Here is a 253,355-nt window from a genome sequence, read left to right as displayed (position 1 = left end):
CCACTTCTTTCCCCTGAACCAGCGGTTCTTTTATATTTTCCTTTTCCTTTCTTTTCTTTTTCCTTTTGTGTTACTGGAGATTGAACCTCCCACATATGAATATGTGCTCTTCCACTGAGCTACATCTGTAGCCCCTGTACAAGGGTCCTTAATGCAAAACCACAGATGGTAAAGACCAGTGACATGGGCTGGCAGACACATGAAGTTCTTAGGAATTAATAATGGCAAGAACTGGGGCAAACATTAGCCAGGAGGAGGGGGACTGGAGTAATAATACAGTGGGTAGGGCACTTGCCTTCCACACATCCAACCTGGATTTGATTCCTGACATATCACATGATCCCCCCCAGCACTGCAGGGAATAATTCCTGAGTGCAGAGTCAGAAGTAACCTGTGAGCATCACCGGGTGTGACAAAAAAAAAAAAAAAAAGGAGCTTGGAGGTTCTGTGAACTTGACCTTCTGTGAACTTTTGTGGACTTGACCTTCAATAGAAGGAGGCCCTGAGATGGGTTTTTAAGGAGATGAAGGTGCTAGTAGTATATTTTATCTTCGAAAGATGTGTGCTGGAGAGCTAATGTAAGGGTTAAAGTACTTCTGTGTAGCTAACTCAACCCCTGGTCCCCAGAGTACCTCCCATCACCACCAGAAGAACTGAGGAGAGTCGGGAGAAGCCCCTGAGTTTGTGGCCCCAGCCCCTACATCCAGCCAAAAAAGGTGACTCAAAGGGATGTCCCCAGTGATGGGGAGACCATAGGTTTTGCCTGTGGGAGCCCCAAATTTGAGCTCAAGCACTTCAAGGTCCCCAGCATTGCTGGGGTTCTCCCCCCACAAAAGGCTGAGGAATTAACTCATAGAGATAGAGCACCTGCTTTGCGGGTGGGCGCTCTGGGGCTGATCCCCAGCACCACGCCAGGAGTAGCCCCCGACACCAGCACCCCTGGGTACGGACCAGGAAACAAAAAGGAGAGGGAGAAAGCTAGAAATATTCCTTACAGATATTTAAGAAAATGTCAACGCCCAACGGTTTCAGGCAGAGGAAGAAACACTTGAGATCCAGTGAATTAGAGATTCTGTTTTTGACAAATGAAGTTTAGAGTTGGCCAAACAGATCTCATTAGAGACTCCCAGATTTGAAAAATGGCAGGAAGTCAGATAATGCGTTTACTGTGTTCGGTGGTGGAGGAGCAGGCAGCCGGCCTCTTTTCATTTCTAGGGTATCAGGTTCTGAAACTTGTGCCTGTCAACCCTGGTTTTCTTTCGCCGCAGCCTGGGGCCTCGGAGCCTCGCTCTGAGCTTTGTAATGTGCCCTGGCTGTGTTTGTCACGGCCAGATGGGGCCGGGGCTCGGTTTGTTACTGCCCATTATCACGGCTGAGGGCAGTCCATCCAGAAAGCAGGCCGCGGAGCTGCTTGCGCTCCCAGAGAGAGATGGTTTGGTGCGGTAACATTGTATTTTCTCTCAGATCAGGCAAAGTGATACAGTTGCTGTCTGGGTAGACTTCCCCATAGACTGAGGAGGCTCATTTCCAAGACCCAAGAAGAGGAGGCCTGGGGACAGGGTCGAGTGTTGGCTTTGCGAGACCCAGGGGACCCTTGGGTCTCGCCATCAGGCCTGGCACCAGCGCAGATGACCAGGTGCGTTACCCAGCCCTGTCTTTACCACCACCGCGATGAAAATGGTATCTAATGGATGAAGGCCAGTGCATCCAATCAAATATTGCCTTTTCATCCAGGAAAACCAGTGCACCCAATCAAATGCTGCCTTTTCTCACCACCAATGGGTGGAGACCAGTGCACCCAATCAAATGCTGCCTTTTCTCACCACCAATGGGTGGAGACCAGTGCACCCAATCAAATGCTGCCTTTTCTCACCACCAATGGGTGGAGACCAGTGCACCCAATCAAATGCTGCCTTTTCTCACCACCAATGGGTGGAGACCAGTGCACCCAATCAAATTCTGCCTCTTCTCACCACCAATGGGTGGAGACCAGTGCACCCAATCAAATGCTGCCTTGCATCTTGTTAGAATCACCCATTCCCGCCTTGTTCCCTGCCTATTCATTGATTCTTCTCTCTTTTTGGACCACACTCAGCAGTGCTTGGTGGCTGCCGTGGGGGTCACTCCCAGCAGTGCTTAGGGACTGTAGTACCAGGGATCAAACCCAGGGCTCCGGCATGCAGAGCCCTCGGAGCCATCTCCTAGTTCCTGTTCCTAGATTGAGTTCCTGAATGCCAGGCCCAGGGGCCACAGGGGTAAATAAGAGAGAGCATCCGGCCCCCAGGAGCTCACAGGAGACGTAAAATAAGCCAGTATTTTTCCTTGACAGATGTGAACGATGGGGATTCAAAGAAAAGGAGATCAGAATGGTAGAAACTGCCCAGCCTGACTGGAGATTGGGGAATGTGCCCTGAAAATGTACCCGTGGGGGTACCGGGCTCCCCACTGTCTCCACAGTTCACTCACCAGTCAGGTGCCCCAGACGTGTGGTGGGGGTGTTCTCGGCCGTGCAGGGCCTGTGCCACCCTGGAGCCCCGTGACCAGGCAGAGGTTGCTTCCCTGTCCGATCGGGAAGGAGGACCAGACAGCATCTGCCCTCACAGCCTTGGTCCTCGCCTCAGGGAAGAAGGCTCACTCTCCCGCCCTTGGCCAGCCTCTCAGAAGCCCGGCCCCAGCCGAGGGTCTGCCGACATGTGCTGGCGCCAGATGAGCCAGGAATGGCGGAATACTGGAGCCTCGGTGAGAAACTTGCCCTCCAGAGAGGCGGGCCCTCGGCTGGGGATGCGTGGGGGCTTTCCCTCCAAGGGGAAAGCTACCTCATATCCCCTCTCCACACCCCCCTTCCAGAGGGGAGCCCAGGGCTGAGGCCATAGCACGGGGGTTGGGCATAAGGCTTCAGGCCAAGAACCTGCGTCCCCGACACCCATATAACCCCTCAGCACTTTTGGGTGTCACCCTGGAGGCGTGGCTTCTTGGGCACAGTTGGGGTTCCCCCACACACACACCCCACCAAAAAAAGGACACATAGTGTCTGGTGGGCCTCTGGGTTTGGAAGGCAACCTCCTTCCCCACCATGCACGGGCGTGCACGCGCGCACACACACACACACGCACACACACACACACACTCTTGTCTGTCTCTCGTATGGGGTGACCCAGAGGCTGCTAGCTGTGATGGATCCAAAGCACGGGCTCCACAGCAGCCCCAACACCAGTGCGGGCCCGTAGTCTAAGGCTCCCGCTCTGTGGGGACCGCGGTGCGGCTGCTGTGGTGGCGAAGGCGCCCGCAGAGCTGATGACAAGGTCTGGCAAGAGGAATGCAGTGTGCGCCCCCGGGCTCCAGAGCGAGTCCCGCCGCCTGCGGCCAGGAGCAACACTGCCGCCTCCGAACACTCGCCCGCCCGGTTTGGCCCAGCGTGCGGCAGAGGCAGATGGTGACGCGGGAGCTGCCCGCCGGGACCGGGGCTCTCGCCACGCCCCCACGGCACAATGCGGGCAAGGCCGGCAGCAGTGCACACGCCGGACAGTGCTCCCCTGGGAGCGGGCCGGGGCCTCCCTGGGCTGCAGAGAGCCCCCCCTCGCCGGCGAGAAGAAAGCCACGCTCTGTGCGTGGGGGGTCAGCTCATCCTGGTAAGCAGCCGGAAACAGACTGTCCCCGCGCTGCTGGCCCACCCCGGGGTGTCCCGGAAAGCAGAGGGCAGAAGCCTTCCTGCCAGAGCTTTCACTGGGGTCCTCACCAGCCAGTCCTAGTGGCAAGAAAAGGAACCCGGGCCAGAGAGGAACCCAGACGGCACGGCATGTGGCCTGGTATGTCTGAGGCCCTGAGTTACGACGGTGTGACACTCGGGGCACCTTTGGCTGTGACCCCAGGGACCCCCAGTCACTGCTAGGTCTCGTACTGGTGGCCCCGAGCAGTGAACTATAGGGCCCCACTATGAGGAAAAAGAAAAACAACCCAATATTAGCACTGTAGCACTGTCGTCCCATTGCTCATCGATTTGCTCGAGCGGGCACCAGTAACGTCTCCATTGTGAGACTGGTTGCCACTGTTTTTGGCATATCGAATACGCCACAGGGAGCTTGCCAGGCTCTGCCGTGAACCCAAGATTAGAATAAATAAATGAAAGCACACCTATAGCCCGTGGGCGGTGGCGAGAGTCCTGGAGGGGAAACACTGGGGACAGGGAGCCCGGGGGCTAGACAGGACATCGAGTGTGACAGTCAGTGTCGTGACAAAGCCCGCCGGAGATGGAACACAGAGGCAACACCAAAAGGCTCTGTGCCCTTAACAGCGCCAGCCCAGAGCTGGCACGGGGGCGCCCCACGTGGCGTGGCGGCACGCGAGAGGCATGCAGCCCCGTGGCCCGGGCTCCTCACCAAGTCCCGCAGCTACCGTGGACGCTGAGCGGCCAACCTGCCGGCTACAGAGACCGGCGCCAACGCTGCAGGAAAACAGCAGGAAAACAGCAGTAGGATTCTGTCCCACCCAGGGAAGAGCTGTGCTCCGTTTTCAGGGAAACAGAAAGCCCATATATGACTTGCCGTGGCTCTGTGGGGTTTCATCCTGCACCACGCTCCAAGGGTTCGCAGATGGCGCAGCCTGCTGGCCCAGGGCCCCAGGGCCCTGCAGCGAGGCGGGGGCCGGTGGGCGCCTGGGCGTGCAGCCCCCCCCCCTCACTGTGCATGCTCTTCAGACTGCCAGCTTGGAACTATCTGCTGAAAGCCCAGCACAGGAGCACTGTCCTGGGGCCTTCCCAAGCAGAGCTCATCGCCCAGTGCTTGGTGCCCAGTAGACAGGAATCTGGGGGCACCACAGGATGACTCTCACTCCATCCTCGCTCCTGGGAAGCATTTCTGATTCCAGTCCCACGCCTGGATTCTGCAGGGTGGGGTCCTGCTTCCCCAAGGGACATGGCTTCCGCCAGGAGAAGCACCCGGTTGGCTGTGAGACGTTCAGCCACGAGTGCCACCCGGGCACGTTGAAACCCTTGTGTCGAGGGGCCAGCAGGCAAGAAGGGAGGTGCCGTTCTTTCGGGGAGAAGGAGCCCTGCTTGCCCTCCCGTGGACGGACACGAGGGATGAGCTTCGAGACGCAGCTAATCGATCCCTTTGGAGACCCGCTGCTACGGCCCTGTCTGTCATCGACAGATGGACAAGCTCGGGAGCCACAGCGGAGGAAGGATGGGGGACCCCTGGGGCACCCCCAGGGCACAAGACTGTGCCTCCGTGTCAATACCAACAGAAAGGGACCCCACGACAGATTGTGGAGAGGGAGAGGGAGAGGGCAAGTGGCCACTGCAACCCGGAGACCAGGCACGGGGGCCCCGAGGGACCGGGTGGCGGCTTGAGTCACCTGTCAGAGGGTGACTCCGGCCTCCAGGGCAGCTGCAGGCATGGGACAGCCCTGCTCTGTGGCCCCAGAGCCACTCTGATTTCCGGTGCGTGCACCACCAAGGGCTGCCACCCCGGCAAGCCCCAGAGCCAAGAACTGTGACTCGGGCAAGGGCCCCTCCCTGTGAGCACCGTGACCAGGAAGCAGGGGGCAGGGGCCAGCTCACGGGGCTGGAGCATGAGCTCGGCCATGGGGAGGCCCGAGTCTGAGCCTCAGCACTGTGCCCCCCCCCACCCCAAGCTCTGCTGGGAGTATCCCCTAATCCCTGCTTGCTGCGGCCACACAGCAAACCCCACCACACGTGTGAGCAACCCAACTGAAGGACACAGCTGTGAGCACTTGTGCGAGCCTCCATGAGCACTGCAACTGAGTGTGCGAGCACCGGGGCCTGCTGTCTCTCAGAACGAGCATCACTGCCCCCCCCCCAGCCCCAGGTGCACCCCTGCTCAGCACTACAGCAACAGCAGTGGACTACAGTGGTGGAAGAGGGTCCCGAGCCCTAGCACCGTGGGCAGGGCGCTTGCTTTGCCTGTGGCCGAGCTGGGGTCCATCCCCGGCACCGCTAGGGTCCCTCAGGCCTCACCAGGAGCAATTCCTGAGAGTAAGGCCAGGAGTAAGCCCTGAGAACCACCAGCTAAGGGCCCCCCCAAAACAAACCCCCCCTAAAAAGGGGCCAACCACAGCCCCACAGGTTTTCTCTCTTCCCCCCAGAAAGGAGCCCGCCAATTCTAGAATGAGCGGCTCCCTGATATCTGAAGAACACAGACCTCCCTCCCTTGGGGCTTGGCTGCCCAGACTCCCACACTCAGGACCCGCCTCCCTCCCCCCATCAGCCCTTGGGGAGGTTGGGGGGATTCCCTCCCCAAGGCCAGCCCTCCCCTAAGCAGGGGGCTGAAGACTGACTCTTCCAGGCCAATGGACAGCCAGGTATGGGCCTGCAGTGACACACGGGGGCGGGGGGTGGGGGGGTGGGGATGGGGGGGCTCACAGGATGGGGGTGGAGCCGGCCCGCCCCTCCCCCGCCCCAAGGAGACTGCCCCAGCCTCTCTGGCGGCTGATCAGGCTGCTTAACGGGCCATGATCCCAGAGACTCAGAAACAAATCATGGAACCCAGCAGCTTTGGGCAGAAATCCCTCCAGGTTTAATTGTTAGAATTTCAGAATTCCAAAATCGTGCGGCCACTGCTTTGGCCCCGCGGCATCCTAGGCTAATCCTAATCGGCAATAGAAAACAAGTCGTCGAATGTTGCCTTTTCGGCAGGTCTGAGTGTTGGGGTAAAATCTCAAATAATAATGGGTCTGGTGTTGAAATATTGAATGTAACCAAAGTAGAGATAGAGTAATGTGGGAACCACACAGGCAGGGGGAGGGCAGGGGACGGGGTGGGGGGGTAAACTGGGGGTTTGGGTGGTGGAAAATGTGCACTGGTGAAGGGACGGGTGTTTCATCATTGTCTGACCGAGACTTAAACCCGAAAGCTTTGCAACTGCTCTCACGGTGATTCGATAAATACATTTATACAAAAAAAAAAAAAAACTGACTCTTCTGCCCCAAGGCAAGACCGGGCTGCACCCCTGCACTGACTGAGCTCTCGTCTGGCTCCGCCCCGCTAGCTCTGTGCCTCTCTGCTGCTTCTCTCCCTCCACCCGGCTGGCAGCCGTCCCAGGGCACATCCTGGGTGCAGGTCCTGGAGGTGTGTCTCTGTCCTCGTCTGTGTCCCAGGAACCGGCTCTTGCAACGCTCCCCAGGGCCGGGGAAGACTCTTCCAGCAGGGCCTGCCAACTCCCGCAAGGGCAGAGGGTGGGGCTCCCGGGGGAGAGCACACACGTGGCACGTCCAGGCCCCGAGTCGCGTCCTGACAACACGTGCTCACCCCGCCTGTACGGCCAGGAGTGGCCCCAGGCCCCTGAGCGCCGGTTACCGGGGCCACATTCCATAGTGCTCAGGGCCTTCTCTGGCTTAGTGCTCAGAAGTGCCCCCTTGCAGTGCTCAGGGGAACATACATGGTGCTGGGAATTTGAACCAGGGTTGGTGGGATGCATGGCAAGTGCTTCCCCCATACTTTCTGCCTGGCACCCCCCTAAATGTTTTAAATAGGGGTCGGAGGGATTCGAGAGATGTAGCACAGGGATGTTAAGGCGTACAAGACAATGGTTTACCTCCTGCACTATCCAGCCTTCCCGAGAACTGCTGACCAGCTGGCGGTGGCTGCTGTGGACCGGTGGGCCTCAGCCTGCCAGTTCCTGCCCCAGAGAAATATTCTGACATATGCACATAGGAGCATGTACAAAGATTTGATTGTGACAGGGTATGTTATAACAATATATTACCAGTCTAAATATGCACAAGAAAAAGAATGTTTAAATCAACCTGCCCTTAGAGATTGGAGGATGTTAAATAGCAGGGAAAACAAAAGAAAAAGAAGTAGTGTAGCAGTTACAGCACCGTCCAGCAGAAATTATGTAATTAAGCCACCTACATAATTTTTTAAAATTCCAGTAGAGGGGCTGGAGCGATAGCACAGCGGGTAGGGCGTTTGCCTTGCATGCAGCCAACCCAGGTTCGATTCCCAGCATCCCATATGGTCCTCTGAGCACTGCCAGGGCTGATTCCTGAGTGCAGAGCCAGGAGTAACCCCTGTGCATTGCCAGGTGTGACCCAAAAAGAAAAAGAAAAATTCCAGTAGAGATCAGGGATTTTAATTCTGTGGCAGGTGGCTTGCCTCACCTGTTTGAGGCCCTCAGTTTGGTCCCTGCAGGCCCTGTGAAAACAAAACCAAGAAGAACATGCTGGAAGTAACATCTGAGCATGGTCAAGTGTGGCCCCCAAACCAAAAATGATGGTGGGGTTTTGTTTGTTTGTTTGTTTCCAGTAGCCACATTAAAATTTGTAAAAAGAGGGCGGGAACAATAGTACAGCAGGTAAGACATTTGCCTTGCACATGGCCAACCCGGGTTCAATCTCCGGCATCCCATAGGGTCCCGCCGAGCCCACCAGAAGTGATCCCTGAGTGCAGAACAGGAGTAAGCCCTGAGTAAACAGGTACGTTTGTGGGAAGAGGGACAGAGAGTTCAAGCACAGAGATTAAGGTTCTCGCCTTCCGTAGAACTGCACCCATGACAGTGGTTGGACTCCCAACGCCACACATGGTCCCCAGCCCTGCCAGGCCTGGTTCCTTCGCAGAGTCACACCCATGCGGCCCCTGAGCTCTGCTGTGTGTGAGCCTCCCCACCAAAAAAAAAAAAAATTGTTAAAAGATGACCGGGAGAGAGCTGGGGGTGAGAGTAGGCAGGAAACCGCATAGTTCCCTGAGTAACCAGGACGGTGTTGGGCTAGCTTGTCCACACCGCCAGCCTCCGCGTCCCAGTCTCAGAAGAGATTAGACGAGTTCGTGAGCGGGCAGGGCGGTGAGTGTTTCTGCATGAGTTCCGCATGTTTGCAGGTGTGCCGACGATCCCTGCCCATGAACAGAGCTCAGGCTCTTCCCGGCAAGGGTTAGCTTTCCTTATTCGTGCTGGAGAGCAAACCCAGAGCTAACGGCCCCTGAGGTCCTGTGTCAACGTAGCCATCAGTCACAGCCCCTCTTACAACCCCAGGGGCTCCCCGCCCTGCTCTTTGGCCCTCTGGGAGGACCGGCTTCCCCTTTCCTGCTCTTTCTCGCCAGTGTCCAACCCGCCCCAGGGCCTGGCACTCAAGCCCGTGCAGGCGTCCCTGGCCCCCGGCCCATGCCCGCTCGTGCCTCCGCTCCCCCGTGCTCCTCCCCCCGAGTGGGAAGGCTCAGTGCTCCCTCTTCTGCGCTGGGCCCTGTGTGACGGGCGCCTCGCTCACGGTCAGGCCAAGCCAGTGGCCCCTGGTCACGGGGAAAGCAGAGGCCGGAGCGGAGGGCTACGGGCCTCACTGAGCCACAGACGGGAGAATTCTGCCGGGCCTGGAGAAATCAGGAAGCTGATTTGACAACTGCAAACGTGAGGTCGATGAGGCTGCAGATGTGACCCTCGGGGCTCTGCCTCTGCTGTCTTTGGAGCCACAACCAAGTGTGCGGTCTCAGTGCACCCTGCCAGCACGTGTCTCCGGGGCCCAGCATGCATGTCCCCCACACGCGTGGTCTCCGGGGCCCAGTGTGTGCAGAGGAAGCAGCACCAGCCAGGGAAAGGCGGGAGGGGAGGAGGGTGGAGGCTGGGCGGCGCTCAGGGACCACCCCTGCTGGGGCGCGGGGGCTGCATGTGGCACTGGCTTTGACCCGGTCAGCTGTGTGCAAGGCGAGTGCCCTATCCGCTGTCCCCGCTCTCCAGCCTGGGAAGCTAACTTGTTAGCTGACCTTGACAGTTGCTTGACTTGTGGGGTGGGGGAAGTGGTGACCCGGGTACCAGGAAAGGTGTGTGCGAGGTAGAGAAACGCCGGTCCCTGGAGCAGGGCCCCGTGGAGCAGGGCAGCCCCCAGCCGCAGGGAGGTGGGGTGACCTCGCGAGCCTGGAGATGGGGGCAGGCCGGCCAGGGCCGTGGGGCCGGAGCTCTGGGCAGAGAGTTTGGGGGATTTAAGAGTTTGAGACAGGAAGTGCTGAAGTAAACGAAGAGCACTGTCAGGGCCTGAGTCAGCGAGTCGCTGGCCCCAGAGCCCAGTAGGCACCGTCCACTCCACCCTGTGAACTCACTTGTGACCCAGCACATAGTCCGTGACAAACAAACACTGCACCCAGGGTCAACTGAGTGCATGTGATGACGGGAGACCAGCCCAGCTCTGCACAGGACCTCCCTCTGCGCTCGGGGTCTCTCTCTCTCTCTCTCTCTCTCTCTGCACAGGACCTCTCTTTGCGCTCGGGATCTCTCTCTCTCTCTGTCTCTCTGTCTCTCTCTGTCTCTCTCTGTCTCTCTCTCTCTCTGCACAGGATCTCCCTCTGCACTCAGGATATCTGTCTCTGTCTCTCTCTGTCTCTCTGTCTCTGTCTCTCTCTGCACAGGACCTCCCTCTGCACTCAGGATCTCTGTCTCTGTCTCTGTCTCTCTGTCTCTGTCTCTGTCTCTCTCTCTCTCTGTGCACAGGACCTCCCTCTGCGCTCAGGATCTCTCTCTCTCTCTCTCTCTCTCTCTCTCTCTCTCTCTCTCTCTCTCTCTCTCTCTCTCTGCACAGGACCTCTCTCTGTGCTCGGGGTCTCTCTCTCTCTCTCCCCCCCACACACAGGATCTCCCTCTGAGCTCAGGATCTCCTCTACACTATAGTCAGCACTAAATCTGTGACTCTCCCCAAACCACACCTTGCCTGCCGTAGTGAGCAAAGAAGACTCCAGAGGAAGTGCTCAGGACTGCTGGTGGCTTTGGAACCAGCAACCACAGTTCCTTCAGAGGGGAGCACCTGTGTTGGGTAAATCTCTTGCCCTGCATGTGCCAGGGCCTGGGTTGGACCCCTGGCACCACCCCCCAAGCCAAGAGTCCACCCCCAAGCACTGCCGTTGTGGTTCAGGAACAAAATAAAACATGTGGCGGGTTGGAGGGACAGAACAGCAGGTAGGGTACTTGAGTTGCACGTGACCAGCCCGGGGTTCGAGTCCCCAAACGCCATAAGGTCCCAAGTGCCTCCAGGAGTGATCCCTGAGTTCAGCGCCCAGAGTAAATCCTGAGCATAGCCAGGTGTGGCCCAGAACCCAAACACAAAGATTAAAAACAACAACAACAACAAAAACCCAGATGTGAGTGCCCCTGTGACCTTGGGAATGTGGCCTGCGGGCAGCCCGCTAGGGATTTGAGCGGGTCAGACCTGGGGGCTTCAGGGGACACTACGTGAGGGGCACTCTGTGGCAGAGGAGGGTCAGAATCACCAGCTCCCGGCTCCCAGGAGTGAGTGAGCCCCCGGCCTCCTCCCCGCCCTCCTCTCCCCGCTCCCCCTGGTGGCACCCTCCTCCCTCCTGCGACCAGTTCTCCACCCAGCATGCATGTCACCTTGCCCTGCTCTTCCCCGTGTCCCCGAGCCCCCTGTGAGGTGAAACTCGGGGCCCCCTTGTCCGGCCGCCCAACTCCAGGCCTCTCTGTCGCTCACACTCCCCGCGGTGGGTCTGTCCTGGGGAGTGCTGGTATCCGCTGACCCCTCTGCCTGGGTCACTCTTTGTGGTGTCCCACGGTGATGCCTTGACCTTGGGGAGGGGTCTTCCGGGCCACCAGCCCCCTACCCCGCTCTCTGACGCATCAGCGTGGTTCTTCGTAGGACCCACTTGGTGGGCCCACTCTTCACCGACTAGCTGCCCCCATTGTTGACTGTCTCTGGGTCGGTCAGGGCCAGGCTGACCGCGAGGGACAGCACCTGCCCCTCCAGCCCAGAGTGCCACGTAGCTGGCAGCAGGGTTCCTGGGGCCCCTACAATGCTGATGTCAGATGGCCACTTCCCCACCCCCCTGCGCACACACACACACACACACACACACACACACACATACACGGGGTGGCTGTGATGAGTCTGAGGCGCTCTGCTGAGAGGGGAATAATGGAAATACCATCCAGGCAGTGGGCCAGGTAAAGCCTCAGTTACACTCGGATCTGCTTCTCAGCCACATTCCAGAAACACCCCCCGCAGGGTGAGTTCGGGGAGGTTAGGAGGGGTGGACGCAGGGGTGGACGCAGAGGGTCACACAGAGTCCATCTCAGGCCCCCCTGCCCTCACTGACCTCCAGAGTGGCCCCTGAACCCTCACCGGTCCAGGCTGCTGACCCTTTACTGCTGGGCCAAGGAGGGGCTGCAGGCTGGGCCGGAGGCATGCACTTACTTGGGGGCCGGGCGTGGCAGACCTAAGGCATGAATACTGACACAGACGCTCCGCAGTCTGTGCTCCAGTCCCCACAGGAGCAGAGCTTGTGCCAGGCTGCTGCCTGCAGCTCCTTAGCTCCCTCCTCCTGCCCTGAGTCCCCCACACAGGCAGGCACTCCTCTGCGGGGCCTCAGCCTCCTCCAGTCCCCTCCTCCCTTGTTCAGAGAGAGCCTGAGCCTCAGGGAGGCCGGGCTGGCCCCAGGTCACTCAGCAGGCCCTTCCTTGCGGCCCACTCTCCAGCGCCACCCACACCAGCAGACAGAAGCTCTTCGGGCCAAGAAGCCGCTTGCCCCAGCCTCTTCCTCTCCTGGTCTGTCAAGGAGCGTTTAGCATCTTGAAGGACTCATTTTCCACCAAGAAGACGAGTCCTTCAAAACGGCTTTATAGTAAAGTGTGTAATCACCACCCTCACATTTGTGGGTGCTGGGGCTGTACTCGGCATCAACGTGGCACCTTCAGAGGTTCCATTAGTTAATTTATTTGAGTGGAGGACCTCCTCCCAGAGAGATGGGGTTATTCTCTGGAGGGTGGCGGGGGCTGCTGCTTTTGGACCACACCCGGCTGTTTTCAGGACTTATTCCAGGGATCATTCCTGGAGGTGCTCAGGGGACCATACGCAAAACTGGGGATGGGACCTGGTGGGCCTCATGCAAAAAAAAAGTACCAGCCCCCTGTACCATCTCTCGGGCTCATCTTACGGCTTTTTTTTTTTTTTTTTTTTTTTTGCTTTTTGGGTCATACCCGGCGACGCACAGTGTTACTCCTGACTCTGCAGTCAGGAATTACTCCTGGCTGTGCTCAGGGGACCATATGGGATGCTGGGAATCGAACCCGGGTCAACCGCGTGCAAGGCAAACACCCTACCCGCTGTGCTATTGCTCCAGCCCCATCATCTTACGGCTTTTTAAAAAGATGGATAAAAAAAAAATAAAATTAAATTATATTAAATTAAATCACTGTCACTCTCACTGTCATCCCGTTGCTCATCGATTTGCTCAAGCGGGCACCAGTAACATCTCTCATTGAGAGACTTATTGTTACTGTTTTTGGCATATCCAATACGCCACAGATAGCTTGCCAGGCTCTGCCGTGTGGGTTCAATACTCTCAGTAGCTTGCCGGGCTCTCAGAGAGGGGTGGAGGAATTGAACACAGGTCAGCCATGTGAAAGGCAAATGCCCAACCGCTGTGCTATCACTCCAGCCTCAGTAACAATAAGTCTCACACTGAGAGACATTACTGGTGCCCGCTCGAACAAATTGATGAGCAATGTGATGACAGTGACAGTGACAGTTCATCATCATATAAGCCATCAGTCAAAGAGAAAACTACCCCCAACAGTTATAGGAAATAAGCGACCCTGAGCTGATTGACCTGGAGTGAAGTGGAAGCCCCTTCTAACAAGTCAGAGACCCCTTGGAGGTCTGCTCCCCCGTATAAGCCAGGTCACCCCCTGTCTCTTCCCGCACAGGGCTCTTTCCTGTTGCCTCATGCTGAGTCCCAGGAGAGACGTCCTCGTCTCCCTCCCCAAAGTGTGGCCCTGGGGATGGCACCACCGAGGGCCACGTGAGGCCATGTGCACAAAGTAACACCAGTGGCCATTTCCAGTCTTTGTTTTGGGGCCACATATGGCAGAGGTCAAGGACGCCTAATAGTTCTGTGCTCAGAGGCGGCTCCCAGTGGTGTTCGGGGGAACACGTGGCACTGGAGGTTGGACCCAGGCCCCCTGCACGCAAAGCGCATGGTCACCTGTTGGGTTGTGTCTCCTGCCTCTGTTATTATTATTGTTGTTGTTATATTGTTTAAAGCGGGTTGCCCCAGGCACAGGCCCTATAAAAAAGGATTTAAGGCAAATGGTTTTATTTCTGTGTGTAACGTTTTAGTCATGGTTTACATGAGATGGCTACAATGGCGCGTATGATTGTGCTGTGCAAACCACCGCCACCCCAGCACCCCAAAGTGTCTCAAACCCTCCACCCCGTCCCTCTGCCACCTCTAGTCCACCCCCTCGTTCCTCCCACCAGTCTCTTAACTAGACGGTGAATCAGTTTTGTAATGCAAGGGTTTGGAATTCTTCAATACTGTCTGCTCCCCTGTTTTGTTTATGGCCAACAGATGAGTAAGATCATCTGCTGCTTGTCTTCTCTGACTTATTTCACTTAACTAAGGCCCCTCCGTTCCACCCATGTTGCAGCAAGCCGCAGGATTTCATTTCACTTTTCCTGATGGCTGCATAGTATTCCCTTGTGTGCATATGCTGCTGTTTGTGTTTTTGGGGCAGAGGTATGAAGAAACAGAACTGCTGGGTCAGACGGACACTCTACCCTTTTTCTTTTTGCTTTCTGGGTCACACCCTACGATACTCAGGGATTACTCCTGCTCTGCACTCAGGAATTACTCCTGACGGTGCTCGGGGGACCATATGGGATGCTGGGAATTGAACCCAGGCCAGCTGTGTGCAAGGCAAATGCCCTCCCCACTGTGCTATCGCTCCCGTCTCTCTACTCTTACTTTTTGGAGGAATCTTCATGCTGTTTTCCGTGAAGACTCACCCAGACGATATTCCCACCCACCGCATCCCAGTCCCTTCTCCCCACACCCCGGCCAGCTCTGGTTATTTCCACTCTCTCTGACACATGCTCCTCTCACCGGTGTGAGGTGAGGTCTGGTTCTGATTGTCATTGTGCTGCTGGCAGGTGACGATGAATGTTTTCTCATACGCCCGCTTCTTTGAGGAGAGGAGACCAACGGTGCGGGTGAGCGGTGATCAAAGGAAGCACCTGTAGCGGTGTCTTCAGGTAAGATAAGGAACAAGCAGGTGTGTAATCAAGCAAGTTTCTGCTGCAATCAAGCGGGAATTCCAGATGACGGTATAGACGGGGCCGCGCAGATCTGCCCACATCTGAGAGGGAGCTGGGGAAGGCGCCCAGCGGTAATCAGCTGGGAGGAGGATGCAAACTCCGCAGCTCCGCGGCATGCCAGGTCACTGCAGCCCGAGGCGCCGCAGAGGGAGGCTCGGGCCTCAGGAAGAGTGGCCAGTCAGGTGTTCCCAGAAACGTGAGCACGGAGGGAGACACCCAGAGGAGATGCACGGGCAAACGCTGGGGAGCGCTACATTGTCTCAAAGGCCAGCCGCTCTGCGCCTCTCCTTCCCCACAGACTGGGGGGGGACCCCCCTCCTCTGTCATCTTCAAGGCCACTGTGACCTCCTTCCAGGCGTGCTCGGCTCCTCACTTCCAGGCTGACAAGTGTCGAGTTCAAAGCAGAGGGGTCTCGAGGTCCCAGGCAGCTCTCAGACACCCCACAATTCACCTTTCTCCTTTGATCTCTGCTCAGGGCAGCCCTGGGGGAGAGAGAACAGATGGGATTCCCCGCCGCAGAGAGAAGGCGGAGCAGGGAAGCGGCTAGAGCAGCAGCGCTTGGCTTGGGGAAGGGCTTCCCCAGTGGTGCGGGGGGCCACCGGGGCTGTCCCCGGCAGTGTGTGGGTCACCATAAGGTCCAACCCAGTTCCTGTGCACACGACCCCCATCCCAAGCCAGGGCTCTTACCCTCCACGGGTGCAAATCTGCACGACAGTCTCAGTTAGAAATGGAAACTCTGCCCCAACTCCCCCTCCCAGACTTAGTGCGTCAGAAACTCTGCTGGTGGGTCCTCAATACAGGTCAACCCCGGGGGGCTCTGGTCCTGTGCGTGTTCAATTTGGAGAGCCAGGACTCAGTAGCATAAAGGACTAGTCTTCTAGGCACGAGTCCACGGGTTTGATCCCAGTGCTGCCCACATACGCCATCCCAACCACACACCATCATCCAAACACACACACACACAGCATCATTCCAACCACACACACACCATCATCCAAACACATACACACAGCATCATTCCAACCACACACACACCATCATCCCAAACACACACACACACACACACAGCATCATTCCAACCACACACACACCATCATCCCAAACACACCATCATCCCAAACACACACACACAGCATCATTCCAACCACACACACACCATCATCCCAAACACACACAGAGCATCATTCCAACCACACACACACCATCATCCAAACACACACACACAGCATCATTCCAACCACACACACACCATCATCCCAAACACACACACACAGCATCATTCCAACCACACACACACCATCATCCCAAACACACACACACACAGAGCATCATTCCAACCACACACACACCATCATCCCAAACACACACACAAACACAGAGCATCATTCCAACCACACACACACCATCATTCCAAACACACACAGACACCATCATTCCAAACACACACACACATACAACATCTTTCCTACTGCACACACACACACCATCATTCCAACCACACACACACACACATACACACACATCATCCCAACCGCATACACCACCGTCCCAACCACACACACACCATCAGCACAATCACACAACCATCAATCCATCCACTACAGACACTGTCCTAACCACACACACACACACACACACACACACACACACACACACACGCCATTCCACACTCTCCAGGACACAGACAAGCAGAGCAGTGAGCAGAGCGGGAAAGCGAGGCCGTGAGCTTCCTCTCAGCAGAGGCAGAGCCAGGCAAGCAAGGGAGGGGCTCCAGCTCTGCCCTGGGGGCCATGGGAACCCCAGGGGTGCCTGGTCAGGAGGATCCCAGCAGGCGTGGGGGGGTGTGAGGGAGCGGGCCGTGAGGAGCATGGGGCAAGGCCAAGGAGCCCAGGCTGGAGGGACACAGGCGGGCCCCTGGCCTGATGCGCACGGAGCAGTGGCCGGGGGCAGGGCGGCCGGGGGAGGCTGGCTTGCAGCACGGTGCAGAACTGACCTGCCGGAACTGGGCATGCGTGTGAGTCGTGGGGAGGGAGAGGCTGGCGGGGTGGGTGGACACCCTGGCTGGGAGTCTCCAGGTCAGCATGGGAGGATGCTGGGCCAGCAGGACACGCCGGGGAGGGGTCACAGGCCTCTGGGATCCTGCAGACTGCGCCACCCCCGCCCCACTGCCTGCTCCCCTCCCCTCCCCTCGCCCGCACCCATCCCTCGAGGGAGACCAGTGTATTGACCAGTGTATTCTCCTTCCTGCTCTCCAGTCTGCGAGCCCCTCCCCCAGCCCCCAGTGGGCCAAGACAGCCAGGACAGCGGCCGGCCCCTTGCTTCCCTCAGCTTCGGGCTTTGTTCTGTGACCCCGGGGCGGGGGGGCACTGGGACCAGGAGAGACCAGGCGGGGCGAGGCCTGCTTGAGAGTTTGGGGGCTCTCCTGCCCTGAGGATGGGGCTCCAGGCCTCCTGCTTCTCCCGGAACCTGCTTCCCGCTGTGCCCCGGAGCCTCCTTTGCGGTCCCACAAGGTGGCGCTGTGCCCAATGCCAGGTGGGCAGAGGGACCGGGGAGCCACTGACCAAAGCTGAGCCCGCGCCCACCCTCCTGGGGCCTGGAAGGGCCTGGGGGAAGGAGCCCCCTCTGACCCAGGGGGCGCCCGCCCTCTCTCTTGCCAGGCGCGTAGGCACCCAGCGGCTCTCCCCAGAGACCTGCAGGAAGGCAGAGCCCCGGGGCCCGCGGGAACCTCCCCTCATCTCTGAGATGGAGCCACGGGTAAGCCCAGGGACATTGGCGCCCGGTCAGCCTCACGGAGCAGGGCCCGGGCCCGCCCCCAGGCCACCTCAGGCCACTGTGCAGAGACCAGATGGGGAGAGAGGGAGCGGGCGGCCAGTGCGGGGCAGCAGGCTCACGTGGGGCACACGCACATACATGTGCCAGTGGTGGGGAATGTGTGTGCCATGTGGGTGTGTGCCCATGTGGGGGAGTGTGTGCCTGAGTGGGGGAGTGTGTGCCTGTGTGTGCTCGTGTGGGGGAGTGTGTGCCTGTGTGTGTCCATGTAGAGGAGTGTGTCTGCGTGTGTCCGTGTGGGTGTGTGCCCGTGTGTACGTGTGTGGGGGAGTGTGTCTGTGTGTGCCCATGTGGGGGAGTGTGTCTGTGTGTGCCCATGTGGGGGAGTGTGTCTGTGTGTGTCCATGTGGGGGAGTGTGTCTGTGTGTGTCTGTGTGGGTATGTGCCTGTGTGGGGGAGTGTGTGCCCATGTGTGTGCATGTGTGGGAGTATGTCTGTGTGTGTGCGTGGGGGGGAGTGTGTGCCCGTGTGGGTGAGTGTGTTTTGTATGGGAGAGTGTGTACCCGTGTGGGGGAGTGTACACACACGTGGAGGAGTGTGCACCCGTGTGGGGCGTGTGTGTGCGTAAGTCCATGTGTGTAAGTAAAGGACTCCCCGGCTGCCCACAGGGTGTGCAGTCTCTGATGACCCTGCAGCCCGATCCTCAAAGACATCCGTGGCCTTTGCGCCTGTCTTAGCTTCCTCCCTCTCCATGCCTCAGTTTCTCTGCCCTAACCTGGAAGTGGTGACAGTAGCGGGGACACAGTAAGAGGTGGCCGGCCTGGCCTGGAGGGCTGTGAACGGCAGCCGGCTCTGTGTGTACAGCAGCCAGCATTGCCCGTCATTCATTCATTCATTCATTCATTCATTCATTCATTCATTCATTCATTCACTCGTCCATTCCTCAGACTCCGTCTAGGCCAGGCCAGCCGTGCTGGGGGGTGAAGGATCCTGGATCCCCAGAGGCGCCCAGAGACACAGGGAAACAGCTCGGCAGGTGACCCAGGCTGGCGAGAAGGGCAGGAGGGCCGGGGCAGGGTGGGACGGTGCCCCACGCCCCCACACTTCCTGTGCACCAGCCCTGTTCCCACGCCGCCCCCCTGTTCTCCACTCCTCGGCTCCCGCTGGCCAGGAAATCTCCCCTCCCCATCCTGCGCCTCTGAAACCTGAGTGGTGCCTCTCGGAGGGGCTGGGCCGTACCCCTGAGCGCAGGGTGAAGGACCACCCGATTATTCTTTCCAGCAGGAGCAACCTGCATCCTCACGTGCCACTGCACCCCAACTTCTCCATTCCCAAGTTAACGACATTCATGAAGCGCGCCCCGTGTGCCGGTCCTGCTTCCGGAGCGGACACGGTTCCAGGCGAGCCGCCTGACAGCCGTGTGGCCCCCTCTCGGGCAACAGTTCCCGCTCCGGAGAGCGAGACAGGTGTGAGCATCAAAGGGCGGGCGTGGGTGGGCGCACGGGCACCGGGCAGAGGAGTTTTTCCTTTCAGCTCCTGCTCTCTCCTGGGCGCGAGCCAGGGGCGGGCGTGCCCCCCGGGCGTGGCCGCTGACCCGAGGCTCCGGTGGGGCCGGGTTTCGGTGGGGCTGTTTGAGTTTGGTTTCAAAGACAGGGAAACTCCCCCGCGCAGGTGAGGAGGGCGGCACCCGGCCCAGAGTTTCCAGGGAAATCCCGGCAGCGGCGAGCACCCCACGGTGTGGGCGGAGGCTCCCCCCAGAGAGGAAGGATTCTGCGGGGACCCCGTGTCCCCGGGAGTTGGGTGCCATCATCAGGGCAACCGCCGGTCCCGTGCCTTCTCTGCGGGCTGTGGTGGAAGAGTCGGTGCGCCAGGCACTGACTTAGGGAGCCCTTGGCACCCCGTCCCCACGCCTGTGCTGCCTGCTCCTGGCCCCTCTGCTGTGGCCCCCTGCCGGCCGGGGGCTCCCTCTGGCCCCTTCACACTCCCCAGCACCCCCCGGCCTCCCTCCTTTGCGTCCACCCAGTCCCAGGCCCTGCCTGCTCCCAGGAGGCCCTGGGGCTCCCCAGCTGCCAGGGCGCTCCCCGCTCAGGGTAGCCCCCCCAGTGGTGACTCATTACCCCTGCAGGGTCCTCTCAGCCTGGCACCGTCTGTGGGATGCCCGTGGCTTGGTGTGGCGGAAAGAGCCCCCCTGGCGTGGTGGGTGGGCCCAGCTGGCCCTCAGTTTCCCAGCTGTGGAGAGGGCGGCGGTGGGTGCTGCAGGGGTGGGGGAGGCTGGGGAGTCAAAGGTTGGGGGGAGCCTGTCCAACTCACTCCCCAGTGTCCACGGCAGTCCCCAAACTGCCGCCAAAGATGCCCCCAGGAAGGCCCCCAGACGTGGGCATGGCCCGAGTGGCTGTCCTGGGGCCTGGAGTGAGAGTCCAGCAGGGAGGGCGTTTGCCTTGCATGCAGCTGGCCCGGGTTCAATTCCCAGCATCCCGTAGGGTCCCCCGAGCACTGCCAGGAGTAATTCCTGAGTGCAGAGCCAGGAGTAACCCCTGTGTATCACCGGCTCGGGCACTGTGTGTTCCGGTGTCTGTGGGGCAGGTTCCCGGAATGACCCCAAGCGGTGACAAGGAGCCCGTGCAGTGCAGTGGCCTCTGGCTCTCGGGACCCGTGTGGAGCTCGAGTGGAGCCCGCTGGCCCGAGCTCACCGGGCCGTGTCCTTCGTGACACCGAGAGGCGCTGAACACGGAGCAGGGCCGCCCGTGCCCGGGCAAGGTGCCAGCCCCTCGGTGCTCAGCCCGCTGTTCTGGGCCATGTCCGCACGGTTCCTGCTCTTGGTCCTGGCGTCCCCAAACGGAGCCACACACCCCGCCCTGAGCAAGTGCCCAGAGCCTCCTGCCTCCCCCCAGCGACCACCTCACTGCGGTCCCTCCAGGGTGAAATGACGGGTGTGGGCAGGGGGCCCAGTGCTCAGAGGAGCCCCAGCACAGCGGCTCCGACTCACGGCCCACGGGTGAGCCAGCGGCCACCCCGAGGAGTCCCGGGTCTCTGCCTCTCTCCCGCCTCGCCCTCCTCACCCCGAGAGGATGGAGCCTTGGCGCCTCTGCTGTGTCCCCAGGAGACGCACGGCTCCCGTGCAGAGTCCGTGAGAAGAGAGAGGTGGGCTGCCCAGGACCGTGGCAGGACACGGCAGCCCGTGTCCATCAGTGCTCCTGTCCCTACGCCCAGCTCCGAGAGGGAGCCTGGGACTCGGGGGTGGCGGCTGGTGGCAGAGCCGAGACGGGACCCCGCCTCGCTGGCCCCTGACTCAGGCTGGCGCAAGGGCTCGGGGGTGCTGGGGACGCGGAGTGAAGGAGGCGCAGGGGGAGGGAGAGTGGACAGGCCCTGCTGGCGGCCAGGGTGCGGCCCCCAGGCTCGGCTCCCTGTACGGCTGCCTTACTCCCCGACACTGTGCGGGGCACCCACAGCCCCTCTAGGTGGGGCGCTCTGTCTGGGGCCAGGGCGCCCTCACACGTCGGCCGTCCCCCCGCTGTCCCGAGGAGAACAGCAGGTGCCCACCACCTGCCGGACTACCATCCGCCCTTCCAGACTCACCCCAACCTCAACGGAGGCCCCCACATGGCCTCCTGCTGTCCCTGCCCCTCCCCTCTCCCCTGCACCTGAGCCCAGCTAAGCCCCCCGCACTGCCCCAGCTTCCACCGCCGCCAGAGCTCAGCCGGGCGCTCAGGCCCCTGGTGCTCAGACCCACCAACATCTGGGGCTGCGCCTGGCAGTGCCAGGGGCCCGGGGCTGCGGGCATCAGGTCCGGGCCTTGGCCATACCTGGCACACGTGTCGAGAGGCAAGCGCCTCGTTCCTTACTGATTTGGATCATTCGCCTCCAGACTCACGGCCCCACTCCCTGCGCTGACCCCCAGGAAACTGACCCCCATGACCACGTGGACTCGGGGCACGGCCCGCCACTCTTCCTCCTCAGGCCCAAGGGCAGGGCGGTTCCCTGGGGCCCCTCCACGGGGCTCCCACTCCCGCCTGCATCTTTGTCCACGGCCGCTGGGGGCTCTCCCCTCCAGACCCCCACGGCACCTGGCCGCTGCCCACCTCCCGGGGCCTGAGAGCTGCTCCACTGGAGCCCCCCTGACAGGGAGGTCGTGTCCACCTCCGCCGTGTCCGAGCACAGGGCAGCTGACCAACATCTCCTCTCACGCAGTGTCCACCCGCTCCGCACATCCCCCTCTGGCAGCCCCAACAGAAACACCAGCACGGGACGGGGGGGACACCGTCACCCCGCCTCAGGTGGGACACAGCCCAGGAGGCAAAGGGGCATAAAACACAGCCTGGCACCCGTGGTCAAGAGGGGGAAAAGGAATGTGCATGGTGGGGTGGGCAGTGCCAGAACATTCCGCACAGAAAGCTCGGCGTCGGCAAGCTGGGTCCCTAGCAGAACAGCCCGAGGCAGCAGATGACCCCGGAGGGCCCCAGTTTCTCCTGCGCCATTGAAGAGGCCAGGGAGGCCGGTGCCAGCCCAGGCCGACAAGCGCCCCCCACGCTATGCCCTTCCCGGGATCCACAGTCCGTGAGGGGCTTTTCCGGCCCAGCCACAGGCTCGGGTGCTGGCGTTCAGTCCAGGACACGGCCGGGAAGGGCGGCCACGAGCCTCTCTCTCCCGACCCTCAGGGCCGGCCAGAGAGGACCCACGGCTGCCAGGGCGGGTGGCACCTCCCCGTCACCCGCCCCCGTGGACGGAGCAGGGCTCCTGTCGGCTCTCCCCGCAGCCCCCCCCTCTCCGCAGAGGGGAAATTGGCAGGGGCGAGGAGCGGGCCTGCGGGCGACCTCGGGCCGGGCGTGTGGCTAATGGGTCTCGCCAGCCTTTCATTTCTAATAGCCACTGTGCCGCGTGAAGACTGTCATTTCCTGCGGCTCGAGACGGGTAATCAGCGCGCAGGCCGCCCGCGTGGCAGGAGCTGGGCACGACCCGGGGGAACCTCCTCTCCCTGTCTGCCCGAGAGTCCTTCCCGGCCGGCCAGCCTGCCCCACACGGGAGAGAGCGGGTGCGGGAGCGTGGGCCTGGCGCCGGAGTGTGGGGGTCCCAGGTGTGGGAGTGGGGGGGGGAGTGTGGGCCTGGTGTGGGAGTGTGGGGGTCCCAGGTGCAGGAGTATGGGGTCCTGAGTGCGGGAGTGTGGGGTCTGGTGTGGGAGTATGGGGTCCTGAGTGCAGGAGTGTGGGGTCTGGTGTGGGAGTGTGAGGGTCCCAGGTGTGAGATTTTGGGGTCCAGGTGTGGGAATGTGGGGTATCAGCTGTGAGACTGAGGGGTCCTGGGTGCGAGACTGAGGGGTCCCGGGTGTGAGACTGAGGGGTCCCGGCTGTGAGACTGAGGGGTCCCAGGTGTGAGACTGAGGGGTCCCGGGTGAGACTATGGGGTCCCGGCTGTGAGACTGTGGGGGTGGGATCCCAGGTGTGAGACTGAGGGGTCCCGGCTGTGAGACTGAGGGGTCCCGGGTGTGAGACTGAGGGGTCCAGGGTGAGGAATGTGGGGTCCCGGGTGTGAGACTGAGGGGTCCCAGCTGTAAGACTGAGGGGTCCCGGGTGTGAGACTGAGGGGTCCCGGGTGTGAGACTGAGGGGTCCCGGCCGTGAGACTGTGGCCCCTGGTTGGCTAGGATGTGATCAGTGTTGGTTCACATACCCCAGTGCCCCCCAGCACCCGAGTCCTGGAGGGCTGAGTAGGGGAGGTGTCTCGGGGCCCAGGGAGTGCTGGGGAGCCCCAGACACAGGCTGGTAGAGGAAGCCTGGCTCAGAGGCTGAGGGGGCGGGGAGGAAGGACCTCATGGCCCCGCCTCCGGCTGGCGTGTCACCCGCACTCCCCAGCCCTCCTGCAATTCGCTCAGACCAGGGCTCCCCTCGCAGATGGTGCTCCCGAGTCTCCCCAGGGAACTGCCCCAGGCCCCGCGTTACCGAGGGCTCCGGCCGCCCAGGCCGCTCTTCTCCCTTGCTGGAGCCACTTCTCACTGGGCTCCACCCTGCAGCACTGCGGGGCTACTCCTGGCTCTGTGCTCACGAGTGACCCCGGCAGTACTCGGGGGACCCTACGTGCTGCTGAGGATTGAACCAAGGCTCGACCCCTGTGACCTCTGGCCCCTCGTTTCTTACTTTACAGACTCAATTCTTCTTTCTAGCTTTCCCTGCCAGTCAGAACCCCCAGGCCCCTCCCCCTGTAACGTGCCCCACACACACCCACCCTCCCGCCCCACCCCACCCCATCCCACCCCATACCCGCTCCCTGGTCCCACTGAGAAGCTGCAGGCCAGGCTCTCCTGGGCTTGCTGGCAGCCTGTGGCCTGTCACAACAGGCCCAAACCGGCCAACAGGCCCGGGGGCTGTGACCGGGCTGGGTGTTGGAAACTGGTTCCCGTGCCCAGCGGGAGCTACCTGAGATTTTCCTGTTCCCAGGGAGGACCTGGCTTGCTGGCTTTATTACAGAGGGGCAGGGGAGTCAGGGAGAGCCGGGGACCAGCAGTGTGGGCTCATTCATTCATTAATGAGACTCTCCACGGCCCATACCCAGATCTGCATAAGGGGGCCAGGGGCACTCAGGGGAGACTCGTGCCCTGCTCCCAGTGGTGAACTTAGAGAAAGGCGGGCAGCCCACGACAGGTGTGAGTCAGGTCCAGCGGCAGGAGAAGGTCCAGAGCGACGCGTGCAGCGAGGAGGGGGCTGGTGATGACCCGCTCTCAGCCCCGGAGTGAGGACAGACATAATCTAGAGGTTTGGTCGAGAAAAAAGCCTTTACAGAAGCAGCCCCCTGGCCGAGACCCCCATGCCCCACCTCTAGCCTCAGGGACAGGGTCTGAGGGCAGAGCCCAGGCTGGGCAGGGCCTGTCCTGCACACAGGCATGCCTGGGCCACGCACGGCCCGTCCTCCACAGCGACACCGTGCCGGCGACACAGAGGGCAGCAGGCCCGCTGGGGTGCTGGGGCCCTCTCGGCTCCTGGGGTTTGGGACTGGCTGGCTGGCGTGAGAAGAAATTCTCAAGGTCGCTCAGTCATTTCAGGAGAGTGAGGGCCCCTGGATGGACACTGAGCCTCCTGCCAGTGAAGCATGAGCACTTAAAGGTGTGTCCTTCTTTGTCCCCTGACTTGGGACCTAGAAAATTGGACTGAACTGTCATCAGTGACTGTGACCACCGTGACCACAACTATCTTCAAAAGTCCACAAGCTTACAGGCCTCCCTCGCCCTTTTCAGAAAAAATTACTGAGCGTCCTCCCAGATGCACCCGAGATTTCTCCTGCCCCACACCCCCTCACCCCAGCACCCCCACACCCGCAAGGGGGTATTGCCCACCCTGAAAACCACTGATCTACATGGACAAGCAGTGCACACGGAGGGCCTTAGGGAAAACAGCTTTAAAACCAACAACGGCAGAGGCCGGAGCGATCGCACAGCCGGTAGGGCACAGCCTTGCAGGCAGCCGACCCCGGTTCGATCCCTGGCACATGACTGATTCCCTGAGTCCACCAAGAGTCTAGGAGTTAGCCCTGGGTGTCACCAGGTGTGACCCCAAAGTCAAAGCCAGGACAGCAGCGTTCTGAGAGCTCTTCTTCCACAGCCTCTTCCCTCGTGCTGGGCCCGAGAGAATCAGGGTAGGGACCGTGTCACCTACTGCCACCACCAAGTCCCGGCCTGGCCCTGCCGTGGGGTCTCCAGACGGCTCTGCCCCACCTGCTCACAGCAGCATCAGGACCACGATGGCGATGACCATGAGGACGCCGGCCAGGACGCACAGGCCCAGGAAGACGATGTCACTGGTGTCCTGCGTCACCACAGCCACGGGGCCCTCCAGCGCCTCCACCTGGTCGCTGGGGGGCGCTTCCTGCAGATGCTCAGCGGTGGCCGCGTAGGGACCCAGCCAGTCGGAGCCGGACAGCAAGTGCACGGAGGCCTCTTTGTGCCTCGGCTCGCAGCGGACCTCGTACTCGTGGACGTCCTCCCGCTCACCGTCCGAGAAGTCGATGTACAGCACGCTGACAATGACCAAAGTGTGGTTCCTCCTCTGCGGGGGGGGGGGGCACGGGCGCTTGCTCACACCTGGAGGGACGGCCGCCCCCGCTCCCCTGCAGCGGGGGCCCCCTCCCGCCCCCTCCCTGTGCAGAGTGTGGGTCCCCCTCCGCAGTGGGGAAAGGAGGACGGGCTGTCTGGGGGGACAGGATCAGATCTGAGAGGTCAGCGTTTGCTCCGGCTTTGAGGAGAGGGTGGTCTAGGAGGGACAACAAGAGTGACGGGCAGGGGCTGCCGCGGTAGCACAGTGGGTAAGGCGTTTGCCTTACACGCAGCCGACTTGGGTTCGATCCCCAGCATCCCACTGGGTCCCCAGAGCACCGCCAGGAGTAATTCCTGAGTGCAGGAGTAAGCCTGGAGCATCACCAGGTGTGGTCCACAAACCAAAAGTAATTAATTAGTTTTTGAAAGAAAAAGGAAGAGAAAAGGCAAACACATCTATGGGCCCTCCCGGAGGTGCAGCTTGGAGTGGCCGCTGGACAGGCCTCGTGGTTCTGGGACACGGGCGGGAAGGGGCTGCTGTGAGCCGCAGGGGACTCAGTGATGCTGACTCTGGTTGGTTCCGTGGGGGGCCCCGCCTGCCCTCAGGGCTCTCAGGGCTGTGCCTCCATCACACCGACAAGCCCGATGCAGGGGGGAGGGGGGATGCGGCTGGTTCTAGAGAAGACCCCGAGGGTGGGGGGGTGACAGACCAGGAGTGCTGGCAGGCTGTCTTAGCTGTCAAGACTGACCCCCACGGGGCTGGAGAAATAGCACAGCGGGTAGGGCATTTGCCTTGCACACCACTGACCCGGGTTCGATTCCCAGCATCCCATATAGTCCCCCTGAGCACTGCCAGGGGGTAATTCCTGAGTGCAGAGCCAGGAGTAACCCCTGTGCATCACCGGGTGTGACCCAAAAAGCAAAAAAAAAAAAAAAAGACTGACCCCCACTTCTCTTCTCCAGCAAGAGGAGGCAGAGGGGGCCAGGGAAGAAATGAAGCGATCAGCCAGCTGGGTGGGGGCGGGGCGCACTGCCCAGAGAGGGGACTCCGGGACCCCCAGGGACAGGTCGCCGGGGAAGCACGTGGATTCTTCCAAGTCCACCTGGCAGATCCTTGGATGCCAAGGCTGGGGTTGCTCTTCTCCCCACCCCCTTTCCTGGCTTCACCCTAAGAATATGATCATCCGCAGTGCTGGGCTGCTGGCCAGAGACTCGGGGTGCCGGAGCCAGGGTGCACCTGCCCCCCAAGTCCAGGACGGGGGAGGAATTCACTGCCAGCCTTCCAGGGGAGCTGGATCCAGTTACTTGAAGTCTTTTGTTTCTTGGAGCCCCGGGAGGCCCAGGGGAGAGGGGGGCAGGGGGGTCCCCCTCCCTCTCACCCGCCCCCAGTTCATGCTTGTGTCCACTCTGCAAGCGTGTTGGGCTAAAGCCAGGGGGCCCCCGAGTTCGGCCTCCAGCAGAGCCGCGGGGGGCGGGGTGGGGGAGCTGATTTTCTGCAGACAGGGCGCAGGCCCCCGCCCCCCCAGCCCCTACCTGAGTCTCGGAGCCGCAGGTGTCAAAGCGGGCCTGGATGCGGAAGTTGCCGCCCACCTCCTGGGCCGCGCAGCCGCGGCTGCCCAGGTAGACCTTGGTGCGCGGCAGCGGGGCCAGCGCGCGCGCCGCGATCAGGATCAGGAAGTCGGTGCGCGAGCAGCTCACGTTCACGGGCACCACTGCGGGGACGGACAGACGGGCGGGCACCGACTGACGGCTCGGGGACAGGCAGGGACCAGCCCCAGCCCCCTCCGCAGGGCGGTGACCGGGAAGCCCAGCCGGGGTGGGGGCCAGGGGCGTGTTTGAGGTCGAGCCTGTGCTCGCCACCCCTGCGGGACCCCGAGCTCCCCAGGGCGCACGCTCGGGGCCCTCATCCTTGGAGAGGGCGCAGAGCTCGGCGGGCCCGAGCGAACTGACGGTCCCTGGTTGCACTAGCAGCGACTTCCGGACCCTGCCTTCAGCCCTCTAACGAGGAACCATTGATGGTCACTCAGGCGCGGGCACTGACCGCGGCGCCAGAGCCCCACAGTGCTGCCCTCTGGGAGCTCCCGTCTTCCGGGACTGAGAGGCAGTGAGAAAGGAGGGGCGCAGAAGTGTGGGAGTCTGGGGGTGGGCGTGGGAAACCCCTTCCCCACCAGGACCCCATAAGTGGAATGTGCCTAAACCCTGTTTTGAGGGTGGGACTCCCTAGCTGTGCTCCGGAGACGTTTGGGACCCAGATGACTCCCCACCCATCAGCTTGGGACCCTGCGGTGCCAGGGATCCCCTGTGCAGTGCTCAGGGCGTCCACACCAGCACCGAACTAGGGATGACAGCACACAAGGCTGCACCTAACCCGGGACCCTCTCCAGCCCCGCTGAGCCGTTTCAGAGTAGGTACCAGGAGCACTGAGAATCGTCCCTCTACCTGGCACAGAACTGGGTTTTGGGTTTGATTTTGGGCATTCGCTAGGCCTTTGAGCTGTTCGCCGCCGCCCCTGGCTCCTGCCCCTCTCTGGGTGCACCCAGCCAGGGCGCCCCGACTCTCAGTGCTCAAGTTTGTAAGAGTGTGTGTGTTTGTGTGTGTGCATCTGTGCATGTGTGTGCATGTGTATATTTGTGTGCTTATGTGTGCATGTACATGAGTGTGTGTTCATGTGTCCATATGTGCAGTATATGTGTACATGCATCTCTGTGTTCCTATGTGCACACAGGTGTGCAAGGATTTATATTCATGTGTACGTCTGTGAAACCATGTGTGTTAATTTTGTGCCTCAGTGTGTATGCATAAAAGTGTTTGTATGTTGGCATTCCAGCATATATGTTCTTTAGGCATGTGTGTTCATGTGTGATTCTTATGGACACACGTATGCATGTGGAGGCATGTCCAGGTGTGCTTGTGTACCTATATATGCAGGTGCATACGTGTGCTGCTTGGATGCGTAGATTCATGTGGATTTTTGTTCATGTATGTTATGCAGGTATGTATGTGTTCTAGCCCATCTTCTGTGTCATATGGAGGCATGTATGTGTGGGAGTATGAATTCATGCATGCTTCTGTATGCATATTTGTGCAGGTATGTCTGTATGTGTATTGTACTTCTGTGTGCATGCATGTGTGTACATGTATGCCTCAGTGAGTCTGTGTGTGCATGTGTGTGTCTGTGGGCTTGTGTGTGTATGTGTGTGTGTCTTTGAGCTTGTGTGCGTGCATGTGTCTGTGAGCCTATGTGTGTGTGCAGGTGTGTGCTTTTGTGAGCCTCTGTGTGTGTGTGCGTGTGTGTGCGCGCATGTGGTGCATGTGCTCAGGGGGACTGCAGGGAGGGGAAGGAAGGAGCAGTCAGAGGCCTGGCGCTCTCAGCCCTCTCCGGGAAATGCCTCAGACATTTTTCAGCCTCTGGTGTCTGGGCGGCCAGGATTTATGGGCCCAGCGTCTCCCGTGATGATCTGGTGCCGCTGAACTGTGTCGCCCTGATTGATGGCCAGGCCGGCCTCCTGCTGGGCGGCGGCAGCCTGGGCACAGCTGGGGCCTGCCCAGCACCAGGGTCCGTGTCTGGCCCTGGTCTCCCCCAAGGGAGGGGTGCGGGGCGGGGGGGGGGGGCGTGGGGGGCTCTGTACGGAAGCGCCTGGAACAGCAGCGGGAGGAGAGCTGCCTCCCCGGAGGAGAGGGCGTGTGTCCAGGACCTTCAGACTGAGAGGGACGACAGGGACTTTGGAGACGCTCCGGGGGGCCCGGGACTCACGGTGCTCAGGCTGGGTTCCGGGGGGGCCCTTTGCACGGCTCAGCCTTCAGGAGGGAGCTAGTGGGGCTGGGGAGGGCTGTACCTCCAGCTTGCCTGCAGCATGCAGCCCCCCGTGACTGGGAGGAGGAGGAAGGAGCCCGGGGCCTGTAGGGAGGCTCTCCTAGGAAGGTGACCAGAGCCCGGCTTGGGCCGACAGCTCCTGATTAACCCTCGCTTTGCCACCATCCACCCTCGACGAGGGTCAGTCGGTCAGTGGCAGCATTTGGATGGGCCTGATCGGTGAGCTGAGCCCCGTGCCTTTCCCGGCCCTGGAGAGCAGCCCTCCACCTCCTGTGCCTGAGATGTGACCAAGCGTAAGCCAAGAAGACCAAGATGTCATTTGAGTACTTGTGAACATACTTTTGCTTTCATAATAAATCAAAAAAATGTGTGACTGCACCTCCCTTGCCTCTTTTCTGCCTTGATCATCGACACAATGTCCGGTGCAGTGGCAGCCATTCTGCAGTCATGTGGCCAAAGGCCTGGCAGAAATAGCACTGGAGAGACAACTGACGGCCCGAACCAAACCAGCAGGCGCCAGGCTCCAGACTGAAGAAAACAAATGCCCTTTAAGTCAACCACCGTCATCAGGCACAGACAGACGGGTAGAAACAAGGTGGTAGCAGCTCCGGAGCTGCTGTCCCAATGGTTTGCCGTAAAGATGATCAGCCTCTGCGTTTGGCCCTGGGTCGGGGAGACCTAGTCACACTTGGAGCAGGGAGGCAGAGGTGGGGGGAGGGGGAATCAGGGCTCATGGGCTGGAGAGACCCAGTGGCTGCAGGGGTGGGTGTGAGAAAGGGTCCTACCAGTCTGGGCACACAGGTCCAGGGCAGGACCAACAGTGGCACTGCCACCGAAAGGAGGGGGCCGTGTGCGGGGTGAGGGTAGATGGATGGGACAGGGGAGGGCACCTGGGCCCCCTTCCCCACCAGCACCCACACAGCACCCACCCCTCCCACAGCACCCACACAGCACCCACCCCTCCCATAGCACCCACACGCTGCCCACACATCTGCACAGCACCCACAGCATGCAGACATCCGCATAGCACCCACGCCCTCACACAGTACCCACACACCACCCACACCCGCACAGCACCCACACGCCGCCCACACATCTGCACAGCACCCACACAGCACCCACCCCTCCCACAGCACCCACACGCCGCCCACACATCTGCACAGCACCCACACAGCACCCACCCCTCCCACAGCACCCACACGCCGCCCACACATCTGCACAGCACCCACACAGCACCCACCCCTCCCACAGCACCCACACGCCGCCCACACATCTGCACAGCACCCACACAGCACCCACCCCTCCCACAGCACCCACACGCCGCCCACACATCTGCACAGCACCCACACAGCACACACACAGGACCCACACATCCACACAGCACCCACACCTGCACAGCACCCACACAGCACCCACGCCCTCACAGGGCACCCACGCCCTCCTGCCCAGCTACCTCCGATGTAGGCGGCGGAGAAGCCCCGGCGGGCAGTGCTCAGGTCCGTGCGCAGCAGGAGCAGGAGCTGGTTCCCGCTGGACATGACAGGCGGCGGCCGGCGGCGGCCACACCAGCTGCCCAGCCCGGGCGACTCCTCACTGGCCCCGTCAAAGGCCGCCAGGCGGTCGAAGTCACAGGCCCGGGTCAGGCCGTTGGGCTCCTCCAGCTCCAGGTCGAGGAAGAAGAGCTTGACGCGGTAGCCGGGTGGCAGGCGGACGGTCCAGTGGCAGTGGACGTTGTTGGGGTAGGGGCCGGGGTACTGTGGGCTGGAGAAGTTCCCCCGCAGGGCTGTGTACACCTCCTGGCACTCTCCTGGGGGCGGGCAGAGACGTCAGCCTGGGCACCGCGGGGACGGGGCTGATGCCAGCCCGGCACACGGCGGGCACCGGGCCTGGCAGCTGGAGCCCAGGTCGCAGGGACCAGCGCATGTTGTGCCCTCCCGCACGCAGTGAGTGTCCAGCGCCAAGTATTGGTCAGTCCCCAGTGGACTCTGTGACGTCCAGAGGCCTATCCCGGCGTTAGCCCTTCACCCTCCCCTTCTCCCTGGCTCCTGCCCTCCCCTCCGCAGCGCGCCAGCCTGCCCTGTGTCTGTCCCCCACGCCCCTGCCCGCGTGGGCCCTGCTCTAACTAGGCCTTTCCAAGCACTACTCAGCTCTCCCCACCTCCAGGAAGTCTCCCAGGATTATGACTGTGAGCTAGCACAGACCACACAGGGTCATCGCAGACCAGCTTCCACCCCCCGCCCCGACCATCTCCTCCATTAGATGGTGAACAGCCCCCGGCTTCACCCACCCACACAAGCGTTCCCCCCTTTGAATGCAGTGGGGCAGCCTGGAGACCCAGGCCCAGATGTGAGAACGCTAAGCCGGCGTCTTCCTAGTGCCACGGCAGTGCCAGCGCATCCCAGGCGGGCAGTGGGAAGTCGGGGCCGGGAGGCCAGCAGGCACCGGGACTCAGGGCTGGCCCCGCGCCCTACCTGAGACATAGTAAGCCTTGAAGCCCCGGGCCCCGATGTTGAAGTCGGACTTGAAGACCACCTGCATCTCGCGGCCCAGCGACACCAGGGTGGGGGGCCTGGTGCGGCCGCAGTAGCGGTGCTCCTGGGCCGGGCCAGGCCCCCCCAGCACAGCCACATAGTCGTAGGGGCAGCCCTCGCTGTCCTCCACCTGGAAGTCCACGAACACCAGCTTGACGGCCGCAGGGCCCGCGGCCCGGATCACCCAGCGACACTCCACGCTGTTGGGGTAGTTGTTGGGGTACTCGGGGCTGGTGAGGACGCCGGACAGGCCCGTCAGAACGCCGCCACACACATCTGCAAGGGAGCCCACCTGGAGTGACCTTCAGCTCCCCACAGGGCCCCGGCCAGCCTGTCTGGGGACCCAGACCCCCACACCAAACCACCCCCCTGCCCCGAACTCCCCCACCCCGGCCTCTACCTCTGGCCTCTGCTGTGGCGAGGGGGGGGCACAAGAAGTTGGGCAGACCCTAGAGGCAAGGGAAGGAGCTCAGGAGTCCTTTGGGAGAGAAGGGGGACCCCGGTGGGGAGAGAGGGTACTGTCAGCCAGCTGCTGAGCCCTGGGAGACTCTGAGAGCTGGGAGGGAGCTGGAGATCTGAACCTCAAGCTGCCAAAATTCCAGGTCAAAGGCACTGGCAGGTGGGGGGGGGGGGCAGGTGAGACCTCAGGAAGGGCCCTTAGGCAGAAGGGGGCGTAAAAGTGGAGACCGGCAGAGCCATAGGCAGCATCTTGACATCACCTGTGACCACAGGGAGTAACTGCCAGAGGAACTGTAATTGCAAGATTAAAAGATCATACACTACGGCCAAGTAGGATTCATCCCGGGATGCAAGGATGGTTTAACATTGGCAAGTCAATCAACATAACACACCGTATCAATAAAAGGAAAGATAAAAACCATATGATCATATCAATAGATGCAGAGAAGACATTTGACAAGATTCAGCACCCACTTATGATAAAACTTTCAGCAAAATGGAAGTCAAAGGAACTTTCCTCAGTATAGTCAAAGCCATCTACCACAAGTCTACAGCAAGCGTTACTCTCAGCATGGAAAAACTAAGAGCCTTCCCTCTAAGACCGGGAAAAGAGAGGTTGCCTACTCTCACCACTTCTATTCAATATAGTACTGGAAGTACTTGCCATAGCACTTAGGCAAGAAAACGATATCAAAGGTATCCAGAAAGGAAAGGAAGAAGTAAACCGATCACTATTGGCAGATGACATGACACTATACTTAGAGAACCCTCAAGGCTCTACAGAAAAGCTCCTAGAATAATACGTTTATATAGTAGGGTGGCAGGTTACAAAATCAATGCCCAAAAGTCCATGGCTTTCCTATATATAAATAATGAAAAAGAAGAAAGAGATATTTAAAAAAATGAGTCCCATTAACAATAGTACCTTCAAAAATTAAGTAACTTGGAATCCGCTTAACTAAAGAAGTGAAGGATCTATACAAAGAAAACTACAAAACACTACTTCAAGAAATAAAGGAGGACATCAGGAAATGGAGATAGATCCTTTGCTCAAGGATTGGGAGGATTAATATAATCAAAATGACAATACTCTCCAAAGCATTGTACAGTTTCAATGCAGTCCCTATAAGGATATCCATGACATTTTCAAAAAATAGACAAAACAGTCCTGAAATTCATATGGAGTAATAACCCCCCACGAATAGCCAAGGCAATCCTTGGAGAAAAGAAGATGGGTGGCATCACCTTCCCCAACCTCAAACTGTACTACAAAGCAGTAGTAATTAAAACAGCATGGTTTTGGAATAGAAACAGACCTGCAGACCAACAGAACAGAGTCAAATATTCTGACACAGCCTCTCAAGTATATGATCACTTAATCTTTGATAAAGGAGCAAGAAATGTGAAATGGAGCAAGGAAAGTCTCTTCAACAAGTGGTGCTGGGAAAACTGGACAGCTACATGTAAAAGCATGAACTCAGACCTCTGTCTATCTAATACCAAGCACAAAAGTCAGATCAAAATGGACTGAAGACCTCAACATAAGACCTGAATCCATAAGGCATGTGGAGGAAAATGTTGGCAGAAATCCTCCATGATATTGAAGCTAAGGGCATCTTCAAGGATAAAACACCACTGACTGGTTAAAGAAACTTTGGTACATCTACACTATGCAGCTGTTAGAAGAGATGAAATCATGAAATTTGCATATAAGTGGATGGACATGGAGAGTATCATGCTAAGTGAAATGAGTCAGAAAGAGAGGGACAGACATAGAATGACTGCACTCATTTGTGGAATATAAAGTAGCATAATATGAGACTAAAACCTAAGGAGAATAGAGATAAGAGCCAGGAGGTGGCTCCACAGTTTGGAAGCCGGCCTCACATGCTGGGGGAAAAGGCAGTTAGGATAGAGAAGGGACCACTAAGTAAATGATGATTGGAGGGATCGCTCGGGATGGGAGATATGTGCTGAGAGTAGACTGAGGAGCAAACATGATAGCCTCGGGGCTGGAGCGATAGCACAGCGGGTAGCTCATTTGCCTTGCACTCGGCCGACCCAGGTTTGATTCCCAGCATCCCATATGGTCCCCTGAGCACTGCCAGGAGTAATTCCTGAGTGCAGAGCTAGGAATAACCCTTGAGCATCATGTGATGTGACCCAAAAAGAAAAGAAAACCATGATAGGCTCTTCGTATCTGTACTGCAAATCATAACACCCAAAATTAGAGATAGAGGAAGAAGGAATGTACCTGCCACAGAGGCAGGGGTGGGGGTGGCGGAAGGGACACTGGGAACATTGGTGGTGGGAAATGTGCACTGGTGGAGGGATGAGTGCTCGATCATTGAATGACTGAAACGTAATCATGAGAGTTTGTAACTATCTCACGGTGATCCAATAAAATTTATTTTTTAAAAAAGAGTAATTGCAAGATTAATGTGAGAGTAACAGTGAGAGTAGCCTTGAGAGTAACTGCTTGGGGTGCACTTAGGACAGAGAAGGGAGCACTATGAAAATGGCAGCTGGAGGGAGGGTCCCCCGAGCACCGTCAGGGATGATTCTGAGTGCAGAGCCAGAAGTGACCCTTGTGCATCGCCAGAGTGACCCAAAGAAAGAGAGAGAGAAAAAAAGAAAATGACAGCTGAAAATGGTGACTCTGGACAAGAACTGAGTGCGGAAAGGAGGCAAAGAAATACACACGCTGACCTTTCAGCACCTGTAGTGCAAACCACAGTGGCTGGTGGTGGCTTGGAGGCAGGAAAGCTGGGGACGCTGGTGGCAGGGAATGTACACTGGTGAAGGGATGGGTGTTGGAATGTTGTGTAACTGAAACCTCATCGTGAATAGCTTTGTAACTGTGTATCTCACAGTGATTTGATTTGAAAAAAAATAATAATCGAGTAACTGCTTGAGTAACTGCAAGAGTGATTGTGAGAGTAACCTCAAGAGTAACTGTGAGGGTAACCGGTGAGGGTAATTAACAGGAGTAACTGCAGGAACAGTTGCGGGAGTAACTTCGCGTGGGGTCAGCCAGGACTTACTGCAGAGCCCGTGCACCTGGCCCTGATTCTCACGGGCCCCTCTCAGCAGCTGGGGCACCGAGTGGGGTGTCCTGGCACCAGCCTGTCCCGGCGCCTCTCGGAGAGGGGCTGTGCTTGGAGGAGGCTGTGGAAGAAGAGGGGCCGGCGGCCCGCAGCTGGCCTGCTCTGAGCACTGTGCCCCAGAAGCACACTGAAGCCCCCACCCCCACCCGCACACTAGTGCAGACTGGGAAAGTTCTGAGCCCTGAGGCCAGCCTAGGAGGGGTCTCCAGATATTCCTGAGGGAATCCAGCCCCCCACTGTACTGGGTGACCTGCACATCTGGTTTGCTGCCCCAGAGTTCCCTCCTCTCTGCTGTGTGACCTGGGGGCAGAGCATCCCCTCTCTGGTCTGCCCCAGAGTTCTCCTTCTCTGTTGCGTGACCCCTCCCTGGCCTGGCTGTTCGTGAAAGGAGAGGGTGGTCTGTGACATCCCTTCCACCTGAAATCCCTCTCAGGCTGCCAGCTGTGCTCAGGGACCTACAGCAGCCCCTGGGGTGGGGTGCAGGGGGTGCCCTCAGCCGGAGACCCTCTATTCCAGACTCTCCCCTCACTTCCCACTGGCAGCGTTGCCGCGGCAGTGGGGACCACAGAGCACCACACACTTGATTGTGAGGCACAAGCCACAGATGTGAAGCATCGGGGGTCGCAGGGCAAGAGTCACTCCCGGCCTGTGGGCCGGTGCAGGGGTCAAACTTGTGACCTCACGCTTGTAAGGCAAATGCTCTACAGCTGAGCCGCGCCCCCAGCCCCCCGTCCAAGTCTCCTTAACGCAATTAAGAACAGCATCTGCCGTCACAGAGCTCATACTGTTGACATTTCACAGTTTGGAACCCGTCCACATGGGCTAACGCTCTCAGCTATTGGATGATGATTAAGTGAATGTTGAAAGGATGAAATTGTCTCCAAATAAATGCCTACCCCGCAATGCCACCTCTATCTCTTTTCCCGTATCGGGCATCGCCATAAGGTTCCACTCGACACAGAGGCGCTCTTGCATTTGAAAATGCTGGAAAACACCGCCCCATGGTATTCTGACTTTGATTGCTGAGCACTCGAAAAAGCTTAGGGTCCAAGATTCCACAGCATGATTGGATCCGTCTGTGGTTCTTGGGTTTCACGGTCTCCAATTCTCCGCCTCGACAGCCAGCAGGAGCCCGCCAGCTTTCAGGGCCCCTTCCCTGTTTAAGTTGGGGGCGCCTCACGCCTCTGCCATTGGCTGTCGCTTGAACTGACATGAATAAATTCCAAAGGCTTTGGCCGGGTGGCGGGGAGGGGGGGAAGCAGGGAGCCCAAGTGCAGAGTGGAGGAGAGGAGAGAGGGAGGGGTGCAGAGAGGCCAGAGAGCTGGGGTGCTCCTGCACCTGAGTGTGGGAGACTTTGGGGCTCTCCGGGAGTAAGGAGGAGAAGGAAGGCAGGACAGAAGCCGCGAGGACCCAGGCTCCAGACAGGTGCCTTCGCCCGTGACCTATGACCAGGTTCCCTGCCCACCCCTCCCCTAGACACCCCCCCGCCCCCCGCTCCCCCCCCACCCCGTGCTCTCTGCACCTCCATCCCAGGGCTGCCCTGACACGCCCCCTTGCCTTTCTGGTAGCCTGCGGAAAATCCTGGGCGGGCCACGTGCTTGTCCGAGTGGAAGACGATGGACATGACGTGCCAGGAGGAGGTGAAGGGCGGTGGGGGCTCCTGCCCACAGAACCTCCCCAGCAGGCTGCCCCTGTCCCCCGAGGCCCCTGTGTAGATCTCCAGGAAGTCGAAGGCGCAGGTGTCGTGGTACTCCAGGTCGAAGGCGTGGAAGGTGAGCAGCAGGGACGAGCCCTCGGCCGCCACGATCAGCCAGACGCACTCCGTGTTGTAGGGGTACAGCCTGGGGAAGTTGGGGCTGGAGAAGTTTCCGGAAGGTGCCGCGAGCACCCCCCCACATTTGACACCTGGGCAAGAGAGAGGATGGGTCAGAGTCAGTGCTGGGGTCCCTGGGCGCTGGGCCTCACAGCGGGGTCTTGCCAGGGACGTGGCTCAGTGGTACGGAGCACTGGCTAACATGTGTGAGCCTGCAGTCCATCCCTGGCACCGCCAAAAAAAAAAAAAAAAAGGTCCAAGTGTGGACTTTGCGGTGGGGCAGGGAAGCATAAGGCAGGGCCCCGAGCCCATCACGCCTTCGTGGGTTTGTTCGTTCAGTTAATTCTTCCAATTCTTTTTTGTTTTGTTTTGTTTTGTTTTGTTTTTGGACCACACCCGGTGATGCTCAGGGGTTACTCCTGGCTCAAGCACTCAGGAATTACTCCTGGCAGTGCTCAGGGGACCATATGGGATGCTGGGAATCGAACCCGGGTCAGGCAAGACAAACACCCTACCCTCTGTGCTATCGCTCCAGGCCCGATTCTTCCAATTCTTGCTGAGTTTTCTCATTCATTCATTCATGAACCATCATTTGATGGGGAGATTTACAGGTGGACAAGTAGAGGAGAGTTCCAGCCCTCGCGCCTGTCCGTGCCGGGAGGACGAGCCGTGGCAGGGAAGAGCGGGTTAGAGCGCGTGCAGCCCGGGCAGTCTCGGCGAGAGAGCGGGGGCTCTCGTGAGAGAGAGCTGCGTTCCAGGCCCGGCCTACGTGCAGGAGGTCATTCATCTACTTATTTACTTTTAGTTTATTACTTTTTTAATTGAGTCATGATGAGATACACAGTCACAAAGTTGTGGTCAGGTTTCAGTCATAAAATGTCCCAACACCCACCCTTCACTGGTGTACATTTCTCATCACCAATGTCCCCAGCTTCCCTCCCTCCACCCTCACCAGCTGCCTCTGTGGCAGACTCTTTTCTTCTTCATTATTATTATTATTATTATTATTATTATTATTGGACTGGAGCGATAACACAGTGGGTAGGGCATTTGCCTTGCACGCGGCCATCCCAGGTTCAATTCCCAGCATCCCATATGGTCCCCCGAGCACCACCAGGAGTAATTCCTGAGTACAGAGTACAGAACCAGGAGTAACCCCTGTGCATTGCTGGGTATGACCCAAACAGCAAAAAAAAAAAAAAATAGTAGCAACAGGGGCTGGAGTGATAGCACAGCGGGTAGGGCGTTTGCCTTGCACACGGTCAACCCGGGTTCAAACCCCGGCATCCCGTATGGTCGGTCCCCCAAGCACTGCCCAAGGTAATTCCTGAGTGCAGAGCCAGGAGTAACTCCTGAGCATCACTGGGTGTGACCCAAAAAGCAAAAAAAAAAAAAAAAAAAACGAAAGAAAAAGAAAAAGAAAAAAAGGAATAGCAGCAACAATTAGCCATCAGATGTCTTTGAGCCAGAATGGAATAACAGATCTCTCACTGTTTGCTCTCGGGTCATACCAGGTGGTGCTCAGGGGTCACTCCTGGTGGACTTGGAGGGCCATATGGGGTGCCAGGGGTCGAACCCAGGTTAGTCACGTGACAAGCCACTGTATTATCACTCCAGTCCCGAAATAATAGATCTTGACTACATCACTGATGTCTATTCTGATCTCCGGGTCCACAGGGAAGGGAGGAGAAAGCCAAAGGGGGAGGGAACTAGGTCTCCCCCGTGAAATTCAGTGGGCTGAGGGGGACGCTCCGGGCAGACTGGCACACAGGAGGCCCCGGGAGCTCGGCAGTCATAGAGGGACATTGGTCTGTGCCTTCTCCTCTGCCACAAGGAGTTTAGGTGTACCAAGCAGTACCCGTCACAGTGCTCCCGAAGCACCTCCGTTCCTCTGTGTTTACTGGGATGTAGCTCTAAACTTTCTAGGACAACATTGGTACGTCCTGTTCCCTTTGCCATAGGGAGCTCTGGGTTATCACAGTGCTCCCGAGGCACTTCCATTCCACTGTGTTTATCTGTAAACTCCTCTCCATGCTCTCTTCCCCAACCAGTCTAGCACCTTTCCCCCCAGTCAGACTCTGTTTACCTGTAAGGTCAGATTCCTCAGAAATCTACGATTTTATATTTGTGAATGAAATGTTGCTTCTCTCCTTCTCTTCTGTCCTTTTCCATAGTTTAAAGCAATGTCCGTTTTTGTATAGACACAGGAAGACAGTTAATATTACTTGGGAGTTAATTGACTCCAAATAATATACACTCCCGGGCATCTGCTTTCTCGACTTAATCCTCAGTTGCCCTTAGTTCCTAGCACCCCAAAAGCAGGGTCCCAATAAGGGACTGGATGGACCCAGGGCAAGCTATGAGCTACCCTGGCATCAAAATGGGCCAAGCCAAAGGGTCACAATACTTAAATATAAGTTAAGAGCATGGTCATGGACAAATTCATTATCCAAAAGCAACAACTGTATTAGGACCCTGCTATGGTTAGGAAAGACTAATCTGGCCTGAGCACTGTAATCTGAGATCTGTATCAAGATGCGCCCAGGACAGCCATTCTATAGGCTTAATGTATCTCTTACTGTGTCCATACAAAATGACTAATATTATATGTCTGTTGCACTAAGAGAGGGGAAACACACCCATATTTGCCCTTAGGCCAGCCGTCTTGCTGGGCGAGAATCTGTCCTAGAAGAAGCTTCCAAGCTTCCCCTGAGGGAAGGCCCTTACATCCCTTGATTGTAAGATGACAGCTATGTGTGATTGTTACCCAACCCCTCATGCTTTGGGATTTAATGAAGACTGTAAGGGCGGGGGTGAGGCAGAAGCAGGACAGAGAAGGATCCAGGAGGAGGATGAGGGGGGTCAGGGAAGGGGAAGATCAGAGGAGAATCGGGGAAACCCAGAAGGAGAATCAGGAGAGGATGGAGATGAGAGTGGAATAAACTGCAACTGAGACCAACCAGCCTGGCCCTTGTTTCCTCCTGCATCTGCCCATTGCCATCGGCCACCCCAGGTTGGGGGAAGCGGCGCGAGACCAATGAACACAGGTGGAGGGAGGGAGAGAGAGAGAGAGAGAGAGAGAGAGAGAGAGAGAGAGAGAGACGCCACAGCCTTTTGTATTTATTTTTTCTGAATACACAAGCAATGGTGAATGAATCAAATATCCTCAGATCTGGGCCAGAAGTACTTGCAATAGCGGTTAGGCAAGAAAAAGATATTTAAGGGCATTCAGGTAGGAAAGGAAGAAATCAAGCTCTCACTATTTGCAGATGATATGATACTATAATTAGAGAACCCTAAAATCTCTACCAAGAAATTCCTAGAAGCAATAGACTTGTATAGTAAAGTTGCAGGCTATAAAATCAATACCCAAAAGTCCATGGCTTTCCTATATGCAAATAACATAACTGTAGCACTGGCGTCGCATCCCGTTGTTCATCTATTTGCTGGAGCAGGCAACAGTAACGTCTTCATTGTGAGACTTGTTACTGTTTTTGGCATATTGAATACTCCACGGGTAGCTTGCTGGGCTCTCCAAGAAGGACGAAGAAATCAAACCCAGGTCGGCCACATGCAAGGCAAACGCCCTACCTGCTGTGCTCCAGTCCACGCAAATAATAAGATAGAAGAAAGTGACATAAAAAAAGCAATCTCCTTCACAATTATGCCTCAGAAAATCAAGTTCCTCGGAATCAGCTTAACTAAGGAGGTAAAGGACATGTACAAAGAAAACTACAAAAGGCTACTTCAAGAAATAAAAGAGGACACAAGGAAATGGAAAGATATCCCCTGATCACGGATTGGGAGAATTCACATTGTCAAAATGGCAATAATCCCCAAAGCATTGTATAAATTCAATGTGATCCCTATAAGGATATCCATGACATTCTTCAAAGAAATAGATCAAACACTCTTGAAATTCATATGGAACAATAAGCCCCCATGAATAGCTAAAGCAATTCTTGGTAAAAAGAAGATGGGAGGCATCACCTTCCCTAACCTCAAACTCTACTACAAAGCAGTAATAATTAAAACAGCATGGTAATGGAACAAAGGCAGAGCCGCAGACCAAAGGAACAGGGTTGAATATCCTGACACACACCCTCAAAAATATTATCATCTAATCTTTGATAAGGGAGCAAGAAACGTGAAGTGGAGCAAGGAAAGCCTCTTTAACAAATAGTGCTGGCAAAACTGGACAGCTACATGCAAAAAAATGGGCTCAGACCTCTACCTAATACCATGCACAAAAGTCAGATTGAAATGGATTAAAGACCTCTACATCAGACCAGAATCCATCAGATACATTGAAGATAAGGTCAGCAAAACCCTCCATGACATTGAAGCTAAAGGTATCTTTAAGGTGACACACCAGTGGCCAAGCAAGTGGAGACAGAGATAAACAAATGGGACTACCTTAAACTGAGAAGCTTCTGCACCTCAAAAGATACAATGACCAAGGGGCTAGAGCGATAGCACAGCAGGTAGGGCATTTGCCTTGCACTCGGCCAACCAGGGTTCGATTCCCAGCATCCCATATGGTCCCCTGAGTGCCACCAGGAGTAATTCCTGAATGCAGAGCCAGGAGTAACCCCTGTGCATTGCCAGGTGTGACCCAAAAAGCAAAAAAAAAAAATATACAATGGCCAGAATACAAAGACAGTCTACAGAGTGGGAAAGGATATTCACCCAATACCCATCTGATAAGGAGTTAATATCAAAGATTTACAAGGCACTGATTGAACTCTACAAGAAGAAAACATCCAACCCCATCAGAAAATATGGTGAAGAAATTAACAGAAACTTTCTCAAAGAAGAAATTCGAATGGCCAAGTGAAAGACACATGAAAAAATGCTCCTCATCACTAATCATCAGGGAGATGCAGATCAAAACAACAATGAGATATCATCTCACACCACAGAGACTGGCACACATCCAAAAGAACAAAAGTAACCGGTGTTGGCGTGGATGTGGGGAGAAAGGTACTCTCCTTCACTGCTGGTGGAAATGCTGACTGGTTCAGCCCTCTTGGAAAATAATATGGATGCTTCTCAAAATATTAGAAATTAAGCTCCCATTTGACCCAGAAATACCACTTCTGGGAACATATCCTGGAGATGCAAAAAAGTATAGTAGAAATGACATCTGCACTTGTATGTTCATCGCAGCACTATTTGCAATAGCCAGAATCTGGAAAAAACCCGAGTGCCCGTGAACAGATGACTGGTTAAAGAAACTTTGGTACGTCTACACATGGAATACTATGCAACTGTTAAAAAAGATGAAGTCATTAAAATTGCATATAGGTGGATCAACATGGAAAGTATCATGTTAAGTGAAATGAGTCAGAAAGAGAGGGACAGACATAGAAATATTGCACTCATTTGTGGAATATAAAGTAACAGAATCGGAGACTAACACCCAAGAACAGTAGAGGTAAGTACTAGGAAGATTACTCCACAGCTTAGAAGTCGGCCTCGCATGCTGGGGGAAAAGACAGCTCAGATAGAGAAGGGACCACCAAGTAAAGGATGCTAGGAGGGCCTGCTAGGGATGCGGAGATGCGGGCTGAAAGTAGACTATAGACCGAACATGATGCCTACTTAATACCTCTATTGCAAACTACAACACCCAAAAGGAGAAAGAGAGCAAAAGGGAATGCCCTGCTACAGAGGCGGGGTGGGGTGGAGGGGATGGGGTGGGGGTGGTGGGAGGGATGCTGGGACCATTGGTGGTGGAAAATGGGCACTGGTGGAGGGATGGGTACTCAACCATTGTATGACTGAAACGCAAGCACGAAAGTTTGTTAAGTCTGTAACTGTACCTCATGGTGACTCACTGATAAAAAATTTAAAAAAATTATCCTAGAGTATAGTTTATAAAGAACTTGATAATGGATGGATCAGGTTAATAACCCTCAAACAACGATCAGTCTTAAAGCAAGAGCACAGCGGATTAGGGCATTTGCCCTGCAGGCAGCCTATATGGGTTCAATTCCCTGCATCCCATATGGTACCTTGAGCACCAGCAGGAGTAATTCCTGAGTGCAGAGCCAGGACTAAGCCCTGAGCACTACCAAGTGTGGCTCAAAAAAACAAAAAACAAAAACCCAAAGAAGCAATAATCAATCTTAACACTGCAGCAGATACGGCCCACCTGAACCCCTGGTAAAAAGCTTATCCGCCATCACCTGCGACATGGTCTTAAAAAAAAAGGGGGCTGTGGAGCAATAGCACAGCAGGTAGGGCGTTTGCCTTGCACGTGACTGACCCGGGTTCGATTCCCAGCATCCCATATGGTCCCCTGAGCACCGCCAGGAGTGATTTCTGAGTGCAGAGCCAGGAGTAACCCCTGAGCATCGCTGGGTGTGACCCCCCTCAAAAAAAAAGGAGACAGGACCAAGAAAGTGTTTGCATCTGTCTCCAAGTTGCCATGGTGACAGCAGCTAGAAGGACAGTCTCCATGGCACTGCAGCGACCTTCCGCCAAGCCAGAGATGGGAATTCTAGTGACGACCTGACCCAGGCTGCGTCAGCACTGAGCGAGGTGGGGAAGGCAGGCCCGGACACAGCCCGAAGGAGACTCGGGAGTCAACAGTCACGGGCCAGCGAGAAAGAGCCAGGGCTCCTCAGGGCTTGCCTGGCCAATGGCTGACCCAGGTTTGATCCCCGGCACCCCATAGGGTATCCCGAGCTCCACCAAGCGTGATCCCCTGAGCACAGAGCCAGGAGTAACCCTGAACACCACTGTGTGTACCTTCCCACCAAGCCCCGCCCAGCAAAAAAAAAAAGCAGCAAGATCTGGGTGAATGTTGGGATGCTGAGATTGTAACCCCGAAAAAGATTAGTTTTTGCTGTTATTGGAGAAAACGCCAGAGATAGTTTGGTGATCCTCCATAAGGTATTTCTTTCGTGTGTCTATCTTAATGCCTCAGACCATCTAACCAAACCTTACTGCAACATAGTAAAATAAGAATTGGGGGGGGGCCATACCCAGCAATGCTTAGGGCTTACTCCTGGCTCTTTGCTCAGGGACCACTCTTGGCAGGCTTGGGGAACCTTCTGGGATGCCAGGGATGAACCCAGGTTGGCTGCGTGCAAGATAAGGGCCTTTTCTACCCACTGTATTATCACTCTGGTCCGAGAAATTTTATAATGATATTTATCAAATTGAACATACAGTTGAGAACTATATCATTACTACCAGATACCATGTTTATGGCTGGAGCGATAGCACAGCGGCTGGGCTTTCGCCTTTCACGTGGCCAACCCGAGTTCGATTCCTCCGCCCCTCTCGGAGAGCCTGGCAAGCTACCGAGAGTATGGAGCCCGCATGGCAGAGCCTGGCAAGCTACCCGTGCGTATTGGATATGCCAAAAACAGTAACAAAGAGTCTCTCAATGAGAGACGTTACTGGTGCCCGCTCGAACAAATCGATGAGCAATGGGATGACAGTGGAGAAAACCAAACGTGAGCTTGATAAAATGAGGGACGTGTTATTTTCCCAGTAGGATGACGTTGATATCATAGAATCATATCATAGAACGTTGATATCTTTCTCGATTAGAGATCAAATTTTTTTTTATCCCCCTCCCAAATCACTGTTGCTGGAAACACACTTGGTTGTGGTGGTCGCACTTGAGTTGTGGTGTTGCTGGGACGGCTGCAGAGCTCACACAGTGCTCCTTGCAGAGTGCCCCTCCTGCCCACAGTGCTCTTACCTTTCATTGTTGCTGTTTGGGGGCCACTCCTGATGGTGCTCAGGGCTTAGTCCCGGCTCTGCACTCAGGAATTGCCCCTGGCGGGGCTCAGGGCACCATATGGGGCGAGGGGGATCAAGCCCGGATTGGCCACATGCGAGGCAAACGCCCTCCCCGCTGTGCTCTGTCCAGTCCCAGAGCTTGTGTGGTTCGCACCGCAGTGTTGTGGCACCAGGGGGTCGGGAGGGCAGAGTCACAAGGGATGGTCCTGCCCTTTGGGCGGTGCTGGGGATCAGAGCCAGAGCCTCAAGCTTACCAGGCAGGTGCTTTTTGCTTCTGAGACACCCCTGGGCCCTAGAAACACATTCTGAGCTATTTATGGGTGGGAAGAAATGCTGCTGAGGTTGCTCTTAAATTCCTTCAGATCCCCCCAGATGGAGGCGGGGTGGGACAGAAGGAACAGGGGGCCCGGGAGACAGCTTGGCAGGCTGCACACTTGCTTCACACACGGCAGAACCAGGTCCAGTGTCCGGCATCCCGTGTGGTCCCTGGAGCCCCGCCAGGAGTGGTCCCGAGTGCAGGCCAGGAGCAAGCCCTGAGCACCCCTGGGTGTGTCTACAAACAAACAAACAACAAACAAACGAAACCTACCCTGGGTGCTGAGAGTACAGTTCAAGGGCTGGGACGTTTGGTGCCCAGGTGCCAGCCTCCAGCCCTGGCACTGCAAGGGCCCTGAGCACCACCAAGAGGCACCCAGCTGCCCCCCCTAAACACCCGGGGGCTCAGGTGGTGCTGGGGGTCAAACCCCACAAGCACCTCAAGTCCTGCCCTACCTCATCGGCCTCAGTAGGAGTTTGTGAGCACAGAGAAAAGAGCCTTAGGGGTTGCTGAGTGAATGAATGAGTGAGTGAGGGACACTCTTCCTGCTCCTGCAGCATTGTGCCTCCTCTCCCCCTTCACACAGCAGCCCCTCCCTCACCGTGCCCAGGTGGGTCCTGCAGTGGCCACTGGGCAGTGCTGGCCCCCACCATGACCACTGGCCTGAGGGTGGACCTTGTCTTCTAGGACAGCCCAGGGGCTGCTGCTGAGCCCCTTTCCCCCCAGTCCCTTGAGAGAGAGACCCCCACAAGACTCTGTGCTCAGCATCCCTGAAACCCCGACCCACGTGACAGTCGGGATGTCTGCAGAGGCAGCAGCCCCTGGCGGCAGCCCCCCTGTGCCGGGCTCGGCCAGCCCTGCCCCCGGCTCACACAGCCCTGCATTTCCCCCCGTGTCGGCTCGGCTAGGAAGGGGTCTGTCTCTTGCAGCCAAAAGCAACTTGAGGAACACATTTAACCGAAGTTCCTGCAAGAGGAGACACAGCGGAAGCTGGGGGGACGGTGCCAGGGCTTAGAGTCTGGGCCACACCAGAGTGTGGTCACGAGTTCAAATCCCCGGCGTCTCACATGTGCTAAGCACCGTCCCGGCAGCCCTGCTGACGGTGAGCCCAGTGCCGCGATTCACAGCTGGAATCACAGAGGAATGCCCCGTCCACTGCCTGCTGCCCTGCCCGTAGGACGGCACGTGGGGTGAGAGCATCGCACTGCCCTCCATGACCCAACCAGACGCTCTGACCCCCAGGTCACCCCAGACCCCAGCTGTCCCCTCTAGGCACACGAGCAAGGAGCCAGCAGCCTGGACAGTTGGCAGCTCCCGGTTCCTTCTGGGCCTCCTTAGGCCTGCGGGGGCCTTTTTGGACCAAGGAGACAGAACCTTCTTAGACACGGACAGGCCGGCAGTGCTCGGAGTGCCGGAGAGGCCCCAGGCCTCTGGGGACCTGTGTGGGAAGAGGGCTCGGATGACCGAGAGCAGAGCCTCTGCGGCTGGTGCAAGGCTCCGGAAGGCTTCTTGCAGGAGGTGGTCTTTTGCCAAAGAGTTTGGCACCTGGGGCTGTAGTGATAGCACAGTGGGTAGGGCTTTTGCCTTGCACGTGGCCGACCCGGGTTCGAATCCCAGCATCCCATATGGTCCCCTGAGCACGGCCAGGGGTAATTCCTGAGTGCAGAGCCAGGAGCAACCCCTGTGCATCGCCAGGTGTGACCCAAAAAGCAAAAAAAAAAAAAAAAAGAGTTTGGCACCCCATGGCACCTCAGGTGCCAGGTCCCAAGTGAAGTGGGACCCCTTGGAGCATAAGCCACCTCTGAAAGGGGCTGTGAGCCTCTGTCCCCAACCCCAGGCTGCCCCCAGGACACACAGACGCGAGATGGCAGCCAAGGCTTGAAGGGGTGCTGGGGCCCACGGGGCTGCTCTTGGAGGGTGGGGGGAGAACACAGACCCTTCCCACCCAGGGACCCTCCTAGTTCTGCAGCCCTTCCCCTTAAGGACAAGACAGCGGGGCTGGAGCGACAGCACAGCGGGGAGGGCATTTGCCTTGCACGCGGCCGACCCGGGTTCGATTCCCTGCATCCCATATGGTCCCCCGAGCACCGCCAGGAGTGATTCCTGAGTGCATGAGCCCCAGGAGTAACCCCTGTGCATCGCCGGGTGTGACCCAAAAAGCAAAAAAAAAAAAAAAAAAGAACGAGGCAGCCCTGCGGGGCCTCTGGGGCTGGTGACCGAGGCTGTGAAATAAGGGCTGACACCCTCTCCACGCTGGCCACTGGCCGGGGAGAGTCACACACACCAGGGAGCTCGCCCCCCAGTTCTGAAGCAAATACCTCTCCTCAGGACCTCCACTCCCCCACCTCCCTGTGCTCTCTGCTGCTCTCCCACAGGCACTTCGGAGACCCCCAGGCCAGGGCCCCCCTCACTCCTCCTCCTCCGTCGCAGGCCCCCAGGAGCACCTACCATTCGTGGCTCGGACGCTGGGGTCCGGGCCGAGCAGGGCCACAGCCATCAGCAGACAGAGCCCCCGTCCCGCCAGCATGTTCCCGCTGGGGACCCTCCGAGCTGGGCAGGGCTGGGGCAAGCAGGAGGCGAGGGTCCGGCAGAGAGCAAGGGAAGCTGAGGGCAGGAGCCGGTGTGAATAATTCACGGCCCTCCCATTGGTAAGCCGATCCCGGGGGCTTCCTTTCCTCCACTGAGGGGCCAGATCTGGTGTCTCTGTTCTGAGGCTGCGTCTGTCGGGGCGCCCTGGAGCAGGAGGTGCGGAGAGGAGGGGTTGGGAGGGGCTGGCTGGAGGCAATTGGGCATGAGTTTGGCACCCCTTGGCACCCCTTGGCACCCTTTGGCACCCCTTGGCAGTCTCAGGCGCCCCAGGCGACCTGAACAAGGCAGGGACCTCTCCCGGGTCTCCATCAGCCTCAGCCGTCCAGGGAGGCCACTGGACTTGCCCAGACAGCTGCCCGGGATGAAAAGCGGGAAGAGGAAAAACAGAAAAAGAAAAACGTTGTCTGCCACCCGGGCAGGCTGGGGGCAGGAGGGACACTGGGGACACTGGTGTGTGGGGGGGTGGGCAGTGGCGAGGGGTTGGAGCTGGAACACCGTGTGCCTGAGAGTCCGGGTCATGGATAACTTTGTGATTCACGGTGATCAATTAAAGAGAAAAGAGAAGGGGCTGGAGCGAGAGCACAGCGGGTAGGGCGTTTGCCTTGCAGGCAGCCGACCCAGGTTCGATTCCCAGCATCCCATGGGGTCCCCTGATCCCCTGAGCACCGCCAGGAGTGATTCCTGAGTGCATGAGCCAGGAGTAACCCCTGTGCATCGCCGGGTGTGACCCAAAAAGCAAAATAATAATAATAATAATAATAATAATAATAATAATAATAATAATAATAATAATAATAGAGAAAAGAGAAGAGATGGGGCACGTGCTTCCGCCCCCCGTCCCTCGACGCTCACCACGGGCTTTGCTCTTCCTACCCCTGCTCAAACCGGGGTGGAGTGGGGAGGGGGCTTTGATAAGCCCAGAGGGAGTGTGGAGGGGTGGGCTGGAGGGGGTGGGGGGAGCAGGGGACATGGATGCCCACAGGAGTGGGGCTGCCGCGTGTCTCCCAGCAGCCTAGAGCTTCCGGCCGCGGGCTGAATCGTTCTCTCCTTCCTGGCCCCAAGCCTGGCTGGACCGTCCCCACGGGCCTGTGCTGGGGCTGGCCTGGAGAGCCGGGAGAGCCCACAGCCCGCAGTAGGGGGGTCTTTCTGCTTGCTCTGGCCAGGTCAGCCTGAGGACCCCGTGTGAGCAGTTTCTCGGCCCGCCTGTGCCAACCAGGGGCCCAAGAGGTGGGCTGGGTCCTGGGTTGGCAGACAGGGGCTGGACGCACGTAGAGGGGGCCGGGGGTGCTGAGGGGGTGGCCCATGGGCCAGAGTGGGGGCATCTGATGAGATAAGGTGAGGGGTGCCCGGCTCTGCGCCCTAGACGGCAGGTCTTTCATTCCCTCCGCAGGAGCTCAGGCCACCCTCCTCCAGGAAGCCCTCTGGGTGGGGCCCCCTCGAGGGCCTCTGCTGGCTTCTCCACGCCCACCCCACAGCCTGACTAGGACTGCGCGAAGGCCGGGAGCTGGACTTTCACCTGCCCAGGGGCCGCCCTCCGTGGGGCTGGGGCTGGCGGGCGCTCCCCGCAAGGCTGTGCTCGGGGTCACCAGGACCACACCCGGCAGGGTCAGGGGTGGACATGGGGCCTCACGCCTACTGGGCATGGCCCCCACCTAGTGACCCCGGGACCGGGTTGCTGCTTTTTTTTTTTTTAATTATTTATTTTTAATTAGAGAATCACCGTGAGGGTACAGTTACAGATTTATACACTTTTGTGCTTATACTTCCCTCATACAAAGTTCGGGAACCCATCCCTTCACCAGTGCCCATTCTCCACCACCCGTAAACCCAGTGTCCCTCCCACCCTCCCCAATCCCATCTCCCCCCCACCCCACCCTGCCACTGTGGCAAGGCATTCCCTTCTGTTCTCTCTCTCTAATTAGCTGTTGTGGTTTGCAATAAAGGTGTTGAGTGGCCGCTGTGCTCAGTCTCTAGCCCTCATTCAGCCCGCAACTCCCTTCCCCCACATGGCCTTCGACTACAATGTAGTTGCTTTTTGTCCAGCATCGAGGTAGGGTGTGTGAGAGAGGCCGGAGTCTGGCGCCCCCACACACGGGCGTGTCCCTGGCCTGCCTCGGGCACTGAGGCGGGAACAGAAGACCACACAGCCGTGTGTGTGTGTGTGGTGTGTGTGTGTGTGTGTGTGTGTGTGTGTGTGTGTGTGTGTGTGCCCGTGCAGGGAGCTGCCCCCCGGGAGCACCTGTGACGGGCTGGGCGCAGAGGGGAGGGGGCATGCTGACCTGTGGGAACCAAGGGGCTCGACCCCACGGACACCCGAGGCCCCACGCGGTTCCGCAGAGGGAACAGGAAGGGGAATGCTTTTTGCCGCCAACTGCCACCTCCAGGGCCTGCTGGACGCTGCCCCCCGCCGTGGGCCCCCGTGAGTGAGCAGCCCCGCAGCAGGCTTGGGAGCGAGCTGGACAGCCCTGAGTGGGCCCGTGCCCTAGTGGACAGACCCAGATGCGACAGCTGACCAAGCCCGCCCCGCCTGCTCCCACCTTGCCCCTGTCCACCCCCTACTGCCTTTTCTCTCTTTCCTCCCTGGCCCACACCACGAGTAACCAACTTGGGTTTGGATTCGGGGTCAGAGATGTCCTCTGCTGGACGGGCCCAGTGAGCCCCACTCTCTGCGGGTCTGGGCTTGCGAGCACGCTGGCTCCTGTCCCCTGCAGTGACCACCGGGGCCTCTTCCTGGCCTCCTTCCCCCTCACACCCCACACAGCCCTTCTGTGCTTCCACAGACGTTCCCCAAACAGGGATCCCCCCCCCCCAAAAAAAAAAAACTCCCGCAGAGCACGGGCCAGCCACAGAGCCGACTCCCTCCCACTCAGCCCCTCCCGCCCACTGCTGTCAGGCCCCCAACCTGCCCCCTGGCTCAGGGCCACTCTCGGGGACCCCCTCCTGCGCATAGAAGTGTCCCCTTGCGGAAGGGCAGCGCTGGCCCTTCCCTGGGGTCACAGCCAAGCTTCTGGAGGCAATGCCTACTCTTCACCCCCGGTCAGCCAGGCTGCACCCCGGCTCCGGAGACAAACCCCCCCTCCTGGTCACCCACAGGTTCCTGGTGGCTGACTCCTGTCGGCGCTCCCTCTTCTTGTAAATAAACCACCTGCATTCAAGCCTCTCCTCAAGGTGACCCAGCATCACTCCTGCATTCCAGCGAAGCCCCCGGGTCCCACCCTCCATCCTGGGCAGAAGCACCCACTGCCACAATAGCCGGGTTTGCTTGGCGCAGACCCAGGCCGAGGTGGCTGTTGGGCAAAGCCACTGTGTCCTCCCGGGGCCCCTCCAGCCCCCCAAACTGCTTCTCCTCTGCTGTTTCCTGTGGAGGGAGTCAGCATCGCCCAGGCCCACCCTCACTGGCTCTCATGCCATGTCCCCCCAGCCCTCCGGGTGCCCACTGTCACAGGGGCACTGACTGCCGGGAACAGCCAGAAGCATCGCCTACCTACACTGCCGGCACACGGCCCCCTAGGACCCCCGGCCCCAAGCCAATGCGTGAGCAGATTCGAACTGCCGGACCTCTTTGGGCGAGTCACGGGGCGTCTCGAGGTGTCTCCTGGCCTGGCCCCTCTGCTGGGCCGGGTGAGGGTGACAGGGACTCAGAGCCAGCAGCCCCAGGAGAGCGGGCTGTCTGGCATTCCTCTCTCTACCCATCTCTCCTTGCGGTCACCTCTGGGGGCCTCCCGCAGGGCCGCTCCCTCCACCGCTGGCACTGCCTCCTCTGGCCCCAGGGGAGCCCGAGGGGAGGGAACAAGGGCGCCAGGTTATTAGGGTACGCCTGAGCCACCCCAGGGCCTGAGCAGACGCCCTCAGACCTGCAGGGGTGCGGGGTGTCCTGGCTGGCGCCCCCACCATGGCTGGCTCTGCAGTGCCCCCGAGCTAGGGGACCCAGGGGCTGTCTCTGGAGGGCCTTGTGAGTAACTCGGGGATGCTGGCTGCCGCGCCCGTTTTCCCTCCCTGTGCACGCTCCTCACGGCCGTCACTGACTCCTGCCCGCGAGACCATCTGAGCGTGTCCCTCTGTCGGGCGGGGGCGTGTCCCTGTCTGAGCGGGACTCGCCCTTGGAGCCTGTCTCTGCGCGTTCCCGTCCGGCTGGGTGTGCCTGGAGCGCGTGCACCGCTGGTCCGTGAAACGGCATCTGTGCCCACGTGCAGGAGCTCTAGGCTTGGAGCGGACCCTGGCACTGACCCTCCCCAGGGGGTCTCGGGGCTGTGGCTGGGCATAGGCCCAGCTGCCAGGGGCGCCTGTGAGGGTGGGCGCTTCCGTCTCCGGGTGCCCTTCCTGGGCCTCAGGGTCAGGTGCTGCGGTGAGCGTCTGGGGTCTGTCCCCACAGCCGGGCCCTCCTCACCGACCGGGCAGAGCCTCTACCTGCACCCGACCCGCTGCGACAGGACAGCAGGACTGAAGCCTCCCTGTGTGCGGGGCCAGCTAAGGGGTGAGGCCCTGCGTGTGCCCCTCCGGCTCCCAGTGTGTGTAGGGGGGAGGGAGGGAGAGTCACGGGGGGGCCCAGAGCCCCGAGGGCTGCGTGGGGGGATTTGTGTGTGGGGGAGGCAAGGGCAAGGGACAGGCAGAGGTGAGAGGTCAGAGAGAGGCTAGAGGCCGGGTGGGGAGGCGGGCTGCATGGGCCCCTCAGGGCCCTGGAGCCACACCTCCCCGGCCAGCTTTGCTGAGAGGGGGTCCCCGCGCTGCCCCTCAGGCTGACACGGCGATGCCGCCCCCGAAGATCAGAGGCCCCGCGGAGCCCACTTCCAGGGAGGTCCCGGACAGGGCCGTGACCTTCACTGCCCCCAGCTCCCGGGCCGACGGCAAGCACGTGAGGCGTGACCACGGGAGAGTCCCCAGCTCTCTCACGGCCTGTCGGGGAGGGGGCGGGGGCGGGGGCAGTCGGGCACGGACGAGCTTAGAGAAAACGCGGAGGACACCCCAGGTTTGAGAGACACGACATCTGCTGCCCCTCTGAGCCTCAGTTTCCCCACTTGTTAAGTGGAGGGGAGGGACCCATTCCTGCTGTGCTCAGGGAACAGAGTAGGTGCCGGGGCCGTGCCGGGCCCTGAGTGTGGTCCCCGCTTTTCCTCTGCATACCTGCTCCTCCTCTCCCCGCAGTGAGGGGGTCACCAGGGCTGGCGGGGGTGGGGAGGGCGGAGCCTGGCCAAAGGGGGTCCTGGGGAGGACAACAGGGGGGCTTCAAAGAAAGCTTCTGCCCCCCCGCCCCGCTTCTCTGCCTGCCCCGGGCAGCCAGTCTGCCCTGCTCTGGCCCAGCGGGCCTCGCTCTCGCCAAGGCGTGTCCACAGTTGAGGAAGCTCTGTGCATTCCGTGTGCCCCAGGACCCTGGGCGCTCAGTCACTGCCACCTCTTCTCCTCTTCTGCTTCCCTCCCTCCCCTCAGCTCCTCCCTCACACCCAGAGCCCCAACCCTAAGCCGGAGCCCCCCACCCCTCCCGCCTGTGCTGCCTACAGGGTCCAGGCACAGGCCTAGAACCTTCCTGCCCCCTTCACAAGAGAGCGATGCTGAGCTGTTTGCAGGCACTTCCCTCTCCAGCCACACCCAAGCTCGGGGACCCCTACCCGGAGCCCCACCCCCGGCCCTGCTTCCCCTGAAGTGAGAACGGGAAGGGATGTTTGCAAAGGATGCATCGCCCAGAGAAAGTCCTTAAGATGGAGATGGGGGGTGGGGGGAACATTCTAGAAACCCAGGAGCTATTCTGAGGGTCCTAGCCCTGACAAGCATCAAAGACCCCAGCAACCCGACAGGCGGGGCTGCCAGCTCTTCACTGTTGGTAACGGGGCTGCAGAGAGAACGGCCCTCACCTGCTCATGTCACCAACAAGTGTTTCTTGGGCGCCTACTGTGTGCCAGGCGATACATCTCGCAATGCCAGCGCTGGGGGGAGCCCGGGGCCCGGCTGTCCCGCTGCACCCCTGGATGCCCTGGTCGCCCTGTCGCCCCCCGCAGCCGACCTGGGCAGCTGGGCGTCTGTCCCAGCACGCGGGCAGGTGAAATGCCCAAGAGACGTCTGTTGGAAGCACAGAGCCGCCTTCGCAGACGGGAGGGAAGGAAAGCCGGGAGAGGTGAAGAGACCGGCCCGAGATCACACAGGCGCTCGGCAACAGTGCTGAGACTCCTTTGTTCGAGAGGGCGACCGTCGAGTCGCGAGGGCTCGAACCCGGGGCTCCCACATGCAAAGCTGCATCTCTGGCCCTTGGAGCCATCGCCCTACCCAGAGATGAGCCCGGCAGCTGCCTCTGACGGGCGGGAGAGCCCGCGTTCCACCCCAAGCAGCCCTGAGCAGGAGGGCGAGGACGCCCGCAGAGGGGCCCAGGGGCTTCACAGAGCCCTGCTCCCGCCTCCCTCCCGCTCACCTGTGCCTCCTCGCAGGTCCCGGGCCCACCTGCACAGGGGAGCAGTGCCCCCTCCTCGGGGCCCCCCTCCAGGAGGGGTCCCGGCCGTGCCTCAGAGAGTCCAGGTGCAGGGGCTGCTGGACTCAGCCTCCGGGGCCTCGTGGCCGCTCAAAGGCTGACCAGGGAGCTCAAGGTGAGGGGGGGGCCCTGAGGGGAGCAGGAGGAGCCCTGGGGGGGAGTTCTGAGTGGGGAGCCCAGGATGGGGGGATAGTTCCGGGAGGAGGGAGGGCTGGAGGTGCCCAGGGGGTAGGCCTGGCGGTCCTGCCGCCCAGGAGGACGCTGCCCAGGCCCTTTTCCCGCTGGGCTCCAGGCTGAGGCAGAGGCTGCAGAACCAGCCAGAACCCGGCCCCCTCGCCAGGCCCCCCTGAGTTAGCACAGCCTGGGGGCAGGGAGAGGGAGGCTCCTCCAGGGCCTGAGGACGGGGACTGTCAGGGCCCAGGTGGCCAGGAACGCCCCAACGGAGGGGCTGGACCACAGTAGCAGGCGCTGGGAAAGGCCTAGCCCGGTGCAGGGGTGTGGGGAGCGGGGCAGGGAGGGAAGGCCGGGGAGGAAGGAGGCGGCCAGCCTGGGGGAGAGGGGGCGGGGAGGCGGGCCGCTCACTTGGACAGGCTTCAGGGTAGCGGATGGACGGGGGTTGGAGATGGGGGGTGGGGGAGAACGTTCTAGAAACCCAGGAGCTATTTCCAAGGCGACCCTGGAGGCAGGGACACCCACCTCCCCCTCACTCAGGAGCAGGAGCTGCCCCTCAGCTCACTCCTTCCTCAGATGCAGCTGCAGGGGGGTGGAGGTGGGAGCAGACCCTTGGCCGGGGTGGGTGCAGGCGCAGGGCATCTGCCCTTGTAGGTTTGGTCCCCCCCCCCCGCACTGCCTAATACTGATGCGGCCAGCGACAGTCACGCCTTCTCTCCACCAAATGCCAACCTCTCGGATGTCCCCACCCCTTTAAGGGCAGAACTGGGGTCACTTGCCGCCCGGAGGAGCCTGCAGAAAGTTCCTAAGGGCACCAGATGTCCTTCGCCCCAGCCAGAGGCTTCTGGCTGCCGGGCTGGGCGCCCACCCAGGGTCGGGGGTGGCTGTGCCCGGGAGCCAGCCTCCACCCCATGGGGGACTCCGTGGGGAAGGTTCCAGCTCCCTCGCCCCCCGCCTGGCCCTGCCCTCATCTCCAGCTGCCTGTGGGGCGACTGACCCGCAAGTGCCCCACAGTTGGCCCGGCCTCCCACACCCCCACACGCCCCTGAATACCCACCCCTTGCCCGGGGCTCTGCCAAGAGTAACTGGGGCCAGAGGCAGCCTGAAATAGGACTAAGGCCCCGCTGGGCGGCCGAGAGTCCCTCCAGGCCCGTGTCCACCCCGGCAGAACCGGACATCTGCTAGGACGGCGTCCCGGCTCCCGAGGAAGCCCCAGCGGCCGGTCAGCATCACCCAGGAGCAGGTGCGGGTCCAGAGGGGCGCGGGAGAGCGAGGGGGTCGGGCCGGGCACCCCGGGCACCGGCTGCAGACCGAGTCTCTCGGAAGCAGGGTCATCTCGGCACAGCCCCCCACGGTCACTCTCGAGGTCCGGGCGCCGGGCAACTTTCTGTCCCTTCGTCCCAATGCCGTGCCCCAACTCAGCATCCGGCACAGAACTTCTCGTGCTTCATGGGCCCAAATCTTCAGCCCTGAGACCTCCCCGCCCCCCCACCCCCCATGCTCGCTCACTCCCTCCCCTGCCTCCCCCTCTCCTCCCAGGTCCCCTGGGGGTCGGCCAGGCTGGAGGCCAGGTTCCCCTGCGCACGGGCAGAGTCGCTGCTGCAGGCCCACCTGCCCGCGCGGCTGGCCGGGGTCACCTACCAGCCGGCCGCCTGTGCCCGCCTGGCCCTGCTGCTGAGCGCCGAGGTCCGGGAGCTGGTCAAGGCGGTCACCCCGCCACGCTACAGGCTGCTGTGCTCCGTCAGCATCGGCGGCCGGGGCCAGGACGTGGTGGTCTGCAGCCAGAGCCTGTGGGACCCGCACACCGACAGCTTTGCCACCTGCCGCTACGTGGGCCCCACGCTCTTCTGCGTGGCGCTGGTGCATGCCGTCTACCGGGAGTGAGCCCGGGCCCCCGCCCCGCTCCCGCCCAGGAAGCAGCAGGAAATAGGGAAGAGGCTCGTCAGTCCCTCGAGCCTCGCCTCACCCAGGTCCTCCCGGGACCACCCAGGCTGCCCCTCAGTGCTTTGCCTCGGGCTGGAATTATGTCGACCACGTGCAGCTCCCCCCCCCCCCAACTCCCGCCAGCTGTACAGATCAGAAGCTCCGAGGGGCAGCGTCTCCGTGTCTTTGATTAATAAAAAATGGGAGATAAATTAATAATGACGTAATACATGCAATTTGGGATCAAAACCCTCAAAGCATGGCAGAAATAATAAAAAGTGGAGTTCCTGAGAGTGAGAAGTTTGAGGACGAGGGTCCTCAGAGGCCGTCGGGGGAGGACCCGGCGAGGAGGGGCTCGGCGAGCCAGGCCCTTCCTGGGGGGCCCGGAGGACGCCCCGCTGGACAGGACAGCGAGGCTCGGCGAGGCCAGGCCACCTGCCCTGGATCCTTCCAGAATCTCCAGAGCCTGCAGCCCAGGGCGGCCGCCAACAGGAAAACAGAGCCGGGGCCGGAGAGCTCAAAGACAGGCTTTGCGTGTGGGCGTCCTGGGTTTGGTCCCCACCCTCCACAACTGCACTCGTGAGCACTGAGCTGGGAGTAGCCCCCAAACAATGCCAGGTCAAAAATAAAGACAAAAGAAAGCAAAGAAAGAAAGGAAACTAGATCTCCAAGTATGGCAAGACACCGGGGCTTGGGTTGGAGGGGCTGAGGGACAAGGCGGGAAGGTGTGAGGGCCAGCGGCTCACGGGCTTCCTGGCTGCGTCCGGTTTCAGGCCAGCCACATTCCCCAGGGGCTTCAAGCAAAGGCTGAGAAGTCCAGGGGCAGGCAGGAGGCATGGCCCTAAGCCTCTGTAATGATCCACTGGGCATATTTTGTCTTTTTTTTTTTTTTGCTGGTCATACCCAGCGATGCTCAGGGGTTCCCCCACGCCTCCTCTTGCCCCCACCCCCAGCTCACTGCTGTCTCTTTCCTGAGCATCTAGCATTTAGCATGGTTCATGTCTGAATTTGTCCGGGAGGGTGACCAATGAGGAGATTATCTGGTGTGGCAGGAGGTGGCTTATGGGTGTGACCCCTGGGTGGCTGGAGACCAGAGAAAGCAGGCAGAGGATCTCTGCTCCCGGGTCCCCTTGAACCCAGAGTCCAAGATGACAAAGTTCCGCATTACCTGGGTTCCGTGGGACTTCACTCATGTGTGAGGCTCGGTCTGAGCGTGTGGAAAGGAGCATAAAATGAGGCCCCCATAACCACGTCACCAGACTCCGCGCCAGGCTGTTTCCACTCGGGGCGCCCCAGAGGGGGGACAGGTGAGAGCCCTCCCTGCCCCAAGGGACCCAGCCCCGGCAGCCGACCTCCACTACCCACCCGCTGCCACACTCCAGGCCACTTTCCACATGCTTGGGCTGAGCCTCACGCATGGGTGAACATATTCCTGGACCACACGGTAGTTATAAGACACTCCCTACCCATTTTCCATAAAATCAGAGAGAAATATATATATACATATATGCCTCTCGGAGAGCCCGGCAAGCCACCGAGAGTATCCCGCCCACACAGTAGAGCCTGGCAAGCTCCCCGTGGCATATTTGATATGCCAAAAACAGTTACAATACCAGGCCTCATTCCCCGGACCCTGAAAGAGCCTCCAGTCGTTGGGAAAGATGAGTAAGGAGAGGCGCCAGTAACGTCTCCATTCGTCCCAGCTCTGAGATAATAGCAGCCTCTCCTTACTCGCGGGGGTCCCCTTCCCACCACATCCCAGCCCAGCACTGATGTCTCTGGTCTCTGTCCTCACTGGGGGGGTGAGGGGTGACGGCTCACTGCTTTAATCCGCATGTCCAACATTTAAGTCATGAGGACTCTTCCGTGCTCCCATTGGCCGTCTGTGTGCTCAGCGTCTCTTCCCATCCGTCCGTGGGCGTGTTTCCTTGGTGCTGGGTTCGGGGCTCTCAACTCTGTGACAAGAGCGAAGGGAGCCGGCACTTCCTCCCGCTCAGCGTGTGTCCATTTACTCTCACGCTCACTTCTCTCGCAGCAAAGGGACTTTCTAGTTTGATGGAGTCCCGTTTGCTTTCTTTTCGCTTCTGTTTTCTTAACCAACGGCGTCCAATCAGAGTGGGGGCTTCTGAAGTCCGCCTCGTGGAGTGCTCGGCCCGTGTTTCCCTTCATGGACAATGTGGATTTGGGCCTAACTATCAAGGTCTTCGTTCATTTTGAATTATTGTTTGTATATAGTATGAGGAATCAGGGACCTGTCTCGTTTGCCAAGACGTCAAAAATCAGATGGGCCGGACATGTGATGCGATTCAGAGACAACCACTGGACTAGAGCTGTTACCGACTGGATTCCATGGGACGTCAAAAGACCACGTGGCTGCCCACCAATGAGATGGTCAGATTTCTTCGTCAAGGCCCTGAATGAACGGATGAATGGTTTGAGGCTCTTCCTGGATCGAGCACATATCATTGGGCTACACTAGCACGCGACAGGGACAAATGGAGATGTTACTGGCGCCTGCTTGAGCAAATCGAAGATCAACGGGAAGACAAGTGACAAGTATAGTATGAGACAGGAGCCTAGATTCATTCTTTTAAAAAATTATTTATTTATATATTTGTTTAGCCTTTTGGGTCACAGTGGGTCATGCTCAGGGGTTACTCCTGGCTCTGCACTCAGAAATAACTACTGGTGGTGCTCGGGGGACCATATGGGATGCCGGGAGCCAATCCTGGTTGGCCACATGCAAGGCAAGTGCCCTACCCGCTGGACTATCTCGCTTGTCCTTTTCTATTTTTTGCACATGGCGACCCAGTCTTCCCAGCACCATTTCTGGAAGTTCTCTTTGCTCCACACTGTGCACCCAGCTCCTTTGTCACAGATTAACTGTTCACACATTTGAAGGTTTATCTCTGAGCTCTCGAGTCTACTCCAAAAATCCAAGTCTGTCTTTAGTCCGTGCCACACAGTTTCGATTACTATAGCTCTATAGTGTAGCTTCTTGGCCTCACCCCTCACAGTGAAATGCAAGCTCCGTTTCCTGGATGGCTGCCCCTGTGCCAGGGATCCTTGGCAAAGGTCCTCTGCAGTGTGCCCACATCTCTCTGCCCATGGAATTCTGCCTCTAAAAGCTGCTTGGAAAAGGTTGGCACCGCCCTCCACTCTGCACCACCGTCACCTACTGAACACGTAGAGTGCAAAGTTCAGTGAAACATTAAGGGCAGTGCAGGGGAGAAAAAAATCCCTTTTCACAAATAAAAATAATTCCACACACCCTCCCTACCCCAGTATAGACATAACATTTGGGGCCAGAGAGAGAGCACAGTGGGTAGTGCTTGCTTTGTATGTGGCGGAGCCCAGTTTGATCCCTGGCACCCCAAAGGGCCCCGTGAGCCCCACCAGGCGTGAGCCCTGAGCGCAGCCAGGCGTGGCCCCCAAACCAACGATAGTAGAACTGGCCTGGCGGAGTGAGCGGGGCGTGAAGACCCCTGTGCCACCAGGGGCAGCTCACTTGGCCACGCTGGGCCGCATATCCCCGCGCACAGGCGAGTCTGTCCGTGCTCTGCAGCCCTGGCCCCACCTGCCTCCCGCCGTGGAATGCTGACGCCTCCACCCGAGGGTCCTGATTCCCGGCTTCATATTCCGACGCTGGGACCACCTGAAACCAGTCTGAGCTGCTGCAGCACCGAAAGCGCAGGCTGCAAAAAGCAGAATTCATTAACTGCAGCACTGCCTGGAGGGCCGGGTCCCCTGGGGGAGGGCCGGGCGGGCGCAGGCTGGAGCTGGAGGCGGAGAGGGGGGGGCTCTCGGTGGGCAGAGCTGGGAGGGACCCAGGCCTCTGACTCCCGCTCTATCTTTAGCTCTCCATAGCAACCGTCACCAGGGTGGCCGAGAGGAGCTGCCAGCGGGAGGAGGGGGTGCCTGAAGCCGGGTGGGGAGACAGGAAAGCACAGGGAGGGCCCAGGGCTGGGACAAAGGGGCGGTCACTCCGGACCCGCCCCACCGGGAACTGGGACGCAGAACCCAGGCCTTCCTGGGTCTGCTGGGTGCGCTGGAGGCCCGTGAAGCAGTGAAGCAGCCCCCTCTCAGCTCTCAGCCGCCCCTGGAACCCCCCAAGTGCTGTGCACCTGACCTGAGCCCCGAGGTCTCCCAGGGGCCGCCCCCAGGAACAGGCAGCCTCCGGCGGACTCCCAGGGGAGCCTCAAGCAACACCCCCTTCTGAGGGCCCAGGAAATTCCTCCCTGCCAAAGCCCACCTAGTGAGGTCCAGGGGGACCCGGCTTCCTCCCGGGTCCCCTCCCCAGGCCCCCACCAGCCCCTGCTCCCCGCACACACACAGTGCCCCTGCCAGAGGAGGCGTGCCCTCCTGGCAGGAATTCGAGGAGGCAGGAAGGAGGCCTGGGCTAGAAGAGGAAGTAGTCCTCCTCCTCCAAGCCGGCCCCCCGCAAGCACGCCGCCACGTCCTGGGTGAACTGGGCCGAGCCGCAGACCAAGGCGAAGGGCTTTCTCCGGCAGGACGCGACCAGCTCTCCCACCAGCTCCTGCGCCAGGCGGCCAAAGCGGGTCTTCTCCTGGTAGCTCCAGGGAAGCTGCTCAGGGGCGCTCTCCTGCGTGGGCGAGAGAGGGCCGGGCCCGTGAGCCTCCTGGGACAGGGAGCACCGGGAGGAGAGCAACAGGAGCAGAACTCGGCAGTGCCCCGCCTCCCCCCAGGCCCCCCGCCCAGCCCCCCCACTCCCCGGAAGCCGGAAATGCTGGCTGGACTCCTCTTTCCTCGAGGTCTGCGTGGCCCTGGGCAGTGCCCGGCGGGTCCCTGGGGCTGGCACCCCCGGCCACGACACCCGGGGGGGGGGGAGCCGCCCTCCACCCCGGCTCACCTGGCTGAGCACGAAGAAGGTGCGCACGTTCCAGAAGCGAGCCTGCTCCTGCAGGAAGGCCTTCAGGTAGATGCCCTCGAAGGTCCTGAAGCAGCCGACCAGGGTGACGAAGGTCTCGTCGTCGGCGTTGTCGGTGATGCTCTGCAGGATGGGCACCATGGGGGCCAGGCCGGTGCCCGAGGCCAGCATGAGGAGCTCGCCGTACTGGGGAACAGGAAGCAGGTGACGGGGGAGCCAGGAGGGGCCTCACCCCGACCACCCTGGGCTTTCCCCTGCGTCCGCCTGAACTGGATGCCAGCACTGCCCTTCCCGCTGCCCTGCCTATCCGAGTTCCCCTCCACCTCCTCCAGGAAGCCACCCTGGCTTGGGCTCTATGAGATCTGAGTCACAGGAATCATGGCACTCTGGGGGCTGACAGGGAAACCTGAGGGCGCCCAGGTATAAGTGGTGGGCTGTTGCCCAAGCCCCCACAACAGCAGGCTCCCCGGCAAGGCTGTGCCCCCTCACAATGGGCTGAAGCCTGCTCTGCTCCCACCATCCCAATCCCAGGCCTGCCTTGTGGCAGCTCCCTCTGCCCTAGGCTGGCCCTGCTTGGACCCAGGGGCCCCCAGGGCTGTTCCCGAGTCTAAATGGGAAGGTAAGCAGTACGCCGGTGCTTGGCACAGTGCTGGCACCGGGAGCCAGGTGGTCCACTGCAGCCCTCCCCCAAGGGGCCGTCAACCAGAGTCCTCCCTGTAAGGAGCCCTCCCCTAAGAGGCCATCAACTAGAGTCCTCCCGTAAGAGGCTATCAATCGGAGTCCTCCCCTAAGAGGCCATCAACTAGAGTCCTCCCGTAAGAGGCTATCAATTGGAGTCCTCCCCTAAGAGGCCATCAACTAGAGTCCTCCCGTAAGAGGCTATCAATCGGAGTCCTCCCCCAAGAGGCCACGAGAGTCCTCCCACTAAGAGGCTGTCAGAGTCCTCCCTAAAGAGGCCATCAACCAGAGTCCTCCCTGTAAGAGGAGTCCTCCCCTAAGAGGCCATCAACTAGAGTCCTCCCCTAAGTGGCTGTTAATCGGAGTCCTCCCCATGAAGGCGGGCTCCTCCCTGAGCCCAGCCACTCTCCGTCTCGGACATGGGGCAGCCCGTGCACTAAGTGCTCGCCTCCTGCTTTCTGCTGCTCAGGCCCCGCAGGCGGCGTGAGTTTCCACTTGCTGCACTGCGCAGCGCACTGCACACCTCCTGGAGGCGCAGGTGTGGGTGGGTGCCCCAGCGCCGCGGGCTGGCCTCCCTCCCCTCCCCAGCTTCCCCCCTTCTCTGACAGAAACATCACCGCACGCGCGGGCCTGGGAACAGTCAGCGAGAGGAGAGTTCCGGCTGCCCCACGGAGAGGGGCCTGTCTGCCCCCTGGGTCCCAGCACTCCGCTGTCTCTCCCCCTGGTCCTCCTCGGCACCCCCGCCCTCTGACCCTCCTCCCCGCTGCCACACGAGCGAGCGGTCTGCCTCCCCATCACACGGCCATCGCCATCGAGTCCGACCTGCAGGGCCCCAAGGGGACACCCCGGCCCTGGGGCTGCCGCCTGGTGCTGACGGACTGCAGGGGTGCAAACAGGCGCAGGGACAGGCCCTGCCAGTGGCCAGTACCAGCGTGGGAGATGCCCTCCCTCCGCCCACTGCGTCGCCCGTCACCTCACTGCACGGGAACGCAGAGCTTCCGGTCTGTGTGAACGGGGACAGGGCCACGGCTTTGGAACACCCACTCGGAGGGCCAGAGCAATAGCACAGCAGGGAAGGCGTGTGCCTCGCACACACAGACCGGGTCCCCCCCCTCCGCTCCCCCCCCAACACGGTTCCCCAAGCCCCGCCTGCCAGGAAGTGAGTGGGAGTTAGCCCTGAGCACCACTGGGTGTGGCAGCAAAGCCAAAACTAAATAAAGAAGAAAAAGACCCCCAGGGGTCTCTGCTGTGCAGAAGGGCGGGCACAGTCCAGTCCTCTCTCAAGGGCCTGGAGACTAGGGGGACCCTGAGCCACGCAGAAGACTGAGCGGGAGATGCCACCACACAGCTGACTGGCATGGACTCAGGGGGCTCCTGGCAAGGGCTGAGGCGCAGCCTGGCTCAGAACTGGGGCCTCCTGCGTGCCGCTGCGACCCAGAGCGCATCCGAGGGGGAGACAGGCAGAGTGGGGGTTCTCGCCCCCTTGGGGTTCTCCCCTGGACAGCCTGCAGGTGCTCTTCCTTGGTCCGCTGCTTCTGCTCTGCGTCTGCTCATTTGGGGGCAGTGGACGCACAGTGCATGTGTAACAAGGAAAATGCCAATACAGCTATTTGTAAAAGGAAGCGAAAAGAATAGCAAGAAAGGAACAGATTCATTCTTATCTTTTTTTTTTTTGCTTTGTTTCCCTAATTGAGGGCTGGAGCGATAGCACAGTGGTTGGGTGTTTGCCTTTCATGCAGCCGCTGACCCGAGTTTGATTCCTCCGCCCCTCTCGGAGAGCCCGGCGAGCTACCGAGAGTATGGAGCCCGAGCGGCAGAGCCTGGCAAGCTACCCGTGCGTATTGGATATGCCAAAAACAGTAACAATAAGTCTCTCAATGAGAGACGTTACTGGTGCCCGCTCGGACAGTTTCCCTAATTAGGTATTAGGTGTTCACTGTGGATGATTTGGAAATTCGAAAGATGAAAATAAAAATCACCCATGATTCTACCTCCAGGACAGTCATGGCATCTTTGCTCCATGGTTTTCTGTATATTCACACGCTACAATGTATCCATAATGGATCTCGTTGGATCTTGTGTTTACAGCATCATGTGTATCAGCATCAACAAAATGTTACTATTCATGATGACACACTGTCAAGTCTCTGTAACCTCGTGCTTCACCTGCTGCCGGACATGCAGCCCTTCCCGATGCCTACCTGGAGAGCCACGATAACCCTAGGCAAGAAAGCCAGCAAGGTTGGCCATAGAGATAGCACAGGGGTTAGCGCTTGCCTTGCACGAGACCCACCCGTGACAGCTCCCCAGGCCCCTGTGGGACTGGGCCCCGAGCACTGCCGGGCAGAGCAGAGTCTCTTCCTCCCCTTAAAAGAGAGTCAGCATGATCGATTATTTCTGAGAGTGAAACCGAGGGTTCTTTCTTTTCCTTTCCAGGGCTGGGGATGGAACCTGGGTCTCCCACATGCCGAGAATGAGCTCAGCCACCATGCTCCATTCTCTACCCCCTGAGCTTGGAAATTCTTGTTTCGTGTATTTTTTTTTTATTATTTTAACTGTTGGGACTGTAGCAATAGCACAGCGGGTAGGGCGTTTGCCTTGCACACGGCTGACCCAGGTTCGAGTCCCAGCATCACATATGGTTCCCCGAGCACTGCCAGGAGTAATTCCTGAGTGCAGAGCCAGGAGTAACCCTTTGTACCGCCGGGTGTGATGCAAAATAAATAAATAAATAAATAAATAAATAAATAAATACAATTTTAACTGTTGCTGCTGCCGCCAAGGGAGCCCCAGCCACCCTATGGGGACTGGACCCGACAGGGCAGGTCTGCCTCTGGGCGCCATCCCTGCGCCCATCCTGAGGATCCTTCAGACCCGAGCACACACTGTCAAACTGCTTTTCCAGGCCTGCACCATGGCGGTTCAGGAACCCCCATGGGGAAGGGGAGGGAAGGATGGGAACATGCGGGAAGAGGGGGAGGGGCCTGTGGGCCGGACAGGACTGGGCGGGGGATGGGCTTAGGGCACTCAGGCAACCACCAGCAGCTGTACTCTGGGAGCAGCCTCCACAGCTGCTGCAATGGGACACAGAGAGCTGGGGGCGCAGACGGTACAGGGGTCCCAGAACTCGGTAGAGGGGTCCCAGACGTGATCTGCGTTTCTCTCCCCACCTCCCCGAAGCCTGGGCCACTTCTGCAGCTCCACATGCAGCCCTGAGGGTCATTTCAGAACAGGCTTAGGCTGGGGGCTGAGCGTGTGTGTGTGTGTGTGTGTGTGTGTGTGCATGTGTGCATGTGTGTGGTATGCATGTATAAGTATGTGTGCATTTGTGTGTGTGCATGTGTGTGTGTGCATGTGTGTGTGCATATGTGCTTTTGTGTGCATGTGCATGTGAGTGTGCTTGTCTGTGTGTGCATGCTTGTCTGTGTGCATGTATGTGTGCGTGTGTGCACATCTTATGTGTGCGTATGCATACGCATGTATGTGTGCATATGTGCTGTGTGTATGCATGTGTGCATGTGTGCTTGTGTGTGCGTGCTTGTGTGTGTGTGTGTGTGTGTGTGGGCATGTGCACACTTACCTGGTTTGGCTGATAGGAGAAGCTTCCGAAAGGTCCCCGCCACAGAGCCGTGTCCCCCGCTTTCCAGGACTCCACGTGCCGGGACATGAGCCCTGCCGGGTAACACTGGCACAAGCACAGGACCCCTGAGTGGCCCGGCCCACGCAGCTGGCACGGTCTCACCCGTCATCGTGGTCCTGGCCCTCCCCCGCTCCACTGAGCCCCCCACGAAGATGCCCCTGTCACCCCCAAGTTCCAGACCAGGCTCAGGCCACAGAGGGAAGCGGGGAGACCTGGAAGAGCCACAGCACCCCTGGGACCCTGGCCAGGGAGGCCCAATAACAACAGGGCACGCAGGTGACAGACAGGGGAACCGGGTGCCAGCGCCTGGGGCCTGGGGGGGTGGGAAGAACCAAGCAGGGGAGCAGGCGAGAGGGTGGGCGGGCACCCCTTCTAGAGGAAGCCACTTGGCAGAGTCCAGCACTTTCTCCGTGAACTGACTGATGCCACGTCTTTGGATTTTCCAAGAGAGCAGGAAATCCATACTTCCGTTTTTGAAATGTCAGCGACTCATTAGAACATTTTCGAGCAACATGCAGGCTCAAACCAGGTACAGCTGCAGGCTGCGGCCGTCGGCCTTCCCCATGGGGGCGACCAATAAAGACATAGACACATGCAGCCCCCCGCCCGCTCCGTGGTGTCCTCCCACCAGGTGTGTGAGCCTGTCACTGCGGCAACAATGAAGGGAAGGGACAGGGGCCTTCGGTGGCGTCTGCTGTGTCCGGGGCTGCCTGCTCCAGCTAAGCCTGTTCCAGGAAGACGACTCATGCCCAGCCACAGACCAGGCGGAGTCCAGAGCGTAGATGGATTCAGGCTCAAGGGGTCCCTTAAGGACCTCACGGCCGGGTGGAGGGGTGGGGTGTGGGGGTGAGTCTCAAACATTCTCCAGGACAGCTGTGTAATTCTGAGTAAGATCACAGCAGGTAGGGCGCTGGCCTGGCACGTGGCCGACCCAGGTGCCATCCTCGGCATCCCAGATGGTCCCCACCAGGCCTGATCCCTAGCGCAGAGCCAGGAGTGAGCCCTGAGCACCACAGGGGGACCCCCCAAACTAAACAACAACAACAAAACATTCCCCAGGTGGAGGGCCCTGAGGCGGGGAGTGCCTTAACATGGTGGAATCCAGGAAGGCTTCCAGAGGTGGCATCAAGCCCGCAGAGCCCTGGAGACTGGGCCAGGCCATGTTCTGGGTGGGGGTGGGGCAGGCGGGCAGTGAGGCCCGCTGGTATCCGGTGGGGGGGGTCAGGCCCGACAGCTGGGATGATGCTCGGGAAAGAGCATGGGGCGGGTGCCAGGAGTTGGTGCCTGGTGCTGGCAGTGAGCTCAGGTGCCCGCAGCCTGCAGGGCCAGCCCTGACCCCCAGGCCCCTCGTCGCCAGGCCACAGCAGCCTCAACTGGCCAGGAAGCCCGGCTGGGCGTGGTTTGCTGGCCCGGCACTCCCGTGACAGGAGGGGCCCTCCATCTCCAGTCCCGCCACGCCTCCCTCGGCCCACTCTGATTCAACAGAACCGACACCGAACCGAGGCCTCCCCACTGGAGACCCGGGAGGCGCTGGCACGAAGACCGCATCTCTCTCTCTCTCTCTCTCTGTGCCTCTGTCCCCTCGTCTGTGAAATGGGATGACGGGTCCCCTCCGTGGGGTGGGCCTGAGTCTGAGGCTGCAGGGAGGCGAGGAGAGCAGGACGCCCTGCCTGGCGCCCAGCAAGGCGGGAGGGCCTCCCCCCACCTACCCCGAGAGGGGCCCTACGGCCCTCCCACCTGGGCCAGGACTCCAGCCCTTCCCGGGATTCCCAGCCTAGGGGTGATTAAGCACCTCTCTGTGGAGGCGCTTTCGGGTAACCGCGGGAGAGGCTCGGCCCCGCGGCTGGGAGCTCGCAGCCGCCCTGAGAACTGTCTCCAGGCTTAGCCTCTCGCCAGCCGCGCGGCAGGCGGGCGGCCTGGGGGAAGCAGGCCATTTGGAGAGGATTTGCGGGATCTCCCAGACAAACAGCCGCGTGGAGCAGGGATCCCTGCCTAGCTTAAGCGTGACGGAGCAACGCCGGGCGGGAGCAGGGCTGGGCAGGCAGGAGCCGAGGCCGTTCTTACTAACACTGGGGCCTCCAGCCTCCTGGGGTCAGCCTGTGGCTTAGCAAACAAATGGGGACAAGAACCCCTCGACCGGGGGCGGAGCAATGGTGCAATGCGTTGGCGCTGCACAGGGCAGCAGGGGTTTGATCACGGGCATCCCCGTGTGGTCCCCCGAGCCTGGCCAGGAGCAAGCCCTGAGCACCGCTGGACGTGACCCCAAACAAAGCACACAAAGAGAGGGCAGGGTGGTCATTCTGACATGCTGGTGGGCGCCAGGATCCAGTGCGGGGCGGGGGGGGGGGGCGGGAATGATGACAATGACGCAGACTCTAGATGCAACCGTCTCTGGAAGCCAACCCTGTAGGCCACGGGCGACGTCAGGGCGTTCTACCTGCCTCCGCGGACCCCCTGCACACGAGTATGGAGGCGCCTGGCTCTCTGGGTGGGCTTCCAGCCAGCCCATGACCCGTTTCCCCGCTGCCCACATCCTCCCGCCACTCACGAGTGCTCCTCATGCCCCCTGCCTTGGGCTGTCTGTGCCCTCAGCCCGTCCGCCCGCCTGCCCCCTCCCGGACGGGTGACCTCGGCTGACAGGGATCCGTGTGGCCTGCCCTGTGGCCCCTATTCCTGCATGCCCCCTTTTCTTCCAGGACAGATGACCAGAGGGTGTCCGGATCGTGCCGTGCCCGGCCCGTGCCTCTCGCTCTCAGCCCGAGCACCCAGGTCAGACCTGCCGCCTCTCCAGCCTGCCTCCCGCAGGTCACCGGCCCTGCCGTCGTGGCTTCTCTGTGCTTCTGGTCAGCCGGGCCCAGCACCGTGCCTGCCTCCGTCTGGATGCCGTGCCAGCACACAGGGGGTGCCCCTGACCCTCCACCCACTGCTCGCCTCCAAGCTCAAAGGCTCAGCCGGCAACTCTGCTTCAGAAAAGGGGCCGGGAACTGCCCTCTGCCCCGGGGAAAGAGAAGGTGCCTCACCCGCCCCGCCCCACCACGGCTGCCGCCCCGGGGGGAGCAGCGGTGGCTGTCACCACACGGGAACCTGAGCACAGCTGAGCCGGGATGGGGTACCCTGCTTTGGTCTGCAGTACTGAGAGTCCGCGCACAGGGCAGCTCACCTTGATGAGGACCTCGAAGTAGCCGCTGGCGTTGGCGGGGCTGATGGGCGTGTAGGCTCTCTGGATGTCCAAGTCACCGACCCGAGCCCTGGGGCACACACAGGCGCTGGGTCAGGCACGCCGCACTCGGCAGAGCCTGGCAGACGTCCACTGGGTGCCAGGCTGGCAAGGGGAGGGAGGCCCTGCCACCCCAGGGCGGACAAGTGGAGCAGATGGGCCGGAGCCATCGGACAGCAGGGAGGGCGCTTGCCCTGCACACACCCAACCCGAGTTTGGTCCCTGGCACCCCATAGAGTCCCCCAAGCCCACCCAGGAGTGACCCTTGAGCGCAGAGCCAGGAGTAAGCCCTGGGCACCGCTGGTGTGGCTCCAAAACAAACAAACAACAAAAACCCAAAGTACAGCAGAGGATGAATCTGGGACGACCACTTGTCTTGGATCTGGCGGCCCCAGGGTCACTCCCGGTGCCACTGGGCTCCGTGGTGCGGGGCTGATGGTCGGGGCTGCTCAGGGCTGCTGGTGCAGTGGCAGCTGGGGTCAGGCGGGGCCTCGCCCAGGAGACCAGGAGTCCAGCCTCGCTGAGCTACCTCCCTGGCTCTGTTTCTCAAAAGGACGTCACGTTAGTCAGCTGATGCCATATGGCCGCCCCCCGACTCAGGACAGGCGTGACAGGCCTGGACGGCGAGAGCAGAGGCACACCACCTCCCTCAGAGGCGGGCGGAGTGTCCTCCTGACCTCAGCCGCCGCGGCCTGCGGGGACTCCCTAAAGCCGCACAGAAGGGCAGTCCCAGCGTCCTTCCCAGGAAGACAGCGCAAAGCAAGGCAAGGCTCTGAAGGTGCCCCAAGGGGGGGTCTCTAAGGGACAGTGTCTTCTGGGGGCCTGAAGGGGGAACCCGAGGGAACGGGACACGGAATCTGTGTGTGTGGCCAGGACCTCTGGACATGGTGACGCACCCAGGAGTGAGCAGGGTAACTGGGTGTGAGCTGTTTGGGGGACACGGGGATGTTTTGTTTCTGATCTCCTCTTAGCCACAGGATGACACGAATATACACAACTATGGGCATCTGCTCAACACCCACCTCCATGCGCCAGGAACACGGGGGCCAGACACGCTCTGAGGTGCCCCAGTGCAAGGGCGGCAGCCAGGACGTCACCCACGGGCACCAGTGACACTGCAGGACGCGCCCATGTTCCAGATGACGCTATCAGCATCAGCACTACGGCCTGGGGTTCGACCCCCCACATCCCAGAACCCCAGATCCCACATGAGGCTCGGGGAACTCCGGGGCACGAGGACGGGTGCGCTAACTAAGGCTGGGTGGATGGCCCTGGTGGGGGGGGGGGGCGTTCTCAACGGTGTCCCGCCAGCCGGCGCTGGTGCTGCGAGTCACGCTTCAGGCTTGCGCCTCCGAGTCGGGCTCCTGTGCTTCCGCCCTGCACGACCTGGGGCTAGCTGCTTCCCACTGCGCTTCCTCTCAGGTACGACCATGGTCCCCCGCCCCCCCTCCCCCGCCTCGGACTCGGTGAGGACGGCAAGAGGTCACGGGTGTAAACAAAGTGCGATCAACAAAGCAGTCACGTGGGGCGTCATTAACCTCAGAACGCACATCTGCACGGAGCCCCGGGGCTCTTTTTTGTTGTTGTTGTTGGGAGTTTCCCTCTATTTATTTTTTTTTGGGGGGGGTCACACCCAGCGATGCACAGGGGTTACTCCTGGCTCTTCACTCAAGAATTACCCCTGGCAGTGCTCAGGGGACCATATGGGATGCTGGGATTAGAACCCGGGTCGGCCGAGTGCAAGGCAACTCGCTGTGCTATCGCTCCAGCCCCAAGCCCCAGGGCTCTTGAACGCCCTGTCGCTAGGCCGGTTCTGGAAATGACCAACAGGAGGCGGGAGGGAGGACAAGCAAGCTGACAGGGGCCAGAGCAGGGCTGCCACGCCGGGGGCGGGGGGCTCCCGGGACCCAAGCCTACCGTAAGACGAGGTGCTGGCCAGGCCGCAGGCCGAGCTGGCCGTGCCCGGGCAGTGCGAAGCGGACGCGGTAGGTGTCCGGGGTGAGTCTGTGCACGTCAGTGATGAGGAAGGCCGAGAAGGTCTCGGTGCTCAGCGGGGAGGGGCCGCTCTGCAGCAAGAGGAGGCCCAGGAGCTGGCGCCAGGCCCGCAGCCTCCGCGTCCTGCCCGCCACCCTCCCCCCCAGCCCCGCAGCGAGTCCCTGGTGAGACAGAGCGTCCCTCCTCACTCCCTGCTCCCGTGACCCGGGCCTCACCTGTGGCCGGTCCCCCCTCAGCAGGGCCTCGTCCCCGCTGGCGCGGGCAGCCTCCCACCTGGCCAGGTCTCGGTGGTAGAGGTCGAACACGCAGGGCGAGCAGCCGCCACCGCAGCACTGGGCGGGCGACGGCTCCACGGGCCGCAGCCGCAGCCAGGGGTCCTCGCCACCGTCCTCCTCCCGAGCAGCCATCCTTGGCATCCTCGGCGGGGCGGGGTGCGGGCGACAACGGGGCTCTCTTCCGCGGGCAGCCAGGCCCTGGGGCCGCGGGCGCTGAGCCCTGCCTGGGGCGAGACACGAGCTCAGCAGTGACCAGCCCCGGGAGCTGCGGCCCGGGGGTGGCCCGAGGCAGAAGCAAGAGCCTCCCCCCAGGACCGGTGAAGCTCGGTGTGTGGGTGTGCCGGAAAGCTCTCTGCAGTGGCCGTGCCACGAGACAGGAGGGGGCTCCTGAGACCCCCGGTAGGGAAAAGGCCACACACGAGGACCCGGGCGTGCGGGGCAGGAACCGGGCCAGGTCAGCTGTGTGTGGAGCAAGCGGCCAGCTCTGCGCAAGGCCAGGCCCTGGCCTGTGCCACTCCTCCAGCCCAGGGAGGAAGAGTCTTGCCTGCACCCCCGGGGCCTCTCCCGTGTCCCCCTCACCCCCGCCACCCCCACCCGCATCCCCAGGCAACCCCCCGGTATTTCTGCCCCGCTGGGAACCCAGCCCAGGGCTGACAGGACCCCCGCCTCCCCCACTCTACAGCCGCGCCACACACACACACACACACACACACACACAAGGCAGCACCCTGGCCTGGCACGGTGCGTCCCTTCCCTGCTCTTGGCCCCAGCAGCCTCCCTGAGAGGGCACGGTGGGGGCTCCCACAGCGCCCAGGAGGGTCTCCACCGGGGACTCGCCCAACCCTGCCAGACGCATCACGTGAGGCACTCGGGCTGCAGTTCTGGGGACGAGCAGGACACCCTGAGGGTGCTGGGGGCCTCTGGGACCCCCTCCCCCCCAGCAGCATTCAGACCCTCAAGGGCTGCACTCAGCACTGCTCTAGGGGCCAGGCGCTGCCAGGAACCAAACCCAGGTGGGCGCGTGCCAGACACGTCCTATTCCCTATGCTGGCTTTCCTGTTTGTTTGTTTTGTTCCTCTGCCACGCCGGGCAATGCTCAGTGGCCACTTCTGGCTCTGCACGCAGGGATTACTCCTGGGGGCTCTCGGGGACCCTGTGGGATGGTGGGGATCGAACCCAGGTTGGCCGTGTACAGGGCAAATGCCCTACCCGCTGTGCTACCGCACTGGCCCCTCCCAAACTCAATTTTACCCCCTTGCTTTGCAAACAGCCCCCCACCCCCACCCCCACCCCCTACGCCGCCCTCCAGCACTGCCTGTGTTTCCCCTGTGTTCGGACAGACTGAGAGTGCTGGGCTCGTCACTCTGCACGGCTGGCGACACGGTGCCCGGGAGCAAGGCCTCGTTTACTCTCTCCAACAAGGCCAAGCACCAGAGGCGTCGTCTCACAGGCGGGAGAACTGAGAGTCAATCACTTCCCCAAGGCTGCGGGCTCCGAGAAGGGCGGGACAGGGGGGGCCGGGGGGGGGGGGGGCCTCAGCGAACCACAGCAGCATCGGGTCCAGGTGAGCTGTGCCCAGGCCCTGGCCAGGCAGCGGCAGAAAAGGCACAGGGCAGGGAGGGGGCCTGGGTGAGAGGGGCGCAGGGGTGCAGGGCTGCACGGACACCCAGGCACTGCCCTGGGTGCTGGGGAGAGAGTGAACTCACAAAGAGCGGAGCGTGCGGGGCGGGCTGCGGGGAGACAGCGGGCAGGGGGATTATGCGGTCCAGGCCCAGGAGTTTGGAGAGGGGCCGGAGCGTCTGCCTTGCACACAGCGGACCTGGCTTCTCTCGCCAACATCCCATATGGTCCCCTGAGCACTGCCAGGAGTGACCCCCGAATGGAGAGCCAGGAGCAACTCCTCAGCACCACCAGGAGTGGTCCAAAAATCAAGGCTGTTTCACTGGGGGCGCCCTCCCTCCCTCCCCCCCCAGAGGGGAGGGTAAGACCCCTCCCCGCCCCAAGGAACCCATCCCCAGCAGCCGAAAACCTCCAGAACTCAACCACTGCCGTGCTCTCGGCCGGTCTCCACACCCTCGAGCTGAGACTCACCCACGAGTGAACCTTTCCCTGGGCCGTGTGCGGCCGCGAATACACCCTCTACCCATACTCCAAGGGTACCGCACCACATCTGATGGGATTCAAAGTAGGAGGCAGCCAACCGTAGAGGGAAATATTCTATGATTTCAGTTCTGCTTTGGGGTAGGGATTGGGGTTTGGGATGGAAACACCAAAATATGGTGGTGGGAAGGTGTCATGGTGGAGGGGTTGGTATCTGAATATTAAATGTAATCAAATATTGTCAACTACTTTATAAAGTAGTTTGCTTTGCACACGGCCGACCTGGGTTCAATTCCTCTGTCCCTCTCGGAGAGCCCGGCAAGCTATTGAGAGTATCCTGGCCACACGGCAGAGCCTGGCAAGCTACCCGTGGCGTATTCGATATGCCAAAAACAGTAACAACAAGTCTCACAATGGAGACGTTACTGGTGCCCCCTTGAGCAAATCGATGAACAACGGGACAACAGTGATACAGTGCAGTGCTACTTTATAAAATAAAAAAATTAAAACAAAAAAAGAGTCTGGAGCGATAGCACAGCAGGTAGGGTGTCTGTCTTGCACGTGGTCACCCAGGTGCAATCCCCAGCATCCTGTATTGTCCCCCATGCACCTCCGGGAGTAATTCCTGTGGGCAGAGCCAGGAGTAACCCTTGAGCATCGCCAGGTGTGGCCCTAGAAGTCCCCGCTCAAAAAAAAAAAAAAACTTCAAAAAAGTTTGGCGAATGAGGGGCTAGAGAGCTAGTATGGACGTGAGAAACTTGCCTTGCATGAGGCCCACCTGGGTTTGATCCCTGAGCACAGAGAAAGAGTAGTTCCTGAGCATTACCCTGGGCATGGCCCGACACACCTTCTTCCCCCAAATATGAGCGAGGAAAATCACAGACCCCCAAGGCAGGGGTGGGTGGGCCAGGGGAGAGCAGACTCGGGCAGTGTAAGCCCTGGGAGGCTGCTTGGCCTCACCCACCTCCCTGGGCACTGCCCTGCCCCCCTGCCAGCCCCTCCATGGTGCTCAGTAAATACATTTCAAAGGGAGGCGTCTCTCCGGCAGATAGCCAATAGGCACATGAAAAAGTGCTCACCATCACTTATGGTTACAGAAACGCAAATCAAAACTAAATGAGATAGCGTCTCACACCAGTGCCACTGGCATATACCTGTCACTGTCACTGACATCCCGTTGCTCATCAATTTGCTCAAGCAGGCACCAATAATGTCTCCATTGTGAGACTTGTTGTTACTGTTTTTGGCATATTGAATACTCCACGGGTAGCTTGCCAGGCTCTGCCATGCGAACGGGATACTCTCGGTAGCTTGCCGGGCTCTCCGAGAGGGATGGAGGAATCGAACCTGGGTCGGCTGTGTGCAAGGCAAACGCCCTACCGCTGTGCTATTGTGAGGGCATTTACTTTGCATGCGGCAGACTCAGGTTCGATCCCCGGCATCCCATACGGTCTACCCTTGCACTGCCAGGAGTAATTCCTGAGTGCGGAGCCAGGAAAGACCCCTGGGCACCTAAATGCCTGGAAACAGGCAGTGACGGGGGGTTGTGGTGAGTGAGGAACCCTCATTCACTGCTGACGAGAATGTCGTCTGGCTCAACTTCTATAAGAAGCAATATAGAAACTTCTCCCCCAAAAAATACAAATATTGGGGCTGGAGTTTTAATACAGCAGGTAGGGTATCTCCTTGCATGCGTCTGACCCAGGATTGATCACTGGCACCCAATATGGTCCCCTGAGCCCAGCAGAGTGATCCCTGAGCACAGAGTCAGGAGTAAGCCCTGAGCAACGCCTGGGGTGGCCCAAAACAAAGAATAAAATTCTCAAATTACCCAATGATACCACTGCTTGGCATCGACTCCCAAAGCACAAAACCATCAATTCGAATGAACACCTATGCGCATCACAGCACTTAGTACAGTGACCAAGATACAGAAACAACCCAAAGGCCGAACCATAGATAAATGGGTCCAGAAGTCTGGACATACATCATGGAATACTATGCAGCTGTAATAAAGAACAGAATCAAACAATTTACAGCTACGTGGATGGCACTGGAGGATATCCTGCTGAGTGAAATCAGTCAGAAGGAAAGGGAGGGACACAGGAGGCTGGCTCTCACATACAAGAGGGAGCAGTAAAGGGTCAAAGGCAACCACGGAATTGGAGAGCTGGTTCACAGAACTGTCTGCCGTGCAGGGGCGGGGCCTAAGCACCTCGGTGGGGGGAAGTAGGAGCTGCGGCCTCTGGTGTCCTCCCCTTCCTGCCTGCCTTCCCGGTCCGGGCTTGGCGGAAGGGTCTTCTGCTAAACAGGTAACAAACACCCATGAGAAGAATGGGGGCGGGCAGAGCGACAGCACAGGGGGGAGGGCATTTGCCTTGCACGCAGCCAACCCGGGTTCAATTCCCCAGAATCCTGTATGACTCCCTGAGCACCTCCAGGAGTAATTCCTGAGTCCGGAGCCAGGAGTAACCCCAGAGCATTGCTAGGTGTGACCCAAAAAGCCAAAATAAGGAAAAAAAGAAAAGAATAGGAGCCACTCCCTGGGGTGGAGTTTGGGCCAGGCCCCCGGTGTGGCCGCGCTGCAAAGCTGGGGCCCAGGGGAGTGCCGGGCAGGCAAGCCCGGGTGCAGGCAAGGGAGCAGAACCTGCCTCGGTGCTCCCTCACTGACCTCACGCTTCCGAGTGCCAGAGCATCTTCCCCTCCAGTCCCCAGGGCACTGGCCGACACCCGGCCCGAGGCTAAGCCTGCAGGATTTTAGAAGGCCCGCTGGAACTTCTGCAAGGCATTCTTTTTTTTTTTTTTTTTTGCTTTTTGGGTCACACCTGGTGATGCACAGGGGTCACTCCTGGCTCTGCACTCAGGAGTTACCCCTGGCGGTGCTCAGGGGATCATATGGGATGCTGGGAATCGAACCTGGGTCGGCCGCGTGCAAGGCAAATGCCCTACCCGATGTGCTATCACTCCAGCCCCTGCAAGGCGTTCTTTTTATCCCCGCCCCCAGTACAGGCCTGGGGTGCGGGCCAAGGGTGCGGGAGAGCAGGGGGCACCCAAATGCAGAAAGGCAGGAGACTCGATGCTTGCTGACCACACGCAGGAATCTCAGGTGGCCCCTTGCTTCCCAGGCCCAGAGACACGGGAATGTCTCATGGCCCAAAGGCTGAGCTTAGTCCCTCCTTCCATCCATCAGCACACCGCCACCCACTCCGGCCACACCAGTCGCCCACACAGCAACCAGGACCAGCTCCCCATGGTGTGTGCCTCCCACCTGGCCCACAGCCCTCCCTGGCAAAGTCCTGTGACACTTGCGACGGTAGGGTTGAGAAGGGCAGTCGCTCTGCATGCAATTCTTCTTTTTCTAGAGGAAGACTTGGTTCTACGGCTCACGTGCTTCACAGGATCAGGAAGCTTTGGTGGACCCGGGCCCCTTGGTGGGAAAGGCATCCTACTCATTCAACATTCTGGCATACCGAGAGCTCTGGGAAGTGATACGTGCACGTTCAGTTTAAAAATAAGATCTGGGAGCAGGGCACAGGGCTAGGGGCTAGGATACAGCAGAGGCAAATAGGACCGGTCCATTACGTTTGCACCTAGCATGGTGTTTTATCACTTTAACCGGTGTTCACTGTGTGCTGAAGACCAGGACTGTATCACAAGGGAAAGAAATCTGGTCCCCTCTTTATGCCAGCTTCTCACTCCTGAGGGTTTTGTGAGATGATGTGAGAGAGAAAGAGCTGTGGGTCCAGTGAGAGTACAGTGGTAGGGCGTGTGCCTTGCATGGGGTTGACCCTGGGTTCTATCGCTGGCATTCCATATGGTCCCTTGAGCCCTGCTCTGAGCACCAGTGTGACCTAAAACCCCTTGCCCCGCCAAAAAAAAAAAAAAAGCTCTGTCAACTGTGGACAGCTGCCCAGGGAAGAAGAGTTGCGTATGCGCAGACACACACACACACACACACACACACACACACACACACACACAACTTACAGCTGCCTTCTGTTAGCTCCCGGAATCTAGAATCCTGCCTGGTATGCAATTTTGGAAAATGGTGGAAAAATTAGCCATGTGAATCATGAGCTTTATTTACCTATTATTATCATTGTTATTATCACTGTTGTTTTGGCTTTCTGTCCACATCCCGCAGTCCTAGGGGATATTCCCCTCCCAACTCAGTGCTCCGGAGTCCAGCAGTGCTCGGGGGCCCTGCTGCAAGGGCGGGCAAGGAATAAACTCGGCAGGGCTCTTGCATGCCAAGTACACACTCTTCTATCTCCTTTGGCCACCAGTTTCAGAATTCCGATTCATTTATTTTACTATATATATTTTTTTGGGGGGGGTTAGGTAACTTTTTTTTGGGGGGGGGCTGGAGTGATAGCACAGCGGGTAGGGTGTTTGCCTTGCACGCAGCGAACTGGGTTCGATTCCTCTGCCCCTCTGGGAGAGCCGGGCAAGTTACCAAGAGTATCCGGCTCACACGGCAGAGCCTGGCAAGTTCCCCGTGGTGTATTCAATATGCCAAAAACAGTAACAACAACAAATGGACACATTCCTGGTGCCCGCTCGAGCAAATTGATGAACAACTGGACGGCAGTGCTACACTGCTATATTTCTTTGATTTCTGATCTGGGGGCCACACTCGGCGGTGCTCCGGGCCTACTCCTGGCTCTGTGTTCAGGAATCACTCCTGGCGAGCCTTGGGGGACAGATGGGGTGCCAAGGACCAAACCCGGTTGGCCAGCAGCAAAGCAAGCGCCCTACCCACTGTACTATCTCTCCGGCCCCTGCCACGCGCATTTCTACCCCTACTTTTACTAAGCCAGGGACCAGGGGCGCAAGAGGAGGTGACCTGTCCAACTGCTCGTAAGCGGTGTCCCGCGCTGGAATCGGCAGCGCTGCTGCTCTTGTCCCAGTTCGCCGGGCCCCTGGCACTACTCACCTACACGGGCGACCTTGCCCCCTCCAGAGGCTTCTCCGGGTTTCCGCCCCCCCCGAGGCGGTCCCGCCTATGAGAACCCGGACACTGCCGGGGGGTGGGGCAAGACGAGGAAACCCGGACAGCGATTGGTCAGAGTGGCCGCCACTCGCCCAGCCCCAGCCCCGGAGCCCAGCCCCTTTCCCTCCCGGCGGGCCTTGCGCGCGGCAAGATGGCGGCGCCCAGGCGGTGGCGGTCCTGAGGTGGTGCGGGTGGCCATGGCTCTGGCGTCGGGGCCCGCCCGGAGGGCTCTGGCCCGGCCGGGGCGGGTGGGCCTCGGGGGCTCGGCGGTGCCGAGCCGCGGCGCGTACGAGTGGGGCGTGCGCTCCACGCGGAAGCCGCCGCCGGCGCCCTTGGAGCGCGTGTACGAGATCCCGGGGCTGGAGCCCGTGACGTACGCGGGGCGGCTGCACTTCGTGCCCGGGCTGGCGCGGCCGCGCTTCCCGCGCTGGGAGCCGGTCGGGGCGGCCCCGCGCTTCCGCCGCCCGCCGCCGGCGCACGAGCACCCGCTGCACCGCGAGCGCCCGTGCCACGTCTTCCACCAGCGCTGCCGCCTGCTGGAGGGTGAGCGGCCGGGCCGGGGTCCGCGGGGGCCCGGGGGAGGCGCGGGCAGGGCTCGGGCGGCTGGAGGGTCAGCCGGGGGTCCGATCCTTGTGTTTTATTTTATTTTTGGCAAGGGGGAAAACAAGTCTTCACTTCTTAGTTTCTTGGGCTGCACCCCGAAGTGCTCAGGGCAGACTCCCCGCCCCGGGCTCGGGGTGCTCCCCGGTACGGTGCTCAGGGGACCAGGAGGGGCCAGGGCTCCTGCCTGCCTGCAAGCCCTCGGCCCTTGGCATTCTCGGGCACAGGCTGCAGCCTCGTGCCAAAGTACCTCGCGGTGGTAGACGGAAGAGAACTTCCCTTGGCCCCGGACACCAACACAACCTGTGCTGTGCTTTATTGCCACGTTATTTTCTGTTCCTGCCGTTGTCCGGAACCTAACCCTGCAGTGGCGGTGCGCCTGTTCAGTTATTCCAGAGACCAGTTAGGAGCCATACGTCTTATCCATTTTCAGATTTAAGGTCTGGGCAGAACTCAGATTCCGCCACTCCCAGGCTGAGTGCTTTTCTGCTGCACCATAAGTTACATTCTTTTTCTTTTTTTTTCTGCTTTTTGGGTCATACCCCTGATGGTGATCAGGAGGACCTTATGGGATACCTGGGAATCGAACCCAGGTCAGCTGCGTGCAAGGCAAACGCCCTACCCGCTGTGCTATTGCTCCAGCCCCTATAAGTTACGTTTCTAAATCATTGTATTTCTGATGTTCACGAGCCTTAAAGAGACAAGTCTTCCTCGTGGCTTGCAGAGGAAGATCTGTGTCTGAGTCAGGGGTGTTTCCCAGTTGGGATGCCACCCGGCTTGCCAGCCAAAGCAGACACCAGCCCTCTGCTCAGCTGTAAGCAGTCCGGGAGAGAAATGATACCAGGCTTCCGGGAGTGGCGCCTTGCTGTGCCCGCCTTTCCCTTAAGGACACGAGGCTTAGCGGAAAGTGGAAGTATGGATTCATCCATCCTACCAAAATTGCTGGGGTAAACTACTACATAAAACCTAAGCAAGCTCGGACCCCGGGGCCCACACCTTACACAGGAGGTCTGTTTGGGCGGCGGGCAGGGGGAGGGTGCCGGTTAATAGCAGTGATCAGTGATCTAGGTGTCGGGTTTTGTTTTCTTTTTCTTGTTTTTTTTTTTTGTGTTTTGGCCACACCTGGTGGTACTCAGGACTTGCTCCTGTCAGTGCTCAGGGATCCCTCCGGGAGGGGCTCAGAGGCCCGTATGCCGTATTGGGAGTTGAACCGCATGTAAGGCAGGAGCCTTGCCCCCCGGCCTGTCTCTCTCGTCCAGGATCTAGGTCTTGGCAGGTTCACGCCGGGTGACCCGTCCCTGTCCAGGGCTGAACCCGGTGGGCAGTAAGGCAGACCCTCCGCTGCCCATGCAGCCACGCTGGCGGCTGTGTGAACGCTCCTTTGGCGTGCACGCGCTCTCCCGGTGGCTGTGGCCCCCAAGGGAGGCCTCTGCCACGCTTGGCTCTCAGCCCTGGCTCTGCAGGTGTCCCAGAGCGGGGACCCCATTGCTCGGCTGAGGCGGCCTCCCGGCGGCTCGCGGCAGGCTTGAGCGTCTCCTCCTGAGTCGTCCACCCTGGGTCCCTGTGAACTGCCCCGCAGGTGTCAAGCAGGCCCTGTGGCTGACCAAAGCCAAGCTGATCGAGGGCCTTCCCGAGAAAGTGCTGGGCCTGGCGCGAGACCCCAGGAACCACCTCGAGGACCAGGACGCGCGTGTCCTCAACGCCATCGCCCACGCGCGCCTCTGGCACTCCACCGAGGACACGCCCAAGAGGAAGACCTACTGGTGAGTCTCTCCCGAGCCGGGGCTCCCCGGGGCCCGCGCGGCTGCTCTCCGCCGCTGACCCTGCCTTCGCCCTGTGCCCGCAGCCCCGTCCTCGTGGACAGTCTCACCCAGCTGTGCAAGTCGCAGATTCCCAGGCACCCTGCCCTGGCCCGCCGCGCCTTCGCACACGGCTCCTCGCTCTCCGCCACCTGGGATCGAGGTTGGTCACCGAGCGCTCCGGAAAGTCTGTTCTCCCAGCCTGGACGCGGTCCTCCCGCCTGCTCGCAGCCCTCCTCCCGCCGGCCCTCCGCGATCCCGGTCCTGTGCTCTCGGCACGCCCGGGCCTCCCTCCCCAGAGCTCGGCCCGGCCCCGCTCTCGAGGGTGCTGGCCAAGACTGGTCACTCACCCCTGTTTGTTGATGTCTACAAGTGCCCCAGAGGTGACAGGAAGGGAGCGAGAAGGCACCGGCACCTAGCACCCAGCACCCAGCACCCGGCACCCTCTGCCCGCACGAAACTTGGGTCTGGTCGCAGGTGCCCGTGAGTGAATGCTTTCTCTTTTCTCTCTCCCACTCCCTCCCTCTCTCTCTCTCTGTCCCCCCCCCCCCCCCCGTCTCCCCCTCCCTCTCCCTTCCTCCCTCTTCCCATCCCCCCATCTCTCCCCCTCCTCCCTCTCTCCTTTCGGTTTTGGGCCCTACCCGGCAGTCCTCAGGGCTTCTCGCTCTGTGCCCAGGGACTCGAGGTGCCGTACGGATACTGGGATTGAACCCATGGTGCAAGGCCAGCGCCCTCCCCGCTTGCTCTTCTAGATTCTGCTCGCACAGCTGTGGAGGCTCTCTTCTGAAGAGCCCGCCTCTGACCACTCCCTTGCCTGCTGCCCTCTGGCTCCTAGAGCCGAACCTGTGGGGGGCAGCCCACACCCCTCTGATCTGCCCCCCGCCCCCCCAATTAGCTTTCTGGTTTCTGCTCCTGCCCTGCCTTCCTGTTAGCCAGTTGGCAGGTTTTCGGCTTTTGGTTTTAACTGGGGAGTGAGGGGCTCAAGCTTCTCTACCCCCAGACCTTTGCGTGTGCTGTGCTTCTGTCTGGGCTGCTCTCCCTGGCTCCCCTCGTGCTCCTGGAGACTCCGCTCAGGCGCCTCCTCCCTGACCGCGGGCTGAGGCGCTCTCTGGCCGGTTCCTACCCCGGGGCCTGTTGCACTCGTGTGATTCCGAGCTGCCCTTCTGTCTTGGTCCACGGAACTAACGGTCTCCACCGGGCGGCCGCGCCAACTCAACTGGGGGTTGGTCGTGGGTGAATGAGGGCCGATGCCCGAGCATTTCCGGAGGGGGTTGGGGAGCGTGGGGTTCCCCTGGGGGTATCTTGAGGTGTTCAGGACGTTGTGGTCAGGTTTGTCCCGCTGCCCCGAGTGTGGGCTCCCTGGCCCCTCGACGACAGTCACTGGGCCTTGTTGATAGAGGGCTCCCTGACCCGTCCGGGCTCGCCTGGAGCTGAGCCCCGCTCTGGCGCCGTTGGTGCAGGCTGTGGGGTGAGAGCCCCGGGTTAGCCGACGGCCGGGCGCGTCCGTCCGCACAGATGAACCTCGAGGAAGCCCTGGCCGGCTGCTGTGGGGCGCGGGGCGTCAGCACAGAGAAAGGGTGTGCCCCAGACAACAGTGTCGCCCTTTTACAGTGCAGGGGAGGGGTGGGAGGACTCAGGCCGGGCCCCTGGCCCGCAGCCCCTGCCTCTGCAGCTCACCCCGCCTGGGGAGATTGTCCAGGCCCGCCGCGGTCAGTGCCCGCCTGTTCCCGAACACGCTGCTTCTCTGGGGGCCGGCCTTGCTGATGAGTGCAGTGGCCGCCGGGGTCTGGTCTCCTGCTGCTCAGGCCTCAGGTCACTCTCTGTCCCTCCCTCTTTCCCACAGACACCTGTCACTGAAGGGCATTTCCCTGGAGTCGGCCCTGCTGGGCCGTTGCAGGTGCTATTCCTCCTTTTTTTTCCCTGTTTTAAAAATTTTAAATTGCTTATATTAGACTAGCTGTTTAAAAAGTTCTTAATCATTTGCTCCTTGGAAATTTTTCACTGTCCTGGGCTGGAGTGATAGCACAGCGGGTAGGGCGTTTGTGTTGCACGCGCCCGACCCAGGTTTGATTCTTCCGCCCCTCTTGGAGAGCCTGGCAAGCTACCCGTGGTGTATTCGATATGCCAAAAATAGTAACAAGTCTTACAATGGAGACGTTACTGGTGCCCGCTAGAGCAAATAGGTGAGCAGCGGGATGACAATGATACAGTGATTTTCATGAAGTTGTTCACAGTAGTTTATTACGTTCAGTATTTCAGTACCAATCCCACCACCATCACACCTTCCCACCAGCATTATTTTGAATTTTCCCACCATCACTGAAGCCCGCCCAACGGGCAGATGCTAGATAATTTATTTTGTATTGCTTGTTATGAATAGCATGAGGTGTCACGCGGCTGCACACTCCTGGAATTCTAAAATTTTTAATTATTAGGATCCGGAGGTATCTCTGCAGCGAGCTGCTCGGTTCCGAGATGACTGAGTCTCTGGATCATGGCCGTTAAGGCGCTTAAGTGGCACCCGAGGCAGTTCGTGGGCGTGACAGCCAGGACCCCGTAGGTGCGGGGAGACAGGAAGGGACACCCTGTTCCCAGCTCCTTGAGGTCTGGAGTTTGCTGTCACTGGTCCCGTGTATACCTGGGTTTTTCACTGGGTTCTGGAAGTTTGCGGCCGCCAGGATTCATGGGGGCAGGTGGAGGGATGACGCCCGCTCCCCTCTGAGGGCCTGCCTCGAGTCTGGAGGCGTCTGTGCAGCAAACTGCTTGGTTTCGGGATTCATTTCTGAGTGTCTTGCCTTCCTCCTTTGGTCTGTCGGGTTTGGGGTGCTTGGGGACCAGGGGTGCCAGGGGTGCTCTGAGCTGTCTCCGGGCCTGCCGTCTCTCCTGGCCGGGAACGTTGGCCTCCCTTTTCTTTGCCAGCAAACCCTCACCCGGTTGGCCGTCGGGAGATCCTGGGTAATGTCTGGAGATGGTTCGGGTTCCCCTGACCTGAGCCAGTGTTGGTGGGGGGAGAAACTCCCTTGGTGAGCGGAGACTGGGGGTGCCCAGGACAACCTTCCCGAAGGATTTCTGGTCCCAGATGGGACCGGGCCAAGCCTGGCCCTTGAGTCTCGTTGAGAGCAGAGAAAAGTCTTGTCTCTGGTCCCCAGTTCGAGCCGTGGACCCACAGAGGCCAGCAGCCCTCAGAGTCGTTGAACAGGGGCGCAGGCGGTGGGTGCACGGCTAGTATCCTGGTGAGAGCGGCAGGATTAACCCTTTCTCCCCGAGTTGGGTTTTTGCAGTCAGGCTGGGCAGGCTTGGGGAATGTGGCCGGGACCAGCGCCCCCCAGGGTGGGTGCTCAGCTATCCAGGGGTCAGTCATAGTCTCGGGGCAACTCAGGGGTACTTCCTGTTGGCTCACTTAAAGGAGGTGGATTTCCAGGGGGCTGCTGAGTGACTTCCCCCACCGCCACCCCGGAAAGAGGTTGACGGTCCAGATGGGTTTGAGGACTCCGCGTTCAGCTCTGCTGAGCAAAGGTCAGACCAGGCGGGACTGATGGCTTCTCTTCCCCTCTAGAGTCCATTCTCCTCCAGGTCCACGGGACGAGCGGCGCCCGACTGTATGCCAAGGACCCCCTGCCCCCCATCGCCTCCAGGGAGGAGGTCGAAGCTACCAAGAATCATGTTCTCGAGACCTTCTACCCCATCTCCCCCACCATCGGCCTTCAGGAGTGCAACCTCTACGATGTGGCGGATGACGCAGGTGAGGGGCCGGCATGGAGAAGGCCGGGCCTCCCCTGGGCTGGTCCCCTCCCAGGCTCGGTGGAGGGGGGCTGCAGCAGCCCCGGGAGCCAGAGATGGGTAACCCCCATCTTCTGGGTCAGGGAGCAGACTCGGGGAGACGCCGCGATCGACTCGGGCCGACACTCTCCGTGTCCGAGAGGCAGCTCTGCCGTGGCACAGGCCTTGCTCTTTGCCAGTGGGGTGGGACTTAGGGGCCACTCCCGGTGATACTGGGGCTCACGCCCAGGGCTGCCATTTGAGCCATCTGCCCGGCCTCTATCAGAGTTGTAGTGGTGGTCTTTTTTTTTGGGGGGGGAGGAGGGTTCGAGTCACACCCAGTGGCTTACTCCTGGCTCGGTGCTCAGAATGACTCCTGGCGATGCTTTGGAGCGCATATGGGATGCGGGGATCAGCCCCCGGCGTGCAAGGCCAGTGTACCTCTCTCTGGCCGTCTGGGCGGGCTTCTGTCCTTGCGCTCAGCGTTCTCGTCCCTCGCAGGCCCTTTGGACGCTGCCCCCTTTCTGTGCGCCCTGGACTCTGGCCACTCCTTCTAGGGCTGGGGCTGCCCCGCAGACCAGCAAGGGTGCTTTTCAGACTCCGCCGAACCAAGCCCCCAGCCCCCTCGCCAGACCGGGACTCAGGTGTCAGCCTTGACCACCCACTGTCCCTGCTGTCCACTTCATCACTCCAGGCAGAAGTGGTGGCGGCACCATGGGCCGAGTCTCACAGCTGCGGCCAGGTCAGCGCAGCCTGTGGCCGTGGCCTCCCGGCTGGCCGCCCGTCCTGGCAGGTTCCTGGGACACAGGCCTGATCCCGCCTCCCGTGCCCACCTTCCTGTCCTGGCGGGTGGAGCCGGACCCCGTGTTGGTCACAGGAGCCCGCCTGTCTGGCCGGGCTCCTCTCTGGGCCCCGTCCTCGACTTCTCCCTCTCCCCGGGCCTGTCTTGCCTCTGCTCACCCCTTGCCTTCTGGGCCAGCCCTGCTGGTGCTCAGGGCTCACCCCTGGTGGGGCTCGGGGAACCCTACTGGGCGCCGGGGATGGAACCCGAGTTGGTCATGTGCAAAGTAAGCGCTCTACCTGCTGTCCCATCGCTCCAGCCCCCGTACTATATTTCTTTTAAAAATAGTGGCCACAAGGGGCTGGAGCGATGGGACGGCAGGTAGGGCATTGGCCTTGCACGCGGCCAGCCCGGGTTTAGTCCCCAGCACCCATATGGTTCCCCAAGCACCGCCAGGAGTAATTCCTGCGTGCAGAGCCCGGAGTTACCTCTGAGCACCGCCGGGGGTGGCCCAGAGAGCAATAAAACAAAAGTGATCTCAGGAGCCCAGTGGTGGCCCCGAGTGCTGGGTGCCGGGTGGACCCCACAGCCGCAGGCCCTTGTGGGGATCTGCCAGTCCAGTTGGCGTGACCCCAGGCCTCCTAGCCTCCAGCCAGACTTAGTGACTCTGGATTTCAAGTTGTCTTTGTCGTGAGTGTGAGAGCGAGACGCTGGGTCAGCCAGCACGCAGGAACCACCCTTGGGGGGTTGGCCGAGTCCAGACCCGGGTTCTGCCGGCTCCCTCCCTCCTGTGGGCTCTGTCAGCCTGCGGGTGAGTGGACGTGGCCGGGCTGGGCCCTCCCCCGAGCGCAGGCAACTGACTCGAGGCCTCAGGGCTGGCTGGTTTGTCCTCGGCAGCCTGCACCGCCTTCTGTGTGCCCGCAGGGTTCCGGGAGGGTTATCCTTACCCCCACCCGCACACGCTGTACTTCCTGGAGAACGCCAACGTCCGGCCTCGGCGCTTCCAGCCAGACCAGCTGCGGGCCAAGATGATCCTGTTTGCCTTTGGCAGCGCCCTGGTGCAGGCTCGGCTCCGCTACGGGGTACGTGAGTAGCTCTGCGTGGGGGTCTCCCGCTGCCTCCCGCCCCGTGGAGGTGGCCTGGCAGGCCCTCCCGGGGTGTCACCGTGCCCCTCGGCGTTCACTGGGGTCTGCTCTGTGGGTGCCCTGGCGGGGCTCAGCCTCTCCCAGCACTGCGTGGGGACAGGCGTGGCACCGCGGGCCTGGGGCTCTCAGTCTCTTCCACCGCTGCCCCTGCTCGGTCACGTCGGACCCCAGACGGAGACAGGACCCTGATGGGCCCTGGGGCTCTGTTCGGTGGTCGCCGGGAGCCCGAGGCCAGGTTGCCCAAGGCCAGGGAGCCTGCCCCGGAACCAGACGGGGCCGAGTGTCGAGAGTCAGAGCTCTCCAGGCTGGGAGGAGTGCAGGCGGGCGACGTGCAGGCTGGCATGGCTGGGGTCCACGTCCGGTCCCCACACCACCTGCCCCCTCCCCTCTGCACTGGCCCCTGAGCACTCGAGAGACCTCCCACCTAAAAAGAAAGAAAGAAAGAAAAGAAAGCACCAAAAAACAAAGGCCTGGGAGCAGAGGCTCTGGAGGTTGTTGGCGTGGGAGCACCAGCCCCTTTGGTCAGGGCTGGGTGGGGGTAGAGGGTTCTGCAAGCCTCAGGCCTCCTGAAGGGTGATGCAGAACGGTCCCTTTCTGTGGGCAGGGCGGGGGCTGTCCCGAGGAGGGGGCGCAAGCACCCTGTCTGAGGAGGGGAGCACTCACTGGAGGATGGAGAGCATACCCTTCCTGGGGAGGGGGAGCACTCACATTGGAGCATGGGGAGTGGGGGCATGTCTTTTCTGGGGAGAGGGAGCACTCACCCTGTCTGAGGAGGGGGAGCACTCACTGGAGGATGGAGAGCATACCCTGCCTGGAGAGGGGGAGCACTCACATTGGAGCATGGGGAGTGGACACACACTGACTGTGGAGGGGGAGGACTCACCCTCTCTGGGGAAGGGGAGCACTCACTGGGGATGGGGAGGACCCAGAGGTTCAGGTGGGCCAAGAAGCGTCCGGGTGACAGAAGCTGGGGCGGGCAAGCCTGGCGCTGAAGCGGTTAATCCGGGTCTGCTCGCTTCGTCTCCCTGCTGGAGAACCCAGGTACCTCGTCCAGAGTCAGCACCGCTGTGACCCGCCTTCCTGTCCGTCTCTGTCCCTGACGCTCGGAGGGCCGGGGTCGCATAGGGGTGGGTGGGGGAGCAGCAGGGGGAGCCCAGTCCCTGGCAGCCCCGCCCCCACTTCGGGCAGAGAGTCCCGTGCCAGGCTTGTGGGCACGCCTGTGCCAGCTCCTGGCAGTAACGCCTGGGGAGGCCCTGCCGCTAATTGCTGCCCGGCGGGGGGAGGAGAGCGTCCCCGCCCCGCCAGGTCCAGTTATTCCTGGGGATGTGAAGTTGAGCAATTATGGGAAGAGTCTCCGTGTAAAAGGTAAAATTGCTGAGAAATTTATGTACTACCTGCAGTTTTATTGATCTGCAGAGAGAGATAAGAGTCAATACGGAATTCTCAGCCAACGCTTAGAGGTACTTTCCTCTTTATTTATTTCTCCTGCCGCCGAGAGCAGGTGTGTCTGAGGCCAGCAGCCCCGCGTGGCCGCACCAGGGGCTGACTCCGGCCGGGAGCAGAGGCGGGCTGCACCTGGGTCGGGGGCTCGGCGCTGCGGGCCTGCCGGGGGCAGCTCTGTCACCGCCGGGCTGCCCCGGCGTGGCCCGTGAGCGGTGGGTTTCTCTGCTCGGGGATGCTGTTGGGAGAGGCGACAGCGTGGCTCCGGGGACGGGCGCACTGGGTGTGAGCGGGAGGGGGGTGGCCGGGTCTGGTGGTGTGGCCGAGGGAGCAGTGAGCCGCCCTGTCTGATGGCACTGACAGAGGGCACCTGGAGTGACGGGGAGGGGCATCGCCCTGGCACCCACGGGGGCGGCTAAGTGAATGTCCCCCAGCGGCCCAGGCAAGTACATGAGTGCCACCCGGAGACCCTGATCCTGCCGCCACTGCAGGGGACGCCTCAGCGCAAACCTTGAGCCCGGTCAGGCCTCCATGGGCCCACCAAGGGCACCAGGTGCCAGCCCTGGGGAGCAGGACGGGCGGGGGGCTTCCGAGGTCCAGCATCAGCTCTGTGGGGCCTGGAGACACGTCCTTGACGCAGACTCGGCCCGTGTGCTGCCTCTGCTGTCAGACAGGACGGGAGGCTCGACTCCCACACCCTCCGCCGTCAGACAGGATGGGACGCCTGACTCGTGGGCCCTCTCGGCACCGGCACCTTGACAGTTGGCTCTCGGGCTGATGCCCAGGCGGGTGAGGGGAGCAGGCCGGTCCCATGGCGAGGACTTTGGATAACAGTGGACAGTGGATTGCTCGACGCTGCGGGGACCACAGCTGGCTGTGCTGGAGGCTCAGAGCCGCTCCCGACAGTCTGGTCCACGGCCAGCAGTGCCCCGCCGTGTCAGTGCCCAGGGCCTCGTGTTGCTGGCGAGGGAGCCCAGGGCCTGGCACGTGCCCAGCAGGCGGCCCCGTTGTTCGCTCTCGGGAGGGCTGGCACTCAGCTGCCTCGGCTCCTGCCCTGACCCCCTCGTCCGCCTCCTTGCAGCCCGAGGCCAGGGTTCTGGAGCAGCCGGTGGTGGTGCAGAGCGTGGGCACCGACGGGCGCGTCTTCCAGTTCCTGGTCTTGCAGCTGAACACGACGGATCTGGCCTCCGAGGAGGGCGTCAAGAATCTGGTGTGGCTGGACTCGGACCAGCTCCTCTACAAGCACTTCTGGTGTCGCCCGGTGATCCGGAAGAAGGTGGTTGTGGTGAGTGCTGCCTCCCCGGCTCGTGGTGGACGCAGCTCCTGGAGCCACGCTGGCCTGGGCCTCGGCGCCCAGGGTCGCTGCCCGTCGCCCCCGTCGCCCCTTCTCCCCGGCCTGCCGGCTCCTAGCCCCCCGCCAGCTCCCCGCGGTGCCCACAGCCACGCCTCTCTGCCCCTCGGCCCCCCCCCGCGCCCCCTCCTGCCTGTCTCTGTCCTGGCATCCACGCTTATCCCCCCGGGGCCCCCTCTGACCCCGCGCCCCACATCCAGCTCCATTGAGTGCTGGGGACGGTGGGCTCCCTTTCCCTCACTGCCCACCGACACGGGTTTCTCTCCAGCAGATCGGGCCCCAGGCACCTTGGGGTGGGGCCTGTGGCTGTGCTTTTGCTCATTTCCCACTGTGGAGCCGGAGCGTGACTTGGTCACGTTCCTTCTCCCGCCGGCCCCGACTGACCGTCCAGGCCTCTCCCCTCGGCTGTGGGCAGTTCTCGTGAGAATGTCCAGGGCCGGGGCCGTATGCCGCAGAAAGGGTGCTTGCCCGGCGCATGGCCGACCTGGGCTTGAGCCCCGGCACCCCTGTGTGCTCCCCCGAGCCAGGAGTAGACCCTGAGCATCTCAGGGTGTGGCCCCAAACACACAGAAGTACTCCTAATAGGACGTCAGTGCTCGGCCCCAGGAGACGGCAGGATTGGGGCCAGGGCTCCTCCTCTCTTCGCTCAGCGCTTGTCCCCCCTAACCCTGTCCCCTCCAGGCCCGCCTGGCCTCCGTCTCCCCACTTCCCCTGGGGCCCCATGCGTGCTGGTCTCAAGCCTTCTGCACCCCCCCTGGACTTGCCCCTGAGGCTCTTCATTTGTCCATTCGTCCTCCTGTCCCGGGGCCAGTGCCGCAGTTGTTTCCTCCCTGCTTTCCTTTGCTGCTCCCAGCCTCGCCGGAGGCCTCCACCTTGTGCGGTCACTCCCACTCGGGGCCCGAGTGGAGGAGCCACGTTCAGGCTGCCCCTCGGGCTTCAGCCTGGACACGGGCCCCGCCCAGAGATAAGGTGCCCGCTGTGGGCGGTGGCGTGAGGGCGGGATCCGCGTCGCAGGGGTGGACGGGGCAGCAGACACTGGGGCGAGGGGGGCGGGCAGCAGTGTCCAGGCAGCAGGAGACCGGCCAGAAGTGCCTGGGTGCTGTGTGACCTCTGCAGCCGGACCCCGATGCGCCTACTCAGTCTGTGAGGCCCCCCCGCCACGCCCACTCCCCTGGTCCGAGGACCCCCGCCATGCCCACTCCCCTGGCCCGAGGACCCCCGCCGCGCCCACTCCCCTGGCCCGAGGACCCCCACCGCGCCCACTGCCCTGGCCCGAGGACCCCCGCCGCGCCCACTCCCCTGGTCCGAGGACCCCTGCCGCGCCCACTGCCCTGGCCCGAGGACCCCCGCCGCGCCCACTGCCCTGGTCCGAGGACCCCCCCCCTCGCCGCGCCCACTCCCCTGGTTTCCACTCTTGGTGGGCATTTGAGGCTGCTGCCCAGGCCTCACCGCCGAGCCTAATGGGCCGTCTTCTTTCCAGGAACCCGTTGGGCCGGTTGATTTCCAGCCAGAGACCTTCAGGAAGTTTCTAGCCCTGTATCTGCATGGCGCTGTGAGCCCCGACGTCACCCCCTGAGGAGCCGCGTCCTGGGCCTGGTGGGGTCTCTGACAGTAGAGCAATAAAGGGCCCTGCAGCTGGTGGTTGGTGTGAGGGTGCCGTGGGGAGGGGCCCCTGGAGTATCACACACACACACACACACACAAACAAACACACACACACACACACACACACCCTGCCCCTGCCCCTGGAGTATCACCACACACACACACACACAAACAAACACACACACACACACCCTGCCCCTGGCGTATCGCCACACGCACACTGGGCTAGTCCCTGCGCCGTGCCAGCCCCTGGGAACGCCGGCCGTGTGCCGGCACTGCCGCGGGCCACACCACGTGCGCGGCGCCTGCAGGAAGCAGCAGAGCAGCGCGAGCTTGGGAAAGGCCACGGGGGCAGCGCTGGGCCGCGGAGACCGGGCTTGGCTCCCGCCGGGCCTCCGCAGGCCCCTGGCCGTCCGTGGCCGAGCACCAGCAGGAGCTGCCCGAGCCCTGGCTGCTCCCGTCACCAGGCTCGCTGGGGGCCCTGCGTGGTGGTGGCAGCGTAGCTCCAGGTGGGCGCGCGGGCCTGGCATGCCAGGGGCCTGGGCTCACAGGTGCGGCCCGAGGCCCCAGGCAGGTCCTGTGAGAACAGGCGCCTTCTGTCGGCCTCACGGGGCAGCGGCCCGGCTGCCTGGCGGGGGGCACGACCTGCCCGTCTGCTGGTGCCGCGTCCTTGCTCGGTGGCCAGCGGGTGAGCCCGCCAGCTCAGCATCGGTAACCTCCCCGTGGAACTGCTGAGTCAGAGACTTGGAGCGCTCGAGGTGGGTGTGCTCGGGGCTGGCGGAGGCCGCGGTCATTCTTGGCCAGGGCTGGCGAGGGCTGGTGAGGCGGGGGCCGGGAGGCCTGCAGGAGAGTGCGCCCGGGCCGGGGGCTGGGGGCCAGACCCCCTCAGCGAGGCTGGCCCTGGCCGTGCTGGCCGGCCTGGCCACCCAGGGCCCTCTCCTGCCCTAGGTTCTGAGCTGCCGGGTGAGGGGCCTGGGGTTGGTCTCACCGCTGCCTGGCTCACCCTCGGCTGGCCGGGCTGTGGGGGGGAGGGACCGCCCTGGCCTGGTCTCGGGACGGCAGGCTGGACACTGCTGCTCATGCTCACGTGCCCGGCCGGCCCGGGACCTCCCCCAGGCCTCTCCCGGCGACTGGCCTCCCTCAGAGCCCGGATGCCCTCGGGGCCAGCCATGTCGGGCTCAAGCAGGTTGGTTGGGCCTCGCCCGTTGTCCTGGGGACTAACTCTTGGTCCTGTGCTCAGGGATCCCCCTTGAGGGCTGGGGGGCCAGATGGGGTGCTGAGGGTCGGACCTGGGTTGGCCACGTGCCAGGCGACCACTGCCTGGCGGTACTGCGGCTCTGATTTGGCCGGGGTTCTCCGAAACTGGGCCTCCCTGGGGCCTCAGGCCGAGTCCCCTACTTCCTCCTTGGAGACGGAACCGACTCCTCAGCACGGGCCTGACCTGGGGCCTGCTGCATGGCTGCTGGATGCCTGCCCTGCCCGGCACCTTACCCCCAGGGCCCTGGGGTAGAGGTGGCGACAGAGAGGGAGGGGGCACGAATACACCTGGGAGCCCTGACACAGGGGCGGGCAGGGGCACGGCGGGCAGGGGCACGGCAGGCAGGAGCACGGTGGGCGCCCTGGAGACTGCACAGCCGGGAGTCCCGGAATAGGAGCTGCCAACTGTGTCCCACGGGCAGCTCCTGAGTACCAGGAAGCTTCTTCTCAGCCCCCAGGGAGGGACGCTGGGTCTCTGGGGGCCCCGGGGGAGTGGCCAGAGAGGGAAGAGATGTGCTGGCTCTGAGCAGCGCCCCCACCCCCTGCAGTGCTCACGGGGCGGTACCAGCACAGACGGGGTGGGCGGCTGAGAGCTGAGGAACCCTGGGGGTCAGGGTGACTCGGTTTCTGTCCCCTTTGCCCCTGACCTAGAGCCCCTTGCCCAGGGCCCCTCCCGCGAAGGCCCTCTCAGGAGGAAGGGTCCTGGGGCCAACCGCTTTCTCAGGCCTCCAGGGTGGAGCCACACCAAAGGGGTGGGGTAGAACCGGAGGCTCCCCACAACAGTGCTCTCAGGGGCGGCCCCATGACTCAAAAGTAGAGAAACAGTTTCACCCGCTTGGCCAAGTGACGACAGAACAAGGTTCGGGCCCAGGGGGTGGTTCAAAGGGCTGAGTCGACACTTTGCATACAGGAGCCCTGGACTGGGACCCCACATGCTCCCCAGAGCACCTCCAGGCCAAATGAAATGCCTCTGCTACCCCAGGGGAAAGTATGTAGCAAGGTGGGGTACAGGGGTGACTAACCCCCACAGAACACCTGCCGGGTGCAGGCAAAGGAGTGCCGGCACAGTGCCCGCACAGGAGCCTCTGGCCAGGCCTCGGCGAGCCCTGGGCCCTGGGCAGTGTTTGCACTTACAGAGAGAGAGAGAGAGAGAGAGAGTGTGTGTGTGTGTGTGTGTGTGTGTGTGTGTCGGGGAGGCTTGTGTCCTTGAGTTCACACCTAGCTCCAGGCAAGTTGGAGTCTTTTTCTTTTTTTTTTTTTTTATTTTGGTCACACCCGACAATGCACAGGGGTCACTCCTGGCTCTGCACTCAGGAATCACTCCTGGCGGTGCTCAGGGGACCATATGGGATGCTGGGAATCGAACCCGGGCTGGTCGCGTGCTGTGCTGTCACTCCAGCCCCAGGCAAGTTGGAGTCTTTTAAAGAGATTTTATTTGCTATTGTTTGGTTTGGGGCCATGCTCGGGGGTTCCTCCTGGTCCTGGCTCAGGAACTGCTCCTGGCGGTGCCGTGGGCTGCGAGGGACCGAGCCTGGGCCAGCTGTCGCCCTGCCTGCTGCTCCGGCCCCCACCAGCCGGATTTTCAGTGGCTAGTAGACAGGCCTGGTGGGGTCGCGGCTGTGAAGAGGAAGGTGCAGGGGCCCCTGCGGGCCAGGGGACACTGCAGGGCTGACTGAACAGCCTCGCCCCTGCCCCCCTGCTCCCTCTAGGCCTCTCCCTGCTTCTTCCCCAAGAGCCCCAGCCCAGCCCTTGGCCGTCTCTCTCTGGCCTCCGGGGCTCTGCCAGAGGCACCGTGCACACGCCAAGGCCGGCTCCCACCCCCACCCGCCTACCTGACCTGCAGGGTCACCCCCAGTTTGCCCCTGGAGCTCCGAGGGGAGCCTCCCTCCCTGCAGTCCACCCCCGCCTGGCCTAAGGCAGCCCTGCCGGCCTTGCCTGGCACGTGGACGCAGGCACTGGTCATAAGGGTCCCAACACCACTCCTTGCTCCAGGCAGGAGCGCGGAGGCACGCCGAGGCTGGGGGTGGGTGGGGGGCACGGCCCAGTCCCTTGGGCGACTCTGGTGCCAATGAGCTGGGGATGGGCTGCTGGCACGTCCGCTTCCCGCCCGCTCCCCCGCCCAGTCCCAAAGCCCCAGCTCCACCCAGCCCAGGGCAGAACCCTCCTGGGAGCTGGGCGTGGGGGGGGGGGGGGGCAGCGGGGCAGAGGCAGAGCAGCCCCAGCGCCCTCGGCCCTTCCCTGGGGGAGGGCAGTGACCCGCAGGTCTGCGGCCACGGCCCCACTCGGGGCTGGACACGCTGCAGCATCCCGGGTGGACGTTCCCTGGAACAGTCAGACGAGCAGCCGCCCCCCCATGCCTGCAACCTTCCCCTCCGGTCCTGAGGGGCACCTGGGCAGGAGTGAGGCCCTCCAAGGGGCAGGAGCGACTCTGGGGGTTGAGCTGCAGCCAGGCCGTGGCCCCCGCCCCGGCATAGGGGGGCTCTTGTCCTAGCTGGGCCGACTCTTACCCCGCCAGCACACTGGTGGGCTCCATGCTACGGCCAGCAAGGCCGGGTGGGTGGGGGACTCTGCAGAGCTGAGGGCCTGGAGTGACGGTACAGCAGGGAGGACGCTGGCCTTGCACGCAGTCGGGTGTGACCCCCTGCACCATGTACAGACCCCAAACAGCAGGATCAAGCCCCGAGCACCACGGGCTGTGGCAGTGGGCGGCCACTCACAGCCTGGCGCTCGTGTCCAAAGGAGTGTGCCGAGGGGGGGAACCCCGGCTGGTAAGGCGGGGTCTTCTAGACCAGCATCCCCCACCTTCCCGGCCCTGCGCCTGGCCCCAGCCCACAGGGCAGAGGCTGGAGGGGGCTGCTCTGACCCCGGTTCTCCAGGAGCCCAGATCGGGGCCCCACAGCCACCAGGGAGGGAGGGGAGCCTGTATCTGGGGCCACACCCGGAGGTGCTCAGGTGCCAGGATCGAGCTTGGGCTGCCCTCAGGGACAGCTGGCCCCCGCTCCCCTCCAGAAGTCAGAGTGACCACGAGCGCCCCTTTGCAGGGGAGGGGTTGGAGGTCGCGCAGGACACAAGGCAGAGGGGGGCTCCGAGGGCCCCTGGAGGCAGGAGTGGCGGTGACGGCTGCTGGTCCTGGCGGGGGCGTCTCTGGCCTGCCAGGCCACAGGGTGCCGACTGGGCTGGCTGACCGGTAACCGGGTCCTCCGAGTCCTCTGGCTCTCAGACCTCCAGGATGCAGCCTGCGGCCGGTTCTCTGAACGTCTCGTCAAACTGCTGCTGTCAAAGCCTTCAACGGCTCCCACTGCCACGGAGGTGAGAAAACCGAACCTGACCCCGAGAGCCAGTCAGGGCGGCTGTGTTTGCCCGGTCCCAGCCCCCCACTCCCTGCAAAGGAGAGCGTCCCCCAGGACTGGGGAAACGATACATCTGCTCCCACAGTCACTGCAACTCTGCAGAGATGCAGAATGGGGGTTCCCGGGGGGGGTCACACCGCACCCCACCGCAGGGAAGTGCCGGGGGTCCCCCACTCAGCCCCACAGCCACCAGGCACCTGGTGGTCAGCACCGGGCACTACCCACCCGTGTTCCCCTCAAACATGGCAGGAAGGGCTGCGGAAAAAAGATGTCCCTTTAATAAAACGTTATTAACATATATCGTACACAAACTACAATGTCTCATAATTACTTTTTTTTTTCCTCTCTTACTTCAGAACCAGACTACAAGGTAAGAAAAACACAGAAACAGCTACGATGTTCCCAATAATCCGCACGAGGTCTTTTTTTCAGGCAGATGGTATGTCACATAATATGATATACATGGATCAGAAAGGGGGGAACGAAGACCAGCTACCGGGGAGGGGGGCGGGGTCAATGTACAAAGAATTGGGGTGTCTTCAGGGCAAGACACACAGATTCCCACCGGGGCGTGGTGAGGTGAGGGGGGCCGGGGGGGCAGGCTCCACTGTGGCGAGGCGGTTTTGGAAAATAAAAACAGGAGCGGAAACAGCGTGTCCGTCTGGTTGGTGGGCCCAGCGCCCACCCCCCACAGCGAGGCCCGGCTCTTCCCGCCAGTCCCCAGCGCGTACAGAGCAGTCCTGGTCCGTAGCCCATCCTCGAGAGAGAAGGAAGGAGAAAGAAAAAAACAGACAGACGGAGAAAGCCCCAACTCCGGCGGCTTCCAGGGCGCAGGTCTGGCCTCCCTGCAGCCGGCGGGGTCCTCGCGGGGGTGCTGGGGCCACAGTCTCCGCCTGGAGGGATCCGGAGAGCGCGCAGGTGGTCCGGCATCTCAGGCCACGGCATGGGGATGTAGTTTGTCACGGGTCCACAGGGTCCAGCTGCGAGCACCCCCGGCCGGGGGGAACCGGGCAAAGCCAGAGCGGGCGACTGCCCGTCCCTGCGCCCGGCCACCTCGGGGGCCGTCCGGGAGCAGCGCGCCCTTCTTCCTTCCCAGAGGCCCCCAGACCCCTGCTGGTCCTCAGTCTGCGGTCCTGGCGGCTGGGCGGGCAGCAGGCAGCCTGGTGTCCGTCTGGGCTGGGCTGGGCTGGGGTTTGGTATTTTTTTTTTTGTCCTTTTCCTTCTTTATTTTTTTGTTGTTTTTTGTTTTTGTTTTTTTTTTTTAAAGAAAAAAAGCAAAGAGGTTGCTGAGGTGGGTGGGGACTTGCTAGAAGCTTCCATTTTAAAAATCACCCCCCCACCCTGAAAAAAACAAAACCTTGAAAACATTGAAAAAAAATATCCAACAACAGTTAAAACCCCAAACGAACAAAACAAAAATAAACCAGGGGGAGGGGGGGAAAAAAAAAAAAAACACACAACGAAAAAGTGTCATGTACATGAAAGGTCCTTCCGGGACAGGCGGGCGAGGGGCTTCCGGGCGGGGACTGAAACGGGTTTTATCTGCGTTCTGTCCTTCATGTTTTATGGAATAAAAAGTTCGGCCTTTTTATTGCATGAAACTCGAGTTGGGGAGGTGGGGGAGTGAAGAGGGCGGGGGCGCAGGGAGACGCCCCCCAGCTCCTGGGAAACACCTCACGTCTTCTTGCATAATTTCTGGCATCTTCCCGCCTGCAGAGCCGCGTCTCTCAGCGTCTCGGAGAAGAGGGGTCACACACTCATCGTCATGCTCGGGGAGTACTGCGGGAGGAGCACAGGAGGGTGAGCAGGCGGGCGGGGCCCCCGCACCACCCGGCACAGTGCCCCCCGCCACCCCCCCCACGTGGTGCTGGGGCAACAGCCAGCCCGGGCTCTCATCACAGTGAGCCCGGCCAGGTCCTCTGCACCAGGCCCCCGAAACTCACAGGCTCTGGGACCCTCTTCCCTGGACAGGGGAAACAAACCCCAGACACCGTGGCCTGGTCAGTCAGAGCCGAGGCCCTGGACCTGCAGGCAACCCCGGGAGGCCCTGGCCCCCTGCCCCCGGGAGGAAGGTAAGAGGCCCCTGGCCGCCCCAAGGGGGACGGTAAGAAGTTCGCATCTGGGGTGTGGAAATAGCTGAGGTGACGGGACCAGGATGGCCCGAAAGAAACAGTCCCAGGTCTGGGGAAGACACGCTGACACGCGTGGGGACAGAGGGGGTCTGGGAGGAGGGCCCAGGGGGATCCAGGAAAACAGCAGGAAGGGATTGGGAGGGCAGTGGAGGGTCCTGGGAGCACTGAGGGGGGGCCCAGGAGCACTGAGGGGGGCCTGGGAGCACCGAGGGGGGTCCAGGAGCACCGAGGGGGGCCCAGGAGCACTGAGGGGGACCGGGGAGCATGATGGGGGTCCGGGAGCCTGTTACAGAGGGGGCCCTGCAGCAGAGAGGGGGTCCCGGAAGGGGCCGTAGCGCGGGCAGCTGCTTACATTGTCGTTCTGGAAGGAATGGAGGAAGTTCCCCCCTAGCTCGCCGTCGTCCCGCGGGGTGCCCGGAGGATTGCTAATGCCACTTATGTTGTTGGGAGAGTTCTGCAGAGAAGGAAGAGGTGAGCTCCGGCCGGCGGGTCCCACCGGGGGAGGGGAGGGGAGGGGAGGGGAGACACTCACTTTGGGGAGTCCGTCTATGTCGCCTGACCCTGCAGAGAAAGACAGGCTCAGCTTCCGCCTGTGGCCCCGGCCTTGGCCCCGGCCTCAGCCCCGGGCCCCGGCCCCCGGCCCACACTCACCTAGAGATCCGTTCATGTGGTGGGGCTCCATGCCGCCCATGCCGCCCATGGGGCCGTCCGAGCCGGGACCCATCGGGAACTGGGGGGAAGCAGAGGGTGGGGTGGGGGCGGGGCCTCACGCCAGGCCACGCGGCAGCTCGTAACCTGTGTCCCGTGTGCGCCGGGCAGAGGCCTGGGAGGCTGGACGGGCCCAGGGCCTTATTCCCACAGGACACTGCCCGAGAGCACAGAGCAGGGGGTTCCAGGGCAGCCCCCAACCCAACCCCTCACGGCGGCACAGGGCGATGGCAGGGCAGGGCTCTCGACCCGGCTCAGCCCTGTGTCCACCACCGAGCTCAGCCCGGAGGAAGCCACGCAGGCCAAAGGCCACACGCACAGCCGCCAGGCCCCACCGGGAGAGCCGGGGCCCAGGGTGCACGGGCAGCGGCCACAGCGGGATGGAGGTGGGCTGGCCTCCGAGGGAGACTGCCCGCGGGACAGGTGTGCTGAGTGCTTCCAGAGAGCCAGGGACAGATCCACCAGAGCAGGCTGCCTGGAGGGGGCGGCAGAGTGTGAAGCGAATGGAGACAGCAGGGGAGGTGGAGACGGGTCTGGAGGGAGGTGCAGGACCTGCCCGAGCAGCACTCAGGCCCCTCTCCGTAACAGGAGGGTGTCGGGGGGCCGAGACCGTGACCAGCCCTGGCGGGAGGGGGCCCAGGGCCTTCCAGGGCTGCCCCCTGGGAACCAACGTCACATTCTCTAACTCGGGGGACTTGGGGGCCACACCGGTGGTGCCAAGGATTGCACTGGGGTTGGCCGCACGCAAGACCAGCACCTACACGCCAGGACACAGCTGCCCACCCCCAACAGCACATGTGCCGCCTCTGCCACGTATGTTCACCCAAGGGCAGGGGCACGACGGGGGACACCCACTCGGCGCCGTGGGGAGCCTGCAGGGGGCCCTGGCTTCATCCCCGACACCAGATAGGCCCCCAGCACAGAACTGGAAGGCGCCCCGGGACGCCAGTGGGTGGGCGTGTCCTGAAGCCTGCGGGGGAACTATAAGGAGCATCCCCAATATCTGACTTTCCCACAAGAACCTTCCATCCCAGGGGACAGTACTTCTGCTCCGCCTCCCCTTTCTTTCCCACTAGGCTTTGGGCCATGCCCGGCTGTGCTCAGGGATCACCCCTGGTGGGCCTGGGCACCAAGCGGGGTGTCAGGGATGGAACCCGGGTCAGCCCCATGCAAGGCACACACGGGTGGAGCCGCCGGGGACAGAACAGTGGCCTGCACCCCTGGGGGCTCTGTGACATGGGAAGGACCCCCCCCCAGCAGCTGCAGCCTGAGTCCTTGAGTGGGGGCAGCCAGGACAGGGCAGGCCCATCCCCCAGCACCTGCAGCCCAGGTCCCGCTGGGCTGGGGTCCCCACAGGGCAGCTGTGACCCCACCCGAGCCCCTCCTCCCCCTCCCGCCCGCAGCCAGGGAACAGGAAACGAAGCTGCCCCGAGCTAATCACTTTCCTGACGGTTTATCTTACTCATCTTTGGTAACAAATGGCTGAAATCAATTAAACCTGCTTTCCCCTCAGCTGATGAAGTTAATTATGATTTGTTATGGGATCCGCGGGCGTCACCGATCAGAGAGCACTCACGTTGGACCGGCTGGCTCCGGGCGGCACCGGATTAATCATTGTGTAGATGTTGTCACTGGAATTTGTTGAATCTGCGGAACAGTGGAAACCCGCAAGTTGGGGTGATTAATTCATTTCTTAATTAAAACAAACTCGTGGCACTTGAACTCATTCCTTTGTATTTTATCACCTAAAATTTCCTCTAAGTACCACCATTTTCTGCCTAATTTGTATTTAATGAAGATTCACCAAGTTTTTTAATCACAGAAAATTCAAGCCATGAAAACCACTCAACCCCGAAGCCAAGAGTTTCCGGGTGTCTGGGCAGCTGGTGTGGACCCAGTGGGGGTGCGGGTGGGGTGGCCGCTGCGGGGGGTGCGAGCCTCCCGGCTCCAAAGCCAACCTGATTCCCCCGACTGTCTGGGACGAGAGGGGGGCACCAGCCCCCTCCCCACCCCCGCCCCGACGTCGCCGCCTGGCGCGTGCGGGCGAGTCTGCGGTGACCCAGCCGGAATGTAGGTCACGCAGCTCATCAGAATGCGGCAGGAGCAGGAGCAGAGCGGGAGCTGCCGCCGCCGCCACCAGCCTCACCCCTGCAGCCGAGCAGCCTCCCCCGGGTGCCGAGGGAGGGGGGCATCTCGGGAGGGAAGCGCGTGCTTCCCGAGGAGCGGGCACCCGCGCCCCGGGCAGGAATCCAAGTGCGAGCTCAGGACTGCGCGAATCCCGGGGGGTGGGGGAACACTATTCTTAGCCGTGCACGGGCCCCCCACCCCCAAGCACGCAGGCCTCTGCAGGGGAGACAGAAGGGGGAGCCCTGCGCAGGCCCGGGAGCCAGGACCCCCCATCCCCCACCCCTTCAGCTGTCCAAGTGGTTCCCCGTCAGGGCCCAAGGCCATGCACAGACGGGAGGCAGGGCGGCCAGTCCCGAGTCCCTGAGGGTGAGCTTGCCAGTGGGTGTGGGGGGGGGGGGGAGAGGGAGAGGGAGGAGGAGAGGGAGAAAGGAGAGGTGAAAAGGGAGAGGGTGAAGGAGGGGAGAATGTGTGGAGTGCACACGGAGAGTGTGCAAGAGGAGGAGTGTGTGGCAGAGTGCACGGAGAGGAAACGTGAAGTGCACGTGTGTGTGCGTGTGAGAGCATGTAAGAAGGAGTGTGCGCGTGTGAGAGCGCGTAAGAGGGAGCGTGTGCGTGTGAGAGCGTGTAAGGCTGCTGGAGCGGAGCGTGTGTGTGAGAGTATGGAGGAGAACGTGTGTGTCTGAGAACATGTGAGCAGGAGAGAAGGGGGGGAGAGGGGAGAGGGAGAACGGAGTGGGCGGCCCCCCCAGCCCTCTCACCTGCAGGGCTAGGCATGATGGGCGTTCCTGGAGGGCCGCCTCCACCAGGGGGCCCCTGCAGAGGAGACAAACATGGCTCAGAACCCAGGCCCGGGCCCCCGGAAACCCACCCTCCATGAGGGGACTCAGGGAAGGGGCAGGGACCCCCCAGCACACTCACCACATAGGTGCCGGGTGACGAGGAGGAGTATGGGATCTGCAAAGACACGGGCCGCGTTAGCCTCCGCAGCCAGCCCAGCTCCGCACCCACCAGGGGATGCGACCCCACCCGGAAACGCTGTGGGCCCCCACCCGGCCTGGGAGGAGGGGGGACAGGGAGGGCCGAGGCGGCGGTAAGTCCAGTTCCCACCCCACGCTGGCCCCCGGGGGAGGCCCCTGTGCCAGGGACAGCCGCAGGCCTGTGGGGGGGCGTCAGGCTCCCCCAGTCCTGGCAGGGGTGCAGCTCGCATCTGGGGGCCCCGTGTGTCTCCCAGTGGGCTCCCCCGGGGAGGCATGAGGGGCGTCCCCACCCCCGTCTGTCCCCTCCTACTGGGAGGGGCCCCCCGCCTGGTACTCACTGAGTTAGCACTGTTGGGATTGGGCCAGGGTCGGCCGGCCCCCGGGCCCCTGCGAGAGGGAGAGAGGCAGCCTATGAGGAAGGAGCTGGGAACGCCCCCAGGGGCAGGAGACACCGAGCGGGTTCTTCAGGGGGCTTGTGGGCTGGGGTCCCCCGGTTCTGGGGCCGAAGGGGAGCCAGAGGGACGGAAGGCCCAGCTCGCCCCTGCGGCCCGGGCCCTGCCGTTAACAGAGGGGCTGGGGCCGCAGCGGCAGGGCAGCAGGGCGGGCGCTGGCCATGCCTGTGGCCAGCCCTGGGCTCGATCCCCGGCATCCCAAAGGGTCCCCGAGCCACGCCGGGAGTGATCCCCGAGTGCAGAGCCATGAGTAAGCCCTGAGCATCGCTGGGTATGGCCCCAAATAAATGAATGAATTGGAAAAAAAAAAAAACACCACCCCCCAAAAAACACCCAAGCCCCCAGCAGTCACGGGCCGCACGCCTGCCCGGCCCCGTGGAGCTGTGGGCGTGCGGGCAGGTGTGCCCAGGGCTGCAGCGCCCGAGTCTGAAGGGCCCAGTCGGAGCCGGCAGAGCCCACGGCCCCCGGGGGGCCCGGCTGCCTTACATGTTGATCCCGGGCATGGCGGGGCCGAGGGAGTTGGGTGGTGGTCTCATGCCGCTGCCGTAATTCTGCAACGATAACCAAGGGTCAGTCTATGAGAAGGAGAAAGGGCACCGGAGAGAGGAAGGGAAGGGGACAGACAGACAGACAGACAGAACAGAAGGGAGAGGGTTAGTCTGTGTGAAGGACCCGACGAGCAAAAACCACATTTGTTAAAATAAAAGGTGGGGTGGGGGGGACAGGACAGAGCACAGAGCCAGCACAGAGGGGCGGTCACGGCCTGGGATGAAGCTTCTGGGGAGGGGGTGAACACCTGGCCTCAGCTTGGACCCCCAAGGCCCCTCCCACAAGGGGCTCCCCTCACCCGGTCCCGTGTCTACACTGGCACCATCCCGACCTGACCCCAGCCAACAGGGGCCGGCCTCAACACACGCAGCTGGAGGCCTCAGCGGAGGCCACAGATGCCCCCGAGTCCCCACGGAGTGGAGCCCGAGGCCACGTGGACACCAGGGCTGGGGGCTGCCCAGCTCGTTCTGCCTTGCTGCCATTCCATGGGACCCTCGGGAAGCCCCCCTGCCCGCTTCCCGAGGTTCCTTCCACCCAGGCCCTGAGCCAGGACCTTCTGAGTGTGGGAACTGTAGCTCGACGGAGGCCAGGCCCCCTTCACCGGACACCAGCCCGGGACCCGGGCAACGGACAGCAGGGGCCGGTCCCTGCAGAGCACGGACACACACCATGCACAGACACACACCATGCACAGACACGCGCCACACACGGGCACGGACACACGCCACACACAGGCACGGACACACGCCACACACGGGCACGGACACACGCCACACACGGGCACGGACACACGCCACACACGGGCACAGACACGTGCCACACACGGGCACGGACACACACCACACACGGGCACGGACACACGCCACATACGGGCACGGACACATACCACACACGGGCACGGACACGCGCCACACACGGACACACACACGCACCACACACCAGGCATGGACACACAATGCATACTGGGCACGGACACGCGCCACACCGCGGCGTGGCTGGGCGCACGGTGCCTGTGCGTGGATCCTGCTTCCTTCATACAGGAGAGTCGCGGGCTATGGGGACTTGGGGCACAAAGTCCCCTGTAACGAGGGACACTGCTGGGGCTGGACGGCCTGGGAGGCCAAGTGTGCTCAAGCGGCCACGTCCAGGGACCCACCAGGGAGGACGGGGCACAGGGGCGCTGAGGCCTCGGGTCCCCCTTCGCAGGAAGCCTGACCGGGGCAGTGGGCAGGGCTCTGGCACAGCCCAACCCAGGTGCGACACCCTGCAGGGTCCCGAGGACAGAGCCGGGAGAGTTCAGTCCTGAGCACTGCGGGGTGTGGCCCCCAACAGAGTACAAAAAGCCAAAGACAGGCCTGGACCCGGAACACGGCCCGCCGGGCAGCGGGGGAGGGCGGCCCCAGCTCTGGGCCACCGGGGCCAGCCCCAGGCCCGAGTGCCCAGGCCGTGTGGCCAGCGTTGGGCCCCGGCTCTCCCGCCCGGCGGCCAGCACGGGTGCAGGAGCGGCCGCGGAGACGGCTGGCTGGGCCGGGCGAGCGCTGCAGAGCAAACAGCAAAGCCCTTAATGCGGCCTTAAGCACCCCAGAACCCGGGTCTTAAAGGGCCCCTCGCAGGCCCGCGCGCGCGGCAACTAAATCCTCCCGACAAATCCGTGCCGAGCGCGCACCGCCTCTCCACGCCGCAGCCCTGCGGATTAGAAGGATCTTCCCGACAGGCGAGACTGCACGCGGGCACTCGGGGGGCGGCCCGGCAGCTCTGACCCGCGGGCCCTCAGCACGGCTCCCCGCGGTCAGGGGCTCCTGCCCACCACACACCGGGGTGGCAGCCAGGGCAGGACAGGCGCCAGGAGCGGGGGCCGGGTTTCAAGATCCTCACTGCAAGGAGGGTCCCCAGGAGGTGACCCCGCCAGCGCAGGGCATGAGCCCTGCAGGAAGGCGCCAAGTCCGCTGGCCTCGCCAGCCTCGGGTACCCGTGGGTGGGCACCAGAGGCCAGGCGAGCCCTCAGCCCCAGGACCCTGCAGGCAGCTCGAGGTCGCCGGGCAGGAAGCAGCCACCCAGCAGCTTCACGCGGAGTGCCGGGGGCCAGGAAAACGGGCAGCTGCCCATGAGGAACAAGGACACACGGCACACTCAGACACACGGCACTCAGACACACAGCACTCGACACACAGCACTCAGACACACAACACTCAGACACACAGCACTCAAGATACACACGGCACTCAGACACACAGAACACTCAGACACACAGCACTCAGACACACAGCACTCAAGATACACAGAGCACCCAGACACACGGCACTCAGACACACAGCACTCAGACACACAGCACACTCAGACACACGGCACCCAGACACACACGGCACTCACACACACAGCACTCAAGATACACACAGCACTCAGACACTCAACAGACACACAACACTCAGACACACAGCAGACTAAGACACATACATAGCACATGCAGCACACGCAACACACAGCACACTCACACACAGCAAACACACAAAACACTCATATACAGACACACATACAGATATATACCACATATAGACACAGCACACTCAGACATGTACAAAGACATACACCGACACACACACACACACACACACACACACACAGCACCCTCACACACCACACTCACACACACACACCACAGAAACACTCAGGCACACACCAACACAGACACACACCCCTCCCACCCTTCTGTGTGGCGGCCCACAGTGCCAGGACTCTGCCATCTGCCACGAAAGTCTCGGGGGCCGGCAGCGGGGTTTGGGTCCTGTGTGTGCATCTGTGTCTGTGCGTCTGTGCGCCTGACCGTGCCGTGTGTGTGAGCGGGGGTGGGCGTCCTCTGTCCACAGCTGGGGAGGGGCCTGGCAAGCCAGCACCCCTGTGCGGGGACCAGAGGGCAGGGCAGAGCAGCCCCGGACACCCCCGTACGAACCTCACTCGCCCGGCTTCACCTGCTCCCCGCTTCTGAGGAGCCCCCAGGGAGGCAGGGCGGGCACACGCTGCCCCTCACCCAAGGAGTCCCGGGGAGGCAGGGCGGGCACACATGCTGCCCCTCACCCGAGGAGTCCCCAGGGAGGCAGAGCGGGCACACGCTGCCCCTCACCCCCGGCAGGAAATGCGGCCACAAAATCCAGACACACGCAAGAGCTGCGGCGGGAGAGCCAGCCCCACCGCCAAGGCTGGGTGGGGAAACTGAGGCCTGCTGGGTCACTCGCTCCAGCCGCAGCTGGAGACCAAGCTAGGGCCACCGCTCACGGGCCATCGCGGGGCTCCCAACTGTCCTGGGCCCAGCGCCAGCCGCCCACCTCGGGGAGGGGCTCTGAGAGCCTTGGTCGCCCACACCCCCACCCCTGCCTGTGGGCGAAAGGGGCTGGCCCAGCGACGGGCACAGAGCAGCTGGGGGTCGCCCTGCCCGCTCCGCCCACCGCCCCGGGAACCTGGGGGACAAAACTGTGCAGAGAGGAGAGAAGGCGGGTGCGGACGGACGGACAGACGGACAGGAGAAGGAGGAGCCTGTTACCTGTGGCCCAGGGCCCATGGGCCCCATGCCTCGGGGCGGGTTCATCCTTTGCATGGACCCTCCCATGTTGGGGTGCCCTGCGAGAGAGGAGGAGCCGTGAGGCGCGGAGGCGGGGGCGGGGGGCCCACCGAGCAGCCCGCCGCGGCCGCCCTACCTTGCTGCCGTGTGGGGTCCATGGAGTTGGGCAGCAGGGGCTGCGTCCCAGGAACTCCTCCCGGAGGCTGCAAGAGACGCGACACGCTGAGCCCCAAGCTGGCGGCTGCTCCCCGCAGGGGGCCCGGGGGCTGGGCACAGCCCGGCCACCTGCAGCCTGCCCAGAGAGTGGCCCCCAGCCCAGTCCTGCCTCCGTGCCCCCACGAGATGCCTGTTTTAGCCCCCCTAGATTGGGGGCACCCGGCTAGATCCCAGTGCCGTGGGAGGCCCCGCTGGGGGCAGCATGGCCACTCAAGTTCAGATGGGGAAACCAAGGCACAGAGACCCCTAGGTGCAGCGGGGGAGGAGCCGAGGGTGCTTGGCACGCCTGCTGTGAAAGCCCGTTAGAAGGGGCTCACCGGGGACCCGGCTGTTTCTCGGGGTCTGGACACAGCCAGGCCCAGCGACCGGGAGCTTCTGGCCCCTGGCTTCCATTGCGAGGACGGCCGGCCTGTCCCTGCCGCCGTCCCTCACGCACTCCCTGCCCTGCTTCCCGTCCCCGGGGCCCAGCTCGGAAGCACAGTGCGGGGGGGCCCTGCCCAAGCGGGGGTCTGCACTTTCGTCCCTGGAACCTGGCGAGGGACCCTGAGGGGGCGCAGACAGAGCCGTGTGCCCCGGGGGAGCCCCGGTGCTGCGGTGGCCAGGGCCTGCACCAGCTCAGGAGTCCGCGGGCAGTGTCCCCTCTGCAGACGGTTCTCCCAGGCGCCTCCTCCTGCCTTCCCCGGCCCTGCTGCGAAGCCTCCAAATGGTTACAAAGTAGCAGCCAAAGGGCTGGTGCAGGGCTGCGGGTTGTGTGTGCAGCCCTGCAGGGCGGGCTGGGACAGCTGCCGGGGGGCACCCACAGGACCCTGGGAGGAGGACGAGGGGGAGTCAGTGCACATCTGTGCACCCCATCTCCGCCAGCAGCTCTGTCCACCCTCAGGGACGCTGCGCTGCCTTCTGGGGCCCAGACCACGGTACCTCCAAGTACATACGCCTGTCACCCCAACCCGGGACCTAAGGTGAGCTGGGCCAGGCTGCTGCCTACTGCCCCCCTCCCTCGCCCACCGGGAAGGCAGGCAGGGGGCGGAGACACTCGGGGGACACGGTGTGCTGTCGTGCCATCAGTCAGAGGGGCACCCTGACCGTAGGACATAACTTGTTTGCATTCAGAGAAAAGCAGAACCTCGATGCAGGCTTCCCGGTGGTCTGTGTACGGGGCCAGGCACCGGTGGCCCCTCGGCCCCTCGGTGTGCAAGGGCCTTTCTGAGCTAGGAGCCACCTTGGGCCAAGCCCTGGGGGAAGCTGGGAGCACGGCCCAGGCGCCTGCACTTGTGCGGGGGCTCAGGGCCCCCTCCGGGGCCCTCCTCCACGAGTCCCTTGTTCAATCACAGAGTCTTGGGGCTGGGGACACGGTGTCCCGGGTTCAATGCTGGCCCCATGCTGTCTTCTAGCTCTGCCAGGAGCACGACCCCTGAGCACTGCTAAATGTGATCCCCAGCCCCCAAACAAGGAACAACAAACAAAAAGCGGGACCTGTTCTCCCTTTCCACGCGTGTCTGCTCCACGTGAAGTGAGAACCGGAAACCAAGCACTGGGAGAACGGGGGCCCTGGGAGCCTGGGGGAGAGCACTGTGGCGGTCCCTGGGTGGGCTCGGGGCGGGGGGCACCCCCGTGGCCCCATCTGCAGGCAAGGAGCCCTGTAGGGGCAGTGCCGACACGGCTGCAGACCGAGCGCCCGGGCCAAGGGCACCGGCTGGAGGTGCGGGCAAGACTGAAGGACTCGAGCAAGGTCATGCCGAGAAACTGTAGCGTGACCAGAAATTTCCCTCGTCTCTCTAGAAAGTTTCCTCACGCTGGTCTGTCGTCAAAAGGGGCTATTCACGGCGGCAGCTCCCTTCCTGCCCAGGAGGGCCTCGCGGGGGAGGGGGGCCCTGCCTCCGCCCCGCCCCTCCAGACCACCTAGGGCTGCCCCGAGGCAGGCGTCCAGCCCCGGCCGGAAGGCCCTCCCCATGAGCAAGCCACTTTCCCAATTACGCGAACAAATCCCGCCTTGTTGTGAGCGGGCCCGGGAAGCAGGCAGACGTGGCTTCCAAACTCGCCGATGCCCCGCTCCGCTGCGCCGGGCTCCTGATCTAAGCATTCCTACGGCCCATTTCTCCCCGTAATAGCAGGATTATAGTTACCAGCCTTGGCAATTCTCAAAGCTTCCAGGAAAAAATGCACGTTGTCAATTAACTTCATTAAAGAGGAGGACCTTCTTCCAAGCAGGGGCTAGGAGGGCGAGCGGGGGGCCTGGCCGTGCTCCCCGAGGAGCCGAACCCAGCACCCCTACCACTCCCCAGGGCCCTCTGGGAGGGGCAGGTGGCGGGCTGGGGGCGCTGCTCGGTGGGCAGCCCTGCGGACACGTAGGCTCCCTCCACGCCCCCGCCTCCCGACCCCTGCCCGAGAGAGGAGGGAAGGGACAGTACCTGGTTCCCCATCCGGATCGGGGGCCGGGGGCCGCCTGCGTAGCGCGGTGACATGAAAGGCTGCAATCACAGGACATCCGTTCAGTGACACCCTGCACTCCCGCACAGGGCTGGACGCCGCGGCTCCACGCCAGAGTCCGGGGTGGTCACCGCTAGCCGTCTCCTGGTGGCCTCTTCCCTCGGGCGGACCCTCCTCTGGACAGTGGGACTCGAGGTGGCCGCCCCGCCCCCGCCCCCAGGGATGCCACCTGGTCACACTGAGGGTCAGTGTAGGTGGATGCCCAGGGCGTGCAGACGCGAGGGGCCCGTGCACGCACAGACACATGCGAGGCGCCACGGGCAGGGGTGTGTGGGGAGAGCGAGGACCCGCCTGGGGGTGGGGGTGGGGGGGGCGGCAGCGGCTCCGGGCGCCTGGGCAGGGGGGTGGGAGCAGCTTAGCAGCGGGAGTGCACAAAGGCAAGGCCAGATGCAGCTTCGGCACGAATGGATGGTGAACCAAACTCAAAACCGAACCAAAGGTGAGAGAGGGAAAAATAAAAACGACAACGACAAAAACGCAAAGGCCACTGACAAGGTCACAGAGACGCTGTTCTGGGGGCTGTTTTTTTTTTTTTTGGGGGGGGGCCGAGGGGGAGGTGTCCTTTTCTTTCAGTTCCGTCTATATTCAAGCTGGGTGTCATGTCCAGGGAACAGAATCTACCTGGGCCGGGGCCGGGGGCACCACGGCTGCCCTCCCCTACGCCCTGTCCCCCGGGAGCTGGCCGCTCGACTCCCCGCTGCCTCCCGCGGTGGGCTCCCTGCTGCGGGGGCCATTACCTGACTGTGGGGTCCCATCATGCTGCTGGGATTGTGAGGAGGCTGTGCGTGCGGCGAGGGCTGTGACCCGGGAGGACCCTGTGAGGCCAGACAGTAGAGGCAGGTTACAGATCACAGCACATGGAGAAGCGCAGGAGAAGCTGCCAGGAACAAAAACTGAACCAAAACGGCGGGCGGGGGGCAGCGCGGGCGGGCGGCAGCGGCGGGCGGCGGGCAGGCGGGCGGCAGGCTGGTGTGGGGGAGGGGGATGGAGGGCTGGGGGCGGGGGCGGCAGATGCCTGCCTAGGTGGTCAGCAGGTGCGGGTGGACGCAGGGAGGCTGGTTGACACGTCACGGGTGACTCCCAGGAACGCAGTGACAATCAGGCTCCTCTGTCACTGCCTGCAGGAGGAGGGCCCGCAACCGCCCACTGCGGGGCACCCGGTTTACCATGCTAAATACGTGCTGATGCGGGCTGGGGGCCTGGGGATGCGCCCCTCTGCAAAGCGGCCGAGTGTCCGTGACGTACAGAGGGGGAAGAACCAGGTGCGGGGCACCACACCCACATCCACACATACACACACACACACACACACACACACACACGCACGCACGCACGCACGCACGCACACACACACACACGCACACGCACACGCACACACTCACTGTGGGCAGCCAAGAGCTCCCAGCGGGCACAGAGAGGAACATACCGAGGGAAAAGGCACCATCACAGCCTCACACTGACCCCTCTGTTGATGCACCCACCGAAAACAGCCCGAGAGATGAGGTAACCCCAGTCTCGGGGGAAAGGGACCTGGAGAGTCAGATGGTGGCGACGTGACGCCCGCAGCCCAGCCTGCGTGGGTGGGGAGGGCTGGCTGGCCGGTGGGGCGTGGAGGAGCTGAGCTCTGCTCTCCTGCTGGTGTCGGCCCCCCTATCCTGCCCACGCCCAGGGCGAGGCTGACCCCAACTGCCCCGGAAGAGGTGGGCAGACAAATTCACTTAAACCATGGGGCTGGTCCAACTGTGGCTGAGACCCATTAGCGGGTGGTAAAACCAATTAAGTGGGCTGCGACCTTTTTATTTCCCCCTTTCCTAAGGAAACTATTGGAAGAGCAGAACAGAGGCCCCAGGAGCTGGCTCCGTGGCGGAGCACTCGCGCGCGCGTGAGGCTCTGGGTTCGATCCCCAGCGTCACGAGAGCGCCAGAGGACTGGTTTCCAGGCTAGCATTTTCCACTCACCTCCACCCGCTCGGACAAACACACGCATGTGACATAGCGAGCATGCACACGCACCCGCACCCCCCCCCCAAGTCACAATAGCAACAAGCTGTTTCCTACCGGGGTCAAGGTCATGAATCATGACCCTGAGGTGCTCGTCTGCCCGCAGGACACGGGACGTGGGCTCTGAGACCAAGGGGCACACCTGGCTGTTTTGCTTTGGGGGGACCCTGGCGGGGCTGGAGGCTTACGTCCGGCTCTGCGGTCAGAGATTCCCTCCTGACGGGGCTCGGGAGACCGAGGGGGGTGATGGGGATTGAACCCGGGTCAGCTGCGGGCAAGGTTCCCTCTCTCCAGCCCCAACAGACCGGACGGGTTTCTTCCACCCACGAGGGGCTGTTCCCTGGGCAGGAGGGGGGACGCTGGGGAAACTCGGGTAGGATTCACTCCTCCCCCTCCCCCAAGCCAGGCCACTGGCCATGGAGCTGAGGGTGGGGGCGGAGGGGGCGGAGGAGAAGCAGCAGCGCGGTGGGCACGGGCAGAGGCGTGCGCAGGACGGAGGGAAAGGGGCGGCGGGCCCGGCGTCCTGGCCGCTCGCTTCCGGCGAGCTCCGAGGAGCAGATGTTCCTCTACCTGCCACGCTCCTAATTCCAACAAGTGTGTCTTTCTAGCGGCTGCCAGCGACGGCATGGTTTGTTACCATGAGCAATTTTCTTAATTAACAGACATTAATTAGCCATTTAGCAATTTTGCAAGCATTTGTTTAGCGGCTTTCCTAAACATGAATACCACTGTGATAATGGCACTGATTAGAGGGTCCCCTAATTAACAGTACAGGGAAGGAAAATTGAAATCACATAAATTAAAAAGGGAGGGGAAGTTAATGAAGGCGGGACATATTTGCACCTGCAAGCCTTTTGTACCAGGAAACTTGGGTGCAATGTAAACAAAATAAGATAATTCCGCACCAGCCCCCCAAAAGAGAGAGGAAGAAAAGAGCAGAGGAGGAGGGTTCAAGGGTGAGGTCCAGCTGCCAGGCGGGGGGCAAACGGCCTCCCGGGGGGTGCCGCAGCCCTTGGCAGGAAGGGAGCACCTCCTCCTCCCCGTCCTCCACGTGCTCCCCGGGGACACGGACCGTCTCGGTGGGGACAGCCACCGGCTCTGGGCAGGCCCCGGCACCTGTGCTCTGGTGGCCGGGGAGAGGCCGGCTGACGTGCTGGCTGACTGCAGACGCACGACCACGTGGCCCGAGGCGGACGGCGCTGCCCTCTATCCGGGGTCAGGGGCTGCTCTGCGCCCCCGGCTGCCTCTGGGCCCTGCTCATACCCCCACCCTGCTGCAGCCAGGCCCAGCCCTGGGCCCCGCCACTTCCTGCCGTGCAGATGGACGGCGGGGAGAGGCCCCCCTGTGGCGCGAAGGTGGCGTTCCGAGGCCCGAGGAGGACAAGTGCCCTGGGGTACAGCCCGCCCCTGGGAGACCACCCCATGACGCATCCTTGCCCACCGCCCAGACCTCAGCAGACCTCAGGTCCTCGCGGGCAGAACAGCTGCCCCTGCGCAGAGGGTGCCCGTCACCCCCTCCGTCTCGGTCCCCCTGGGGATGTCGGGTCCCAGCCCGTGCCCAGGGGTGCCAGTGCCCCTCTGGCCGGGGGCCTGGGTGCAGACGAGGCTGACCTCCGAGTTCCTTGGAGGGCCTGGGGCTGGGCGAGGCAGCGAGGAGAGAACAGCTTGAGGATCTCGGACCAGGGTGGGACCCAGGAGGCGAGCGTGGACGGGGCGGGAGGGAGCCTTACCATCGGGGGCACCGGTCACTCTGCCCAGCCGAGGCTCCCGGGATGCCTCCCCGGCTCCCACACGCCCGGCCCCGGCCCCAGGGGCTGTCTGTCCTCAGGGCACCACCCCAGAGCCCCCAGCTGCTGGCAGGAGGTGCCCGGGGCAGGGCTGGGCACAGCAAGGAGCCGGTGCTGAGACGCGTCTCCTTGGCCCGGACTCCGGCCATGGCGCACGCTAGGGCCCCGCAGGAGTCCTTCCCCCCGCGGGTGGGGTCCGTGGTGGCCATGCACGCTGGACAGGCAGCTCCAGACCCTGAATTATTAATAAAGGAGACAAGAGCCAAGCGCAGAGCTGGGGGGAGGCTGAAGGGCTAGAGCAGGTGCCGAGTGCCCGGCTCTGCGCCCCAGCCCGGCCCACCGAGCATCCCCTCTGGAGAACAACGCTAAGTGCTACCACATCCGAACCGCGCGGCAGGAACCGGCCTCCCCAGCCCTTGGCTGCGCGCTCAGAGAAGCTTCCTGGGTGCAAATGGCCTGGGGCAGCCAAGCAGGCCGGGCAGCGGTGGCGGCGAGGGGCCAGGGCACAGTGTGCCAGCCTCCACCCTCCAGCTGTAGCGCTCCCTTGTGGGGGCAGGCACCCCCTAGGACACATTCCCCCAGGAGAGCTGACGGCCACAGCCCACTGCCAGCCCACTGCCAGCCCGGCCGTATGGCCCCTCTGCGTGCCCAGAGGGGGCCGGGGCGACAGGTCAGCAGGCAGGGCGCTTGCCTTGCAGGCGACCCACCAGAACTCGACCCCAGCACCACGGGCGGCCCTGGCGAGCCCTGCCGGGGGTGGTCCCCGGGAGCAGGGTCAGGATGTATCTCCGGTGTGGCCCCCCACAAACAGCAACAACAGACACAATCCAGACGGCCTCACTGGCGGGGGGGGGGGTGTTCAAAGTTCAGGGGTTGCCAAGAGACAGGACACACATTCTGGTCCTCTCGACCCCAGGGACACTGGCCGCCGGAGCGGAAGGCTGGACACTTGGGCTCCTGGCGGGGGGGCGGCCCTGAGTATCGAGTCACGTTCATCAGACACAGCGAGAGGCAGGCGAGGTGCCACAGACCTGCCCCTGGGCCGAGAGAGTGGACAGGGAGCCCGGAGAGCCCCTCTGGGGGGCGACAGGTGTGCCCAGGCCCGCTGTGACCCAGCACGCCGGCCTCTCCCTCCGGCCTCCGCCAGGCAGCCCCCCGGGCAGCGCCCAGACAGACACCCTCTCCTGTCGGACTCACGGGGCGAGAGCTGGCCGTGGCCTCGGGTGCGGGAGGACGCAGGGGGACAGGTCTCAGCTGGGCACAGGGCCCAACCGTCACCTGAGCCCGGGAACGGGGCCCCGGAGCGCACGGCCGGGGGAGCAGCCACCACGGAGACGCACCCGGAGTTCTGCCACGCGCGGCACCGGGCAGGTGGAGAGGGCCTGCCGGGAAGGGGTGCTGGCGGAGGAGGGAGTCCCTTCCCGGGACTCGGTACCCCCCTCAGGCCACAGCGTCACAAGGGCCTGGAGTCCGCCGGTCACACTCCCCCTGTCCCAGGCCGCCGTGTCCAGCCCCAGGCCGAGAGCTGGAGCTCCAGAGACGGGGGCTCACGAGTCCCAGGCCAGAGTTCAGCCCCTGGCTCTCCCCTGCACCCTGGCGGGGGCCGGCAGCTACAGCAGGGGGAGCTAAGCAGGGCCGGGGGGAGCGGCCAGGGCCTCACAGCGTCCACAGGACACCACCGCGCCAGCAGGGGCGAGGCGGGCCGGGAGGGTAGGTCCATAAAGCCTGACTCGCCCGCCGTCTGCTCATGCACAGGCAGGCGGGCCTTGGCGGAGGGGCCGACGGGCCGTTTCCAGGCCAGTGGCGTCCTCTCTGGCGGCCAGGGGGGCAGCGGCAGTCCCTCCCCGCACTGCGACCCCAGTGACCCCATGCCTCCCTGGACACACGCAGTGGAGACGAGCCCGCCCCACGGGAAGGAGAAGGCCGGCCTTTCGTTTCCAACAACTGGCAGGGCTTCGGTTATTTATTTTAGGGGGAGAGGGTCACACTTGGAGGTGCTCAGGGGACCGTACATAGTGCTGGGGAGCCGTGTGCGAGACGAGCGCTCTCGCCCCTACACCAGCCCCTCCCCCCAACACGGCTTCATTCACTGGAGCCCAGAGTTAGCTGTGGAGGACAAAGAACGAGGCCGAGGCCAGCAGAGCGACATTCCTCGACCCCCACCGGGAGGCCACACTGGCCACGAACAGCCCAGACTTCCTGCCTGGTCACTGTCTTGAATCCTCTGACCCCCGGTCACCGACACAATGAGCAGTGCCCGTGTGGTCCCTGCCGGCCCCTCACTCCCCTGCAACAGAACTGTGGCCACGTGCTGGCAAGGAAGCCTCGTCCCCACCCGCCCGCGCAGAGCCCTGGGGGCCCAAGTCTCTATGTCACACACAGGGGTTCTCCGGGGTGTCGGGTGCTGCAGGGCGGCGGGAGGAGAGAGCAGCCTCGTCCAGGGGCTGGAGAGCTGGGAGTCCGGGGTGGGGGTGGGGTGGTGGGGTGGGGTGTGTGTGAGTGTGTGTCCCCCCTCTAGTGTGTGTATATGTGTGTATGAGATCTGGGAGTGTGTTTGTATGTGTGTGTGTGTGTGTGTTCTGGGGGGGGTGGGGGGGTGTCCCCTCTAGTGTGTGTATATATGTGTATGAGATCTGGGAGTGTGTTTGTGTGTGTGTGTGTGTCCTCTACGGTGTGTGTGTGTGTCCCCTCTAGTGTGTGTGTGTGTGCGCGTGAGATCTGGGAGGGAGAGAGAGAGAGAGAGAGAGAGAGAGAGAGAGAGAGAGAGAGAGAGAGAGAGAGAGTGTGTGTGTGTGTGTGTGTGTGTGTGCGCGCGCGCAGACCTTTGCGGCAGAAGGGAAAGAGCATTCACTCTCTCAGAGAACAGCAGAACCCACGTCCACACGTACAGTATGTGCATCCCGCATCTGGGTCCCAGCACCCAGATACAGGCCCCGCGCTACAGACCCCCCAGGATAAGCCACCGTGAGCTGAGAGCACCGTCACCCCAAAGAGTCTGACCCAGGGAGGCACGGGGGACTGGGTAAGCGTCAGGGCCTCGGCCTCTGGGAGGCCTCGCCGGGGAGACGCCTGCGCCCCTCCCAAGGTCCCGAAGGTGGGTGTCGGGGTGGCCAGGCTGCAGACCCTCCCCTCCGCTCCGTCAGACCTGTCCTGCGGGCGAGGGCCCGGTCAGGGGCTTCTGACGCCGAGGGGCTCGGCCGGGGGACTGGCCTCGCTCCAACTCCTACAGCCAAGGGCCGGGCACAGCAGGGACGCCCACCTTGCCAGGAGCAGCCCCCGGCCCTCTGCCCTGCAGACAGTGGGCGCAGGCACCCGGGGCTCCTGCCTGCGCCCGAGCACAGTGACGGCGAGGTGCCACCGGTGGGGGAGGGGGTCCTCCCTCCTCGAGGCTCCGAGGACCCCAGAACGCACATTCCTCCCGCCATCTCCAACATGAGGCTCTCCAGATGCGGCCGGGAGGGGGCACCGGCCCCGGGGAGCGGGTGCGCGGGGCTGGGGTCATCCCTGGGCCGCTGGCCCCGACAGGAAGCAGGGGTGAGCTGGTTTCTCTCAACGCTGGAGAAGGGGCCACCCACCCAGGAGCCAGGACTCCCCCGGGGACACGGGGCTGGGGACCTGCCCTAGGCCGCCTCCTCGGGCGAATCCCCCACGAGGCCTGCCACTGCTGAACTGGGGGACAGAGCCGGCACCCAGGGGCCAAGCCGAGCACCGGGTCCTCTCTCGGGAACAGCCCCCACAGCCGGGCCTGGGGAAATCCCTCTGCCTGCTCGAGCAATCCTCCCGGAACCCCCTTCCTTTGACTGAGCCGTCCTACGCCCCATGTCCAGGCAGCTGCCCCAGAGGCGAGGAGAGGGTCCAGCGCCTTTCCTGCCAGCTACACCCTTGGGTCCGGCCCCTCGAGGGGCCCTAGATCTCTTCCTGGGGGTAGAACCTGGTAGTTCCGGATCCTGCACCTGCCCGTCACACCCAACGTCCCCGCACTTATAGACGGGGATGTCGAGACCCTGCTGTGTCCGAATCATGGGGACTTGCCTCCATGGCTGAGGCCACATGGACACGCAGAGGCCACAGCTGCCCCGAGTACAGAAGCCCCGTTCTCGGGCCCCCGGGAGACCAGGAGCTGCTGGGCGCCCGGGGTGAGGCGGCAGACAGCTGGGTGCCGGGGCCTGGCCGCACGAGGGGGCCGGCAGGGACTCCCAAAGAACGGAGGCCACCTGCCTGGTGAAGGACCTAGCAGGTGCCAGTCCCGTCTGTCCTTGTTTCTTTTGGTTTTGGGGCCACACCTCAGGGCTCGGGGTGCCACACGGGGTATTGGGGATCAAACCCGAGTTGGCTGCGTGCAAGGCAAATGCCCCCCCCACACACACCTGGACTATTGCTCTGGCCCCACTGTCCTTTTTTTCTTTTTTTTGGTCACACCTGGCAATGCACAGGGGTTACTCCTGGCTCTGCACTCAGGAATTACTCCTGGCAGTGCTCGGGGGACCATATGGGATGCTGGGAATCGAACCCGGGTTGGCCTCGTGCAAGGCAAAGGCCCTACCCACTCTGCTATCACTCCAGCCTTCCCGCCACTGTCTTTTGTCTGGGGGAGGGGGACCCCGCATCAAGCCCTTTGCAGGGTCACCCCCAGTGATCCTCAGGGGCCCCCGAGGCTGTACCTGGAGGTCTCAAGTACACACCAGGCGGGCACCCCGCCCCCTGCGCTCTGGCCCGGCCTCTTCTCATCCGTCTCCAGCCCACAGCTGTGGACACAGTGGAGCAGTTCCCATGTCACCGGTGCTGATGCTGGGGTGGCAGGGGTGGGGGGCAGAGACCACGGGCGGCCACCCGGGGCGGGAGCTCGGGTCCCCCGGCAGCAGCGGGGCAGACTCTGGGGAGCGAGTCCCTCTCCGGCCGCAGGCGGTCAGGCCGGTCGAGAAAGGCTCAGGAAGGCTGTACGCCAGCCAAGCCCGGGACTGCGCTCCCCGCCCGGACGCTAGCCAGCAGGGCTGACCGCGGGCACACCCAGGGTGACCACACGGGGCTCTGAGGGCTGCCTGCTGCACGGGGGCTCGCTAGCAGGGTGGGACGAGGCCCCAGGAGCCAGGCCCGGCTGCTGCACCCCTGGGTGCCCAGGGCGCGGTGGAGGGACGGACAGACCCAACCACAGAGGCTCGGACGGCTGGTCCACACAGGCCCAGGGCCAACAGGGTCCTCTCCGGGACAAGAAACGGCCCCTACGCCCAGGGAGACACCGTCAGCCTGTGGGTCTTCCCCGGGGCCCGCAGCCTGGCCGTGTGCCCGCGCCCAGCAGGGCAGATGGCGAATCCCGCAGCCTTGCCCAGGAGATGGCCGCCTCGCGCCCTCGCCCTGCTCAGAGGTCAGCCGGGCCCCTTCTGCACCCCTCACCACCCCCACACAGCGCCGACCAGGGCCCCAGGACCCGGAAGCCCGAGTCTGGGGGAGGGGGACCCCCGAATGCAAGCCCCTGCGCCGGCCATGCCACAAAGCCCTGGCCCTTAGCAAGCCTGACCCACGCGGGGCCAGGCCCAGGGCTTCCTGCGTCCACTCTCTCTCGGTTTCTAATCAGGGGTCACTCCCCGCTGTGGGACTCTCCCGGTGGTGCTGAGGGACCCTGATGCCAAGGCATGTGCCCCGGCCCCTCAAGGCATGCCCCAGTTCCTGCAGCCTTCACCGGGGGCTGCATCCCTGCGGACCCTCGCTCTGTCCCCTGCCCACCCCGAGGCCGTTTCCTCACCGGGGGTTCAGTCCTGAGCCCCACAACAGCAGGGGACCACAGGGAGAGAAGCCTCAGGGTGCACGCGGCAGGGGGCCGTGCCTGGACAGAAACGCGGGGGTCCTGCCAGCCAGCGTGGGCAGGAGAGGCTTGAGGGGGCAGCACGGGGCTGGGGGGCCAGACAGCTGGCCCGGCCGAGCAGCCCCGAGACTGTGTTCAGGCCCAGGAGAGCGGGTGACGCCCCTTAGGCCGTGGGTCCTGGGGTCTCGCTGACAGAGGAAACAGGGGTGGGGGTTCCGAGAGCCCTCAGGTCCTCCAAGGATGCCCACTCTACCCCCCCCCACCCCAATCTTGAAAGAGGGATGAGGCCTGGACAGGGTGGGGGAGGGTCCTCCCTGGAGGAAGGCAGAGTTGGGGGGGGGGCACACTGCCCTGGGCCTTGTCGGGCACAGCTGTGCTTCCCGAGGGGGAGGGGCAGTGGTGAGGGGGAGGGGCAGTGGCATGTGTGTGCGCGCACACATGCACACACAGAGCCCCCCGCCCCTCCCCCGTCAAGGCCGCAACTCTTTCTCCCTTTCCGGGAGGGAGGGGCCGCCTGGCACAGCAGGAGCAGGCTTTGTCCACCGTTGCTAGGAGCCCCGAGCCGGGCATCTGCCACAGGGCAGGGGGAGGCACCGGGCTGGCTGCGGGGCGGGCGGCACAGCCCGGCCTCTGCGGGGGTGCTGCTGGCAGGGAGAAGCCCGCGCCCGCCCCCTCTGTCTGGGGAGGTGGCGGGGGTCCAGCCGGGATCTCGCGAGTCCGAGTGGCCAGAGGAGCAGCCCGGGCCCGGAGAGGGGAGCCCGGGGCCCAGGGACGCCCCGCAGCTCCGAGCAGGGCTCCTGAGGCCCGGGCGGGGGCCCCGGGCTCGAAGGCAGCAGGCAGGGGAGCAGGTGCCGGGGGCAGCTGGAGGCCTGCCCCCCTCTAATCCTCCTCGGCGGGGAGCTGCCTTCTGTCAGCCCGCGGCAGACAGGACAGCAGGCCGGCGGGAGGAAGGCCGTCCCGGGGGGCCCCCCACGCCCGTGCTCACACTCGCACCCAGACCCTCCCTCGCCTGTGCTCGCGCCTGCGCCTGTACCCGTCCCTGCCCCCACCTCTGTGCTGCCCCCAGGACAAGGGGAGGCACCAGAGGCACCAGGTCCCGCTGGCCTTTGAGGACGGCCCTCCCCCAGCGACTCTTGGCCAGAGTGGCCTCGGTCCCCTTGTCCAGCGGGGGAAGGCCAGCCTCCTGGGCTACCTGAGCAGGGCCCAGAGGCCGAGGAGTGGAGGGACAGCCCCGGGGCTGCAGCTCGGATGCCACAGCCCACCCGCCTCCCGCCGCCCCAGGTCTGGGCCGTGCCGCGGGGTCTCAGGCGTCCCCGAGGAGCCCCCAGCACCACCAGCTACGGGCTAACCCCCAGCCGGTCTGCCCGAGTCTCCCCAAGGCCCCCGGGGCCCGGCCCTGCCACAGCCCTGCCCGCCCTCCCCGGCAAACGCCTCCAGCTCAGGCCTCGGCTCCAGTGTTAAGCCTCAGGAAGTGTCCCCAGGCCAGGCTGTCCGGCGCCCCCGGGGCTGGGGGACTGGGCAGTCACTGAGCCTACGGGATGAGCTGTGGTGACGGGGCTCTAGGTCCAGCCCCCCCCCGCCCTGTCCAGCAGGACCCCCCCGCACCAAGTCCTCCCTGGGGTATGCACCAAGGCAGCACACGGGGCCCTGTCCGGTCCTAGCGTCGGCCCGCTGGCCCCAGTCGTGCCACGCCACTGCGTCCCTGTCCCTCTGGTCACTGCAGAGGGCGGGAGATGGGCGGAGATCCCTCCCGCCCTGCTGTCCCCGTCCCGCTGTGCTTGGGTCCTCCCGGAAACACACTGCCGCCCCCTCGGGCGTGCAGCCCCCGGGCCCAGTCCCCTCCCTGACCGGGGCTCAGGGCAGCCCGGCCTGTGCTGGTCCTGCCCTGGCCTCCAGGGGGGCCATCACTTGAAGGCGGCTGGCATCCAGCAGCTCCACACGCCCTGGAGGGAGGTGCTGGGGCGGGGGCACGCCCTGCCACAGCTCCATGAGGAAATATCAGCAACCTCCCCACGCCAGCTCCCACAAGCCCCCACTGCTGCTTCAGGCCAGGCCCTGTCTCAGCCCAGGCAACACTGCCTCCAGGCAGCCTTCCCTGGTCTACTGGACAGGCAAGGGCTCACGACTTCCTGCTACACGGAGGGCTCCACCTGCTGGTTGCCCCCTGTGAACAGACTATGGTGCATTCCATCTGGCTTGAGGCCCAGCCCCCAGGCCTTTGCATCAGACGACCACCAAGACCACTAACCAGCTCCATCGCTGCCTGGGCTTCCCTCCCCTGCCCGAGAATGAGGGAGCAGAGGCAACACCCCCCCCCCCATCAGCAGACTCGGCTCATCTGTGTGTGCACCAGCCTCGAGGGGCTCAGAGCAGCCGGCACCAGGCAGCCCCCGGGGACCCCTCACTTCGGGGAAACCGCCCCAGACCATCTCGACAGCGCCCTTCTCTGAGGCAGGCCGGTGCCGAGAGGGGGCCTGGGGGCAGGAGCCAGTCGCCTGGGCTGGGGTTCCGCGTGTACCCCAGGCCGCCAGCAGGCCACGCGGCCTCTCAGAGGGGCAGAAAGTGAAACGCAAGCACGTGGCCGTCTGAAAGCCCCGCCGAGCTGAAACAATGATTGGAATTCGGAACAAAACAAGAACAGAAACAGCCCGTACTCCAGGCTCCGGCGGCCGTGACCCCTGCCCTCCCAGGAACCCTCGGTGACCAGTGCCTCCCTGGGAAGCGCCGTAAGGCCAGGAGCTGGGGCCCCACCCCGACCAGAGGGCTGCGCGGGGCCAGGCGGGGCTGGGCAGAGGTGCGGCCCCCTGCACTCAAGCTGCATGGAACCGAACACGCCGCCCCCTGAGGATGTAAATCCCATCTGGAGGCAAGGCCGAACATCCACGCCGGGAGGGCCTCCCGGGGCCATCTGGTCCAACACGCCCCGCCCACCCGGGGGGCGGGGGCTCTGGGAGCGAGTGCTGGGACACGCAGCTTCCACAGGGTCAGCCAGCACCGGTGACCGAGCAGGACCAGCACGAGCACCTTCAGGCCAGTTCCCTGGGTCCCTCTGGGGCCCACACCGGGCCCTCCCGGTGCCTGGCCAGGGCTCTGTCCCCACCCCGCCCCCCTTCCCCCCTCCCGAGAACATGAGCAACACAAATAAAGTCGGTTCCAACACGTCCCGGTCCCCTGCACACGCCAGCCCCAGGGAGGCCACATGCAGACAGACTTTTGACAAGGATCGCACAGACTCCTAACGGCCCTCCGAAGCCCTGCCGAGGCCTCCAGAGGCCCCGGGGGTCCCCAAAGGGGAGGTGTGGTCAGGGCGGGACCGCCAGTTTACAACTCACATCCAGGCGTGGCTCAGGCCACAGCACCCGGCCTCCCAGATGCTACGGAGGAGCAGTGAACAGCCCGGCCCCACCAGGTGGGCAGCGGGCCTGCAGGGCCCAGAGTGGCCAGGAGGTCTGAGCTACCTCTCCTTTCGCCTTTTGTGTTTGGGGGGCCACGCCCTGCAGTGTTCAGGGGTTACTTCAGGAATCACGCCTGGCGGTGCTTAGGGGACCGTATGGGACGCCGGGGATTGGACCTGGGTCGGCCGCACGCCAGCAAGGCAAGTGCCGTCCCCACTGTGCTACAGCTCTGGGCCTGAGCTGCTTTGTGAGGAGCTGGGAGGAGGGGGAGCGGCTCCCCAGCCCCCTACCCTAGCCGTGCCTGCTGCCCTGTGAACTCGGCGCCACCAGGGCGGGTCTGCAGAGACGGGCGAAGGCCAGCGTTCGCCCGGCCAGCGAGGGTAGACGTCTCGGTCCCCGCTGGCAGCTGTGCGCGCCCGGCCAGGCTGAGGCCACGTGGGGAAAGAAGTGGAATTGTGGGCGGCAGATAAGACCCTTGATACCATCTCTACTTCCCTGCTGGTAGCGGAGTGGCCGCTGGCAGGACACGCGGGGGGCACGGCCCACAATCAAGTTAATATTCGCGCTGGGAACAGCAGCCTCTGGTGCGGACACCCCCGGCCTCCTTCCAGGGGGAGACAGCACTCCCCTCCATGGCGGCCCTGCCCTGGCCCCCTCCAGCCCCGGGGGCCCCGCCGCTGAGCCACACCCCCGGAGGACCCGGAACTCAGCTCCCGTGGCGTGGGAGTGAGCCATGCCAGCGTGGAGCCCGACCCGGAGCGCCTCCGCCCACAGCAGCCGGGTAAGGACGGCGTCGGTCTGGGCCACCAGACGGCTGGCCTGGGGCCTCACCACCAGACAAGGCAGTAGCTCCTCAACCGACTGCGGCTGGCAGGGACCACCTCGGCCCCCAGCACGGCTCACGCCGGGCACCCAGGGCCAGCGAGCAGCCTTCTTGGGCACACACAGCAGAGACGTCCCTTTGCGAGGATCCTGCCGTGGTGGTGGCTGCCTCCGGGGAGAGGACAGCTGCGTCCTCTGCCGGGTCCACTGGCCAGGGCAGACCCGTAACATCCCCGGAACAAGTCGGGGGATGAAGGGGCCAGGGGCAGTGCCTCAGGGTGTGGGCGGGGCCCAGGGGGGAATGAGTGGACACCCACACAGGGTTCCAGGCACCTCTGAGGCTCGGCTTGGGGGGAGGCCCAGGACACAGGGAGAAGGGCCAGAATAACAGGGAGAGAAGGAGCCTCGGGAACTCTGGCCCCCGTGGGCCCGGGACCGAGCAAGCTGCAGTCCAGGAGCGGCCGCCTCTCCGCTTCGGAGGAAGCCCCTTCAGGGCCCCGGGCCCTGGCCCCTGCTGCTGGCCCTCCCGTCGGGCAGCCACGTGTAGCCCTGACCCGCTGGGTTCCCGGGAGTCGCCCGCCTCCGCAAGTACGAGGGTGGGGGGCGTCTCACTCAGCCGAGAGGTCGAGAGGTCCGCACCTGCCGAGTCCGCTCAGCCCCACCTGCGGGCCCTCTCCAGGGCGGCACCGTGCCCGCCCCCCAGCAAAGGTGAGAGGGGACATAGGGGCGACGCCAGCCCCCGTGACCCTGACAGAACCACACCCACAACGGGCTCTCAGCCCTCACGCGCTGCAGGGGGACACCGCACCGTTCAGGCCCACTCTCGAAAAGAGCCGAAAAGCCAGCTGGAGGGCAGGGGCAGGGAGGCGGGGGCCCCGGGACAGGGTGGGTGGGTGGGGTCCGGTCCGCACGGCCCGCCCTGCCCCAGCGTTCACGGTTCAGGCAACACAGCGGCAGCACGGCACAACAGAGAGCAAAACTGCCCCCAGACGGCTGTGAGGGGAAGACCCCACGGACGCCCAGGGAAGGGACAGCGGGGCCAGGGCGGGCAGCATCGCCCCGGCCTCTGTGAGGGGGAAGGGCCGAGCCCGCAGGAGCAACTGCATTTAGACCATGGTAAACCGGAGCGGCCTCCTCCGCTCAGCCTCCCGCCCGCCGGGGCCTGGCCTGCAGGGGTGTGGTACCGGGGGCGGCGCACGGGGCCCCAGCACGTACCTGAAAGAAACCGGGTGGGATGGGGCCCCCTGGCATCCCGTCGTTGGGGGGAATGTTGCCAAGCACGGGGCTCGGGGCCGCGGCTGCGCTCTGTGGAGAGAAAGGAGCAGAGTCAGGGACGCCCCGGCCTCCACGGCCACCCGAGACCCCCACACTCCAAGGTCGCTCTCCGGGGCCCGTCTCCTGGCAGGACTGGGGAGGAAACTCAGAGCCGCCCTCTCCTTACGGCTAACGGTTTGTGTGTGTGTGTGTGTGTGTGTGTGTGTGTGTGTGTGTGTGTGTGTGTGTGTGTGTGTGTGTGTGTGTGTGTGTTGGAGGGGAGGGAGGACGGTGGTTAGGGCACGAGCTGAAGAGCACCAGACAGCTGCCCCGCTGGGGGCCTGGCCCCGGGGGGCTCCATGGAGGCGGCGAGGTGGGCCCGCCGAGGGGCCAGGACGCGTCTCCCGCACGGCTGTTCTGCCGTTTGCCTGGTGCATCTGCCCTGACAAAGGCCCCCCGGGGGCAGGCAGATGCAGCGCGCCCCAGCCTGCCCCTGCCAGGCAATCTGCGTCCCGCCTGGCATGCGGCCACATGTCTGTGCCGGGACCCCGTGAGTGTGTACACCCCCCGACACACACACACACACACACACACACACACACACACACACACACACACACACACACACACACACACACACACACACACACACACACACACACACACACACACACACACACACACACACCCCCCCCCCAGGTGTGGCCCTGAGCCGGGAACCAAGGCTCTGGTTCCCAATCCCGGCGGCAGGACCTGAGGCAAGGGGTGAGTCCATGGACAGAACCACCCGAACGCTGGGGGGAGGGCGGCGGGTACCCAGCAAAAGCGGGGGTCAGGGCCGGAGGGACGGTACAGCAGGGAGGGCACTCGCTGGCCTGGGTTCGATACAGTCCCGTGAGCCCTGCCAGGAGTGATTCCTGAGTGCAGGGCCAGGAGTGACCCTGCGCGCCACCAGGTGTGGCCCACACCCCCCCCACCAAGTAAGCGGGGAATGTGGTGCTGCCGGCGGGACATGAGCCGGTTCTGGAGGGCAGGGGGGACCCACACCTCGCCCACGGCGCCCACTGGCCAAGGCCACACCCCGGCCTGGTCATCTCCCAGGCCGTTTAGAACAGCAAACGCCCTGAATCTGCAAGCCAGGAGAGGCCGAGGAGAGCACTGGCCCCCTGAGAAGAACGGATGGGGGCGGGGCGGGGAGTCCCCGGCAGAGACGTGAGAGAGGCTCCGCGGGCAGACCCAATTCTGCAACGTCCTACTACAGCGCACATCAGGCTGGCCGGCGCAGACAGCCCAGGCCCCGTGCCCCCACGCCAAGGGGAGGGGCCGCCCCCGCTGGCAACGCCCCTCCTGCAGGCAGCCAGAGACGAAGTTTTTCCGGCTGGCCGGCTGCCTTGGCATCGAGTAGGTGAGAACGACACACACAGCTCTCTCTCTCTCTCTCTCTCTCTCTCTCTCTCTCTCTCTCTCTCTCTCTCTCTCTCGTTGTTTCACTAAACCGGTCTACACAGAACACTCGCATTCTTCAAGTAGCACTGTCGCAGCACTGCCATCCCGTTGCTCATCGATTTGCTGAGTGGGCACCAGTAACGTCTCCACTGTGAGACTTGTTACTGTTTCTGGCATATCGAATATGCCACGGGTAGCTTGCCAGGCTCTGCCGTGCGGGCGGGATACTCTCGGTAGCTAGCCAGGCTCTCCGAGAGGGGCGGAGGAATCGAACCCAGGTCGGCCACATGCAAGGCAAACGTTCTATCCGCTGTGCTGTCACTCTTCAAGTACTTCGGTAAAAACACCACAAACTTACTTCAGTTATAAAATAATGAATTTCCTACTTAAGTAGTCGGCGGCCTCGGTCTGCCCCTTCCCCTGGCCGTGTGGCATGAATAGAGTAAGACGGTTGCCAAAGGCGAACATTTGCAAAAGGGAGGCGGTACAGTGGTTAGCGACACACCCGGGTCCAATGCCTGGCACCCCAGGGCCCCCTGGGCAGTGCCGGGGTGTGGCCCTGTCACCCACCGCGGAGGGCCTGAGAGTATCGCAGCCCGGGACCGCCTGAGCAGCATCTGGAAGGGGGCCCCCCAAAAGAATTTCCACAGAGGTGTGGTCTGTGATAAATCCCCAAGCTGTCTCTCTGGCCCCTCACAGTGGGAGTCCACACTGGGTTCATCCGCACCCTCAGCTTCCGTTTCCTTTTTTAGCTGAGGTGCCTTGAGACGCAGTTACAAAGTTGCTCACGATAGGGTTTCAGTCCCTCCAGCAGCGCACATTTCCCAGCACGGAGGCCCGTTTCCCTCCGGCCAACAACAACCCCTCCCCAACCACTCTGCATCCCTCTCCCTCTCCCCCCCTGCCAGCCCTCTCCGCTGGCCCCCTCCCTCATTTTTTTTTTCTTTCTGGGTCACACCCAGCGATGCTCAGGGGTTACTCCTGGCTCTGCACTCAGGAATTACTCCTGGTGGTGCTTGGGGGACCATATGGGATGCCAGGGATCGAACCCAGGTTGGCCGAGTGCAAGGCAAAGGCCTTCCTTACCCGCTGTGCTATCGCTCCGGCCCCTGGCCCCCTCAGTTCTTTAAGAATCTCTTTCTTGTGCATCTACTCCTCCCTCCAAACTTGTAACCACTGTCAGGAAGACCCCGGGCGGGGGCGGGGGCGGGGCCGGTCGGCAGAGTGCGTGCCCTGCATGGACGAGCCGGGCCAGGTGCCCGGACACCACACGCCCCCGCCCCTCCCACCACCTCCCTGCCACCCATCTACTTCTGTCTCTAAACAAACTACGAAGCAAGACGAGGAGAACGGACTCTTCAGAACACAGGCATAGCCCGCCTGGGCCGGGCCGGGCCTGGTTGCTCACTCAGTCGAGGTCAGGGCCGGCGGCCAGGCACGGCGGGAAGGTCAGGACCATAAGGAGGGGTGGGAGCAGGCGGCAACCCTCAGAAAACCAAACCCCACCCCGGCACCGACTAGCTGGTTGGATGTGTGTGCACACACGCATGTGCCTGTGTGCTGGGGGCTGGGGGTGTGGTGTGTGTGTGTGCACATGCGCGCACACACATGCATGTCTGTGTATGTTGGAGGCTGTGTCTGTGTCCATGTTCGGGCTGTGTGTATGTGTGTGTGTGTGCACATGCATGTCTGTTCTGTGTGTGGGAAGTTGGTGTGCCTGTGCCTCAGGTTGGGGCTGTGTGTGTCCATGTTTGAGTCCGCTCAGCCCCACCTGCGGCCCCTCTCCAGGGCGGCACCGTGCCCACCCCCATGTCCCCTCTCACCTTTGCTCCCTCTCCCTCTCCCCTCTCCCCCTCCCCCCTTCTCTCCACATCCCCAGCCCCTCTTGCCAACGCCGACCCACACACACGGGCAAGGACTCCAAAAGCAGAATCCACCGGTCACGCAGTTTGGTCTGACAACTTCTGCCTTTTGAAAAACAAAGTTAAAATTCTTTTCTAAATAGAAAACAGGCCTTGCTTTGGGGGCTGTGCCTCCTCTCGGCCTTCAGGGGTGATAACAGGTCCCCCAGTGCCTCCAGACCCCCCCCCGAGGCTCCCCCTGGACGACACAAGAGGGCCCCCCATCTCCTCCTCCAAAGGGAGGGGTTCCTCGACGGGGCTGCAGGGCCCAGGGTCAAAGTGCACGGCTGACTCTGCACACAGGGTCAGCTCCCCGAGGCCTGGGCGCCCGAGAACCTCGGGGGCCACACGAAGGGTCGGGACTTCCTCGAGGTCCTGGACAGAGGGCTCCCTGCAGGAGGACCCAGCTGCCAAGGGCTGCCCACTCCTGGCCCAGCATGACCACCCACTGCCAGGACCACCCACTACCCCCGGGGCTCAGGGAGAAGTGCCGGGTGAGGGGGTTCGAAAGCCTCTCCGGGCTCCACAGCCAGTGAGTGGCTGGCCCCAAGGGGACAGGAGCAGCCCCGGGGCCTCCTGTGCTGGGTCTCAGGACAAGCGCGTGTCCGCTTCCTCCAGGAAGCGAGGGGCATTCTCCCCGGAAGCCCGGTTTCCCTCCCTCCCTGGCTAGGCTGCACCACCCACACCCACTTACGCACTCTCAAAAACAGTTCGATGTACACGGCACGCCTGGAAAGTGGACGGAAGTGCTCCGAGTGAACCCCGGGACAACGGCCAGGCTGGCCAGCCCTCCTGACGGGTTTACAAGGCTGCAAACAGCACTCTGCTCTGCAAGCCGCTCCCTGTGTACACCAGCCCAGCACTCGGCTGCGGCCACACAGGGCTCCCGTGAGGGGATCACCCAGGGCGCCGGCCAGGACACCGGCCAGCACAGCAGGACCACGGGGTCAGTGTGTGGGTCCCTCCAGGGAGTGAGGGGCTCCATCCTGCCTGCGTCTGGGTGCCAGGGCCACAGACACCCCTGGGAAATGCTTCCTTGGGCACCCGGGAAGGCCGGGCCGGGAGGGGCAGGGTCGACTAAAGCACCATCCCCGAATCCCGGATTCCGCACCCAGGCAGAACACGGCCCTGGGAAAGGGTGGCAGCACCTGGCGTTAGAAATGGGGGAAGGGGCAGGAGCGCAGGGACAGCCCAGCAGCGCGGGCAAGGGGGTGCCAGGGGAGAAGACATCGTAACCTGGAGTGGCCCCCGGTCTGCACGTGGCCAAGGCACGCCTCGGACCCCCGTCGTGGCCCCAGCTTCGGTTCCCCCCCAAGACAGAGAGCCCAGCTGCCTCCCACCCCTGCAGCCCTGGACACGGGGGCCCACGGAGACCTCCCAGGGGGCCCTCAGCCCCATCTCGCTCAGTCTCCCAGGGGAGCCCCAGAGAGGGGGCCTGGCGAGGAGAGGCGGGAGGGGCCTGTCCGAGCCACGTCCCGTTACGGGGAAGGCAACGGACGCCCACAGAGCTGAAGGTCCCGGGGCTCGTGTTCGATGCTCTGTCCTTCCAGGAGCCCGAATGATGCCCCCCACCGTCGCAGACCCCAAGAAAAGCTTGGGGTGCTTTTTTTTTTTTTTGCTTTTTGGGTCACACCCAGCGATGCACAGGGGTTACTCCTGGCTCTGCTCTCAGGAATTACTCCTGGTGCTCAGGGACCATATGGGAAGCTAAGAATCGAACCCGGGTCAGCTGCATGCAAGGCAAACAACGCCCTCCCCTCTGTGCTATCACTCCAGCCGCCCCACCCCCGTGCTTTTTGATGCTGGACTTAGGGCGTGGGGAGGGGCAGGGGGCCCTCTCTTACAAACATGTCTCCGAGCATCGCCTGTGAAAGGTGTGTCCATGTGCACACACATGCGTGTGCGTGTCAGGGGCCGTGAGAGTCACTGAAGGTCTGCAGGCGCTAACTGGCCAATGACCCCAGGAAGAGAAGTTGATGCAAGGAAGTGGAAAACTGAAGACGGCCCGGGTGCTCTGGACAGGTCAGTGGCCCATCAGCAAACACCGCAGTGGCTGGGGCCGCCCAGAGCTGCTCTCGCCGCCGGGCCGGCCAGGGGGCACCTGGAGAGCTGGGGGCGTGCAGAGGGAGAGAGCAGCAAGCGGGGATTACGGGGATCAGGGAGGCTTTACGAAGAGGTGACACTCAAGCCAGGGCCTTACGGGGGGAGGGGGCTGGGAGATGCGGGGAGATTACTGTCATCCTAGCAGCCCAGGGACCGGCCCTTACTCTCCCCTGCGGCCGGCCCAGCCGCCCGTCCGGCCGCTGCTCTGCTCCCTGCAGGGACTGACAGGGCCCGGCCCTGAGTGAAGCCACCACCTGTCCCCATCCCTCCCGGGGACCCAGGCGTGTGCTCCCACTCCCCAGGGAGCGGGTCCGCCCAACGCCACAGACCAGCAGACGGGGAAAGGGAAGCCCAGCCCTGCCCTGGGCCTCAGCCGTGCCCCTGCTCCTCGGCGGCCCATTTCGTTTCCTCACTTGATGTTTCTGTCCTTGGGGCCTGGGGCTCTGTGCCCGGGGCTCACCTCTGGTGGTGCTCAGGAGGACCCGACGTGCTCCTGGGGCGAGAACTGGCATCAGCCGGGTGCAAGGCAAGTGCCCTGACCCCAGTGCCCGCTCTCTCTCCGGCCCCTGAGGTCTGAAGTCTAAAACTAACCCTTGCCCGGCTGCCTGGGCAGCAGAGGGCTCTGGGTTCCCGCCCTGGCCATCTCCTGGCACTGGGGGACTCGCTGCCTCACGTGCCCTCTCTGAGCCCTCCCTGTCATCTCTAAGGGAAGGGGAGAGAGGCCCACCAACGGGGCTGTCTGCCCACAGAGGGCCAGGGCAAGCTATGGACAGCAGGCTCTCCCCTCTAGAAGACCTGGGGGGCGGGCGGCACCCCCGCTCCTCCACGTGCTCTTTCTTCCTTAAGGAAGATGACAGCAGGGCCAGAGAGATGGCTCAGTGGGTACAGCACCTGCCTTGGACAGTCCCTGATGCATCGCTGGGAGCCGTCCCTGAGCGCGGAGCCAGGCACAAGCCCTGAGCACCACCGGGTGTGGCCCCAAACACAAATACAAGGGAAGAGAGAGCAGGGCACCGGGTCCAACCCTGCCGCGGGAGGAGGGACGGGCTGTCTCCCCCGGCCCCACCACCCCAGGCCCTGCCCCAAGCGCCGGCTGCTTCTGGGACTGAGGTCAAAGGGCAGCGTGTGTGGATGAGGTGCGGCCCGGGACACTAATACCTGGGCATGCGGGACGCCGGCCAGGACGCTCCTCCGTGTGCAAAGCCCTCTCCAGGCCCACCCAGGCCGGGCTCCGGGCCGAGGGGTGAGCAGGGCAGGATGCGGGTCGCCCCTCGGGCACGAGCACGCGCCGTCTTCATGGAGCAGCTCCCGAGCGCAGACACGTCACAGGAGGGCCTGTGACAGCCCCGTCATGAGGACACGCGCCTGCTAAGGTGGACAATTCCCTGGCGTGGACCTGCGCGCACACAGTTCCAACGACAACTCAGTCCTGCCGGGACGGCGGTGCGCGGAGAACCCGGGGAGCCTGCCTCTGCAAGCCCCTGCTCTCAGTGTGAGAGAAACCATTCGGGAAGCCCGACGGCGGGAGTCCCGGCCCAGGCAGGGAGCGGGGAGTCACCCCGTCCTTCGCTGCCACCGGACTCAGCGAAGGGGATGGACGGTCGCCCCCTCCCTGACAAGGCTCAGTCACGGTGCCAGGACAAGGCGGGTGGCAGAAGTGTGCCAGGATGCTGAGGCAGAGGGGCTCCGACAGTGCTTGCGAGGCGCAGGCAGCCCCGCCCCCCCTGCTCCCTGCAGGCCAGGGGGCCCCCGGAGCAGCGCGGCACACACGGGCCCCGGGCGGAGCAGATGCCGCCCGAGCCCTTAGCGCGCTAATTGTGCTCATTTCGCCAACCGTCTCTGTTTGGTCCCCCACGCAGTCAACCAGCGTCCGTGGGCTCTGCCAGAGAGACGCAAGCTGTTGGCTTTAGTGCTGTTTTGTCAGCCATTAAACGATTCGTCGGAGTCATTAATTGATTTATTACTGCTGCCTGCTCGGAGGCTTAGCAAATAAAGAACGATGTCGGTCACAGTGCGGGAAATCGGACCCAGAGAGGCCGAGAGCAGCAGGGCCCGGCGCGGCCCGGCGTGGGCTGCCAGGGCAGCCTCCGTGCCCACCTGTCCGACTGTCCCGTGGGAGACGGATGGGGCGCAGGCGGGTGGGGAGGGGGGTTCACAGGGCGCCCCCAGGGGGGCTGGGTGGTCAGCTCTGGTCCACGCTCTGCTCCCCCAAAAGGGACAAGGCTGCTGTGCCGGCCACGCCCCGGTGCTCGGGACTCACGCCTGGCGTTGCTGGAGGGACCCTGTGTGTGTCAGGGATCGAACCCCGGTCAGCCGTGTGCAAGGCAGGAGCCCTCCCACTGAGCTCGGGCCCGGCCCGCCTTGCCCACGGTCAGACCACACACCATGGCCAGCACGAGTGGCCCCAAGAACACAGCGGCCCTCCTGCTGCGCTCCAGGCGCCTCGTTCCGAGCAGGATGGGGCAAGGGGGTGAGACTGAGAGCTCAGGTCCTGGCCCCCTCCCCGGGGCCCCACACCCCTTCAGCTATCTGGTGGGGGTCTACCAGGCGGGGCTCTCGTCACACCCCCAGGTGAGGGCTGAGCACCCAAGGACACACTCGGGGATGCTCAGAGGGCCTGGGGGTGCAGGGGCAGTGCCTGGGGACCACCAGTGTCGGGGTTTGTCAAGCCCTGAGCTCCCGAGGGCCGGGCACCCACTCTCACCTCCCAGCCCTTCCAAGTGCCAGCGAGAGACCCGCCCAGGCCCGAGAGATGGACGGTCCGGGGGGAGGCCCGCTCGGGTTCCCCGAGCCCCGCCAGGAGTGAGCCCCGAGCATGGCGGCATGTGGCTCAAAGAACAACAGAAGGATCAATGTCTGTGAGCAACCTGCCGGACAGGGAGCCCCGAGCGGGCTGGTGGCCCGGGACGGTGCGGGCACTGCAGTGAGAGGGACGCCCACCCGACTCTGACCCCGGCTGGGCACAGCCAGGGACGGGGCGGCCGCTCGCAGTATCTCCTAAAGTGGGCGGTCCCTCTGGGGTCTCTGGGACCGTGGGGGTGGGGAGACGACAGAGGAGCCTCAGGACAACGTCAGGGTCGATTTCTCGGGGGTGCTAAGTGGTTTGTTTCCTGTAAATGGGGCAGGAGGGCAGTAACTTGAGGACGTTCGGCCCTCACCCTCAATCTGCACGGCGCTGAAGGCACAAGAGGGTCCCCAGAGAGTCATGGGGGGGGGGGGGCACAAGTCACTTAAATCCCCGTGAACAGCAGCCGCCGACAGCACCGGGTGACCGAGCCCAACCTCCCCGCTCGCAGGCAGCTCTCCCCTCCCTCCAGAACATTCTCTCACTGCCCCTGGAGGCCGCTCGCCTTTCTGAGGGGCTCCCCTGGCATCCTCCCCGCCTGAGGGTCAGAGTCACACCGGACGCATATTTGGGGGCTGGGCAAAGGTTTCTGGTTTTGTTGCTCTGGGCCACACGTGGCGGGCTCGGGGCACCAGACGGGATGCCCCAGGTCCAGCCAGGGTGGGCTGGCTGCAGGGCAACCCCCCGCCTGCTGCGTCACCGCTCCAGCCCAGGATGAGGGACGCTCTTGCCAACACGCTGCTTGTAGGCAGAGCCCCTGCGACGGAACCTTCCTGGTTTAACTCAAAGACCAGCCGCCTGTAGCTGGGCACATGGACATGGCTACACCTACAGCTACTCTGTCCCCCGCCGCTGCCCATCCCCACCACCACGACTGACCGCCACTGTGACCTGCTCCCATCACACGGTCACCACCACCACCGTCACCATCACCTCCCCCCACCAGAACACACCACACACATTCTTCGGACACACTGGTCTGCGTCACACTCGGCAATGCACAAGGGTTATTCCTGGCTCATGCACTCAGGAGCTACCCCTGGCGGTGCTCAAGGGACCATACGGGATGCTGGGAATCGAACCCAGTTGGCCGTGTGCAAGGCCAACGCCCTCCCCGCTGTGCTATTTGCTCCAGCCCCGAAAACCAAACTTTAAATAAAACCAAAACCCTGGTGTCTGGCGCGATTTGGTCCTCACTGGCAAATGATGTGGCAGCCAGCTCCCCCTCCTCCGCGCCCCGCCCCCGCCCCCGCCGTCCCCGGTCAGGTCAGGAGAATGTGGGTCACGGTGACTCCCCTGCCAAGTCAGCTGCAGCTCACGCAGGGCCTCTGCAGGCCCAGGAAGGGGGTGGCCGCCAGGAGCAGCCGGCCCGCCCCTCCCACTACCCCGGCAGGCCTTTGGGCTGCCCCCAGACAGCGCGGGGGATGGGAAGGAGCCCCACGGCTCTGCTGTCCCCACGGCCCAGGGAAGGGTCCCTGTCTCCAGTCCATGGTCAAGGGCAGAAGGGGTCACCAGTGTCCCCCCCGCCGCGGGGCCACCCCGAGAGCGGGCTGCGGGCTGTGTGCTCCACCTGCACAGGGCCTGCGGGCACCTGCTCAGCAGCGGTCCCCTGGGGGCCACACAGCACAGTGGCCGACCCTTCCGGACCGGCTCCCCCTTCACCCCGACACCCTCACTCTCCAGTAGGAACCAGAGAACAGACTCTGGGTGTGCCAAGCCCTTCGCCAGCTCCCTCGGCACCAGCAGATGGAGACCGCGGCCCCCGCCCTTGTCCCGTCCGGCCTCCCCCGGGCCCCAAGACCAGCAAAGCAGCCCCAGGACAGACGGGGCTGGACGGGTGGGCACAGGGGGTGGGGGGCTCAGTCCCCGGCGTCCCAGGTACGTCCGCCTGGCTCAATGCTCAGGAGTAGCTCCTGAGGAATTCCCGAGCGCAGAGCCTGGAGTGGGCCCCAAACAAAACGCAAATAACTAAATAACTATAGTCACAGCCCCCACCCCCCATTATGCACAAACGCACAGGGAGGGGGGGCCCGACAGCCCAGTCCCCAACTGGCTGCACCCCAAGTCACTGGGGTCTCCCCAGGCCCAGGCTGCAGGAAGGGGACGGCACCCGGCAGATGGGTCGCCTGCGCCCACCCCCCAGCCATACCCCAGGAGGCCCCCAGACGCAGGCTGGGCACAGAGGCAGGCCCGGCTCTAATGGGCCTCGTAAGCCTCCTAATCTCGTTAAAGCTCCTCGGGGCAGGCCAGGCTGGAATCTAATACCCGCAGAGGCTGCCCTGCCCCCTGCAAAGCTGATTAGGTCTGGGGAGGCCGAGAGGCCAGCCAGGGCCTGAGCTCCCGGGGCCCAGGGAGGATCCCCTCACCCTGCCACGGAGGGAGGGAGGCCAGCAAGGACACAGGGCAAGACCTGCCCACCCACCTGGGCGCTGCCCCGTCCCTCCAGAAACAAACACAAGTCAGAGAGCACTTTCATCCGAGTCTCACGGGGGGGGGGGCGCAGGCCAGTCCCACAGAAGACAAACATCCTTCTAGGCAGAGTGGAAGGTCCTGGTTCCTCTGCTGCTCAGGCCTGGCTGCATGCAACGTCGAGAAGGCTGGGGTCAGGGGCACAGAGTTGCACACAGACGCTCACACATGCAGTGCTGGGGTCAGGGGCACACACACACACACACACACACACACACACACACAGATGCCCATGCACACAGTGCTTTGGTCTGGGACACAAAGTCGCACACAGACGCTCACACACACACAGTGCTGGGGTCAGGGGTGCACACACACAGATGCAGAGTGCTGGAGTAGGGGGCACACACGTGCACACACGCACACTCGGATGCACAGTGCTGGGGTCAGAGGCACACACACACACACACAGATGCTCACACATGCAGTGCTGGGGTCAGGGGCACACACACACACACACACACACACACACACACACACAGATGCCCATGCACACAGTGCTGGGGTCTGGGACACAAAGTCAACACACACAGTGCTGGGGTCAGGGGACACACGTGCACACACACAGATGCACAGAGTGCTGGAGTCGGGGGCACACACGTGCACACACGCACACTCGGATGCACAGTGCTGGGGTCAAGGCACACACATGCACACTCGCACACTCACGGCTGCACACTACAGTGCTGGGCTGGGGACACACGCGCATACACACACAGTGCTGGGGTCAGGGCACACATGTGCACACTCACAGATGCACACAGTGCTGGGCTGGGGACACACGTGCACACACGTGCGCAGTGCTGAGTCAGGACACACGGGACACACACGGAATGCTGGGGCCTGCTGAGGGCTTATGTTCAGTCGCGAGAGCTGCTTCCAAGGGACATCTAGAAGGTTCCAAAGGGAAGTGGCTCCGGGATCCCAGGAGGCGTCTGGGGGCACAGCCCGTGCCCGCCCGCCCGGGACTCGCTCGTCCGAGACACTGGCATTTTCCACTGGGCCTGCCAAGAGCCAGGCACTGCCCGCAGCTCCGAGCCCCGAACAAAGGCTCAGTCACAGCACCACACGCGTGGGCCACACCCGGGGGCGCCCGAGGCCCCGCCGAGAAGGGCGCGTCCCCAAGGCCCTGGGCACCCCGGGACACGGCCCCCCGCTGTGCCCCCGGGGGAGGCAGACCCCACCAGCCCTCCCGGCTCCCCGCCCAGTCACCGGGTCCCACATCTTGACCTGGGCACCCACACCTCGCGCCACGGGTCCAGGAAGCCCGCCGGGACTTCCCTCAGGCCCCGGCTGCACCTGCCTCTGCGGCGTCTCCAGAGTCCATCGGGGGGCTCCGGCCCCCTCCCCCCCGGAAAAGCATTTCCAGGTCAAGTTTTTCCCCAGAAACTTGGGGGACACAGGACCAGTCACAGCCCTTTCAAACGAGAGCCAGGCCCAGGAGGACGCGGGCATGCCGGCCAGCACACGCGGTCAGCGAACAGGGAGCCGCGTCCAGACCAGCCACCGCCCCTCGGCAGGCCCCACCCCAGCAGGACGGCGGCCTGCGGCCACTCGGCGGAGCCAGGGGAAGATCACGGGCGACGGCGGTGGGGGCGGGGGCGTCCCCCGGCCCTGCCATCTGATCTGACACCATCTGCTGGGCCGTCTGATGGCCCCACACATGGGGAATGTCCATCTAGCTGGCATGCGGGTGCCGAGGGGCCGAGCCAGGCTGCCGGCCCTGCCCGCCCAGGCCCCGGGAATCCCACAGGACGCCCCAGACCGCACTCCACCAGCCCGTTATCCCAAGAAGGCCACCACTGCCTCCCTGCCCAGCCCACAGTGCTCTCCGAGCATCATCAAGAAATCTCGGACTGGGGCTGGAGCGGTAGCACAGCAGATAAGGCACCGGCCTTGCACGCAGCTGACCCGGGTTCGATTCCCAGCATCCCATATGGTCCCCCGAGCACCGCCAGGACTAACCCCTGTGCGTTGCCGGGTGTGACCCAAAAAAGAGCAAGAATTCTCGGACCACCTGGGGCAGGGGGTCTTCAAAGGGCTGACAGGCAGGGGGCCTGGATTCCTACCCCAGCACCACAGGGTGCCTTGGCACCACTTGTGGCCCTGAGGTGGCGGGAGGGGTGTGGCACAGAGAGACCCCACCGTCCACAGCCAAACGTCCAGCACCTGCTGTGTCAGGCTCTCTTAGGCTGGGCAGAACAGTGCAAGTGCGTGTGTGTGTGTACACGCGCGTGTGTGCGTGCGTATGTGTGTGCGCGCGTGTTGGGAGTGAGGGGTCCCCCCTCCAAAGCCCGGGCCGCATCATACCTGACAGACAGGGCACTGAGGTCCCTTAGCAAGGGGGCGGGGCAGAACCACGTGGGCCCGTGAAGGCCCCCCTGCCCCCGAGCACACAATGCATCTCGTGGCTCGGGCCCCACAAACAGGGCCGGGATGGTTTGGCGGGAACGAATCCACACTCAGCAAGGGCCATGGCGCAAAGCCACCCCCCACCCAGCACCTGGCTCCGGGTCGGGGTCAGCTGCTCCTCAAGGGCACCCTCCCCTCTGCCCCGCTCCTCCCACCAGCCCCCCGACCCCCCGCCAGCTCCCCGCCTGTTTCCATAGAGCTCAGAAGCATGCCAGGAGTCCGCAGTCCCTTTCTAGTTTGGAGACTCTCCTCCCACACCGGGGGCCTTCGCTGCCCCCCCCCCCCGCCGGCGCTGGGGCCAGGGAGAGAACAAACGGGAGGGGAGCAGGAGGGGCTGCAAAGCACGCAGGGCTGTAAGCTCCAACCCAAACAGCAGTAATCCATTCAGAGCCGCGGGAGCCGAGCAGATGGGAAGCCGGCCTCCCGCCCCGCGCCAGCCCGGGTTCCAGGGCCCTCGCCGCAGTGTGATAATTATACGGGGTGACCCAGCCACATGCTCCCCGCAGCCGGGAGCGCCGCCTTCATCTGGTTCGGGTTTAGCTCCGCCAGCCGCACTGTCTCCACAAAGGCACAACAGCCCGGCCCCGGGACAGCCTCCGCAGGCAGGGCCGGGGCGCCCAGCCCCTCCCCCCTTCAGAATTCTGGGGCTCCTGCGCCCGGCTCTGCGCCGGGAGCCTGGGACGCCCCCTGGGAGCACCCCTCCACGTGCACGGAGCCCTCCCTCGGCGTGTCTGTGTGTCTGTCTGCGCCCGGGGCGAGCTCGAGGACAGAGAGACGGCACGTGTGTGCGTGATGGCTGAGCACTTGGAGCAGAGCCCAGTGGGGTCCAAGATCTGCAGGTGGGCGTGCAGGGGTGATGCCCACATTACCCCTGCGAGTACCCCGGGAGGGGCGGGGCGGGACAGCCCTCCTGCGTGCGCCTCACGCTCTCCCCACAGCCCGCCCACCACGGGTGCCCCCTCGCCGCCCTGGGGAAGGACGATGACTTGCCAGCAGCCCCGGGCGAGGGACCAGGGCCCGAGGCCCGGAGCATCCCAAGGGGCTGGGCCTGGCCCTGGGCAGGCTGTGCAGGAGCGAGGACCCGGCAGGGCAGGCGAGACAGACACGCGAACAATCAGCGCCAGAGATAACGGGCAGCCGCTCGCAACCCAGCCCGGCGGAATCAGGAACACAATGTCCAGCACAATGAAGGACAAGAGTGAGGCACGCAGCACCAATCACACAGGACAAAGAGGGGGCAGGCAGGGGCCACCAGGGCACCCCGTGGTGTCACAGGAGGATGGGAGGCTAGGACCTGGGCACCTCCACCTGGAAGCCTCTCCTGATTTCCATGGCCTCCTCTGGCCCCGATCAGACCAGAGCAGGAACCCTCCTGGGATCGACAACCGGGGAATGTTCAGCCCCCCGGGCCAGGGGCAGGTCCTGGTACCGAGCCTGGGAGCCGCTCGGGATTCACCCCTGCAACCTGAACGATCCCCGTGCTTCTCAGACTGCCTGCCCCATCCATGTGAGCAGGGACACGGGGGTGCAGCTCAGCGCCGAGAGGAGGCCAGAGCTGAAATGGCAGGGTCAAGAAACGCCCCAGGGGCCGGAGCGATAGCACAGCAGGTAGGGCGTTTGCCTTGCACGCGACTGACCCAGGTTCGATCCCCGGCATCCCATATGGTCCCTTGAGCACCACCAGGAGTAATTCCTGAGTGCAGAGCCAGGAGGAACCCCTGAGCATCGCTGGGTGTGACCCAAAAAGAAAAAAGAAAAAAAAGAAACGCCCCAGGTGGGGCTGGAGTGTTAACACAGCAGCTAAGGCACTGGCCTTGCACGCGGCTGGACCCGGGTTCAATTCCCAGCATCCCACATGGTCCCCCAAGCACCGCCAGGAGTAATTCCTGAGTGCAGAGCCAGGAGTAACCCCTGTGCATCGCAGGGAGTGACCCAAAAAGCCAGAGAGAGAGAGAGAGAGAGAGAGAGAGAGAGAGAGGAGAGAGATGCCGGGTATCCTGCCTCCATCAGAGAAACCAAGGTCCAGGAGGCTGCGGGTGCCTGGACTGTGGATGCCCAGGCCGGGGCGGGCAGCACCCACCAGCTCCCCCAGGCTCCGTGTGGGGGCAGCTGCTCATCTGCAGGGTTTCTGTCGGGTGACTTTAGGCTTTGGGGGTCACACCCAGTGATGCTCAGGATTACTCCTGACAGGGCTCAGGGGGCCATATGGGATGCGGGGACCGAACCCCGTCGGCCGCGTGGAAGGCAAGTGCCCTCCCCGCTGTCCTAGCGCCTCAGCCCCACCCACAGCTTTGACCCGGCGCCAGGCTCAGCGACTCTGGACAGACTTGCCCACCAACGAAGTCCAACACGAAAACCCACCTGCTGCTTCCTGAACCAGCACGGGGCCCAGGGGCACGGCGGCCCTGGCATGGGCCAGGGGGCGGGCGCGGGGACGAGAGAGCCGCAGCCACAGTGCCCCCACGCAGAGGAAGGACTCCGTGGGCCAGGAGACGGACGCTGGCCACCCCTCGCCCCGCGGCCTCTCAGACCGGGAAGCGCAAGTGCACTGGAGCGGGGGCCGAGGGCCAAGGGAGGCCCTTCACAGCACACCGTGCTGGGGCTCGGGGGCACCGCCACGGGAGGGGCAGCACAGGACACGCTGGCATGCGGAGGGTCTCGAACGCCGGGTCCGTGGGTGCGACCAGGCTCACACCGGGCCTCGGCTCCCAGCTGCTCTGAGCTGTGGACAAGATGCCCCAGACCCACCGGCCCCCCAGCCCCGCCCCGCCCAGGGCGCCTGGGCCCGAGACCGCCCCGGCCAGAGCCCACCCTGCCCACACACCGGGCGGGTGGTGAGCCGAGAGCTCTGCGGGCCAGGCAGGGCGCGGGGCTGGCCGCGTGCCGCCGGGCACTGCGCTGGCACTCGCTGCCCAGGAGACTGTGGAGTCAGAAGGAACCCCACTTCCATCTCGGGGGTCAAGACGTCCAGGGAATGTGGGTCACGAGCTCGGAACCAAGCCCTCTCCGCCACCGAGAGCCGCATCCCGGATGGGCGCCCGACACCGGGGTCTGTCCCGGGGTTGGCTGGGACTCCAGGGAGCCCCTGGCGGTGCCAGGGGCGGGGGGGGGGGTCATCCCTAGCAGTGTCGGGGCGACCTCAGGGCCTCGCACACACAGAGCAAACGTGCTCTGCCCTGGGCCACGTCCGCACTCCACCGGGCCCTTTCTGAAGATCAGGAAGCTACCTCAGTGGACAGTTCTTAGCCGTGGAAGAACAGGGGTGGGACAGTTGGGGGGGGGGGGACGCCGAGTGGGGTCCTCCGCGCCCACCAGGAGTGGCCCTGAAGCAGGGTCAGGAGTAAGCCCTGGACACCGCCAGGCATGGCCCAGGAAACTTTTGAAACAACCCGGCACGCAGCCCCCCGCCAGTGCCCCTGGGAGCAGAGGCAGGGTGGCCCCGAGCACAGGGCCAGGAAGAGTCCAAGCGGGGCCCACTTCCCAACACCCCAAAACAGCAGAGCACCTGCCGCTCGACGGGCACTGCGGAGACCCGGAAATGCAGCCACGGCGCCAAGTGTGGGGGCCTCGGCCTGAGAGCCCCCCGGGGCGGGAGGGTGGCCTGGCGTGGGGGTGCAGCGCCCCCTGGTGCCGCCCAGCGACTCCTCGCCAGCTCCCGCTGGCCCGCTGGCCCCGTCTCGCCCACAAAGCCCGTCTCCTGCCCGGGCGGACGCCGTGGGAGTGAGTGCCACACTCCCCAGCATCGCCCCCGATGCCCCGGCTCTGGCCCTCTCCCCTCTGCCCGCCAGGCTGCCCAGAGCCTCCCCAGGCTGAGAACCGACAAGGCCACGAAATCATGACCCCCGCCCCCCACACTTGTGAGCCTCGGGGTGGCCAGCCAGGAGGCCAGGCTCCTGGGGCACGGGCAGCAACGTCAGACAGCCAAGAGCACAGCACGGGCAGCCCGGCCTCCCCGCCTGCCGGCTCTGCCCCTCGCCAGCGAGCTCCACGAGGGAGAAGACGTCGGCCAGGGTGGGACTGGCTCCTGACATGTCTGAGGAGCAGCTACTGGAGGGGTCATGACACATCAAGGCAACACTTCCTCAGACCACTCCTTTCTTCAGGCTGGTGTGTGCCTGTGTGTGTGTGTGTGTGTGTGTGTGTGTGTGTGAGAGAGAGAGAGAGAGAGAGAGAGAGAGAGAGAGCGCGAGAGAGAGCGAGCGCGCGCGCGCACATCGTTTCTTTGAGTTGGAATGTGGTTGTGTATGTGTGTGGGTTGGAGTGTGTGTGTATGTGTGTCTCCTTTTGGGTTAGGGTGTGTGTGTGTACTTTTCTTTGGGTTGGGGTGTGTATGTGTATCCTTTCTTTAGATTGGGGGTGTGTGTATGTGTCCATGTCCTCTGTGTGTGTGTGTGGGGGGGGCTTCCTTTTTGGTCTATTTCCAGGCCACACCGAGTGATGCTCAGGTAGGACTCGGGGGGCCACGTGGGGTGCTGGGTGGGTTGAACACAGGTCAATCTTGCAAGGCCAATGCCCTGCCGGCTGCACTCCCTGGGCCACAAGGCCACTCCCTCTCACCGACACTCCAGCCCCAGGAAAGGCGCGGGGACGGGCCTGCCGGGAGACGCAGGAGCTGGCCGAGCGGGGCCCCTGCACAGCTTCCCAGCCACCTCCCTCCCCACCGGGCCTCACCGTCACTTTCCTCTATGCTGGACCCCAGGGGACGTGCGACTCCCTGAACCCAGCCCAGCTCCAGCAGGGATGCATGGAGTCTGGGACAGGGTTTGGCCACTCCCTGTCCCCTGCCCCTCCTTCAAGGCCTAACGGGGTCCCCGGCCGTCTCTGCCCAATACCTGCGGCCCCCTGTCCTTCCTTGGAGGGGAGCCCCGGAGGCACGCCCATCCGCACCCCGCTCCCCACCGTGCCATGTCCAGTGATGGGCAAGGACCCCGCTGACCGTCTCGCATCACCACCGTTTGTGGAACTAACAGCCCGTCCTCCCCAACAGACCACAAGGGGTCCGCCCAGAGACCATCAACAAGGAAGGTGCAGCGGGCAGGAGGCAGGGAAGGGGCGCCGGGAACCCAGGCTGCAGAGTGACTGCAGCCGGGAGCAGAGTCGGCCGACGGGGCCCTGCCTTCCTCAGAGGGTCCCGTGCCATGTGGCCTCCCGGCAGGGCAGGGAGAGCAAGCAAACCTGTCTTCCATCAGGCGATGAGCTCTGCCTCGGGGGAGGTTATAAAGTCCCCACCTCCCCCCACCCGCCAAGCGTGGCCCCGGAACAAGGCATCGTTCTGCCAGGGGCCAAAGGAGGGCAGGGGACACCCCAACGTGCCGGATCAAGTCTGAAGCGAAGCTCAGCCACCACTGAGGAGCCTGGGAGAACGCACCCCGAGGCGGGCAGCGGGGACGCCAGGAAGCGAGGCCGAGGGCAGCGGGAAGGAGGTCACCACCCCGAGCAAAACGCGTCCATCCAACCAGGTGGCCGAGGCCGGCACCCCACGCCGGGGGCTCCAGGGGTGCCCCCCCATGCTTAATCCCCCACCTGTTCTGTTGTCAGAAACAATCGAAACTTTTAGCTACTACTGCCCACCCCAGGGCAAAAAAAAAAAGGGGTGGGGGTGGGGGGGGGAATTGGAGAAGGAGGAGAAAACGACAAAATCCCCAGAAACACAGGGAACCCACGTCCGACTCCCGTGCCCGGAGAACAAAAGGCAGCCAGGCCACAAAGGGAGGGTCGGACAAAGCCGGGGCCAGGTCACACTCGACAAGGCGTTTTCTTGTTTCCCAAAACAGAACCCTCCTTTCTGAGGGCCCCCTGGTGACTCAGAGGTTGCCGCGCGGGCGGGCGGGGCGGGGGTGGGGGGTGGGGGGTGGGGGGGGCAGAGACCTGGGAACAAAAGGCGAGGCCAGCCGGCCGCCTGCACACAGCCCAGCCTTTGACTGCCCTCGACAGGCCGCGCTGGCAGCTGTCCGTTATTATCCCGGCCGCTCGGCTCCGCGGGCCCCGCACCGGGCCGCGTCCCGAGCAGGTGAACGCCATCTGCCCAGCTCTGACTAGATGCCCAGCTCCGTGCCGGCGGCTGCTGCCAGCAGGCCAGGCTACGCCAGCCTCGGGGACGCCCACCCTCCCGGGGAAGGCTCCGCGCTCTCTCCTCTCCATCCCGGGCCCCCTCGGGCCCCGCCACGACCTGGCGGTTATCACAGCGAGGGGAGCTCCTTTGAAAGACACTGGGTCGCCTCTCAGGGAGGGTTTCAAAGGCGCGGTCTGTCCGCGGTGAGCGTGTGGGCGCGGGCGCTGGGGCTGGGGGAAACCACCCAGAGACACACCTTGTCAGGGGCTCGCGCTGGGAAGGGTCTCTAATTGCTCCACCGCGCGAAGGAAGCCGGCTACCTGCCTCTTAAAAAGCCCTGCCCTGCATTAGCACCGAGAAGCGCCAACACACCCGGCCCATTTCCGCCTGCCCCCACCAGGCCCTCCTAATGGGGGTAAGTGGCTCTCCCGGACCAGGGCAGGGCAGGGCAAGCGGGGAGGCAGGCCGTGCTAAGTGGACAGACGGTGCTGGGTGGGCCGGGGTGGGCGGGGTCCGGGCGGGAGAGGGAAGGCTAAAGAGTTTGCTCTCCAAGTCTTCTCTCGGCTGCGCGGCCAGACCATCGAGACCGACCCATGGCCAGCAGGCGGGGGGAGGGGACGGGCAGCTCCGAGTCCCAGAACAAGGCCAGCCAGGGGCCCCAGTTCCCACACCCCCTGCCCGGGGGAGGAGCCCAGGTCAGGTCCCCGAGCAGTCGAGACTCTGAGGTTTGAAGTCTGCCGGCCACACCTGCATGGCCTGTCCCCCGCCCACCCCCACAGCCGGCTTCCCTGCTCCTGCCCGCCTGTACCAGCTCGGGACAGAGCCACCCCAGAGGGGGGCAGCAGAGCGCTGGCCTGGAGGGCCACAGCCGCACGCGGCCAGTGGCCCCCGGGAGGGCGAGGCTGTGCCCGGGAACAAAAGGCAGGAAGCAGGGAAAGGATCTGGAGCAAGACCGTGCAACTCCATCAGCTCCCCACGGCTTTCTGCCCCAGCAACGCTGATGCCACCCCCAGGCAAACAAGTGCACAACACACACACACACACACACACACACACACACACACACACACACACACGCACGCGCACACACGCACGCACGCACACAGAGCAAACATTTGCTGATAAAAGTCATAAAAAAAAAAAGACTTCCTGTCACGGGCACACGAAGAACAGTGCAGCAAGCTTGGAAAACCATGCAGGGGGGGACTGCCGCCGACACCCCCCCACTGGGCCTGTCTCATCAGCAGAAGCTGCAGGAACAGCGGCCACAGGGGTCCAGGCCACGAGCCTCCTCATCCCACTGTCCCCCTGAGAAGGGTCTGCAAGTCACCCCTTAGGAGAACACAGCTACAGTCACCCAAACGCCCCCCGTGCCCCGGGCAGAGCAGCAAGCCTGCTGCCCGCCAGTCCAGTGATCATACGGAACCGAGAGTCCTTTTTTATTTTTTTTCTTTGGGGGGGAAGGTCCCACTCGGCACTCAGGGCCCAAGGGCGGCCCCTAGCAAAGTCCCAGCCAGCGGCCTGGGGTGCAGCCCGGGCACAGAGCCACGTGGTGCCAGGGACGGAACCAGCATCGGGCACAGGCAGAGCACATGCCCTAAGCCCGGGGCCACCCCCCCGGCCCCCGCAAGTCCTTAACATCACTCGCCTGAAGCAAGCGCCTCTGTGGGGTGCCCAGTCAGAGCAGCAGAGACTCGGGGACACCCGGAGCCATGCGGTCCCCCAATGGCACGTCAGGGTTCGACCCCCTTCGTCCCGGCCTGAACCCAGTGCTGCCCGCCCCAGTGCTCACAGGCCGGCCGGCCTGGTCTCTCCTGCGTGACACAGGCCGCAGCCGGGCCAGTGGTCCCAGGGGCTTCCTTTCCCGAGGCTGCCCCCCCCCCCGGGGCAGGGCCCCGGGGCGGGAGGCGCTGAGCACACCTCCCTCTGGCACACAGGGCAGTGCCCAGCTGCGGCCCGAGTCCTTCCTCCCAGCCAAGGTCTCTGGTGGGGGGGTGGGCCGGGCCCGCTTCCTGGAAAGTCTGTCTCCCCCACTCCGAGTCCACTTCAGAAGGGCAGCCCGGGCGGGAGGCCGGGAGGGGCCGGGCCAGGGACATCCTGTCTGGGGGGTGTGGGAGCAGGGTGGCCCTGAGCGCTCTCCCCGCGAGCAGGAAGTGCTCACTCGGCCGCCGAGCAGGCATCTGGGGGTCGCGGGAGGGTTAGGGCAGGGAAGCCGAGCCCTGATTGGCAGACGCGAACCGCCCCAGGCCACGCTCCAGTGACGGCAGCCGAGACAAGGGCTCCAGACGCAGGCCGGGGCCCGACACCGGGGCCCGGTGGGTCAGCAGCCTTGCTGGTGTTCACTCTGCCAAGGAGCGGGGGGACAATTGGGGGGGGACGGGACCCTGCGGCAAAGCCGCTGCCCCCGCAACAGCAGGCAGCTGGGACCGCACGTGACCTCCCATCCCCCAGACAATCTGGGGGTTCTGTGGTCTCGTCTGCCGTGGGGCTTCGCGACTCCCCAGTGGGGAGTGTGGGTGGGGGGCGGCCACGCCGACCCCTGCCGTGTCTCTGTTTGACAATACGGACAGAGGCCGGGGAAGCCGACCCACTCAGGCCTCACACTCAAGGTCAAGAGCACAAACGGGCAAGCGGCCAGGCTGGGGTCAGCAGGGGCTGGATTCCTCCCCCCAGTCCCAGAAGGCATCGGGGCCGCTGAGAAGGAAGACAGACCAGAAGGCCAAGAAGGGTGCCGGCCCCTCGGCAGCAGGAGGGCCGGGGCCCCACCCACACCTCCCCTTCTTGGGGGTCGCCCACACCCAATCAGGACATATTCCTGGCTCTGCTCTTGGGACCCCTCTTGGTGGGCTCAGAGCACACGGGGTGCCGGGGACCAAACCCGGGTCAGCGGCATGTGAGGCAAGCGCCCGCCCTGCTGTGCTGTAGCTCAGGCCCAGGCTCCCCCGGCCAGCCCAGGGCATCTCCCAGGGGCCCGCCTGCCACAGGGAGCCTAAGCACCAAAGGGGTGGCAAGATGTCACACTTGGTTCTCTGCCAGGGCGGGGACGGTGACCACACAGACTGGGGTGGGGGGTACGACACACTGCAAACTGCAATTCTGAGCATCCTTTGCAGGGCACCGACTCGGGACACGCAGGGGGACACATCCCGGGCCCCAACAGAACCACAATTCCATGGCGGGCACCCAAGGCTGGATCCCAACACTGAGATCAGCAAGCAGGGGAGCGGGAAGAGGGGACTCGGCGGGACAAAAGGACTGTGGTAGAGAGTCCATGAGCCTTGGGCGAGGCTGAAGGTGAGGTGACATTTTTTTCCCCCCTTTCTGGGTCACACCGGCGATGCATAAGTGTCACTCCTGGCTTTTCACTCAGGAATTACTCCTGGCGGTGCTCAAGGGACCCTATGGGATTCCGGGAATGGAACCCGGGTCAGCCACATGCAAGGCCAACGCCCTCCCCGCTGTGCTATCGCTCCAGCCCCTGCAGCGACTTTAAAGCCGTAGCCATCAACACTATTGTAACCGTGTCACTGAATCTACGGTTTTAAACAGTTTGCATAAACATTACCCAAAAATTGGGGGATGGTGTGTGTGTAGGGGTGGGGGGGGGAGTGTTGTTCAAACTGTGAAATGAAAGGGCCTTGGCTCTCACACTGCTTCCACGACATGACTCTAGGACCCGGGTCCTCCTCTCCCTCCTGCTGCTGCAGCCACAGGGGCCCTGGGAAAGTGTGTGGGAGGCGCCTGGTCCAGCAGGAGCACCGGGGGCTGGCTGCAGCCCGTCAGGACCCTCAGAGCAGGGCGCTGGCTTCGGGGTTCCTTCCCCGAGCTGGACGTCGCAGAGCCCCAAGCCAAAACGGCCCCACACCCGGAGGGGCACCTGTTGATGGGCCCAAGCCTCCTCCCAGGAAGGGAAGCTCCCGGGAAACCGTGAAAGGGAGAGAAAGGAGTCGAGACGCCGCAGAACAAAGGGAGCAGCCTGTCACCCCGGCCCCCAGCAGCCAAGGCACCCTCTCCAGCCATCTGTCATGTCACAGAGAAACTCCCTGCGTGTGGTGCTGTCTGCCTGGCGAGACAGCTGGCGTGGACCCGTCTCCCTGTCCCCACTGCGCGTGGTGCCCGGGAGGCCCAATAAACATCGCTGAACAAAACCCGGAACCAGGTGCTCCCCGCACCGTCCTGCTTGTGCAGATACCTGCAGGCGCCACCCTCGGCAAGCCCGCCGCTCTCCTGCACCCCCTTCCCTTCCCTGCGCCCCGGGAAACTCCGGGCTGTGGACGGCCAGGTCTGGTCCACCTCTGCTCCCCCGGCCTGGAAGCACACCAGGCTCACAGCGCTTGGTACTGGCAGTGGGAGAAGTCCAGGCTCTAACATTTTTAAATCTAGAGCAAAAGAAAAAAAAAAAAGAAAGAACTTCCCTTTCAAAAAAAAAAAAATAAAACTGTGTTTAATAATTCCCAGTGCCAAGTGAAAAGGCGTAATCTGAGGACCCGTGTATCTATTCCCGGCTCGGTATAAATCAAGAGCCTCCTTTGCACAATCACTTGGCGTGTCGTTGACTCAGGGATTAGGAAATGAAAGAAAAAGTCCAGACATTCCGACCTCGGCGCTTCACTTGGGGAATTGATTTCAGGGAAATCGTCCAAACTGGGAAACAAAGATGTTCGCTGCGGTGTCGGGTACAATGGCGGGCGGGGCAGGGCGGGGCGGGGCGGGCAGGAAGGGTCCAGGAAGGAGGCACGCGGGTCGGAGACAGCCCAGGCACCCACGCGGGGGAGATGAGTGAGAAAGAGGCTTATCAGAAGCCGAGGCACCCGGCTGGACAGCACCGAGTGTCCCGCCCAGAGTCTTTCCCTCTGCCCCCCATGGCACCCAGCGCTGCGGGTGCGTCACGGCCCGCCCAGGACTTCCGCACGCAAGGGACGGGGAGGGCGGTGGGGAGAGCGAAGGGGTGACGAGTGGGAATCCCGGGGCCGGAACCTGGTCTCCAGCCCCACTCCTGTGACACCTCCCAGAATGACATTTAACGGGAACCTTCCGGGAATACTGAAACACCTCCTAAAACCCAATCCTGGCGGGCGGGCGGGCGGGCGTGCCACATCCTCAACACCCAGAGGGAGCCAGACCGCCCATCCCCGCAGCAGCGTGGCCAACTTCCCGCCCCATCAGCCATCTGGGGCTCAAAGGGAAGGTGTCAGATCGATCACCAGGGTTGGATTTTTTTTTTTTAATTTTTTTTCTCCCTTCTTAAATCCCCTTAACTGAGAAAGCCGCTTAAGCCAACTCTGCTTTCCTCACAGACAGCAAACACCAGGCTCCAGTTACACCAGCTAACTAGCGCATCCCCACACCCCCGTGCTGGGGGGGAGGGGGGAAGGACGCTCTCCAAGCCCCTAAGCTCTACTAGCATCTCACCTCCAGGAGAAGCTGGGAGCACAGGCTTAAAGGAACAGGCCTGCTGGTGGGGGCCTCCCAGACCCCCCAGACGGGATCTGCCACATGCACTAGCCTGGCTCCTGGGAATGGGATTGGGGCGGGGGAGGACTGGGGGAAGGAGGAGAGAGAAGAGGAGAGAGGAAGGTACGGGAGGGCCATCCTCTCCCAGGAAACAGTGGATACCCGGCCCCAGGATTTCACTCCCTCCGCTCCGCAGCCCCATTTTACAGCCAAGCAAACTGAGGCCTGGGCAGGCTGTGGTTCTGAGGCTACATCCTCGCTGTTCTACGGTTTCTCTTGACTGCTGTAGACCACAAGGCCCGGAGAAGGGCCGAGGAGAGCGCAATTCCCATCCTGACAACACCCCAGACAAGGAGGGCCTACCCCCCTCTCCCCACCCTCCAGATGCAAACACCGAGGCCTGGCCACCAACCGACTTCCTTCTGGCACAGCCCGAGTCCCTGTGCGAGAAAGGGGCTACAGCAAGCATCAAGCCCCACCAGGCCCACACCTGGTGCCACAGAGCTGTCTCGGGAGCGGAGGGCAGAACCCGGCGGAAGGGAGCCCCAAGGATGTCCCCCAAACCAGGGACACTGCCCACAAGGCTTCCGACACAGCACGGGGCTGGGGTGGCGGCCCTGGGGCCCGGCTAAGCCCTCGACCCCTCAACTCCACTTGGTGCTCCCCGAAAAACTAAACCCAGCCCAGAGCAGGCCGCCTCCCGAGAGGCGGCTCCCGCCCAGAGCCCCGAGTCTGTCAGGAATCAGGCCTTCTGCACCCAGCACCCCCAGACAGGGGCCAGCGCCCGGGGAAAGGCCCTGCGGTGGGTTCTGCAGTGGTTTATGAGGCTGTTAAAAGAAAAAAAAAAAAATCCCCGAAGAAAGGAGAAGAGAAAGGCGGCTCGTGGTGGTGCTCCGGTATTTTTACTGTCCTCGGTTGGGCCTTGTCTTGGAGGCGGCGGGCGGCCGGGCCTGGGCCAAGCCAACCGCAGGCCGGCGCGAGCAGGGACACCGGTCCCGGCCACGCTTCTCTGCCAGGAGGAGGGGGAGGGGCCCTCCCTAAGCCCCCGGACCCCTGGGAGACGCAACCGCGAGGCAGCTGCTGGCTCCGCGCCCCGTGCTCCAGCACCAGCACCTGCTCTGCCCCGTGCAGGGACCGAGCCCGGCTGCAGGCGCGAGTCAGACCTCCCAGTGCGGCCCCGGGGGAGGGCGACCGAGTACCGGGTGAGGGGGAGAAACCGCTGGTTTCTGAGACGAGACACGCGGGGGCCACGCGCCCACCTCCTCAAACCCCAGCCCAGGGAGCGGAGGGGCCGGACAGGGGCCAGACAGCCCCTGGGCCAGAAGGGAATGCTGGGACGGCAAGCGCGGGGCCCTCAGGCCAGCCGCCCCGGCAGGATCCAGCGCTGGGAGAAGAGGCCCGTGGGAATGCCAGGGGGCGGGGCCTGTTTCGGGGGGCTCTGAGCAGCCCCTTGGCTCGGGCCAGAGAGACAGAGGCGTGCGTGGACGGCAGACCTGCGGAACCTCAGAGGCCCAGCGGGGAGCCCTGCTTCAGAAGGCGGAAGAGGAGGAGACGGTTCTGTCAGGCCCGGTCAAGCAAGGCGTGGAGAGCGCCTCGCCCGGGAGCCGGTGGCTGCACGAGCCCATCCCCGCTGCTGTCCGGACACCCTGCCCCACCCCTGCTCCGTCCTCTGCTGGATAATGTGGGGCTGTCCTTGCTCCTCCCGCAGGGAGCTGAGCTTTACTGAGCTACTTACTCCCACCACAGTGCCCGAGGCACACCCAATTCCATCAGGCACTAAAAATCCTGTATGGCTTTTCTCTTTCCTTTATGTCACCTGCATGGCTTAGCAATGTCCTTTTTGTATAGACACAGGAAGACAGTTGATGCTACGCTTTGCAACGTGGGAGTTAACTGACTCCAAATAATATTTACTCCTGGGCATCCATATTTACTTGACTTAAGCCTCGGTTACCCTTAGTTCCTAGCACTCCAAAAGCAGCGTCCTGAAGAAGGGACTGGATGGACCCAGGGCAAGCTGTGAGCTACGCTGGCATTGAAAGGGGACAAGCTAAGCACTGTAAGTATAATAAGTTAAGAGCACGGTCATGGACAAACGCTGTCATGATCCAAAAAGAAGTAACTGAATAAGGACCTGCTGGGGTTAGGAAAGACGAACCTGGCCTGAGGACTGTGGTCTGGAATACATAGCGAGATGTCCCCAGGAAGAGCCAACCTTCAAGCTTAATACATCTCTTACTGTGTTCATACAAGATGACTAGAAATATTATAAGAAGTTTACGAGGATTGGTCAGATGGATTACTGAGGAAAGGAGAAAGCAATACAGCCTGGGTGGAATCCCGCCCTTGAGCGGATCTCCTAGTAATCGGGAGTGCTGAGCCCTCAGATGAGATTCTGTCCTTGAGTTAATCCCCTAGAACTTCCCCTGAAGGAGGGGCTTTACCTCTGTTCAACCCCACCTGTGTGCACCCCCACCCGTCATGATTTCTACATAACCATGCTGAAAGGAGAGAGTGGGGACGGTGATGAAGATAAGGACTACTAGAGGACTATGAGGAGACCGGGACGATGGAAGTATGGTGACCGGGACTACGACCAAAACTACGTCTACAATTTTGGTCGAAAATTGTAGGGGAAAGATCGGACTATTCCAGGGAGGAGAGAGAAATAAACTGACTACCAACCAGGCCGGGGCCCTGTCTCTCCATCCCCCCGTCCTCTGTCCGTCCGTCATCGCGGGCCGGCCAGGGGAACGGTTCTTGGCCACCCATCGTTCCAGGCCCGCGCCTCCACGACTCTCTTTGAAACTCTCAACCCTCACGGCTCACACTGGACGCTGATGCCGTCCCCCTGATGCTGTCCGGCCCTCCGGGGACCTCTGCACCAACCAGTACTGCGACTCTCGAGACAGAGGTGGGGGTGGGAGTCAGGGCAGACCCCGGGGAGCTGCTGCGCGGACCCAGTCAAGGGGCTTTGTAGGGGCTCCATTCCAGTCTGCCTGGTCACTCGGGGTGGGGAGAAGTGGACAGAACCCCCCGGGCTTAGCATGAGATGAAGGGGAGGGCAGGCAAGGCATGAGGGAGTCTGCTGTCCCCCCGCACGGCGTGGACCCCGAAACAGAACGGCAGCTGGGAAAGGAGAACCCGAGCCCGCCCAAGGCTGGAGGTTGGGGCCCCTGCTGGCTTGGTGGGGGGGAGGAGGTGAGGACACGCCCCCCAGCTTCTGCCTCTGAGCCAAGGGGGGGGCGCCCCAGCAAGGACCCCCACCAGTGAGGCGCTGCCTCCTCGGCCCCCACTAGCGACACATCCAGCACCACATGAATCCAAGATGGCCCCAACACCCCCCTCTGCGGGGACGTGCCCAGCCCAAGCTGAGGAGGACAGGGGGGCCTGAGACACGCCAGTCCCAACCCCCAAGGCGGGCAAGAGGAAGAAGAGGCAGAGAGGGAAGTGCCAGCCTCCCCAGGAGTAAACCGCTACCTCGCCCCGTCCCCACGCCCACATGCCAGGCCACCCGGGCTGCCTGGCCAACACCAACAGTCCACTTATGTCTCCAGTGTTAAGTCAACTGGCATGAGCAGGTAGGTCTGCAAGTCCAACTCAGAGCCTGGCGTGGGGCAGGGACCCCACACAACCACGCTGGAGCGATAGCACAGTGGGTAGGGCCTTGCACACGGCCGACCTGGGTTCAATTCCCAGCATCCCACACGGTCCCCCAAGCACCGCCAGGGGTAATTCCTGAGTGCAGAGCCAGGAGAAACCCCTGTGCATTGCCGGGTGGGACCCAAAAAGAAAACACACACACACACATACAAACCTGGAGCGAGCACCTGGGGGATGGCTGGGAATAAAAAGAGACGGGATGTAGGGGCTGGAGAGACAGCACAGCGGCTAAGATGCTGCCCTACGTGGGGCTGGCCCCAGGTTCGATCCCCGACATCCCACATGGTCGCCCGAGCACTGCCAGGAATGACTCCTGAGTGCAGAGCCAGGAGTAACGTGAGCAACTGCCAGGAGTGGCCCAAAAACCAAGAAAGAGGAAAAAAAAAAAAAGAAGAAAGACACGAACCACTGGACTGGACCCCGCAGCAACCAGCCCTCACTTCCCCCCAAATCCTGTCTCTGAGCAACCGGAGCCTGGGGGGCACCCGGGTTCCAGGCCGTCCTCCACCCTCACCCACGGCACCCTGGGAACCAAGAGATCAGCCCCCGAGACCCACTGACCTCACACAGCCCCGGAACTGCCTCTGCGGCCCAACTAACTGTGAACTATGAACAGCGGATGCACAGGCTGGCGGGTCCTTGTGCCAAAGGAGGAAACCAGACCCGCGAGGCCCAGGCCAGATCCAGGCCCAGGCCCAGGCCAGATCCAGGACCCCCGGAGCGGGTGGGCCATTGGGGGCCCTCGCCATGCCAGCACGGGGCCCCGCTGGGCTCCACGCGGGCCGCCCAGGTGGACGCTGTCCCTACAGGCGCTGAGGGCGCCTCCCGCTCGCACCTGCCCGGCCCAAATGGGGCGAGCAGCCAGCAGCCGGGGCGCGGGGACAGAGTGGGGGCCCCGCAGCGGTGACAGCTGAGGCAGGCTCTCACCCCCAGGGCCCTGGCGGATCTAGGGCGCAGACGCCTGGCCTTCGGGGAAGGGCGGACTCAGGGCCCCGGGAGCAGGCGGGGTGCAGGGGTCTGCCGGGTTGGTCCCCAGAAGCCCCACTCGGGGTCTGTTTCCTCCGCGCCTGACCGCGCCCAGCACTCTCTGGAGCGTGTGCGAGGACCGACCCGCTGAGCCCCGCGTGATTGCAGCGGGGTTGGGGTCCTGCTGTGGACACAGGTGGAGGGGCCGGGAGACGGGGGGCGGTGCGAGGGCCTGCTCCTGTGCTCACTCTGGCTCCCCCGAGGCCCCCACTCTCGTCCCAGTGCCCCTGAACACCGGTGCTCACATCTCGCCCTCCGGGCCCAGGATCCCTGACGGCGGGTTCCCCGCTCTCCAGAGAGACCCCCACCCCCCACCCTTTCATGGAAGCAGGTCACCCTAGCGAACTGCGTGCCCGAAGACAGGAAGGGTCCGAGCTCTAGTCCGCAACCCCGTGGTCAGCAGCAGGTCACCTGGACACTGATGTCCAGCCCCAGGACACGCCCCTCCCCCAGGGAATCCCGTCGGCACTAACCAGGGAGGCGGGCGCGGACGGGGCTGCATGACGTAACCGACTGAATGAGACCGTTTCTCCCTGCACTGAGTGTCTGCCCGGGAACTCTGGGGCTCCCGGGAGAAGCAGCCTCACGGGCAGGCAGGGGACGGGCCAGCCCAGATCCTGCCTGGGAGTTTCTGAGAAGTCCCCCACCCCCACCCAGGTGCCCGCGTTCAGCGGCCTGCCGTGACTGAGGGCCCGCGTGCCAGTGCATCTGCTCCGCGAGGTCGTTTCTGGGGGGCGGTTTGTGAGACACAGCTCGCCGCGCTGCCCACCCTCCCTGCTGGCGGAGCCCCCGGTGAGAAGGCAGCAGGGGGGCACACGGGGAGGCTGGCGTGCTGCAGGGGGGAGGTGGGGGCGCCTCTTCCCTGGGGGAGCGGAGGTGCTCCAGGAGGCGGCCGGGGAAAGTGTCACAGGGCGCTGGGGCCTCACCTGGGACGCTCCCTCAGAGGTGCCAAGGCAAAGCCCAGCACGGAGACCACCCATGCCTCCCCCACTCTGGCACAGTCCCCGCCAACAACCCAGACCACCCCTCCAAAGCCCGAGCGCCGCCCCAGGGGGCTGCAGGCTCATGGAGAGGACGGACAGACGGACGGACGGACAGATGCTCAACGCTCTCTTGCTGCACACGGCCAGCTCCCATGTACCAAGTGGGGGCAGGGGGCTACACGGGGACCATCCCACAGACAGTCCCGGGGGAAAGGTCACACACAGTACAGGAAACCACGCGCCCCGCCGTCTCGAGATTCTCAGCCCCCCGAGCCCAGGCCCCAGCCATTTCAGGGGGGGATCGCTGATCACGGGCTGATGACCTGGGTTGATCATCTGAGTTCCCGTGGGTTTTACGGAGGTGCTTTCTTTGACTGTCTCTTTTTTTTTTTCTCCAGTTATATATATTTTGGGTTTGGGATGGTAGCTGGTGGTGCTGAGGTGCTACTCGGAGCTCAGTGCTCGGAGGGTGCGCCGGGATCAAGCACGGCCTCCAGCCTGCACAGCGGCGGCCCAGCCTGTAGCACCATGTCCCAGTCCACACCTCCTGTCTCTCTACCCCCATCACGGGCCTGGAAGGGGGACGGGCACAGGCACCCCTCACCCCGTCTGCCGGGGCCAACTCCACCAGCACCTCTGCTGCCTCACGGCCCCCGGCCCTGGGAACAGTGCGTGCAGGGACAACCGTCCTGCAAGCTGGCACAGGGCGGGGTGGGTGCCCTCGGGGGCACAGGCAGCGCCAGGGCACCAGCACTCGGGGTGAGGGGCTGGCGCGGGGAGGCCGGCGGTGGCGACGGGGCAGCGGGGGCTGCAGGGGCAGTGGGGGCTGCAGCAGCAGCTCCGCCGATCTCCTCCCAGCTGTGGGTAATCTGATGATCGCGTGAATAATTAGTCTCTTATCAAAACAATTAGCGGATGAATGAACAGCCAGTCCCGTGTCTGACACAACTAACAGCACTGGAGCAGTTGGGGGGGAGGGGGCAGTGGGGAGGAGCCCAATTCCACCCCCCTCCCCCCACGCCCCACCCCAGCCCACCAGGCCTGAGCCTACAGGTGGTCTGCCTCCAGGGTAGACGGCCCCTCGGGGCCCCCTGCTCCCAGCCCTCGGGGTTCCCAGCAAGTCCCGCTCTGCTGAGGGAGAATTCACGCTAGCCCTGCCCCTCAAGCTTGTGGCCACAGCCTGGGCTGGCCTCAGCAGGGCCCCGGGGCACTCCCAGGCCCCTCCACCCAGGGTCCCGCCTGCGCTCTCGTTAGCAAATGTTCAGAAGGCAAAGGTCCTTCAGTCCCCGGGTGCCGCACCTGCCCACAGGCCTGGGGCGGCCTGCAAGCGCTTGGCTGCCAGGATCCCCAGGTGCCCGCTGACCAGCAGCACAGGTAGGGGTGCCCCTCTCTGGGCAGGAGTGGGTGACAGTGACACCGGGGGAACCTGGAGGACGGAGGACATGGGGCCAACAGGTGGGAGATGCCAGGGCCAACCTCGGGGACTCCGGGGCAGACCACAACCTGAGGGGCCTCCAGTGAAGCAGTGACACAGGCACTCGGGGCTGGGGTGCCGCCGAGGGAAGGGGGGGGCGGCCCCTTAGTGGTCCCCAGAGAAGGGAAGTGGGAGAGGAGAGCGCCTGTCTCCCACGCAGCCCCCCGGCCTGCAGGCGGGACACCCCGAGGGCCGGCCTTGAGCCCCGGGGGCCGAGTTTCCAAGTCAGACGCAGCGGTGACATCCCCAAAGCACTGCACGGGGTTCTTCTCTTTTCTTCTGTTTTCTTTCTTTCATTCATTTTTTTTTAATGCTGCCGCAGCTGCTGCTGGGACTCGGCAGACAACAAAGCGAGGGCAGGCGGCAGGACGGGCGGAGGGTCGGCCCGTGAGTCACAGCCATCGCGACACGGCGCAGACAAGTGTCTTCTGTGCATTCCTAAGTGCCAGTCGTCCCTTTCCTGCCATGCCGCAGAGCCAGGAGGGCCAGGGCAGAGGCCACCGCCCCGGGGGCCCGAGCAAGCCAGGCCCCAGGGGCCCCGTCGGCACCCCGCCCCCCATGCACCCCCCAAGTCGGGGCTCACGCTGCGCCTTAACTGAAGCGGTGGTCCTTTAAGCACATTTACATGCAAACTACTTCCACATACAAATATAGTTCTGTAAGCCAACGTTTTATTTTTAAACACGAAGAAGAGCCTCCCATAATAAAGCTCACGACAAATGTTATGATCCTCAAAACGGTTTTATGGGGAAGAGCAAGAGCGGGACTGGGGGTACTTTGTCCCCCAGGTTTCCTCACCCCCCAGTCACTGTGACTCTGTACCCAGGCATCTCCCACCCGGGGCAGGGGACACCTTCGCCCCCCCTCGGCCCCCTCATCCTCGTGGCATCACAGAGGGGACCTGGTCACGAGCCACTCACAGCGACACGCAGTCCCGCTCAAAGGAGACCACGGGGCAGGCAGGACAGCGGGTCCTGTACGTGCCAGGAACACGGCACAGCCGGGCACTGGCAGGTGACAAATGCTCAGCCGGGCTCAGGTCCAGGTTCCGTGCGCCCGTGGCCACGTGTGTGCCCCGAGCTGTCACCACGGAGGCCCCGCGGGCTGCAGGCTGCTGCCTCTGGGCTGGCCATGTTCTCAGCCCACACAGCCACACCTGAGGGCCAGGTTCCCGTCCTGGAAAGCCCCAGGGGTCCCCCAGTCCCTTCTGGGAGGAGAAGAAGAACAGGGGGTTGCCGGAGTATCGTAATGAAAACCCCGCAAGGACAGGAAGCCCTGGAGGACCCCTCTTGCTGGGCACACGCCCTCCGGTCCCCCGGCCGAGCGTAGAAATGAAGAGGCGCCTCCAGGCAGCCCGTGGGAACTGGGCTCCTCCCTCAGAGCTGCCAGGATGGGGGTCAGAGCCCAAGGCCTGCGGGGGTGGGGGCGGAGTCCGCGTCTGCCCGCTCTGGCCGTGGGTTTCTGTGAGTCTAGGAGCCTCCCCCACCAACATTTATTTTGTTGCTGCTTTTTGTCTGGGGGTCCCACCCCGAGGGGACAGTGGTCTAAAAGGTTACTTACAGCTGACCCCGGCCCCCCAGGACAAGGGCTTGCTCACAGTGGTCCCCGGGTCACTGCCAACCAGCTCTGAACAGCAGCAGGCGGCCTTCTGGGCAGGTCACCCCAGTACAAGCCAGGACACGACCAACCACAGGCTCCAGCCTGGCATGGGTGACCCTTCCTTCCCCAGCCCAAACGCGCGAGACACAAGGGGTGGGGAAGGTGCCGGAACCCCCCCACCCACCCACCCCAGGAGAACAGGCAGCAAGCAGCTGGCCCATTTGCTCTGAATCACACCGTCTCCACAGAGCCCCCCCCATGCTGGGTGGGGGACCACTAGGCTCACAGTGGGTAGGGGGTCCTGGGAGGCCTGTTAAGGCAGAGCCTGGAAGTCAGGGGGAATCGGCTAATTACAGCCATGGAGGGGGCTGTTAAACGGTTTATTAAACGTCACGCGGAAAAAGACATCGGCAGCCAGCAGTGCACACGTGCTCAGGTACGTCAAGCCCTTGAAATTGTCCTCACTGGGGGTGGGAGCAGGGCCACGGCACGCAGAGGCACGCGCGCACGCACGGGTGCGCCCCAAGACAGTCGCCTCCGTATGGAGAGGCACCCGCAGGGAGACAGGCACACGCCTGGCTGGAGGGACAAAGGCGGAGGGTGCGGGGAAGGGCACGCTGGAGCACAGAAGTGTGTGTGTACACGCTCGCGCACACACGCACGCACGCGCGGTCTTAACCCAGAGGCCGAATCACTTCCAGATGCTCTGGTCCAGGATCTCCTTTGTTAGAGGAGAAACGGCTTCGCCCGTCGTGTCCAGACACTCTGCTTCCGGCCACACCGAACTCAGCGTGACTCACCTTCACAGCCAAGGCAAGGGCCGAAAGCGGAAAAGCACAACAGCCAACACCACGGCAAGACGGAACAGAGTGACACCAGGCCAGGACCAGGACTCGGCTAGAACTCGGCTCCTGACACCCGCCCCCTCAACCCCACCGAGCCCCCTGCACTGAGTGAGAGGATGCCTGACTCCAGGGAGAGAAGGGACGCGACTTCTGCCTGCCGGTGGTCCAAGGCCATGTCCACCGGCCAGTCCACCCTCTGCCAGCGGCCTCTGCACCCTCCAACAATGCCACAGGCCAGGCAGCACCCAAGTCTCGCGTGGATGCCACGCAAAGGACAGATGGGTGGTCGCTGGGGCCAGTCTAGGGGAAGTCAGAACCGTAAGGAGGACCCTGTCCCCCCTCTCCCCTGCAAGGCTGTTCCCGCGGGTCCCCAAGAACCCGAGCACGACTCCCTGTGGCCGTCCCTGCTGCTCAGGACAGCCGGGCCACAGGCCCACGGGGCTCCAAGGTGAGACTCAGCCCACGTCACCTCATCTCCCTGGAAAGACCCTCAGCTCAGAAAGATCAAGCAACCTGCCCGAGACAACTCCGCTCCCAGGAAGAGCTGGGTCAGAGGGCAGAGCAGGGCTGGGGCATTCAGCGGGGCCCTGCCGGCCGCAGCCCGAGACCAAGGAAAGGACATGCCAGGGAAGGGGGGGAGAATGACCCGATCTGGATCCAGCCAGGCCGGCAGGAAGAGGAAAGGAAACCTTGGTCACAGGGTCTGGCAAGACCCAGCCCAAACAGGGAGCAGAGACAGGAGATTTAAAAAAATAGAAGAAGGGAGGCACACACGCACCAGGAGATATACATATATGCACACACGTAGGTGCACATAGCACCAGGAAATACACACACATGCACGTACACATGCACACAGCACCAGGAAATATACACCTGTATGTGCACACAGCACTAGAAGATACACACACAACACAGATACACATGGCACTAGAGATACACACATATACACACACGGCACCAGGAGATACACACACACTCGACACAGATGCACACAGCACTAGGAGATACACACACATGCAGACAGTACCAGGAGACACATACACACGTGCACACACGCGCAGTCCTCAGAGCCCCCCACCCCCGCCTGCACAGTGGCGCCAGTGTCCTCAGGTGTGAACGGGAGTGCTGGAGGCTCTGAGCAGCCGTGGCCTCCCTCCCTCCTAGTCACCAGAGCTGTGGCTTCAGCCTCGCATCCTGGCTGTGTGGCCTTGGGTCCCTGGCTGAGACGAGGTGAAAGGCCTCCGGCTCCTCGGGAGGAGCCCAGCAGGAAGCAGGGAGCACCCCCAGCTCCCCAGGCACCAGGAAGGGCGGGCGCGAGGGCCACCCCCACCCGCCCCCGCATTCAGCCAGCACCCACATACGGGGTGCCGGGGCGTGGGAGCGGCAGGGACGGGGCCCAGGAGCATCCCCGCAGACACGCCCGCCCTGCGGCCTCCCACGCAGCACTGTTCCCGGGGCCTCCGTCCGCGCTTCTGCTGGTGGCACGGCAGGGGCCTCCTAATATGGCAGGCTGGACCCGAGGACCGCCGGTCACTTCCGCTGCAGGGTCCTCGGGGACCAGCCGCCGCCCACGGGTGGGCACACGCCAGGAAAGCGAGTCTGTCCCCAACAAAGGATGTGGAGGGCCTGGGGCCCTCCCAACCGCCGGGGATCCTCCAATCCTCCTATGCCCGAGGGCTCCCCACAGGCGGGCGGACACCTGGGGGGAGCACTCTCCCAGGGGAGGAGTCCCGCCTCCACCCACAGGCCAGACTCAGGACACAGGCTCTCTGTCTCCCCGACGCCTCCCGTGGAGACCTGAGGCCTCGGTAAGAAGAACCGGCCGGATCCTGCCCGGCAGGTCACCTGCCTCGGCGCCTCGGCGTCCCCCACGTGCTGCTCGGGACGGAGCCTGGCACCAGGAGTGCCACGTGAGTCAAGGGTCACAGAAACCACCTTCCTGCAGAGCGCTGCCACTAACTTCCGCGCCCACACCTCCCCCACCACCACCGAGACCCCGACCCCGCAGACGCCATTGGCCAGGGGGCGTCGGGGCGGAAACCACGGCTCCAGCTCACCCCGGGGCAGGGCACGGACCGGCCCGCTTCCGCCCGGCCCACTGTGAAGCCCGCGGGGGCACTCAAGCCGAGCAGCCTGTACGGTCTTCTCTTCCCAAGGGCCGGCCAGTGCCCCCCACCCCGCAGCCCCCTGAAGCATTCACGCTAAGCCTCAGGATCTTCCTTCTTGGGACTCGGGGCCTGGGGACCTGTGGGACCTTCCCTCGGGGATGCCCACCATGAATCCCACATCATTCAAATAAAGCTCCTTCATCCCGTGCCCCTGAAGCCGGGGGGCTTTTGTTCCCCCACCCCCGCCCCCCCCCCGGGACTTCACATTAATGCCTGTTAAATTCCGTCCTGTGGTCTTCAGGCCGGGAGCAGGAGCAAAGATTCACCATCCTCGGCCCAGCCTGCCCGGAGGGAGGAGGGTGGGAGGAAGAGCCGCCGTCCCCGAGACATTCCGGGGGCCGCAGAGGCCGGACACACGGGCCTGAGGAGGCGTCTGTTGGCGGGACAGGGGCGGCAGCGCTGACCCCGGAGGCCCCGCGTGCAGAAATGAAGCACATGTGCAGACCGCTGTCGCCCGCCCGGCCCTTTCAAGGCCTCCCCTGCGTGCCTCCCCGCCCAGAAATGTGTTTCATTTCTTCAACATAAACACAATCAGATTTATTACATTCCGGCCATAGTTCCCAAAAGGGATGGAGAAAGCGGCCCTTCCTGGGAACAAAAGGCACTCGAGTGCGCCAGGAGAAAGGAGAGAAAAGGCGGGGACCACCCCCCACCCCAGACCTCCATCCTCGAGTGTGAGCTTCACAACGACCCTCGCGGCTGGCCCACGGGGGCTGCAGGTCCTCTGCCTGACCCCAGCCCCTCCCTCCTGCACCCAGACCCTGGGTCCAGAGACCCCTCCGGGGGCCTGTCCTCTGGACGTGTGGGGGACAGGGCAGTGGCGGAAGCAGCCGGGGCTGGACTCTCACTCGAACCTCCTCGGTCCTTACTACTTGTCCTGGGCGGGGGAGGCAGCACCCCAGAGGGATTCCTGGGGAACCCGGAGAGGAAGAGGAAGCAGGCGGCGGAAGGGGGCGGGGTGGGGGAGGGTAGGAGCATGTGCTGGCCGCGTCCTGGCTCTCGGTCCAGCACTGTCGCTCCCCGCGTGGCCCTGCACAAGCTTTTCAACCTCTCGGTTAAACAGAAAAAAGGGACCCATCTGTGGAGGCCTTCCAGCCCGGACCCCCGGCTCCGGCAGGGACCCCCACACCTTGGCTGGCCGCTAACGCTACTGCAGGCGGCTCCCCAGGCCCTCAGAGCACCCGGCCCCGTCAGCAGCTCGCGCCCGTCCGTCCACCGAGGCTCTGCGGTCAGCCAGGCAAACGTCTGGATTCAACGTGAGGCACTGCCAGGCCCGCCCCCACTGAGAAGGACCCCCCTCACCGAGCCCAGCCACTCGGGGGTCCGCGTTCCAGACCCCCCCTCCCCCGACACCAGCGGGCGAGGATGGCCTGGACCCCCAGCTCAGCCCAGCTCCGGGCGCCCGGGGCCCCCCCGCGGGCGAGGACGGCCGCCCTGCAGATGGGCCCGGCTCCGCAGCGTCTCAGAGTCAACAAAGTCAGGTTTCCAACCCCTAAAAGGCCTCTCGAGCCCTTTCTAATCTGCCTGCCATTTGGTTGTGTCTGCACGGCTCAAGTCAAGGGGAACTTGACATTTGGAATACTAACTGCAAATAATCCAGGCCGAGGACAGGGCCTGGCGCGCCCGAGGAGGGACGGCAGAGGACACACGCCGACAGCCCTGGCCGGTGCCACCCGCTGCCCACGGCCGGGAGGAGGCGGTGCGGGGACGGGGGTGGGGAGCCCGGGGCGCGTCACCCCACACCCCCGAGGCCTCCCCAGCAGCAGCCACGGTGGGGGGCAGCCTGGGCGGGCGCTGCCGGCACCTGGGGTCAGCCTCGGAACCCAGCCGGGCCTCAGGGCGGGCCACAATCCTCCCTTATGGCCTCCGACAGCAGGACGCAAGGCAGGACCACCCCACGGCGAGCCCCTAGCAGTCTGGCCGGGACCCCCACTGTGGGGTGGCCCATTCAACCTGCCCCTTTGTGCCAGAAGTGGCAAGGACCTGGGGGTCCCCCAGCCCCCACCTCTGAAGCAACAAGGACCTGGCTGACAATACGCCTCTCCCCAACCTCTTACAGACACAAGCAGGGCCCCGTGGGTATAAAAATAAACTTCCGTGTCACGGAGCCCAGAGAAAGCCCTGAGCATGGCGGAGGTGGCCCCAAACCAAAGCCATATGCTCCCAGGGCGGGAGAGGCGGCGGCTCGGGGGGCTGGCGGCATCTGCGAGATTCAATCCCGGGCACCTCGTGCGGGCTGTCCCCGAGCCCACCCCCAAAGCAGAACCAGGAGCAGCCCCTGGGCACTGTTAGATGTGCCCCCACCCCATCAAAATAAAATCCCAGAACTGCACCTGAGGGGCAAAGGGCCTAACACACACACACACACACACACATACACCTCCGCCCCCACCCACGTCAGGCACCGAACACGGCAAAGCTGAACAGCAAAGACCTAGAGCACACAGCCGAGTCCTGGCCTGCTCCAGGAGCCCCACTCGGGGCCCCCACACCCCCCACCCCGTACCTCCAACGGAGCTTTGTGTGTGCGCCACCGCACGCTCTCGGTCCACTCCCCCCGGCCGACTGTGACTCCGTGAGGGCCTATTCCCGTGCAGCTGCACACACGTTGCAACCACACCCCGCCAGCTCTCACCTGGCCCAAGCGCCGGCGAGCCTCTCAAACCCAAAAGCCATCTGTCGAACAGACAAGGGGTGGGGGGGGCGCTTCCTCCCTCCCCTGGGAAAGGGAAGCCCTGAAATAAGACCTCCTGGAGCCCCTCAGGGGGACGCACAGCCCCCCAGTCCCGTGGCTGGGTCCCTCCACCCGAGACGCGTGCAGCCCACGGGCCGAGAGCCCGAGTTCCCACGGGCCGGGCGGCACGGGAGTGGGGGGTGCTCCCTTCCCGGCCGAGGCTAGCGAGCGTGTGCGAACAGCGCCTGCCCCCGCCCTCCTCCCCGGAACACGAGAGGGCAGGAGGAGTGACACCCCTAACGAGTCTGAGCTTGTTGTGACACGGACGGCCCCCGCGCCTACATCTGGACCAGCTGCCGGGCGGCTAACAGGGGATTCCAAATTACATTTTAATTACCATAATTTTTCACAGGTACCTGGACGCAGACCGTGACAGTGGGGGGAAAGACTCCCCAAGCAGGAGGCCCAGGGTCTCCGAGACCAGCCCGTCTGCGTGGTGCCAACCGCCACCCCCCTTGCCCGCCACTGCGGGGGGCACACTGCAGGGTACGTTCAGGGGCTTCCTCGCTCCCGCGTGATCTGGACGCAGAGAAGACAGCTGAACTCTGGTCTCCGAAGTGCAATTAAAATGAAAACAAGGAAAGGGGGCAGAAGGGAGGGGGCGCCTTTATTTTTTCTTCTTTTTAAAAAGTGTTGGGGCCAACCAAGGTTCAGGGAACCATGAGGTGCCAGGGCTCAAACCCAGGGCTCCCACGTATGCCACGTGTGCCCCGGCCCTCTGAGCCCTCTCCGGAAACGAGCTGCCACTCTCAGCCCCCAGGGTGGGTGGGGATACTGAACAAGGAGCCCAGGAAGATTGTTGGTGAAAAAGCCGCAGTCAGGAGCAGTCACTCGGGCAGAGTGGGCGGGTGCCCAACAGACCCCCATCCTGGGGCCGGAGAGAGCTGCAGCTGGCAGGAGGCTTGGCTTGCACACCCAGCCAGGTTCAATCCCCGGCATCCCCTGGGGTCTCCCGAGCCCACCCTGAGTGATCCCGAAGAGCCAGGAGTAAGCCCTGAACACAGAAGAAACCCCAGTCACCCGTTCTTGCTGTGGCCCCATGTACACGGCCAGCTGCTGGCAAAGTGAGCAATGAATTAATCCACTTACACCTGAAGCCAGGCTCTGGGGCTTCCGAGCCAGCTGACAACCTTTCTGGGCTTGTTTCATAGCTGGGGAAGAAGGCGGGGGGGGGGCAGCAGTGACGCCCCAGGGTCCCGGGGAGCTGGGCGAGCGCCCAGCAGAGGCAGAGCTCAGACCCTGGCACCGGCACACTTCCAGGGGTGCCCGGGCTTGCCCTGCCCTGGGACGGGCGAGGGGGAAGGAGCCCGGGGTGCAGGATGCCGCCCGCTGAGGGACCCCGCCTCCCCGGGGCCGAGAGCGCACGTGGGGCTGCTTTTGGGTAAGTCCTCAGGCCCCTGGCACGTGACTGGCAAGCAACTTCTGCCTGGTCAATATTTACCCAATTAACTGAAGAGATTAATTTCTCCCTCTTGCCTCTGTGCTCCCTGGTAATCAAAGAGAGGCGGGCTGCGCCAGGCCAGGCCTCTCCCGGCCGCGTGGCACGCCTGGGCCGTGGTCATATTTGCAAAGGGGGCTGTGTCCCTGGGAGCAGAAACCCCACAACACAGGGAGCGGGGGCCGAGGGCTGGCTCCCACAGGGACCCCGAACACACCTGCTCCGAGGGTTCTGCGCCGCGCCCAGCTTCCTGCCTGGAGGCTGCTCAGGAGGCTCTGAGGAGGCCACGTGGGGCCCGGGACCGACTCCAGGCTCCTGCCCAGGGGACGTGCCCCAGTGCCCAGCGCAGACGCCAGCCAGACCATGAGACATCCCGCCTCAGCAACTCCCAGGGTCCCCAGAGACACTGACGGGGGGGACGAGTGATTTCTGGGGCTCTCAGAGGTGGGGCGGAGGGCAGAGAACAGAGGTGAAAGCGTGCGCCCCCACTCCTGCCGGCAGACACTCCAACTTGGGGGGGTCCCCTGTGAGAGCCAAGCCAGGAAAGAGACCAGAGACCGTCACCCTGCCCCTCAGGGGAGGCCGAGGCTCGGACTCTGCAGCCACGATCTCCGCACCCCGTGCGCCCCTACACAGCGGCACTCCGGTGTCGTGCAGGAGGAAGCCCAGCACCCCCCCACCCCGCACTGACGGAACGCGGGCCCCTCCCCAGCACCTGACAATTCAGATCAGCGAATGCCGACGACCGTGTGTGTGTATTTCTTCCCCTCCACCCCACCCGCACCCAGGAGCGAGTCAGCACCCAGAGGCACCGTCCACGTCCGAGGGGCTCTGCCACCACCCGGGCCGGCTGCAAGGCGCCTGCACAGCTCCTTCTCCGCCTCGGCCGGGGCAAAGGCCACCGAGACACAGCGCTGGGGGCTGCGGGGGTTTGGGCCAGGAGGCTCCACTGGGTCTCCTCGGACACGCCACAGTGGGAGCAGGACAGCACATGGGGGGGGGGGGGACACACAGCTCCTGGAAGGGGGACAGCCGGACACAGACACTCTGAGAAGGCCACGACGGCCGTGTGGTGTGCGGGGCGGAGAGGGGACAGCGCTGCCCCTCTGAGTGCCCCTTCGCCCAGCCCAGCCCAGCCCCGCCCCGCTGCTGAGGGGTTTCGGGGAACTTCCGGCCCTGGCACGGTTCTGTGGTGGCACAGGCTGAGCCCAGAGGGGGGGCAGAGCAACAGTGAGCAGGGTTCTCCCGGCAACACCGTGGGCCTCCTACGCTCTGCTCTGCCCGGCCCACACTCTCCAGTCTTCTCCTTCTATTTTCAAACGGGGCGGGGGGGAGGGGGGCAGCCTGCTTACGGTCAAGTTAATGCATTTTTAAAAAGCTTGAATGTGCCCGGAGCTCCCGCCCGCCCTCCGAGGACCCGGGCCATCGATCGATCGTCCTCTCCTCTCCGCGGGCAGGGCAAAGGGGCAGTGGTCCAGCCTCGCCTGCAGAGTGGGCTGAGGCCCCCCCCTTGGCAAACACCCTCCACGGCCTCCCCCTCCCCCATGCACACACACACACATACACACACACACCCCGCAGCCCCCTTGGCTGAGAAAGCCCAAAACAGGACGGCGGCCAGGAGAGAGCCAGGAGCGTGGGGTGGGGCTGGCGTGGGGAGACCCCGGGAGCCCGGCTGACACAGGGGCCTGGCCACAGCACAGCGGGAGGCACCCTGCGTGGCGCCCTGACCCCGGCCAGAAGTGACCCCTGAGCGCAGAGCCAGAAGAAAGCCCTGCACATTCATTGCCAGGTGTGGCCCCCTGCAACCCCCAACAAATTTTTTTTCTAAAGAAAGACAGAAAGAAACCTCGAGGCGACTCAGCATGCGGTATCTCAATCTGTGTGACTCAAACAGAGGGGTGGGGCCCAGGTGCTGGTGCAGGTGGGTCCAAGGCCCACACTCCCCGCCCAGCACTGCCGGATACGGCCCCCCGCAAGGACAGCAACGGCGGAAATTAAAAAGATTAAAAATGTAATCTTGGGCCGGAGAGATAGGGCAGCGGGGAGGGCGCTGGCTTTGAACGTGGCCAACCCACGTTCGATCCCTGACATCCCATATGGTCCCCTGAGCACCGCCAGGAGTAATTCCTGAGCCCAGAGCCAGGAGCAACCCCTGAGCATTGCCGGGTGTGGCCCAAAAACAAAAACAAAGGAGGTGGGGGAATGGGGTGTGATCTCGGTACAAAGCAAGCGAGTGACGGGGCAAGGGGCCCAGGCGCCCATAGCGGGCACAGCTCAGGCGCCCTGCTGGGAGCCGGGTCCCCCTCACCCCCACCCCCACCCCCGGGAGCTGGCACGCACCGCACTCCCTCAAGTGCAAACCCTCCCCGAGACCGACAGATGGGGAGTCCTAAAATACAGCGTATGGATCATGTTTCGTGACTAGCAAGACACGCCAGCCGGGACACTCGGAGAAGCCGGCCGGTTTTCAGGAACAGGATTTTACACATTTCCCAAGATTGGCGGCTCTGCCGCTCGCCTCCGCCCGCCCGGGGCTCCGGTGTTCCTGCACCCGAGGGGGCGTGCGGGAGGAAGCCCAGCACCCAAGAAGCCCCTGCCCTGGCCAGCACTGACTGAGGGCGCCGTGCTCCCTGCTCCAGAGCAGGGCTCCACGGGGAGGGGGGCACGGGCTCCCCTCACACACAACCCTGGGTGCGAGCTTTGCCTCTCGCAGCTCTGGGACCTCCCTGTGGCCCCGGCAGGTCCCTTCCCCTTCGCTGCGTCACGCCGAGGCTGGGGGTGGGAGCTGCGCGGGTCACAGCCACCTGCACCATCAGGCAACCACCCTGGCCGCCGTCCTCAGAAGGCAAAGGGCAGAGAGAGGCCACAGTGGCCACCAGTGGCAGGGGGTGAGGGGGTGCAGGGGGCGCCTGAGGGACTTCACGAATAAACTCCTGCAACGCGGAGGGCAGGCGCATGTGCACAGGGATGGGCAGTGCTTGGAGGGGCACCTGCTTTTCTCAGCCCTGCAGCCCCACTGTGGGCCAACACTCACGCTCCCTCGCAGAGCTGCGGAGGACCCTGGGCCCTGCCTAGGCCCAAAGACGAGGGGAGAGAAAAAGCACGGTGCCACTGGCAGGTGTGGATGTGCAAGCACGTGTGTGCGTGCGCACGTGTGCAGGTGGACGCATGTACATGCATGTGTATGCATGTGTGTGCATGTGTATGCCTCGTGGAGAGGAAGCCATGAGTCACAAAGGTCTCTCCCCAACAACACTGTTCCCAGTGACGGACACCTTCCTGAGTACGACCGTCCCCCCACCCCCGCCGCCTACGTGGTATGGGGCAGAGCACCCCTCGCTGCACCTGGAGGGGGAGGGCGCTTTCGTCCACTCGAAGATGAAGGTAGATTTTTTTTGGGGGGAGGGGGGGGCCTGAAAGATCTTCTTTCTGAAAAGGAGGCAAAAAGTCAAATACATTAGAGGGGCTCGATTTAGTCTTGGCCGGGGTCCTGCAGCTCAGCAAACAGCTCCCGGGGTACCACTCGTAGGAACGGAGCACTTGGGGGCCGCCCCGGGTCTGAGGGATGCCCCTGCCTGCAGGGCCGAGCTCCTAGGCCCACTGGGCAGGTCCCACCCGCACTGGCCTGGCCGCGTCAGCTGTAAGCCAGGGCCCGGCCGTGCTCGTCTCTCCAGAGTCCAAGTACCAGAATTTGTTTACTATCTAATTTCCTTCCCGAGTGGGGGGTGGGGGAAATACATCCATGTGCTACTTTGAAAATGTGGTACGAAACTAAGCGACTTAGAAATCCACGTCAGGGACTTTCACTAAAGAACTTTCGCTCACTCTCCATGTAACTGACACCTCTGTGTCACCCCAAATGCAGCCCCGGAGGCCCCCTCCAGGGAAGGGGGACCAGGAGGCTAAGAGGACAGGGGTCCTCCTGGGGGACAGAGGCAGGAGCTCCAAGCCTGCATCGGATCCTTCCCGGGGTCCTCTGGGGCTCGTCTGGTCGGGCGACCGCACAGACAGGGGGGGCAGAGACGAGAGGAGGAGGCCGGCCCGGTGGGCCCCGTGTGCCCCGCATCTGCGTGACGAGGTCTTACAGAGAGAGAAGAGGACCGGGGGGAGCACTGCCACTTTTCTCTCCGTCAGGGTAGGGGCTCGGGAGGGAGTGCGCGAGGAGCAGGGGGGAGGCGTGCGGACCATGAGCCGGGTGTTCGGGGTAGGTAAGTGCATGGGGACGTGCCATGTTCGGGGCCATCCCCCACTGCCCGGGCCCCTGCAGCCGGCTCCAAGCGGACGACGGCTACCAGCGTCTCTCCCAGCTTCCACCCGCCACGCAGGCTCCTCCAGGAGGCAGTGACGGCCGCGAGTCCCCAGAACTCTCGGGGGCCACCAACACACCATCGCAGCTCTCTCTGCTCCTGCGGGAAACGTGCACAGGGCAAGGAGCAAGGGGGCGACCTTCCGACGCTGGTCCTCAGAAAGAAGCAGGAGCCCACGAGGCAGCCTTGTTGCGCCCGCCAGAGACGGCTGCCAGGAGACACCCCAAGAGGAGGACACAGTTCCTGTGTCACTGCACCAAGGAGAAGCGGCGGGCCCAGTGGCATCGGAGCGTCCCCAACCAGGGACAGGCACCCTCACAAAGGGGGTCTGGGCACGCAGACGCAAGCAGCCCTGGGCATGAGGAGGGACAGATGGACAGACACCCCCCGGGGACTGCCGGCCCGGAGAGAGGGAGGGGACAGCTGCGGGACAGGGTGTCCAGGGGCCTCAAGCACAGCCGCCCGAGTTCTGACCAATGCTGTCACCGGGCTCTCAGCCCGTCCCTGCGCAGGGTCCTCACCCCCGGCCACGCGGCTGTGCCCCGTGGCCCCGCGCCCACAGCCGAGTCCCTGTGCCTGCTGGGCGCAGTCACACCGGGGCCCCGGCGTGGTCAGCTCTGACGGACACAGTCTGAGGTGACAAGCGAAGCACCTTGCCAGGAAACACGAAGTGGGGAGCGGGGTGGAAACCAGGAGGGTCTGCAGAAGGGGGAGAGCAAAGGAGCCGCAGGTGAGGAGCAGAAAATGGGGCCGGGAGCCCCGTTCCCCGCGCCCCTGCCCGCCCGCGCGGCAGGCAGGCGACACCCACACAGCTGCTGCACCCTGAGACTCGGCACAGACAAAGTCGACCTGCTTCCGGCCGGGGCTGGACTTTATTTGCTCAGGATTTTCAATGCCGGGAACGCGGTGGGGCCGAGTCACCAAGGGACGGCCAAGGCGCTGGCCAGGCAGATGGACACGGCCTCGGCCCTGTCGGCAGGGAGGAGCACCCAGCCCCCTCCCCACCTCCGCTCACTGGGGAGGGCTGCCCAGACGGGCGGCGAAACAAATGGACCCTCCGGCCCGTCCGGATGGCAGAGGCTACAGACCCCGGTGACGCCGGACCAGCCGTCCCGGGCTCCTGCCTGTGCTTCCGCTCCAGCCTGTCTCCGAGAACCGTCCCGTGGGATGGGACAGCCCGGGGCCACTGCCAACGGGGATGAGGCAGGAAGCCAGGCCCACGGCCCGTCCACCACGTGCCCGAGCCAGTCACTGAGAGGAGAAACCCCAGAGTGGGCGCCCAGCGCTGCTGCAGAGGCCTTGGCCAGAGCCAGGACGGCAGGGCGGCCTCTGGTCTCCTAGTCCCTCTGAGCACAGAACAGAGAGCCAACACAACCATCCAGAGCCACGCCGGGCAAGAGGCAGGAATGAGAAAGAGCCAGCCCTCTACAGCAGAGCTAGGGCAGCGAGAGGGCAAGGAGCAAGGGGCAAGGGGCAAGGGGCAAGGGCAAGAATAGCTGTCGGCACCACCCGGCCCCGGGATGCAGGGCATTTCCAGCTGCTCCCCCAGCACCGACGGCTCTCAGATCTCCGTCGTCGGAACCAGAGAGCTGACTGCAGTCGGCACGGGGGTCTCGAGGACCAAACGGTCACCAAGTGAGAGGGGACGTGACTCAGAGGCAGAACATGCGTCCTGCGCGGAGACCCAGGGCTGGACCCTGCACGGGCTGGTCTCTGAGCAACCCCAGGGACGGCCCTGGGCCCCCCAAAGCACCGGCATCTGTGACGCCGAATAAACCCAACGCCACCGCTACTGAGCACCTTGCGAATGAGGCCAGGATCTGAAGCCATGACCAAGTGGCCCCGAGCCCCAGCCCGGAAACCAAACACACACGCAGGTTCCCGAGGGTCCCTCCCCCCACCCACCCTCTGCCGTGAAACTCAGTCGGCAGGAGGCGCCAGGAGGTACCATCTCCCAGCGGCCTGAGGCTGGAGGTGCCCTCGGGAGAGAGACTGGTGTGGCCTTGGTCCCACTTACTAATGGGGGAGCATGTGGCAGCCCTAGTCAGGGAGCAGAGATGCTCCTCGGGGGACGCCCCATCGAGGCACACAGCACGGGCGTCCTCCAGCCCGCCCGTTCCCCGGCATCCCCGTCTGGCAGACCAGCGCACCTGGCGAGGGTCCCGGAGGGCATCACACAGGCTGCTGGCACACTGCCACCCCCAGCCAGGTCCCGTCCCCGCGGCTCCTCGCCCCACCCACCCGCCCCGCCCCAGCCCGACAGCCGACCAGACCCCAACTCTGGGTATTTAACCAAAAATGCCGGAAGGCTCCAGGCAGCCGCCGGCTGTGCTCCCAGGCTGTGCTCCCAGCACGGGACCAGTTTAAATCCGCTCAACTGTCTGGCGCTAGGGGGTTCCCCATCTGGAAAGCCGGGGTGGGGGGCTGGGGGGAGGGGCATTCAGCAGGGGGACAGGATGGGGGACAGAGCTGGGAATCTGGGAGTCGGGGAGGTGATTCGAGGGCTGCGGCCCCAGGTCGGGTCCCCGGCACGGCTGGAGTTACCCACGGCACTGCACCCGGCCTAGCCCGTTAAACAGCTCGGGGCTGGCCTTCGCGCAGAAACAGAACAGACCCGGGAAGAGCAGGCTGCAGGGCCCTCCCCCAGGTGCGTGGAGCCCCCCCACCTGACCAAGGGCAGAGCAGACGTCCAGACCCCAGGCGGGGGCAGGGGCCTTGGGAAGGGCCGGGGGCGGGGGAGGGCCCGGGCTCTTGCCTCCCGGGGGAGGCTGGTGAGCAGAAGCCAGCGGCTCTTCTCAAGTGATTAACGGGTCCCGGGAAGGCTGGGCAGCGATTTACGAGGGCCACAGCCTGGAGAGATTTATACACCACGGCCAGCCGCCAAGGGCCGGTTTTCCAAGACAGCACAGCACCCACCCCCACCCCAGCCCAGTCCGGCTGTCTGGCGAGCACGGACTCACTCTTGAACTGATTCACTAGTAGTCCCGTCAAACCACGAGTTTAGACAGAAAGGGTCCTGGGAGGCGGGAGAGGGGTCCCGACAGCCCGGTGCAGCAGCCGGGCTGAGCTGACCGCGCCCGGCCACCACCCCACAGGGAGACACCAGGAAAACAGGCTCGTGCCAGGAAAAAGTCTGAAGCCCAGGCTGGCAGCTGGGCCAGGTGGGCTTCCTGACAGATTCTCGGGCTGGAAAGAACAGAAAAAAGGGGACGGGAGAGACGGCTCAGCAGGCTGGAGCTCACGACCTGCACGCAGGAAGCCCAGGCTTGATTCCTGGGGCAGCATGTTCATCCCCCTCCCCCTGAGCACTGAGCTGGGAGTAGTAACCCACCGAGCACTGTGGATGACCGCCAGGAAGAAAACGAAATGAGGAAAACAGCCCAAAGGAAACGCTGCCCATCACTCCCACCACAAAGACAAAGTCTGGGTAACAGTGAGAGGAAGCTTTCCCTTCCGTCCACTGAGCCATCACACTTCGTAAGTGCAGTGATGACCCCCGATCCCCCGGGTCACCGGAGCTGCGGGCTGACCCGACGGCTCAGAGCACTGGAGACCCAACTGCCTCTTAGCGGAAGAACCAAAATCCTGCTCCCGGGGTTACAATGATTCCCCTCACTTGTAAACTGCAGAAGCCGCAAAGGCTGAAATTCACAGCTCAAGAGCAACACTGTATTTAAGTACAACATTAAGCCCTAAGAACCCTCTTCAGGGGCTGAAGCGTAGTACAGCAGGTAGCGGCTTGCCTTGCATGCAGCCGAGCCAGGTTCAATCCCCTGCAGGCCATAGGGTTCCCCTCGCAATGCCAGGAGTGATCCCCTCAACGCAGAGACAGGAAGAAGCCCCGAGTACCACCGGGTGTGGCCCCCCAAACAAACCACAAAAAGCCATCGTCGGGCTGGACAGACAGCACAGAAGCTAAGGCTCCGGCCTTACACACTGCTCACCTGGGTCCAATTGCCAGCCCCACACGGTACCCAGAGCCCCTCCAGGAGGGATGCCTAAGCACAAAGCCAGGAACACTGCTGGGTGTTGCTGAAAAAACTAGTTACTTTAAAATTCGTTTCGATTTTTAAATCTGGACTGAAGAAGACAGTACAAATGATAGAGACAGTACAACTGGCTTGCACGCAGCTGACAAGGGTTCGAGCCCCCGCACCACAGACAGTCTCCAGAGCCCTGTCAGAAGTGACCCCTGAGCACACCCAGGAGAACCTGAGCACCACGGGGTGCGGCTCAAAATAAATAAAACAACCTCCCTTCCTTTCACGAATGGGGTATTCCTGCACGACGCGCTTCCCCAGGACCACACAGACAGGAAGGAAGTTCCCGTAGATGCTGTGAGCCAGATGAGAAGCCAGATGAGAAGACAGCCCCCCGAAATCCCCCGAGATCTGGGGCCTGCTTACGGCCTGGGCCCCAGGTGTGGAGAAGTCTGCAGACAGAGGCCCAGGTCTGGGCCAGCACCACTCGATCCGAAAGCGCAAAGGACACACACGCCCGCACAGGGCCTTCTGCGGAGCTGCCTGGCTCCACGCGCCCCTGACACGTGCGGCCACCCCCGGGAGCCCACCCCACCCCAGCGGCCCAGCCAGGAGCGCAGAGGCAGGTGAGCATAACCCACACTGGCCCGGCCAGGGCCCTGGTCAGAGGTGCTGCCGTGGACACTGCTCACTGCTCATCGAGCCCCTCGCTCCCGGCCCACAGAGGCCACCCACAGAGGCCCACGTCACCTGCGGGAGCAGCGACACCTGGGGCAGCTCAAGGGCTCCCCTTTTCAAGGTGATTCTGAAAGAACCACGTGTGCAGCTGGCAGCCACACCCAAGAGAATCCACCTCATTCGACAGTTGAGGGCCTGTCTGCGGGGCCGATTTACCCCAGAACCTCCAGGAGACCCCGCCAAGGTCTCTAACAGAGCCCCAAACCCACACTCTGAGGGGACCCCTGCTACAGCCGACAAGCACTGTGGGGGAACTCAAGGGGTCGGCGGGAGAGGGCCCCGGGATCCGGGTCTGGGCACTGCACCCCCCCATGCCGTCTGTCCCACCAGCCCCGCCCCCCCATGCCCTCTGTGGACCTCAGTTCACATCAGGAAGGTCCCCCTCCCCTGGGGGAGGCTCGGAGTTCTCGGCGGGGCTCGGCCCACCCCAGGGAGGAAGACCCGGCTAGTTTATTCAGGGCCCAGCTGGGGGGCCTGGCTCCACCCACAGAACCCATCCGCTCTGAACTGGGGCCAGGAACAGGGAGGTCACCTCCATCCGTGATCGCCGGTGAGTCCAGGACCCCCAACGAGGTCAGGAGCCCCTCAGAGATGGCCTGAGAGGGCCCCTGTGTCCAACCCTAGATCTCCCCTGCAGGAACTCAGAGCGGGGATCCAGGCGAGCACATGGAGAAGGAGCCCAGCCCAGCCCAGCCCACAGCTGGGGCCCCAGGGCCACCCCGGAGGGGGCGTCTGATCTGCCTGGATCTGCAGCCACACACAGCCATGAATGCATGCTGCACTCCACACGCCCGCTGCACTGGGCCGGCCACGGCCACTGGGGAGGCCAAGCCCAGAGCCGCATCTGCCCAGCCCGGCAGCCCGGCCTCTGCCAAGATGCCCCTTCTGTCCCCACGTGGGCCTGGAGCTCTGTGCCAGGAGGAGGAAGCGCAAAAGGAGACAGTTCTGGCCTCTTCCAGACCAGAAGCAAAAGCACAGCGCCACAAGTCCCACAGGGACGGGGCTGGCCACGAGGCTGCAGGTGCCAGGCCACACCCACCGCACTGCCCAGCACCAAGCCAGGCTGTCCGGCAAGGCCTGCTGCAGCCCAAGAGAGGACACTGTGCCCCTCCATCCTCCTCCTGGCGAACAGTGCAGACACCCCCCCACCCTGCTCCCTCAACCCACACCCAGGTACATGCCACCCTCACTGACAGCGACAGGCAGGCCAGTGACACCCACCCAGCGGGTGTGGCTTGACCACTGGGACCCTCGGGGCTGCATCTCTGACCCCTCCACGGGACTCAAAAATGCCACGAAAGGGGGCTGGAGTGATAGCACAGCGGGTAGGGCGTTTGCCTTGCACGCGGCCGACCTAGGTTCAATTCCCAGCATCCCATATGGTCCCCGAGCACTGCCAGGAGTAATTCCTGAGTGCATGATCCAGGAGTAACCCCTGTGCATCACCAGGTGTGACCCAAAAAGGGGAAAAAAAAAGCCACGAAAGAGGGAATCCAGAGTCTGCCCACCCTGCCCCCCCCAGACCACAGCAACACCCAACCTCCCCTCGAGGGGAGCCGAGAAAGGCAGCTGGCTGGAGGTCACTGGCACCAGAGCCAGTGCCCCCCCCCCCCCCGAACCCTGCACGGGGCTCAGGAGAGCCCGGTCCCAGCACGGGCTGACGTCCTGGGCTTCCGGGCATTCCCGGACAAGAGGGAAAGAGGGCCGCAAGGACAGCGCCTCTGAGGGACGCAGGTGAGACGTGTGGGGTGCAGGAGGGCTGGGAAGGAGGCTCCCCACTCCCCTCCAGGGGCCAACCGTATGTGGCCTGATGTGTCACATGATGTCACCCATGTGCCGAACGGACCCGGGGAGGCGAGGACACACAGTGGACACGGACACGGGCCTCTCCCACACATGAGGCAGCCCCCACAGAAAACTCAAGGGGCCAGAGACCGGGCAGGGGTGGGGTAAGCCCGCCTGCCTCGTGGGGGCCAGCTCCGAGCCCCACTGGGCACAAGCCCCCACACAGAGCCGGGGGGCAGCCCACATGCACGGCCGGGTGTGGCCCAGACCCCGGAAGGACCCAGAGCAAATGAGAGAAACTCCCCAGCATCCCCCAGAACACAGCCCCCACGCGGGGCCGCGAGGCAGGATTCTGCCGGCAAGGAGGCGCTTCCACCAGGCACGCCGCGCTCCCTCTCCGGCACCCACCACGGCTGGCCAGACACCCCCATTAGCGCCGCGCTCGTGCCATCCACACTGTTGTTTTGGAATGTGCCAGTAATTCTAGTGGCAGGAACAGCAAGCGTTCAGCTCCGCCGAGGAACCAGCTGGAGAGGCAGCCTCGTGAAATAATGAAATGCCAAACCAACCCCTACATCTTCCCCGTCTCTCAGGTCACCTACCAGATTACAAGGCCTGTTGCTACGGCAACCATATCTCGCAAGTGCCGGCTGAACTTCCCCATAATTTTTAACCCTTTAACCAGCGAGGGGGAGGGCGGTGTGCAGATGAGTCCGGGCCGGAGAGGGGGGCGGGCTCCGGCTCCAACGCTCTGACAAATTAAAGCCAGAAAAAAAGCGTGTGTGGGGGGGTGGCCGGTGGGGGCAGCTGAGCACAGCAGGAAGCCGGGGGGGGGGGACCCCTTTCTGCTCCCTCCCCAGCCGCCCTGGCGGCAGCAAACTTTCCCTACACCTGGCAACTCGGCACAAGGGCCACACTGGGGCGGGGGGAGGGGGAGAGGGGGGAAACGACACCAGGAGGCGACCAAGGCAGGACGAGCCCGTGGCCGCCCCTCCCGGCCAGCCACCGTGGCCTCGCCGCAGACGGTCCGGCCCTTCTGTACAAGCAGAAGGCGGCCGGCAGCCAGGCGGAGGGGACAGATGGCCAGGCAGGCACTGGCACTTTCCAGTTGTCTGATAGGCTCCTGCTGCCAAGCGCCCCGGCCCGGCCCGCCCCCACCTGGACGCCCAGCTGCTGGCGCCGAGGGGACAGGGACGCGCGGGCAGCTGGGCAGGCGGCCTCCTTCCTCCTCCTCCTCCACACAGGGGCGGGGGAGACACGGCCCACCCCCCACCCCACCCCCGACTCTTTGTGCTCAGCCACCGGAGTTCACAGGGTCCTTCTAGAATAAATCTTTCAAATGACTTTCCCTGGCCGCTCGATTTGACAGCAGAGCCTTAATGAAACCACACTGGGGGTGGGGGACCCCCGCCCCCACTCAGCTTCACCATGGGGGGGTGCGCCCCTCACTTGAGCCTCACTGGGCGGGGGCGGGAGGGCTGGCTCCCAGCCAGATTGAGGAGGGCAGCCAGAGGGGGCAGGGGGACAGGAGGCAGAGGCGAGGACGCGCAGGGGTGCCCAGGGCTTCCGTCTCCTAGGCGGGCAGCGGCTCCCCCAGCACTCACGGGCATCCGGTCCCCGCATCCCTCCCGAGAGTGGGGTGGGGCCCATGGACAGCTCCGAGGGGGAGCCCGTGCTTCCACTGCACTTAGGGGACAGGGAGGCCACCCCCAACACACACACTGGGAACAGACAAAAGCCCACCTGTGGGGCTGGAGCAATAGCACAGCGGGTAGGGCATTTGACCCGGGTTCGATTCCCAGCATCCCATATGGTCCCCTGAGCACCGCCAGGAGTAATTCCTGAGTGCAGAGCCAGGAGTAGCCCCTAAGCATCACCGGGTGTGACCCAAAAAGCAAAACACAAAAAGCACTAAGGATGGCCAGGCGGGCAAGGCAAGAGTGGGCTTGGCCCTCAGGGCAGATGGTATGGTACCATAAGCCACGCCCCACCCCTGGGGGGTCCACGGCACAGAGAAATCCTGCTTGAGGCTCTCAGCAGCGGCAGAAGGGACACTCGGGACCGGGGCATGAGGAGGTGGAGATGCTGGCGTCTGGAAGCAGCTCAAGACTCACCACAGAGCACATCCACCCACCAGTGCCCCCCCAAGCACCGCCCGCCCTCACCCCATGCTTCCCCTCCCGTCAGCTCTAGACACAACCCGGGTGTCCAGCCGATGGGGTCGAAAGGGGACTGCTGGGGGCTGCAGGGCCAGCTTGGGAAGCCCCACTTTCAAAGGTACACGGCAAGCCAGAACCTTCCAGAGAGCGCGCGAGCGCGCGTCAAGAAAAGCCTGCCTATGGGGCTGGAGCAATAGCACGGCGGGGAGGGCACTTGCCCTGCACTCGCCGACCCGGGTTCGATTCCCAGCATCCCGTATGGTCCCTTGAGCACCGCCAGGGGTAATTCCTGAGTGCATGAGCCAGGAGTAACCCCTGTGATTCGGGCTCTTGCCTTGCAAGTGGCTAATCTGGTTTGATTCCCCCCAGTAGCCCATATGGTCCCCTAAGCCCAGCCGGGAGTGATCCCTTGAGAGTCAGCCGCCCTGAGCACCGCCAGGGTGATCCCTGTGCACAGAGTCGGGAGTCAGCCCTGAACACCACCAGAAAAAAAAAAAAAAAAGCAAAGCCTGGCTGTGCTGGGGGCCGGGAAACCTTCAGGGAAGAACTGGAACTGAACGAGCAGCTGTAACAGACACCCTGGCCCCAGGAGGACAAAGGCGCCCTCAGGAAAGAGCGACCTTCCCAGCTGGGGTGGAAGAGGGACCTAGAGCCCGACTCTCCATCAGGCCGGTGGCTCCCGAGAAGGCGGGCAGGGGCTCTGGAGGTATCTGTCGGTGCAAACACTGATGGGGGAAGGGCGCTACACCCTTTGTGTTCTAAAATAGCTTCTCAGGGGCTGGAGCAATAGCACCGAGGGGAGGGCGTTTGCCGTGCATGCGGCGGACCTGGGTTCGATTCCCAGCATCCCATATGGTCCCCAGGAGTAATCCCTGAGTGCAAAGCCAGGAGTAAGCCCTGTGCATTGCCGGGTGTGACCCAAAAAGTCAAAAATAAATAAATAAATCACTGTATCACTGTCACTGTTATCCCGCTGCTCATCGATTTAGCTCGAGCGGGCACCAGTAATGTCTCCGTTGTGAGACTTGTTGTTACTGTTTTGGGCATATTGAATATGCCACGGGGAGCTTGCCAGGTTCTGCCGTGCAGGCGAGATACTCTCAGTAGCTTGCCGGGCTCTCCGAGAGGGACGAGGAATCGAACCCAGTCAACCATGTGCAAGGCAAACACCCTACCCACTGTGCTATGGCTCCAGTCCAAATAAATAAATAAATAAATAAATAAAATAGCTTCTCAGGAAAAACAAAACCACCACAGCGAGCAGGATTCCCAGGTGGGCGTGGGCGCTGCCCGCGGAGGGCCTCCTCAACAGGCTTCTGGGCACCCTTGACCCCGGCCACAGCCCAGCGGGCAGCAGAGGTCACTGTGCTCTTGTGGCAAAAGCTGCAGGTGGCGACTGCGTTGCTGGGTGTGAAGAACCACGTCCTCCACCCCACCCCACCCCACCCCCGAGTGTTGGAGACGCAGAAACCAGACGGGAGCACACCCCACTGTTCTGTCACTTTGGGGGGCTCTAGCCCCATACTGCCGGCCTGGACACAGCTCAACGCATACCCAGGGGACCCCGGAGCCGACACCATCGATGCCAGCGGTCTTGCTCTGCGGGGCACGAAGGTATCCTAACTGCCTCCCCCTGGCGCTCTCAGGGCCTGGACCAGGCCTGGCCGAGGCGGAAGGGCGGGAGCTAAGGGCCTGCAGGCAGACCGGGCCCTCACAGACTCCGCAGGCCCGGGGTCTTCTCAGGCTAGGGGTCTCCCACTGACTCAGCCATCTCCCTCCCCGCCCCCCTCCTCCTGTGCGGCTCCAAGGAAGGCACTCAGGTGATGGCGCCGTCCCTCAGGATAAAACACAGTCCAGGGGCCCAGGGCGAGGTGTGGGGACAGCAGGTCTCGAGCAGAAACTCTTTCCTCAGCCGCTCTCCCCCGGCTGTGTGGCACACCGCGGGGCGGGGTCTGCACCCGCCCCTCACCCCAACGAGAACATCCTGTGGCCTGGAGAAGACACTTGTCCCTGCACTAGGAAAGGCAGAGGTGGGTAGCCTGCCTGGGAAGAGGGGCGGAGAGGGCTCCGAGGCCAGCCTGCAGGAGGAAGCCAGGAGGTGGGGTGGTGATGGAGGCCAAGCGAGCAGGGGCCCAGCAAGGCCCGGCCCAGCCGGGACCCAGGAGCCTGGGGGAGTCACTCCCGCATACCCAGCACCTCGCCACCAGCCACGCCCCACCCCTCCCCGCCACTGCACTCGGGACTGAATGAGCGTGAGAGAGTGCAGGGGAGGGGTCCCACAACCCTCATCCCTGGGGGGCCCGTGTCACGTCCGCCTTACAGTGACCGCTACCCTCCCGGGGAGATGCCAATTCTGGACACAGGAGGAGCCAGCTCAGTCCGTGAGGCACCAGCCCAGTCAGGACCACCCGGACCGGGACTCTGAGGGGACTCAGCTCTGCCCCCCGCTCCCCTCCGGGCTCAGCGGAAGCCAAGGGCCAGGGGCTGGGAGCAGAGAAGGGGAAACGCTCGGGAGCTGCACACCCTGAGAACAAAGCCCGAGCCCCTCCAAGCCACGCCAAGCCCCCCGGTGTGGCGGGCGGGGGATGCAGGGAAACGCTGTCCCCAACACACAGAGCGGGGACGGGGAAGCAGGGACCTCTGAGAGCAAGAGGGACCCTCCCTGGCCGCCGCCCAGCCCCAGCCCAGCCGGGCAGCCAGCAACACCCAGCCAGGCCGTGCCCAGCGGCTCGTGGCCGCGAAGCCCTACAAGCTGTCTGGGGGACGAGCCCGCCACGGCCACGGCCATGGCCAGCCCAGACAGCCAGCACCGGCAGGGCCCCCGCCACCGTTGGCACCACGGCGGAACACTCCAACCGCACACAGCCAAGGCTGCCACTGTCCCTGCCACCAGACTCGGTCATGTGCGTGTCCACCCAACGGCCTCCTCCAGGCCAGAGAGATTGCACGGGGTCGGGGCGCCTGCCCAGTCGGGCCCGAGCAGCGCAGTACCGCCTCCTCGGGCCCTCCCGCTGGCCAGGGCCCAGCAGGGAGCGTCCCCAGTTCCCCTGACTCCTGCCTAGGAGGCGCCCCTGCCCCAGAGAGGCCTTAGCTCACCTTCCCCGTGGACAGTGGGGACTGCTGTCCCCCCCAGGGCTCCGCTGGCCTCTTGGAGAGGGGAAAAGGTGCGAGAAACAGGGTCTCGGGCCTGGCCAGGCTTCCGCGGGCAACAGCTGAAGGCACGTCCGTTCCGTGGCCCTCTGCACCCCTGGAGGGTTCACTGCACGCTCGGGAGACCAGGCCCCTTGGCCAGCTTTCATTCCCAAGGGGGGCCACGTGGCCTCGGGGGGTGCAGGACCGCTGACGGGGTGGGGGGCAGGGAGGCCGTGAGCGATCTTGAAGAAGGGAGACTTCCCGGGTGCCGAGCTATTTCTTTCCCTAACCGGGGTGCGGGAGGCCACGTAAGTCTGGGGACCTCTGCCGGGCGCTCCAAGCTCCCCAAGAGGGCGCTGGGAGGTGCTGGAAGGGCCCCTAGGCAAGTGCTCCCTGAGGGCTCGCTCCAGCAGGGGGGCTCCGTGCAGTGTGTAGACCCAGCCACTGCCTGCACGGGACCCCCCGGGCACCAGGGCTGGCAGATCTAACAACCGGAGGGTTCTGGACTTGGGTCCCCGTTAAGGCCACAAGCAGCGGCCACGGACCTGGTGAGTGAGGATCCCCCACCGGGGGCCACCCCCACTCCCCCCGCGTGGCCGCTGCAAGGCACCATCTCCCGCGGCCAGGCGAGGCACCAGCCGCCCGCCCTCTCCCACGGGTCCCTCCCTGCCGGGGAATCTCCAGGCACCGGCAGGCCCCACTCAGGCTCCGCACAGACCAGGTAGTCGCCTGTTTGCTCAAGGTCTCGTTTGCCTTCTTAAGCTGTCCAAACATTTGTCGGACACGCCGGGCCGCCCCGGGGGCCCCACGGCTCCTCACAGCCACGTCTGCGTCCACGGCAGCCGCAGAGCTGCCTGTGCTGGGAGCAGCCGGAGGCCGGGGGGGGGGGGGGGGGGCGAGGGTCTAGGCGGCGCCGTGGACGTGCAGGGGGCTCGGCCGGGCCCGCCCAGCCCTCCCTGGAAGGCATCTACTCTCCCCCGCCAGCACCCCCGAGGCGTGCCCGCTGCTGCCGGCGGAGTCACCACTCTGCGTCCACGGGACGAAGCGGTGCCACTTCTGCAGCCACGGGAGGTGCCTGGGCTAGAACGACCGCTGCCATCTGTCTGGTCAGTGCCAGGGGAAGGACCGGGGGGGGGGGGCACGCAGGGAGCTTCAGCTAGAGGGGGGTACCGAGCCGCTCCCCATCCAGAGGAAAAGCACGTGGCGAGGTTCGAAAGAAACACGCGGCTCAGGGAGAGTGAGCTACAGGAACGCCATCAGCAGGGACCCCTGAGCACAGCACCAGGAGCAGCCTGAGCCCGCCCGGTGTGGCCCGCCCCACCCCAGCCCCCAGAAATAGAGAAAACCCTCCTGTCCCTGACCCCATTCGTGTATGACCAAGTCAGGGGGAGGGGCGGGGCCAGCCCGTGGAGGCCAGCAGCTGACCCTGATCCGTGGTCAGGGCGCACGGGCCAGCGTGGTACGGGGCATCCAGCTGGAGTCAGCTGCCACGGGAGGCAGGCACCTTCCCCTGCACAGCCTTTCCCAGGTACGCACGACTGAGTCTGATGCTGGATACCAATCCCTTCACCCGTGGCCAGACCTATTGTTTAATCAAAATAAAAGAGATGGGTTGGAGCGGTAAGAGTGAGTTGGGCAGTTTGCCTTACACATGGCTGACCCGGGTTCGATCCCCAACACCCCATATGGCGTCCTGAGCACCGCCAGGAGAGTGCAGAGACAGGAGTAACCCCTGAGCATAAGTGGGTGTGACCAAAATCAATCAGTCGATAAGACAAAGGAGCAGGGTCTGACCCCCGGCCCTGCCCACCTGGGAGAGGTGTGCGGGAGGGAAAGGCTCAGGAAAGGTCTATTCCTCCAACAGACTCGACCCAGGCCGTGCGTGTGTGCGGATGGCACGCCTGGCAGGGAGGGCTGGCCACCTACTCTCCCGGGAGCTCTGGACACGCCAGGCCCCGGCCACGAGAGAAGGGACTCGGGCAGACCAGCTTCCTGGCAAGGTCAGCCCTGAAGTGGGGTCTCGGCGACTGTCCCCAAGGCAAGAAGCATCTTCCCCCACAGACACAAGGTCGGAAGGACAGACGGCACATCCCTGAGCTGATGCTGGCAAACTGAACTCCCTCAGAGCCGAATCAGTCAAGCTTGACTGTGACACGGCCCCAACCCAGTCACGTCTCTAAGGAAGCTCCGGTGGAGGCACTCAAAAGTATCTATCCACAGGACCCACAGACGCCAATACTGCAACGGAGCACTTTACAGAAGAAGGCAGCAGAACGCCTAACTCCAGAGTCCAGCACATACACACACACACACACACACACACACATGCGCGTCCCCATGAAGGATTGATTAAGGGACAGACAGGTTTCAAAGAACAGAGGCGGCTAATTCAGCACGTCTACTTCGCAGATGGAGAAACGGAGGCCTTGAGGGAGGGGGTGCCTGCCAGGGCACAGAGATCGAGTGCCCATCTGGCCTTCGGACACGCACCCCACTCCATAAAGAACTAACTTGTCATGGCAAGACATCAACATCCGGGGAAAATACACACAGGAAACGAAACCTTACACAACGACGTTAGGGCCTGCGCCCCCTTTCCCGGCAGGCAGGGGAGCGGCCGGGGGTGGAGAGACAGTACAGCGGGGTGGGGCGCCTGCCTTGCCCGTGGCTGACCAGGTTTGGTCCCCAGCACCTCCATATGGCCCTCCAAGCCCACCGGGAGTGAGTGTGAGTCCTAAGCTCAGAACCAGGAGTAAACCCCTGAGCGCCACCGGGGGTGAGAAAGGGAAGGAAGGAGGAATATCCCCAGGACGGCGGTCAAGTCCGGTAAGAACACCCCGACACGCCTCCACCGCACACGTGCCGATCCTAGCCCCAGCCGTATGCTCCAGAAGCCCAGTCTCTCGGGGCCAGGGTCTGCCACGGGGGTGGGCTTCCTGGGATCGCACGGTGCTGCCCCGCAGAGACGCTTATGCACGAGGCTGGCACTCGAGTTTGAGCCCCCAGCTCACCCAGGCCTCTCCCAGAAGGAGCCCCCAGCTCCCGCAAGACCCCCAGGGCAAGGCATGCCTTCGGCATGCCCTCTCAGGGGGGCCGGGCCGGGAGGAAGCGCAAAGGGGACCGGCCACGAGGCAGCACAGAGACAGCCGCGCCATGGGGCCCACACCGCGCCAACAGGGCCTTGGCAGCCACGCAGCCTAGACAGGGGAGTGCCGGGCCTGGTCCCCGGTTCCCAGGGCAAAGCGGCAAGAGCTCTGGTCACTCTGTGCCCATCCCAAGCTCGAGGCGGGCCGTGTGCAAAGGCCGGAGCTCGGGAACTCTCCTGATTTGGAGCAACAGGCAATAACAGTGCTCACGGGTGACTCCCAGCCTGGTGCTCAGGGGCGGTTCCCGGCAGGGAAGCGCTCAGGAAGCAGGCGGCGCTGCGGATCACGCCCCGGGTTCCCGTGTGCAAAGCATCTGCCCGGCGCTGAGCTGCCGCCCTGCCCTGGAGCTGAACTTTTCTTTGTTTCAAAAAGGCAACAGCCAAGTTCCTAACAGCACCTGCTCCCCGAAGACCTGGGGAGGAGAGAGGAGGCGGGAGGGGCCAGGCGGCCAAGGGCACAGCTCCGGGGGCTGCCAAGGAAGGAGGGCAGATGGGGGGGGGTGACCCCACCACCATGGACATGAGGGGCTCGGTACTCCCTTCTCTGCTCGACTCACCCTCCCCAACCCCCGACTCCCACTGCCTGGACCCCAGTTTTCAGCGCTGGCCTCCGCTCCCCCCTCCACCCCGGGCCTGTGCGGTGGGCAGGCTGCCTGGGCCAGACCCTGTCCCGGACGCTGGTGGCTGGGTGAACCTCGCATCTTCTATCTGGGAGCCCCGAGAACGCCTGGGGTCAGAGCCGGCCAACTCGAACACGGCCGGGGGATGGGGGTGGGCTCACACCGAGTGCCCCGGGGTGCAGCCTGGCTCCCAGGCACAGAGCTGGAGGCAGATGAGCCAGGCCCCGCCCCCTCCCCTCCCCACCCCGCCCCGGGAGCCAGAGCTCCAGCTGCCGCGAACACCTCCCCACCGGTATTTATAGCTTATTTATAGTGTATGTGGCATCGAGGCTATTTATATCACTGCTGTCCGTCCGCCCGGCTCGGAGGTAGGCAGAGCACGGGGGTGCTCACTCCCACCCACCTCGACCCCCGGGTACCGCCCAGGCTCGCTCTCTGGGACCTTCACCAGTACCCTCTACCGGGCTGTGCCACCTGGTGGTCTCGAGCTGCACAGTGGAGGAACCGAGGCCCGGTGTGTCCTGGGGGAGCGAGACACGCACCCACGAGAGGCCCCCAGGCCTGAGCCTGGCCCTCTGCTCCAGAAGCACCCAGCAGGCCGGGCTGAGAATAAAGAGCCTTAGCGTAGTGGTGGGAGGGGCCCCTGGGCCAGCAGTGCTCAGGAGGGAAACAGAGAAGGGGGGGTGTGTGCGGAGGGGGGGGTCATCGGGACTTTCTCTCCTCCTAACAATAAGAAGGGGTGGGGTGGGGAACCACGGACTGAGGAGCCCTGGTTGTTTACATGGTTTAAAATAACAAGAGGGCCGAGGAGATACCAAGGGCTAAAGGGCAAGTTTTGCACGCAGGAGGCCTGGACACACAAGAGCCCCCAGCACCAACCAGGAGTGACCCCACCCCCACCCCGCGCCCCCAATTCCAGGCTGGGGATTGCCCCTGGGCACTGCTGAGTGTGGCACAAACACCATAAGGTCAATATGAACAAGAACCTGGGCCAAGGAGACAGCCCAGGGATCAGGGCAAACGCCTTCATGCAGGAGCCCCCTGCTCTGACTCCACAGCCACAAGCCCCCGAGGATGGCCCTGGCGGTCCCAGGCCCCCACACGGAACCAAGAATCGGTCCCCCAAGAATCAGTAGGTGGGGGAAGGGGGGGGTCGGCACCGCTTGGGAGGTCCAGAAGCTGTTTGTTTGCTTCAATTTACAGACAAAATAACCTGAGGCCGGGGGGCTGCTCAAAAGTCAAAGACAGTTCTCGTGTCTGAGGCCCAGAGCTCAACCCGACCACCACACAGTTCCCCGGCACTGCGGGAAGTGGCCGCTGTGGGGGAGTCCCATGTTCTCTCTCTCTCTCTCTCTCTCTCTCTCTCTCTCTCTCTCTCTCTCTCTCTCTCTCTCTCTCTCTCACGCGCGCGCGCGCACGCTCTCCACTCGCAGTTCAGTCTGACAAAACCCCATCTCCCACGGAAGACCCGAAGGCCATCCTGGCTGCACCCTGACTGAACTTTAGAAGCACTCAACGCTCCAGGACAAAGGCTTTAAAAACCGCTGTGGCTCGATGGATGCCAGGGTTCTGGTCACAATCCTGGCCTGCCCCTAGTGCCGAGAGACCTTGCTCAAGTCCCCTGGTGCAGGCCGGGGACGTGCGCACGCGCGCCCCTTGGACAGAGGCTCCGCTGGGGAGGAGGGGACGCTCTGAACACACCCACGCGCCAAGGCCCGGAAGGACGAGCTTTTAGAAGCCAACCTGAGTCCAGAACCTACGGTGGGCTGGGAAGTGTCCACAGCCCCCAAAGACGCTCAGGAGTGAGCGGAGAACTCCACGCGCACACACACACGCACGCACACACACACACACACACACACACACACACACAAGCCCCCGGTGTCCCAGAGTCTGTGGTCCAACCCGCAGAGGCTGAGGGACGGAGAGGGGCTGGAGACCACCGGGCTCTCTCCCGGGGGGAACCTCTCCCCTGGGAGCCGAGAAGGTGCAGAGCACCCGTGGGACTGTGCCTCCTCGGAGTCTCCACGCTGCCCACACGGTCCTTTCGCCCGTTCACCGGGAACAGCACCGGCACGAGCCACGCTCGGCTCGTCTCGTAAGCCACACCCCGGCAGCCCTCCTGGGCCTGAGCCTTGCTGTGTGCGATGCCCCGGGACCCAGGCTTCCCGCTGGCGGAGCAGAGCACAGCTGTGAGCACATGTTGGAGAGGACAACCACCGAGCTACTGGATAGAACCAGAGACCAAACCTGATGCGCCATGGGGGGAGGGGCGCAACTATCCCACCCCGAGATCACACTGGCGGCCCCCCACCCCCCCCCCCCGGAGAGAGGAAACCATGGAGAGCTGTGCAGGGGTCGGAGGTTGAGGGGAGCCCTTCCCCCAACAGGACGCAGTGACAGGCGTGGGAAGGACCAACAATCGGGCACCCGCAGCTGGGAAGCGTCCCCACGGCCAACTGGACCCAGAGCTGCCGCCCCTCTGGGCAGCACCACCCCCTGCCCGTGGCACTTCCGCCAGCGCGTCAGGAGGCCGAGGCAGCGTGACGAGGCCTGTTTCACCCACGCCCCGCCTGGCTGACCCTCTTCCACGATGCACCCAGGGCCCTGCGAGGCTCCAAGTGTGCTGCATCTGGCACCTCCCACCCAGACCTCTCACGGCAGAGCCGGGGAGCACCAACAGCTGAGCAGGTCCCAAGGCCGCTCACTCCTGGGGGCACCCTCCCCCTGGGATCCAGGGGCGTCCTCTCTCCACCCGGCACTGGAGGTGACCGCAGGCGGCCCCAGGCCGAGCTCCCTCCGAGCAGGACACCGCAAGGAGCCCCGGTGAGCACGGCGGACGGGCCGGCGGCCCAGCAGGCAGGGCTCAGACTCGACGCCGGGATCCCACCTCACGGAAAGAAACAGAAACCGGGGAACGTGGCAGCCCTGCCGCCACCCCCGGCTGCGTCGGCAAAGCCCCCTCCCCTCTCGGGAGAGAGCCTCTCGGTGGCCGGGCCCAGCCAGCCTCGCGGGGGGGCGAGGGTTTCTGCAGCACACCCTCCCCGAGAGGCCGGGAGTCCGCCCGCGAGCGGGAGGGCGGGGAGCTGGGGCCTCGAGGAGATGAGAGGGGCCGAGTGACTAAGGGGACGGATGAAAAGCCATCGTGACAAGCGAGGTCAAGATTCTCCACGTGGCGGCCGACTACAAGAACGCAGCTGGTGTTTGAAGAGTGAGGCGATCAGACACGGGCGCAGGGAGGCGGCTCGGGGAGGGGGGGCTGGGAGAGGGGCAGGGCAGGGCGCGGGGCCCGGCAGACGACCCGCGCGGGGGAACCTCACACACAGGCTCCAGCTCCAGGCAGGGCGGCCTCGCCCACAGCCGGGACAGCACCCTCCGGGCCCCGCGGGGATCCCTCTCCTCAGGGAGTCTTGTTGGTGGGTGCGCTCGTGCACACGTGCATGCACGCGCACGCACACACACACACACACACACACACACACACACACACTCTCTCGCTCCCGTCACGCTTGGGACCTCCCAGAGAAACTGAAACACACGTGACGGTGGGTCCATCTACAGGGAGGGACAGGCGTGCACGCAAGCCCCCAACAAGGCCACACTTTGGTGGCTGGCGTGCCGTCCTGTGTGTCCCCTCTGGAGGACCACGCGCTGGCACTGCGGGGTGGCCCCCTCCGTGAAGTCCCGACTCTGCTGGGCCGAGGCCTCCCCCTGCCCTGCCTCTCCCGCCCCCATGCAGCTCACTGACGCGGAGACGCCGGGAAACTCACCTGGCGTCCAGCCTGGAGGGGGAGGTCGATGACAAGAAACGCGGCCTTGCGCACAAATGCTGCCGGGCTGACCGCAGGCTGCAGGAGGGCCCCAGGGACCAGTGTCCCGCTGCCAGGGCTCTGGGCCGGGCCTCCACCGAGCAGCCTCACTCACGTGGCACCCGGGCAGCTTTGTGAGTCATAGAAGCCCCTACCTGGTTTGCAGCAGCCGGCCGGGATGTGGAGCCTCGGCCTGCCCATGGGACGGCGGGAGGGAGCCCGGGAGCCCGGTCCAGCAGGCTGTGCGTGAAGGGCCCAGCATGGGGTCAGTCTGCTTACGGGTGCCGCAGCGGCTGTCCCGAGGGAGGGCTCGGCCTGGCCCCAGAGGAGAACGGCAGCTGGCAGGTCCTCCCGAGCACCACGGCTCAGAGCCCCAGGGGTCGAGTGTCCATCCCAGTGCGCAGAGTCACACCCGGACAGCCCCGGCGCACAGGCACCCCACTCCCCCCTCCAGGAGCAGGGCCCGAGTGTGAGGGTGCGGGCCTGCGGGCGGGCATGGACCGCTGAGGTGCCACCTGGAGCCCGTGGTCAGGCTCCAGAAGCGTCTCTGAGGGTGCGCACACACGCATGTGCACACACTCACATGTGCACACACATGCACACACATGCGTGTGCATCCACCCACACATACCCGTGCCCATTTCCTCACTGGGGGGGAGGGCTCCCAGCAGTGCTGGGGGGGCTGGGGCGCCCCCCACAGACACTCAGCAAACTAACCCCAACCAGTCAAGCTAGCCACACTCAGGTGGCCCCACAACGCATCTCTGCTCTGCTCAGCCACACCCGATGGTGCTCGGGGAGCACGTGGGGTCTGAGCGATCTCCCCAGCCCTCCATCTTCAGTCCTGTTCTGACACACTGGCACACGCCCCGCCAGGAGCCAGGCGGAGTGCTCAGCACGGGACTCTGGACACGGCCCCACCGCCCAAGCTGTCCCGCAGGGCTGCCGGCTCTCAAACCAGGACAGTGCGGGGGTGAGGAGACACCACGCGTGCAGCAGAGTGCGAAAGGCGCTCAGGCAGACCCGCTCCTGGCGCCATGGACACTGGTCAGTCCCCATTACTGACCCGAGCCCACAGCCAGCGAGTGAGCACCGTGGGCCCCAACAGAAGTCTGTGGGGAAGAATGCGGACATGGGTGTGTCTGGGTGTGCACACGGGTGTGAGGGCGTCTGTGAGGGGACGTGTGTGGCACACACGTGAGAATGTCTGCGTGTAGTGAGGGAGTGCCAGTGTGCTATGGGGAGGCCGTATTATCCACATGTATGACGTAAGGATATCTAACATGTATGCCTATGTCCGGCAATGTGTATGTGTGGAATATACATGTCTGTATGGTGTATGTTGGATATATGTCTACATGTCTGGCGCGTGCATATGGTATATGCACATGTCTGTGTCTGTGTGACGGTGTGTGAGGATCTGTGCCTGTAGGTGTGGTATGTGGGATCTATGCCTGTGAGGATCTCTGTGTGTCTGTATGTGCAGGGTCTGTTGGTCTAGGTCTGTGTCTGTGGTGCATGTGGGTATGTCCATGAGCATCCGTGTCTGTCTGTGTGGTGTGTGTGGGCACATCCATGAGCATCTGTGCCTGTGTGGTATGTGTGGGTACATCCGTGAGCATCTGTGTCTGTGTCTGTGCGTGTGGGTACACCCGTGAGCATCTGTGTCTGTCTGTGTGGTGCGTGTGGGTACGCCCATGAGCGTTCATGTCTGTGTCTGTGTCTGTGCATGTGGGTACGCCCGTGAGCATCCATGTCCATATCTGTGTCTGTGGTGCGTGTGGGTACGCCCGTTAGCATCCGTGTCTGTGTGAATATAGGGAGGTGCCATGGTTCGCGTGTCTGGGTCTGCAGGGGTCCGAGTGTGGTGTGTATTGGATGTGTGTTCTGTGTACGCCTGTACGTCACACGTACACATGTGAGCGGGAGAGAAGACCCTCTGCAGCCCACCTGGGTCTTCTGTGTTGGCAAGGCTAGAAGAACTGCTGAACTCTGCCCAGCCTCACCTGTGAAGGGGCTTTTCCTCAGGGGCAATCACTGGCCTCCACACTCAGATCCCCCTGACAGCGGGCCTGCCCAACTCCAGGCCCCGGGAGGTCAGCTCAGCTGCTCCCTCACCTTGAGGGGCTCAGCCCTGCACACTGTCTCCTCTGGCCCGTAAACGGACGGGTAAACTGAGGCTCCTAGGGGCTGTGATTAGCCCAAGGCCAAACAGCGGGTCCCAGACACAGGAACACCCTCCAACTCCACCCGCTTTGTCCCCAAGCCCTGACTTCCTTCTCAAGTCCTCTGAGTGAGGGGTGGGGGTCCTCCCTCTGCGGGACCAGGTGGCCGGCAAACCAGGTCCCTATGGGTGGGAGCAATGAGCAGCGTGCAGGAGCTGTGCTCGCCACACTAACCCCCACAGCCCGGAGTGCCCGCCTCCCTCTTCCCCTCCAAGAGGGGAAGTTGGTTGCTACCGGCAACAGCCTTGGAAACACAGTGTGACCCAGCAGCCCAGCTGAGGGCTGGAGGGAAATTCTCAACGGCCGCTGGGGCCTCTCCCGCAAGGCCGGGCCGAGGCTGCAGGGGCCAGGGGCCACAGCCACCGTCCCACACCACCACGAACAGCATCAAGGGAACATCAGCACTCAGGGGACTCACCAACCCCCTCACAAACTTGCAGAGAAAAGATTCAGGGGGCTGGAGCCACAGCACACGGGGTCGAGCACTTATTTGCCTTGTATGCGCGGCCAACCCAGGTTCAAATCCCCCGTGCTCCATAGGGGGTCCCTCCAGCCCCCCTCCCCTCCCCACTGCGGCCCCCACCCCCTCCTGCACCCAACCCCCTCCACTGCCCACTGCCCTCAGGCCCAGAAAGCAGCCGAGTGGGGCAGACACCTCCAAAGGGACACGGCCCTCCCTCTTGCAGAATCTCCAGGGGGAAGGATGCTCAGGGAGGCTGTCTCAGAGCGCAGAAACGGCTTTTGTGAGGTGCCAGCCCGTGAGAGCCCGTGAGAGCGCGCCTCTCCCTCCCAGCCACCGCCCCAGGCCTTTATCTTGACCTGACACTCGCTGGGGCAGCCCTGCCCCCACTCCTCCACTGCTGGACGGAGGCACAGGTGGAGCTGAACAGGCAGGGGACAGACACAGGGGACAGAGCCTTTGTGCTGGCCTCTTCCTCCCCCACCCCACCCCTGCAGGACCCCAGTGAGTCGTGCAAATGGCAGAACCATCCCCCCAAGTCTGAGCCCAGCCCCACGCCCCACTACCTACCCCGTTCCCCAGGGTGTGTCCAACTCCTGCTCCCTCTCTCCTCCCACTCCACACGCGTGCATGCACACACGTGCACCCGCATGCACACGCACGCACCCATGCACACGCACTACCGCTCTGAGAGAAGCTTGTGCCGCACGCCCAGGCCCGTGGCCCTGAGGACTCCGCGTGGAGGGTGGGTTCCACTGAGCGCCCACCGCAGCGTCTCCAGCCCTGGCGTGGGTCTCTCCTGCAGGAAGGGCCGACCCAGGGACCGCCGGGGCCCACCGCAGGAGGGAGGTGCTCACGGAACCATCTGCAGGTGCACGTCCCGGAAGGGCAAGGCTGGACGGGCCACCTGTGCTCAGTGCAGACCCCCCAACTCCACCCCAGACCCAGGCCCGGCCTCAGTCGAGACGGGGGGCACTGAGCTCCCCCTGCTCTTTTATTTGGGGGGAGATCTGCTACTTCTGTGTCCATTTCACACTGTCATCAGCATCTCCACCACCTACACTGGAAATCTCAGTACCACCCGGGGGCTCGTCAAAGCAGTGCATGGGGACTAACGGGGACGCGGGCCTGCCCTGAGACCCCCTGGGCCCCAACAAGGATCGGGCGGCATGCCGGGGGACCCCCGCAGCCCTGGGGCAGCCAGCAATGCCCGGGACAGGCCGTGCCAGGCCCCTGGTCTCTCCCTCACTTCTGCCAGCCCGGAATAGAGCCAGTGAGCAAGCCGGGGCCTCTGCAATCTGGCGGGCCGGCGGGAAGGGCCCACCCAGCAGCACTGAGAGCACCCTGGGGCCCTGGGGGAGTCCCAGAAGCAGACTTAGACGGAGGACATGAAGGGCGGGTCTCCTCCCGTCAATAAACCCACCAGAGGGAGGCTGGAGGGGCAGGGCACTAGCCCAGCCCCCAGGTGACCCAGGTTCCGTCCCCGGCACCACAAGTGGCCCCCAGAAACCCCCCAGAGCCACCCCTGAAGAAAGCCTGAACACGGCTGAGTGTGGCCCCAGACCAACCCCGAAAAATAAAACAAAATACGCCCTATTTGCGGTTCAGAGAGCCAAGACCAGGGCTAGAGTGCTTGCCTTGCTCGTGCCCGGCCCCAGTTCAATCCCTGGCAGCCCACAGGGTCCCCTGAGGCCCCCAGGAGCCACCCCTGAGCAGAGGCAGGAGTAACTCCCAAGTACTACTCGCATGAAAACAGAAATTGGGGGTGGGGTCCAATAAACAGTCCCAGGGCTTCCCCTGGTCCCTTGCCACGGTTCCCTGGGCCAGGCCGAGGCAGCCTGGAGGGTCTCAGGACACACAGCGGGGCCCTCCCCCACCCACGCGGCTCCAGGGCGCCCGGTGCAGGCAGCAGTCTGGGGTGCCTGAGGGGCGCCCACCTCCCCATGTCCGTCCTGCTTTCTTCTGAGCACGGGGCGGAGGCTCCGCTCCTGTCCGAGGCCCCCGCTCACCTACCTCAGAACCGGGGCCCGGGGGTCTCACTGAGCCTTCCCCCCTGGAAACTCCTGAGCTCAAAGCTAGCAGCCCGGCGGCCTGCCAGGACGGGCCCCAGAGCTTCCAAAAGACTCCCGAGGCCGACTCTGAGGCAGAGCACGCAGACGGGGGGCTGGGGGCACCCCCGAGAGCCCCAGAGGTCCGTGTGAGCTGCGAGCCAGGAGCTCCCGGGCAACAAGGAAGCCCCCTGGGGCCCTGCCCTGCCCTCCCGGCTCGCAGGCCTGGGGTGGCACAGGCGCGTGATAAAGACGAACCCAACCCGTTCTTCCCAGAGTCTCAGCAGGCTACAGGAGCCGGAGACCTTCCCCCAGGGCCCGGCTCAGCCCCTCCCGGACCCAGGGGGCTCGAGGGGGAGTGTGTTCGGTGCTGCATACGGGGTCCGGCACCCTCAGGCCCCTCGTTCAAACCTCTGGACTAGGAGCAACCCCCGAGCCATGTGCTGGGAGTAATCCCCAACAACGGCCAGGTGTGACCCAATCCCGCTCCCGCTCCCAAGCACTGCCAGGTGTGCCCAACCCCCCACCAAATAAACTGAGGCGGGGGGGAGATAACCGAGACAAGCAAGTAACCAAGAAGTGCTTCTCAGACGCGCGGGTTCAGGTGACTGCAAGGTGAGGTCGTCATTCTCGGGGTATACCCACAATTCACGGTGGAACTGAGGGCTGCGCTAGGTACCCCAGGGGCCTTTCCCTGGGGGCGTCCCCCTCACCCCGCTGCAGCCCCTGACCCCTCCAGTTAGGGCAACAAGCCCCCCCAACAATGCTGCTCCCTCCCAAGGCACCAATCCTGAAACCCCCCCACCTGTGGGCGACCACCTGGCGCCTGCGCCCTGGCAAGGTGGGGTGGAGGTCGGGGTTCAGCCAAGTCTCCATGGCGGGCCACAGAGGAAGGAACTGCGGGGGAGGGGAGCGCTGAGGGCTGGGACAAAGGGGACAGCAGACAAAGGCTCAGGAAGAGGAGCAGGAAGGACGCAGCCCCAGAGAGCACACTGGGGAACCCCCACACCTGCGGGCACGTGGGCCATCCTGCCACTCGGCTCTCTCGGGGGACCCCCAGCTCACGCGCTCGGAGCTGCCCGCCTGCCCCCAACAGTTGCCTGGAGAGAGACAACACACACATTCATACACACTCATGCTCATATTCACGCACATTCATACACTCAATCACACATTTACATTCATACACACACGTACAAATACGTATACACGCGTGCGTCCCACTCAACACGTACATCCATACTTATACATACACACTCATACACACATACACACATCCGTATACTCATACACACACATACACGTACACACATCCGTACACTCATACGCACATACATTCATACACACACATACACGTACACACATCCGTACACTCACACGTGCATACGTGTACACACACACACACACACACACACACACATACACACTCACACACCCGGGCTCTCCGCAGCCTGCGTGGCCTGCAGCGGCTGCCCTGGCAACCGGCCCACCCCACCGGCGAGCAGCCCAGCAGCGGGATGGGGGCACAGAGGGGGCAGAGGAGTCACGAGCTGTGGGGGCAGCAGAGGAAGCCAAGGCCACCGCAGGCCTGGGGGCGCCTCCCTCCACACCCGTCCACACCCTTCTCGGCCACCCCCAACCCGGCTCCCTGCCCGTCCTCTGCAGGCACCCCCCATCCACATCCCTCCCCGCCCCCACTGTCTCCCCCGCTCCTTGCAGAGGGCAGAGACCAGCAGATGGGTGGATACTGGGCTCTCTGGACCGGAACCCAGAATTGCAGAACCACCAAACACAGCAGGGTCTGGGGGCGCAGAGACTTCACTGGGCTGCTCGGGGTCCACCCGGTCAGCAGCGGCTGCAGGAGGCCTCGCAGGGGCCGGCCGGGGCTGCTGCCCCACAGACTCGCCTCTCCGTGGCGTGGACAGGGCCCTGCCACAGGGCAGACGCGTCAACCTCTGCCGTGGTGCGCGGGGAGGGCGGGGAAAGGCACCTGTCCCCCACCGTGGCGTGGCCCCAGCGCCCAGAGATGCCCATTTCCAAGGAGGAGAGGACAAGGGAGCAGCACTGGGCAGCTCAGACAAGCACGAGCAGCTGCCCGGGGATGGAGTCTCAGGGAAGGGCGGGCGCTGCAGCAGCACCTGTGGGCCCGGGAGGCAGCGGTCCACACAGCCCCCTCCCCCGCCCCGACGGTGCCCGTGGTTCCCACAAAGCCCAGAACAGACGTGAGCTGTGGCCCGAGAGCCGGAGCCCGGGGAGAGCTGTCTCGCCACCCTCGGCCACCTCTCGCTCCTCCTCTGGTGGACCTGAGTGGCCCCGGCACATCTAAAAGTGGACTGTTCCAGAACAGCGGGCATGGGGGGGCGCCTCGCCCCTTGGCCCTCTCTCCCAGGGGCCAGGGCAGCTGAGGCCCCACAGGTCACTCAATCTCAGGAGGGGATGCATCCAGGCATCTCCCGGGGGACAAGCCCTTTTCTACTGGACACCCAGTTTCTTTGTCTGAAAAATAAACAAAAGAGTGGGGAGAGAGCACTGCGGGCAGGGAGCCTGCCTTGCACGAGACCGACCCCGGTCACTCCCCAGCACGCCATCGGGGTCCCCTGGGCGCAGATCCCAGAGTAAGCCCCGAGCACTGCCAGGGGTGGCTCCCGAATGACAACTATGCTCCAGGGGACCTGAGAGTCACACGGAAGTGAAGCACCTTCGGAGCCCGAGGCTGCAGCCTCAACCCTGGCTCGAACTCCAGCATCACCCATGTGTCCACCAGCGTCACCAGGCGTGACGCCCCCCTTGCAGCACAGCAAGGAAATAATGAACCCCGGGTGAGCAAGGAGAAGAAGAGTGTGCAAGAGGGGTGAGGGCGCAGAGCGGGCAGAGTCGTGCCTGACGCCGCACTCCACAGGAGGCCCGTGGCCTCCTCACGCCAAGGGGCCAGCTCAAGGCTCAGCACTGGCCGAGGCCCCCGGGGTGTGGCTGGACCCTCCCGGGCGGGCAGATAAGGAGCTGCACACAAAAGGTCCGGGGAGCCCCCCTGGAATCCTGTTTGTCCTCGTCAGCTAAGCAAACACAGAGTCTCCTCAGATAATGCAAAGGTCAACTGGAGACTTGCAGGGCCTGATAAAAATCACCAGCAGCCCTGAGCGAGTGGGGTCAAGCCGTAAAATGCTCCCGCACAGAGGGGCAGAGCGCGGGGAGAGTGGGAAGCAGCAGAGCCGCCCCGCCCTGGAGGGACGGACAGGGGTATCGGGACTTCAGCTGCCACCCGTCTCCCTGCCACACACGGGGACAGGGTGAGGGGTCTGGGAGGCAGCCCGGGAACAGGGCACGCGCCCAGCCTGTGTGAGGCCCTGGACGTGATCCCGGGCACCTCCCCCCGACCCAAACACTGCTGGGAGCAGACCCCCCTGACTCCCTCTGGCTGCGCCCCCTCCCCCTTACTTTAAAAAAGGCACGCCTCAAAGAGAACAAATACAAGGGTTCCCTGAGTGGATGCAAAAGGCCGTTGTTAGGGTCAACGGACCCGGCCATGAATGGCTGCCAAAGGCCACTGGTTTTGTTTGTTTTTTTGCTTTTTGGGTCACACCCAGCGATGCTCAGAGGTTACTCCTGGCTCTGCACTCAGGAATTACTCCTGGCAGTGCTCGGGGGACCATATGGGATGCCGGGGACTGAACCCGGTTGGCTGCGTGCAAGGCAAACGCCCTACCCACTGTGCTGTTGCTCCGGCCCCGAGGTCACTGTTACAGTCAATGGGATCTGGCCATGAGTGGCTGCCAAAGGCCGTTGTGACGGTCAACCAGACCTGGGCCTCCTCGCCACTTCCCACCTGCAGCTCCACTAGGTCAAAGACCTGTCACCAAAGAGAGGCACACGCCAAGGCCAGGGTTGGGGGGGGCAAGACAACAGGGGGCTCTGCTCTGCCCTCGGGAGGGGGGCTTGCCTCCTGCCCCCCTCCTGGTCACTGCGTCTGTCCAGGCACTGCCTGCAGGACGCTGCCTCTTATTGTCGGGAACATCCCACTGCGACTTCCGGGCACAGGAGGAGAGAGAGGGAGCACTCCCTCCTAGGCCGAGGCCCGGGGGCAGGGAGCTGGCGCCTTCTCTCCTTAGCACAGTTTAGCGAGGGGCAAGGGCTCTTCGGGCAGGTCCCTCCATCCCCACAGTAAGGCCCCCGTCGGGGACCTGCACTTCACAACACAGAATCATCCCCGAGTGCCCTCTCGGTTCTCCTGACTGACCACAGCACGTTTCCTACGCCATCTGTCCTCTCCCTGCCGGCCACCCTTCTCCGTCTCTGCAGGAGCCCGCTCACAGCAGTTCCGAGGGCCAGTGGTCAACCCTGCTGCCTGTCCATGTTCCCAGACCAGGACGGGCAGGGACAGGGGTGCGTGGGGTGCCCCCTCCCCCCCAAGGATGCGTTTCCTAACCCGAAGGAGGCCTGATGAGTCCCAGGTGGCGCCGAGCTGGAAGCAGGAAGTCATCCCGGGGGCAGGAAGTCTTGATCATCCCCAGAGCTCCCGCCGCGAAGGGCATCGGTGGGCGGCAGGGAAAGGGCCTTGCAGGGGGCTGGGGGCTCCTGCACAGGGACGCCTGCAACCTGACAGGGCCCAGATCCCCCGCAGAAGAGACTCCCGGAAGAAAATGAAACAAGTTTACAAGCTTCCCTATTTACTCAAGACTACAGACCTATCAGCAAGGAAGCTTTTAAAATAAACTCTCTCCTCCCGCTGTCACTTCCTCCCTTCTATTTGCTTCCAACCTCTCAAACACACACACACACACACACACACACACGCACTCACACACACGCACGCGCGCACAATACCCCAGGTTTCTTTCACCGTGGCTGTGGACCCTGAGTCTGCCAGAGGAATTCCAGATTCAGAACAAGCCCGCCTCCCCCCCCCCCCCCCCGGCCGGGTGTGCCTGCCCGTCCCCCTGCAGCCCCCGGCACTCGTGCCCAGCGCCCCCAGGGAGGTCGTGGACGAGGCCATGAACACCGGCTTCACTGGCATCCCTCAGTTCTCTCCTCTCGTCCTCGAGTGCTCTACTGGGCGTCTGCGAGGGGCCCCGAGGCACGGCCTGCAGGCAGGGCTGGGAGCCAGTTCCACCTTACAGATGGACACGGAAGCTCCAAGGGAGGCCACGGCCCCGCGGAGTACCAGGACTGCAGGGCACCGGAACCCAAGCTGCCGCCCGGCAACCCAAACCCATCAGACACAGAAAGCAAGGCGGCTCTGAGCAAGGGGGGCTGGGAGAGGGGCACGAGACACAGTGCAAAGGTTAAGGCACCTGCCTCGCGCACAGCAGCCCTGGCTCCATCCCCAGGTGGTCCCGCAGACACCCCCCGACCCCCACCCCAGAGGAGCCTCTGAGCTCTGAACCGGGTAAAAGCCCTGAGCAAAGCCAGGTGTGGCCCAAAGCAAAAGGGGAGAAAGGCGACTCCTTGAGCACTCAACTCCCTCCGGTTCTGGGCGTGGACGGCTGCCGCAGAGGGCTCTGGGTGTCCGCGGGGCCGGAACCCTGGCTTCATGGACAGCCACAGGAGTGGGGGTTCACTCCGTTTACCCCATCCCGCCCCGTTCTCCCCCGCAAGGCCAAGGGCAGCCTCCTTTCCCAGCCCCGCTGCCTCCCGGCCGCCCGCCCACCCCCAACCACCACCTGCCCATCTGGGCACCTACTTCCCAGCCACCCACGTTCCCCAGGCCCCTCTCCCCAGGGTGCCCAGAAGAGAAAATGCCCCCCCGCAAAGAGCCACACACGGTCGGTCACTCTCGGCGCTGGTGGCAGAGGCCCAGCCATGCGTCCCCGGCAAGGCCCTTCTCCGCTGGACTCTGGGTCTTGCACCCAACCACTTCCTGGGTGCTGGTCCGAGAAACCCCTAAGTGTGTGTATGTGGGGGGTAGAGGGGAGAGGGTGGGGGGAGAGGCGGGGACCCTAACAACAAGCGCTCTCCGAAGGTGAAAGCCAAGTGCCTGGAGCTGAAAGCCAACGTCTCGTTTAAAAGCAGAGCCAGGGCTGCCAGCCGCGGGCTCGGCCTCCTTGGAGAACGGCAGCGTTTCCAACTCCTGCCCTTTCAACTAAATCCAACATGGCTCTCCTCGCCGAAATCCCCACCACACAGGGCCCTTCTCGGATTACGGCGTCCTTCAAAAAAAGACATCTTTTTCACGTGGAGTGTCTTTACTTTCCCCAACCATTCAGAATTGGGGGAAGGCAGGGGGGAGGGGGGGTGCGCACAGGGGGGAAGGGGGGGCACACGTCTGTTTCTATTTGAAACTGTCAAAATTAGCATTCCGTAATTAAAAATCACACCCTTTCTCTTAATAACCTAACCAGCATGATACGATCAGGTTGTGCCAACTCTTTAATCTAATTGACTAATTACAGATTTTAATTTAGTCAGTTACTGAACAACTGTTGACAATTTGTTTTCATTAGGGACAGAACAGAATAAATATTTAGGCTTCCAGTCACAAAGACTCCTGTGATCGGCGCTCCGCCGTGACCCCCCGACTCCGCGCGCGCGCGCCGGCCCCGGCACGGCCCGACACACGCGCACTCGCGGCTCCGGCCCCGGCTCGGCGGCGGCCTGCGCCTGCGCCGCCCGGCCCACCCGGCCCTCGCGCGGCACACAGCCTTCCAACGGCAGCGGCGACGCCCCTCCCCGAGCGCAGGCAATTCCCAAACTCACACACGTCACTCAAGAAGTGGCAAACGCTTAAACGTTGTGAAGAAAAAAATAAATGCGACGCTACGTGTCACTGGCTTTGAAGCAACAAAATAAGTTAACAGTCAAAATAGGTTTATCTGCATTCATCCCGCCGGGAGGCAGGCTGGCGCGGCGCTTCCCTGCCCCCTCCGCAAAGACACCCATTCACAGGTGGCGGGAAGGAGCCCGTCTTGCAAAGCGCATTCCGAGCCCCCCCCAACCCCACCCTCGCAGCCCCCCCCCCAGCCATCCAAAAGTTTGTGAAAATAATCGTGACTCATGGGCGAGGAATGGGGCCTGGGGTTCAAATTCTGCCTCCACTGCAGCAACTTCGTAGCCAGGGGCAAAGCGCCTCCCAGCCTCAGTTTCCTCATGCTGGGAGGAGGAGGCAGTCTGAGTGAGCTTCGGTGGGTGCGGGGGGTGACCGCCCGCTGCACAGCCTGCTCAAGGAGTGAGGAACGCCAGAGACCGTTTCTGTGAGCCCGGGCGGGGAGGCCAAGACAGGGACGGGAGAGTGTGGGGCTTCGCACACAGGTTCCGGGTTCAATCCCAGCACCGCCGTGAGTCGCCCCGAAGACGAAGGAACATGCAGGGCTGGAGCCGTAAGTCCTGCTCCCGGGTGGGGCGTTTTTAGCCTTTGCTCACGGCCAGGCTGGGCTCCATCCTGGGTATACCACCAGGAGTGACAACCGAGAGCGTCCTGGGTGTGGCCCCAAGACAAAACCAAAACAAGGTGAACGCAGAAACCAGAGCAACAGGAAGTGTTCGGTGTCATTCTTGGGCCTGGGCTACAGCAGGGTCAACTGAGGCCCAGACCGGTGACCACGGCCGGTGAAGGTCACCCAGCTAGGGAGAAGCCCGGCGAGCTGTCCAGAAGCCCTGCACAGGCCGGGGGGTGGGGACCCCTCAAGCATCCCTGGGAAGGGGGGGCTTTTCTCCCACTTGGAATCTTTCTCTCAGGCAGGGGCCGCCCAGCCCCCAACTCTGGACCCTCCCGTACGGGGAGGTCTTACCTGCACTGCAGCTGTCCCTCTGACCTGCCCTGAAGAGGGTGGAACACCCACCCACTCCCCGCGCCCCCCCTCCACCCCACCCTACCCTGCCAGCCCAGGACACAGCTAGGAGCGACCCCCGGAGCTCGCCAGGTAGACGGGACTACGCAGGACGGGGTCCCAGGCAGAGCGCCTCATGGGTACTCATTAGCATTAAGCGCAGTGCTCAGGTGGCTGTGCGGTGCCAGGGTTCGAGAGCCCAGGCCCCCTGCAGCATGCAAAGCCTGCACTTTAGCCCACGGAGCTCTCTCGGGCCCTGCCAGCAACCCTGACGACTTCCCCGTCGACTCTGGAACGTCCCCACTAGTCACACTCCACAATCAGCTCTGCCGCCACTGAAGGCAAACCCGAAAGGCCCCACGTCCTGGCGAACGGAATTCCTCCCTCATGGCTTTGGCTTCCCCCTGCCCGGCCAACAGGGCGCCCCCTTGGGCATGGAGAGCAAAGCACACGAGACTCCGTGGTTGAGTCTCCAGCCGTCCCCGCGGGGCGGGGGGGGGGGTGCATAAAACGGGGTCTTTGGGGAGAGGGGCTCCCAAGCACCTGGTGGTTCTGGGAAGGACATGGAGTGCAGGGATTGAATTCAGGCCTGGCACACGCAAAGTGTGCACGCAGGCCGCCAGAGAGGAGCAGAGTCTTCTTGGAGGGCCACGGCCCTGAGCAAGCGGGCTCCTCCCGGGAAAGGGCCCTCGCTGGGCCGCCTCACCGCACACAGAGCACCAGCCCCCTGCATGGCGCCTGGGGCACAGACTACTGAGGCAGGTGACATCACTCACAGCAGAGGAAGTGCCTTAAGAACCTAGCCGCCCCCCAGGGCTGTGTGGCAGGGCAGCCCCGACAAACCCAACCAGGCCAGGCTGGGAGGGCAAGGGGGCCGCTTCTGTTATCAGATCCCTTCTGGGGAAAAGGGGAGAACACCCTCCCCACTGCCCAGGCCTGGCCCAAGAAGGTAACGTCCGTCTAGAAAGGAATGCAGCATGTAGTAAGTGCTCAGTAAATGCTAGTGATCTTCCCGTGCTTACCCCACCACCAGTAAATGATCAAATGATCAGTCGCCGCGGCTCCCAAAGGCTTCCCTGCACACAGACCCCCGTGGCACCCGAAAACCACAGGAGCCAGGGGCCCACGCAGAGCCTTCCACCTGCACTGCCCCTCCACCTTCCCCGGGATGACGCGCTGCCAGCAAAATGATGCCCGAGAAAGCATGTGGCGACAGTCAACTAGCTTAAGTTCATTTTCTCTAGCTTGGGGGTCAGAATCGACTGGAGCGCTCTGGTGATCAAGTTTTCTGCAATTCCCCATCCTGCGGATTAGCTGCCGACAGAAATTCACTGCGGTATTTAAAGTGGCAGCCGTCACAACTAACTCAAATTGTATTGGCTTCCCCGATGCTGAAACGCTCTGCTGAAACCATCAATCGGCCAATTCGGGGAGAAGGCCGAGGCCGCAAGTCCCCGTCAGGCTGTAAAGTCCCCTTTCTGACGCGGTTCGCGGGCCCCCGGCCGCGCGGCCAGGGCGCCTCTGTAACACAAGCGCGGCCGGGAAGGGTCTGGCCGGCGGGCAGGCAGGGCTGCCAAAAGCCGGGCCTCCAGGGGGAGGATAACATTTTCTGCTGGACGCCTTCTAAAAGACGGCGGGGCGGGGGGAGGGCAGCGCGCACACGCCCGACGCCAGGCCGGCCCACTGGGCCCGCTGCCCCTCGCCCAGCCCGCCCGGCCAAAGCCACAGGAAGCCCCCGGCATCTCCCAAAGCAAACTGCAAAATTCCTAACGGGTGGCGACACGGGCGCCGGCGCCAACCTCCTAAGTGGAGGTTTTCTAACGTCGCTGACTGCAGCGGGGCCGGGCCTGGGCGGGGGGAGACGACCCTCGGTTCCCAGGCCTCAGTTCCCATGGGGGTGAGAGGAGGGGCTCCTCCTGGATACTGTCCTGTGACCTGACGCTGCCTTCTCCAAAGAGGGGCGGCACATAACTCACAAACGAGCTGTGAGACTCTTTCCCCACCCCCAACTCTGAGGAACCTTAAGGTGTCAGAAAAATTCAAACTTATTTCTTGTTTGTTGGTTGGTTTTGGGTTTGGTTATTTTTTTTTTTTTGGACGGGTCACACCCAGCGATGCACTGGGATTACTCCTGGCTCTGCACTCAGGAATTACTCCTGGCAGTGCTCAGGGGACCATATGGGATGCCACGGATCGAACCCAGGTTGGCCGCGTGCAAGGCAAACGCCCTCCCCGCTGTGCTATCGCTCCAGCCCCCTTTGTTTTCATTACTGGGTCCCACCTGGTGGTGCTCGGGGGACCATATGGGATGGTGGGGACTGAACCCAGGCTGGCCACGAGCAAGGCCAGGACCCTCCCCACTATTCGATCGCTCTGCCCCAAACTTTTATTTGTTTTCAAACGTAGGAGTACTGCTATTTATCCAGCCACGATGAAGCCGATTGACCCACTTCTTACAATTCCCCTCACAGCTGTGAAACGAGGTGCCGAGAGGTCACACGGCTTACCCAGGGTCAGTCGGGAGACCAGAGATAGTAGCCGGGCAAGGCCCTGGTCTTGCGGGCAGCTAGCCCGAGTTCAGGCCAGCGCATTGCACACAGCCCCAGCCCTGCCCTGAGTCCGCCCTGGGCAGAGCCAGGGGTAGCCTCTGAGTAGCACCGGGTAGGTATGGCCCGAACGCCCCACAAAAGGCACGCGCAGGGGTGCCCGGGTGCCGCCCGAGAGCAGAGAGCTACAGGCAGGCGCGCCAGGACCCGTCCCCAGCCCGGCCTGGTGTCCCCTCTGGCGCGGGCAGGGGCTACCCCCAAGAACTGCCAGAGAGGGAAGAGGAAAGGAAAGGTCCAGAACTTGAACCCAGACTGGGGCGACAGTACCGCGGGAACAGCCTGCCTCGCACGCGGCTGACCCGGCTCCACGCCCCGGCACCCTGGAGGGTCCCGGTCCCCGCCAGGAGCAATCCCGAGCACCACCCGCTCGGGCCCAAAACACCAGCAAGGAAACACAAGAACCTGAACCCTAAGTTCAGAGCCGGGAATTCTCCCCTCTGGGGCCTCAGTCCCCACACCAGCCAGCAGCGGGGGGCCTGAGGGAGAACTGGCCAGCCCTGCCTGCCGGCACAGGCCCCCCCCCCCCCCCCCCGCGACCCCGGAACGCTCTCAAACAGCCTTTTGTCGGGGGAGGGGAGCGGCTCAAAGGGGAGCCCGGGAGCAGCTGTGCCCCCGCAGGTCAGGGGACTGTGAAACCAGCACAATGCCAGGCGCCTCGCCCAGACACACAAAGAGCAGGGGACACAAAGCTGCCTCCTGGGGACTGTGCAAACAGCTGTCACCGGGTGCGAACACGGGCACTCGGGAGCAAGGGCCAGCCGGGTCAGGCGGGGATGCCCTGGGACCTACTTCTCCAGATTGTTGCGGCACCAAAGCCCAAGCCTCACTGATGTTCAGAAAAGTGCTTGGGGTGGGGAGGAGGCGGGGGGGGGGGACCGCAGGGAGGAGGCTGCTCCCACCCCAACTCGCCAGCTGCGGAGAGCGGAGAGCATGGCATGGCGTGCAAGTGCGAGGCCCTACTGATCTGGGGGCTTGTACCTTCAATGCCCCAAGGGCCGGCAGTGAAAGAGCCTCCCGCAAGCCTTTGGGTGAGTCCCCAGGGCTGCAGCCGCCACTGGCCCACTGGCCCCCTGGCCCACGGCACACGACCCGACCCGGAGGGCCCATGGGGTCCCGCTCTTACCCTCTCTGGGCTACTGGCTTTGCGGGTTCAGGCGGAGACCCACACTCAGGCAAAGCGGGCGTCGCAAACCAGGACACCGTTCACTCTCGGGCACACGGAAACCGCGGGATCCCGAAAGAATATTTCCGTCTTCTCTGGGGGATGCACCTGCTTCTTTTATTTATTTGCTTATTTATCGCAACTGCCAGTCCTGACCCACCGGGTCGGTTTAACATCTCGCTAATGGGTCACAGCTGAGAGTTGGCAAAACAATGCGTCACCCCGAGCCCCTTGTCCGTCTCCATTCAGACGTGCATTTAACAGGCTCTGCACCAGGGCAGGGATCAAACCCGTCTCACTCAGCGAGGCCTAGAGTTCACCCTCCCGCCAGACTCCCCCAAGGCTGGGCGAGGGGAGTGGGCAGCGGACAGGTGAGAAGGCCCGCCCCGCCGCCAGGCCCTGCAGCCTACGAAGAGAACGGGCAGGGCCACAGCCTCTGCCCCAGTGACTCCTTCCAGACAGAAAGAACCGACGGACAGTCAGAAAGAGCCATCGGGGGGGGGGGGGGGGGGCTGGAGTGATAGCACAGCGAGTAGGGTGTTTGCCTTGCATGCAGCCGACCCGGGTTCGATTCCCAGCATCCCATATGGTCCCCCAGCACCGCCAGGAGTAATTCCTGAGTGCAGAGCCAGGAGTAACCCCTGTGCATCGCCAGGTGTGACCCAAAAAAAGGCCAAAAAAAAAAAAAAAAAAGAGCCGTCGGTTCCGGGGCAGGGGTGGGCGGGAGGTGTCTCGGGGGGGGGGGGGGTTCTGAGGGCCAGCAGAGGCCCCAGCCAGGCCTAGAATCAAGACTGAAGTGGATGGCAAGGCGGCAAAACAACAACAACAAAATGAAGCGGCAAGTCCAGGCACGGGTCAGAGGGCCCAGAGGAAGCCGCAGAGTCCCAGATCCTCACAGCAAGAGAAACAACGAAATGAAAGGGACACGTGTCACACGGGGCCAACGGCCCGCGGGGCATCCGGCACCCCCGTTCCCAAGGGCTGGGGCCACATGTGTAGCATGCGCACCCCTGAAGCCCCCGTTCACCCAGAGGTGCTCAGGGACACAGCTCCCGTCCAGGGTGCTGGCCAGAGGTGAGGGAACGCGGGCCCTGAACTCAAGTGCACGCCTCCCGCCAGCCTCACCTTGCTGTCCCCAGAAAGCCAGGACACGCACAGGAGCACGCACGCGCGTGCGCGCGCGCACACACACACACACACACACACGCCAGGTGACCGAAGGGTCACACTCATCTGCAGAGTGCTCAGCATGCTGAGTGAGGGGAGCCCTGGTTGAACCCCAGTGAGGCGCGGTTGTCTGAGCACAGCCAGGGGTGCCCCCTTGCCCCCCAGAAAAGAACACAGAGAGGGTTCTTGCTGCACCCGACACCGTGTGTATGCAGGCGGGCTCACTCCATTCACACAGCGCCCTTCTGGGGCAGGCGGCCTCGTTCACCCCTTTCTCCGCCAGAGGACTCCGAGAGGGACACAAGTTCAACAAAGGTGCCCAAGGCCACAACTCACCAGTGCACGAGGCAACACAGAGCAGAGGCAGGAGTCCCGGACCCTCATCAGGCCTTCCCGGTGGCTGAGGGCTGGGCCTCAACTTACCTACCTGTAAGATGACACGGTAACCTCCAGCCCCAACCCCCACGCACTGTCCCCTCCAGAGAGCGAGCGGGGCGGGCAGTGCAGGAGGCCCTCGTGTTCGGCATCTCCCCTCCCCACGGGTGCTGAGAACCAGCTTCCCGCAGCCCTGAGGCCGCCTCCGGGGAACCCCTGGGGCGCTCGGAGAGCGGCAAGGGCCGCAGAGGGGTGTGCCAGTACTGCACTGGCCCTCCTGGAGACAGGCGGGCCGACTGCTAGCAAGGGTGAGAGGTGAAACCCGAGTCCGCATCACACGCGGACCAAGTCCCAAGCCCTGCGGGTCTCCCCTGCAGCCACGTGGCAGTCGCAGTGGGGCAGGGGGCAGGACCGCGCTGCCCACCCCCGATAAGGCGTGCACACCTCCAGGGGGCATTTATCAGTGCCAGCCTGTGCCAGGGCGTGCAGGCTGAAGCCAGCCGGCAGCTCCCGCACCCCCCCCCCATGGGGAACCCAGGGAGTCGGGGGCTCCAGTTCAAGCATCTGGACCCCAACGTCACTGGCGCCACCTGTGCTGACAGGAAGAGGACTCGACCACTTCCCTACGGGACCCCACGCACCCCCACACCCTGGAGGGTGAGGAGGAGAAAGCAGACCCAGCCAGGCCCTGCTGGTGGGCACAGGCTTAACTCAGGCCCCCTGCACCGGCGAGAACACAGCTCTGTCCAGTCCAGAGGGCCCTGGAGAAGAGACGCCTCACGGCCACAGACGGAACAGCCCACCCCGGAGCGGAGCAGCTGCAAACCAGCGGCAGCAGCAGCGCCGGGCCGTGGGAGCTCCAGCAACACTGACCCAAGAAGTTTGTACGAGGGATTGGATCAGTACCACGGTGGACAGCTTGTCCTGCCCTCGGCCAACCCGGTCCAATCCCCAGGTGGCGCCCCCCAAGCCCGCCTGCTGCGGTCCCTGAGCGTCACTGGGGCTGGGAGTGGCCCAAACACAGAGAGAAAGAGAGGGGTTGAGTGTGAGAGAGAGAGAGAGAGAGAGAGAGAGAGAGAGAGAGAGAGAGAGAGAGAGAGAGAGAGAAGAGAGAGAGAAAAGAGAGAGAGAGGAGAGAGAAAAGAGAGGGGAGAGAAGAGAGAGAAGAGGAGGGAGGAGAGAGAGGTTTATGCAAGTCATCTCACGCTCCTGGGCCTTGGACAGAAGTACTGCCAAGTTAGAGAGATGAAAGTTCTTCTCGATGCCCCAAAGCCTCCGGGAGAGCAAAGAGCAGTGAGACACTCGCTATCCTGGCCGACAGGCCCTGAAACGAACACACCTCCAGGCCCGCCCTCCTCTGGGGACCCGGGCACGCACGCAGCACACACCCAGGGAAGGAGGGGCTCTGTCCGGAGGGCCCCCCGCACAGAGAGCCAGGCCACCCGAGGTGCCCGCGGGGGAGAGAGCAGGGCGCCCGAGCCCGGGCAGAGCAGCGGCTGGCGTGCTCGCTGGGAGCAAAGGCTTCACCAACAAAGCCGGCATTATGCGGAGATGGTGCCCACGGCCGGTCCTGGGGCTCAAGTGAAGTGACCACTGCCAAAAACTCTCTCTGGGTGCCCCCACCCTCGGCTCGCTGAAATAAAGGGCAAGAAGGAGTTGCCATGTGGGGTCTTGCTGCCACTTGAAAACCATTACGGAGGCTGCACAGCCCCGGTTCTGGCAAAACGCAGTTCCAGAGGCTCATTGAGCGTTTAATTAGCGGCCAAGGGGGGAGCTGGCAACCTCCGGGCTGAGCGGCGGCGGCGGCACGCGGGAGGGAGCCCGGAGAAGGGCTTCGCACGGGCGCCGAGGGCGGCGGGGGGAGACGGGCCAGCGTGTGTGGGTTCTCTGCTAATCTGCCACAGAAGGGTGCCCAGGGCCCGAGCCAAGGGCAGCGTGTCAAGCTGCCAGGGCCTCTGGGCGGAGCTGGGCCAGCTTATCACACCGGAGGGGAGTGCACGCCCCCGGGCTGCCCGCAGGCCAGGAGTCTCCGGGGCCCTGGCCCCACAGGGCTCTGGCGTGCCCGGACACACCCGCCTGGCAGGAACTCGGCACCACGTCAAGGAGAGCCTCTCAAATATCACTCTGCTATTTCAGGCCCACCAAGGACACGGGACCCTGCCACGGAGCCACAAACGCCTCGGGCCCTCCGCACCTGGGCTCTGGGTGCTTCCCCGCGCCAGCGGCTCCGCTGGCAACGAAGGCGCCCGGCCGCTGGGACAGACAGAGAGAGGGGGCGGGCGAGTCTCGAGGGGTGCCGGCCGGAGACTCGCCCGGATCGGGGGGCTGCACGTGCCCACAAACCCGCAACTCGAGGGCCTCCCGGGGGGCACAGGGGGTGGGACGGGGCCTTCCTGAAATCAGGGGCAGTCTCCTTCGAGGGGACACACACGGGTTCCGGGAAAAACTGCCCTCCCCAGTTTCCACCCTCCACGTGGCAGGAGAGGAGGCGGCCCCGGCCCTGGCTGGGGGGCATCTCCGGCAGGAGGCAAGCCCCGTTCTCAGGAAAACACTCCAGACACCAATTCAAACTGTGCGGGTTGGCGCTGGGGGCCCTCGGGCTCCGGCACGCTGGGCCCAGAGCACTGAAGTCACCAGGTGTGTGTTGGGGGGATGGGAGGGCTGGGGGAGCGGGGACGACAAGACAGACTGTGACTCAAATAAAAACTCACCAACTCAAAGAAAGATGAGAAGCCTCCCCCCGCCGGCGAACCAGCATTCCCTCCACATTCCACAGCCTGGCCTTGACCTGGGAGGGCCTCTGGAGACTCCTAGCCCCTGACCCGGCGGCCATCAGTCAGGGAGAGCACTGTGCCACGAGCACCCCAGCATCGCCTCAGACCTGCGGTCGGGACCTGCTGGGGGGCGGATCCTTTCCCGCCTAGGAAGAACGGGGATGCTCCTGTTGAGCCCCAAGCGGCAGTGGGCGGCAGGACAAGGCGCCCCAGTACTCCAAAACGCTGCCCCTCCAGAGGACAGGCCACTTTCTCTCGAAAAATGACTGAGCACGACTAAGTCAGCCCCATGAAAATCACCTGGCTCGAGACTCCCCAGGAAAAATGAGGTCACCGCGAGAACATCTTCCATAGGTTGTTCCAGGCCAGGTTATTCACTGACCCCGGATCACCTGCTGTTTTCCTACCCCATTGTTCCCGCGCGCCTTCCCGCGCTGCCAGGGTGCCTACTGTGTGCAAGGCATTGTGGGAGCCCCTCCGGGGCATTAGCTCACAGCGTCTGGCACGGAAACAGTGAATGCGCTGTGGTTGGAAAGATAAACCTGCAGGAACTGTGCATCGGCGCAGGTGTGGAGCAGGACCTGGGCTTGGCCCGCCTCAGTGGGCCTCCGTTCCCCCCAGCCACAGAGCTGGACTCAACATCCGCCTCTCCGGGGGGCAGGGGGAGAAGGGGGGAGGGTGTGAATCCCAGAGTCTCGGCCTGCGCCACTCAGCAGAGACCCACCGAGGCCCGGCACAGGTGAGCTTTAAAGACAACCCAAAAGGGTACAGAAAACCACAAAGAAAGTCCTCCAAGGGGCCCTAGAGAGTACCTCAGGGGCTTGCCTGGCACGCAGCTGACCTGGGTTCAATCTCTGGCATCCCATGTGGTCCCCTGAGCCCCACCAGGAGTGATTCTTGAGCTCAGAGCCAGGAGTAAGCCCTGAGCACAACCAGGAATGGTCAAAAAAAAAAAAAAACCAGAAAGAGGGGGAGGGGAAGTCCTCCAAGGAGAGGAGCAAGATGTGGAGAGGTCGGGGTGGTCCTCACAGGCTAAATAAGGGGGCTAAGCTCTGGGTCACCACAGAGACAGAACAAAAATCAAAGAGTCTCGGGGGAAGCCAAGAGCCAAGTCACAGACCCCTGAAGCTCTGGCGTGTGTGACCACGAGCTTCTCTGGTCACTCCTGCAACCAAGGCTTCTCGTATCCAGGGAGCCTGCGCTCTTCCCAGCCCGTGCCCGGCGTCACGCTTCCTCTGGTTCCGGCCCCTACCCGCGGATCTCGGACCTCCCCCCACCCGCCCTCTCTGCACCACCTCTGAAAGGTCTCAGCTCACATCTGCCTTTCCCCCAGTAAATGACTGGTGGCAACCCCATGCACGCCTTCCTCGCGGCCACTGTCTTGGGGCAAGAGGGCAGAGCAGACCACAAATTGCCGAGGAGTCTCGGGATGAGAGCTCTGGCCAAGCTGTGTGAGAAGTTAACGTCTCTGAACGGCGTTTGGCCAAAGTCAGAGTCCTCCAGCACAAACTGACTTGAAACAGGCAAGGCCACACCCATCCCCCCATCTCTAAAATAAAACAATTTGCATAGCAAAGACTGACCACACAGGAATTGGACATCCTCAGGTAAAAAAAAAAAAAAAAAGTCACACTAGAGTTTCATGAGATAGAAATGTCAAAGTCACCCACTATTTTGACACGGTGACTGTACCCCCGGCCTCCTCCCACGCCGCCCGCTCAGAAACCCTGTGATCACCATCGTGGATTTTCCCAGAAGAACCACATCACAAGTGAATCCATCGCCTCATCTCCTACTAGTAAAAGCTGACTCGCACCCTCAGCACCGCTCGTATGTCCAGGAGCACGTGCCACCACTAGGCACGGCAGGGTCACGGGAACCAACTTCTCAAAGCACAGTTCCATCGCAAGGAACAAACCTCCAAACCAGTGGGCCTCCATCTGAGCCGCTAAGACCTCCTGGACGGGAAATCTGCACCCTAAAGTCACTCACAGTAGGGGGACCGGACACCCCGTGGACACCACTAGCTCGCGGGGACAGGTCACCGTGGTTGGTTTCAAAAGCAGCCGGAGGCACCGATGAGCTGGTCAAGGGGGTGGTCCCTGAATATTCACAGAGACTCGCCCAGGAGTCTAGAGTCGGGAGCCCACTCCTTTCACGCAAAAGGCCAAGACACCTGAAGCGCCACAGACACACACAGACACACACACACACACACACACACACACACACAAACACACACACACACACCCCTACAAGGCCAACAGGATGGAAGGGCTCGAAGGACACTGGGAAGCTCTTCAGGGTCGGACTCCCCAAGATCTGACCTTGTTTCATCTAACCGTAAAGTCTGACTCCACCTCTCAGGGAGGTGGGCGTGCGGATGACTTCTCGCTGACTTCTCCCCGACTTCCCCTAGACTTCCCCCTGAAAGCACTTCACAGAGCTTAAAAATCTGGGGGGGGGGGGGTTAGGGAGGGGAGTTAAGTTGGGAAGAAAGTGCTCCCGTGCAAACAAATTACCTTCAGGAGGCCACGAACAACACAGGATTGGGGACCAGCCAAGATCTTCAAAGCACCTGCACCACCCGTCTGTCCCCGGCCCCAGGCCCACCCTCATCCACACCCACACCCCAAAACAGAAGTCGGAAGGTGGCATCTTGGGAAAATGAGACCAACAACCCGTCTCTCAAAGGTAGGACTCAGCACCCCCGCCTCATCAGACACGCGTCTTGCAGTGACTTTTATTTCATGACTTGGCTCGGTGATTGGACATTCTTGAAGGCCACACCACAGAGAGACCTGTCCTCCTCCGGCTGTCTGTCCACCCCAATCAGACCCCTCAGGTGGCGCAAGGGGGCCTGCACGGGCCCTTTAATTCGGGCAGGTAGATATCGACCCTTTTTTGCATAATGAGGCTTTCTTAGAGGGCCACCGGGAGTGAGGAGAGCAGAAAAGACAGGCCAGGAGACACTGCCAATTGGCTGTGCATTTGCTCTGGGTACTAAAGAAGTTGGAGCAATCCAACCCTGTAATTATTGCCAGGATTAAAAATTCGTTACTCACGTAGTCATGAAAGGCCTTCGCTTCGCTCGAATGTTCACAAGTGTCTCGCCTCTCAGGAGCTGCACAGTAAAGGTCCCAAAACACGCTGGAGTCAAGAAACAGGGTAAGATCGGGTTACTAATCGGCACTTGGGTGCCCCAGGCAAGAGCCCCAGGGCGCCTGGAGGGTCCATCCCACCTCACCGGCCTTCCCTGGGCAGAGCCCTGCCTAGGAAACAAAATGGACCCACCTCCCGCCGTGGCCAGGAGGACACTCTCCCGGCAGACACCTGCCGTGGCCGACCCCCGCCCACCCGCCACACCGCCCGGCACGCGGCTTGCGCCCACGCCCGGGGCCACAGGAGCTCGGACAGGCTGGGACGGTGAAGCCCGGGCACAAAGGCCGGGACCCGGGTGCGAAGCAGTGCCTGTGTCATGTTCGCGCCTCTGATGGCCCTCCCATTACCCCCCCCAAAAAAAAAAAAAACACTCAAAATGGCTGCATTTTGTGAAAAGGTTAAATTGTCAAAGTCAGACTAAGACTATGAGTCATAGGCCGAGCTCAGAACTGCATGACTGTGACGGGCGCTCGGTCCCACTCCCCGCGTCCACAGCCCCTGGCGCCCAGGAAACCGCCCCCCACCCCAGCTTCTCTCAGGCAAGCGCTCCTCCTCCCCCACACCCACAGAGGTTATCCATCAGCTATGAGAGCTTCTGGGGGCGCAAGTCCCTGTCCCCTCAATTTGAGAGGCGGCACTGGTCATCAGTCAGCCCAGCGGGGGAGGGACTGGGGAGCCCACCTCCCCTGCTCTGAGAGCCAGTAAGTCAGCACGCCGAGTCCAAAAGGCAGACTGACCCTCTGCCAACCCGTACAGCCCTACACAAAGAAAGGACACCTCACTGGCATTCACGAGGGATCTCAGAAACCTGCTGGAGGGCCGAGGATATGGCTCAGTGGTTAAGGAACGAGCCTCGCATGGCACATAGGAGACCCAAGTTAGCTCCCTAGTCCTAAATAAGAAACCCAACAATGATGACAATGAAAACACACCCTTCTCTAGGTCAGGAACCGAAGAAGGCCCTAGAGAAACAGGCACAGAGCAGAGAGGAGAAAGGTCACCAAAGCACTGGAGACTCCCCATCCAGTGCTCGGGCCCCCTCCAAAGAGCCAAGGCAGAAGATGCCATTCCCATCGTCAGCAAGCATCTTCCCTGAGGGTGGGAGCCCCAACTGCTTCCCACTCAGAGGTCGTGGCGCTGGCCGGGGGACAGATCACACAGGCACCTTCCAGGGCCAGACCACAGCCCCCCGAACCCTACTATGTCCACGGGGCTGAGCCAGAGTTGGGAGAAGCTGGGGGAGCTGGAACTGTCGTTCTAAGAGGAAAACTGGGGCTCCCAGGGGCCGGGGGGAGGGACGCTCCTGTCTGTGCCCCAAGCCACTCACAGCCGCTTCACGCCTCCATACGCACCGACATCTCCAACCGGGCAAACTCCCGGCAGGTCAGCCCGGCCGAGCCCTCCACACACCTCAAACCACACGGAAACCCCGTCACCCGCTCCTACAGGCCGATCCTTGCGCCACACCAAATGCCTCCGACACGGGCAGATCCCAGGCTAGCACAAGTAATTAAAAACTCATTTTCCCGGCACAAGTTAGAACAGACACTTTCATCCCCCTGCATTTCAAAGTGACGAGAGAGGAGCTGCAGCCCGGGCGGGCAGGCAGACGGGGCACTGGGTCTTCCTAGCCCCCACCAAGGATCAAACGCCTCTCGGCAGCTCGCTTTTCTTTGCAAAACGGATCGGTCCCACAAAACACAAGGGTCTGTCACTCCCGCTGACCCGAAGCCTGCCTCCTGCCTGCAGCCTGTCCACACTCGAGCCGGGAGCCAGAGAGGGGTGGCGGTCCCCCACCAGCAGGGCCAGGGGCCAGGAGGAGGGTGACAAATCCAAGCGCACCCCCTCACTCCCGCCGGGCAGCCGCTCCGCGAGGTCATCCCTCGCCAGGCCAGGTTCTGGCTCTGGTAAAATGAGACTCTGTGGTTTTCGGGATGCTGGGGTGGGGGCAGGGCACGCGGAGGAAGGGAAGGTCCGGGCACTCGGAATGGCTTTTAAAGGAAGTGGCAGCCCCTGAGAGCATTCTCTCGGTGGCTGGAAAAGGCCCCAGTAGGTTTTCTTTCTTGAGGTTTTGACCTCACAGAAGAAAAAGGAAGGGGACAGGCCAGTCGTAAAACAGACCTGGCCTCCCCTCCGCCCGGCCCGGCCCTGCCCCCACCCCGTCTAATTAAAGCAGCATGCAGAGCTGACAAAAATCCTTCCAGGTTTCCCGGGGCCTGCCGCGGGCCCCAGGGCGAGATGGAAAAGTCAGGCGCTCCCAGCCAAGCGCCAGGCGGGACCCGGCGGTGGGCACCCGGGGAAAGGAGCACCCAGAACTTCAAGCCTCTCTCCCCCTCTCCTCCCCGGGTCGGTCCAGAGGAAGCAAGGCTAAAGGCTGCGGTGGGAGAGAGGGCGGGTGGGGGGGGCCCCCCCAGCTCCCAGTCTCCCGTCTTTGTTCACTCGGACCCGGGGCTGGGAACAAAACAAACGCGCGCGCGCGCCCAAAACTCTCGCGCAAACTTACCACCACCACGAGTGCAGAAACCCCGGCGGTTCTCCCAACGTGATGTTCTTCTCCCATCGAATCTGCAAGGCGGAGAGAGAGCGCAGACAGCTGAGCGCGGCGCAGGGGAGGGCGGGGGCGACCCCCGGAGCCAAAAGGCGGCGAGGACCAACTAACAATAAATGCCAAAAGGTGATAAAAATTCAAAATGGTGGCCACAGTGGCAGCTCCTGAAAACAAAGGCTCCGAGGAAGGTGGGGAGGGGGGCTGTCAAGAAACTGGCCAGCGGGGGGGCACGTCCACTCACCTCCGACAAGAAGGTCTGTGCCGATTTCTGTGCTCCGACGTGCAGCAAATACTCGTAGACGTATAAAGCTAGCCTGGAAAGTGGGCAGGGGGCGGAGAGGGGCGGGGGGCAGCGTCAGACCACCCGGGGCGCGGGCTCCGGCCCTTCCTGCGCTGTCCCGCGGGGGCCCGGCCCGGGGGCGGCCCGCAGCTGGCCCGGCCCGGCCCGGCGCCCGAGCGAGCGGGAGAGTTCAACTTGGTGGGTGGGGACCGCGGGGACGCTTCCCTCCAGCCGCGGGGCTCGCGGCGCAGCCCCCCAAACTTGAACTTCCAAGTGGCGCCCGCGCCCGGCCCGCCGCGGTCCCTCCCGGGGGTCGCCGGCCGCCCGGCCCCGGGGCTCCGCTCGCGGCCCCCCAGCCCACTTCTGGGGGCCGGGCTCTGCCCAGCGGGGAAGGTCCGGGGAGCCTCTGCCACCCCCACCCCCCAACGCCGGACTCGGGCCGCCCCGGCGCGCTGCGCACGGACCCCCGCCCCCCAGCGCGGCCGTGCCCCCAGCCCCGGGGCCGGCACCGGCGCCCCGAAGCGCGCGCGCGGGGCCGGCACCGGCGGGGCGCCCGGGCCCGAACAAAGCCCCCGGCACGCACCCCTCACGCCGCGGGCGGACAAAAGGGGCCCCGCGCCCCCCGCCCCGCGCCCCGGGGGCCCGCGGGCCCGCGCCCACCCCGGCCCCGCGCCCAACAATGGGCTGCCCCCCGCGCCGCCCGCCGCGGCCTCGGGGCCGGGGCCAGGCGCGGCCGCCCGCCCACCTGCCTCCCGCCGCAGCCCCCCGGGGAACGCGGGCTTACTTTTCCCGAGCCTGCCCGTCCGAGGGCACCGCCGAGCCTTTGCCTTTGGCAAACATGGTTCGCAGAGAGGAGGGCGCCGAGCCCCGCCGCCGCCGCGCTGCCCGCTCGCCCCCGGCCCCCTCCCCGGCGCTCGCCGCCCGCTCGCCCGCGCTGCCCGCGCCGCGCTGCCCGCCCGCGCCCCCGGCGCCGGCTCCGCGCTCCTGCCAGCTGTCAAAGCGTCAGCCCCGGCCGCGGCCCCATCGCCCGGCAACTCCGCCTCCGCCGCCGCCGCCGCGCCGCCGCCGCCCGCCGCCCGCGCCGGCCCGGCCGGGGAGCCGCCGCCGCCGCCCGCCGCGCGCCCGCCGCCCGCCGCCCGGCTCCGCCCGCGCCGCCCTCCGCGCCTCCGGCCCCGCCGCCGCCGCCGCCGCTCTGCTCCCAGCGCAACCGAACGTGGCTACCCGCGGGCGGGCGCGGGGCGGGCGCGACTGACGGCGGCCGCGGCCAATGGGCGCCGGGGGGCGGGCCCGGCCGCGCGAGCGACGCCCTGCCCGCTGCGGCCGCCCGCTCGGACCCGCGCGCCCCGCGCCGCGGGACCTGGGGGGCGCGGGCCGACCCCCGCGCCGCGCGCCGCCCGCCCCGCGCCCCGCGCCCCGCCCGGGGGCCGCCGCCGCGCCCCGCGCGCCCCCCCCCCGCGCCCCGGCCCGGCCTCCCCGCCCGCCCCGGCGGCCGGCACCGGGCTGCACGCTGCGAGGCGCGCGGCGGCCGCTCCGCGGGCCCGTTCGATACTTTGGAAAACCCCCAAGTGGAGCCGCGCGGAAACGGCCCCGGGAGTGCTTCGGGAAGGGCACGGGGCGGGGGGCACGCGGGTTCCCGGACCCCCGGGGGGCGCGCTCCCCGCTTTCGCCGCGCGGCCAGCCCCCTCGGCGTCGCTGCGGGAGAGGGGGCCGCGCCGGAGTCGGGGGGCGGGAGGGGGGCGTCACCTGGGCGCCCGGCGATGCGGAATGCGCGCCACGGAAATCTGCAAACTTCAAATAAATGGAGCTAAATTGGGGGGGGGCGCGAGAGTCAGCCGTGGGGGGAGGGGAAGCTTCCATTGTCAGTGACCCAGGTGTACAATGGGAAATTGAGGGGGGTGCTGGCTGAGTGACCCAGCTCCTTAGTGCCCACTCTGCCCGGCCCACGCGCGAGAGCCCGGCGGACGGACACTGTGTCCATCACTAGCCACTCTTAAATCCAGAAGCCAGCCAGCTAGGGGAAGGACCCCCCCTCCCCATTTTCAGAGTGTTTTTTTTAGAGCGCGGTTCTCTTTAAATGTGATAAAACATTGTCGGCACTGTCTCTTTAAAAGAGTCGAGCAGAAAAAGCTGTGTAAGCGCTGATTGGCTGCTGGTTTGGATACATCTTTAGGGGAGCCTTGAAACTGTTAGCCTAGGTTGATTTTTTTTTTTTAACTGCGCTGTTCCAATAAACAAGTAACGCCCCTCCCCCTAACATGCCTCGCACCAAACAATTAAAGGATAGGTCAGTGTCCTGGGGAAAACACGTTTCAAGTAGGAAAACTCAGAGCTAGATTTCAGCAAAATAAAGAATTATTCCTTGCCATTAAAGTTTGCTTATTTTGATCTATGCAAGAGGAGAAGGGGAAAAAAGGCTTTTAAAAGAAATGCCCCGCTGCAAACAGATCTACATTGGTTCAGGAAGGAGACTCTGGGTACATTTTTGGAATAATGTTCTCAGGCTAAGAGCCTCCCTAAATTAGAATACAACCAGGCCCTACTACAGCTGCCTCTGGACACGCTGCTCCTGGCCGGATTGAGAGCTCACGGGACTGGGGGGCGGGGGGAGGCAAAAAACGAGAAAATCTGAAGGCTGTTCTGTGCTTGGTCTGCGTGCTAGTCCCAAGTTTCAAGGTGGTTTTGTGAATGAGAGAGGCATGGAGGTTGGGAGGGAGTTGAAATACAACGATAGGGGAGAGAAGGAAATAATTACAGCTATTTTTTCCCTTAGGCGGTTTAATTTAATAGGGCTAACTTTAAGGTACCTTAGAGCCCACACTAATTAAATCGGCCTGCTCCTCGCCTTCCCCTGGACTTCTATTTCTGATGGGCCAGGACTGGTCAGAGAGGGCTTGTCAACAGACTGACTCACAAGGAGCCTGACTCATCCTGGGTCTGCAGGTCCTTGCTCAAGGAAACGCCATCCTTCCCCAAGCCCCCCCCCACCACCACCACCACCACCACCATCCCCAGTCCGGGTCCCTCTCCAATGGGTGGTGGTCTCTGGGCCCCTCTGTCCAATGGAAAAGGTGTGGTCCAGGAACTTTGCAGCCTCTCGGAGTCTGATGCTCTGGGCTGCGGAGATGTCTCTGCTGCTGCCTTTTCTTCCCCTTCCGCTCACTCCCTCACCCAGGAAAGACCAGCAAGTCCTCAGCAGGCATGAGGAGAAAGGTGTGGGGCTGAGGGGCTGAGCACAGGCTTTGCATGCCTGAACCATGGGCTCTATCCGGGGCACCCCGTGGTCCCCTGAGCACCAACGGGGAGTTTCCCCCAAACCCTGGTGGAGGTGGGGGAAGAGAGGGGTGGTATTTGGGGGAGCCATATGCCAGGCAGTCTGTGCTCAGAGTGGAGCTAAAGGAGCCGGGTCCAGGAAGCGAGCGGGAAGCTGCTGTACCCCCAGCCCCGCCCCCCGGAGAGAAGTGAGCTGGTGGGTTTCCAGGAAGTGGGGCACTCAGCCTCGGCAGATTAATGACCCCCAAATGTGCTTCAAACCCCCGGGAGAACAGCACCTCAGCCCAAGCCGTCTTCCCTGAGCCACGTCTCTGGAATGCCGCCTGCCCCAGACACCTTCTTTGTCCCTGCCGAGGCGGGCACCTCCCCGGGACCCACTCGGGGCCACACCTGACCTTCAGTGCAGCCCTAACGCAGTGTCCAATCCTGACCCAGCCGTGTGCTCCAGCCTGTTGAGCCTCTCCTTCTTCTTCCTGTCCTTTGAAATTATCTTTATTTTGGCCAGCCATATTGAGGTCCTATTCCTGCCTCGGGGGGGGGGGGGTACGAGGGGGGGGGTTGGGGAGTGTCATTTACGATGGTGCTGGAGATGGAACCCGAGCCTCACACATGTGAAGCATGTGCCGCGGGGGCCAGGGCTATCTCACAGGCCGAGGCTATCTCCTGGGCTGCTGGCTCTTCCCGAGGGGGAGCATTCTCTCCAATGACACCTCCTCCCTGAAGGCCACTCTTCTCCGGAAGACACCTCCAGCTGTCCGCCCTGGGGGAGCGGAGCCCCTCCCTCCGGGCCCTCTTCCCAGCCCCCTTGGGCCTGGGCTGAGGAGCTCTCTGCCCTGGCCGCGGCCTTTGTGTGGCGGCTGTCTCCCCGCCAGACTTGGTGGGGGTGGGGGGTGCGGAAATAGCTCTGAGTCATCCCGTCTGGGGCCTCACAGGTTCCCTACCTGTGTGCATGTGAGCGCTTGCTGCGCCCCCAGTCCCCCGGGTTGCTCTGGCCTGCCCCAAGGGAGATAAGAGGTGGACACCAGGGCTTGGCGATTAGATAAGGCTGCCCCGCCCGCCTGAGCCCAGCAGCTACTTTCCCTGGCGGGAGGTGCAGCCGGCCCCCAGAACCCCTCCAGCCTGCTCCTCTTCCCCCCCCCCCCCATTTCCTCCTTCCTGTGTTTCCTTTGTTCCAGCCCTTTCCCTTCTCTCTTCTTTTGGGTCCTGTGTGTGGAGCATCTACTCAGTCCCAGCTCCGTGCAGGCCCCAGGCAATAAGCTAAGTCAACGCCCATCATCAGAGGCTCACCCCTGCTGGGGTCCTCCGCCCCTAAGTCTCCCATGCTCCTCCCACAGCCTGGCACCTTGCTGGTGGCCACCTCCTCCAGAGAGCCCTCTAGGCTTCCAGTCTTTTGTTTTGGTGGGGGGGGGGGGGTCACACCCAGGAATGCTCAGGAGTTACTTTTGGCCCTGTGCTCAGGAATTCCTCCTGGCAGGGCTTGGGGGACCCTATGGGATGCTGGGGAGTGAACCCAGGGTGGCCACGTGCAAGGCAAACGTCCTGTAGCTCCAGCCCCTAGGACCCCAGCCTTGGCCAGATGTCTCCGGCACCCCTGGGCCTCTGCAGCCACGAGGGCCTGGGATGTCTGTGTGCTTCTCCCTGTGGTCAGAACCGGGGGCCTGTTTCTGGGCCAGCAGGCATGAGGAAGGGGTGGGGGCAGAGGTGAGGAGGGGGGAAGGGAATTCCAGGCCCATCCTCCCTCCCTCCCTCCTCTGCCTGAGACTTGGGGGCACAAGTCCTGTGGAACCAGGCTGTGGGCTGCCCCTTAGAGGGGAAGGGGCCTCAGGTGTCCGGCCCGGTCCCCAGCCTACTCCTGCCAGGGGTGCCCAAGGGCTTCTCACCTTGCCCTGGGCCAGGCCAGGCGCCGTGTCCCTGTGGTGTTCCGCCCACGGCATGAGAGAGCTTCCTTCCAGGGGGTGTCAAGACGGTGCCGTGTGCACACCCCACGCCCCTCTGACCATGGGGCTCTGCGCACTGGGCCCTGGAAGCCCAGGGAAGCATCTCTGAGCGAACCCTCAAGCAGGCCCCGGGGACAGTTCAGAGGGGCACGCGGGGGGGCAAGGCCCCCGGCTGGACGCCAACTGGCGTGGCCCTGGCAGACCCTCAGCATGGCACTGCCTCTGCACCCTGGGGCACCACTCCGGGCGCTGCCAAGAGGGACCCTCCAGGGGGCAGGGGGAGTGAAAACCCAGCACCCAGAAGCCCGGCTGCAACGTTTCATAGTCCGGATGGGGGTACTGCAGACAGATCCACCTGCGGCACGGAGGCGATCCTTCCTGTGTCCGGGGGAGGTGAGCGTGTGTGCACGCAGGTTCCCCCAGCCAGGGTCCGCACCCCCTGTGGGCCAGGGGTGATGGTCCCTCACCTGCCCCATAGGCGCCACCGGCTACTTACCTGTGGGCATGCTGGCAGAGCCCGTGGTCCTGCAAGCTACTGAACCGTGGCTGGGAGGCTGGTCAGAAAGGGTGTCTGTGGGTCGTTCAGGATGATGGTGGGGCCGGAGCTATAGTACAGCAGGTAGGAGGCTTGCCTTGCACGTGGCCCACCCTGGTTCAATCCCCGGCATCCTAGCGTATGTCCCTCTGAGCACCGCCAAGAGTAACTCCTGAGTGCAGAGCCAGGAGCAACCCCTGAGCATTGCCAGGTTGTGAACCAAAAACCAGAGACAGACAGGCAGACAGACAGGCAGACAGACAGACAGACAGGCAGACAGACAGGCAGACAGATAGGCAGACAGTGGCTCTGGAGAGTATTGGCACAGCAGAGCCGCGCCAAGGAAGAAGGAAGTGGGCTAAGTAGAAAGTCCTGTGGGGTCTGCGTCGTCTCACCACGGCTAGATTCCAGCCCTGGACCAACGTGTCAGAGCGAAGGTGGGCTTTCACCTGAGAGTGGGCCGACCCAGCAGCGCCTGCAGTGCGAGCCAGGGACGCTGGGAGTGGCCCGAGAGAGGAAGACAGGTGGGGAGGGGGCGCCAGGAGCAGAAGCTGCTTCCTGCCAGAGGGCCCTGGCTTCCACCCAGCCCACCCTCCCTAAAGCCTCGGGGGCCCCATGAGTGGACCACAAGCCCCTTGTCCTTCGCCCTGCTGAGGCCGGCACAGGACAGTGCACTCGGCTCCGCCTGCTCCCTCTTCCTGAATCGCCGCCCACCCCCCTGCGCCCCTCACCAGGTCCCCCAGAGGCTCCCACGTTCCTCCCTAGCAGCGGTCACCTCCGGGGTGTTAGTGCTGGTTTCTTTCCCCTTTATCTGCTTTTCTAACTCACGTTCCCCACTAGGCTTCAGGCATGGGGGGAGCTGTGCCTCCGCTGTTAGAACAGGGGCTGGGGGGAAAGGTGCTGAATGCCGAAGGAAATCACTCATTTAACAATAGCGTCCAGGTGTGAGCCGGACTCGTGGCCAGGCTGAGGACGCAGTAGTGGGCAGGACTGAGGGCCACGACCTTCTGAACCGTGCTCACAGCCCTGCGGGAAGGAAGAGGTTAATCCACATGGTCCAGATCACTAAGTTCTGACACTGTGTCAAGAAAAAGATGCTGGGGCTGGAGCGATAGCACAGCGGGTAGGGCGTTTGCCTTGCACGGGGCCGACCCGGGTTCTAATCCCAGCATCCCATATGGTCCCCTGAGCACCGCCAGGGGTAATTCCTGAGTGAAGAGCCAGGAGTAACCCCTGTGCATCGCCGGGTGTGACCCAAAAAAACCAAAAAAAAAAAAAAAAAAAAAAAGATGCTGGAGGGCCTGGAACAATAAAACGGCAGGTAGGGAGCTTGCCTTACATGCAGCTAACCCGCATTTGGTCCACAGCACAGAGCCAGGAATGCCCCTGAGCCTTCTGGGTATAGCCCAACTACTGCCATCACACTTCTAAAAATAGTAGAAGATGATAGAAGGGCAAAAAAAATTATATTGTGAGAGAGGGGGTGATGATCAGGGGTGGTGCCTGAGGGTGCCAGCTGAGGGAATATTACTAAGCCATGAAAAGGGAAAGACTCTCTGGTACTTGCAGTCACCACAACTAGGGAGAGGGGGAGGGAGGGAAAAAGAGGGGAAAAGAAGGAAGGGAGGGAGGAAGGAAGGAAGGAAGGAAGGAAGGAAGGAAGGAAGGAAGGAAGGAAGGAAGGAAGGAAGGAAGGAAGGAGAGGAGAGGGGTTTGCCTCAGGCTGGGGGCAGGTGTTGAGGGTTACTTGTGGTACGTTTCCCTTAGGGAAGATGGGAAAGTTCAAGTCCCGAAGACAGATGACAATTATGTTTGTGCAGCAAGGTGAATATTCTAGAAGCTACCAAACCAGGCAGTGAAGTGGTAAAAACAAAGTCGTTTGTTGTTCTAAACACTCTATTCTGGGGGAGGCTGAGACCCAGAGATGAGGCACATCCCAGCTGAGAAAGTCGGGGCCCCTACCTCACCCGCTAAGGTGGGGAGGGCATCTGAAAGCAGATGGAAGGAGCTGGGGACCCTAGAGGGAGAAACTCGTTCGAGCAGGCCGGGCCGGGCATGACGCAGTTTCAGGGAGAAGGGACTGAATCAAGCGTTCACCCAGCAGACACCGGACCTTTCAGAGAGTTGGGTGCGTTGCTAGGAATCCAGCCTTGGGCTGGAGAGAGAACACCACGGGCCGTTGCCTGCTGGAGGCCAGGGTCTGACCCCCAGCACCACAGGGTCCCCCGAGCACTGCTGGGAGTAACCCTGAGCACTAAACTGGGAGTATCCCTTGAGCACCACCCAAACAGAAGTCTGACGTGGTCCTGTCGGCCGAGCTTTAAGCAAGGGCTCAGCTCTTTGTGCTCAGAAAGAGTGGTTGGGGGGAACATGTGGAAGAGGAAACTTGGGGGCTTAGACCCCAAGAGGTGCTGAGGCTGGAGGGATGGGTTGGGGGGGAGGAACGGGAGCCACGAGGTGTGGGCCAGGCCGGGCCGCGTGTGGTGCGGTTTCAGGGATGGTGTCCAAACCAGCTCCCGCCTTGCACGCGGCCGACCCGGGCTCCGTGCCCAGTGCCCCAGATGGTCCCCTGAGCCCACCAGGAGTGATCCCCGTGTGCAGAGTCAGGAGTCAGGCCTGAGCACCACAGGGTGTGGCCCCTAGACAAACACACCAACAAAGCAGCCAATCCCCAACACGGTGCCAGGGCTGCCGCTGGGAGGGGGGTGTGGGCCGGGGGCAGGTCTTCCTTCCTGTGAGGCCTGATGAGGTTGGGTCTGAGCTGCCATGGCTTGCTGGGAGCCAGGGCGGCCGAGGAGCCGTCTGGGGTCCTGGAGACGCGGCCTGGTGAGGATCGGGCCTGGTCCTGCCTCTCAGACCCAGGGCGGGGCCGTCACCCAGGCGACCTGAGTGAGCTGCAGAGCCAGGAGGCCTGAACCCCAGCGCACCAGGGCCCGAGGCTCCTGACTCCCTCCCCACGTGGCTCTGCTGCTCCCCGTTTCCTTCCGTCCTGCTGGCGGCTCCTGCTTCCCCTCCGACGGCCCCTTGTCCTCCGCATCCGGGGCTGTCTGAGTCCCCTCACTGCTGCAACACGCTGCAGAACAAACAGCCCCCCGTGCAGGTGGTCTGCAGCAAGAGCCATTTTCCACCCACTTGCTGCCACACACAGCTGACAGGGGCACTATGCCAGGGGGGCCCCGTGCTGGGCCCCCGAAAGAGTATAGACCACGGGCATGGTTTCAGGGGGACATAAAAAAGTGCAAGAGCTCAAGGGCACGCACAGGCAGGCGCGAGCCCCCCGGGCCCCCCGGTACACCCCCACGGCAGGGCTGGGAGTCCAGCCTCCACTCCAGAGAGAGGCCGCCCGGCAGACTCACGCGGGCCCTGGGCAAGCACCAGCCCGCAGCTCCCGGGGGGGACTCTGGGACCCTCAGGCAGACCCAGTCCCCAGCACCCCCCACCCCAGCCCGCCCCTCTGCTTCCTTGTAAAGCCCACCTCCCTCCTGGCTTCGCTGCTTCCAGTCCCCGCGCTCAGAGCCGGACTCCTTCTCCCTCCGTCGCGCTGTCGCCAAAGCCTGTCCCCCTTGGCACACGGCGTCCTGGGCTGGGGCCTGCTTCCCGGACCAGACACCTGAGCGCTGGTCTGCTCCTCTCCTTCCTTCCGGGGTGACCAGCAGGAACCAGCAGGAAGCACCCCACTTTCTGTGCACTGCCTGCTCCCTGCAGCCCGGGCTGAGATGACCCCGAGGCATCTCACACACGCCAGCTGCCGCCTCCTGCGCCCCACTCGGTGGGTCTCCCCACCCCCAGTGAGGGGGAGCCCCAGCGCCGCAGGTCCCGCACGCCCTGGCTTCCGGCAACATCTGCTGCCCCAGCCCTGGGGCTTGGATGCACGGCTCCCCGGGAACTTGCGGCTTTCGGGGAGCAGGCCTGTCCATCTGTCTGTCTGTCTGTCTGTCCATCTGTACCCCTGCTACCTCTGTACCTGTGCTGTCCCCGGCCCCAGGGGAGGGGAAGGAGGACTCAGAGGGAGAAGCTGGAGCCTGAGAGAGGAGGCTGCCCCCAGCTGTCCCCGGGAGGGGCTCTGCGGAGAGGCACCCAGGACGCTGTGGCGCAAGGTCACGGCCGGCCGGGGCTGGGTGCCAGAGTGAGGTGGGCAGCCAGGAGCCAGGAGCGGCTCTCAGACGGAGCCCCCCGGAGGCTGCGCGGGTCGGGAGCCAAATCCTGCCGGCTGCGTGGGAGGGGAGGCGGCCGCCAGCAAGCGCAGACACCTTTCCGGGGCCTGGCTGCAAGCAGGGAGGCGGCCGCCAGCAGCCCGGGGCAGGGGAGACGCGGGCACAGATGGAGGTGGGAGTCCAGCATGCAGGGAAGCCAGAGGTGCAAGGAGAGGAGGCCGCGGAGGCGGGGTGGGGGCGGGCAGTGGCAGCGCAGAGTCCCTGGACAGAGATGCTGACGAGCTCGGGACCCGCGGGGTGGCTCCCTGCTCTGGGGAAGGGGTAGGCCCGGAGCCGAGGCTTTGCGGGTTGAGTAGGAGTTGGCACGGCAGAGGAGTGGAGGGGGCACAGGTGGGGGTCCCAGGCAAGAGGGCTGTAGGGGCAAAGGCCCCGAGCCAGGAGTCCACCTGCTGCCTTGCACTCCAGACTTGGTTTGGGGCTGGTGCCCTGGGCTCAGAGGGGCCTGGGGGGCGATGGTGTGGGGAGGGAGCAGGGGGTGGGGCCCAGCTCAGGCACCCCCAGAGCCTGGGGGAAGTTGCAGACACTCCCAGATGTCTGCCAGGAGGAAGGATCCAGGGCGGGGCCGACGGACCTCAGGGGCCTGGCAGAGGTCACTGAGCCTGGGGTGTGGAGCTGGGCCCCGTGGCCCTCAGATCCCGTGTTCAAGCTCCTGCAGGGCCAGCCTGGGCCTGGGCCTGGGCCCGAGATGCTCCAGAGAGCCCCTTGAAGGGGCCGCGTGGCCCTGGCCAGCTGCTGTCCAGGCACTCTGCTCCCTGGATCCCGTTTCCACGGAAACAGGCAGCAGTAGCCGGCAAAGTCCCTGTGGCACGGCCTCCCCCAGACTCACGTCCTCAGGATGGCGCCCCACAGTGTACCCAGAACCTACCCAACCAGGGCGGCTGGGCCTCAGTTTACCCAAGTGTCCAGACAAGGTAGGTGGGGAGAGGGACCAGAATTTACTTGTGCTTGTCAGAAGTCTGGGGGTCCCGCCACGTCAGTCACAGGCGGGCTGAACAGAAGGCACAGAGTGAGACCAGCGGGGCATCCCGCACTGACGCTTCTGGCCTGAGGGGTCTGCCGAGGTGTGAGTGTGTGTGTGTGTGTGTGTGTGTAACAGAGGCCTGAAGGGTCTGCTGAGGCATCGTGTGTGTGTGTGTGTGTGTGTGTGTAACAGAGGCCTGAAGGATCTGCTGAGGCATCGTGTGTGAGTGTGTGTGTGTGTGTGTGTGTGTGTGTAACAGAGGCCTGAAGGGTCTGCTGAGGCATCGTGTGTGTGTGTGTGTGTGTGTGTAACAGAGGCCTGAAGGATCTGCTGAGGCATCGTGTGTGAGTGTGTGTGTGTGTGTGTGTGTGTGTGTGTGTGTGTGTGTGTGTGACAGAGAGGCCTGCAGGGCCTGAGGGCAGATGGGAAGAGGGAGAGATTGGGTGAGAGACAGAGCAAAGAGACAAAGCAAAAAAGGAAGAAGTCAAAAGGGAGAAACATGCCACGGGGTGGGGAACAAGTTGGGGACAGGCACACGGACAATGGTGGAGGTGACAGGGGACAAAGGGGAAAGGGAGGGGGAGGAGAGGGGAGCGGCAGGGGAGAGGGTCCTTCCGGAAGGGGCACAGGAACAGAGGTCACCAGCAGACTGGCTGATGGAGGAGTGTGACCACACTAATCCCCCATTTTCGCGCTTGTCCACACCTGCACCCCACACCCTGCACCCCGCAGCCTCGCACCCACATTCCACACTCGGACCCAGAGTCAAAGCACCACAGACTGTGTGCACAGTCCTCTGTGTCACATGCACATGGCACCACAGGCCTCTGTATCACACGCACATGGTACACACAAACACACGCACGGCACACACATGCCCACACAGGGTACACATGCACACACGCACAGCACAACATGCCCACACATGGCACACACGGTACATACATGCCCACACATGCACAGACACACACGCCACACATACACAGCACTCACAATGTACAAACATGATATGTCATGTCACACACATGACACACAAATACATGACATGCACACATGCTCATGCACAGCACACACATGCCCACACGGCACATGCAGCACTCACACTGCACAGACACGCAACACGCGCACATGCACACACATGGCACACGTGCACATGCACAGTCTCGACTCACCTTCACTCCAGCATGCCTAGTCCTGAGTCCCTGGAGAGAGAACCCACGGCTACCCCCCACGGACACTCCCCTCCTGATTCTCACCCCAAGGAGGTCACCAGGACCCCCGTCTTCTTTTTTTTTTTTTTTTTTTGCTTTTTGGGTCATACCCAGTGATGCACAGGGGTTACTCCTGGCTCTGCACTCAGGGATTACTCCTGGCGGTGCTCAGGGGACCATATGGGATGCTGGGAATTGAACCCTGGTCAACCACGTGCAGCAAATGCTCTACCTGCTGTGCTATCGCTCCAGCCCCACCCCATTTTCTAAACAGAATAGGGCTTCCGGGCTGGAGTGATAGAGCAGCGGGGAGGGCGTTTGCCTTGCACACGGCCGACCCGGGTTCAATTCCCAGCATCCCATATGGTTTCCCCCCACCACCACCGCCAGGAGTGATTCCTGAGTGCAGAGCCAGGAGTAACCTCTGTGCATTGCTGGGTGTGACCAAAAAAAAAGCAAAAAAAGCAAAAAAACAAACAAAATAGGGCTTCCCCCCAGACCACAGAGCAAGGAGGGGAGGGAGGGAGGAAGGATGGGTGGGTGGGAGGGAGGAAGTGAGGAGGGGTAGGAGGAAGGGAGGGGAGGTGGGGGGAGGGGGTCGGAGGAAAGAAGAAAGGAAGGAGGGAAGGGAGGATGGCAGGGAGGAGGGGGAGGGAGGAGCCGGGGAGGTGGGTACCAGTCTGTCCATGGCACCCTGTGCCCACATCCCCACACCCACAGGCATTGGGGTGCGTGCACAGCTGGGTCTGGGGCACGCAGCTTTTTCCTTGGAAGCCCCATGTTGCCTGTACCGGGTAACAAACTCCTGGAGCAATAGGCTTCCTGCTGCCTGTCCGGTGGGGTGGGGGGGCGCTGTGGACAGCTGTGCTTGGGGGGCAGGTGTGTGCCTGCAGTCTTCCCTGGAGCAGGGCCGTGGAGGGGGTGCTCTGAGGGGCAGCAGGGAGGAAGCGGGTGCTATGGGACCCGGAGGGGCGCGGGAATAGGGCCGGTCAGGAGCATAGTGGCAGCCGGAGGGGTGTGGAGTGAGGGGCGTGGGGTGCAGGCGCGGGGCGTGGGGTGGGGTTCAGGGTACGGCACAGAGGGCGGAGTGCGGGATGTGGGGTGTGGCGTGTGCAGGCGCGGGGCGTGGCGTGGGGGTGGGGTTGGGGGTGGGGTGAGGGGTGTCAAACGTGGAGTGTGAGGTGTAGGATGTAGGAATGGGGTGAGGGCTGTTGAAGTGGGGTGTGGGGTGCGCATCCCCTGCCCCCACTGCGCTCGTGTCCTGGCGACCTGCCCTGCCCGCCGGCCCGCCCGCCCGGGGCTCTGGTGGAACCAGGAGCAGCCGGCTGGGGTTCTCCAGACACGGTTCTCGCCCCATGTGGAGGTGGGGCTCACGAGAGGCGGGGTAGCCCCCACACGTGGCAGGGTGAGGACGGAGATCTGTATAGATCTGTATACCCTGGAGCCCCCCTGCTTTTTTTTTTTTGCCACACCCAGCAATGCTCAGAGGTTACTCTTGGCCTTGTACCCAGGATTCACTCCTGGATCGAACCCCGGTTGGCCAAGGGTAAGGCGAGCGCCTTCCTCCCTGTACTATCACCCCAGCCCCCAAGCCCCCAATTTTTTTTTTTTTTTTTTTTTTTGCTTTTTGGGTCACATCCAGCGATGCTCAGGGATTACTCCTGGCTTTGTACTCAGGAATTACTCCTGGCGGTGCTTGGGGGACCATATGGGATGTTGGGGATCGAACCCAGGTCGGCCGCGTGCAAGGCAAACACCCTACCCGCTGTGCTATCGCTCCGGCCCCCTCGAGTCCCCAATTTTTAACCACTGTCTCTGTCTCACCATCCTTGTTCCTTTCAGAGCCCCGAGTTTGGAGACTGAACCCTGGCCCCTGAATTAGCCATGAAGCTGCTCTGGGGTCTCCTGCTAGACCATGAGGTGAGGGCGAGAGGGAGCAGGGCCCTGGAATGCAGGGGCTCTCGTAGGACCTCCCAGATTCCTGGACTTGACCTGGGGCAGCTGGAGCTCTGGGCGAAGGAGCCAGGGGACCCCTCAGCACTGCCCTCCGCCTGCTCTCAGTGGCCTTCCTGTGCCAGACGCTCTTCCTGAGGCATCTCGAGCCACAGGCTTGGGTGCAGCACCCACGGGTGCTCAGGCCTTTTGGGAGGAACAGACGAGAGGAGATATTTGCTTCCCAGAGTGGTTCTGGAGAGAACAAAGGCGTCTCAAGGCAGAGAAAGGGCAGAACGTAGCCAGGCACGCCCTGAGCCTGCCGTGCCCGTGGCCGAGTCCCCCAAGCATCGTGGGGTGGGGTCTGGTCCAAATCCCGGAGGGGCAGGACTTCTGCTCAGTCACATTTGGGCCACATCTCTCCCACTCTGTGCCCTGTCAGTTCTGTCCCAACACTGGGCAGGCCCTCGGAGCGTCTGCGGGTGCAGGAGGGGTCCCTCGGGAAGGGGATGGGAACAGAGATTGGCGGCAGAGTCTTGGGCTGATGGAAGCGTGTGATAACGCTAATCCCCCCATTTTTGTATTTTTCCACCTTGTCAGAGTCGTGAGTCACCTAAGTGGAGGGTTCCCACGCCTGGTGGCGGCTGCAGATGCCAGGGCAAAGACCTAGGAGCGGAGAAGCACTGGAGGCCTGAGCCAGGCGTCCCGGTGGGTGGGGGGGGGGGCCCTTGGTTCTCAGGCTCTGTCCACGCAGCATCCAGCTCCCTCCCCACCCAGCCTTCACCCACCCCTGCTGCCCACAAACAATTCCAGCTTGAGGAGCTTGCCATGAAGGGACTGTGTTCAAAGCAAGCTAAAGAGAAACATTGTAAAATGAATTAAAAAGAGAAAAATAAGTCAAACAAAATAGGAAAGAAAAGAGAGAGACAGAGAAAGAAGGAAAGGAAGGAAGAAAGAAAGAAGGAAAGGAAGAAAGAAAAAAGAAGGGAGGGATGGAGAGAAAGAAAGAAAGAAAGAAAGAAAGAAAGAAAGAAAGAAAGAAAGAAAGAAAGAAAGAAAGAAAGAAAGAAAGAAAGGAAGGAAGAAAGGAAGAAAGAAAGGAAGGAAGAAAGAAAAGAGGCCAGAGAGATCTTATAAAGGGCATTTGACTTGCACGCGGCCAACGTGGGTTTGATCCCTGGCATCCTGTATGGTCTCCTGAGGCCGCCAGAGCCCGAGTGAGCCCTGATGGAATCCAGTCTCCTGCCTGCAACGCATGTGCTCAGCCTTAACGCTCTCTCCCGGCCCCAGCCTGAGTATTTTGAACTCCTTAAGTTGAAATAGCAACGAGTCTGAGAGATGGTAGAGCGGGTAAGGCACTTGCCTTGCACACAGCCGCCCGGGGTTCAATCCCCGGCATCACATATAGTCCCAAGCACTGCCGGGAGTGATTCCAGACTTCAGAGCCAGGGGGACACCCTGAGCACTGCCAGGTATGGTCCCAAACCAGAAATATATAAATAAATAGTTGTCACTTATCACTTGTCATCCTGTTGATCTTCGATTTGCTCAAGCGGACGCCAGTAATGTCTCCATTCGTCCCTGTTGTGTGCTAGTGTAGCTTAATGGCATCTGCTCACTCCAAGAACACGAAGAGCCTCAAACCATTCGTTCAGGGTTTTGATAAAGAAGTCTGACTATCTCATAGTTAGGCAGCCACATGGTCTTTTGACGTCCCATGGAATCCAGTAAGTAACAGCTCTAGTCCAGCGGTCGTCTCTAAATCACATTATGTGTCCAGCCCATCTGATTCTTTTTTCTTTTTGGGTCACACTCAGCTCTGGCTCTGCACTCAGGAATTACCCCTGGCAGTGCTCAGGGGACCATATGAGATGCTGGGAATCGAACCAGGGTCAGCCACGTGCAAGGCAAATGCCCTACCCGCTGTTCTGGAGCCAAGTTGTTCCTCATGTTGAGTTCTTGACCCAGGTACACAGAGCTGCTGCATTCGGAGATGTTCGTTCCATTGAGAGCAAATGGAACGTCAGGGACTAGTTTGTTTTTCATGAACATTGTCTTGGTGAGATTCAGCTGCAGTTATACCTTTCCACACATGTGGTTGAAGTTGGCCAGCATTTGTGCCGCTTGGCTAATGTTTGGTGTTATGAGAATGATGTCATCAGCGAAGTGGAGGTGGTGTAGTTGCCGACCGTCTATCTTCACTCCCATTCCTTCCCATTCCAGTTGTCGCATGACATACTTGAGGGTGGCACTGAAGAGTTTTGGTGAAATGATATCACCCTGCAAAACCCCTCTCTTTACATCGATTACTTACTTCCTTGTAGAATGTTGAGATACTGATGGTCAATCTGTAATACAGCTCGCAGAGGATCTTGATGTACTGAGTTTGAACGCCCTGTTTGGCTAGGGCTTTGATGACTGCTTCAGTCTCAACAGAATCGAAGACCTTCTTTAAATTGATGAAAGTTAAACAGAGCGGCATCTTGAACTCTTGTAAAACCTCAATGAGCTCGGTCACTGTGTGGATATGGTTGATCGTGATGAATCCTTTTCGGAATCCGGCTAGCTCTTATGGTTGTCCTTCGTCTAGTGTTCTGCCTATTCTATTCAGAATGACTCGAGTGAACAACTTGTAAATGACGGACAACAGGCAGATTGGGCGATAGTTGCCGATGTCATGAATGTCTCCCTTCTTGTAAAACAGAACGGTCCTGCTGGTTTTCCATTGGGATGGAATCTTTCATGTGAACAGGTAGTGAGTGTGTGAAGAGCCAAGCCAGTGTATTGATGAGTACTGACAGCAGATTCTTCAGGTGTTCGGGTCTGACCTTGTCTGGACCAGGCGCTGTATGTGTCTTTACCGACAAAATGGCGTGTTGGATTTCGGGAGGGAGGACGTTGGGAACAACATATCTATCCTGCGGAATTTGGTATGTGGGCAGGTGGACATGGCTATCGAAGAGATCTGAGTGGAAGTCTGGATAACCTTTTCCATTGCTCTTCTGGAGGATGTGATAGATCCATCGGGACATTGGAGGGCAGTCATCTTGGTCTTATAGTTGGCGAAGGAGAGGCAAGCATTGCAAATACTTTTCCCGGATTCTGTTGCACTGGCCAACACTGCTGCTCTTCTCTCTTTGAGGTCTTCCTTTATCACTTCTCTGCACAGCTTTGTGAGCTCGGACTTTAGCTTGTGGTTGCCTGAGGCTTGGGCCAAACCACGTGGGCGAATGAGCTCGAGAGTTTCCGAAGACAGGCGTCTGTTTGTGGCTTTCCCACTCTCGGCGTTCCTCGCGCAGTCATGGAGGTGCTGAACCAGCCGACCGTATTCCTCATCAGTGTTGTCAACGACGGCATCTTCCCACGTTGCTGCAACAGTGCCAAAGAGCTCCCAGTTGGTCGTCATTCTGGGAGTTCTCTTCTTCTTCTTTTTTTTTTTTTTAATTCTTTTATTGATTCACCATGTGGAAAGTTACAAAGCTTTCAGGTTAAAGTCTCAGTTATATAATGCTCAAACTGGAAGTTCTCTTCTTAAACTTAAACTTTGCAGCCCTTTCTCCCCGCTCTGTGAAGTAGAATTGTGCACGAAGGAGACGTTGGTTCAAATAAATAAATAAACAAATTGCCATCAGCGAGGTGAGGGCGTCCCCACCCTTCTCCCCCATGGCGCCGGCAGAGACCACTGCTCAGGGTCACCAGGAGGAGGGCCGGCGGCTGACTCAGCAACAAAGCAGAGAAGAGTGCTGGCATGTGTGACCACTGGGCTGCCCAGGGTGCGACACACACAGTCTCAATGGCCCCTGGATGGATCCACCCCGAGACGGCAGAGACCAGAAGCGCTGCTGGGAGGGGAGGGGTCGGGGCAGGGGCTGGCCGGCGCTGGCGGCACCCTCGGCCTCGGGAGAGTCCACAGGGTGCTGGGCCGCAGCCCAGCTCTCCTCTCTTGCGTGCCGCCAGTGAACCCACCCACATCCCCGCGAAGGGTTCCAGGCGTGGGCCAGACTTCACACGAGCACAGGGCAGGGAGCAGCGCCAGGGCTGGGCTGCCGGACACTCTGGTCCTCTCCCTGGACCCCCTCCAAGGGGACCCCCAAACATGGGAAGCGAGAGTCCTCGCTCACAGCAGCCCCCCGGCGCCCCACGGCCTAGGCGGTCACCACCGGCGTCTCCTCTCGGGTCAGGGACGGGCCGAGGGAGCCACAGTGCCCGACCCCTCGCTTCAGTCGGGCACCTTTGGAGGCCTCGCTGCCCGCTTCTCTGACGGCTCCGCCCGCCACACGGCCATTCCCGCCTCCCTGTCCTCCCCAGGGACACACTTTCCCCGCAGCCTTCCCATGCACCAGGCCCGCAGCTCTCGCTGCTGGCGAGTGTGTGTGTGTGTGTGTGTGTGTGTGTTTTGTGTGTGGTGTGTGTGTCTGGTATGTGAGGTGTGTGTGTCTGGTATGTGTAGTGTGTGTGTGGTATGTGTGTGCTATATGTGGCATGTGTGTTGTGCGTGGTATATGTGTGTGGTATGTGTGTTGTGTGTGTGGTATGTGTGTATGGTATGTGTGTGGTATGTGTGTATGGTATGTGTGTTGTGTGTGCTGTGTGTGGCATGTGTTGTGTGTTGTTTGTGTGGTATGTGTGTGTTGTTTGTGTATTGTGTGTGTGGTATGTGTGTGGTATGTGTGTTGTGTGCAGTGTGTGTGGCATGTGTTGTGTGTTGTTTGTGTGTGTGTGGTATATGTGGTATGTGTGTTGTGTGTGTGGTATGTGTGTTGGGTGTGTGGTGTGTGTGCTGTTTGTGTGTTGTGGGTGGTATGTGTGTGGTTTGTGGTGTGTATGGTATGTGTGATGTGTGTGTATGTGTATGTGTTTGGTGTGTGAGATGTATGTGTAGTATATTGTGGTATGTGTGTTGTGTGTTGTGTATGTTGTGTGTGTTGTGTGGTATGTGTGTTGTGTGTGTTGTGTGTGGTATGTGTGTTGTGTGTGGTATGTGTGTTGTTTGTATTGTGAGTGTGTGGCATGTGTGGTATGTGTAGTATGTGTGTTGTGTGTGTTGTTTGTGTGGTGTGTGTTGTGTGTGATGTGTGTTGTGTGTATATGTGTGTGGTATGTGGTGTGTGTGGTATTTGTGTGGTGTGTGTGTGGGACGTGTGGAGTGTGTGTGTGTCTTTGTGTCTGGTATGTGTGGTGTTTGTGTGTGTGTGTGTGTGTGGTTAGTGTGTGTGGTGCCAGGGATTGACCCTGGGGTCTCACACAGGCCAGGCCACCGAACCTCGTTCCCGGCTCTCCAGGGAGGCCAGCAGGAGCTGACATGGCGGTAGGCGTGCTCCGGGTGCAGCTCAGATGCGACCTCTGTCTCCGCCGCCCTGAGCCAGTTTCTCACGGGGCTCTGGTGTTCCTGCAGGCTGAGAGACGGGACAGTGTGTGGGCTCTGCCCAGATTTGATCCCTGACTGCAAGCGGTCTCCAAAGCACTGCCAGAAGCAATCCCCGAGCACAGAACCAGGAGTAATCCTGGGCATTGCCAGGTGTGACCCCATCCCCCACCCCCTCAAAAAAAATAGGTATAAATAAAGATCTAAGTTTTTCCAATCTAGGCGCATAGGTGGACAGAGTTCTTCACAGCTGCCTTTCCGGTCTCCAGTGTCCACCGGTTCCTTCCCCAGCATCACCTTCCACCCACCCGTTCCCCTCCCGCCTCCCAGCCTCTGTCCTTGGCAGCCACATTATTTTGTTTTGTTTTGGGGCCACACCCAGCTGTGTGCAGGGCTTGGTCCTGGCTCTGTGTCAGGGATCACTCCTTGGCGAGGAGATCGCCAAGGGGGTCATCTGGGGTGCCAGGGATGGAACACACTGCTTGCAAGGCAAGCGCCCTGCCTCTGTACTATTGACCCTGACAGGCACATTTTATTGTATTTTATTTTATTTTGGATTTTTGGGTCACACCCGGCGATGCACAGGGGTTGCTCCTGGCTCTGCACTCAGGAATTACTCCTGGCGGTGCTCAGGGGACCAAATGGGATTCCGGGGATTGAACCTGGGTTGGTCATATGCAAGGCAAATGCTCTACCCGCTATATGATCACTTCAGCTCTAGGCGCATTTTATTTTATTTATTTAATTCTTTTGGCTTTTTGGGTCACACCTGGCAGTGCTCAGGGGTTACTCCTGGCTCTGCACTCAGAAATTGCCCCTGGCAGTGCTCAGGGGACCATATGGGGTGCCGGGGATCGAACCCAGGTCGGCCACATGCAAGACAAAGGCCCTCCCCACTGTACTATCACTCCAGCCGCCCCCACCCCCCACCCTGGCACATTTTAAAGTTTGGTTACACTTTCACTGGCTCTATGGTTAGGCTTAATATTTGATAAATAAGCAAAGGTTTTAAATCTGCATAGTCCTGGGGCTGGAGAGATAGCACAGCAGGTAGGGTGTTTGCCTTGAACGTGGCCGACCCCGGGTTCAATTCCCAGCATCCCATATGGTCCCCCGAGCACCGCCAGGGGTAATTCCTGAGTGCAGAGCCAGGAGTAACCCCGGAGCATTGCCGGGTGTGACCCAAAAAAAAAAAAGTAAATCTGCATAATCCTTTTAAGAGCAGTTTCTGGTTTTCTGGTTTTCTAGTCCTGGGGCCCCTGCGAGGTAGCCCCAGATGAGTGGTGGAGGTGAGAGCAGGAGTCTGTGGGCCAGGGCTGGGCCGGGATGGCTAGTCTCTTCTCCCTGGAGCTGGGCCCTTGTTAAGGAACCCCAATAGCTGGGGGCCAGCACCTCTGGAATCTTCTCTCACACATCTGGTGCTTACACTAAGGCGTCTCAAAAGCTGGGCTCGGCTGGGATTGCTGTTTCCTCTGCAGGGACTTGGGCATTTCGTTGTATGTGGGCTGGTTTCAAAAGAAAAGGTCTGGGGCCAGGGTAATAGCACAGCCAAGAGGGCACTCGCCTTGCACACGGCCAACCCGGGTTCAACCCCCCACATCCAAATGGCTCCCTGAGCACTGTCAGGAGTGACTCCTGAGCAAAGAGCCCAGAGTAACCCCTTAGCATCTCCAGATGTGGCCCAAGGAGAGAGAGAGGAGAGAGAGAGAGAGAGAGAGAGAGAGAGAGAGAGAGAGAGAGAGAGAGAGAGAGAGAGAGAGAGAGAGAGAGAGAGAAGCTGGAGATTACGTCATGATCACAACCTCACTCAGCAGTCCCAGGTTGTCCCCTCTGCTACGCTCAGAATCCAGAATGCACGTGAAGGCTGAGAGCCCACACGCTTGATGGGAGAGATACCAGAATCTGCAACCTTTAGGGGATGCTGAGGGAGGGGCAGTGGGACCACACTGGGCAACGCTCAGGGGCCACTCGCGCTCTGAGTTCAGGGCTTGCCCCTGGCAGTGCCTGGGGGGGGGGCTGTGTGTGGGCGTGGACCCAGGTCTGCAGCATGCAAAGGAAGCAAGCTCTCAGTTCCCTGAGCTCCCACTCCAGAGCACGCTCGTGTTTTTTTTAAAAAAACATATACTTAGGGCTGGAGCAATAGCACAGCTGGTAGGGCGTTTGCCTTGCACGCAGACGCCCCGGTTTCGATTCCCAGCATCCCATAGGGTCCCCTGAGCACTGCCAGGAGTAATTCCTGAGTGCAAAGCCAGGAGTAACCCCTGAGCATTGCTGGGTGTGACCCAAAAAGCCAAAAAATAAATTTTTTTTTTTTTTTTTTTTTTTTTGCTTTTTGGGTCACACCCAGCAATGCACAGGGGTTACTCCTGGTTCTACACTCAGGAATTACCCCTGGCGGTGCTCAGGGGACCATATGGGATGCTGGGATTCGAACCTGGGTCAGCCTGGGTTGGCCGAGTGCAAGGCAAGCGCCCTACCTGCTGTGCTATTGCTCCAGCCCCCCAAAAATAAAAAATTTTAAAAAATACAAACATATACCATTCTTCTTATTTTTATTTATTTATTTATTTTGCTTTTTGGGTCACACCTGGCGATGCACAGGGGTTACTCTTGGCTCTGCACTCAAGAATTACTCCTGGCGGTGCTCAGGGACCATATGGGATGCTGGGAATCGAACCCGGGTCCACCGAGTGCAAGGCAAATGCCCTACCCGCTGTGCTATTGCTCCAGCCCCCTTTTTATTTTTTAATTGAATCACCCTGAGGTTCTTCATGATTGAGTTTGAGTCATACAACATTCTGACACTCATCCCTTCACCACTACACTCCTCTCCACAGTGTCCCCAGACTGCCTCCCGCCTCTTAGCTTCTATGGCAGGCATTTTTCTCTCTCTCTCTCTCTCTCTCTCTCTCTCTCTCTCTCTCTCTCTCTCTCTCTCTCTCTCTCTCTCTCTCCCCTTCCCTCTCTGTCCCCCCCATTATTTCTTTTTTTAGGCACCGTGGTTTGCAATACTATTACTGGAAGGGTATCATGCACATCACCTTATCTCATTTCAGCACCCAGTTCTTGTCCAGAGTGATCATCATTCCCTATGACAGTATCATTGTCATCGTTGTCCCTTCTCTCTCCTAACTGCCCTCTCCCCACTACCCTTCGTAGCAAGCTTCCAACCATGGACCAGTCCTCATGGCCCTCATTCCTATTGCCTTTGGGTATTATTCTCATACTATGTTTATATATACATAAATATGTAAATCTCGCAAAATCTCCCTCTGAGTCATTTCACTCAACGTGATATTCTCCATGTCCATCCACCTATGAGAAAATATTTTTACTTCATTGTTCTTAATGACTGCATAGTATTCCATTATATAGAAGTACCATAGTTTCTTTATCCAGTCATCTGTTTTCTGGCACTTGGGTTGTATCTAGAGTCTGGTTATTGTTGAATAGTGCTGCAATGAACATAGGAGAGCAGACACCTTTTCTATATTTTGAGCCCCTAAGGGCCTATACATACATATATGCATATATGAAACATTCAAATATATATATGTATATACATGTATACATATATATACCTGAATCACTGTGGCATACATAGTTACAAAGCTGTTCATGATTTGGTTTCAGTTATACAATGTTCTAATATTCATCTCTTCACCAGTGTTTCTCTCTCACCACCAAGATCCCCAGTTTACTTCCCGCTACCACCACCCCCTGCCGCTTCCGGGAGAGGTATTGCTGGGCATATGACAGCCCAAGTTCTAGTTATTTTAGGAATTCTCATATTGTTTTCCAAAAAGGCTGGACCAGTGAACATTCCCACCAGCACTGAATGAGATTTTCTTTCTCCCAGCATAATTTGCTGTGCCAATACTGGCTACCACCCACCATTCTTGTTGGGCACTTGTCCTGGGAAACTAATGCAAATATCTAGAATCTAAAAGAAAATTTTCTGCAACATTGTTTATAATGCTATAAGATAGAAACAATTTAAATGGCCAAGATCTGAACAGGTTAGTGTAAATAATCTGTGATATAGTGTATCGATAATATGAAAACTATGTAGCTATGACAAAGATGATACATGATGAAAATATTTTTAAACAGATAAAGTTGATTGCAGACAGAATCTATGGTAAAGATAATATTTGAACTTAAAAATAGGGCTTTTGGGGAAATCTGGAGCAGTAGAACAGAGGGTAAGTTGCTTGCCTTGCACACAGCTGACCCAGATTCAGTCTCTAGCATCCCATATGATTGCCCGATACCCACCAGGAATGATCCCTGAGAGCAGAGCCAGAAATAAGCTCTGAGCACCTCCAGGTGTGCCTCCCCAACACTCCCCCCCACAGAGTTTAAGGGTCCAAAGTGGTAGTACAGGAGATAACACACTTCCCTTGCATGTGGCTGTGTCCACTTCAACTCTGGTTTGATTCTCTTGAGCACCACTGGGTGTGGTCTAACGCATCCCCTTTGCCCCATAAAATGGACAGTTTTTAACAATGCACAAATATTCAGCAAGTGAGTTGAGTTCCTCCTGTGCCAATCTTGAGCCAGGCTCTCAGGCTATGGAACAAATATGGACCAGTTAGTTCATCGCTGGGTATGAGCTTGCAGCCGAGGATGCAGGTGCTGGCGGAGGTAGCAACCAGCATGCAGGGAAGTTTGCCCTTGGTGACTTTCAGATAATGTTTGAATTGAATGTTGAATATTAGCCAGACAAATGAGGAGGGCTGCTTTGGCGGCTGGAGGTTGAGCCCTCAGCAGTGACGCCACTAATCCTCTTGCTGGCGATTGGTTTAGCAGTGGTTATGTGGCCACTTCTGGCCACTGCGGGATGAGAGGGATGCTGGAGGGAGCCACTGAAGAAGGTTCCTGGTCCTGATGTTGCTGTGTAAGGACGTGAATTGGAAGCCCAAAAGGGATTCAGCTTTAGAATGGATCTGAATCTAGGGTGGCAGAGAAAAGAGAAAGAAGACTGGCTTCTCGGTGTTTTGAAGCTACTTATTGAATAGCTCCTGGGGTCCATGCTACCTCTCTGCCGAGGAAAAGCAGGCATTCCCTCAGTGGGGTGAGGAAGAAGATGGGAATATTGCTTGCAGCGGAAAGCAGAAGAGCGTTCCAGGCCCAGGCGTGGATGGGAGAGAATGGCCAGCAGCTCAGGAGGACTGCAGGGTTCTCTGAAAGGGAGGAGGACTGCCAGAGTGGACAAGAGTGGCCAGCTGGGCCAAATCATGACAGATGATGCCACAGAAGGTGCCAGGACTTCGGCCTGAGTGCGATGGGGGAGCTGGCCAATGTTTCAAACAGTGAACTGGTTTATTCCAGTTGAATCTTGGGTGAATGACTCTTGTAGGTAAAAACAATTCATGGAAAAGAAAAGCAAGATCTGTTGGAAGCCTGATATATACAGAGAGATAGGCAACTGGTTCATCCCAGTGAGGATTAATCCCAGTGAGAGATGACTAACCAATGGCAGTGAGTGAGAGAGATGACTAGCCAATAGCAGTGAGGGAGAGAGATGACTAGCCAATAGCAGTGAGGGAGAGAGATGGTTAGCCAATGGCAGTGAGGGAGAGAGATGGTTAGCCAATGGCAGTGAGGGAGAGAGATGGTTAGCCAATGGCAGTGAGGGAGAGAGATGGTTAGCCAATGGCAGTGAGGGAGAGAGATGGTTAGCCGATGGCAGTGAGGGAAAGAAGTGATTGGCCAACGATGAAGAGATGATTAGTCAGAGACAGTGGGGGAGAAGAGTATTAGTCAATGACAGTGGGAGGAGAGATGATCAGTCTGTGATGGTGAAGGAGACAGCTGCAGAAATGTAAAAATCTGGGTTTTTTGGTTTGTTTGGTTTTTGGTTTTTGTTTTGTGCCATACCCTGCAGTGTTCAGGGCTAACTTCTGGTGGAGCTCAGCGGGCCAGATGTGATGCCAAGGATCTGAACTCGGTTGGAAGCCAGCAAACCAAGTGTCTTAACCTCTGCACCATCTCTTTGGCCCCAGGTCAAAAACTAAAAAAAACAAAAAACAAAAAAAAACTATTAAGGAGGTACAGAGGTAGGGGTGCCGTGGGGATCCACTGGCATTGGTGGAGAAAAGAGGGGATGAGGGTCTCTCTTGGGGTCCAAACATCTGGGACGATGATGTCGTGCACTGAGATAGGTGGGGAGTTTGTGTGGGAAGCAAAGAGCTCAGATTAGTCCTGGTAGGTGGGAGGCACCCACATTCCGAAATGGAGGGATGCGGGGCTGATGGGCCATCTGTTGCCCTCCTTCCAATAGCATTTTTGTTTGTTTTGTTTGCTTTCTGTTTTGTTTTGTTTTGCTTTTGGGCCACACCTGGCAACGCTCAGGGATTATTCCCGTCTGGGCACTCAGAAGTTACTCCTGGTGGTGCTTGGAGAAACATATGGGATGACGGGGATCGAACCTGGGTTGGCTGCATGCAAGGCAAATGCCCTACCCACTGTACCATTGCTCCGGCCCTTCCACCAGCCATCTTGACTGATTTGGAGGAGCTACTCCAACATTTCTGGGCGGTGTGGGGGGTGAACTGTCATCAGTATGACAAAAAGGTTGTCACAATCCCAGTCTAGTCAAATAAATGCTTTCCTTGGCACCTCCCAGCTTGGCAGTGCCTAGAGCTCAGGCAAGTGCTTGAGGCCCCACGGGCATTTGAGAAGTGATTCTGGGGCAGAAGAGAGAAAGTGGGGAGAGAATTTGTGGGAGGTGGGGGTTGGGTTTGGGGCCACACTGGCAATGCTCAGGGCTTAGCCCTGACTCTGCACTCAGGAATCACTCCTGGCCGCGCTCAGGGGACCATATGGGATGCGGGGAATCAAACCTGGGATGGCTGCATGCAAAGCAAGTGCCTTCCCCACTGTACTACCTCTCCAGCCCCTGGGAAGAGAAATTTAACCCAAGGATGATCACACCCGGCTGCGCCAGCACACTGCCCCTTCTCTGAGCAGAGCCTGAGTGTGGCACAGTCTGCAGGGGGTGAAGGGCGAGGTCCCTGTTCCTGGGCGGGAGCGTTTTCTCCTACACCCCCAAGCTGCTGTTGTGCAGGTGTACCCCGCAGACCCCCTGGCACCTCAGTGGTGGCCGCACAAGAGCTCAGGCAGGAAGTGAGAGGCTGAGGCATGCTTCAATTTAGGATGAAGTGTGGTAGCATGAACTGGGCTCAACCTGCTCGGAGGAGACCTTGAGGGCAACTGAGGGGCAGATGCACACACGCTACCGACTCCTACCCCAACCACGGCTTCTTGTGGCCATTGTTTCTGGGCCACCCCTGGAGATGCTGAGCGCTTACTCCTGGCTCTGTGCTCAGGGAACCACATGCAGTGTTGGGCTCAAACCACTCACAGGGATTCCTGTGAGGCTCCCCGTCGCAGTGCCCGTTTGTTTTGCTGAAGGAGCTGCCAGATGCAGCGGTGACGCCGGAGGGAGCAGACTCGCAGCTCCGCAGAGCGCATCACCCAGCACTCCGCAATGTGTCTCTTGAAATATCCTTCAGCACGAGGAAGGTGGACCACGTCTTCTGAAGGGGTGTCCCCCCCGCAGCCTGGGGGGAGCACGTGCACTCCTCAGACATGACCGTCCTCCATCTCTAGCTCTGGCCAGCGGGCACCTGTCCACATCCGCCTCCCAGAGGCCTGGACGGATGGGTGTGCCCCCAGCCAAGAGAGGGCCCTGTGGCCCAGCCTCTCGGAGAACGGCCCTGTGTTAGGACAGGCAGCGGCATCCCGAGACCCTGGGCACAGAAGGAATGATGTTGTGATGGGTACACAGGCTTGTGTGCGCCTAGACACTCTCCCGCACACGTCGGGGCCAGCTTTCCTTGGTCAACACAATCTGTGGCCACTCACCCGCTGTCGCTTTCCGGGAACCATGACGAGAAGGCGCAAAGAGAAGGCAGCGCAGCCCTCTGGTAGAACAGACTCGCCCAGCAGTGTATCCCCGTGTATCTCCCAGCAGTGCTCAGGGGTTACTCCTGACTCTGCACCCAGAAATTACTTCTGGCAGTGCTCAAGGATGGGATGCTGGGAACCGAACCTGGGTTGGCCATAAGGTAAACACTATACCCGCTGTGCTATCACTCCAGCCCCATTGTAGCCCCCTTTTTTTCATTTACCCTATTAGTCACACTTAAGCTTAGAGATCTGTTACCTGTGCCCTCGAAGGAGGTCCAAGTCTAACCAAATTGCAGACACAAATAGAAGTTGGAATGGGGAATCGTAAGAGCAAGACTGGAGGGGCTGGAGTGATAGCACAGCGGGTAGGGCATTTGCCTTGCACTCGGCCGACCCGGGTTCAAGTCCCAGCATCCCATATGGTCCCCTGAGCACCGCCAGGAGTAATTCCTGAGTGCAGAACCAGGAATAACCCCTGTGCATTGCCAGGTGTGACCCAAAAGCAGGGAAAAAAAAAAAGAGCAAGACTGGAGGGGTTTGCTGTGGAGTCTGAGAAAGTAGGAGTACTTTATTGTGGCAACTCTGGAAGCTTCGTTCCAACTGGAAGTGCTTGGTGAGTCTTGAATGGCGAGGGGAGTTTCTAGGCGGGCAATGGGGCAATAGAGACAGGAGGCAAGAATCAGGAGAGGAAAGTCACAGAGGCAGCATATAAGCCCCATAGGGGTGCAAGAACCAGTCATGGTGGGGATGGAATGAGGGAGTTTCTGCCTGTCCAATAGGAAAGGAGACTGGCTAAAGATTTCATTTGGAAATGCCATTCAAGTGTGCATGTTCATAGTTTAAATAAACGTATAATATTAAATTTTCAGGGGGCCAGAGTTTACAGTGGGTAAGACGCTTACCCTGCATATGGCTGGCCTAGGTTTGATCCCCAGTGTCCATATGGTCATCTGATCAATGCCAGGAATAATTCCTGAGTACAGGGTCAGGAGTAGCCCCTGAACATCACAGGGTGTGCCACCTCAAAGGGCCAGAAAGATAGTACAGTGGTTAAGGCCCTTGTCTTTTATTTTTTAATTATTATTAGTGAATGACTGTGAGGTACACTTATAAACTTATGAATTTTCGTGTTTGCATTTCAGTTACACAGTGATCGTTTACCCATCCCTCCACCAGTGCCCATTCTCCTCCACCAATGTTCCCAGTATCCCTCTCACCACCCACACCCCATCCCCTACCACCCCACCCTGCCTCTGCAGCAGGGCATTCCCTTCTGTTCTCTCTCCTTTTGGGTGCTGTAGTTTGCAATAGAGGTATTGAGTGGCCATCATGTTCGGTCTATAGTCTACTTTCAGCACGCATCTTTCAACCCAAATGGGTCCTCCCAACATCCTCTACTTGGTGTTCCCTTCTCTATCTCAGCTAAGGCCCTTGACTTGTGCACTACTGACCTGGGTTCAATTCCCAGTACTGCATATGGTAGCCTGAGGCCTGTTAGGAGTCATCCCCGGGTGCAGAGCCAGGAGTAAGCCCTGAGCTCCACCAGATGTGGTACACAAAACAAAGGAAAAAAGGAATTAGAGCGGGTGGAGAGATAGGACAGCAGGTAGGACATTACCTAGCTCGCAGCCAACCCAGGTTCAGTCCCCGACATCCCTTGGTCCCCCAAGCAGGAGGAATTCTTGGGTGTGACCCAAGAATCACAAATCAAAATAACAAATAAAGAAATAAGAATTCAGATAGAGTCTGGAGAGGTAGTATAACAGGGAAGGCACTTGCCTTGCATGCACTTGATCTGGGTTTGGCCCCAACACCACATATGGTCCCCCAAGTCTCGCCAGGGTGACCTCAGCACAGACGCAGGAGTAAGCCCTGAGCACCACCAGATGTAGCCCAAAAGTGAAACACAAAAACAGTGCAGGAAAAAAAAAAAGTAAAGATCCCTGCTTGTCCTTCCCTGCCACTCACCCCTGTCTGGTAACTTACTGTGCAGTTCATAGTCCTCAGACAGCTGCAGGGTGCCTCAAAGTTCACTCACACATCTATCTGTTGGGTTTCTATTATTAGGAGTATTTTGCCACACTGAGAGTGGCACCTAGCCCCCACATGTGAAAGGCATGTTCTCTCCCGCTGGGCCACATCCCAGGCCTGTGCTCTAACAAATGAATTCTTTTTGTCTTGTGCTGTTTGGGGGCCAGACCTGGCTGTGCTCAGGGATTACTCCTGGCTCTGTGTTCAAGGATCACTCCTGGAGGGGTTCAGGGATGGAACCAGGACAGTCACCGGGAGTGCCTGACTGCCGTACTAGCTCTCCAGCCCCACAAATTAACGAATTCTTGTATATTCTGTGCTATAATTTGTTTTGCATTTTACTTTTTCCTTATTTTCCTTCTCTTTCTTTCTCCTTCCTTCCTTCCTTCCTTCCTTCCTTCCTTCCTTCCTTCCTTCCTTCCTTCCTTCCTTCCTTCCTTCCTTCCTTCCTTCCTTTCTTCCTTCCTTCCTTCCTTCTTTCTTTTTCTTTCTTTCTTTCTTTCTTTCTTTCTTTCTTTCTTTCTTTCTTTCTTTCTTTCTTTCTTTCTTTCTTTCTTTCTTTCTTTCTTTCTTTCTTTCTTTCTTTCTTTCTTTCTTTTCAAGGATGGTCAAACCCAGCGATGCTCAGGGGTTACTCCTGGCTCTGCACTCAGGAATTACTCCTGGCGGTGCATGGGGGACCATACGGGTTGTTGAAGATTGAACCTGGGTCGGCCACATGCAAGGCAAACGCCCTACCCGCTGTGCTATTGCTCCTGCCCCTAGTCCATCTCATTCTTAATAGCATCAAAATATTTCAGCGCACAGAAGAACAACTTCCTCTCCGGAATCCCTGGGTCCATTCATACTACCTCCAAGCACCAGCATTCTGGTACAACTTCATCCCCGTCAAAGTGTTTCTGTTTTATTTTGTTTTGGTTTGTTTTTGAGCCACACCAGCTGTGCTCAGGGCTTACTCCTGGCTCAGCATGCAGGGGTCACTCCCGGAGGGGCTCAGGGACCGAATGCGGTGCTGGGCATTGAACCCGATTAGCTGCGTATAAGACAAGCGCTCGCTGCCTGCTCTGCTTCCCCAGCCCACTGTAGATGTGCTTTTCATCTTGACATTCACATATCTCCTTGACAATCGAGACTACCTCGTATTTCATTGTTTGCACTTGCATTAGTTAATTGGTGACATTGCTGCTCTTTTTACTGCTTATTGACCATTTATATTGTTTCTCTGCAAGGCACCTATTCATACTCTTTAGCACGTTTGTGTTCATTAGTCATTCATTTATACAAATTATTCTTCGGTGAAATGAAACTTTTGTTTATATAATGAATTATAATATATATTTGATATATTAATTATCTTTGACTTTGTTTCCATTGTATCTGCCGTAGGAAATTTAAATTTTTTATATTTTCAAATTTATCATCCTCGCCTTTATTTGATTGCTGATACCTGAACGTCTGCCTATTCCTAGGTTTTGAAATAGTTCAGAATGCTTCCCTCCCACACTTTCATGATTTCGTCATTTGTGTTAGAATCTTAATCTGGCCAGCAATTCATTTTAGACACGTATGACTCGAGCACACACTTTGGGGCAACTTGCTCTCCTCATAATTCCTTACACTCCCAGTGACTTCTTCTATTGATTCAATTAGCAGGAGATTTTTCTTCATCACAAGAGTCTACCATTTTTTTTTTTTGCTTTTTGGGCCACACCCGGCAATGCACAGGGGTTACTCCTGCTCTGCACTTAGAAATTACTCCTGGGGACCATATGGGATGCTGGGACTCGAACCCGGGTTGGCCGCATGCAAGGCAAACGCCCTCCCGCTGTGCTATCGCTACAGCCCCAAGAGTCTACCATTTATAACTTATGAGTGAGACATATTTTTGTTCTGTTTTGTTTTGTCTTGTTGTGGGGATACACCTGGCGGTGCTCTGGGTTTAGTCCTGTCTCCGCACTCAAGGATCACTCCTGGCAGGGCTCAGAGGACCACATGGAATGCCGACAGTCACACTCCAGCCAGTCATATGCAAGGCCTGCCCTCCTCACTGGACTACTCTCTGGGCCCTAGTGAGACTTATGACAGGGAGTGATGCTTGCATTGCAAGAGTAACAGGGCATTTAGGAATCTGCTCTCGTGTCAGTATCTAAGAACTTTCACACTCCCCACAGAGGTGCAAGGGCAAATAGGAGCTCTGATTGTGTTAGGGCACAGACAGACGGAGAAACCAACATTCACTATCCCACAAAATGAGTGAGAAAGGGCAGGGGAGTAAGCTCAAAGGGCAAAGCATGTGCTTTGCATGTGGGAGGCCCGGATTTGATTCTTGGCACTGGATGGTCCCCAAGCACCACTGGGAGTGACCCCTGAGCACTGAAACAGGAGTAACCTCTGAGCATTGCTAGGTGTGCTCCACCAACAAACAAATACTGAATTCATTGTAAAACAAATAGACTATGAGGGACTGGAGTGATAGTCCATTGGGTAGGATGCTTGCATTGTATGTGGCTCCCATGAGTTTGATCCCTGACACCCCAGATGGTCCCCTGAGCCCACCAGGAGTGATCCCTGAGCACAGAGCCAAAATGGCCCCTGAGCACCGCAGGTATGACCCCAAAACAAAATAAAATTTCTTCATTTAAAAAAATGGTTATAATTAGATAAATGAATGATAACCCAATCATATAAGAGAATATTTCACAAACATTAACAATTACACCTTTTTTTTTTGCTTTTTGGGGTCACACCTGGTGATGCACAGGGGTTACTCCCGGCTTTGCACTCAGGAATTACTCCTGGCGGTGCTCGGGGGACTATATGGGATGCTGGGAATCAAACCTGGGTCGGCCGTGTGCAAAGCGAAAGCCCTACCCGTTGTGCTATCTCTCCAGCCCCAACAATTACACTTTTTTTGGGGGGGGTCACACCTGGCGATGCACAGGGGTTACTCCTGGCTCTGCACTCAGGAATTACCCCTGGCCGTGCTCAGGGGACCATATGGGATGCTGGGATTTGAACCTGGGTCGGCCGAGTGCAAGGCAAACGCCCTACCCGCTGTGCTATCGCTCCAGCCCCAACAATTACACTTTTAAGAAATAAAAAAGTAATAGACAAGAGGACTGGGGCATTGCTTAGAGACAGAGCACTGCCTTGGGTTTGATTCTCAGTAACTCATACACAAAAAAGCCACTTAACCAATAGGCAAGGGGCCGGGACGGCTCAGTGGCAAAAGCTCCTGCAAGCGTGAGGCGGAGTGCCTGGTGCTGTCCACATGTGCCAGATGTGGCCCTGGCAGCTCTGAGAACCTGGAAACACAACCGGAATGTGCGAGAGCTCCATGACTAAAGCGAGCAGCCCCCAGACACCCCTGGGGAGCACCAGCACCCAGTGGTCAGGGACCTCAAACAAGTGTGTGTACCCCCAGTCAGCCCGACCACAAAGGGGAGGGGAAATCAGGAAATTAACACGTTAAAAACAATAGATATTGGGCCAGAGAGACAGATGCAAGGGGTGAGTGCAAGCTTTGATGTACGAGTCCTGGGTTTGATCCCTGGCACCGCATGGTTCACGGAGCACCGCCAGGGGCACAGAGCTGGGAGTAGCCCCTGATAAGTGGCATGGCCCCAATCCCCCCAACCCCAGATAAATATGGAAATATGTGTACAGCATAATTTTAAGAGAAAAACACAAGTTACCCCAGTCCTCTTATCTATTATTATTTTTTATTTCTTAAAAGTATAATGTTTAATGACTGTGAAAAACAGAAATCATACACTCAAGTGCATGTGTATGTGTGTATGTTTATGTGTGTGTATGTGTATGTGCATGTGTGTGTGTATGTTCATGTGTGTTGTATATATCAGTAGCTCTGAGTCTGAGCAAATCACCTTCCTCTGACTCAGTTTCTCCCTGGGAAACTGGAATGAACACTGCTGGTAGCTAGCTCACAGCGCTGTAGCAGGTATTGAACAAGGCAACAGGGCTGGAGAGACGCTACAGGGGCTGAGCACTTGCCTGGCATGCAGCCAACCCATTCTGATCCCTGAGCACTCTGAGGGAGTGACCGCTGGGCCCACGCCCAGAGCGTCCTTTGAGCACTGCACTGTGGGGTATGGTCCAAAACTATAACAAAATAAAAATAAACAAACAAATAAGTCAACAAAAGGTCCAAGGAGATAGCGCAAAGGACAAGAGCACATGCCGGAATCCCAGGCTCAAACCCTGGTACCAGTTGAAGCCCAAAACCACAAAAAAATAAGACAACAATGGAAAAAAAAATAAAAGACAAAAAAAAATGCTAAAACGTCAACTGAGATGGAGTTACAGACGCTTTTCATTTTCTTCTTTACATTATTTTGGTATTTTTCAAAATTTCCCGTTTGTAATAATAGAATTAGGAAGTACATAAATTTGTTTTGCTAATGAGCAAGTGTTTCTATTGTCCTTAAATTATATATACATAATTTATACATAATTTAATTTTTCAAAGGGACCAAGGAGAAAGCTCAAAGGCCTGGAATCCAGGTTCAATTCCAGCACCAGCGGGGGCCACCTTTCCCTGTCCCCACTCACCGAACTCGCTCTAGCCCCTGGACACTGACCCTTCGCCCTCAAACCCCAACCCCCCACCCCCCAACGAACCCACGCCCTCCCCCAGTCACAACAAAACTGAAACCCAAGCACTGGAGAGCAGAGTCCCCTTCTGGGCTGTCCCCCTCCGGGGTGCCCTTCACTCGGGCCGGCTGGATCCGCTGCCCTTGTGAATTCCGAGCGCGAGAGCGATGCCCACGCTTGGCGACAGCCCTGACTCACGGGGGCTCAATCAAACAGGGAATTTTCTGGCTCACGTCACTGAAAAGCCCGTGGGTTATTCTGGCTGCCGCCCCCACCCCAGCCCTGAGCCCAGGCCCTGGCGCGCGGCTGCAGCTGCCCCTGCGCGGTCTGACCCCACCACCCCGACAACGCAGGTGGCACGGGGCTGGCGCACATGCCAGGCGCGCGGGAGGCCCGGGGTCCGCGCTCACACCGAAGCCCACAGCTGGGTGTGGCCCCGACAAGACCGATACACACGTTATTTGCGAGAGCACAGCGGGGAGGGCGTTTGCCTTGCATGCAGCGACCCGGGTTCGATTCCCAGCATCCCATAGGGTCCCCCGAGCACCGCCAGGGGTGATTCCTGAGTGCAGAGCCAGGAGTGACCCCTGTGGATCACCAGGTGTGACCCCAAAAAAAAAAAAAAAAGGAAGATGGTCGTTGGCCGGTCCAGCATATTACAAGTGGGCACCAGGAAGTACTGCGGCCCCGCACTGCTGTCCGGCTGACCGCGGGGAATCCCAGGTCCTCCGCCCACTGGGCCGGAGTGGACCACGTGACCACCGCAGGTCCAATCGCCGTGCGCAGGGCCGCAGGAGGGCCACTGTGGACCCCCAGAAACCCGCCGGGTGGAGCCGGGAGCTCTGGAAGGCGGAGGTGCCCCGTGTGGGCGAAGGCGGCACGAGATGCCAGAGGCGCCCACGCCCCGCTCCCCGCAGTTTTAGGGCTGGGCAGAGGACGGGGCGCCCCGGGCGGGGTCGGCTGGTGGGCGCACAGTCGCGGCACGTGGACAGCTGGCTTCTTCTGTGGCCTGTTTGGTTCCGATGACGTAAGTAAGCCTTTTTAATTTAGGGGTGGGGAGGGGCTCAGGGCATCTCCCCGGCTCTGCACTCCGGGGTCACTCCTGGTGGGCTCGGGGGATCATAGGGGGTCCTGGAGATGAAATCCCGGTCAGCCCCGTGCAAGGCAAGCGCCCTCCTCGCTGTACTATTGCTCTGGACCCAAGTAAGCCTTTTCTTTGGATTTGTTTTTGTGTGGGGGAGCCACACCGGAAATACTCAGGGGTAAGTTCCTCCTGACTCTGCGCTCTTTGAAATTACTCCTTGTGGTGCTCTGGGGACCATATGGGATGTTGAAGATCAAACCCAGGTTGGCCGTGGGCAAGGCAAGCACCCTACCCGCTGTACTGTCACTCTGGCCCCCAGAACGTTGCTGTTGTTGTTATTAGTATTATTATTGACATTTGGGGTCACACCCAGCAATGCTCAGGGCTTACTCCTGGCTCTGCACTCAGGGATTACTTCTGGCGTGCGTGGGGGAGTGTATAGGATGCTGGGGATCGAACCTGGGTCAGCCGCGTGCGAGGCAAGTGCCCTATCCGCGGTCCTGTCGCTCTGGCCCCAGCTAAGCCTTTTGAAGTCATCAGAAAAAGTGTCATGCACCACACTGGCCTGGGTGCAGTGTGGTGGTGGACAGGAAGAGAATGACCCCTAATCTGGGGCTGGGAGTACCGGACCCACCCCAGGGTACGCCATGGTTTGATTTTATTTAATGCAATAGTGCTCAGTGATCACCCCTGGTGGGGCTTGGGAGACTGCGTGGGGTGCTGGGGTGGAGCCCTGTCAGCCGCATGCACATTGCACCCCTGTACCCCTGCCGGGCAGCGGCTGGACACTGGTCATTCTACTTTACAGGTGAGGGCACCCAGACCCAGCTAGAATGGAGACACCCCATTCCATCTAGCTGGCCTTCTTTGGGGTGCCAGGCGCACAGGTGAAGCCTGAGCTCTGTCCCTGGGCCACACCCCACTTTGCCGCTGCTCTCCTTTGGGCTTGGGGCCACACCCTGCAGTGGTGCCCAGGGCTCTGTGTCGTGCTGGGGTGGGAATCTGGGGACCCCCGCCCGCCGCCAGTGTATCCTTGACCCTTGAGTTATCTCTCACCTTGGTGGGGTTTTTTTCCCTTTTTTTTTGGCGGGGGGGGGTGGTGGTAACGGTTTGGGGGTCACAACTGGAGGTGCTCGGGGATCAGTGCTTCTTGGGAGGGGGATTAGGAGCCCTGTCGACCCCCTGTGATGCTCTGGGAAATCACTTGGCTTCTTTCCTCCCTGCTCCATCACGCTGGGTTAGGCGCAGAGAGCGGCCTCAGTGGGTCTAAATGAAACCCAACTCCTACCCCTAGTCCTAGGCCTCTCAGCTCTCTCGACCACAGACAGAGCCCCTGGGTGGCTTCCATTTACTTTAATGATTAATTTATTTGGGTCCTCCCAGCAGTGCTCGGGGGCTACCTCAGCCACACCCAGCACGCTTGAGGGCTGGGACTGAACTCCAGAACCCTCCGAGACAAGGTGTGTGCCTCCTGCTTTGAGCTGTCCTGGCCCCAACTGCACCTCTTATTTATTTATTTACTTTTGCTTTTTGGGTCACACCCAACGATGCTCAGGGATTACTCCTGGCTCTGCACTCAGGAGTTAACTCCTCGTGGTGCTTGGGGGACCCTATGGGATGCCGGGAATAGAACCTGGGTTGGCCACATGCAAGGCAAACGCCCTCCCCGCTGTGCTATCGCTCCGGCCCCCAACTGCACCTTTCAACACATGGGTTCAAGTGTGAGCCGCTGGGGGTAGGTGCCAACGACAACCTGTGTGCATGTACCAGGGGCCAGAGAGAGAAAGCACAGTGGGTAGGGCACTCACCTTGCGCTCAGCCAACCTGGTTTGATCCCAGCACGGCATACGGCCCCGGGGGCTCGCCAAAAGTAATCCCTGAGTGCAGAGCCAGGAGGAAGCTTTGTGCAGAGCCAGATGTGCCCCTGGTCCAAAACAACACGAAACAAAAAGTGCCCGGGATCAAGGAACGAGTGGGTGGACGGCAGGCTGGGCAAGCGGGAGGCCCAACGCTGCGTAGTCCCTTGGGCACTGTTGGTAGCCACTGCCAAGCACCACCGTGTGGCACCCTAGGTTTTGAATTTGTTTGGGGAGCACATCAGTGATGCTCAGGGGTTACTCCTGGTTCTGCACTCCTGGTGGTGCTCAGGGAACCCTCTAGGGATCCCACCTGGGTTTGCAATGCCTTAATGCCTTGCCTGCCATACTATTGTCCCCCCAATTTTTCTAATTTAAAAAAATGCGTAGTTCGGGGCTGGAGCAATAGCACAGCGGGTAGGGCGTTTGCCTTGCACGCGTCCGACCCAGGTTCGATTCCCAGCATCCCATAGGGTCCCCTGAGCACGGCCAAGGGTAATTCCTGAGCGCAGAGCCAGGAGTAACCCTGTGCGTTGTCGGGTGTGACCCAAAAAGAAAAAAAAAAAAACATAGCTCTTGTTATTGTTGTTCTATCTGGCCAGACTTATTTGTATTCTCTTCTCTGCCTCATTTCTGCTTGCACCCACCACCCTGCAGCTAAATCTCTCCTTTTGGGCCTCATCTCCTGGGAGGTACCACAGTTCCCGCTGGAGTACAGGCAGGTAGAGAGAACTGAGTCAAGATGGGGTGGTCATTCGGGTTGGAAGATGCGAGCTGAAAGTAGACTATAGACCGAACATGATGGCCCCTCAATACCTCTATTGCAAACTACAACACCCAAAAGGAGAGAACAAAGAGGAATGCCCTGCCACAGAGGCAGGGTGGGGTGATGGCGGGTGGGGTGGGGTTGGTGAGAGGGATACTGGAGTCATTGGTGGAGGAGAATGGGCACTGGTGGAGGGATGGGTAAACGATCTCTGTATGAGTAAAATACAAACACAAAAGTTCATAAGTTTGTAACTGTACATCACAGTGATTCACTAATAAAAAATTTAAAAAAAAAAAGATGGGGTGGAGGTCAGGGAAGGCTTCCTGAAAGAAGGGTACCTTTAAAAATATATTCTAGGGGTTGGAGAGATAGTACAGCAGGCAGGGTGCTTACCTTGCATGTGGCCAACCAAGGTTTTGTTCCCCAATAGCCCCTTCTGGTCCTTGAGCCCTGTAAAAGTGATGCTTGAGCTAGCGTCAGTAGTAAGCCCTGAGCACTGCCGGGTACGGCTTCAAAACTAAAAGAAAACAAACCAAAATAATTCTGGGGACTGGGGCTGGGAGGTGGCCAGGTGACGACTCGGGACTGAGAGCTTGTGTTGTACGTGGGAGACTTGGGTTGGATCCAAGCAGCGGATGTGGCCCCCAAACAAAACAATCCTGTCTGTTTTATTAGGAGCATAAAGGGCGTTCCACAGGGCCAGAGAACTGTTTTTCAGTAGGAAGTTTGCCACTGGGGCAGGGGGCGGATGGACAGGGGAGGGAACACCAAGACAATGGTGAGGGGAAAGTGTCTGCGACAGGGGCAGGCAGGGGTCTGGGGGGAGGAAGCTGGAGACGTGGGTGGGAGGTAGTGGACGCTGGTGACGGGGCTGGTGTTGGAGCACTGGATGCACTGGACGCC

The 253,355-nt window shown here is 61.8% G+C and overlaps 4 protein-coding genes across 6 annotated transcripts; 1 reads left to right on the top strand and 3 right to left on the bottom strand.

The window, feature by feature from the left end:
• Positions 1-25,513: 25,513 nt before the first annotated feature.
• On the bottom strand, positions 25,514-43,751 carry CDCP2 (CUB domain containing protein 2). Its single transcript, XM_055138315.1, has 7 exons — positions 43,709-43,751; positions 40,324-40,350; positions 37,296-37,643; positions 32,113-32,448; positions 31,095-31,448; positions 27,361-27,539; positions 25,514-25,840 (listed from the first exon to the last, which is right to left on the bottom strand). Exons 1-7 carry the CDS (start codon positions 43,749-43,751, stop codon positions 25,514-25,516), a joined length of 1,614 nt encoding a protein of 537 aa, XP_054994290.1.
• A 15,608-nt stretch (positions 43,752-59,359) lies between these two features.
• LOC101554032 (NADH-cytochrome b5 reductase-like) lies at positions 59,360-78,537 on the bottom strand. The gene is made up of 7 exons (XM_055138981.1): positions 78,495-78,537; positions 71,399-71,682; positions 71,106-71,254; positions 69,132-69,219; positions 65,912-66,016; positions 61,636-61,839; positions 59,360-61,368 (listed from the first exon to the last, which is right to left on the bottom strand). Exons 2-7 carry the CDS (start codon positions 71,597-71,599, stop codon positions 61,165-61,167), a joined length of 951 nt encoding a protein of 316 aa, XP_054994956.1. The 5' UTR covers positions 71,600-71,682; positions 78,495-78,537; the 3' UTR covers positions 59,360-61,164.
• A 144-nt stretch (positions 78,538-78,681) lies between these two features.
• Positions 78,682-96,899, top strand: MRPL37 (mitochondrial ribosomal protein L37). 2 transcript variants are annotated; one of them, XM_055137721.1, is made up of 8 exons: positions 78,682-79,094; positions 80,731-80,914; positions 80,998-81,113; positions 84,507-84,692; positions 86,415-86,572; positions 89,157-89,360; positions 90,907-91,789; positions 95,445-96,899. In XM_055137721.1, the coding sequence occupies exons 1-7, from the start codon at positions 78,749-78,751 to the stop codon at positions 91,000-91,002; spliced, it is 1,290 nt and encodes a 429-aa protein (XP_054993696.1). In that variant the 5' UTR covers positions 78,682-78,748; the 3' UTR covers positions 91,003-91,789; positions 95,445-96,899. The 2 variants fall into 2 exon arrangements, with proteins under 2 accessions (XP_054993696.1, XP_054993695.1); XM_055137720.1 differs by having other exon boundaries at positions 95,330-96,899.
• On the bottom strand, positions 96,038-215,830 carry SSBP3 (single stranded DNA binding protein 3). 2 transcript variants are annotated; one of them, XM_055137722.1, is made up of 18 exons: positions 215,541-215,830; positions 214,718-214,790; positions 214,432-214,493; positions 211,832-211,916; positions 123,858-123,947; positions 109,577-109,654; positions 108,761-108,820; positions 106,273-106,339; positions 106,119-106,195; positions 102,521-102,585; positions 101,921-101,969; positions 101,524-101,559; positions 101,364-101,418; positions 100,055-100,125; positions 98,422-98,500; positions 98,303-98,331; positions 98,123-98,224; positions 96,038-97,417 (listed from the first exon to the last, which is right to left on the bottom strand). In XM_055137722.1, exons 1-18 carry the CDS (start codon positions 215,594-215,596, stop codon positions 97,388-97,390), a joined length of 1,164 nt encoding a protein of 387 aa, XP_054993697.1. In that variant the 5' UTR covers positions 215,597-215,830; the 3' UTR covers positions 96,038-97,387. The 2 variants fall into 2 exon arrangements, with proteins under 2 accessions (XP_054993697.1, XP_054993698.1); XM_055137723.1 differs by lacking the exon at positions 109,577-109,654 and having other exon boundaries at positions 215,541-215,825.
• Between the last annotated feature and the right edge of the window lie 37,525 nt (positions 215,831-253,355).

Source organism: Sorex araneus, chromosome 5 (genome assembly GCF_027595985.1).
Source record: "Sorex araneus isolate mSorAra2 chromosome 5, mSorAra2.pri, whole genome shotgun sequence".
Classification (NCBI taxonomy): Eukaryota; Metazoa; Chordata; class Mammalia; order Eulipotyphla; family Soricidae; genus Sorex; species Sorex araneus.
The sequence above is the reverse complement of the archived record's forward strand: the minus strand, read 5'-3'. Positions and strand labels throughout refer to the sequence as shown.

What these genes read in the sequence shown, in the direction of transcription:
- LOC101554032 (XM_055138981.1), bottom strand. Translation starts at nt 71,599, where the DNA reads ATGCCAAGGATGGCTGCTCGGGAGGAGGACGGTGGCGAGGACCCCTGG. An exon ending in TCTCCTATCAGCCAAACCAG is followed by an intron (nt 61,840 to 65,911) that starts GTAAGTGTGCAC and finishes CCTGTTCCCCAG; the next exon opens with TACGGCGAGCTCCTCATGCT. An exon ending in CCTTCTTCGTGCTCAGCCAG is followed by an intron (nt 61,369 to 61,635) that starts GTGAGCCGGGGT and finishes TCGCCCACGCAG; the next exon opens with GAGAGCGCCCCTGAGCAGCT.
- CDCP2 (XM_055138315.1), bottom strand. Translation starts at nt 43,751, where the DNA reads ATGTCGCAGGTGATGGCGGATAAGCTTTTTACCAGGGGTTCAG. An exon ending in CTCCGCCGCCTACATCGGAG is followed by an intron (nt 27,540 to 31,094) that starts GTAGCTGGGCAG and finishes CCGTCCCCGCAG; the next exon opens with TGGTGCCCGTGAACGTGAGC. An exon ending in CCTGCGGCTCCGAGACTCAG is followed by an intron (nt 25,841 to 27,360) that starts GTAGGGGCTGGG and finishes CCCCCCCCGCAG; the next exon opens with AGGAGGAACCACACTTTGGT.
- MRPL37 (XM_055137721.1), top strand. Translation starts at nt 78,749, where the DNA reads ATGGCTCTGGCGTCGGGGCCCGCCCGGAGGGCTCTGGCCCGGCCGGGG. An exon ending in GCGCTGCCGCCTGCTGGAGG is followed by an intron (nt 79,095 to 80,730) that starts GTGAGCGGCCGG and finishes ACTGCCCCGCAG; the next exon opens with GTGTCAAGCAGGCCCTGTGG. An exon ending in AGGCTCGGCTCCGCTACGGG is followed by an intron (nt 86,573 to 89,156) that starts GTACGTGAGTAG and finishes GCCTCCTTGCAG; the next exon opens with CCCGAGGCCAGGGTTCTGGA.
- SSBP3 (XM_055137722.1), bottom strand. Translation starts at nt 215,596, where the DNA reads ATGTTTGCCAAAGGCAAAGGCTCGGCGGTGCCCTCGGACGGGCAGGCT. An exon ending in CGTCACCCGGCACCTATGTG is followed by an intron (nt 101,419 to 101,523) that starts GTGAGTGTGCTG and finishes TCTCCTCTGCAG; the next exon opens with GGGCCCCCTGGTGGAGGCGG. An exon ending in CCACATGAACGGATCTCTAG is followed by an intron (nt 98,332 to 98,421) that starts GTGAGTGTGGGC and finishes CTTTCTCTGCAG; the next exon opens with GGTCAGGCGACATAGACGGA.